This window comes from Megascapheus bottae, chromosome 32, assembly GCF_031878675.1.
Source record: "Megascapheus bottae isolate mThoBot1 chromosome 32, mThoBot2.hap1, whole genome shotgun sequence".
NCBI lineage: Eukaryota > Metazoa > Chordata > Mammalia > Rodentia > Geomyidae > Megascapheus > Megascapheus bottae.
The window spans coordinates 7,415,226-7,692,410 of NC_143540.1; the positions used below are offsets into that span (position 1 = coordinate 7,415,226).

General features: G+C 49.5%; 15 protein-coding genes across 26 annotated transcripts; 10 read left to right on the forward strand and 5 right to left on the reverse strand.

The window, feature by feature from the left end:
- Positions 1-3,107: 3,107 nt before the first annotated feature.
- On the forward strand, positions 3,108-16,607 carry Mst1r (macrophage stimulating 1 receptor). Of its 5 annotated transcripts, none has more exons than XM_090323746.1 (20): positions 3,108-4,571; positions 7,572-7,760; positions 7,842-7,970; positions 8,176-8,346; positions 8,832-8,992; positions 9,291-9,456; positions 9,564-9,700; positions 10,783-10,944; positions 11,049-11,142; positions 11,271-11,480; positions 11,558-11,704; positions 11,787-11,952; positions 12,139-12,240; positions 12,313-12,516; positions 13,382-13,462; positions 13,547-13,728; positions 13,839-13,948; positions 14,206-14,371; positions 14,762-14,898; positions 15,967-16,607. In XM_090323746.1, the coding sequence occupies exons 1-20, from the start codon at positions 3,342-3,344 to the stop codon at positions 16,220-16,222; spliced, it is 4,200 nt and encodes a 1,399-aa protein (XP_090179872.1). In that variant the 5' UTR covers positions 3,108-3,341; the 3' UTR covers positions 16,223-16,607. The 5 variants fall into 5 exon arrangements, with proteins under 5 accessions (XP_090179872.1, XP_090179873.1, XP_090179871.1 ...); XM_090323747.1 differs by having other exon boundaries at positions 12,337-12,516; XM_090323745.1 differs by having other exon boundaries at positions 7,572-7,970; positions 12,337-12,516.
- A 10,437-nt stretch (positions 16,608-27,044) lies between these two features.
- Positions 27,045-30,814, forward strand: LOC150043163 (uncharacterized). The gene has a single exon (XM_090323263.1). The coding sequence runs from the start codon at positions 27,067-27,069 to the stop codon at positions 30,781-30,783; it is 3,717 nt and encodes a 1,238-aa protein (XP_090179389.1). The 5' UTR covers positions 27,045-27,066; the 3' UTR covers positions 30,784-30,814.
- A 3,840-nt stretch (positions 30,815-34,654) lies between these two features.
- Positions 34,655-48,096, forward strand: Camkv (CaM kinase like vesicle associated). Its single transcript, XM_090323242.1, has 11 exons — positions 34,655-34,830; positions 42,957-43,065; positions 43,189-43,320; positions 43,475-43,549; positions 43,804-43,942; positions 44,054-44,174; positions 44,337-44,412; positions 44,503-44,639; positions 44,806-44,884; positions 45,184-45,271; positions 45,528-48,096. The coding sequence occupies exons 2-11, from the start codon at positions 42,971-42,973 to the stop codon at positions 46,110-46,112; spliced, it is 1,527 nt and encodes a 508-aa protein (XP_090179368.1). The 5' UTR covers positions 34,655-34,830; positions 42,957-42,970; the 3' UTR covers positions 46,113-48,096.
- A 709-nt stretch (positions 48,097-48,805) lies between these two features.
- Traip (TRAF interacting protein) lies at positions 48,806-66,084 on the forward strand. The gene is made up of 15 exons (XM_090323711.1): positions 48,806-48,980; positions 53,510-53,567; positions 54,177-54,260; positions 56,956-56,995; positions 57,539-57,666; positions 58,896-58,990; positions 59,475-59,588; positions 60,623-60,710; positions 61,287-61,376; positions 61,793-61,881; positions 63,458-63,607; positions 64,375-64,423; positions 64,764-64,913; positions 65,009-65,059; positions 65,250-66,084. The coding sequence occupies exons 1-15, from the start codon at positions 48,883-48,885 to the stop codon at positions 65,364-65,366; spliced, it is 1,401 nt and encodes a 466-aa protein (XP_090179837.1). The 5' UTR covers positions 48,806-48,882; the 3' UTR covers positions 65,367-66,084.
- A 5,992-nt stretch (positions 66,085-72,076) lies between these two features.
- On the forward strand, positions 72,077-82,476 carry Uba7 (ubiquitin like modifier activating enzyme 7). Of its 2 annotated transcripts, XM_090323580.1 has the most exons (24): positions 72,077-72,234; positions 72,321-72,489; positions 72,614-72,748; positions 72,998-73,104; positions 73,350-73,440; positions 73,535-73,667; positions 73,856-73,953; positions 74,044-74,181; positions 75,337-75,507; positions 75,657-75,761; positions 75,898-75,978; positions 76,256-76,411; positions 76,500-76,662; positions 76,744-76,949; positions 77,027-77,091; positions 77,174-77,357; positions 77,433-77,507; positions 78,103-78,286; positions 78,966-79,048; positions 79,286-79,378; positions 79,484-79,675; positions 81,550-81,642; positions 81,716-81,804; positions 82,255-82,476. In XM_090323580.1, exons 1-24 carry the CDS (start codon positions 72,179-72,181, stop codon positions 82,376-82,378), a joined length of 2,991 nt encoding a protein of 996 aa, XP_090179706.1. In that variant the 5' UTR covers positions 72,077-72,178; the 3' UTR covers positions 82,379-82,476. The 2 variants fall into 2 exon arrangements, with proteins under 2 accessions (XP_090179706.1, XP_090179707.1); XM_090323581.1 differs by lacking the exons at positions 81,550-81,642; positions 82,255-82,476 and having other exon boundaries at positions 81,674-81,799.
- Positions 82,477-82,634: 158 nt separating this feature from the next.
- Inka1 (inka box actin regulator 1) lies at positions 82,635-84,562 on the reverse strand. Its single transcript, XM_090323160.1, has 2 exons — positions 84,385-84,562; positions 82,635-83,483 (listed from the first exon to the last, which is right to left on the reverse strand). The coding sequence occupies exons 1-2, from the start codon at positions 84,433-84,435 to the stop codon at positions 82,677-82,679; spliced, it is 858 nt and encodes a 285-aa protein (XP_090179286.1). The 5' UTR covers positions 84,436-84,562; the 3' UTR covers positions 82,635-82,676.
- Positions 84,563-87,010: 2,448 nt separating this feature from the next.
- Cdhr4 (cadherin related family member 4) lies at positions 87,011-95,563 on the forward strand. The gene is given in 18 exon segments (XM_090323361.1): positions 87,011-87,093; positions 87,919-88,103; positions 88,214-88,376; positions 88,455-88,546; positions 88,936-89,046; positions 89,829-89,932; positions 90,141-90,277; positions 90,587-90,770; positions 90,875-91,025; positions 91,255-91,348; positions 91,927-92,133; positions 92,214-92,353; positions 92,583-92,733; positions 92,814-93,034; positions 93,501-93,643; positions 94,330-94,386; positions 94,482-94,569; positions 94,710-95,563. Coding segments are annotated over 18 exon segments (2,421 nt in total). The 5' UTR covers positions 87,011-87,044; the 3' UTR covers positions 94,854-95,563.
- A 2,813-nt stretch (positions 95,564-98,376) lies between these two features.
- Positions 98,377-121,894, forward strand: Ip6k1 (inositol hexakisphosphate kinase 1). 2 transcript variants are annotated; one of them, XM_090323538.1, is made up of 6 exons: positions 98,377-98,652; positions 111,537-111,883; positions 112,056-112,266; positions 116,268-116,449; positions 117,825-118,000; positions 118,678-121,894. In XM_090323538.1, the coding sequence occupies exons 2-6, from the start codon at positions 111,661-111,663 to the stop codon at positions 119,185-119,187; spliced, it is 1,302 nt and encodes a 433-aa protein (XP_090179664.1). In that variant the 5' UTR covers positions 98,377-98,652; positions 111,537-111,660; the 3' UTR covers positions 119,188-121,894. The 2 variants fall into 2 exon arrangements, with proteins under 2 accessions (XP_090179664.1, XP_090179666.1); XM_090323540.1 differs by lacking the exon at positions 98,377-98,652 and adding an exon at positions 98,790-98,869.
- A 339-nt stretch (positions 121,895-122,233) lies between these two features.
- Positions 122,234-124,878, forward strand: Gmppb (GDP-mannose pyrophosphorylase B). Its single transcript, XM_090323639.1, has 9 exons — positions 122,234-122,545; positions 122,670-122,750; positions 122,843-122,891; positions 123,007-123,149; positions 123,338-123,496; positions 123,575-123,653; positions 123,729-123,856; positions 124,471-124,653; positions 124,739-124,878. Exons 1-9 carry the CDS (start codon positions 122,417-122,419, stop codon positions 124,868-124,870), a joined length of 1,083 nt encoding a protein of 360 aa, XP_090179765.1. The 5' UTR covers positions 122,234-122,416; the 3' UTR covers positions 124,871-124,878.
- Positions 124,879-125,094: 216 nt separating this feature from the next.
- Positions 125,095-152,272, reverse strand: Rnf123 (ring finger protein 123). Of its 4 annotated transcripts, none has more exons than XM_090323543.1 (39): positions 152,221-152,272; positions 150,289-150,458; positions 149,923-150,007; positions 146,026-146,099; positions 145,794-145,888; positions 145,185-145,239; positions 144,999-145,084; positions 144,651-144,737; positions 144,409-144,476; positions 144,129-144,254; positions 143,458-143,572; positions 143,215-143,319; positions 142,664-142,789; positions 142,455-142,547; positions 142,286-142,359; positions 141,318-141,435; positions 141,069-141,168; positions 140,825-140,886; positions 140,590-140,661; positions 140,308-140,428; positions 139,435-139,536; positions 137,955-138,061; positions 136,973-137,228; positions 136,723-136,868; positions 136,510-136,593; positions 135,232-135,339; positions 132,841-133,018; positions 132,147-132,221; positions 131,927-132,014; positions 131,754-131,841; positions 131,583-131,667; positions 129,887-130,026; positions 129,599-129,787; positions 129,437-129,512; positions 129,177-129,261; positions 125,861-126,003; positions 125,650-125,744; positions 125,460-125,545; positions 125,095-125,389 (listed from the first exon to the last, which is right to left on the reverse strand). In XM_090323543.1, exons 2-39 carry the CDS (start codon positions 150,368-150,370, stop codon positions 125,272-125,274), a joined length of 3,993 nt encoding a protein of 1,330 aa, XP_090179669.1. In that variant the 5' UTR covers positions 150,371-150,458; positions 152,221-152,272; the 3' UTR covers positions 125,095-125,271. The 4 variants fall into 4 exon arrangements, with proteins under 4 accessions (XP_090179669.1, XP_090179668.1, XP_090179667.1 ...); XM_090323542.1 differs by lacking the exon at positions 152,221-152,272 and adding an exon at positions 152,069-152,151; XM_090323541.1 differs by lacking the exon at positions 152,221-152,272 and adding an exon at positions 152,069-152,150 and having other exon boundaries at positions 150,289-150,521.
- Amigo3 (adhesion molecule with Ig like domain 3) lies at positions 125,988-128,895 on the forward strand. The gene has a single exon (XM_090323545.1). It carries the CDS (start codon positions 126,610-126,612, stop codon positions 128,131-128,133), a length of 1,524 nt encoding a protein of 507 aa, XP_090179671.1. The 5' UTR covers positions 125,988-126,609; the 3' UTR covers positions 128,134-128,895.
- Positions 152,273-153,130: 858 nt separating the features above from the next.
- Mst1 (macrophage stimulating 1) lies at positions 153,131-158,089 on the forward strand. Its single transcript, XM_090323143.1, has 18 exons — positions 153,131-153,220; positions 154,027-154,174; positions 154,255-154,367; positions 154,452-154,566; positions 154,651-154,787; positions 154,896-155,016; positions 155,118-155,236; positions 155,391-155,562; positions 155,682-155,812; positions 155,920-156,022; positions 156,309-156,439; positions 156,517-156,552; positions 156,653-156,773; positions 156,946-157,023; positions 157,169-157,315; positions 157,401-157,507; positions 157,592-157,734; positions 157,859-158,089. Exons 1-18 carry the CDS (start codon positions 153,169-153,171, stop codon positions 158,018-158,020), a joined length of 2,136 nt encoding a protein of 711 aa, XP_090179269.1. The 5' UTR covers positions 153,131-153,168; the 3' UTR covers positions 158,021-158,089.
- Positions 158,090-158,736: 647 nt separating this feature from the next.
- Positions 158,737-168,118, reverse strand: Apeh (acylaminoacyl-peptide hydrolase). Its single transcript, XM_090323095.1, has 22 exons — positions 168,058-168,118; positions 167,850-167,982; positions 167,086-167,212; positions 166,612-166,705; positions 166,413-166,488; positions 166,163-166,326; positions 165,892-166,029; positions 165,713-165,804; positions 165,598-165,638; positions 165,388-165,509; positions 164,812-164,872; positions 163,114-163,211; positions 162,363-162,414; positions 161,691-161,779; positions 160,970-161,108; positions 160,469-160,552; positions 160,295-160,375; positions 159,845-159,933; positions 159,557-159,747; positions 159,335-159,437; positions 159,133-159,239; positions 158,737-159,030 (listed from the first exon to the last, which is right to left on the reverse strand). The coding sequence occupies exons 1-22, from the start codon at positions 168,067-168,069 to the stop codon at positions 158,925-158,927; spliced, it is 2,199 nt and encodes a 732-aa protein (XP_090179221.1). The 5' UTR covers positions 168,070-168,118; the 3' UTR covers positions 158,737-158,924.
- Positions 168,119-172,077: 3,959 nt separating this feature from the next.
- Positions 172,078-227,114, reverse strand: Bsn (bassoon presynaptic cytomatrix protein). The gene is made up of 12 exons (XM_090323188.1): positions 226,741-227,114; positions 201,922-202,330; positions 194,384-195,253; positions 189,712-190,221; positions 182,087-188,695; positions 178,317-180,375; positions 177,188-178,020; positions 176,962-177,061; positions 176,033-176,164; positions 175,722-175,776; positions 174,935-175,024; positions 172,078-173,957 (listed from the first exon to the last, which is right to left on the reverse strand). The coding sequence occupies exons 1-10, from the start codon at positions 227,112-227,114 to the stop codon at positions 175,736-175,738; spliced, it is 11,937 nt and encodes a 3,978-aa protein (XP_090179314.1). The 3' UTR covers positions 172,078-173,957; positions 174,935-175,024; positions 175,722-175,735.
- An 8,620-nt stretch (positions 227,115-235,734) lies between these two features.
- Positions 235,735-272,382, reverse strand: Dag1 (dystroglycan 1). Of its 3 annotated transcripts, XM_090323668.1 has the most exons (4): positions 272,104-272,233; positions 258,287-258,370; positions 246,471-246,867; positions 235,735-240,703 (listed from the first exon to the last, which is right to left on the reverse strand). In XM_090323668.1, the coding sequence occupies exons 3-4, from the start codon at positions 246,753-246,755 to the stop codon at positions 238,304-238,306; spliced, it is 2,685 nt and encodes an 894-aa protein (XP_090179794.1). In that variant the 5' UTR covers positions 246,756-246,867; positions 258,287-258,370; positions 272,104-272,233; the 3' UTR covers positions 235,735-238,303. The 3 variants fall into 3 exon arrangements, with proteins under 3 accessions (XP_090179794.1, XP_090179795.1, XP_090179793.1); XM_090323669.1 differs by lacking the exons at positions 258,287-258,370; positions 272,104-272,233 and adding an exon at positions 272,285-272,382; XM_090323667.1 differs by lacking the exon at positions 258,287-258,370.
- Positions 272,383-277,185: the final 4,803 nt, after the last annotated feature.

Below are 277,185 nucleotides of genomic sequence, written 5' to 3' on the forward strand. Positions count from 1 at the left end.
CCCTAGATCTCAGTCTCTTGAGTAGCTAGGGTTACAGACATAGTCCATTGCCTGCCTCCTGCATGACTATCATTAGGTAGATTGACCATTAAACACTGGATCCATGCCATGGTTTTCACTGCATGTTTATTCATTTCCGGGCCAATTCCGGTTAGGGGAGTGGACATGTTTTATGTTGCCTAAGGCATGATATCTTCTAGGTACTGGGTGTGGACATCCCTAGTTGTATTTCCTCTCAGTCACCAGGTGCTCAGACAGCACCAGTCTGGAAGGAGGGAAAATCCTGCCTTGGGAAATGGAGGAAATACTGAGTTGGGGAGGGGAGTAGCTAAGGTTCTGTAACCTGAAGAAGAGCGTGGCGTGGTCTGGGTCTTAAAGTCCCCCTATAGGAGATGCCATTTCAGTTGTGAGAGGAGGAAGGAGGAAAGGGGGCCTGGGAAGAAAAACTGTTTTCAAAGGTCTGGCTAGGGAGGGGATGCTGAGGTGTATAGGATTGGGACTAGATTAGATTCCTTCTTCCCACAATCCTCTTCCCTACTACAGCCCGGGTATCCATTGATAATAGTGCAGAATCCACCTCCAATCTCCAGTGATGCTTCTCACTTTAAGCCCGGGCCTCTTGGATTTCCCCAGGATCTCTCTCTAGTGTTGAGAGAACACTTTTCTTGTTGTTGTTGTTGACTTTATTTGTTTATTTTTTCATATATTTTTTATTGTAATTAATAGAAGGGTTACATGATATTTGCCAGATAGATGGTGCATTCATTCCCATACATTGATACCCTTTCACATGTCTTGGTCCCCATTTCCCTCCCCCCACCCCCGCCCCTCATCTTGTTTTTCCCCGTTCCCTATCCAATTTCAGATAACCAAATACAAATATATCCAAAATATCAGGTAACAAAGTGAGATAGTGTAACAATATGAGATAACCAAGGGACAGCAAAAGTGATGAGAGATAACATAGTACCTTAAGAACAACAATCATTCATTATATGGCTTATGTTTACATCATATTTTAAATGACAAGTTTAACAAACAAGTGTTCAATGAGAGAATCTCTAATTTCAATCTCTGGGACTTAGTATTTAGAACTTAATCAAAATTAAGCTAAGGGTTTGTATGTCATAGAAGCATGTCTATATAGTTATGTTTGTATTTCCATTGCCAGTCTTAGGCCTTGAACTCAAGGCCTGAGCACTGGTTCTTGGGCTTTCTCAAGGCTAGAGCTCTGCTACTTGAGCCACAGCACCATTTCTGGCTTTTTCTATGTATATATGGAATCAAATCCCGGTCTTCGTGCATGCTAGGCAAGCACTGTATCACTAGGCCAAACTCCTGGCCCCAAGAAAACACTTTTTACAGCTGTGTAGCTCCAGGTAAGGCAGATGGTAAAATAGAACTGGACCTATCTATTTTTTATTTTACTTATTTTTTTGGCCGTGGGGCTTGAACTCTGGGCCTGGGCGCTGTCCCTGAGCTCTTCAGCTCAAGGCTACTGCTCTAACACTGAACCACAGAGCCACTTCTGCTTTTCTGGTGGTTTATTGGAGCTAAGTGTCTCACAGACTTGCGTCCCTGGGCTGGCTTTGAACTGCAATCTTCAGATCTCAGCCTCCTGAGCATTACAGGCATAAGGCACATAAGCCACTGGCACTTGGCTGACCCATCTATTCTTTCTGGAGAGAGAACTTTGGGCAACCATCTAACCAAAACTACATTTTTTTCCAAGTACCAATAAATGATTCATACCTGTAATCCTAACTACTCAGGAGGCTAAGTTCTAAAGATCAGGGTTCAGAGCCAGCCTGGGCAGGAAATCCTGTGAGATTCATCTTAAATTAACTACCAAGAAACCAGACATGGGAATGTGATGTAAGTGATTGAATGCCAGCCTTGAGCACAAAAGCTCAGGGATAGCACCCAGACTCCTGAGTTTAAGTCTCAGTATACACACACATACACACCCACACCCTACTTTCTTATTTCAGAATTTGAGAAACTGAGTCCCAACAAAGATTGCAGAGAAGATTAAAGTGGCTGCTGGGAATTAGAGCCTAGCTTCTCTCCAATTCCAGGGGATGGGAGTTCACTGAAGCAGAGAGGCAGGAAGTTTCTTCTTTTTCTTTTTTTAACAAAGGGAGAAAAAAACCTTTCATTTCCATTTCTTGGTTTCATTTTAATAAATACTATTTTATATAATCAGATGCACGTAGGAGAAATTCCTTCTGAGGCCAGTTTCATAGATTTTTGCATGTGTGTGTGTGTGTGTGTGTATGTGTGCGCATACACACACACACACATACACACACACACCATTCTACAGCTTCCCTCCAGTGGAGGGACCAGAGCTACAATTAAGCTTTCACATAGGTTGCCTCTGACTCTTGTCCAGCCAGCAGAGCCCCATACTTTAACCTTTATGACACTGCTCAAAAAAAAAAAATGCACAGAGGCTGGAAATGTGGCTTAGTGGCAGAGTGCTTGCCTGGCATGCATGAAGCTCTGGATTCGATTCCTCAGTACCACATACACAGAAAAAGCTGGCCCCAGAACTAGGAAAAAGAGAGAGAGAGAGAGAGAGAGAGAGAGAGAGAGAGAGAGAGAGAGAGAGAGAGAGAGAGAGAGAGAGAGAGAGAGAGAGAGAGAGAGAGACATCTTCCCTTTGACCTATGCATTTCCCACAAAGCTGGGACCTTGTAGACCACCTCTGGAAACAGGTTTCTGAGGGTATTCCTGTTAACACCACAAGAAGAGGCAGATTGTCTTGAACTCTTATCTCGACTAAGAATGGGATGAGCGAGATAGGATGAGATATCTCAGGCCTGCTCACTTCTCTCCAGGCATATCTCTCTCTCTCTCTCTCTCTCTCTCTCTCTCTCTCTCTCTCTCTCTCTCTCTCTCTCTCTCTCTCTCTCACATGTACACACACACACATACACACACACAGTCTTCTGAGAAAGCCCCAAAAAATGGCAAATTTCCCAGGGTTGGAAAGAGTCAAGACAGGCTGAAAGGCAAACCTAGCTCCGCCCATGGCCCCGCCCAAGCCCGGGCCGCACCCGCGGGCTTGGCTCTGGCTTCCTTCGACTTTGCTCTGGAGCAGGCAAGCGGCAGCTAGGACGGCAGATGAAGCAGCTGTTCAACTCCTTGCCAGAGTGTCCTGTGTCCGGCCTTATCAGGTGCTCAGACTCAAGGGCAGGGGGACGGGTTGGTCATCACAGGAACCCAGGAAGGGGCTTAGCTGCTTGGAGCTTTTCCTGACCATTGCCTAAGGCTGATCCCAGCCAAGGGGCCTGGACCCAGAGGGGTCCCTGAGGGGGCCTGAGTTTCGGCCCCCTATGGGGCTGTGCCTGCTGCCCACCCCACACTGTCTGCTGCTGTTGCTGGGGCTGCCCGTGGTGTTCACGGTGAGCTTGGACTGGCAGTGCCCACGCATGCCCTATTCGGCCTCTCGTGACTTTGAAATGAAATATGTGGTTCCCAGTTTTTCGTTGGGCAGCCCAGTACAGGCCATGGTGACCTATGAAGATGGTGAGGTTGGGAGTGCCGTATTTATAGCCACACGCAATCGACTACATGTGCTTGGACCTGATCTACAGTTCATCCAGAGCCTGGCCACTGGCCCTGTTGGGGACCCTGACTGTCTGACCTGTACATCCTGCGGTCCAGATACCCCTGGCCCATGGAATGACACAGACACACTGGTGCTGGTGGTGGATCCTGGACTTCCAGCGCTGATCAGTTGTGGCTCCAGCCTACAAGGCCGCTGCTTCCTGCATGAACTGGAGCCCCAAGGACCAGCCCTGCACCTGGCAACCCCAGCCTGCCTTTTTTCAGCTGAACACAACCGGCCCGAGAACTGCCCCGATTGTGTGGCTAGCCCACTGGGAACCCGGGTGACCGTGGTTGAACATGGCCAGGCCTCTTACTTATATGTGGCATCTTCATTGGACCCTGTGGTGGCTGCCAGCTTTAGTCCATGCTCTGTGTCCATCCGACGGCTCAAGGCAGATGCCTCAGGATTTCAACCGGGTTTTCCTGCCCTGTCTGTGCTCCCCAAGCACCTGGCCTCTTACCCAATCAAGTACGTGCACAGCTTCCACGCTGGAGACTTTGTCTACTTCCTCACTGTGCAGCCTATCAGCGTGACAAGCGCTCCTGGTACCCTGCAAACACGCCTGGCACGACTTAGCGCCGTGGAGCCGGAGCTGAGTGATTACAGAGAGCTGGTTCTCGACTGCTATTTTGCCCCTAAAAGGCGTCGTAGGGCCTCCCAGGGCACACAATCCTACCTGGTGCTTCAGGCTGCCCACTCTGCTCCAGTGGGCTCCCAACTTGCTGCTGAACTGAGCATTCCAGAAGGCCGTGAAGTACTTTTCGGGGTCTTTGTGGCTCGCAGGGATGGTGGCCCTACAACAGGCCCCAAATCTGTTGTCTGTGCCTTTCCTATTTTCTTGCTAGACAACCTGATCAATGAGGGGGCTGAGAAGTGTTGTGGGTCCTCAGTTCATTCTAGACTCCCACGAGGCCTTGACTTCTTCCAGACACCCAGTATTTGCCCCAACCTGGTGAGCTGAATGAAGGTCCCCCCCCCCCCACCTCGCCCTTTGGACAGTCTTGTTTGTGTCTGAATGTAGGCTGCTTTCCTTCCCTCACTGTCGGGACCGAGGTGGGGGAGGGTGGGCAGAAAGGAGAATGTTCTGCCTAATTCCTAGATTCTGGGGGGCGGGGGTGAGGGATGGGGGTGGGTGTGGGATAGTATGAGAAATCAACCAAGGAAAAGTCAAACCAGAGGCTCAGCTTCCAGCCAAGCTGGTCCCCTGTTTTTGCTCTTTTACCCTTTCAGTCATTATGGCTTCTGATTTTGTTGTTTTCTTGATTATGTGAGGATAGGATTGGGACATAATTGTCTCTCTGCCAGTATAGCTCCCAAATTCTGGGTTAGATAATGGGCATCCCCTCCAATCGGCCTACACCCCTATCTCCAGAGACACACTCAGGAAAGTGTACACATATGCACAAACATTCAGGCAGATGCTCACAAGCACATAAACTCACAGCTGCTTGCCAATATAAATTTTGCTTTCCTTATGGGGAGCATTTGTTTTGTTCTGCTTTCCAAAGGGGGAGATGGAGGTGGGGTAAGAAAGGAGTTGTCAGAGAACATCTACCCCACCAGGGGGTTTCCAAGGAGGCTCCTGGACCTTGTCAATCTGGCAACTTACTTGGGGAGCCTGTGTGACCTAGGCTTTTACTAACCCATTTCCAGTAGGAGTGATTACAAAAGGATCTGGGACATGTTAGGAAGGCAGCTTGGCCCCAAAGGATTCTGGGAGCCTCACCCCAGTCTTGAGCAAGCAGTTGTAAACATCTAGGGATGAGTAAAGACCTAGGAAGGGCTGATTGGAATTGGTCCATCTACTACTATAGCCAAGACCCTGCCTACATCAGTTAAGGAGGTCTTACAACCCATATTCCTTCCATAGACCCTACTTGGCTGTTCAGTCTTAGTGTCAGGAAGGGAAAATAGAAGCAAACAGGACTTCTTTCTTTTCTTTTCTTTTTTTTTTTTTGCCAGTCCTGGGCTTGAGCTCAGGGCCTGAGCACCGTCCTTGGACTTTCTCAAGGCTAGAGCTCTACCATTTGAGCCTCTACCACTTCCAGGTACCGAGGAATCGAACTCAGGTCTTCATGCATGCTAGGCAAGCACTTTAACCACTAGGCCAAACTCCCAGCCCAGGACTTCTTTCTTATGATGCTGTCCAAAGGGCCTAGGGTTGGTTGTAACAGCAGAAAAGTAACATGTGGCCTGAATCATCAAGCTGACCCACAGCTACTGCTTTCAGAGTCTCTGGCCACCCTAAGTCCCAGAGCCCTTCTGTGATACTCCCTCACTGACTCTTTTCAGCTCCTATCAAGGCCCCATAGCTAAAGAATTTATACCCAGGGGGAGGTAGGAATGTTTAACTTCTCATCCTCAGTGCCATATCTGAGTTGAAAGGCCATAAGGGTGTAGACGCCTTGTTTGGGTCTGGAAAGCCCTGCTTGGTTTCATCTTCTTCTCTTTGGGGAGTCAGAGCCTCTCCCAACTTGGTTAATGGTTGGAAGCTATCCAATAAAACTTGTCAGTGCCAGGCACCAGGAAGACTAATCTTGAGTCCTGCCCACAGGCTAGCCTGGCCCATGAGAGATGTGTGAGCCAGTGTTTGCTCAATGATTGTAGGCATTCGGCACCCACAGAGTGCTCGTTGTGATTGGCTTTGGGGCTGGGACCCATCTTCCCTAGGTTCAGGTGGGGTATGGGTCTTGTATAGGATCCTGGACACTCAAGGGTCTTCAGGAACTGGCTCCCCCCAGTCAAGATAAGTGCTTGGGGCATAGAGGCAAGCATCTACGGGTGTGCCCTGGTTGAGTTAGCACCTCTTTTTCTAGTTTCACAGCCCCACCTGTCCCTGAGTCATGATAAAAGAACCTGACTGGCTTCCAGCTAGGGCTAGGCCCCTGTTCTTCTCAAGTGAGGACAAAGTCCTAGTCTCCACTCACACAGGAGTGTATTCGGTTTCTATACCCAGCGTTGCACTTCCTCCTGTCCCTCTACCATCCCCACTTCTGCTCAGCATTGAGGTTAGGAGTGGGTTATATTTTCTGTGGCATGATGAAGGTTTTGAGGAGCCTTGAAGAGTTCCTTCAGGGATAACCAGGAGAGTCCCGAACACCTAAGGAGGCTATTGAGTATTTTCTGTACCTCTCACCCAATCCCAGTACCTTAAATTCATACCCTGGCTTCCTACTTTCCCAGAAGCTTCCATGGTCCAGCCCTGGAAATGCACCTCTTGCTAAGAACAGGAGGAAAGTTTTAATGTCTCTCAGCCTCTTGGAAGCCATCCAGATGTTAGGGATTTGGCAGATCTCTTGGCCATTAGGGAGAAATAGGTAGCAGATGGAAATTCAGGAGGAACTTTGTAGCCTTAGGATGAACCATGTTAAAAATCTTACATTGGCCAAATACCCTATCACATGCAGAAGCAGAGTATGACCAGGAGAGGGCAGGAGAGGACTCTGATTAAGAAGATTGATGAATCACACAGACCTCCCAACTCCGCTCTTCTTCAAGAGATGTGAAGCCTGACAAGTGAATTGTCTCTAGATGAATGAAAATGGAATCAAGTTGGGTCTGTGAAACTCAGTAACACACAAGGAAACTGAGGCAGAAAGATCATGAGTTCAAGACTTAGATAGACCATATATATACATATATATATGTATATATATATGTATATATATGTATTTTCCCCAGTAATTATCAGAATAGACATAGATGAAGAGGGCAAGGAAGTAATGGAGCTGGCCTTCCAGCCCACATCTTCTTTCTTTTCTGTCTTTGCTTCCTCTAAGAGCTCTAGGGACAGTGGGTGGCAGGCAGAAAGTATGCAGACTTAGGGCCTTCTTCAGTCAGGCCATGTGAGGGGGTTGGAACTTGGGCTGTTATGATGATTACAGTCAAAAGTCCCCCAAAGGGTCCGTGCACAGGGAGGAACCCTGATTGTCTTTTTCCTTACCTTCTCTAGCCTGTCTCAGAGGCCCCCAGCTCTACCACCAGCTGCTACCATTTTCCTCTGTTGGTCAGCGACAGCTTCATACGTGTGGACTTATTCAATGGACTGTTAGGATCAGTGCAGGTCACTGCGCTGCATGTGACTCGTCTTGGCAATGTCACGGTGGCTCACATGGGCACAATGGATGGGCGTATCCTGCAGGTAGGTTCCCCACTCCATAACCCCTCTAGCCTTGCATTCCTTTCTCCACCCCCATTTTGCTCACAGCTTAATTTGTCCCAGGTGGAGCTAGCCAGGTCACTCAACTACTTGCTGTATGTGTCCAACTTCTCACTGGGTACTAGTGGCCATCCTATTCAAAGAGATGTCAGTCGCCTCGGGGACCACCTATTCTTTACCTCTGGGGACCAGGTGAGATGGGCAGGGTCACAACCTGGGGACAGTGTTGTCTGATCACCAACTTCCCAGTTCAGTCTAAGGGGTATTAATGTACAGGCGTGAGACCACTTGATAGACAAGTGGAGGCCCACTTGCTATTCTAAAATGAGACTGGGAGGCCTAAGGGACCCGGTTCCTTCCTGTGTTCATTCCTGAGCCATCTGTTTGTCATCCCAAGGTCTTCAAGGTACCTATCCAAGGTCCTGGATGCCACCATTTTCTCACCTGCTGGCGTTGCCTGAGGGCACAACGTTTTATGGGCTGTGGCTGGTGTGGGGACATGTGTGGCCGGAAGAAGGAATGTCCTGACTCTTGGCAACAGGACCACTGTCCACCTGAGATTACTGAGGTACAGCTTCCCTGCCAGGGCATGGATAAATATGGGATAAGCAGGTCTGGAGGTGAGGGGTTAACAGATCTTGACCATGATCTTCCTCAGCCCTGGAACGCTGTAGCTATAAGAAGAGCATTCTTGGGGCTGAGAACATGGCTTAGTGGTAGAGTGTTTGCCTAGCATACATGAAGCCCTGGGTTCGATTCCTCAGTACCTCATACACAGAAAAGGCCAGAGGTGGTACTGTGCCCAAGCAGTAGAGTGCTAGTCTTGAGCAAAAAAAGCTCAGAGACAGTGCCCAGGCCCTAAGTTCAAGCCCCGGGACTGGAAAAAAAAAAAAGAGGCAGGAACATGCTTGAATGAGGATTATTAAGTGAATCAGAATGACTTGAAGAGGAGTCAGGCAAGGGGGTATGACAAGGAGCTCCAGGGGAAGCAGACGGGGCTGAAAAAACTCAGCACACACAAGAACTCAGGTTATCTGTTCATCCCCACTTCAGTTCCACCCCCACAGTGGACCTTTAAGGGGGACCACGAGACTGACCTTGTGTGGCTCCAACTTCTACCTGCACCCTGCTAGTGTGGTAACTGAGGGAACTCACCAGGTTACTGTGGGCCAAAGCCCTTGCCGACTTCTGCCTAGGGACACCTCAAACCTCAGGTACAATCTAGACTCAAGCTACTTCCCTGTGAGAAAAAACGCTGTCCTCTGCTTGCTGGGGTGGGGCCAGGGAAGGAGGAGATTTGGGGTAAGCTGGCAGTGTGGCTCTGGCTGCTCTTGTCCCTCTTGAACTCTGCATGGGTTATTGCCAGTCTGTGTAGTCATAGTCTGGGTAAGTTAAGTCCCTACCCTGGTCCATCCATCCTGCCATGGAAGAAGGCATGGGTGGAGCTCTGTGGGCATGCAGCCAGGCCTGTGCGATTCCTAGCTGACCTCATGGATTCCTTTGGTGCTGTAGCCTAGTACCCCGCAAAGACTTTGTCGATGAACTTGAATGTGAGCTAGAACCCTCGGGCACCCAGGCAACGGGGACTACCAACGTGAGCCTCATCGTGACTAACATGCCACCGGGAAGGCACTTCCGAGTAGATGGCACCTCTGTAATGGGAGGCTTCTCTTTTATGGTAAGGCCATTTTACCCGCTCTGTATCCTTGGCTGGTGGGCAATAGAAGAAGAGAAGAGCTTGAAATGGAGGGCTTATTCCAACTAAGCCTTTCTATACCATTTTAGGAGCCAGTACTGACAGCAGTGCATCCCCTCTTTGGCCCACGGGCAGGAGGCACTCGTCTCACCCTTGAAGGCCAGAACTTGTCAGTAGGTACCAGCTGGGATGTGCTGATCAATGGAACTCAGTGCCTGCTAGAGATGTAAGTGCCAGGAGGACACAGGATAGGCCACAGAGTTCTACCCCTTCTACCTGAACCCTGCTAGTCTAGTACATGAAGGAGCCTACTAAGGTCACTCTGGGCCAAAGCTCCTACTGTCTTCTGCTAGGAGACTTCAAACCCATTGGTATAACTTGGTTCTTTACCCTCCCTATCCTTGATAGGGACATCCAGTCATCCTCTTCCTTGTGACCCCCTGTCCTCTGCTCTCTCTTAGGGGCCTAATGGGGATTCTTGGATTCTTTCAGGGTCAAAGGAAGAGGGCTTAGTCATATGGTCACTGAGGGAGCAGTTCCCAGAAGATGCTTCCTCTGGCTGGAGGCAAGGAAGCCCATTTTAACATTCACTGGCTCCAGCCAAGACTGTGGGGAAAGCTGGGTGCAGTGGCTCCCACTTATAATCCTAGCTACTCAGGAGGCTGAGATCTGACGATCACCATTCAAAGCTAGCCTAGGCACAAAAGTCCATGAGACTTTTTTTTTTTTTGTCATGGGGCTTGAACTCTGGGCCTGGGTGCTGTCCCTGAGCTCTTCAGCTCAAGACTACCACCCTACCCCTTGAGCCACAGCTCTACTTTCACTTTTCTAGTTGTTAATTGGAGATAAGAGTCTCATGGACTTTAGTGCCCGGAATGGCTTTGAACCACAATCCTCAGATCTCAGTCTCCTGAGTAGCTAGGATAACAGGCGTGAGCCTTTGCACCCAGCTTCCATGAGACTCTTATCTCCAAGGACCCATTAGAAAACCAGAAGTGGCACTTTGGCTCAAAGTGATGGAAAGTTAGCCTTGAGCTGAAGAGCTCAGGGACAGTACCCAGACCTAGAGTTCAAAAACAAAAAAGACTGTGGGGAATTTGTTCCTCCCCCTTTGCCCTTCTATTTATCATCTGTTGATTTATTTGGGGGTATTTCAACTTATTACTTTAGCCATGCCCCCCCCCTCCCCTGGCTAGGGTAAGAAGCCAATAAAGTAGACAAGATTAGCAAGCCCTAGGAGAAAGTAAGCATGGCCATCACTGGGGAGGGGGAGAAGGTGCTCCTGAGTCCAACCCCTCATTCCTGCAGGGTCAGCGAGGGGCAGATTTTATGTGCCACGCCCCCTGGGGCTGCCACGGCCAGAGTCCCCCTTCACCTGCAGGTAGGGGGTGCAGAGGTGTCTGGCTCCTGGACTTTCCATTATCGGGAAGACCCTATCGTTCTGGCAATCAGTCCCAGCTGTGGCTACGCGTAAGTCCTTCCTCTTTATCCACAACTCGCCTCTGAGGAATAAAGGAAGCAGGGAGCTTCGGAAAGCATCTTTAACCCATCACCGTGCTCTCTGTCCTCCACAGTGGCTCCCACGTCACCATCCGTGGCCAGCACCTAACTTCAGCATGGCACCTGGTGCTGTCATTCCATGATGGGCAAAGAGTAGTAGAAAACCGGGTGAGTGGGCACTGGTCAGAAGGGAGGAAGGGTTGAACAAGTCTCCTGATCTCCAGGGTAGGCTGTGGAGACTGGGGGCAGCCCCAGACAGGGCATTTACTTAACTACTCTCTTGTGGGTCCCAGCAGTGTGTAGGATGGCATCGGGAGCAGAATCAGTGCCGCCTGCCTGACTATGTGGTCCGAAGCTCTCAGGGCTGGGTGACAGGAAATCTGAGCGTCTGGGGAGATGGAGCTGCTGGCTTTACCTTACCCAGCTTTCGATTTCTATCCCCCCCAACTCCACCCAGTACTGAACTAGCCCCACTGAAGCCTGAGGAGTATGCTGTTAAGTTTGAGGTAGGAGAAGGGCCCCGGGGACAGATGGGGTTATGGAAGACCTGGTCACTGGTTAATCTTCGTGATTGTCCCTGCAGTATATTGGGCTGGGCGCTGTGGCAGACTGTGTAAGTGTGAACGTGACCGTGGGTGGTGAGGCCTGCCAGCATGAGCTCCGAGGGGATATGGTGGTCTGTCTACTACCGCCTTCCCTGAAACTTGGCAAGGAGGGGGTTCCATTACAGGTAGGTAGTCCAACCGGCCCTCCATGGGAAACATGGCCTAAAGGACCTATGGAGCTGGACCTAAGCTGTCATCTGCCCCCAGGTCTGTGTGGATGGCGGGTGTCACATTTTGGGCAGAGTAGTTCGGCCAGGCCCAGGAGGATTCCCACTGAAGACACTTCTTATTGTCCTGCTGCTCTTGGTCTTGCTCCTGACTGTACTGGCTGGTGCACTGATTTTCAACTACCGGTGGCGGAAGAAGCAGTTAGGTGAGCTCTTACTCTTACCAACTCAGCCTCTACCCCACCCCTTCTTGGATCTCCAAGTCTCCACTGTCTTCTCTCTCTCTGCTTAAGACTCATGGGGCTCTCCCACACTTTCCCAGTTTGGGGGGGGAGGGAAGATGGCCCCCAAGAGCTTGAACGAGGCTGATCACCAGCGCTATGTTTTCACAGTTCTTTCTTCCCACCTCGATGATTTATCATCTCTGGACCAGACAGCTGGAGCTATGCTCCTGCCTATCCTCCACTCGAGTTCAGATGACCCAAGTGGCCTTGGTGAGATAGTGGAGGCACTAAAATTTAGGGTCACCTGTTTCCTACAAGCCTCTCACTCCCTTTGCCTAACAGTATTCTCTGCCATTGGTGGTCAAGTCTCCAGCAATCCGGCCCATGAAGAATCCTCAGATAACAGGGATGGATCCTGTGTGCCGCTGTTTCGGACAGAATCCATCCAGCTCAAGGATCTAGACACAGCTCTCCTAGCCAAGGTCAAGGATGTACTGATTCCCTATGAGCGGGTACTCACTCATAGTGACCGAGTCATTGGCAAAGGTATGGAGGAGTCACGTGGGGAGGTAGAGCTGGGGTAGTTGCAGCCCCGAGATGACGTGGACTTGAAGGACAGTTGGGCCAGACTCTCCTCTGGCTTTCTGACCAACCTATGTGACCTTCCGTGTGCTCATTTGTGAAATGGGATTAGGATAAATTTTCAGTGGGTTCTGCTATGAATTAGATAGGTATGGGAGGTTTGCAAATTTCTCTGTCATTGTGTGGCTGCACCTCTCCTCCTCCCTCTCCTCCTCCTCCTCCTCCTCCTCCTCCTCCTCCTCCTCCACTTGCGCTACACCTCTACTTCTGGCTTTTTGCTAATTGGAAACAAGAGTCTCATGAACTTTTTTTCTTTTTCCTTTTTGCCAGTCTTGGGGTCTGAACTCAGGCCTTGGGCACTGTCCCTGAGTTACTTTTGCTTAAGGCTAGCACTGTCACTTGAGCCACAGTGCCACTTCTGTCTCTTTCTATTTATGTGGTACTGAGGAATCAAACCCAGGTCTTCATGCATGCTAGGCAAGCCACATCCCCAGCCTCATGGACTTTTTCTTTTTGGCCTGGACTGGCTTTGAATTGAGATCCTCAGATCTCAGACTCCTGAGAAGTTAGGATTACAGACTTCAGCTCCGTGTATCCAGCATCTTCCCTTCCCTTCCTTTTGTGATCTCTATATAACTTGGGCCACCATCCTCGTGGCTCTGTCTTCCGTGGACTGGAATTACAGGAGTGTGTGTTACCATACTCTGCTGCTACTACTTGTTTTTAATGTCAGATTGGCCAATATGGGGCTCTGAAGTCCTGAGGCCAGCAAAGGGGTTTGTCATAGTCCTGGACAGTGAGTCCCCTCTTCTCATCTCATTCCTACCAGGCCACTTCGGTGTTGTCTACCATGGAGAATACACTGACGAGGCTCAGAATCAAATCCACTGTGCCATCAAGTCGCTGAATCGTAAGTAGGTGATTGTAAGTAGGGTGAGCAGGGAGAAGAGCCCCAGGCTGGGAGGGTCACAGTTTTTGTTACTCGGCCCTGCAGGCATCACAGAGGTACAGGAGGTGGAAGCCTTCCTTCAGGAGGGGCTGCTCATGCACGGCCTGCACCACCCAAACGTGCTGGCTCTCATTGGCATTGTGCTGCCACCCGAGGGCCTGCCCCGTGTGCTGCTACCCTATATGCGCCATGGAGATCTGCTCCGGTTCATTCGTTCACCTCAGCGGGTCAGTGGTCCGCTGGCTCTGGGCAGGGGTGAGGAGGGAAGGACGGGAGCGGGGTGGGTTAGGCAGAAAGCTGCTCTTCCTTGGCTCACCAATTTTCCCTGTGCCCACAGAACCCCACTGTGAAGGACCTCATCAGCTTTGGCTTACAGGTAGCCCGTGGCATGGAGTACTTGGCAGAACAGAAATTTGTACACAGGGACCTAGCTGCTAGGAATTGCATGTGAGTAGTTTGGCTGGGAGATGTTGGAAGTAAATTGGCAGGTCCTAAAGGGAGACAGTGGCCCAAGTATATCTCAGGAAAAGACTCGCTCCAGACTTGACACTCCTTGGCATGGCCTCTAGTTTCTTGGGTCTCAGTTTACTGTCTCTCCAAGCCTAGACTGGGACATGGTAGCCGTGAAACTCTGGAAGGGCCAGGAACAGGCAAATTCAGAGCCTGATGGAAGTTTAATTCTAAGGCTGATTCTTTCCCCCCAGGCTGGATGAGTCATTTGTAGTCAAGGTAGCTGACTTCGGGCTGGCCCGTGACATCCTAGACAAGGAATACTACAGTGTTCGACAACAGCGCCACGTTCGTCTGCCTGTCAAGTGGATGGCCCTAGAGAGCCTTCAGACCTACAGATTCACCACCAAATCTGATGTGGTGAGGCTCTATCTGCTCTCTGTTCACCTAGCTGTCACTTTCTAGAATGTTTGGCCTTATCTCTGCATGGTCTGGGCCCAGGGACTCTTCAGGTTAGGCAATCCCTGCTGTTCATTTGTTCAAAGATGAGATTGACTGTCACACCTGCTGGGGAAAGAGGATATCCAACTCATTGGCTTCTCAGAGAGAATCCAAGGCTTGCCCTGCCCAAACCCTGGTCAGGCTGAGGTGGTAGGAGACAGGGCAGAAGCTTGCATGCTGGAAGTGAGGTCTGAGCAGCGGTGGTGGGCCTGTATTTGTAGCTGAAGGATTCTGGAAGGGACAGGATCTCAGGGGTTCCACATGCCCTCAGTTTAGGGTGCTTGATGAATCTCTTTACTTCTCTCCCAGTGGTCCTTTGGTGTGTTGCTGTGGGAACTGCTGACACGGGGTGCTCCACCGTATCCCCATATTGATCCTTTTGACCTCACCCACTTCCTGGTCAAGGGTCGCCGTCTGCCCCAGCCTGAATATTGTCCTAATTCTCTGTGAGTATGTTGAGTTGGAAATGGGGAAGGAGCAAGGGGCCCCCAGCGATAAAGGAAACAGAAAACAGTTCCTGCGTGGCTTTTTTTTTTGTCAGTCATAGGGCACTGTCCCTAAGCTCTTCAGCTCACAGCTTCGTGCTCTACCACTTTGAGCCACAGCTCCACTTCTGGTTTTCTGGTGGTTCACTTGGAGATAAGAGTATCATGGGCTTTTTGTGACCGGGCTGGCTTGGAATTGTGATCCTCAGATCTCAGCTTCCTGAGTAGCTAGGATTATAGACATGAGCCACTGGTACTCAGCCCTGCATGGCTTTTGTTTTTGTTTTTGTTTTTGCCAGGCCTGGGCTTAGGCTCAGGGCCTGAGCACTGGCCTTGGGCTTTCTCAAGGCTAGAGCTCTACCACTTGAGCCACAGCACCGCTTCTGGCTTTTTTCTATGTATGTGGTACCAAGGAATCAAACCCCGGTCTTTATGCATACTAGGCAAGCATTCTACCATTAGGCCAAACTCCCGGCCCCCTGATGGCTTTTTGATTGACCCTCTAGTTAGCTTCTCTGGGCCTCAGTTTCCCCACTGTCATGCACAGTAGGATACTGAGAGGACCTCTCAGTTTCCATGGTAACAGCATTCTAACAGTCTGGGTTGAGGACAGTGCTTTGATTTCCAACACACTCCTGCTAAAGGGGAAGGGGGAATTGTTTTCCATCTTTTCCGTTTATTTAACTGCAAAGAAAGGTTCCATTAACTCTCATACCAGCCCCTCTGTATTTTCATATCAGACGCCCTTCCCTCCCCCACCCCCCGCAAGATCTAATTTCAGATACTTCATTCTTAGTGTGTGTGTGTGTGTGTGTGTGTGTGTGTGTCCTGGGACTTAAACTCAGGTCTCAGCTTGGAAGACCAGGACCAAAACAGCAATTATAAGAGTTGTTCCTCATTGGACTGAGCCTTGTCATGTGTCCTTATCCCTGTTTAGCCCAACAAGGGCTTAACAAAGGTTTAAAGTAGATGGCTCAGAATCTCTGGCTTAGTGGTACACCCTGGACCTGACCTGCCCTCCTCTTATAGGTACCAAGTGATGCAGCAGTGCTGGGACACAGACCCAGCAGCACGACCTACCTTCAGAGCACTCGTGGTGGAAATAGAGCAGGTAGTGGCCTCCCTGCTTGGAGACCACTACGTACAGCTGTCTGCAGCCTACGTGAACCTAGGCCCCAGCCCCTTGGATGAAATGAGTATGGTTTCCAAACAGCCTCAGTCCTCACCAACACACAGGAGCACATTAAGGCTTCGGCCTCTCTCAGAGCCACCTTTGCCCACTTGACCTTGAGCCTCGGCAGACCCCTGGGGGCTAGAACTGCTTAGTGGCCTTGAGCGAACTCCAAGCTACCTCTGGATCATTCAGGACTGACAGCATCAGACCTCCATCTTGTCTCTGCCCTTTCATCTTCAGAGGTCCTAGGAGGAGAACAGGGAAAATTAACTCTCCTCCTCCACAGAATGAGCCAGTGAGGGTGATCCCTTCTGTAGCATATATTTATGAAATTCCTGCCTGCTAGACATAGAGAACGGAGCAGTGACCAGAGATATACTACGCCTCAAATCATTTTTTAAAGAATACTCAAGTGTAAATTATGGTATATGTTATAAGAGATAACAGGCCCCTTTGAGGTTATGGAGGACTCGTTTCCATTAAAGAAGTGACTACCAAAGTGAGATAAGCCTCCAAAGAAGTGACTCTGTGTGTGTGTGTGTGTGTGTGTGTGTGTGTGTGTGTGTGTGTGTGTGTATCAGTGCCAGTACTGCCTGGGCTGGCTTTAAGTCATGATCTTCAGATCTCAGTCTTCTGAGCAGCTAAGATGACAGGCATAACTCATCAGTACTGGGTCTAGGGAGTGATATTTGCGCTGAAGCCCTATCAGGTGGGGAAACTCTGCCATAAACGGAATTTGAGGAAAGAGTGTTTTGGACAGAGGGAGCTACACGTACAAAGGCCCTGTAGCTGGGAAGGACGTGGGTCAGAATGAAGGCTCCAAGACACAGCATGGGCAGGCAAGGTCAGATTATAGGGTTCTGAGGGGACTGTTGGATGGATCAAGTTTGACGATTCACAGGTTCAGCAACCTGAATGGATTGTTCCTTAACTCAGGCTGCCTCTCTCACTCTCCCAGACAAATCTGGTCATTTTCCAGAAACCCCTTCTCCATCTGTGGTATACACTGTACCACATGCACACACATCCTGGGGCACAGAGACCTGCCTGCTTTCTAACCCTGCCAGCATTGTGCCTGCAACCTTGAGAGGAGCTAGCAGCAAGTCCTCAGCTCCACACTTTCAAGGAGCCAATATCGAAGTGCCAACTGCCCAAGCTATTTATACTCTCAAGGCCACTGTGAAGTAGTTGCCAGTGGGGCACATTCTTCTGGATAAGGAAAGATTTCCCACTTACCTGTATCTTCTCCATGCCCTGACTGCTATAAAAAGCAACTGGGTCCTAGCTGGTGCTAGGAGCTGGAGTGCTTGAGTGCCTGGGCTCAGTGTACAGATTATATTGCTAATTTGCCCATACTCGGCATGCCCGAAGCCTCCATTCTTCCAATTGGAAGATGCCTAGTTCTCTCCTAAGGAGGAATAGGCCTCCTTCTCTGTAAGCCTCCAGATCTGTGCCCATTATACAGAACATTGGACCTGGAGCAAAAGCTCTCTGCTAAGCACAGTGGGGAGCTGTTTCCGCCCCCACACTGCTGCCCACACTGTCACCTCAGGCCAGACATAGGCTCAGTTCCCAGTGGACAGGTGGGAGATGCATGAAAGAAGACACTTCTGAGTACAGGGGCCCAAAGTTGAAGAGCCTGTGAGCTGAAGATGAGTGAGACAGATTTCCTGTTTATAACTCTACTTCTGGTGCCTCTCAAGTGGTAGCTGGGGTCTGGGCACACCTGGCTACTACCCCCTCATCCACCTGTGTGCATAGGGGATGGGTGGCTGACAGTTAGGTTGCCTGAGGCTGGAAAGATGTCCAGACTTATACTGGTTCCCCTTTAACCTCATCTGAAAACTCGAAGGTCTGAGTGAGGTGATAAGCAGGCGAAAATCTGTTCACCAGTAAAGGGATTAGAAAAGGACAGGAGGAGGGGAGTTTAGCATGAAAAGGGGTCCCAGGGAAGGGAACATTTCCAGGCTCAGAGTGTATCAGATTTCCTCTGCAGCTAGAACATGGAGATTTGGGCCTGTTTCTGGACTGGTTTTTGATTTGTTTTTTTGAGGGGAGAGTGGTTCTGGAATTTTACTCAGTGACAGCTGTAGCTGAGTAGCAAAGCTGCTGCATTTCCCTCCAAACTGGATAATCATCTCTTTTTTTTTTTTTTTTTTTTGGTCAAGTGGGACTTAAACTCTGGGCTTGGGTATTGTCCCTGAGCTCTTCAGCTCAAGGCTACTGCCCTATCCCTTGAGCCACCCACCACTTCTGGTTTTCTGGTGATTAATTAGAGATAAGAGTTTCATGGGCTTTGTAGTGCCCTGGCTGGCTTTGAGCCTCAATCCTCAGATCTCAGCCTCCTGAGTAGCTAGGATTACCGGGTGTGAGCCACCAGGCCAGCTAATCCTCTCTTCTAAAGAGAAAAACAAACCTTTGGGAAGTTCCAGTGAACCCTGCTAATGTGGGCCTCCAAGATCTAGGATCCTACAGGGAAAGGTTCCAATTAGGCAGATTCTTAGAGGTCCCAGATTGTGGCTCTGCTAGATTGCATCCATTTCTGAAGCCCTCTCTCCCAAGCTCCAATTCCGAGTCTGTCTGCAGTGTCAGGAGCTAGGAATGCATTAGGATTTCACATTAGTGACTGAGCGAGAGAGGATGGGTAGGAAGAATATGTAGGGAGAAGCAGTTCAAGGCCCCCAGGTGGGCTGGAGGGACCCAGAGGTTTCTGAGCGGCCTTTAGGATTGGGGAAAGTGGGACTGACTGCCTTGCTCCTGATATGGTAGATGGCCAGTGCAAGGGAAAGTTAGCAATGTTTTCGTTCAGCCCTAGGCCTGCCAACCAGATTGGAATGGAGCAAGTAGAGGTTTCACTTAGGTCTCTGAGAGTTCAGTCTTCTAAGAGCTGTGGAGAACAAGCACCAACCCATTTGCCATCTATCATGGCCCAGTGGGACTTGGAGTTAGCAGATGCCAGTGAAGATGAAGAGGCCAGCATGGGAACTGGGGCTGAGGAAATGGCAGATGACTCACAGCCACCTGACTGCCCACTGGTGTCACTGTTGTCTGGCACCTGGAGGGCTTGCATGGGGTAGACTGACCTGCTTTGATAAGGAACCATGAGTCTGGCCTGAGATTTCCATTATGCCTTAGCCTCAACCTTTCCAGAGAATTTCCCCAGGGATCCCACGTGTCTCTGAGGTGATACTTGAGGGTTCCAGATTTTGCCCCATTCCAAGCCCAATCTTTTGGTGGTTGCATGGGAGGTCAAGGGTCAGGCGCATGGTGATTCTTAGCTTGTGCTCGATTGGTAGAAGCTGATAGAGGTTGATAATTCCTTAGTGGGGCTCAGCCTGGGCAGAAGCAGAGGGACCAGTGAATGAACACACAGTGCCAGGCCTATTCTGCTTCCTTTCCAGTTAGTTTAGCCATTTGCACCCATTTTAATATACATATACATAGAGAATCTTCAAGTAATTGGTCCAAAGAAGTCGACATTCAATGAAACAGCTTATGAAAACAATGCATCTTCATCTATAACATCCGTCTCATCATTTTCCCCCCACCCAACCCCACCTCTTCCCTCAATTGTCTTAATTATTTAGGATATGCATTGAATTTTATGACTGTACTGTCCCCACCCCACCCCCATCTCTTCATTTCTCTATTCCTTTCCCCTTGAGTCCTTTGAGTACCCATTTTCTGGTGTTTAATTTATTGAACTGTGAATTAGCTTAAGCGTTGTAAGAAATCTCAGTTGTGAGATTGTTATATAATTTTTTGGCAGTCCTGGGGCTTGAACTCAGAGCCTGAGCACTGTCCTTGGCTTTCCTCAAGCCTAACACTCTACCATTTGAGACACAGCACCACTTCCAGCTTTTTTTTCTATGTATGTGGTACCAAGGAATTGAACCCAGGTCTTTGTGCATGCTAGGCAAGCACTCTACCACTAGGCCAAACTCCCGGCCCCGAGAAGACATCTTTTAAGAGGTTAAATTGGGAGTCATTATTAGAAAGTCAGTGGCTGCAGGTGGACTCCTTCTCAAAGGCCAGCAGCTCCAAACAGAGCTCAGACAAAGCTTTTAAATACAAAACCCACATGCTTGAGTGGGACAACAAAAGCAGAGCTTATTAGAAAGTAGCTCAGGTAAGAGTCAGCTTAAACCTACCATATAAGAAATATTCCTCAGATTTTCCATCTAGGGAGAGGAATGAAAACATTTAGGAAGAATCAAGGCAGAATCAGAGCGTTCTTTATGCTCTTGCACTCCTAAGGCTAAACAGTATAACATACGCATTTCTCTGAAGCAAAGCTCTTCTAGCTTCCCTTGAGCTAGGGATTTGCAGTTCAAGAAAGGGACTCTCTCACCTCTAGGCTATTCCACACTGGGTGGAAAATTCCCTCCATCCAGCAAGGCATCAGGATATCTGTGAGAACAAGCTAACATTACTTAGACTCAGTCTCTTTACTTCAAAGGAATTACACTGTTTAAATTTTCCCGCTGAATCTAACATATTTTGGTTAATTCATTTGTGTATACTTACTTAACAACCTGAGGTGTTTACTTATATATTTATGAATTAACTTTAATTTCCATCGATGAGATAAAAATATGTATTTATTTCTGTCTCTTTGGCCTGACTTACTTCATTCACTTAACATAATTTTTTTTTTTTTTGCCAGTCCTAGGGCTTGAACTCGGGGCCTGTGCATTATCCCTGATCTTCTTTTGCTCAAAGCTAGTGCTCTAGCACTTGAGCCACAGCACCACTTCTGGCTTTTTCTGTGTATGTGATACTGAAGAATCGAACCCAGGGCTTCATGCATGCTAGGCAAACACTCTACTAAGCCACATTCCCAGCCCTTAACATGATTTTTTTTTCCCCAGGTCTTTCCATGTCTTTCATTTAGATGTGTGTGTGTGTGTGTGTGTGTGTGTGTGTGTGTGTGTGTGTGTGTGTGGTGTGTGTGTGTGTTGGTACTATGGCTTGAACTCAGGGCCTTTTACTCTCAAGCAAAATGTTTGCTCATGGCTGATGCTCTACCGTTTGAGTCACATTTTCACTTCTAGCTTTTTGCTGGTTAATAGGGAGCTCTCTTTGATTGGTCTGACCAGGCTGACTCTGAACCTGGTTGAGGCTCAGTGCTCCAATTGACTAAGCCTCTTGTGTTGCTAGGATGAGGCCAAACTCCCGGCCCTACCACAAAGCTTTTAAAGACAAAAAAAAAAAAAAACAACCCACATGCTTGGGGTGGAAACTGAACCTTAACAAAAGCAGATCTTATATGGAGATGGAATGGAGTTTTCCCACAGTCTGAAGGAATACTCAGGTGCAAGCAGAGCTTTCAGAGCTATCTAAGGAAGTAGCTCAGGTACCAGGAGACTTTTTCCATCTAGGGAAGATATACCTCAACCTTTCCATATAGGGAGCTAGAACCACATAGGGGAAACCCAAGGCCAGTGGTCTCAGTGCAGCAAGAGCTCTCTTAAGGCTAAACAGCGTGAGATCTGCCATTTAATGAATGGCCTCACTCACCTCTAGGCTTTTCAGCACTGAGGGAAAACCCCCTCCACTCAGCAAGGCAACCAGGATGGCTGTGAGAAGTTACTTAAGACAGCCTCCTCACTTCAATAGCCGTGAACATTTTGGTCAAGAATTACTCTTGCTGGGCCAGGAGTGTGGCCTACTAGATGAATGCTTGCCTAGCATGCACAAAGCTCTGGGTTCCATTCCTGGGTACCACATACTTAGAAAAAGCTGAAAGTGGTGCTGTGACTCAAGTGGTAGAGTGCTAGCCTTGAGAAAGCCCAAGGACCATGCTCAGGCCTTGAGTTCAAGCCCCAGGACAGGCAAAAAAAAAAAAAAAAGTCTTGCTGATGGATCTGGTCAAACTTGGAAGCCCCTCTTCAAAAGGTAAAATTAACCCTTTGGGCAGTTACCCTGACCACATGACAAAACCCTTGTCTCTTTGACTCAGTGTATGTGTGTGTGTCCATTCTGGGGCGTGAACTCAAGGCCTAGGTGTTGTCTCTGAGCTTTTATGCTCAAGGCTAATGCTCTACCATTGGAGCCACAGCTCTACTTTCCAGCTTTTGGTGGTTAATTCGAGATAAGAGTCTCACAGACTTGCCTGCCTTAGCTGCTTTGAACTACAATTCTCAGATCTCAGCCTCCCGAGTAGGTAGGATTACAGATAGGAGCCACTGGCATCTGGCTCCAGCCATCTATTTTTAAGTCATTGAGCCTGGGTCCCTGTAGAGTCCCCAAGTGGGGAATAATTCTTCTTACATTCCCTCTGCAGTTAGAAATCTCTTCCTGGCAGTCCTGAAGCCATATATGCTTCTGGTAGCACCTCACATTCCTGTCACCCCTACCCCCCACCCCCCCATGCTAGATCCTGGATGGAGGGCCGTTCCCAGTGAGGGTGAGAAGCCCATCCAACCCCTAAAGACAGCTGTGAACAGCAGTCAGGGCTGCTAGGCTGTTGCCCTCCCTTTGGCTTGGTTCGGCTGGCTATCTTTCACGCAGCGTTACGTAAGCTTGAGTCAATTGGGGCTCAGAGCAGTTCATTGTGGGCTATTTTTAAGCTGCAACACATCACAGCAGAGGGGTCACTGCACTGCCGGCTTGCAAGGAAGGTTGTTTAAACATCTGTTATTTAAATTTCCCAATGCCTTGGAGCTCAGAAGCTGTATCCTCCTGGTACAAGTGGTTTCTTCTATATCCCAGATTAGGCGTGGATCATCTCCCCTCACCCTATCATAGCTTCTTTTGGGGTTGGGGTTCTTTGCCTCTGGCTGTCTTCCTGTTGGGAGCAGGAGGTGCCAGCTCATAACAAAGCATTGCCTCTGTGGAATGGGTATATTATTCTACCTAGCAGAAGTTTCAGGAAAGCGGGTCTAGGTTTCCCAGATTCTTTGGGTAGCTCCAGTGAGGAGAGTCTGAGAAAGATGGCACGCAGCCCTGTACACAGAAGTGGGAGACCTGGAGGGTAACCCTTCCTCCTTGGAGCCTCCATTTCCTCATTTCCTATTCACACTGAGAAAGGGTGAGATCGCAGCATCCTTTTGGGTCTTTTCAGGAGCCTGCCTTTGTTTGGGATAGAGTACGCTTCCTCCACAGACTCTGCTACCCACAGCTGCAACCTCAGGGACAGGGTACAATAGCTAGTGTAGAAGCCCCCTCTTTAGGAAACGCATCTCCCCAGTTGTCAATCCATTGTCAAGCCTTAAAGCCTCCTTCTCATCTTGGGTTTTTGGAGATGTACAGAAGCTTTCCCAGAGCACTGAAGGTAGAAAGTGGACTGGAAAAGTGTCAAACCAGGGACCTGACAGAGCTATCTGCCTCCTAAGCATACGAGGGAGTCTCAAGCAGGCCTGTGTTGGATGAGCCATCTAGCAGAATAGGCCAAAGAGCTTTGCAAACCTCTCCCTTTGACACCCTTTCTGCCATCCTTCCACCATCACAAAGCATCCTCTATGACAGTATATCAGCTTAATCCATAGGGGAGAAGGGTTTCCTGGGGGGACCTGACCCTAACCTAGGGATTAGGGTCTTTCCCTATGTCTGTCTGGAGGGTGAGGGGAAGTGTGAGGGGGAAGGCCATGGTGACTCCCTCCTCCCACCTCTAGGGGAGACTCCCTCTGGCTTTGCCCTGACTGAGCTCCTTCCAGCATCTTCTGGCCATCCCCTTTCCATTCCATAGCCTTCAGCCTGGGGAATGGGCTCAGCCTGGGGGGGGGGGAGGGGCTTTCTAGGTTGCCATAGCAACACCTTGGTCCTCCTCACTTTCCAGAATCAGAAATAGAATTGGACGCCCTTCTTCCTGGTGAGAGACTATTTAAAAAACAAGTGGGGGATGGGAGGAGGAAGGGTACTGGGGCGTTATCTCCAGGGGATGGGGCAAAAGGGGCCCAGACTAGAAACTTCTAGAAGGACCCTTTCCTCAGCTTGGTGAGATAGAAACAGGCATTAGCCAGTCATGAATTTCGAGTACAAAGGATTCAGCCTGTCCTTACAGGGTATGCAGTTGGTCCATACTTATTATCACCAGGCACTTAAGAGGCTTAGTGTCCATTAACAAAGAAAGCACTCCCTCCAGGGAGTCCTTCCTGGGAGAAGGATTAGGTCAATGAAAGACATAGCTTACGTCAGGGGTAGGGACTGCAACATCTGGAAACATGTTGATTCCCTTCTAGAAGGACTCAAGTCTTGGCATGAGCCCAATACTGTAGCTTCAGATTCTGACTCCATATTCGCTGTGACAGCCCTCTCTCTCCCGTTACTGGACTTGGATTGTTTTTTTTGTCTCATCATAATAAAGTACAGCTACTGCACAGCTCATTGAATTGCTGTCAGACTGAGTTCTGTGTGCTATATACACTGCACCAGCACAGAGGAAGAACCTGGGTTAGTTGGTTAGTTGGTACCAGTCCTAGGGTTTGAACTCAGGTCCTGGGTGCTGTCCCTGGGTTTCTTGATCACTTAAGCCACAGCTCTACTTCTGGCATTTTAAAAGTAGTTAACTGGAGATAAAAGTCTCATGGACTGGGCCAGGAGTTTGGCTTAGTGGTTAAAGGCTCGCCTAGCATGCATGAAGCCCTGGGTTCGATTCCTGGTACCACATACATAGAAAAAGCCAGAAGTGGTGGTGTGGCTCAAGTGGCAGAGCACTAGCCATGAGCAAAATAAAGTCCAAGGACAGTGCCTAGGCCCTGAGTTCAGGCCCCAGGACTGGCAAAAAAAAAAAAAAAAAGTCTCATGGACTTTCCTGCCCAGGCTACTTCAAACCACAATCCTCAAATCTCAGCCTTCTAAGTAGCTAGGATTACAGACATGAGCTACCAGGGCCTAGCCTCTCTCTTGATTTTGAGGGGGGGGGGTTTCTTGCTTGATTAAGACCCTTCAACAGGTTTACTCTCTTCATCTGGGATACCTCACATCCATTGCTCACAAAGAATTCTATCTCAGAAAAGGAAGGTTATACCCTTTGTCTGTGTGCAGTCAAGGTAGGCTCAGTGGTTAGACAGGTGGGAGTGGGGGACGGGGGGTTCCCAAAGCATCCCTCTAGTCCTCCCCAACCCTCCCAGGTACAGCCTAGCTCTGATGCTACACAGCTGCTGGTAACTCTGATATGAAGAAAACAGCTAGCTCACTTGAGCCAGAGATTAATGAAGTTAACACAAATACATGTATGTACAAGTACACACACACACGCACACATACACGTGTACAGCCTGCACAAGGCCATTGCACGAGGCTAAGCAGCTAGGCTCTTTGGTATCTGAGCTATCTGTTCCTATGCTTTACTGAAAGCTGCATTTTGGGACCCAGGGGGCTTGAGATGTGGATGAGTCAGACTTTGCCCAGTGCTGAATCAGAAAGATGCAAATGTAGCAGAGACGCTACCCTTGGTCCCTGGTCACACAGCCTTGTGTACCCCAGAGCCAACTCTAAACACTATTTTTGCCAGTCCTGGGCAAAACTCAGGGCCTGAGCCTTGTCCTTGGACTTTCTCAAGGCTAGAGCACTACCACTTGAGCCTCAGCACTATTTCTGGCTTTTTCATGTATGTGATACTGAGGAATCGAACCCGGGTCTTTGGGCATGCTAGGCAAGCACTCTACTACTAGGCCAAACTCCCAGCCCCTAAACATTATTTTTTAACCTCTGTGAAAACACCACTGCAATGGATGCCAAGCCTTTTGCTGCTCTGTGCACAGCACTTGGTTCCTGGGTGGAAAGATTGAGGCCTGAAGGGAAGGATACATCTCTGGAGGAGACAGAAGGGAGACATAGAGCTCAGAGATTGGGGTGGGGGGGCAATGAGAGAAGGAAGAAAGGTCTCATTTTGCTCCAGGCAGAGCATCCAGAACTAGGTGGCTGGCAGTGGATGGCTCTCTGAATTGCTGCAAAGGCCTGTCTTTCTGGTGCAGGGTAGCTCTGAACCCCTAGGGCAGATTCTGTTGCTTCCCATTCTCCTATTTCTCCTCCTAAGAAATGGAGGATAAAGCTACTCACTTGGTCCAGGCCTTCCTCTAACCTTTGTTTGCTTATATATATAGTTCTGTGCACACTGAGTATTGCTGTACCTGCCATGTCTCCCTCCTATGCCCAATGGTATCCCTAGCATTTCTTTGAATTGTTTCTTCACTGACCCCAGTGCCCAGTGCTCTGCTCCTGTTACGATTAAGATGACACTGACACAATGTGACAACAAGCTAGAACATTTTTTTTTTCTTTTTGTCAGTTGTGGGGCTTGAAGTTGTGGGGCTCTTCAGCTCAAGGCTCCGGCCCTACCCCTGGAGCCACAGCGCCACTTCTAAGCTAGAACATTTTGACGGAAGGATTCTGTGCGGAAGCCTCACCCCCCCCCCCACTTCTGCCACCCCCATCCCCACTCTTGCAGGAGGCTGGTCCTTAGGCTTCAGGGACATGTGGCTCTGGGGAGGGGGCTTTATGAGGCACAGGCAGAGGAAAACCATCTGGAGCAACAGAGACTGCCAAGGAGCTGTTGTCCCCGGAGAGGGAGTTATGGAACATAGGGGAGGAAAGCTTGGGCCCGAGCCTGGGTCCCCTCACCCTCTTCCATCTCCTAGGACTAAGTGATAAAGGGTCTTTAATCCTTTCCCCCAAGATGGGCCCCAAAGGGCCCAGTGCCAGGGGATTCCTCTGCGTCCCTTTTACCCCCTTGATCTTACTCTGTGGCCCTGCCTTCACTTTGGGTCTGATCTAGATGGAGTAATCAACCGTCTGGGTAAATCGGGGGGGGGGGGGGGGGGCGGGGGCGGTTCTCTCTGAGACTTCTAGGTTTTTCTGTCTCCCAAGGTTCCCAGAGCAGGCCCCTTTACTCCTCATGGAGCCCCTGTTTTTCCTACACTCTGTTACTCCAGGTGACTGGGGGGCTGTGATGTGGAGTGTTGCCATGGCAATGGAATGGGCACAGGGCACCAAGAGCATGGAACAGGACTATGGAAGCCACCAAGAAGGTGGGGGGCCCTGATCCATCGGGCCCCCAAGGCCACCCCTCACAGAGCAGTCAGCAGTTGGGGGGTGGCCTCAGAGAGTCCCAGGGACAATGGGTAAACTCAGGATCCCCATACTTGAAGCAGGGGTTGTCATTGCCCATCGAGCCCATCACTAATGAGGCCTGTGGCCCAGCCTCTCAGGCCAACATCTCTGAAGCCATTCACCAACTACCCGAAGACCCTGCTCAGGTTAGCCCCCCATGTAACCAGGAGCAGGCCTCCCAGGATGCCCTGAGACTCTCATCTACTAACCCATTCCCAAGCCCCACAGTAGAAGCCCAACGGCAACTTGTCATGGATGACGGGACCCTGACCTTACCAGTGTACACGGGCATCAACGGCACCAGCGACGCCACCCAGTACGGATCCAGCCTCTCTCGGCTTCAGGTGCAAATTGGAAAGGATGGTAAGGCTCCAGCTAAAGTCCTTATAGGTTGGGGCAAAGGCTCTTGCAGTATTGAACAGGTGGGCCCCTTGGGTCCCAGGAAGAGTCGGTGGCTACCTTACTCTCTCTCAGGAGAGAATGCCATCTATAAAGGCCATGGTCTTATTCTGGATCCATCTCAGACTCCAGATCTGGCTCTAGCCCAAGATGGAGGTCAGAACAAATACTCAAGTTCAGCTCAAACTCCTGCTGTCAACACAGCTCCGTCTTCACCATCACTTGCTCATTCAAATCCAGTTCAGGCTCCCAATGGGACCCCAATACCTGCTGCAGTTGAACCTTACACCTGTACCTTTGACCCCCTGACTGACAACACTGCAGTCAACAAAGACCCATCTCGAGACCTCTGTGGAAAGTGTAACAATCGATGGGCCACCAACTTGGAGCATTTTAAAGTGCTCACATCTTGCCAGAACAAAGTGAGTTTCCATCTTAATGAGGGGCCTCCCCCACCACCTCCTCCGGCATTCCTACATTGCACCCAGGAATACAATGCTGCCAGAAAGCAAGGGCCACCCCAGCAATCTGAGGACCTACAAGAGAAGTCCATGGACTATACGTTCAGCCCAGGCACCCCAAAAGCAGATCGAGAGTCGAGGAGCTTCAAGACCCAGAAGAGTTACCAGAATATCTCCAACTCTCAGCCAGACAAGCAGATTCCTAACGTTTTCAGTAATTACCATTCTGGTGCACCACAATCTTACCACACAACCTACCAGACCCAATTCCCACCCCAGACGCCCGGGGCAGCTAGACAGTTCCCTACTTCCAATGCACCGACCTGCCAGCTCCAGAATGCTGTGGAAGACCATGTGTTGGTGTTTGATATGGCCACGGGCAATACCAGGATGGGGCTAATGTGCCATGACCCTATGGGATCACGAGCGGTACTGGTGGGCCTCATGCCCAACAACCCACCCCTCCATGTCCCTGAAAATGGATTGTCTACGGCCAATCCAGCTCTCTCCTCTGACAATAACAACTCTAGACTCTGGTCCACCACAGCCATGCTGTCCAGTCCTGTGCCCTCCAGCCTCTCCTCAGGTAGCTATCCAGAGGTGACCTTGCTTCCCAAAGAAGCCAGTCATGACCTACTGTCACAAAACTACCTGGCTACGGAGACACCTGTCAGGGTTGGCGTGCTCACTCGGCCTGTGTCACTGGTAATCCCCAACCAGTTCGGTGAAAGCATAATGACCAACATTCCTGAGCCCAACCGGTCCAAACCTGATACGGAAAAGCATGAACCTAGTCCCACCGTCTGGATGCTGAACCCCTCCAAGATACCAGACACCTCCATGGGCCCGAGCAAGAAATTTCAGTGGATGAAGTCAGAACCATCAACCAATAACCAGATCTCGTGTGGGTCTGCGCTCCCGGAGAACGTAAATCGTTACAACCAGAAAGAGGTCATTACCACTTATCCTGATAACCCGCAGCCTAAAGATGCTTGGTGGATCCCCCTCACTGGGCAGACATTCCTCACTGGGCAGAACTTCCTTACTAGACAGCTACCCACAGCTGAGAAAGGCTCCCCGATTGGTCCGCCCCCTTCCACCAAGGCATCCTCTTTCACCAGTCTGCCTCTTCTCACTGGACAGACCCTCCTTGCCAGACAGTTTCCTGGCACTGGGCAGGTACCTCTCACAGGAAAGCCACCTGTAATGAAAGGATCCACTCACCCAAGAGAGCACTTCACCTCTGGAGAACCTACTCAAAACGTCATCAAGGAAGATAAGCCTGCCTTTGGCCTGCCTACCCCTGTGGGCTTACTTCAGGTACCCCTCACCCCTGAGGAGACCTGTCTCTACATGAATGCAGAGAAAGTCGACATCAACACGGTGCAAAGCTTTGCCATGCATCAGCTCCCATCCTGGCAACCAGGAAATTCCCCCAGGGCCTCCCAGGAACAGCCTCCACCCATCACATTTACCACCCCACCTGGCACCGGAGGCAAGGTTGTGCCAACGGCCGCCACAGGCCCTGAGCCACCGACTGTGAGTCAGCTCAAGCTGACAGCTGAAGACATTACGAGCTCATCAGTAGTGGCGCATCTGGGTCTTCTCCGTGGGTCCTGCTATGAGCTGGTATCCACGATGGATGCTCTGCCAGTCCGGTCACCCGTGCTCTACCGCCATAGTTCAGGCTCTTACCAGAACATGGCAGCTATCGTGATTGACACAGGCACAGGATTCACTAAATGCGGACTGGCTGGTGAAGACCATGTTCTCAGTGTGGTCCCCTCACAAGTCCATATGTTACAGCACCCAGGCCAGGGCCAGCCCCAGTATGTAGTGCCTGAAAACCAAGAGGGCTCCTATCCAGTGCTGAACCGAGGCGTGGTTTCGGACTGGGATGCATTAGAAGTGCTATGGCAGCACCTGTTTTACTGCAGGCTGGGGGTGAAGCCTGAGCAGCTGGCGGTGCTGGTGGCTGACTCCCCTATTTCACCACGTACCAACCGAGAAAAGGTAGCCGAGATACTCTTTGAGCGTTTCCATGTGCCAGCTATGCAGACCGTGCATCAGGCTCTGCTGACGCTCTATGCGTATGGGCGAACCACTGGGCTGGTGTTGGGCAGTGGCCATGGAACTTCGTACGTGGCGCCCATCCTCACGGGGGATCTGGCCCCACTGGACACCTATCGGCTAGATGTAGCTGGTGCTGATCTCACGGACTACTTGGCGCAGTTGCTGCTGGCGGGTGGCCATTCTGTTCCACCTAAGGCAGGACTGGTCAACCAGATTAAAGAGGCCTGCTGCTATGTGGCATTGGATATGGAGGCTGAGATGGCTCGTACCCAGTCCCAGGCTCGGGTGGATTTTGTGCTCCCAGATAAGCAGATTATCACCTTGGGCACTGAGCGTTTCTGCTGCCCCGAGGCTCTCTTCCAGCCCAATTTGTTAGGCCTAAACCAACCAGGCCTCCCACAGATGGCCCTGTTAAGCATCAGCCAGTTGGAAGCCAAGCAGCAGAAGCAGCTGCTGGCTAATGTGGTACTGGAAGGTGGCACCACCCTGGTGAATGGTTTTTCGGAGCGTCTGAGACAGGAACTGGGCCCCAATGCCACTGTACTGGGATCTCCCCATCGTGCAGTAGCTGCCTGGCTGGGGGGGTCTATTATGGCATGCCGGAATTCCTTCCAGAGCCTGTGGCTCAGCCGTCGAGAGTACGAAGAGGAGGGCCCGTGGGCTATCTACAAGTACCAGCTATGAGCACATAAAGTTCTGGTTCTGCTTGCTTAAAGGACTGTTGCGTATTTCAGGCAGAGGGTGGTATGGGGAAAGCAGGAGTCCAGGCATGGGGTCAGGCTCTCCCCAAGCTGGACCCAATAGAAAGTCTTGTCCCTTCCTTCCAAAGTTGCCCCCTACCTCTATACTCTGGAACTCCATGGCCCCCCTCCCCCAACAACCTACCTTTTCTTGGAGGGTCCTGAAGCCCCTTGACTGGAATTAACTCTGATCTGGCCTGACCTTTACTGTACCCCAAGGGCAACCACGAATGGCTGCTGTGGGTTTTGCCCCGTTGCCCTGACGACAAGTGCAATTACCCTTGATTGCCAGCTAGTTGCCATAGTAATTTCAAACATAATGTAATAACCCACACAGCCTAAAGTGAGTCATAAGGTAGGGGGTGGGGTGGGGGACAGCCCCTTCCCCTACCTCCAAAAGGAAGACTGCTCCCCCCCACCACCACAACTTTCCATCTTGGATCTTCTTCTAGCAACACAAGACAGTAGCAGAGCAGTTCAAGGATGGCTGCCGATAGGCTGTTTTGACCGGAAGGGGGGCTGATATGCTAAGGGGAGCTGATATGGTAACACAAGTATCTCCTAGAGTCTTCACCTTGGCTGGATTTCTAGCTAGGTTAGCAGAGGCTTTTATCAGCTGGCCAAAATTTGACACATTAGGCAACTAGCCTTTGGTTCCTAGAGTAGTGAGTGTTGAGGGTAAATAAATCCTAGATCCTGGATCAGAAATGGTAGGTGAGGCTCAAGCCTTCTCTGTAGGCTCTAAGGATAGTGAAGCTCACATCTAATTCTGCCCCTATGATTTGCTAGCAATTTGGGGTTCCCTTCTCCTTCCTAGTTTATCCATGCAGACATCTCCTGCCTTTAGGGTGATCAAGGCACAATTCTCTTCAGGAAGGTTTGCATAAAGGCCATGGATCAGTACTCTTGTTTTTGTTTAGTTTTGTTTTATTGTGGGTCATGGACTTGAACTTGGCCTGGGCGCTGTCGCTGAGCTCTTCAGCTCAAGGCTACCTCCCTACCCATGAGCCACAGCCCTACCTCCCGTTTTCTAGAAGTTAATTGGAGATAAGAGACTCAGGTTCTTCTGTGCCTGGGCTGGCTTTGAACCTTGATCCTCAGATCTCAGCCTCCTGAGTAGCTAGGATTACAGGCGTGAGCTACCACACCCGGCCAGTAAGCTTGTTTTAAATTCTACCCCATGCTGAAGCGCCATCCCTGAGGCCAGTGGATAGCTAGTCGCTATGTCCTCTGATTCTGCCTAGCTCTGAATAGGAAAAGTAGGAACAAAGCTTAGAATTATCCAGTATATGACCCAGAAGAGGTACAGGACGATATTCAGCTGGTGTTACTAGCCCCTACTCAGAGTACATATGAAATCTAAAACATTGAAACTGCTTGTATCTCCCAGAATGGACATGGAGAAACAAGCCATGCCTTCAGATTGCCCTCCACAAATGACCAAGATGTTTCTATCCTCATACACACACCTGAGAGCAAGGGACTGTCCTGGGGGAAACTCGGAAATAGCCAATGATGTAAAATCATTGACCCTATCTGGGCCCCCCCCCCACCCTGCTTCCCTGAGCATGGTTCCCTGTCTTGCTGCCACGGCTGATCCAGCCTCCACAATCCTGAGGCTTGTGTCAGACAGGAAGGGGGCCGTGCAGTTCTAGGAACTAGCTACAGCATCCCTACACACGTGCCAGCAAGCATGCCTGGCTGCACCGAACACAGAAACACGTGCCCCTAGGCACCACTGCATACACTGTGCTGTTGCCATTCCCTTGGCATAAGAATATTCACACATACACGTGTGCATACACATCCTGCCTCGTGCTATCACCCACGTTCACACAGGACCAAAAGGTGGAATATTGCCAACAGCAGGCAAGGCTCTTGGGAGCTACCTTTTCCCCTGCCTGCAAATCCCCGTTCCAGCTTCTCCTTGGCCCCCATGCTGCTTGGATGGTCATGACCCCCCCCCCCCCGCCCAGGAATGACAGAAAATGTGTACCTGTTCCTGTGGGTTGAGCAAACCATGGCTTGGCACCCTAATCAACTCAGAGGCCTATTGTTTTTAAGGATAGTGGGCAGATGGCAGGAAGAATGGAGTGCCAGGCTATTCATTCATTCTGTAGACATTAGCCGAGCATATTGAGATGAAAAAAAAATACACTCTGTCTTCCATATGCGTTTGTCAGGAGATTTCTATCCAGTGGTGGTGGTTGGGGTGGAGGGGGGGCTGTCATGACCAAGACTACCCAAAATTCACAAGTCCAGAGGTGGCATTAGCTAGACTTAGAGGAGATGACTTAAAAAGCCGGGGTTAGCTTTGTGCCAGTGCCTCGTGGTTATAATCTTAGCTACTCAGGAAGCTGAGATCTGAGGATTGCAGTTCAAAGCCAGCCTGGCCCATGAGACTCTCCTATCCAATTAACCACCAAAAAGGTTGGAAGTGGAACTGTAGCTCAAGTGGCAAAGTGCTAGCCTTGAGCAAAAAAGCTGAGGGGACAGTACCCACGGCCCTCAGTTCAAGCTCTAGAACCAAGATTCACACACACACACACACACACACACACACACACACACACACGCATGCACGCACGCACGCACACACACACAGAGAAGAATGTCAAGAGCCCCTCAGCCCCTCCTCTGCAGGAAGGTTGCTCTAAGTGGCCTGGTTCAAGACATTTCTCAGGCTCATCTTTTAGTCCCAATTCCAAACCCAGTTAGACAGTCTGTCCTGTCATCAGCCATGGGTATCCATGCAAGAGAGCCTAACAGCCTGGCAGAGGATTTGAAGATGACCACATTCCTGGGTGGATAGGCCCAAAAGCTCCCTGGAAGGGGTGAGGTGGGAGGGCCAAAAGGTTCTCTGGAAAGGAACCCCAGTTTCAGGATGGTGGTCAGGAATTGCAGAGTGATCCATGTACCTCCTGAACAAAGGAAAAACCTCAATTCCAAAACTTCTTTCTTGCAGTTCTGAGCTGCTTTCTTCCAGTCTGGGGCCAAGACCTGTGTGTGTGGGGATACCTTGATGTCGCAATTATCCTGTGTCCCTATATCTCAAACCCAGGCCACTTGGGTAATGCTGCTTGAAAAGTGTTTGTGGGCGATTAAATTGGGAATAAAAGCAGAGACCACACCACATCTTATGGTGACTTTTGATATCATTTGGGAAACTCAGGACCATACAAAAGAGGGCAGAGTGAACTAGGTGACCCTGGCTGGAATTCAATGTTGGGGAAGACTTTGGCCTTGAAGGAATTAAGGGTAAGGGCAGCCCTGGCAGTCTCATCTGCCTGCCTTCACACACACACACACACACACACACACACACACACACACACACACACACACACACACACACACACACACACACACACCCCTGTGTGTTTTACAGCTCCTGGCGTAGGTGATATCTTAGCCACGGCTTTGGAATCGTGGTTCTGAGTTCTTCCCTCAACCTTGCTATGGATCAGATTTAGGGGATCTGCCTCCCCCCGACCCCCCACCCTCCAAACTACTGCCTGTCCAGAGGTTCCAGGCAGGATTCAGGCTTTTTTTCCAACTTCCTCCTTCCTATTCCTTACAATGGGGATAGGAAAGGGCGCTCGAAGCCCCAGGGGAGGGGTCAGGAATCTGAGGGACCCCTGGGCGGGGTGGGGTGCGGTGTCTCCCCAGTTTGACGAACCTCAATGAACCACACCGCCCCCCCCTTCCCTCCCCAGTAGGATTCCAGTCCTCCCACTGCATTCCCAGCCAGGGTGGGGGCGGGCCCGGTTCCCAGGCCCCGCCCCCAGCCCGCCCCCGGCCCGGGGTGCGAATCCGCTGCCAGGGAGCGGACTGGCGATGCTGGAGGTTCGCGAGCTGAAGCGGCTGCAGCTGGCGCGCCGCTTCTGCCCCGCGTGCCCGGAGCCGATCCCGCCCGCCGCCGCCCCCGGAACCCTCGGTCCCCTGCGGAGTCCGCGATCGCAGCCTCCCGGTTCCAGACCAGCGCTTGCAGGTGCAGGGTGGGGTGGGACGGGCTGGGGTGCAGGGGCGCGCGTGTGTGCGCGCGTGCTCTTCCTGGATGCACATTTCGGAGCGGGGTGGGGGGGGGTCTTCGGGGGGAATTGTGTCCCCTCGGCTGTGGGCTTGGGGTGCAGAGGGTGCGGGAGCGCCGCGGGGCTCTGCAGATGGACAGGGGGGGGGATGGCATGCGGAGGGGTGGGGGTGTCAGGCTAAAGTTCTCCATTTCCTCGGTCGACTCCGGGGAGGTGGGGAGGGGGGGCTCTCGGAGGAAGCCTCTGCGGTGCGTGGTGCTTCTTGAGGGTAGCATCACCCCCCCCCCAGGCTGAACCGTCCCTCTTGGCTTCTCCTAGCCGCCTCCAGCCCCTCCCAGCTGGCCCCGAACCCCCTCCCTCTGGTTTAGCAGTCACTAATTTCCATGACAACGGAGAGTTCTTTATGGACGACAACCCGGAGGGGGGCTGGGCGGGGCTGCTGCAAGGTTGGGTGTGGGGTGGGGTGGGGGAGTGGGAGGGGAGAGGTTCCTAGCGGCCCCCCTCCCCAGCCAAGTTCTATCTTCAAAGTCTTCTCTTGAGGGCCCGTTTGTTTTTTTTTTGGAGGGGGGTCAAGTGTCTAGACCCACGTGCGCGGCTGGGGGGTGCGGGGCACCCCCGTTCCTGCCGGGGAGATAGATGCGGGGCTCGGTGGCTCACACGTGTGCCTTCCGCATGTGTGTTGCTCTCCCAGCGGGGGCGAGCCAGCAGCCCTGGGGAAGGGGGTCAGGGTGGGATCCGGAGGGGAAGGATCAGAGCCCCAGGTGAGGATGAGCTCTAACTCACTGCCCCCCACCTCCCACCCTACCCCCCTAGCTGGTGCTGTCTGGCCAAGATCCTAGGCTTTTGAGCTCTGGTCCCCCCAAAGCTCTGCCAACTGCTTTTGTCTGCACCCCCACCACCTCCAGGCAGATCTCACCACACTGAGTTCCTTCCTAGAGGACAGGGCCCTCTTTCCCTCACCCCAAGCTCAGTTTGTACTAGTCTAGCTGGCTCTGCGTGGACACCCACCCAGCCGCTCACCCCTCCCACACCAGGCTGAGCCCCCAGGACCACCTTTGGAGACCTGGTGTTCTCTTCCCCTCTCCCTCAGACTTAATTTCCTGCCAGATATCCAGTGACTTCAGGGCCTCACAGTTTCTTTAACTGGTAAATTAATATGTCCACTCCCCTCAAGGTCAGTTTGGTCCCCAGAATGAATCATTAGGTGTCAATCCTCAGGTGCCCTAGACTGGCTTTATACCTATCTACTGATGACATTTCTATCTAGCTTTATGCCTCGGGCATCGTTCCCAGGCAGGTGAGCAATCCTCTGCTGTGGGAGAAGGCTACAGATAGTATGATCTCAGTTTAGGAAACTGAGGCATGGGAAGCAGAGTTATGCAGTTGCTATGCTATTTCTGGGTTGATTGGAGTGCTGGGTTTGGCCCTTGATGAGATCTGCAGAGGAAATGAGGATTTGGTGATAGAATGAAGCTGAACTGCAAGAGGGGTGCTTGGAGACCCAAGGCCTTAGAGAGTTTAGCAGATGGTATGGGGTTCTCTGGGGCCCTGGATACATCTGGGCCAGCTGAACAAAGGATTTATATATACGTGTGCCTTCAACATGTTGGATCTTCCTTACTGAAGTTGCCATAATGACAGACTGGGGAACTACCCTGACTAGGGGGCCTGCAACAGCTGGCTTCTTCTCCACCAAGAGGCCCTAAGAAGCTGACCTCTTTTTGCTATGCTTCTCACGCCAAATTCAGTTTATGTCTGGGGGATAAAAACAAGGTTTAGTCTAAAGGTCCAGATACCTGAGTTCGTGGTCTAGGCTTTCCCAGCCCATAGCCATTGTGATCTAGAATTGTTTCTAGGCACCCTAAGGCCCCTTCCGAATCGCTTGCCTATCCTTTGCTCCTTGGGTCCGTGTGTGTTTTTTTTTTTTTTTTTTTAACTCTATCACTTCCTTTGCTCCTCTTCTATCACAGATTATCTTTGTCTTTCTGTGTTTCTGGTCCTGTCTTTATTAAAGTCTATCTCCTGACCTCCTCTTTGATAGGAACCAGGGAGTTTTGGAAGAAGAGAAACCTGGCTAAGACCTCTTCCATCCCCCTCCTCTTGTTTTAAAACTTCCATCACCATAGCAACCTTTACTCCAGTGCCATCCTCTGCCTTTTCCCATCTCCAAACAAAAGGAAGTAGGGCCTCCAATGGATTCTCCTTCAGGGGTTCAAAGATAGGGACCCCAGATTCTGGGCTCAGGGGCAGTTGGCTCTGACATATTGAGACCTGAACTTTCTAGAGGTAGCACTAGATGTCATGCCCACTCTCAGGATTGGTAGAGACCCCCTCCTCAATTCTCCTTGGTTAGGTGGGAAGAGTCAGCTCCAGGAACTGTTGACACATGTCCAGATGGTACCCAGGGCAGGCATTGTTTCTGTCTCCAGAAGCCATTCAACAGTGGGTGTAGAAGCTTGGTTTTGTCTCCTGTTAGCAGATCGTATGAGGTTTTTCCACCTCCCTTGGACTTGTGGCTGAGACTAGACTAGACCTGGGCATGTTCATTGCAGCAGGAAACTTAGCCCTAGTTCCCTGAGAGTGGAAAGCAGGGAGGGGAGGGAAAAGGGGTGCCTGCGGGCTGGTGTTCACAGCTGCCACTAAATCGGGAGGTGTTGCCTACAGTTGAGAGGCCTCCTGGGCCCTTGCTGGCCTCCCAAGATTTTCTGCAAGCTGAGAGCTCCACATGGCAGAGGACCAAGACAGCCAGAAACTCCTCTTTATGGCTCTGACAAGTGAGGCCTGAACCAGCTAACCCAGTAGAGGGAAGGAAAGAACCTTGATACGGAGTTGACCTCTGTTTCGCTGTGGCATCCTTAGGGTTAGATTTGACTAGAGATGAAGTAGAGCTCGTCCAGGACCCTGTATTACGTGGGCATCAAGGGACTTACTTTGGCACCATCTGCATTCCTGAGGCTCTAGGAGAAGGCAGCGATGGAGAAGAGTTGGGCCTTCAGACTCAGAGCCTGCTAGAGTGTAAGGCTTTGCACTGCCCTCATGCTACCTTTGAGCAGCCTCAGGTCCTCACTGTTTATACCCTCTGCAGGAAGAGGAGAGAGCCATGACTCCAGGGAAGTGAGGACTGGAAGATCCTGTACCTTCTTTGAGCCAACATGAAACTCACTTGAGAAAAGAGTCCAGGTCCTGTGTCCCTGGAAGGAGATCTCGCTGTTTTTCAGGGTTAGGTCTGGGTTATGAGATTAAGAAGGCTTACCCTGCCAGGTGTGGTGGCTCACACCTGTAATCTTAGCTATTCAGAAGGCTGAGATCTGAGGATCAAGGTTCAAAGGTAGCCTGGGCACAAAAGAACCTGAGTCTCTTATCTCCAGTTAACATCAAGAAAATGGAAAGTGGCACTTGGCTCAAGGGTAGGGAGGTAGCCTTGAGCTGAAGAGCTCAGGGACAATGCCCAGGCCAAGTTCAAGCCTCATGACTCCCACTACACACCCCCAAAACAATGCTGGGCACTATGGATTGCCTATAGCCCTAACTACTCAGGAGGCTAAGATCTGAGGATTGCGGTTCGAAGCCAGCCTGAGTAGAAAAGTCCATGAGACTTATATCCAATAAAGTACCAAAAGGAAAAAGGAAAGAAAAGCCAGAAGTAGAGCTGTGGCTCAAGTGTTTTGTTTTTTTCATATATTTTTTATTGTAATTGATAGAGGGGTTACAGTTATATTCTCCAGAGAGAAGGAGCATTACGTCACACACATATTGATAACCCTTCTCATGTTTTTGTTCCTAGTTCCCTCCCCCTACGCCTCAAGTGTTTAAGTGCTAACCTTGAGCACTTGGGCAGTGCCCAAGCCCTGAGTTCCAGCCCTAGGACTGACTCTAAGAAAGAATTGCAAAGGTCTTTCCCTGCCTTCCCACCATTCTCAGAGCTATCACTTGGTTGTTCCTTCAGCTTTACCGACACAGTCTCTGTTGTTGCCCACAGGTGCCAGGGGCCTCGGTGCACAGTAACCCACAACAGCTTTCCAGAGAGCAGCAGATGGTGGAGTGGGTGAGGGTGGAAGGGATAAGGGAACTGGAGCATGCACCCCCCTTCTTCCTCTCTTCACCTTAAGTCTAAGGATACACCTTAGTAAGGGATGAGGGAAACAACATTATTCCTGTCCCAGTACTGGAAGACAAGGTTCTAAGCTAATGAGCTTGCCATGAGAAAAACAATCCCTAAGACCCGCCATGACCCTATGCGTAGCGGGACCAGAACTGACATGCACAAACCCTCCAAGAACTGCTGGAACAGGGAGGGATTAAAGGTTGGAGAAGATAACTCTCGGAAGGGCCATTTTACATCTAGTTTGTAACATCAGGATTGCTTGTGAACAATTTGTGGCATAGACAAGGCTTATCATTTCAGACATCGCAGTGAAAGAAGAGATTCAGCTTTTGGCTCAACACCTTGAAAGGATAGTGTCCTTGCTATTGTCCATACTTCCTGTGATTGAGTGAACACAGTCAAGCTGGCCAGTCACCTGTTGTTGGACATTTAGTTACTTGCTGATTTAAAAAAAAATGTTATAAATAACTCTACTGTGACAAACAGGATTTTGACGGAAAGCTTTGGGGGGGGGGTAGGGCTTTGTGTTAGAGGAATGGTGTAAGCAAAGCAGATGAGACGGGGCACAGTAGGTTTTTCCCAGCCCTTGTAGGAAAGGACAGGTTAAAGTACCCCCCTCCTGCCAGTATGTGGTCCTCAGAGTCCAGCCTGGAAGGGCAATTGTTACCTTTAGGAGTGGATGAGAATTGATACAGGCCCCCTCCCCTAGAAGTTATGGCATAGAGATGAATGGCCAGTGGCGTGGGTGGCTGTGATTTTCCCAGCAGATGCAGGAGTAGGGCTGTGAACATGGTGGCAAAGAAGACATGCAGCCAGCGACATCTTCAAAGCTCTTGTTTTCCTCTGCGGTGTTTCGCTGGATAGCTTAAACCTTGACTTGAGTCACGTGGATGAAATGCGTTTGTATTCCCTAAGCCCAGGCAGATGATGAAGGAATTACAGAATTTGTTCTATAATGCTGAGAGTACATGTGAGGGAGGGTAGCCTCTGTCTAGGAGGAAGCAATTAACAACCAGTCCTGCCCAGGAAACTTGTCTAGGTTCTGGCCTTTTAGCCTATTTGGGCAGGGTTCTTTTGATCAAGCGTCTCCCTGTGGGGAAAGTATTTTCCCTTCTCCATTATCCTGAGGAGGCTGTGAGAGCCTTCAGGTAAGGAAACATCTAGGTACCTCAGGTCCCAGCCCAAGCTCTACAGACAACAGGGCTGGTAAGTGTGGAGGGAGTCCATAACACGGGCATCAGAGACAGATGAGTGACACTGACCTGGCATTATGGAAGCCAGCTCTGGGCCCAGGACTTTAAAGGTCTAGATAAAGTCACTAGATCCCCAGTGTCACCTCTGAATAGAGGCAGTTAAGTACTTTTTCCTTTGGAGCCAGATGCCCGGCATCATAATTGAGAATTGAGCTGTAAGTGACAGAGTTGTGGACCTAGGGGACACTGTACCTCAGGTGCAGAAACTCAAGGAGCTTATTAAGTCAGCTATCTCTAGTCCAGAGACTCCTCATATCTGGGCCTAAAGCCCCATGTCCTTAGTGGACTCCAGCAGTGAAACACAAGCGGGTTTGTATTGTTCTTTCCGAATCCTTCTTTACAGACTTTTCCTCTCCGAGGCTCAGCCTTAATCCTGTCTCTTCACTCAAATGGAACTTCTCCCACTGAGGAATTTCCAAAGCACCACATCTGAACACAATCTTTACTAACTCAAACTAATCATGGGAAAAATTCTACCAGAAAATGAACAAACAAAACATAAAATAGCCGGGAGTGATGACACACTCCTGCAATCCCAGCATTCCTGGAGGCCATTCTCAAACAAGCAAACAACAACAGAAAAGTATAGATCTACTCCTTTGACATCCAATTCTTTGTCCCAAAGAGAACACTTTTCCTCCTTCCCTCCCATCCCCTGACTCAGTCCTGGGGCTTGAACTCTAGGGCTGGGCTCTGTCCCTGAGTTTCTTTTGCTCAAGGCTAGTGCTCTACCACTTGAGCAACAGTGCCACTCCTGGCTTTTTGTTTCTTTTTAGTTTATTAGGGATGAGTCTCATGCACTCTCCTGCCCAAGCCAGCTTCAGATCTCAGCATCCTGAGTAGCTAAGATTACAAGCATGAACCACCAGCACCGGGCTGAGAACTCTTCCTTTGCTATCATTCTAAAAAAGTTTGTGAGTGTAGGGCTGGCATGTGGCTTAATGGTAGAGTGCTTGCCTAGCATGCACGAAGACCCAGGTTTGATTCCTCAGTACCACATATATAGAAAAAAGCTGGAAGTGGTGCTGAGGCTTAAGTGGTAGAGCTCTAGCCTTGAGAAAGTCCAAGGACAGTGCTCAGGCCCTGAGCTCAAGCCCAGGACTGGCAAAAAAATTAATTTTTCTTTTTCTTCTTTTTTTGGGGGGACTGGGGGTTGGCCGTGGGGCCTGAACTCTTGGGCCTGGGCTTGTCCCTAAGCGCTTCAGCTCAAGACTTCCACCCTGCCACTTGAGCCACAGTGCCACTTCCAGGTGGTTAATTGGAGGTAAGAGTCTCTTGGACTTTAGTGCCTGGGTTGGCTTTGAACCTCGATCCTCAGATCTCAGCCTCCTGAGTAGTTACTTTACTAGCTGGGCTGCACAGCTTTATTCTTTTTAATAGCTATCTAACATTCCGTATGGATGAATCTAAATTTTACTAATATTTGTTGTTATGAAATACAATAAAAATGTGCAAATGTGCCAATTTGCATGTTCCTTTTTTCAAATTATGATAATATACACCTGTGTAACTACCACTCAAGTTCAAAAACAAGCCCTCCAGAAACCCCTCCCACATGTGTCATGACTCAGTCATCACCCTGTTTTCTTGGAAGGAACCATTCTCTGATTTCTGGCACGTATTCTGTACAGCGCTACTTCTGTGTTTCTATCACAGTGTAAGTGAATTCTGCTGTCTGGGATCTCTGTATCAACAAAAACATACGATATGCTTACTTTTTAGTCTGTTTCTCTCAATTCTCTGTAAGATGTACTGTTTGTCCTTCATTTCCTTTGCAGTATAACATTCTGTTCGGTGACTGTAATCAGTGCCCTTTGCTGGTGGTGGATATTTGGGCTATTTTCAGCATTTGGCAGTTATGGATATGGCTACTAATAAGCATTCTTATGAGTGTGTGTGTGATTGTGTGCGTGCACACACGCACACCTGCACAGGCATGCCAGTTTGGGGGCTTAAACTCAGGGCCTGGACACTGTCCCTGAGCATTCTTGTGCTCGAAAGCACAGATATATGCTATGATAGAGGGCAAATATTTATGGATCAATGAGATACGTTTGATTAAGCATGGTTGGTTTTGCTTTGTGCTGATACTAAGGTTTAAACTCAAGGCTTCGTCGGGGCTCTTGACCCTTTTTGCTCAAAGCTAGCTGCTGTTAAGTGGTTAAGTTAGCTTTTTGGTGGTTAATTGGAGATATAAATCTCCTTGGGCTGGCTTTGAACCAGGATCCTCAGATCTCAGCCTCCTGAGTGACTAGAATTACAGGTGTGAGCTACCACTACCTGTTTTTCAAAGGAGCTATCTTCTACCAGCAGTGTTGGTTTTTTTCCACATGTTCAACCACACTTGCTATCTCCAGATCCTCAGAGATAAATATTTGGTGGGTGGATGGCTACAGCTCCTTCATCTGTGAAATAGCTGAAACTTACAGAAATTGTTTCATAAGTCTTTTAGTATATATGAGGCAAAGCTATTCCCTGATATGTCAGCTTAGTCCACTTTTTTCTCCTCTGTGGGGGCTGTTGTAATACAGGAAGCCATGCTGAATGGCTAACTGTACGACCAAAAAAAGACCAAGATAGGTGTCTATTTGCCTATCTTCAAATCCCCCAGCTGGCACCATCTCTGTGCCTAGCCTGGTCTGAGCCAGGCTGGAATCTTCCAGAAACAGGTAACATGTTGTGGAAAATGGAGAATGGTACACTGGGCTAGACTCTGTCCTTCCTACAGCTTAGAGCCTGGCAATGCCGTTTGGGTGTGTGACTCTGGGTGACAAGAAGAACTATAATCAGCCATCGGAGGTGACTGACAGATATGATTTGGGACAGGTCATCAAGACGTGAGTGCTGGGTATTGTGGGGCAACGATGTATGGGTGGGCTAGGGCTGGGGTAGAGGGAGCAGAACACCCCCTCCCTCGCCATGTGAAGACCAAGGTTGAGGGGAGTATCTGCTGGCTATAGCGAGGAGTTCTGTGAAATCTTCCGGGCCAAGGACAAGACCACGGGCAAGCTGCACACTTGCAAGAAGTTCCAGAAACGAGATGGCCGCAAGGTGCGCAAGGCAGCCAAGAATGAGATTGGCATCCTTAAGATGTGAGTGTGGGATGGGGTGGTGAGGGAAGGGCTTGGAGGGCCGGAGGAGTCAACCAATCCCAGCCTATAGCTAATTTGTGTGATGAGGCCACTTTAGGGACCTCTCCAAGGGGTTCACTCAGCCCTACTTTTTGACTCTTCTCCCTGCCACCAGGGTGAAACACCCCAACATCCTACAACTGGTAGATGTGTTTGTGACTCGGAAGGAATACTTCATCTTCCTGGAGCTGTGAGTGTGTGGCTTTGGGATCCCAGAATTCCCTGCCTCCTAGGGCCTTGCCTTGTCCTTCCCTCTGCAGTTAAGGAACGACTCCTCCCTGCCCCCACCCCAGGTCTCCCACACACCCGACTTTCTAGACTCTTGGGGTCCTAAGTCTCTGTGCCTTGCCCAGCCAGCTGCCTGGTGCAGGCAGACCTCCCAGATGCTCCTGCCCTGCCCTCCCAGTCCTGTCCATGCCAGGCTCAGGGACTGATGTCCCTCAGGGCCACGGGGAGGGAGGTGTTTGACTGGATCCTGGACCAGGGCTACTACTCGGAGCGAGACACAAGCAACGTGGTGCGGCAGGTCCTGGAGGCTGTGGCCTACTTGCACTCACTGAAGATTGTGCATAGGAATCTCAAGGTGAGCCCCTCACCGGATCTCTTACAGCACCTCTGGGGGGGGTGTTGCTTTAGCCTCTGAGACCCTCCTGTCTTTTTTTGCTTTCCCTTCTGCCATTCTTGGCTGGAGTAGCTGGAAAACCTAGTTTACTACAATCGGTTGAAGAACTCAAAGATTGTCATCAGCGACTTTCACCTGGCTAAGCTAGAGAATGGCCTCATCAAGGAGCCCTGTGGGACGCCGGAGTATCTGGGCAAGTAGGGATGGGACAGGAGTGGAGGGTTGGGGAGGTGGAGGGCAGCCTTCAGGAAACCCCTAGGGGTAGGAGAACTCCCCTCCCAGGAAATGGGTATGGATGTAGTATAATCCCTGGCCAGGCTTGACTCTGACCAGTCTATGGACACTACCTTTGTAGCTCCGGAGGTGGTAGGCCGGCAGCGGTATGGACGCCCCGTAGACTGCTGGGCCATCGGCGTCATCATGTACATCTTGTGAGTGGATGGCAGACAGGTGGGCTTGCAGCTGGGTGGGGTGGGGGGCCTGTGTCTGTGGCTCTCCTGGATAACTGTGTCCCCATATAGGCTTTCAGGCAACCCACCCTTCTATGAGGAGGTAGAGGAAGATGACTACGAGAACCATGATAAGAATCTCTTCCGCAAGATCCTGGCCGGTGATTATGAGTTTGACTCTCCATACTGGGATGATATTTCTCAGGCAGGTGAGAAAGGTGCCCAACTATATGGGTAGTGTTGTAGGGCAGTGGGGAGGGAGGCCCTGCTCTCAGCTTCTCCTGGATTCTGCTCCTGCTCCTCCCAGCCCATTCATCACATCTAGACAGTAAGATGGGGCGCCCATGCCTAGCCTCTCCCTGGCTTTGTCCCCAGCCAAAGATCTGGTTACCAGGCTGATGGAGGTAGAGCAAGATCAGCGGATCACTGCAGAAGAAGCTATCTCCCATGAATGGTGAGCAGGGTTCATGGAAGGATGGGAAGAATCCAGGGTTCTCTCTTGATTACCATATACCTAACACTTAGCAGCTCCTATCCTTGGCCAGGCACCTTGGCTTTCTCCTGTAATTCTAGCTACTCAGGAGGCTGAGATCTGAGGCTCACCGTTTGAAAAAGTGGGGAGCGGGGTGGGGGGTGAGGGACACCCAGAGTTCAGGCCAACCCAGAGATTCTGCCTGGTAGTCCCGAATTCCACAGGGAAGTCTTCAGGAAAGCACATATCACTCATATCAGATATACTTATAACCTTTCTAGGATTTCTGGCAATGCTGCTTCTGATAAGAACATCAAAGATGGTGTTTGTGCTCAGATTGAAAAGAACTTTGCCAGGGCCAAGTGGAAGGTAAGGTTTGATTGCTCGTATCCTTTTCAAAGAGATTTTTCTGGTTGTCACAGTCTCTTGCCTGCACCACATTTCTGCAGCTGAATACAAATTTTTCTCAGGCCATGCTGCTGTAGCCACTACATTCCTCTCAGTAGGAGTACTGAGAAGTTGAGATTCCTGGCCTTGAGTAGTTAGAGCAGGGATAGCCTAGAAAAAGCTGAGTTTGGTCATTGCAAGCCTCACCCTGAGTCTTTCTTTGTTGTCCACTTTTCAGAAAGCTGTTCGAGTGACCACCCTCATGAAACGGCTCCGGGCACCAGAGCAGTCTGGCACTGCTGCAGCCCAGTCCGCCTCAGCCACAGACACTGCCACACCTGGGGCTGCAGGTGGGGTAAACGCTGCGGCTACAAGTGGAGCTGCCCCAACCACTGGGGGTAGTGTTACTGCAGCCTCAGAGGGTGATGCTGCATGTGCTGCCAAGAGTGATAATGTAGCCAGTACAGATCGTAGTGCCACCCCAGCCACAGATGGCAGTGCCACCCCAGCCACGGATGGCAGTGCCACCCCAGCCACAGATGGGAGCATCACCCCAGCCACGGATGGGAGCGTCACCCCAGCCACTGACAGGAGTGCTACTCCAGCCACTGATGGGAGAGCCACACCGGCCACAGAAGAGAGCACTGTGCCCACCACCCAAAGCAGTGCCACATCAGCTGCTGTGGCAGCTGTCACCCCTGAGCCGGCTATGACCCAGCCGGACAGCACAGCCCTAGGGGGCGCTACAGGCCAGGCTCTACCCTCTAGTAAAGGGGAAGAGGCTGCTGGTTGTGCCCAGGAGTCTCAAAGGGAGGCCAGCTGAGTGGGTAGCCTGAGTGGGTTTTGAGGGATGGGCAGGAGGGAGGGAGAATGGATGAGGGGCTTCTCACTGTACATAAGTCACTGGCATGATGCCCTTGCTCCTCCAAGGCCCCCCCATCATAGTGGGGCATGCCTGGGGGCCACGGGAGAGCAGTCTTGTCTCCTGTGTGTATGTGTGTGAGTGGTGGGCAGGCCTAAGGCAGGGCCGGCCCCAGCCCTTGCATGGATTCCTTTGTGGCTTTTCTGTCTTTTGCTAGCTTCATCAGTTTCTGTTCCTTGTGGGATGCTGCTCTAGGGATACTCAGGGGGTCCTTGCTCTCCTTCTCCTTTCCTCCCTGCCTCATCATTTTCCCCAGGCAGGCCCTACAAGTCCCATCCTTTTCCTGGGCCCTAAATTGGATGGCCTTGCCCGGAGAGCTGGTCCTCCAGCGAGGCCCTGTCAACAGTCTTAGGCTCCTGCACATAAGGTGTTTACCTATGGTGTGTAGGCTGTTCTAGGAATGGACATTGGCTGGTACAGAGGATGCAGAAATCTAGGGCAGTGTGCTTTTAAGTCAAGATGGGTCATATAGCATTCAAGAGTAGGATGGGGGTCCTCAGAAGTGGGAGAGAGTGAGTAGGAGGGGAGAAGCTTCTGTCTTTGCCCTCCCCCCCCCACCTAAAAGGCCCTCCTAAGAACCTTGTGTTATTTCTGTTGCCCTTCTGAGTTCTGTAGTGGTTTGCCTTGCCCTACACCCTGATCCTCATGAGCCTTTAAGCAAAAAGGAAGAACAATTCGGATGTGTCAGTGAAACCAGGGAAAGAAGAGTACAGTCCCAGGGCCAAACTGGGAGGGATCATGTCCATATACTCTTCCTAGAAGCCCAACCTACACCGGCTCAGTCCATAAAGTCTTCTCCATCCCAGGGGCCCTGCTGCATGGCTGTTTCTCACAGTCTGCTTTGGGGTTTGCCCTTCATAGAGGCAGATGTTCTGCTCTCAGTTCAACAACATGGAGAGGATCATCCTCTATTTCTACAGCTGCTATCAGAGACCCAGGTGCCTCTGACCCTTGTTGACTTTGCTGGGATGAGGAAGTAGAATAAGACTCCTCAATTCCCTGAGGGAGGCTCCTGACAGATGTCCTTTGTCAGACCCTACCACAGCCTGGACAGGTAGCCACACTGGTCCTCGCCCTTGCTCGGCACTCCGTGGTGGTCCTGCCCTTCTCCTTGCATGCCTGTGGGTCTGCTCTGGTATGTGAAGGTTGGTGGGCTGTATGCCTGCTGAACCTGGCAAATAAACGTCACCCTGTAAAGCCTCTGGCCACCTCTCGGCTTTGCTTCCTCTGTCCTACCGGGGAGGAGAACCCCTGGAAGGCAGAGGGGAGGGGAGAGTCTGGGAGCAGGTTCACAGGCAGTGACGGATGCTTCAGTGGGTTGCCTGGATTGGGCATGAAGATCACACCGGAGTGTTTGCTAACAAGGTAGTGGTGATCCCCCTGGATTTTAGAAATCTATGTGGGTGGTATATCTGGGCTAAGTTTGCTCCAAAGATGATGCCCTGAGCTGAGAATACAAGGGCTGCAGAGTTCTGACTCTTATTGAGGCTCAGAGAGCCGTGGTCTTAATTAGGCATAGGGCTGGAACCACACACCGCCAAAGTGGGCTTCCCTGGTTGGGGGGAAAGGGTGAGCATTGCACAAAGGTTCTGTGCTGCTGAGTGTTGATTCCTATTACTGTGAACACCTGTGCTTTCCACCTATGTCCAAGAGATTTTGCTCTACCTTCTTTAGCTGGAACAGATCAGCTTTCTAACATGGGGCTCCGAGTAAGGTTTCTTCTAAGGAGAGGGAGAATACTGCTAAAAATAGCCCCTCAGGGAGATTTGCTTCAGGCCAGACAGGCCTCAGTGAACTCACCAGGGTTTCTACTTTCTCAAAGTGGTCCTCAAAGACAACTTCTCTGATGTGGGAATAAAAATAAAAGAGAGAGAGAGAGAGAGAGAGAGAGAGGAAGAGAAAGGGTTTGTTAGTCCTGGTTCTTTGAAGTATCCATGGCTCCGAAATTGTAATCCTACTACAGTCTCGGGTATGATTAATCCTGGAAGCTAAGGGCTCCGTGGGGATACGGATCTCAGTTATCTCCAAACTCAGGGATCTTTTAAGTCTTGCTTGGATAAAGCTAAACAAGGTTTTGTGTGTGTGTGTGCGTGTGTGTGTGTGCGCGCGCGTGTGTCTGTCTTGATGGGCTAGGAACCTAAGCCTCCTTATTCCCAGGATCATCCATAGAGGAGAGCTGAGAGGGTGGGGGCATTTTTCTTTTGCGGGGGACGCCCCAGAAACCCCACGGGGGCCGCCGTCCTCATTCTCTTCAGACCTCAGTCTCGACTGTCCCGATCTACAGAAGGAAGTCAGGGGTCCAGGCCTGATCCGGCGCTGAGTTTGGCTGGGGGGGGGGGGCGGGCGGAGAGCCTCGCTCGCAGCGTCAAAGCCGTCGTGGCGCCCCGAACCGCCACCGGCTTCCCGGGGAGCTCCTCACGGCGCTGCATCCCACAATCCTCCTCGGCCTCTGGCCCGCTAAGTCCCGCCCCTGGCTCACGCCCTTTCCGGAAAGGTAATCCAATCAGAGGAAAGGATTCGGATTCCTCTTTTCGGTTCGCGGCCGCCTCTTCCGGTCTCTCCCGGAAGTCGCTCAGTGGAGCCAAATTCGAAGGCAGTCGGAGGCGCCGTTCAGAAGCTGTTAGGAGTCGTGGTTGCCTTCGCTTCGCCGGTCCGCTCGAGTCTTGCCACCATGCCTATCCGTGCCCTGTGCACGATTTGCTCCGACTTCTTCGACCATTCCCGCGATGTGGCCGCCATCCACTGCGGCCACACTTTTCACCTGCAGTGGTGAGTGACAGCGCTGGAATCGTGAGGCGTCGGGGCTCCCGGCCGTCGGGCTCGGGGCCCCGGTAGATGAGGAGGACCTCATTAGGCGAGCGTTCCCAGCCGAGGCTAAGGCGAGCCCGGGGCGGGTGGCTAGCGGAGCCAGGAGTATGAGGAGCTCCTTTAGGAACCTGTGCAAAGAAAGGGGACCTCAACACTCGTAGGTCTGTCACCACATTCAGGAGCCCTTTTATTTCTCTCTTTTATAAAGAAACCTATCCGTCTCCTGGTAATTGTGTGTGTGCCTGTGCCAGTCCCAGAGCTTGAACTCAGGGCCTGGGCACTGCCCCTGAGCTGTGTTTTTTGCTCAAGGATAGGGCTCTCTCGTTTAGCCACAGCTCCACCTCCAGCTTTTAGGAGGTTCATTGGAAGTAGAAGTCTTACCGACTTCCTTGCAGACCAGAATTCTCAGATCTCAGCTTCCTGTGTAGCTAAAATGATAAGCATGAACCACCAACATCTGGCTTGGCTTCTGGTAGCTCTTAAGAGTGTGTTGTGTTTTGCTTGGTAATTTGAATTGACTGTACCCTCAAATCATTTCCTTGGCTAGATACCATGCCAGCAAACGTGGCTCAACATAGAAGGCAGAGAGATGCTTTATCAAAGGGTCCTGCTAATTGTGTAGAATCATTTTGTGTAGAGTTGTAGTGGGGAAAGATTGCTCTAGCAGTTGTGGACAGGTTTGGATCGTCCAGCAAAAGAGATAAAAGCAAAATAACACACTCTCCATGGTGTGTAGTAATTGTCAAAGTGGGGCTAGTGGTACCAAAGGCTTCAGAAAGCAGGGAGGCTGGTACCACCCTCATAGTTGCTGAGTGCCCCCCCCCCCCTTGCAAAAGGTTTCGTTTTGGGGCTGGGAGTTTGGCCTAGTGGTAGAGTGCTTGCCTAGGTTCTTTCCTCAATACCACGTATGTAGAAAAAAAGGTGGAAAAGGTGCTCTGGCTCAAGTGGTAGAGCTCCAGTCTTGAGAAAGCCCAAGGACAGCTCAGGTCCTGAGTTCAAGCACTAGGACTGGCAAAAAAGAAAAAAAAAAGTCTACTGATTACCTCTTCTGTTTTCTTCAAACTCCTTAAACTTTCCAGTGTATTTATGTTTTATGTATGTCTTGTTTGTTTTGTCGTGGTATTTTTGTTTTTTTCTGATCCTGGGGTTTGAACTCAAGGCCTGGGTGCTGTCCCTGAACTTTTTTGTTCAAGGCTAGCACTCTACCATATCTGGAGGTAGGAGTCTCTTCCTCGTGGGTTAGCTTTGAACTGTAATCCTCAGATCTAAGCTTCATGAGTAGCTAAGATTACAGGCATGAAGTCACCAACACCCCAATGGGCTTTTTTTTTTTTTAATGGTACCCATTTAACTCATCCTTGAGCTTGCTAAGCTCTATCACTTGAGCCACTCCACCTGCTTTATTTTAACCTAGTGTGATGCTCTTTAATCTATTTAAAATGCTATAATTATTGGTTACATGAAGATTAAAACTGTGGTATTTCTTGGGTATTTGGTTATTTATTTATTTATTGCCTGTCTTGTGGCTTGAACTCAGAGCCTGGGTGCTGTCATTAAGCTTCCTCAGGGCTAGCACTCTACCACTTGAGCCACAGCACCACTCCAACTTTTTTTGTGTATGTGGTAACCAAGGAATTGAATCCAGGGCTTCATGCATGCTAGGCAAGTAATCTCCTGATAGGCCACACTCCTGGCCCAGGTTATTTGGTTATTTTGAGGCTGGATCTCACTAAAGGCCAAGTTAGCCTTGAACTGTATTCTCTTGCCTCAACTTCCCAAGTGCCAGGATTATAGGTGTAAATCACCATCCCTGGTCCCCTCTTCTTCTCCTTCTCCTCCTTCTCCTTCTCCTCCTTCTCCTCCTTCTCCTCCTTCTTCTCCTTCTCCTTCTCCTCCTCTTTCTCTTTCTTCTTCTTCTTCTTCTTCTTCTTCTTCTTCTTCTTCTTCTTCTTCTTCTTCTTCTTCTTCTTCCTCTTTCCTCTTTCCTCTTCCCTCTTTCTCTTTCTCTTTCTCTTTTCCTCCCTCTTCTTACTAGCTTTCCTTGCTTCCTTCTTTATTCCCCTTCCCCTCCCTCTCCTTCCCTTACCTTCCTCCCTTTCTTCTTTGGAGATTGAATCCAGCCTCTCTCTCTAGCTTAGCAAGCACTCCATCACTTGAGCCACATGCCCAGCCTGTTTTGTTTTGTTTTGGGGAATGGGTCTTACTAGCTTTGCTCCTGCCTCTACCTCCTAAGTAGTTGGGATTATAGTGTGTGCTCTGTCAGTGTACCAGGCTCTATTGGCAGTGCTAAGATTTGAACTCAGGGCTTTATATTGGTAGGCAGGCATTCTACCAATTGAGATGTGATAGAATGGTAGCTGGCTGACTTTTTTTTTTTTTTTCCAGTCCTGGGGCCTGGACACTGTCCCTGAGCTTATTTCGCTCAAGGCTAGCACTCCACCACTTGCACCACAGCACCATTTCTGGCTTTTCCTTTATATGTGGTGCTGAGGAATCGAACCCAGGATTTCATTCATGCAAGGCGCGCGCTTTACCACTGAGCCACATTCTCAGCCCTCTGACTTTATACACACACACACACACACACACACACACACACACACACACCACACATATATATGCATATATATGTATATATACATTATCTGTAAGTAGTTGTACAATGGAGTTGCCATTCAACAAAGCTATTGGTGACTGTATAGTTCATTTTGATCAATGTCACTCCTTTAATCATTGCTTTTTTTTTTTTTGAGATGGGATTTCACTTTTTGCTTGGGTCAGCCTGGACTATAATCCTCCTAATTTACACTTTCTTAGTAGCTATGATGAGAGGCGCCGTTCACCACAACCAATTTTTTTTTTTTTTCCAGGAGAGGGCCCTGGGCTGGCATTGAACCTTGATCTTCCTGGTCTCTACCTCCCAAGTAGTAAGATTATGAATATGAGCTATTTACATCTGGCCTTCAGCTGTATTTTTTTTTGCCAGTCCTGGGCTTGAGCTCAGGGACTGAGTCCTGTCCTTGGACTTTCTCAAGGCTAGAGCTCTACCACATGAGCCTCAGCACTACTTCCAGCTTTTTTCTATGTATGTGGTACTGAGGAATCGAACCTGGGTCTTCGTGCATGCTACACAAGCACTCTACCACTAGGCCAAACTCCTGGCCCCCAGCTGTATTTTTTTAAATATTTAAGTAAATTAATTTTGTGTGTATGTGTGTGCTGGTACTGGGGCTTGAGTTCAGTACTTGATGCTGTCCCTTAGCTTTTCCATATTCTACTACTTGAGCCATAGCTCCACTGGTGGCAGTGGCTTCTTGGTTGTTAATTGACACTGAGTCTCTTGGACTTTCTATCATGGGCTGGCTTCAAGTTATCCTTAGATCTCAGCTTCCTGAATAGCTAGCTAGGTCAGCTGTATTTTTTTTTTTTTTTTGTGGGTTCATGGGGCTAGAACTCGGCCTGGGTGGTGTCCCTGAGTTCTTCAGCTCAAGGCTACCACTCTACCCTTGAGTCACAACCCCATTCCATTTTCTAGAGGAGTTTTCTAGAGGTTAATTGGTAAGCCAAGGGTGGTGGCTCACGTCTGTAATCCTACCTACTCAGGAGGCTGAGATCTAAGGATCAAGGTTCAAAGCCAGCCTAGGCGCAAAAGGACCTGAGGCTCTTATCTCCAGTTAACCTCTATAAAATGGAAGTGGGGCTTGGCTCGAGGGTAGGGTGGTAGCCCTAAGCTGAAGAGCTCAGGGACAATGCCCAGGCCCGAGTTCAAGACCCATGACCCACAAAAAAAATAAAAATAAAATAACATAAATAAAGGTTACTTGGAGATAAGAGTCTCAGGTCCTTTTATGCCTGAGCTGTCTTTGAACCTTGATCCTCACATCTCAGCCTCCTGAGTAGCTAGAATTACAGGCGTGAGCCACTGCACCAGCAAGTCAGCTGTATTTTTATTTATTTATTTATTTATTTATTTATTTATTTTTTTGCCAGTCCTGGTCTTGGGCTCAGGGCCTGAGCACTGTCCTTGGACTTTCTCAAGGCTAGCACTCTACCACTTGGGCCTCAGCACCACTTCCGGCTTTTTTCTATGTATGTGGTACCGAGGAATCGAACCTGGGTCTTCATGCATGCTAGGCAAGCACTCTACCACTAGACCAAACTCCCAGCCCTCAGCTGTATTTTTAAATAAACTCTTCATTTGGAATAATTCATTTGTAGACAAGTTGCAAAGATAGTAAAGAATTATATACCCTCATGCCGATTAATGGCTCATGCCTATAACTCAGGATGCCCAAACAACTTCTGGCCAAGCCTACAGGGACAGAAAAATGGTCAGTCGTTCTGAGTGCTGGCCTCATGGGCTGTACTGTAACTTCCTGTGGTGCATGCATACAGGCAGTGGGTTAGGAACAGCACGGTCGGGATGGCTTCTCAACGTGGGTCTCCAAGCCATACCAGGGCTCACCATTCTGTTTTGCTTTTCATTTCAGCCTCATACAGTGGTTCGAGACAGCACCAAGTCGAACCTGCCCACAATGTCGAATCCAGGTGAGGATGTTGGGATGGGCCTACCTCAGCTAAAGACCTCTTCTCCTCCGAAACTGAGCAGTATCTCTGATCTTCTTTGATTCACCTGATTAGAGGCCAGTTGATCCTCTCATGGGCTGAGTTGCCCAGAGGTCTGCTAAGTATTTGGAAGATGGACCAGTCTTCAGTTAGGTATATTGGCTCTACTTCTCCCTTCCTGTCTAGAAAATGCCCTAGAACCTTGAGTTGAACTGTTTTTGCCTGAAAAAGTTCAGGCCTGAGAACAGACGTAGCATGCATGGTAGGCCAGCAAACAGATCCATATACAGCCCTTCCTCTTTGCCCATGACTGAGCTACGGATTTCTTCCTTTTTTTATATATATCTTTGGTCAGTCATGGGGCTTCTACTTAGGGCCTGGGCACTGTCCCTGAGCTTTTTTGCTCAACGCTATCATTCTACCACTTTGGTTTTCTGGTGGTTCATTGGAGATAAGGGTCTCAAGGGACTTTCCTGCCTAGGCTGGCTTCAAACTGCAGTCCTCAGCTCTCACCTCCTTGAGTACCTAGGATTACAGGTGTGAGCCACCAACTCCAGCTAGATTAATTCTTTATCTTGTTCTCCCATCCAGGTTGGCAAAAGAACTATTATCAACAAGCTCTTCTTTGACTTGGCTCAGGAGGAAGAGAATGCTTTGGATGCAGAATTCTTAAAGGTATGCCGAATTTATCTCAGTGAACTGATTGCCAAGCCTCCTTTCTCACCCGCACATAGAGAAGGTACCTAAAGTGTGGAGGTGAGATTATTACAGATGGAAGACTGTAGAAATTTCAAGGCGATGACAAGAAAGTGAAGGACAGATAATGATGAAACACAGTTATCAGATAAGTACACTGTAATGGGGAAAGCAACTAATTGTGAGAACTCTCCTAGTAGAGTCACTAAAGGAAAGAGTGCCTCTCTCAAAGCCCCCTCACCTTTATTAAGGGCCTACAGCCTTCCTTCCCATCCCATTTTCCTGATGGACAGTAAGTATTAGATTAGAAAGCTCTTCTATTTCTTCAGCTTTCTTTGTGAATGAATGGACTAGATTGCGGGAAAGCTCTGGACACTGGATTGAAATTTACAAATGATTCCTGAACTCTGATGGTTAAATTTCCTAGGCATCTATGAGATGAGCATTTATTTGGCCCTAGCCCTAGGGTGTCCTTGGAACCTCAAGGCTTCAGGAGTAGAAGCTTTTGTGCTTTGAGCCAGCATGTTTATCGTCATGGTAACTGTTCTCATTTTTAAGAGGTATCCTCCCTGTGATGAAGGCTACAAAAGCAGCTTCATTTCTTTTTAGCTTCAAAGCCAGATCTGTGAGACAGAGAAGCAACATCTTGAATTGTTTGGAGGGAGGGTTTGGAAAGCCCCCTGCAGGAATATGGAAGAACCAAGGGGATTGTGGGTAGTGGTGCAGCAGCCTTGGGCAGGTGTTGATTTTCAAACAGACCCTGTGTGCCCTTCACTACTCACCATTCCCACAACCAGCTATTCAGCCTCGCCACCAAGAGATCCTGCCCTTAGCGTCCTGGATGGGGAGTGTGATAGCAGGGCACTGAGCTATGCATGGGTCATGGGCCTTGATTAAAATTCTTAATTAAAATTGTGTGGACCTTAGAAGGATAATCTGGAGGAAAGTTTCTAGGATGCCATCCAGCTCCTACTACAATGGAACCATAACCAAGTCTTGAAATTCTACAAAAACTTGGTTTTACAATTACAAAATAAGGCCTGGGAATGTGGCTTAGGGATAGAGTGCTTGCCTAGTCATGCATGAAGCCCCGGGTTCAATTCTTCAATACCACATACACAGAAAAATCCAAAGATGGCACAGTGGCTCAAGTGGTTGAGTACAAACCTTGAGCAAAAGAAGCTCAGGGACAGTGCCCAGGCCCTGAGTTCAAGCCCTAGGACTGGCCAGAAAAAAAAGAAAAGAAAAGAAAAGGAAAAAAAAGGGCTGTTTTTCCTAGCTGGGCACCAGTGGCTCATACCTGTAATCCCAGTTACTCAGGAGGCTGAGATCTTAGGGTCACAGTTCAAAACTAGCCCAGGCAGGAAAATCTATGAGACTCTTTACCTTCAATAAAAACCACTCAGAGGGCTGGGAGTGTGGCTTAGTGGTAGAGTGCTTGCCTAGCATGTATGAAGCTATGGGTTTGATTCCTTGGTACCACATACACAGAAAAAGCCAGAAGTGGCGCTGTGGCTCAAGTGATAAAGGCTTAGGGACAGTGCCAAGGCCTTGAGTTCAAGTCCCAGTACTGGCCAAAAAAAGAAAAGAAAAACAATTTTTCTTCATTATGGGGTAGGCACCTCTCTTGCGAACAGAAATGTTGTGTTCTCTCGACTCCCAAATGATTCATTTCTACCCCAGCCCAATACTGCAGCAGTGGCTCCATAACTTATGTAAAGGCTTTGAGGGACTCAGTGGACCCTCACAAAAGTCTAATTGGAGCCCAGTTTCATCCAGGAGTACAAAGCTCCCCTGGCTTATCAATCCTTACTGAAGTCTAGACTTGGAAAGTTTTTTTTGTGTTTTTTTTGTGTTTTTTTTTTTCGCCAGTTGTGGGCTTGAGCTGAGGGCTTGAGCACTGTCCTTGGACTTTCTCAAGGTTAGAGCTCTACCACTTGAGCCTCAGCACCACTTCTGGCTTTTTTCTATGTATGTGGTACCGAGGAATCGAACGCGGGTCTTTGTGCATGCTAGGTAAGCACTCTACCACTAGGCCAAACTCCCGGCCCTAGACTTGGAAAGTTTTATATAGAGCCAGCTTATAACTTAGAGGGAGGTAGATGATAGAACAGGCAGGACCTAGTATGGAGAGAACTGGTGGTGACCTAGAGACCTTGACCATCCCTGTTCTGGACACTGGTGAGCCACAGCTAGAACTTATACAAGTTGAGGCCAGTATAGAGTCAGAGAAGTAATGGCATCCTTGGCTACTGAGATTGTTACTTGGACCCAACCTTATCTTTAACCATTTTCTCTTTTCCTGTCCTGGAACTTCACTTCTAGGACTAGTCCCCTACACATTATTTATGGGTTTTTTTTTTAAGCCCAAGAAAGTTGGGCATAGTGGTGCATGCCTATAATCCCGGCACTTCAGAGGCTGAGACAGGAGGATCATGAATTTGAGATGGGTCTGATCCACATAAGTTAGTAAAATAAATGTTCATAAAGATAAAGCAATGTGTATTTCTCCATTGTTGGGTTAGTTTTTCCTTTTTTGGCCTGGAGGTACCCAGGCCCATGCTTCCTGCCCTGAACCTGCAGTTCTTATTGTCTTATCCTGGGACTTATGGGAGGCCATGGGGTGGCCACTTGTGATGTGTTCCTATTGCTCATTGTGGGAATTGCCTTGCAGAATGAACTGGACAATGTCAGAGCCCAGCTTTCTCAGAAAGGTGAGTTAGCAAAAGACAAGGAGTCCTGGGACATCCCTGACTTAGATTCTGGAGGGAAGGGCTCTAGAAGAAGGCCTTCAACCTTATGGCAGAGCCAAGGCCTCTTTCTGCTTTATATGTCCAAGGGTTTTGCCAGCTCTTATGACTGAGAGAGAAAGAGAGAGAGTAGGGAGGTGATTGAAGAGTCTACCAAGACCAAGTGAGCTTTTTCTCTGGAGTTTCTTGCTCTGGAGCCTTGCTGGGAGGAAACATCTGATGGTATAGAATGTCTCCAGGACAAAGTTTAGACTGCTTGAGTTCTGGACACAAGAGAAAGGAATAGTGACATCTTCCCAAGTAGTTTAGGCAGCAAAGAAAAAGATTGTTTCCTGGATGAAGCCTCTGACTTGGCTTCATTACTGTAGAAGCAGGCCACCCAACATTCTGGCCTGCACATTTTTCTTATCTGGCTCATGGATAAAGGGCTAGAGCCCAAGGATCCAGATTCTCATGCTAATAAGTAGATGAGTCTCTCCCTTTCTCCACCCTCCACCTCTGCTGTAGAGAAAGAGAAACGGGACAGTCAAGTTATCATTGACTCTCTGCGAGACACACTGGAAGAGCGCAACGCCACGGTAGAATCCCTGCAGAAGGCCTTAGACAAGTCTGAGATGCTGTGCTCCACTCTCAGAGTAAGTTCTGCGAGCACAGAATTGGTGGGAAGATAAAGCCTGTCCTGGACTCATCCTTATGGTTTACTTTAGAAGTAGTAACATAGAAGCAAATCACTTCTTCAAGCCCTCCCATGCTGTATCCAGTGCATTAGAAAAGGGCCATCCTGGCTGTGCTTATGGGTTTGGGCAAAGGTGAGGCCTTTTCTAGCTCTTCACAGAGGGGCTACTCAACTAAGGCCCAGGTGAGGCGAGGCCACGTTTCCAAAAGTGGCTCCTACTCCACTGATGAGGCTGATCTGAAGAACCTTCCATTAGCACTCTAGTCTTTGGCCAGGCTGCTCTCTGGAGCCAGATCAAACAGCATCCCAGGGAGGAACAAGGGCCTTTGAAGTCAGCTATGCTGAGCCAACAGGGCAGATCAAAGCCTGTAGAGCAAGCAGCCCTAGACCCAGATGAATTTTGTATCAGCCTGGGTTCGTGAGCCTCTTGCTCTCCAAGGGGCATGAGGCGATTGATCTGAACCCACGATTGATATTCCAGCCTTGTAGGCAGGAGCAGTCTTGCTGGATGCTATTTGAAAGGGAAAGGGAGCCATCCCGACAAACAGACAAGACCCCAGGATATTCTCTCTGTTCCTGCACGGGAAGCTGGGAAGGATCACATGGCCTGGCCAGTGGGAAGGAGCAAAACACGCATCTGGCAGCAGAGGGGGAGGCCAGTGGCATTCCTATGTTAGAGTTGGTGTGGTCTTGTGCTGAAGGCAGGCCTAGTTGTGTGCTTCTGGCTTCGCTCTTGTGTCCTGGCACCTCTCCATGAGTCTGACAGGGAGGTGTGGGTTAATGCTTTTTTTCATCAGCTACAAGTATAACGTGCACAATAAAACCTAGACCACAGAAACTTGACAGTCCATAGTGGACCTGTAAGTTCTGGCAGTGGGCCGTACCTATAGTAAGACATATCTCAGGAGGAGGCCAGCAGGGAAGTGAGGCAGCAACTGCCCTAGAGCCTGGCGTGGTGTAGAGTGCTTGCCTAGCACATGCAGGGCCTTGAGTTGGATCCCCATCTACTGCCAAAAAGCAACAACAAAATGCAAAGTATAGGCCTGGAGCATGATAACCTTGATTTAGGGACATATTATTACTAGTATCTTCAGAAGATACCGAGAGTTCTAGAATGCAGTTCTCTTAATAACTGTCCAGGCTTCTGGGAACCGCCATGTCAGATGCATGGATGGGTTTGTTCCTCAGAAGCAGATGAAATACTTGGAGCAGCAGCAAGATGAGACCAAACAAGCACGGGAGGAGGCCCGCCGACTCAAGAACAAGATGAGGACCATGGAGCAGTGAGTTTGAAGCTGGTGCCTCTACAATGCCTTTATACAGTTCTCAGGACTGTATAGCAAAAGGTGTTGGGGATTGTCTTTATGGCTCAAACCTCCGTAGAGCCTAGAGGGCCTCAGGCCAACCACACATGGGCACAGGCTTTCTTAGCTTCTGTGAACTCCTCTACTTTCCATGTGTGCCTTAGGTCACCTGATGATTCTTTATTGTCCTGTTGCCTGAGGCCAGCTGACCTACCAGGCCTTTCCCTCCAGGAACTGTTCTACAGGAAATTCCTGACTTTGAGGTCCTCTGATAGCACCTGTTTTTCCTCAGCAGCATCCCTGGAGTTCTGCTTAGCTCTGCTGTGAGCCTTTTCCTTGGGCACACCCACCTGCTTGAGCATCCTAGCAGCCCAGGCTGTTGCCATAGCAATAGCAGCAAAGAGAGGCAGACTAACTGTCAGCCTCCAGATTTCAAATGTCGTGGGCTGGGTATGTTTTTCAGGATTGAGCTCCTACTCCAAAGCCAGAGGCCTGAGGTGGAGGAGATGATTCGACATATGGGTGTGGGGCAGTCAGCGGTGGAGCAACTGTCCATGTACTGTGTGTCCCTTAAGAAGTATGTGCTCTGGCTGGGAGTGTGGCTTAGTGGTGGAGTACTTGCCTAGCATGCATGAAGCCCTGGGTTTGATTCCTCAGTAGCACATACACAGAAAAGGCCAGAAGTGGTGCTGTGCCTCAAGTGGTAGAGTGCTAGCCTTGAGCAAAGGTAGCTCACGAACAGTGCCCAGGCCCTGAGTTCAAGCCCTAAGACTACAGGGGAAAAAAAAATAAAAAAGTATGTGCTCTGACAGCTGAGATGTGACTTAAGTAATAGAGGACCTGCCTAGCAAGCACAGGCCTTATGTTCAAACCCCAGCACCCCCACCAGAAGGAGTAAAAAAAAAAAAGCCTATACTTTGGCCCCATCAACAAGCCTAGGAATTTGGCTGCAAGTCTCCAGTCATGCCTCTGATGCTCATAAGGCAGATGAGTTAAGGTCTAGAGCCATGCTGCCTAAAGTTGAACCCTGACTCCACCTCTCATTTGGATACAGTTTCAAGGCTTCTCTGACCTTTACCTTGCATGGAGATAGTTATAAGACTTGCTTCATATGGGTGTTGATAGAACTGAGTGGATTATAAATGTTTCTAAGGAGTAGATTTGCTCTTCGAGCTGTGAGTTCCCTCATGGTATCTATAGTCTGTTTCCTATTAATACTGTTATTGACCCTGCCTGGCTTCGATCACGAACTTTGCCTGTATTCTTAACTGAGAGAGTGTAAAGTCTGTGAGAAGGCCACTTGGGTAATGCACACATAGGATCCAAATACTTCTAGAGGAACCAGGAGGTGGAGGGTATCCCCTAGTAAGGCGGGAACTTTTCAGGTCACCAGTGCCTTTAGGTCAAACAGGGAACAGTGTCACCTGGCCTCCTTGCAGGAGGCCAGGAGCCTTCACAGAGATACCTGGCCTGTGTTGGGCTCAGACAACAGAGGATGAATGAGAATGGGAAAAGGAGTTTGGGAAAGGCCTATGTTAGATTGACGGCTGTGGTTTAGTCTAACCAATTGGGTGTCCTCTTCTGGTGTATTTCTTCCTGGCCACGTTGCAGAGAGTATGAGAATCTGAAAGAAGTCCGGAAAGTCTCAGGGGAGCTGGCTGACAAGCTGAAGAAGGACTTGGCCTCCTCCAGAAACAAGGTAACCACTTGAATTGAACTGCCCACTCCAGGGGGATTGAGAATAGTTTGCAGAAACTGGTTACTGGTCCTTACCTGAGTCTTGGCTGTACATGGCTTGTCGACTTAGAGTGGCACACACCGTGGAGATACCCTCCCTAACACACACACTCATGCTCTTTTGCTCTTCCTGGTTCTTGGGCACCTCTCAGCTGGATGAAGAACATGGGCTCCAAATGTGATAGCTCTAGAAACCTGTTTTTGTATCCGTCCCAGAGAGAGTTCCTAGGCCTTGATTCCTAGGCCAGCTGCTTCTGTTTCTGACATGCTGCATCTACAGTGTGTAGAGAGCCACCTGGACCAAACTTGCCAACCTGAGCTTATCCCCAAAACTTAGTTTCCTGGACTCTCTGCTACCCTGACCTAGGTAATAAAGCAGGTAGGGATGAGACACATGGCCACCACTTAGCTTGTCCTTCTACTACTCTATCTGTGTTGTTTGTCTGTGGTACTGGAGATCAAAACCAGGACCTTATACATGTTAAGCAAGCATCCCACCACTTTGACATTCCCCAGCCCTGCTCGTACATTCTTATAGTTACAGACTGTCTACTCTGAACTGGATCAGACAAAGTTAGAACTGAAGTCAACCCAGAAGGACTTACAGAATGCTGACAAGGAAATCGTGGTGAGAAGACTTTTCCTGGCCTGCTAGGAGAATGGAGGGTAGTTTATGTGCTTTTAAGAGCAAGCCTGGGATTTTTCTGCCCAGGAAACTATATTCCAGTTAGTGGTGGTACTTCTGGGCTTCCTGCCCCTTCCTGGGTTGGGTGGGTGGGTCAGGGAATACACTGTGGCTCTAGTCTGTCTGTTCTGTAATCTAGGCCTTTTCATCAGAGGGCAGGTAGCTCCATGAGTCTTCTCTTATCATCTATCTCTGAGGTCCGTAGTCATCACATGAAGGGCTTCTCTAGAAATGAGTTCTAAAGTCTAAATTGGGGTTCTAGACCTTACCTCATTCCCAGTGCCCTTCACACGTGCTTCTTGTTCTCTGGAATTGGTTTCTCAGCCTTTCTCTCATATTCTTCTCTTTCCTTCCCCAAGAGTTTAAAAAAGAAGCTAACGATGTTACAAGAAACCTTGAAACTGCCACCAGGAGCCAAGGAGACTGTCAACCGCCTGGTTTTAGAGAGGTTTGTGGACCCTCTGGGGTAGGTGCAGGAGTTATAAGCTGGAACAGCTGCCGAAGAAGTGTCTTCACTCCTGGCTTTGGAAGGTTGAGGATTTGAAGTTTGTGGACCACCTGTCCTGGGAACCAGCCAAGATTAAGCTAGAAAGTTTTGACACAAATCTGGATTCTGACAGGAAAAAGCCAAGAAAAACTAGATGAACCCCAGGGATGGCTTGAGACTAGGGTAGGAGCCCTGTCTTGGGGCATACTGGAGTGTCTTGCCACATGCCTCTGTCTGCCCCGATTTCTGAAGCAAACTTGAAACCCCTTCACTCTAAAGTAATTCTCTTCTGGTCCCAGTAATGTGTGCTTTAAAGCCACCAGCAGAGGGAGCCAAGAGTTGGAGGGATTTGTGTCTGCCGAGAGTAGGCATCCATTCTTCCTGAGGGTTCCACAAAGACAGACCAGCAAAAACAACGTCCCTAGGGCTAGTTTCTGTTTCCAAGAGGACCCTGGCTGCAAACCCAACAGAAAACTCTGTAGTCTGTGACCAAGTATTTATTTGAACTACTGTGTGTGTCTGTGTGTCTGTCTGTCTCAAGGTAAGGGGATGTAGACCAACCCTTCCCTATGATGTCAGCAATTGCTATTCTCTGTAGTCTCCTGATGGTGCTCCTTCTAGCTTCCATTTTGTGGGCCTCAGGGTACCCACACACTTGTCCTCTGTATTTGGCATCTATTGTGAGGTAAGCAAAGCACACAGATCACCTCTAGATACCCAGGGACTTCGCTTACTTTCTTCACCACTCCTTACTACCTGCTACATCCCACACCCTTGCTGTCCTCTTGAGTCTTGTATTCCATCCAATAGGATAGATGAGCTGGATATTGAATGGTTAATCCCAGTGCACAACATCTACATGCTACGTTGTACAATTTGGTCTGGAACTCTTAGATGGAGATAGGCTCACTCCATTCCAAGTGTGCTTCATGCTAGGGCTTAAAAGGGAAGATAATTCTGGTTTCCCTTGTTTTTCAAGTTAAAAGGACACTTCGTTTGCTAATCCTATATCTTTTTGAGCTTTGCTTCTCATTAAATTCTAAGTAACGAGGGCAGACAGTCAAAGGGTGGTAGCCTGTTTATTTGCATTTTGTCTGCGTGTTGCTTACTTCCTTTGGTCTTCCAGGGTTTCACTGATACTTTATACTGTGAGGACGAAGCCAAATTGTTTATTCCCTAGATTTTAGGTCTTATTCAAGAGTGACCCTGAGGCTGGGCACCTGTGGCTCACGCCTGTAATCCTAGCTACTCGGGAGGCTGAGATCTGAGGATTGTGGTTCAAAGCCAGCCTGGACAGAAAAGTCCCAGGGAAACTTATCTCCAAATTCAAGAATCAGATGTGGCAGAGCATTAGCCTTGAGCAAAAGAGCTCAGGGACAGTGCCCAGACACTGAATTCAAACCCTGTGCACGACCAATTAAAAAAAAAAAAAATCACCCCAAGTCCAGAGTCGCCTCTGGGATCCTTGATGGTCTGTGGCTGTGATTCTGCTCACTGCCACAGTGGTTCTGAGTAACAAGGTTACCTCTGCGTTCAGCCCAGCTCCACAGATACAGAAACTGAAGCTCCGACGGCCATCCTACAGTGATGATATTGACCTCAACGCTACCTTTGATGTGGATACCCCTCCAACCCAGCCCTCCAGCTCCCAGGATGTCCACCCCAAGCGGCTCTGCCCGAAGGCCCAGTGCGTGATAGTTCCTGGCAGTATCCAGGACCCAGAGTGGGGGGTAGCTAAGACTTGTCTCGTGGGGACAAAAGCAGAGGAATCCAGAGTTAGCAGGTCGTGCTTCATAGCTTGAGGAGTACCGTCCTCTCACCCACCTGAAGAAATTCCAGGAGAAAGGGTATCTAACTGCTAGAGACTCGGATGTCAATACAGCTCTGGGACTCGGGGTATAAAGCCAGGCCCCAGGGCCATCCTCTGTTCTTTTTTTTTTTTTTGCCAGTCCTGGGCTTGAGCTCAGGGCCTGAGCACTGTCCTTGGACTTTCTCAAGGCTAGAGCTCTACCACTTGAGCCTCAGCACCACTCCCGGCTTTTTTTCTATGTATGTGGTACCGAGGAATCGAACCCGGGTCTTCATGCATGTTAGGCAAGCACTTTAACCACTAGGCCAAACTCCCGGCCCCATTCTCTGTTCTTTTTAATGCCCTTGCACAGATTTGTTAGGGGCCCTGTGTTCTAAGAGTACTTTGCAGGCTATCTTACTGAGGATCTGGCTGAGAAGCTGACTTACTCTGTCCTTTATAGAACCTGAAATGTGGTGAGGTACCCAAGGATCTAGGGAACATTGAAATGAAGGAACAGATCGTAGTCCAATCTACACAGACTGCCCCTGCCATGACAGCAGCCAGACCATTAAGACTTCTCTTCAGGGGCATTAGCTGGACCTGGCCTTCATGTTTTACTTACCTGCTTCTTGCCTTCACATCTTATCTTATTCTTCTTATAGCTCTCCCATGAAGGATGTCTTCGAGAAGCTACCCAAAAGACCCAAGCAGGTGAGAGCCCCCTGAAAAAGTACAGGCCAAGCTGCATATCTTCCTGTAGCATTGTGAGCAGTGAGTGGACAGAGGCCAGACTGGGGCCTCCAACCAGTAGATGAAGATGTTTTGAGGACTAGCCCTTCTTCCAGGGCCAGCCATGAAAAGCTGGACTTCTGAGAAGGCAGGCCCTGTATCAAAGCCTCAGAACTGGGGCTCCGGAGCTGCCTTGGGGCTCTGCTTATCCTTCTTGCCTTCTGAGGGTGTATGAGAGATCCTGATCTTGTTTTACCAACACTCCCCTCTCTCCTCTATGACGATCTGGCTCCTCAGGACTAACTCCGGGGTCACTTTGCAGGAATCCCAACTCACCCTGGGTGGCCAGCGCTGTGCAGGAGAGCCAGATGAGGAGCTAGCTGGTGTGTTCCCCCGCTTCATCCAGAATGCTGTCCTGCGTAACAAACAGCCCAAGAGGACTGTGTCAGAGTCCTATCGCAGCACAGATGTGGTGAGTATGACTTCCCACAGTGGCAGCTGCCAGACGTCTTAGGTAGAGCTAGGTAGCCAGCCCCTAACCCCACTCTTCTCTTCTTTCTGTTCTAGGTACGAACAGGATTCGATGGACTTGGAGGCCGTACAAAATTCATACAACCTGTATCTTTTTTCTCTGGTTATGGGCTGTATTGAAGCCTATACACATCTGATTTGTACCCTTAGACCACTTGTGGTATGCAGAGCTTGGTCTTGCTTTGTAGAATAGGGCTGCCTACCCCCAGGTCTGAACTCTTCCTGCCCTACATTAGTCTCCTCACTCTGCATCTTCCTTGACATTTTTTTTTTCCAGACAGACACAGCCATACTACGCCCACTGCCAGTTAAACCCAAGGCCAAATGTAAGCAGAGAATAAAGATGAAGACGATGCATTCTCCCACCCAGGCCACGTTGGATACCTTTCTGTAGCAGTGAGAACAGTGAGTGAGCAGTGACCAGATTCATGCCGCCACCTACTAGACCAAGAAGCCGGGTGCTGGTGGCTCACATCTGTCATCCTAGCTACTCAGGAGGCTAAGATTTGAGCATCACTGTTCAAAGCCAGCCTGTGCAGGAAAGGCTGTGAGATTCATCTCCAGTTAACCACTAGGAAACTGGAAGTGGAGCTCTGGCTCAATGCAGTAGAGTGCTAGACTCAAGCAGAAGAGCTCAAGTACAGCACCCGGGCCCTGAGTTCAAGCCCCATGAATGACCCCCAAAAAAACAAAAAACCGCAACTGACCAGACAAGGGTGTTTTGGGGGGGAGGTTTCCCTTCTTCCAGAATCAGCCCAGAGAGCAAGGACAGGCAGCAGAAGAGGACAAGAGTGATGCCCAGAAGCTGCTTCCTGCTGTACTGGGCACCACACTGGGCTTCGTTTTAGGAGCTGACACACCAGCTTACTGTTCCGGTTAGCAGTGCCTTGGGCTCCTATTTTTAATCATGATTTCAGATGTGATTTGGCCTCTTCTGGTCCTGTAGACCAAGGTCATTTGTTGACTTATGGACACAAGTACTTGAAGTTTCTCCAAACAGCTGAGCCTAAGCTTATGCCTGTCTCTGGCCCAACCTGGGTCAAGCAGAAAGGGAATGGGGGATAAAGTTAGAGAAAGAGGATGGGGAAATTTTTCCATGTAAAATAAAAGAATCTTTCTGTGTGGCTCTGGGAGTATAAATTTGTACCAAGACTTTGGAAGACTGGCAGGAACATTACCTACACTCAGACCTAGGGAGTCAGATTGAGTGATTTCTTCCCTCAGCATATACACTCTCAAAAGACACGAATTGATTAGCGAGAATGACGTCACTGTAATCTGAAGGCTATAAGTAGGAGAAAGAATGAGCAAACCATGATCCATCCATTCAGGCAACTAACAGTAAGTACAAATAACCAGGAACAAAATTACTAGCTTTTAGGTATTGACTACAGGGCACATTTTTCCTAGAGTACTTCCCTTTTTGATTCCTAGTCTGAGGGAGGCTCTCTTAATTTCTCCTACTATTGGACAGGAGGTCACCTGTTTTCTTCATAGCATGAGCCTGGCCCAAGGATGAAAAATAGAAAGACTGAATGAATGCTTCGAGAGTGAATGAAGACTGAAGGTATCCAGCTACTTATCCGCAAATATCAAGGGCCTATATAGAAAAGAGATGGCATCTTGGTTATGGATGCGGAACCCTTCTAAGGTTGATGAGCCAACAAGATTTGATGAAGTGAAATGCAGTATCAAATCGAGGGAGTGGAAGCTGGCTGCTAGCACTCTATACCTACTGAAAGATCTTAGATAAATTATATGGGTTTTTTTTGCCAACTTGATCAGTAGATCCAATGAAACCCTCATAAAATCACAGCAAGATATATAGCAATGGTTTTTAAAAATGTATATATGCAAAACTGAAAAACGAAGAACAGACAACTATTGAATAATATATTGAATAGTCATATAATTGACATTGACTTGGTACCTGATTTTAAGACTTGCGGTCTGCCTGGCATGGTGGCTCACACCTGTAATCCTAGCTACTCATGAGGCTGAGATTTGAGTATCGAGGTTCAAAGCAGCTGGGCACAAAAGGACCTGAGAATCATGTCCAGTTAATCTCTAGAAAATGGGAAGTGGGAAGTGGGGCTTGGCTCAAGGGGAGGGCCGTAGCCTTGAGCTGAAGAGCTCAGGGACAGTGCCCAGGCCAAGTTCAAGATCCATGACTCAAAACAAAAAAAACAGTCTGAGATACATATCTCAAAGAAAGAAAGAAATACAAATATAGTCCCAAAATAGATCCACACAAATACAGTCAACTTGTCTTTAACAAAAGAGCAAAGGGAATTTAATTGGGAAAAGCTACCCTTTTCAAAACATGTCAAAACAATTAAGACATCCACATGCCAAAAAAAAAAAAAGAAAAACTGGCCGGGAGTTTGGCCTAGTGGTTAAAGTGCTCGCCTAGCATGCATGAAGACCCGGGTTCGATTCCTCGGTACCACATACATAGAAAAAAGCCAGAAGTGGTGCTGAGCTCAAGTGGTAGAGCTCTAGCCTTGAGAAAGTCCAAGGACAGTGCTCAGGCCCTGAGCTTAAGCCCAGGACTGGCAATAAATAAATAAATAAAACAAAACCATATATTTAAAAAAAGAAAAAGAAAAACTATACCTCTCAGATCTTTCATAACAATTCAAATGGATCATAGACCTGTCAAATACAAAGCTATAAAACTACTGGAAGAGAACATAGAAGACTATAGAAGACTATACATTACCTTGGATTTGACAATGACTAGATACTACATCAAATTATGACCCATGAGAAAAAAATGTTAAATTGGATTTTTATTAAAATTAAAACTTTCAGCCAGACACTGGAGGCTCATGCTTATAAGTCTTAACTACTCAGGAGACTGAGATCTAAAGATGACAATTTGAAGCCGGCCCAGGCAAAAAGGTCCTTGAGTGGAGTTGTGGCTCAAGTAGTGGAGTGCCAGCCTTGAACAAGAAAGCTAAGGGACAGCGTCCAGGCCTTGAACTGAAGCCCCAGTACCAGAAATAAATAAACCTTTCACCTTTAGTTCAGTTCCCATCCAAAAGGAAATTAAAAAAAAAATCTTGCTATGTGAAAGACATTAAGACATTGTTAAAAGAATGAAAAGCAAATAGTTTGGGAGAACACTTTGCAAAACAGATCTAATGAAGAGCTGGTTTCCAAAATATAGTCACAGTCTTATTCTGAATAACAACATTTTGGTCTTTTTTTTTAAACTCAGGGCCTGGACACTGTCCTCAAGTTTTCTCAAGGCTAGTGCTCTACCACTTGAGCCACAGCACCACATCTGGCTTTTTCTTCTTTTTGCCAGTCCTGGGGCTTGAACTCAGGGCCTGAGCACAGTCCTTGGACTTTCTCAAGGCCTAGTGCTCTACCACTTAAACGATGGCACCACTTCCAGCTTTTTTTTTTTTTAATGTACTAAGGAATTGAACCTAGGTTTTTATACATGCTAGGCAAACGTTCTGACTTTTTCTGTGTATGTCATATTAATGTATTAATGAATTGAATGTATGCTAAGCATGCATTCTACCACTAGGCCACATTCACGGCACTGTTTTGATCACATATGATCCTGGTCCTATAAGATTTGATCTAGAAATGTTATCCTGGCTTTTAGTTTTTCTGAGTGCATTTTGCTGTTCACACAACGATGAAATTGCCTAATATGTTTCTTTATAGCACATTCATGAACAAGAAAACAAATTAGCTAGGCTCACACACTGGTGGCTAACTGAGGTTTGGAAATTGTGGTTCAAAGCCAGTTTGGGCATCCATGAGACTCATCTCTAGTAACCAGCAAAACGCCAGAAGTGGAGCTGTGGCTTAAGTGGTAGACTACGAGCTTTGAGTGAAAAAGCTAAGGGATAGCACCCAGTCCTTGAGTTAAAGCCCCAGTACTGGCACCAAAATAGAAAAGAAAGTTGAACTATGTAGGCCAACAAATTATATAACCTAATTAAAATAGATAAGTTCTTTGAAACACAGACTAACAAAACTGACTCAAGAAATAAATCTGAATAGATCTCTAACAAATATATTTAATCCATTTGCTTTATTGGTTATTCTATAAAACTTGCTAAAAAGAATGAATACCACACCATTTTTCTCATTTTCTCATTCTTCTAAAAATCTAAATAGGATAGAATGCTTCTTAGCTAATTTTATGAGGTCCAATTCTATACAGTTGCAAAGCCAAAATTACAAGATAAGACTTCAAGCCAATATTGCCTAGAATTATAGACACAAAAAGATCCTTAACAAAATATTAGCAACTGAATTTGGCAGCATGTAAACAGGATTCTACATCATGACCCTCAGTGTTCTATGTTAGCAATACAAAGGTGTTCCAGCACAGGTAAAACAACTTATGCCATTAATGAAAGGAAGAACCACATCTTCATCTGATAAAGAAAAGGTACTTGATCAAATTTGCAACTCTTTCCTGATTAAAACATGGATGGGTCATTCTCACCCTAGAGATGGCCTGCTTCCAGTCGATTGAAAGTGCATATCTTGGTTCTGTAGCTCAAGTGGCAGAATGCTAGCCTTGAGCTGCAAAGCTCGGGGATAGTGCCAGGCCCAGAGTCCAAACCCCAGGACCAACCAAAAAAAAAAAAAAAATGCTCTGCTACCAATTTTACTAATTTTGTGTCTCGCCTGATTCTTCACACACCAGGCACAAGAACTGAAATAAGATAGCTGCACTAACTTCCTGGTCACATATTTTAATGCCATGACAGATCGAATATGTCTGGTTTAAGCCTAACACTGGCAACTCACACTTGTAATTCTATCTACTCAGTAGCCTAAGACCTGGAGGACAATGGTTTGAAGTCTAAAGCCAGCTGGGCCATCTCCAATTAACCAGCAAAATGCTAGCATAAGTCAAGTGGTAGGGAGCTGACCATGAGCAAAGAAAACTGAGCAAGAGTGTGAGTGCTGAGTCCAAGTCCCAGTTCTGGCACACACAGAGAAATACCTCTATTTCTAACTTAGATGAATTTGTTCCTGCAGGAAGGAAAAAAATTGTCCTCTCCATTTCTGTCCTAGCTGAGGGCAAGATTTTACTCCTCTTCGAGTTTTTGGTTTTGGGTTTTTTTTGCGGGTTATGAGGCTTGAACTCTGGGCCTAAGCAAAATTGCTTAGGGATAGCATTCTACTAACTTTGGGCCACAGCTCCCCTTCTGATTTCCTGGTATTCATTGGAGATAAGAATCTCACATCCTTTCCTGCCTGGGCTTTGAACTGCTTTGAACTTCAGATCTCAGCCTCCTGAGTAGCTAGGATTACAGGCGTGAGCCACCAGTGCTCAGCTTGCAAGTACTTTTCTATTGTTTGGACTCGGCTTTTTCTTCCTAGGCCTGTATTATCTTCTAACAGCTCCACTTATCTTCCTTTGAAGTTTCTTCCAGGTGCTATCCCTGCCTTCTTGAGGGCTTGGTGCTTCCTTTTCCTATCAAATATTCTCTCATCTCCAGCCTTCTTTTTCCCGATCAGATGCTACTTGTAGAGACTGATTCTGCTTCAATACTGTTCAGGATTGGGCATGGTTTGGGGTTTTTTTTGTTATAATTTGATTTTTTTCACAGTCCCAATAAAAGGCCTCCTTCAAGTGAGTTTTTTATGCCAACTTTAATATATATATATATATATATATTAGTAATCGAGTTAATTGAGCTGTAACCTAAATATCCCCAGGTGCTGGTGGCTCACATCTGTCCTCCTAGCTACTCAGGAAGCCTGAGATCTGAGGATAGCAGTTTCATGCCAGTCTGAGCAGAAAAGTTGATGAGACTTTATTGCCAATTAATCAACAAAAGGCCAGAAGTAGAGGGGGGTCAAATGATAAAGCACAGTCCTTGAATGGAAACCCCCTTCCTCCCCCCCCAAGTATGAGATCCTGAGCTCATGTCCCAGTACTAGCACTAGATAGATATAATAAAGTGTCTTTGGATTTGCAGTCATGAAAGATTTTGAAACTAGAGAAGGCTGGTGTCTTTACTAAATGATGCTGAATTATTTACTTTAACCTAGTTTTTTGTTGTTGTTGTTGTTTTTGACAGTGCTAGGGATTGAACCTAGGACCTCACACATGCTAGGCACATTACCACTGAACTGTATCCCTAGCCCTGAAATTGGTTATTTGTTATATGAATGTTACCTCATTTAAAACAAAACAAAACAAAAACCATATGGCAGCCCTTGGTTTAGGTATTGTTTAATGTTTAGCTATGATCCATCCCCCAACTTCCTAAGCAAATTGGCCACAAATTCCCAAGGCAAAAACCAACCACCCCTCCCCCTCAAAAAATCACAAAATGATTGGGAGGGGATGGGGAAGGGGAAACGGGGACAAAAACATGAGAAGGGGTATCAGTGTGTGAGAAGTAATGCGAATGTAACTGTAACCCCTCTATACTTTACCCCAACAAAAAAAAAAATCTATGAAGGGCACTCTTATTTGTTTTTAGTTTCCTATGGATCTAACAATTATTTCCAAACAACACTTTTTGGAATAAAGACATAGATCCTTATCTTTATTTATTATTATTATCATGGAGTTGTACAAAAGGGTTACAATTCATTAAGTCAGGTAATGAGTACCGTGCACTCTTTCATTTAGTTCCCCTCTTGCTCCCCCATCCCTGTCCACAAGTTCCATAGTTTATGTTTTTGTTGTTATTATAAAGATGATGTACAGAGGAATTACAGTTATATAAGTCAGGTCATGAGTGCATTTCTTTTAGACAATGTCACCACTTCCCTTGCTCTCTCCTGGTTTTTTTCTCCCATCCCCACCCACAAGTGCTGTAGTTCATTTTCAACATAATATCTAATGAGTTCCACTGCTGTATTTGTTCACCCTTTGTCCCTGCATTACCGTGCCTCCCCTCTCTCCCATCCCCTTCCATTTATCCCTATCTTGTGGCTGTTTCACATCCCCCACCCTCAGGGATGACCACTCTCTTGCAGATTTAGGATTCATCGGGGAAAAGCTGGCTGGTTTCATTCAGTCTTTGTCTGGAGGCTGCGCCCTCCAGAGCTGCATCCAAGTTAGCTTTCACTTTTGGTTTCCTGAAATGACAGAGGCGCCCGAGGGAAGGGCTGTTTGGTTTCCTTCTTTTGGATTGTGTACTTTGATAATCACACACAGTGTAGCTGTGAGCCTTGTGGTCTTAACCACCAGCACGGAGCCTGAGAATGGATGACCCAGGACCCCTTAAATTGCTGGATGAGGAGCATTACTCCAGGCAACTGTGAGCCTTGAGGTGAGGGGTGGGAAATGGGATAGCCTGCTGATGTCTTAGCTCCAACTATCTGCCTTCCTATTTCCCATCCACAGGTATGTGCTCGGTCTACCTGCCATGCAGAGGATTCGGGGAGCCAAGGTCCTGCTGTCTGGCTTACAGGGATTAGGGGCTGAGGTGGCCAAAAACTTGGTCCTGATGGGTGTGGGTAGCCTGACTCTGCATGATCCCTACCCTACCTGCTGGTCGGACCTGGCTTCTCAGGTAAGTAAGGATCCTTAGGGAAAGCACTGAGAGTAGAGTCAAAGCAGGGGCAGGCATGGCGGGGGAGGGGAGGGCAGGCGATGGATCTCTTCACTGAGGCCACGTTGGATCTCTCTCTTCTTAGTTTTTCCTCTCAGAGGAGGATTTGGAAAGGAACAGAGCCGAAGCCTCTTGTACACGGTTGACTCAGCTCAATGAAACTGTCCAAGTCTCCATCCACACAGGGCTCATTAGTGAGGACATCCTTCTAGACTTCCAGGTACCTCCCCCATCCCCTCCCCTCACCCCTTTAGCCCAGTCCCTAATCCCTCTTCCTCCCTCCCCCTCCAGCTTGAATTCTGGTGTTGTCCCTGAGCTCTTCAGCTCAAAGCTAGTGTTCTACTGGAGCCACAGCACCCCTTCCAGTTTTCTGGTGATTCACTGGAGATTATTAGTCCCTTATCTCTTGCTTTTGACAGCGGGCAGAGCTGAGTCCTGGCCCTGCTGATTGGGGTGGTGTTGTATTCAGGTGGTGGTGCTGACCAACTCAAAACTGGAAGAACAGCTGGAGGTGGGCGAGTTGTGCCACAGACATGGAATCTGCTTTTTGGTGGCTAATACCCGGGGGCTTGTGGGGTAAGACTGCCTGCCCAGCCAGCAATGTCTCCCAGTGTTTTACCACCTGTGCTAATAGTTCTAAGTACCCTCTACCCAGCTTCAGGCCTGTCCACGCACCCCCTCCAATTTTAGTTTACCTCGAGTTCCCAAGCTTCTCCTAAAATCCCATTCCCAATTTAACCCCTATGAACCTGTCCCGATGTCTTCTCCCATTAATTACAACCTATGAGATAACTCAATGCCCCCTACCACATCGTACCTAGGCAGTTATTCTGTGACTTCGGTGAGAACTTCATTGTGGAGGATCCGATAGAGGCTGAACCCCTGACAGCTGCCATTCAGGACATCTCCCAGGTGGGTACAGAGGTGTTGGGCATTTACCTGCTATCCAATGAAGGGTATCAGAACCGGTAGAGTGCATCCCTGAACCAAGCTATCTATCATCCAGGGATCCCCAGGCATTGTCACTCTGAGAAATAAGGACCATGGACATCTCTTCCATGATGTGGACAGGGTGATTTTCTCAGACATTAAAGGGATGGTTGAGCTCAACGGTTGTTGCCGGTCTATCCGTGTACAGAGTAAGCCAACCCCACTTCAACTCCAATTTCAATGGCCAAGTCTTCACTGGGGATAGATGAATGAAACCTGGGGGTAGGTGTTCCCTACACCTTCCCAGGGTAAACAAAATCTGGAAGACAGATGTTAAAACAGGAGGGGAACAACTTGCGTTTTCAAGTCATGACTTACTGGATTGGATTTCTCCCAGAGGATGGGTCCTTGGAGATTGGGGACACATCAACTTTCTCCCGTTACTTGAGTGGTGGGGTTCTCACTGAAGTCAAGAGATCCATGATGGTGAGACATGTGAGTGCAAGTGTATCTGGGCTGGGAGCGCTTGGGGGCTTTGATGGGCCTGTGTTCTGTACTTGACCCTGAACGAAGTGTCACCTGCAGGAGCCCTTGGACATAGCTCTGCTCCAGCCTCGATTGGTAACCCAGGAAGTCCACCATGCTCGCTGCCTGCATCAGGCTTTTCGTGCCCTGCACAAGTTCCAGCACGAGTATGGCCGGTTGCCCCGGCCCTGGGATCTAGTGAGTAGCCCTGTTGCATCTCCTGTCTTATTGGACTCTTACATCATGTCAACAGTCATTCACAGATCCAAGATGGAATCCCAGATGCAGTTTCTCAATGAAAGACAGAGAAGGGGTGGGGTGGGGGAGGGAACTGAGTGTCTACCATTGGCTCATGCCTATAATCCTTGCTACTCAGAAGGCTTAGATCTAAGGATTGCAGTACAAAGCCAGCCCAGGCAGGAAAGTTCATGAGATTCTTATCTCCAAATAATCACCAGAAAGTCAAGTGCTAGATTGCTAACCTCGAGCACAAAAGCCCAGGGACAGATCCCAGGACTGGCACAGAGAGAGGTAGTGGGGAAACCACTGTGTTAGGCTTAAGGCTCAGTTGGAAGCTTCATCCAAGTTGGCAAAGCCTTCAGGGCCTCTTATCTGTTGCTGTGCATCTCTGGTAGGGCTTTCCCCTGATGGCAACTGTACCAGGACAACCCACTTAGACTTCTGATCTTTCTTTCTCTTCTTTTCTTTCTTTCCTTTCCTTTTTTGTTTTGGTGGGTTGTGGGGCTTGAACTCTGGACCTGGGTGCTGTCCCTGAGCTCTTCAGCTCAAGGCTCTGCCCTACCCCGTGACCTACAGCCCCACTTCCTATTTATTTATTTTCAGTCATGGGACTTGAACTCTGGGCCTGGGTACTGTCCCTGAGCTCTTCAGCTCAAGGCTAATGCTCTACCACTTTGAGCCACAGCATCACTTCAGTTTTCTGGTGGTTCATTGGAGATAAGAGTCTCATGGAGGGGCCGGGAGTTTGGCCTAGTGGTAGAGTGCTTGCTTAGCATGCACAAAGGCCCAGGTTCGATTCCTCGGTACCATATACATACAAAAAAGCCGGAGTGGTGCTGAGGCTCAAGTGGTGGAGCTCTAGCCTTGAGAAAGTCCAAGGACAGTGCTCAGGCCCTGAGCTCAAGCCCAAGACTGGCAAAAAAAAAAAAGTCTCATGGATTTGAACCTCAGTATTCAGATCTCAGCCTCCTGAGTAGCAAGGATTACAGGAATGAGCCCTCAGCACCCAGCAATTCTGCTTTTTCTGTACAGAACAAAGTGAATGGCTATTCCTCTTTGAGTAGGGGCTAGAACTAGGGCTGGGGCTGCTATGTCCATGGTCTTACTCAACAGAGTGATGCAGAAGCTGTGGTGATATTGGCTCAGTCCCTGGAACCACTAAAAGGGATGAGTGAAGACCTATTGGATGAAACTCTGCTACGGATGATTGCCCTAACTAGTGCTGGCTGTCTGAGCCCCATGGCTGCCTTTCTGGGAGCAGTGACTGCCCAGGAAGCCCTGAAGGTGAGTATAGGCCGAGAAGAGGAAAAGAGCAGGGAGAGGTGTGTGTATCAGACAGCAGCCCAGAACTTGTAACTAACTTAGGTGCAGCCTTTAGCTAGAATCTGAGTTAGGAATTGGCAGAAGGTCTCATACTGAAGTGTTGTCCCTAGGCAATCTCCAGGAAATTCATGCCCCTGGACCAGTGGCTGTACTTTGATGCCCTTGATTGTCTTCCAGAAGATGGGGAGCTCCTCAATCCTGAGGAATGTGCCCCGGTGAGAGTCTAGAGTAAGGGTGCAAGCCTTGTCCAAAAATCAAGACAAAGGGGAAAACAAGTGGAATGATCCCAAAAGCCTGATTCAAACTCACTGAGGCGTAGCCACAACTGACCTCTGTCTGTGTGTTTGACAGAGAGGCTGCCGCTATGATGGACAGATTGCAGTGTTTGGATCTAGTTTTCAGGACAGACTGAGCTGCCAGCACTACCTCTTGGTAAGCTGTGGGATGAGCGTGGGAGACCACACAGGCTCCCTGCCTAAGGATACTTTGTGTTTTTGCCAGTCCTGGGTCTTGAACTCAGGGCCTGGGCCCTTCCCTGAGCTTCTTTTTCTCCAGGCTAGTGCTCTACCACTTGAGCCACAGTTCCACTTCCAGCTTTATCTGTGTATGTGGTACTGAGGAATCGAACTCAGGGCTTCATGCATGCTAGGCAAGCCCTCTACCTCTAAGCCACCTTCCCAACCTTGATTAAGGGTGCTTCTTCTGACAGGTGGGTGCTGGTGCCATCGGCTGTGAGATGCTCAAAGGCTTTGCCCTGGTAGGCCTGGGAGCAGGGGACAGTAGAGGTGTGACTGTTGCGGACATGGACTTCATCGAGCGCTCTAACCTCAGTCGTCAGTTCCTCTTCAAGCCACAGGACATTGGAGTGAGTGATTGCCATTCCTATACTCATGGATTGCATGCTTCCTCCTCACAGAGCTCCCATCTCCAGTGTTTTCACCTTTTCTTTCCAGAGGCCTAAGGCAGAAGTAGCTGCGGCAGCTGTCCACAATCTGAATCCGGACTTACAAGTGACTCCTCTCATCCATCCACTGGAGTCCACCACAGAGCACATTTATGACGACTACTTCTCTCGTGTGGATGGTGTGGTTGCTGCCGTGGATACTTTCGAGGCCCGTGAGTGTCTCACCTGAAGCTTCTCCTCTTGCCCAGGGCTGTCGGCCAGTCTCACTCCTGACCCTCTTCCTTCCTTGCCAGGATACTACGTGGCTAATCGATGTACCCACTATCTGAAGCCACTGCTGGAGGCAGGCACAGAGGGGACCAAAGGCACTGCTTCAGTGTATGTGCCACATGTAACCGAGGTCTACAGTGGCCCTGCCTCAGCACCAGCTTCTGAGGATGGCCCCTACCCCATCTGTACCATTCCTTACTTCCCCAGAAAATTCGAGCACACCCTGCAGGTGAGTACACCCCGCCCCACCCAAGCCAGCCCTCAGTTGTAGGTGGGTACTTCATACTAACATCCAGTTGTCCACAGTGGGCTCGGAATACATTTGATGGACTCTTCCGATTATCTGCAGAGACCATCAACCGCTATCAACAGTAAGGACACACAGTAGAGTGGATGGGAAATCCAGGACTCAAGCACAAAACACAACCTCAGACTCCTTCCCGTTCTCTGTAGGGCAGGCACTTCCATTGCAGACACGGATGGGCAACAGGTACTGATCTCACTGAAGCAGGTGCTGGGTGTCCAGAGAGTACGCCCACAGACCTGGGAAGACTGTGTGGTGTGGGCCCTTGGCCACTGGCAAGTGTGCTTCCATGATGAGATCATCCAACTGAGAAGGCACTTCCCACCTGATAAAGTGAGTGATTAAGGGGTAGGGTTACAGGAGGGCTCAAGAAGACCAGACACTGCCTGGCATTCTCTATTTCCCCAGGTACTTGAAGATGGAACTCACTTCTGGTCAGGATCTAAACCATGTCCACAGCCCCTGGAATTTGATATTAGCCAAGTGAGTGAGGCCCCGCTTCGGGAACTTTGAGATAGAGACGTGGCTCCTCCAAGCAGACGTTCATTTTGCAGAAATGCAATATAAGCTGGGCGCTGGTGGCTCACATCTGTCATCCTAGCTACTTAGGAGGCTGCGATCTGAGGATCTTGCTTCAAAGCCAGCCTGGGTGCGGGAAGATCCATGAGATTCATATCTCCAATGAGCCGCCAGAAAACTGGAAGTGGCTCTGTGGCACACAGTGGAAAAGCACTAGTCTTGAGCTGAAGAGCTCAGGGACAGTGCCAGGCCCAGAGTTCAAGCCCTACAACTAACTTAAAAGAAAAAGAAAGAGCCAGGAGTTTGGCCTAGTGGTAGAGTGCTTGCCTAGCATGCATGAAGACCCAAGTTCCATTCCTCAGTACCACATACATAGAAAAAGCCGGAAATGATGCTGTAGCTCAAAAGGTAGAGATCTAGCCTTGTGAAAGCCCAAGGACAGTGCTCAGGCTCTGAGTGGGAGCCTAGGAAAGCCCTAGGACTGGCAAAAAAAAAAAAGAGGCAACCATGTACACTTACTTACAGTCATACCTCTGCCCTGCTCTTGATCTGACTGCAGGACATGCATCTTCTCTATGTGCTGGCTGCTGCAAACTTGTATGCCCAGATGCATGGACTACCTGGATCGTCAGACCAGACTGCACTCAGGGGACTGCTGTCATTGATGTTACAGCCTGACCCTCAACAACTGAACCCTACCTTTTCTAGTAACCTAAATCTCGCCTGGGTTCCTGCTGAGCTTGGTGAGACTCCTGCCCCTTTCCCCGTATATTGCCACTAAATAACCCCATCCTAGCTTCAGCCTGTGCTGAAGAAAGATGAACTAGACTGTCTGCTACCCAACTTACTACATTTAAGGGCTTCTTATTGCTTTTCTCTAGCTTTAGCCACATTTTGGGGTCCTTAAGAAATCTTCTCCCTGTTGCTTATACCATATCCCCATTCTCTTGGAAAAGTCTCAGAGGGAATAAAAAAGTTCTGGGAACTGCCTGGCTATGGCCTCTAGTGAGGACAGTAGGTAGGTGTGTGCACATGCACACACGGGTGAGATCGGGAATGCTGGGAGGGGGCTAAGAGGCTCACCAGGTGCTGGTGGTCCATACCTGTCATCCCAGCAACTTAAGAGGCTGAGACTGAGGATTGCAGTTTGGAACTCAGCCCAGGCAGGAAAGTCCTTGAGACTCTTTATCTCCAATGAACCACCAGAAAACTGGAAGTGGAGCTATGGCTCAAGTGGTAGAGTGCTAACCTTGAGTGAAAAGAGCTCAGGGACAGCACCAAGGCCCTGAGTTCAAGCCCCAAGACAGGTACCAACCCCCCAAAAAAAGTGAAAAGGGGCTCATTGATTTGATAAAGGAGTAGTAAGTGACATGAAGAGTTCAGGAGATAGGTACTGAAGGCTAACACTCCCTCCCACCACAGGTCCTGAGCAGCTGAAAGAACTACAGAAGGCTATGGGAGCCTGGAGCAAGGGCCCTCCCCTGACGCCTTTGCTGTTTGAGAAGGTGGGATCCTAACGAGGAGCAAGGACTTGGGCTGGGAAGTGATGAGGGAGGGTAACCGCATTATGTAACTTGAGAGGAAGGAGCTCACACTCCTTGAACCTCTGGCTAACTGAGATAAAGGGGAGACGTTAAACCACCCTCCAGAGAAGTGTGCAAGGACTTGCACAATGGCACACAATTGGCTCTGGCAAGATGCACTGCTTCCATATTCATACTGCTGTAATTTGGGCCTTCTAGGATGATGACAGGAACTTCCATATGGACTTTCTGACAGCAGCAGCTAATCTGCGATCTCAGAACTATGGGATCCTACCTGCCAACCGGGCCCAGGTAATCTTACTTCTTGGGAGTCTGTCCCAGAAGTTGGGGGTAGTGGGGGGCATAAACCCTAGCTCTATACCTTGGATCTAAACCAAAACCCCTTATCCTTGGCAGAGCAAGCTAATTGTAGGCCAAATTATCCCAGCCATTGTCACCAGTACTGCAGCTGTGGCAGGCCTGCTGGGCCTGGAGCTGTATAAGGTAGTGAGCTGGTCACGGCCCCTCGGTGCCTTTCGTCATAGTAATCTGCACCTGGCTGAAAATGTCTTCAACCGATATGTTCCTTTTCCCCCAGCCATCCAGAAGGTGAGTTCTTAATACCTTACCCCTACTTCTACTAGGCTTGGGTTTTCCCTGCACCCACCCAGTCAATCAGGCCCCACTCTAGCGGTGGGCTTTCTTTTTTTTTTTTTTTGCCAGTCCTGGGTTTGAGCTCAGGGCCTGAGCACTGTCCTTGGACTTTCTTAAGGCTAGAGCTCTACCACTTGAGCCTCAACACCACTTCCAGCCTTTTTGTATGTATGTGGTACCAAGGAATCGAACCCGGGTCTTCGCGCATGCTAGGCAAGCACTTTAACCACTAGGCCAAACTCCCGGCCCCGTGGTGGGCTTTCTTCTACCACCAGACTGTGGGGGAGTCTTCAAGTCTCCTTCCCAGCCACCACCCCCTTTCTGTTAGGAAGCCAGGCTGGGGCCTGTCAGACACAGGAAGCAGCCGTCATCCATTCCCTAGACACACACACACACATACACACACACATCCCTGCAGTCCCAGGGTCTGGGGGAGCTGCAGCTTTAACTCATTAGTGGAGCCAGACATTCCCCCACAGACCCCTCCCTCCTAAGCAGTGTCCCTAGGAGGGAGGTGAAGGAGAGAGAGAGAGAGAGAGAGAGAGAGAGAGAGAGAGAGAGAGAGAGAGAGAGAGAGAGAGAGTGAGTGGTAGAAAGGAGAGTCCAAAGTCCCAACCCCCAGAGAGTCTAGCTTTGCTCTGCCTGCAGGATCTGATGGGACACTAGGCTTACTACCATGCATGTGGGTCTGTAGCCCTATAGGGGCCTGTGTTTATGTCACCAAAGTGAACGTGCCAAGGTTCAGTCATCCCTGGCATGGAGGTAGCAAGCTTGTACATCTGTGTGCCAGATGGGCATACAAGCATCTTCCTTAGTGTGGCTATACGTGGTTGTGTTACGCACACAAGGATGTCCCTGGGTTGGTGTGCATGTGTGTACTCCTGTGATTGCAAGTCTGGTAAGTCCTCCAGTTGTATGCACAATGGGCTCTGCAATGGTTGGCATTTCCTTGGGGCATAGAATGAGAGTAGAGAAAATGCCTTCATCAGGGAAGAGGACAGAGGTCACTAGCTAGTCCTGAACTTTTGCCGAGTAGCCCCTAGGGTCTCTCTGGACACAACACACAGAGTCCCTTTGTGAAATGACTCACCCCTAACCAGCACACAGACTGCCTTTGTTAATAAAGAGAGGAAGGGGATGAACCCCCATCTTGCCTCCAGCCTAGTCTCAGCTTGACCCCAGTATGTTTTTCTGAAGGACTAGTGGGGCCCCTTGTTCAGGACTGTGGCTGCTTACTACCCCCCTGTCCTTAGCTCTAGGCGCTAGAACATCAAGGCTTTTCAAATAGGTAAATAAATGAGACAGGAAAAAGAGGCCTCTATAAAGGCTGGGATCCCTGGGGCCGTTAGAGTTTGGTGGTCACTGTACCCTTTCCTCGTGTTCCCATCAGTAGTCTATGGCCCTGGACGTAAGGGTAGGGAAGTAGAATGTATCCCTTGCCCCTTACCCCCAAGGTCCCAGAATCTCATTTGAGGAATAAGCAGCTTTATCGGAGGTTGCCAGCAGCTCTGTTCTAGCTTCCTCAGGAAGCACCACCCCCTTTAGCGTCCCCCCCCCCCTTCACTGGCCTGTGTGATGAATGTCTGCCTCCCCGTACAGGGCCCCATAGTCCCATTTCCTGTGCTGACCCAAGCCTGGGTTGGAAGGGGGCTGAGACTCTGGGCTCAGATCCCACCTTCTACCAGAGGCTACCCCCTCTCCTGCTTCCTGTCTCCAGTCCAGCTCCTCCCCTAGGCAAGGCTGTGTGTGAATAACTGAAACTGGGCTTGTGTGATTAAAAAAAAAAAAATCTCCCATTTCTTCCCCCACCCCCACATGTGCCCGCTAAGTTTCAAGACATGATATGGACCCGTTGGGATCGCCTGAAAGCATCTGCTGGGCAGCCGGAGAGGACGTTGGAGTCACTGCTGACCTATCTCCAGGTGTGATTTGTTCCCCCTCTCTGCCCTCCAGGACAGCCGCGTCCCAGCAGGCATCTGACCTGTATCTCTCTAGGAACACTATGGGTTGAAGGTGAGGATGCTGCTACATGGTCCAGCAGTAGTGTATTCAGCAAGACAGACTCATGAAACACAGACCCTGAGGTGAGCCTGCGTCTAGCTAGCTGTAAGCCAGGGCCCACCTGTCTTTGGAGATTGAGGATAAAGAAGCAACAGCCATTCTTTTTCCCAATCCCACTCTAGGCCCCTCACACCTTCCCGAAGCATTCTTTCACCAAATGGAGCCAGCAAATGGGCTGGGGGTGGGGCGAGGGCTTCAAGAGCTCATTGCTTGGTTAGTCCCACTGGCTCCCCACACTCTACCCAGCCCCCCACCCCCACTTCACAGCCCACTCCCAAGAGACTCATGGCTTCCTGCCTCCTTCCCGCCCAGTCAGCTGCTCCTAAAATAGTTTCAGATGTTTCCTGTCTTGAGTTGCTCTTGCTCCTGGTTTGGGCTCCGGAGGGCTGGGAGGGCTGACCCAACCCCGTGTAGTCTATGCCAACTGGTCCTCTGTGTGCCTCTGCTCACCTACCCAATCTCCCCCATACCAGGGTTACAGAACTGGTTCAGCAGGTGACAGGCAGGGCGCCTGGTCCTGGGGTGCTGGTACTGGAGCTGAGTTGTGAAGGTGAAAACGATGACACTGCCTTCCCACCTCTGCACTATGAGCTGTGACAAGTCCCCCCCCCCTCTACCAACCCCACCAACCTAGCTCTATTGAACCCTGCATTGTGAGCCCATGGCAGGCACTCAATAAATGCCTGTTGAAGGAAGACCTCAATGGAAAGGATTCATAATAGGATGTGGGTCACATGGGCAAGACAAAGACCCTGCCAAAGAAGAGCATTCACTCTAAGATTTGCCTGTCTAGGCTGTGCTCTGTAAGGTTGGGGGTAAATATCCTGATGCCTCAGAGGGATGGAACCACCAGTGTAGAAAAAGACCTTTATTGTCCCAAGCTGGAAAGGCAGGATCAGAGGTAGCTGACTTCATGGCAGATGATGGGTTGGCGGCTCCGGCAGTTCATAAGGGCTGCAAAACGTGAGGCATCCACGGGCAGGTCCGGTTCTGAGCGAGGTGGGCAGGACAGCCTCTTTCCTGCCACAGCTGCCCGCCGAGCCCTGGCCAGTCGGCGCCGCAGCTGCTCAGAGAGGCCAAGCAGGAACTGGGGAGGCCGAGCCCGGAGACGGGGTACACCTCCATCGTTCCCTTCCCCCGCTGCCTCAGGCAATTCCATCCAATTGTGAACCAGATCAGCAAAACAGTTGTCTCCCAGCACCAGGGGCTGCCGACTTCGACCCCTGTTGAGCAGAGCCGCTGTCCAGTCCTCTGATTCCAGTCCCTGCCAATGTTCCAGGCAGGCGTCTGGGGTAGACTTGGGCCGTGGACGATGGACGGGTGGTACTCGGGCTACAGGGACCCGGTTGGACAAGGGGAGGTCACTGACTGAGAAGCGCTGGCTAGGAGGGGGCCGTGCTGGAGGTGCTGGGCGCTGGAGTCCAGGTAGTTCTTCCTCTCGCCATGTACTCCCTGATACCTCAGAGAAGCCAGAATCCCAGTCTAGGGCGTGTTCCCTGGGCCCTCCGAAGGCAGCGCCCCTGTCTTCTGTCACCACGGCCTCCTCCTCCTCCTCTTCTTCCTCTTCCATACAGCAGACAGAATCTTCCTCTAAAGTGTGTGAGGCCCTGAGCTGGCGGCTGGGCTGCACTCCTTGGTCCGTGTTGGGGGCTGGCTGGAGGGGGCCAGGCGTAGGGGGTGAGCCTGTGTCCCGGCCACACAACTGCAAGGAAGAGAAACACACAAGTTAGAAGGGGGTGTTGTCACTGCTGCGTAACTTGCCAGGCGGGCCCTGAGGACAGAGTTCAGGAGGGCTTGCTAGGCCTAGTGCGCTGCACAGCAAGCGGGCCAGCCACGGGGGCGCTGGCACGAGGAAGTTCGTGTGGCTCCTCTTCATCGACCTGGTGGCAGTCTGGCAGGCTGCAGCACGCAGGGTCGGGCAAGTCCTCACCCGTCACCAGGGGCGGGCGGGCAGGCAGGCTTGTGGGCCTGCATGGGGAAGTCAGTCTTGCTCAGAGTTGGGAAAGCATCCTGTACTTCTTGGGGGGGGATGGGGTGGAATACAGATCCTCCAAAGTCCAAAGTTGTCTTGTAAAGACAACAGAGCTTACTAAGAGGAGGGGCCACAGATAGACCTGAGGGGTGGGAGATGTCCACAGACGCACCAGTATTTCTTTAGGTTCTTGTGTGACCCCCCCACCCCTCCATCTCATCCCAAAAGAAGTCTGCCCAGTCCTCCTCCCCTGCCCCCCCCCAGCAGCAAGGCCAGCTGGATGACTGTTACCTGATGCCCAGAACAGTTCCCAACCGTCCAGAAACCCGACTCGGGCCATCTGTGCCATGGCCACCCAGCCCCCATCCCGCCTAGGGTGGACACCTAGGGGTGGGGGGGACCCTCACACACACACACACACACACTCCAGTTCACTGTTCCAGCCAAGAGGCACCCGGGCACCACACACACCACACACGCACACACTCGCACACCACACACACACACAGACACGCGCACACACACAGACACGCACACACACACCACACACGCGCGCATACACATGCACACACGCGCACACACACGCGCACACACGCGATCTCCCCAACCACACCCACTCCCCAGGCCTCACCAGTTCCCAGCGGAGCTGGCTCAGAAAGCTGTCAAACCGAGCGCTGTGCATGTCGCTGCCCGGGCCCCCTCCTCCGGGGCCTGCCAGCTCTTCCTCGCCCACCCCCAAAGGAAGGATCGGGGCGCAGGGGAGGGCTGGGCTGGCCGGCCAGCGGCGCCCTCACCCACCCTCTTCTTCCTCCTCCTCCTCCTCCTCCTTCTTCTCCTCCTCCTCCTCCTCTCCTTCCTTGCTCTCCGTAGCTCGCGCCTGCTGCCGCCCCAACATCTGGCAGCTGGGCCCCGCCCCTGGCGCCTAAGCCAATAGGGGGCGGGCGGGATGGACGGCCCTCCCTCCTCCCTTCCCACCCCACCCCCCATCCGGGCTCCGGTGGGGGTGACTTGGGCATTTCTTCTCCCACTTGACATCCGCTTTGTGGGACTGGAAATTAGACAAAAAGCTCCAGCTTCAGGCTCTCCCCGCCTCCCGCCCCCAACATACCCCCCGCCAAGTTCAGCTAATCCTGCTACATGACTTCCCCTTGGCCTCAGTTGACCCGTTTGTACCCTTTCCCACTGCAAGGGTCGGTTGTGGGCAGAAGGCCAGAGTGACCGGTTCCGAAGATGTTGTGAACCCCTGGGGATGGGCAAAGGATGGGGAAAGATCTGAACCCAGGTCCCAGGCTGGCCTCCACAGTCCCAGGGAAGGGGTAGGGCTGGGTTGATCCATGCTATGAGTTCTCAGGAGAGTTCTGAACTTCAACACCGCTTTGGGTCGCAAGGAAAGCTCTGCCTCAAGCCAAGTTAGGCTGGATTGCCCTCTAGTGGGGGAAAATCTCAAACCCAGCTGGGACAACCCCACCCCCTTTTGCCAGGCATCATGAAGAGACTGAGACTGGTTGCAGGGGTAAGGGAGAGAGAGTGAGGCTCTCCAACCAGAATGGATGGCCAGAGGCCGACGCAGGAGCACAGGCTAGATTCCAGGGTACAGTCTAAACGGAAGCCTGGCTCTGTCAACACGGGAAAGTATGGGGGAATGAGGCCAATGGGATAGGACTTTTAGAAGAGGTGTCTTCAGGATGTGGTCTGATTGAACCATCATGAAAGCATGCTAGAGAATGTAAAGACTGGAGGCCACAGTACAGACCATAAAGAAAAATGTACGCAAAGCAGAGAATGTGGCTTAGTGGTATAGAGTGCTTGCCTAGCATGCACGAAGCCCTGGATCCCATTCCTCAGAAAAAGCTGGAAGTGGTGCTATGGTTCAAGTGGTAGAGTGCTAGCCTTAAGCTGAGGAGCTCAGGGTTAGTGCCAGGCCCAGAGTTCAAGCCCCAAGACAGACAACATCTCTCTAGGAAACCACCTTGCAGCTCCATGTGATATTCCCACAGGTAAGCACTACTTCATTTCTACCACCAAGGATTCCTTTTGCTTGTTGAATGCAGACAATTTTGTGTGTGTGTGATGCACATGCACTAGAACTTGAACTCAGGGCCTGAGCACTGTCCATTAGTTGTTTTTTTTTCTTTGCCAGTCCTGGGGCTTGAACTCAGGGCCTGAGCACTGTCCGTGGACTTTTTCCTCAAGACTAGCACTCTGCCACTTGAGCCACAACACAACTTCTGGCTTTTTTTTTTCTATGTATGTGGTACCGAGGAATCAAACCCGGGTCTTTGGGCATGCTAGGCAAGCACTCTACCATTAGGCCAAACTCCCAGCCCCTGTCCATTAGCTTTTTTCACTCAAGGCCTGGCACTCTGTCACTTGAGCCACAGCTCCATTTCCTGGCTTTTTGCTGATTAATTGAAGAGTCCCAGGGACTCTCCTGCCTAGGGTGGCCTCAAACAGTGATCCTCAGATCTCAGCCTCCTGAGTAGCTAGGGTAACAAGTGTGAGCCACTGGCACCTAGTTATATGACAGTTTTAAGATATTTTCCTCCCTTTCCTCTCCTCTCCTCTTCCTTCTTCCCCTCCCTCCCTCCCTTCCTTCTTGCACTTGTTAGACACTACCACTTGAGCCACAAACCCAGCCCATTTTCCTTTAGTTATTTTTCTCTTGTGTTTTTGCTCAGGGGCTAGCCTCAGGCTATGATCCACCTACCTGTTGTACCTACTAGTCGCTGAAATGACAGGTGTGAACCACTATTGCCTGGCTTTTCGGCTGAGATAGGGTCTTAGGAACTTTTTGCCTGGCTGGCCTCCAATTCAAAACCTCCAGATGCCTTCCTTCCTAGTAGCTGGAATTATAGCCATGAACCACTATGTGTGGAATTTTAGAGGCTTTCTTGATGATTGGGAGTGGATTTTGTAATTGCTAGGGCAAGGATGGGGGAAGAGGGGAACAGCTGCAGTTCAGACTCTGTGTAGGCTAATGGGTCTTAGGTCTAATTTTCCTAAATGCTATGCTTGCCTTGACTCCAAGGACAGTGTGACCATCTGTAGTTTGATCCTCCTCCTATTACATCCCCTTAGGGTTGTAGGAATGAATGGAGTAATTCACTGGGAGTGGTGGAAAATGGGATTTTTCTAGGCCTGTGGATGCCTGCCAGAGGTCTAGAGCTCAGTCACCAGGAATGGGTTGGGCTGGAGTCTAGCAGTCTTGCCTCCCTATCTGTGTTTAAGCAACTAACCTGGCAACAGAGTAGGCCTAACAAACAATCTCCTCTGCCATCTGTCCAGGACACCATGACACTGCTCGAGCTCCTGGTGCTTCTTTTTGCTCTGGTTGTCTCTGGTGAGGAGCTAGTGGGTGGAGGAAATTCAGTTTTCTTTTGGAATCCTGAACCTTATATAAGTTACTCTAGAGGGCAGGGGTGGGACCTTAGTCAGAAAAGAATCCCTTAGTCAGACATCAATGGCTCCTACCTGTCATCTTAGGAGGCTGAGATTGGAGGATTGCTGTTTCAAGCCAGCTGGGAAAAAGAAAAGTCCATGAGACTCTTATCTCCAGTTAACTATCAAAAATAACAGCAATTGGAGGTATGGCTCAAATGGTAGTGTGCTAGCCTTGAGCACAAAAGCTCAGTAACGGTGCCCATGCCCTGAGTTCAGTCCATGTCAGCCTCAGAACTGGTACAGAGAGAAGAGAAAAGGAAAGGAAAGAAAAATCCAGGTGCTTGTGGTTCATGCCTGTAATCCTAGCTACACAGGAGGCTGAGCTCTAAGGACTGAGGCTTGAAGGCAATCCGGGTAGAAAAGTCTCCATGAAACTCTTATTGCCAATTAACCACTCAAAAAAAAAAAAAAGCAAAAACTGAAAGATGAGCTGTGACTCAAAGTCTTGAGACAAAGAGCTCAGGAACTGTGATCAGACCCTGAATTCAAACCCCAAAAGCAACAAAAGAGAAAGAAAGATGAAAGAGAAAGAAAAAGGAAGGAAGGAAGGAAAAGAACCCCTAGCTCTTGTTCCTTACCTTGGCTATTTCCTGAACAAGTGTTCCTTATCTGTGAAATGTCAGCTATGGGGGCCATGGAAGGACTTTGGCTTGCTTGGCTCAGAGATTACACAGGGATGGGAGGAAGGGGAGATGCTTTAGCCTGAAATCTCCGCTCCTTACAGATCTCCACAGCATTCCCTGGTATACGGATATTTCTGAGCGCCGAGGTCCTGGCACTATTGTTCAGAATTTCTACTTCAACTGCTCTTCCCACACACCCACCCTGGAGCTACTTAGTGTACAGCCAAACACCACCTTCTTCAACCCACCCAGCTTGGCAGGGCATCTGGGGAGATACGTAGGAAAGGTAAGAGGTGTGTCATGGGTTCAACTGGAGATTGTGAGGGATATAAAGGCAGCCCCGAAATTCCCTAAACCAGAGGTGGCCCAAGTCTCACGGGATGCCCTTACTTCAAGGTCATCTTGAGCAGTTCAGCTCGGCTGGATGCCCTGGCTGTAAACCACTATGAGCTGCAATTACGGTACAAATGTGGGAACTATGTGATGGATGGCCCCCTTTCTGTGACCGTGCAGCAAGACCGTGGCCATATCCAGTGTGTTGGCCGATTTGCTAGTCAAGGTGAGACTTAGGAGCAGCAGGAAGGGAGGTGGGAAGGAATGGCCTGAGTCTAGAACCTTCCGGACTTCCTCTGATCAGCTGGGGAAGTCATTTATGTGCCAGAGACGGTCGCACCAGGTGCCCGGCTATATACACTGCTGCTCCCAGGCCTGCAAGTCCAAGGAACCAAGGTGAGCCCAGCACATGGGACAGTGAGTGACGGAGGGGGTTGGGGTGGGGGAGTAGGGAATGGGAGATAGGAAAGGGAGATCAAGCTCAGCCTCTGTCTAGCCTGCAAGAGGGGCTCTGGGGCCAGAAAGTGTGGCCTAATGTTAGCGTGCTTGCCTAGCTTGCACGAAGCCCTGAGTTCGATTCCTTGGTACCACCTACACAGAAAAAGCTGCAAGTGGTGCTGTGACTCAAGTAGCAGAGCACTAGCCTTGAGAAAGTTCAAAGACAGTGCCCAAGCCCTGAGTTCAAGCCCCAGGAGTTGCCCACACACACACACACACACAAAAAGGATGTTGATAGGGATGCTTGGGATATGGAAATTGGGTTGCTAGCATCTCTGTTTTGCCAGATGAACATTACCAGTGCTCAGGACCCTCCATACTTTCCTGGACCGTTCTCCATCAATGAGAAAGGTTGGCTGCAGGTGCCAGCCCAGGGCCTCAGAGGCCAGGCGGAAAAGGTGAGCACGACTGGGGATCTCCATATATCTATATGTGGATTGAGCAGAGATACCATCTTCTGAAAAATGGTTTGATTTTTGGTCCCCTTATAATTCTGCCTCTTCCAGACCTGCACTTCCCACCCCTTGCTGACTGTCCTCTCATCTTTGCTTGGTTCTGTGCTGGGATCTGAAGTTCCAGAAAGAGGAAGGGTTCCTGGCTCTGCAAAGTCGTAGGTCCTTTAACAGAAAGGAGAGTGTTTAGGTCAATCACATGTTGACAGACAATTCTGGATAAAATGTCCAATAGGAAAACCAGAAAAGTTCTCTCAAAATTTCCACGAGAGCTGGGCAAATGCTGGCTCATACTTGTAATCCTAGGGGCTGAGATCTGAAGATCTGTCAGTCCAGGCAGAAAACTAAGATTCTGATCTCCAAAGAAACAATGAAAAGCAGAAAGCAGAGCTGTGGCTCAAGTGGTAGAGTGCTATCCTTGACTAGAAAAGCTCAAGGACAGCACCTAAGCCTTATACACATACACAAAAGCAATTTTAGTGTTAGTGATTGGCTCATAGCATTTGTAATGTAATAGTTCACATTGTAAATGATTCAGCTATCACTCATTCTGAGTGGTTTACATCCTAACAAAAGAACTCATACCCCAGAGGTGCAGGGCTCACAACAATACTTGTTGCAGAGTGAAAGGGGTGGGTGTGTGAATGGAGATTGTAAAGGTAGAACTGGGCTTCAATATAGACTTGATCACAACTCCTGCGACCTTCCCTGTCCTGTATGTACCACAGGTCTTCCAGCTGCAAATCTTAGTGTCTACTGGACAAGGCCAAAGCTGCCAGGGGAGACTGACAGTTCATGTTTTACGTGTGCCTTCTAGCCAGGTCTCCTTTCTGTAAGGCTCCCCTGCCTGGGAAAACGGTGGTGAGGGAGACAGAACCCAAGGGAATTTAGAACAGGGACAGAATAGGGGAGGGGGGGTTGGGGAGGAGGCTATGGAGCACTCTGGCTCTAATATGGGGGAGAGTCTCAAGGGAGGAGCCTGCGGCATCTTCTGGGGTGAGAAAGAGCAAGCAGGAGACAGTGCTCCACTTTGGGTCTAGGCAGCAAGTCCAGAATATCACCATCCTGGAGAATCGGGTGCCTGGGAGTGAAGTGGTTAAAGTCCAGGCTAATGGCTCAGACTTGCGCTATGAAATCATCTCCCCCATGCCCAGCCCACTCTACTCGATTGGACATGGTAAGGAGGCGAGTGTGTGTGTGTGTGTGTGTGTGTGTGTGTGTGTGTGTGTGTGTGTGAGTGTGCTCACGCATGCCACTGGTGCCTCAGTGCCTAATCCAAAGGTGACCCATTACTCCTACCTAACCTTCTTGAGAAAATTAGCCAGAGCTAGTAGGGCTGTGACTGGAGCAAGGTCCAGTCGGGAGGCGGGGCTAGAGTGTCCAGAACCAGTGACCTCCTCCTGATTGAGAGGGGGAGGAGCCAGGGTGCCTGAAGGGACTGAGCTAAGGGCGGGGCCAAGCTTTGCATCACTCTTCTGCCCTACAGCAGATGGGGTGGTCAGGATCACCTCGCCTCTGGATTTGACTCGCACCCCAAGTGCAGCCATCACCAAGCTGCAGGTGAAGGCCTTTGAGCATCGCCAGCCTTGGGTCAGTGCCGAGCTTGAACTCACGGTGAACGTGAAGTTGGTCAACCAACGACCCCCACGCTGCCTCCCAGCGCTTTTCGTGTGTGTACCCAGGAACTTTGCCTGGGGTTGGGCTCCTGGGGTTTGAAATCAGTGGGCTTACAGCCAGGCTGGACTATTGTCTTGTCCCTGCCCTCCTCTTCCAGGACTCAAATTCCTGAGACAGCACCTGTGGGCACAGTCCTGGGCACCCTCTCGTGCACAGATCCAGATTTGGTGGGCACCCTGGACTACCAGCTGCGGTTCCACAGCCCTCCTGACTCGGCTGGCCTCTGCCTGGATGACGGGGTCCTGGAGGTACTCAGCCTCTGGATTCACAAGCAGGGCGCATGGGGCTGGGAGGGATGAGTGGACCCAGGGTCTGTGGGTGGGGACATGGTTGTTGAGTGTGATCTGCTTTTGCAACCTGCAAACAGACCATCAGGCTAGACTACCTGTGAATGCTTTAGTCTAAGGCAGCCAGTGTGGCTCCAGACATTTCCCAGATCCTGGCTGGACTTTACTCTCTTGGCCGCTCTGACACAAGGTGAATACTACACTGGATTGTGATGCTCCTGGGACCTGCTTCCGGCATGTAGCTTCTATCTTGGTGATAGATGGCGGCCAATCCCAGATGACCAGTGAGTGACAATGCTGAGACCTGTCTAGGCCTTCAGAAAAGGGCTGTTCTGGCCACCTTTTCCATTTCCAAGACATGGATACTTTTCATTTCCTAAATAGAAGGGGGGGCTGGGCACCAGTGGCTCACACCTCTCATCCTAGCTACTCAGGAGGCTGAGATCTGAGGATTGAGGTTCGAAGCCAGCTCAGGCACTAAAGTCCGTGAGATTCTTATCTCCAATGAACCACTAGAAAACTGGAAGTGGTGCTGTGTCTCAAAGTGGTAGAGCACTAGCCTTGAGCTGAAGAGCTCGGGGACAGCGCCAAGGCCCAGAGTTCAAGCCCCACGATAGACGAAAGGAAGAAAGAAAGAAAGAAAGAAAGAAAGAAAGAAAGAAAGAAAGAAAGAAAGAAAGAAAGGAAGGAAGGAAGGAAGGAAGGAAGGAAGGAAGGAAGCAGGCAGCACTGTTACTATTTCAGACCCTAGGGTGTTCAGAATTCTAGGGCAGGGCCATGTTTCTTTCTTCAGATGTCCAGGGGAGGGCTCAGAATCCCAGGCCAGCTTCTTGACTGTCATTACCACCCTCACCCCCTCCAGCTGAGGTACCAGTTCTGGTGACGGTGACACCTGTCAATGAGTTCTCTCCAGCCTGTACCCCACGCACATTCCGGATTCCAGAGGATGCAACGCCCCACACTCTGCTGGGCTCCGTGGTGGGCATGGATATGGACTACCCACAGAACAGTGTGGAGTACTACATCTCGGGTGGACCCTCTTCCACTTTTTCTGTGGACCGTCTCAGTGGTACTGCTGACCCAGGGCTGGGATGGAGGGAGGGGGCTGGAGTTGGCTCTGCAGGTTAAGGTTGTGGTTAAATACTCCAGGGGAGGTTTACCTCTTGGCACCTTTGGATTATGAGCGGCAGAGGCTTCATAGGATCACTGTTCTACTGATAGACCGTGGTCAAGACCAAGACCCCACCTACCACCGCTCAGGTTCCTGTACCATTACCATTGAGGTTGAGGTAATTTCAACTCCCAAGGCCTTGGAAAGACAACTTGCTCTACAATCAGTTGCTTTCCCCTGACATGCTTGCTTCTTCCACTGGCTGCTTGGAAGAGGGAGGTACCTTCCCATAGATAGTATGAGAGCCCATGGATTGACATGTAGGCAATGAGTGTTGTGGAAACTGAGTGAGTTAGTGGGAATCAAAAGTTGAAGAATGGGTTGCACCTAACCTGGCCTTTCAACAGGATGTGAATGACCACATCCCAGAATGTGAACCCCCATTTCAAGAGCTCACCCTCCACACTCTCCCAGGACGGAGCATGGAGGTGACCAAGGTGTTATGTCAGATTCCCCAGGAACCACAGCGCCTGGCCTTTGCCTACAGCATTGTGGGAGGTATGAATTGGAACGAGGGCGGGGGGAGAGGGGTGGTCAGGGCTAGCAGTGGTCTCCATCACCTGTCACTCTGCTTTCAGGGAACATCCAGAATCGATTTAGGTTGCAAGGGGCCATCTTGGTGCATGATGACACACTGTTGGGCCCTCCTTGGCTGGAACAGCCCTCTACCTATAGGCTATTGGTCCGTGTGGCTGACGCAGGCAGCTCCATCCACCATCTCAGCACTACAGCCACCATTATTGTGCATCTTGTTCCCCAGAGGACCAGCACAGTGGCCACCAGTACCTACAGAAACACAGTAAGGGGGCAGTACCCTTAGGCCCTTGAGGGTAGAGCCAGAGGAGCTTGTAGAGTGAGAACACTTAGTTTGTTAAGGAGCATGGGGAAAGGCCAGATTTAAAGAACCTGGCAATATAGAAGAGCGCTGGGGCTCACACCTGTAATCCTATATACTCAGGAGGCTGAGATCTGAGGATCCCGGTTCAAAGCCAGCCCAGGCACAAGAATCTGTGAGACGCTTATCTCCAACGAACAACCAGAAAACTGGAAGTGGCACTGTGGCTCAAAGTGGTAGGGCAGTAGCCTTGAGCTGAGGAGCTCAGGGACAGTGCCCAGGCCTTGAATTTAAGCCCCATGACCACCCCCCCCAAAAAAAAACAAAGCAAATCTAGAATGTGAGGTGGGCCAACCCATGGAGAGATTTGAAATCTGAATGATCGTGTCATTTTGGCAGAACAGTGACATGGCTGTGGTCCCCATTCCAGGTATCTTCGATGATGACACCCATGCTTGTGACAGTCATAGACACTTACTGGCAGCCGGAGCCCTGGTTTGTGGCAGTGCTAACAGCAACTGGTGCCCTGTTACTCTTGGCTCTAGGCTGGCTCCTCATCAAGTTCCTCCAGAAGTAAGGCTCCTATCTCCGTGCTCCTTACCTTCCCCAGCTCATCTGTGGACCCTGGCTGTGATAGATGGTTTTGCCAAGATTTGATGGCAATGCCCAAGTGGACTGATGTTGAAGGCAGCTGCTGTGCCCGCCTAAGGTCTTCAGATTAGGGTCAGAGAGACTGGAAGTGGTCTCTGTGGTTGCTGGAGCCAAGTCTTGAGTGTGGATGACTTAAGGTTTGAGTCAGTTGGACCTGGGGCATTTATTCTTGTTCCTGATTCCTTCCCTTCCACTGAAACTTGCCTTTCTGCTATAAGCTGAATTCCTTGTGGGTTCAGGACTCAGCCCAGAGGAAGGACATCATGGGTTGGGAATGTGACTTAGTGATTGAATGCTTGCCTAGCATGCATGAAGCCCTGCGTTCAATTCCTCAGTACCACATACACAGAAAAAGCTGGCTCTGTGGCTCAAGTGGCAGAATGCTAGCATTAGAAGAGTACTTAAGGTAGAGTACTTGAGCATAAGAAGCTCAGGGACAGTGCCCAGGCCTTGAGTTCAAACTCCGCGACTGGTAAAAAAAAAAAAAGTGGGTATTAAATGTAAGTACCAGCTGTCCCCAATATAAAAGGACAGATGAAATGGCATGAATTCCTGGTGTCCATTGGACTGCTGCCTTTACTGTTTGGTTCTTCCTCCTGGCATTTTAGGTTAGCCCAAGTGCTGCAGGCACCAAGCAAACCAGCCCAGACTCTGTTGTTAAACAGGTCAGTCTCTATTACATACCTCTATGCCTAACAGTCCACTTTTTAGTCTGGAGCCTAAGGCTTTGTTCTGTTCTTCTGTTCCTATTTTACTCCAGCATCCAAGGAAATGACAGATCCAAGGAGGGATTCATGGACATACGAAGGATGTAGCTGTCTCAGGAAACCAGTAGCGTCACAAACTTGGTATGTCAACTTCCCATCCCAAGAGATGGGCACAGAACTGCTTTAGGGTATTTCCCTCCCCTGCCAAGCCCACCCCCTTGCCTGTGGAAGTATCCATATTAGCACTATCATGATGAAGCGTTTAACACTTTTTTTCTCAGCAACATTTTGATGGCAGAGCACAAGATGCCCATGAGTCTCCACTTCTCTCAAAACCATTTTCTATCTGGGTCCTCACTCCTTCCTTCTCCCTTGCCCCTGTTTCACTATTTCTTCCTACTATCAAGTGTCTACCTTCTCACTGAATGGGAGACATTTACTCTTCAGACAATCTTTTGTCTGAGGTCAAGAGACAGATAACTCAGGCCTGGTTTGGCTCCTGTTCACATGGGGAGTGGAATGGTGGTGGAGGGAGAGCTCTCCAGATATTCCTGCATCACCCATGAACTATGGCCAGTTTTTGTGCTGTTGTTGCAGTTGTGTGTCTATTGGGGCTTGAACTCAGAGCCTGGGCATTATGCATTATCCCTTAACCTTTTCCCCCGTCAAAGCTGACCCTCAGTCATTTGAGCCAAGCTTCCACTTCCAGCCTTTTGCTGGCTAATTGGATCCCAGAGTCTCACAGACTTGTTTGACCTGTCTGCTGGCTTCCCACTGTGATCTTTCAGATCTCAGCCCCCTGAGTAGCTGGGATTACAGGCGTGTGCCACCCAGCTAAACAGGTCCCTTATATTCTCCTATGACTCTCAGGACCCAAGTGCTTATATTGGCTAGAAGTAGCATTGGCCCCAATGTGAGGCTGGGTCCTGAACCCCAGGTCCATACCCACTGGTGTTTGACAGGGTGTTTAGTTTTGAAGAACCAAGGCAGCTTTCTGTGCATTTGAACCAGACTTGAGGATATTTACTGAGGAGAAAGGCAGGGGATGGGTCAAATCTCTGCCAAAGGGAGGACTGCACGGAGGGAAGAAGTTTTGCTGAAGCTAGCAACTGTTCTTGTGTGTTCTTTCCCTCCCTCCCTCCCCAGGCTTCTTCCCTCGCTCTCTCCTTCCCTTCTCTTCCTTCCTTCCTCACTCTTTCTCTCTTCCCTCTCCCCCTTCCTCTCCCTCCATTCCCCCTCCCTGACCTTTTGGGCTCAGGTTCCTGCAGAAATGACTTGGTCAACACATATACACAGGAGTTGGGGTGCTGGATCATGAGTCCAGCAGCGATTTCACTCACTAATGTGTAAGATTTCTTTTTCACATGACCGTGCTCTATGTTTCCCAATTGATTTAATAATAAACAAAATTACAAACAGAAGAATCCCAGCCTTGTAATCTAATCTATGTGTAGGAGAAGCTCCTGGATCTGTGCTTCCCTTATTCTTCCTGGCAGAAAGTGCTATCTTGTTGGCACACCCTAGGGAACAGTGAGAGTTATTTTTTTCTTTACAGAAGCATTGTATTATACTGGGACTGGCAATGACTGACACTCTGCAGAGACAAGAGGCTGTTTTCTCCCTCAGTGGCTCAGAGGACCTCCAGCTGTCTTGTTCCCTCAGAGGCTACCTGCTTCTTTGTCACACCACCATGCACCAGTGGCTCACACCTATAATTCTAACTAGGAAAGAGACTAAGGTCTGAGGATCTGGTTTGAAGCCAGCACAGGAAGACAAATCTGAGACACTCTGATCGCCAATTAATCAGTAAAACAAAAGCCAGAACTAGAGGTATGGCTCAAGTGGTAACAAGAGTCTGAGGTCCTGAGTTTAAGCCACAGTGCACAGAAGACACTATGAACTTTTGAAGGGTCTCACCAACCTTCATGACAGTTTGACAACCAGGGGTACACGTTTTATTGGGAATGATTTAGAGTTCTTGTACTGGTTTGAGAATGATCCTGGAAAGGACTGATGGAAGTTTCTTTCTGAGAAGGAAGATCATTTCTTCCTGATCTGTTTTTTTTTTCTTTTCTTTTTTCCGGTCCTGGGGCTTGAACTCAGGACCTGGGCACTATCCTTGGGTTTTCTCAAGGCTAGCACTCTATCACTTGAGCCACAGCACCACTTCTGGCTTTTTCTGTGTATGTGGTACTGAGGAATTGAACCCAGGGCTTCATGCCTTCTAGGCAGGCACTCTACCACTGGGCCATGCTCCTGGTCCCCCTTATCTGTTTCTTTAGAATTCCTTAGCTCTCAGAGCTTGTCCTTGTTGATCCAGCTGTTACATATAGTCAGGTGGCTTACAGTCACCAGGCAGAGGGCTGGTCTGACTATGTGCAATGCTGACCCCCTTCCTATGGCTAGCATCAAGTTCAGGTTGTCAGCCTTCAGGAGGACCTGCTTTCTGGGTAAAGGTTGCGCTTAGCATGCTATCTGTGTTATCTCAAATCTCAAGTCTTTACCCCTTGGTCAGTTCTACAGGCCTGAGTCCTGTCAGAGCAATGGACAATTTCACTTTCTAGTTATGGTCTTCTAGGCTCAGGAAGAAATGGAATGCCTTCTGTGGCAAAGACGTTTATTTTTCTTCCTTTGCAAGGGTCTTATTATGTAGTCCAAATTGGCTTTGAACTTCGTGTTCTCCTGCCTCAGCCTTCCTAGTGTTGGAATTATAAGCCATTGCACCAGGCTAGTCTGGCATGGGGAGGAAGGGTAGAACCTCTTAATGGGGCCATCACTAAAGCTAATATTAGAGTAGGCCTCAAGTTGAACAACCTTGAAAGTGCCTATGGGTAGATTTCAGCCTGTTCTAAGGGCTCATTTAGCCTGTTCTGAGAAGCTCTGCTTTTTTTTTTTTTTTTTTTTTTTGTCAGTTGTGGGACTTGACCTCTGGGCTTGGGTCTTGTCCCTGAGCTCTTCAGCTCAAGACTTCCGCCCTACCCCTTGAGCCACAGTGCCACTTCTGGTTTTCTAGTGGTTCATTGGAGGTAATCTCACTGACTTTAGTGCCTGGGCTGGCTTTGAACCTTGATCTTCAGATCTCAGCCTCCTGAGTAGCGAGTTATTACAGGTGTGAGCCACCGCGCCCGGCTAAGCTCAGCTTTTATTCTTGTTTAGTAGGTGAGGAAGCCCAAGTTGAGAGAGGTTAAGCCTGTAAGTTGTCAGAGGTGACCAGCAGAGAGGCCTTTGGATGTGAGTTCAGGCCATGGCTACTGGTGTATACCCAGACAAGGATCCTCGTCTTCTTGATGTTCGGTTCACCTTGGGGGCAGATCATGATAGTTCAGGGCAAAACATGCCATTAATTAAAAACTCCAGGCGAGATGCTTTGGGGCAGAGGAAAGGGAGCGTCAGCTGTGTGCCAGGGTTTGCGCTGACTTAATCCCCACAGAGCCCTTAGCATGGGCACCACAGCAGGCTGAGTCTCGGGACTAAGGAGGGGTAGAAGCCACCAGGAAGACGCTCTTTACACTCTGGAGCCAGGAAGGACGAGGTTCGAGACCCAGTACCTCCACTTGCAGGGGCTGAGCGACCTTGGCCTGGCCTCCCTTCCCCGCAGCCCAATTTCCTCACCAATGAATGAGGGTCAGCCCTAAGGGTGAGCGGCTGACAGAGTAAATACCACGCTGCTGGCTAGGTGTGCGCGCGCGAGTCGTGACAAGACGTTGCGGGGCCGAGCGCCCGGGGGCCGAGCAGACCCGTGGAGCCAAGGGCGCGCGGGCCTGCGTGTAACCAAGCAGAAGCTGCGCCGCCGCCGCCCGCAAGCTCCAAGAACGCGGCGCATGCGCCAACTCGTGCCGTCACAGTCACGTGCCCCGGGCATTCTGCACGGGGCGTGAGAGGCAAGCTCTGACTGACGGATCAACCGACCCGTCAGGGAGAAGCAGTCCTCCAGGATTCGAGGGAAGAAGCTGTTGATTGGGGCTAACCTCACTTAGGGGCGGGTTCTTTGCCGTCCTGGTTACCATGACGCCCGGCCCCCGCCCCCTCGGCTGGCCGCCATCTTGTTGTTGATCTGTACCCAGTGGGCAGCGCCGGGAGCTGGACCGAGCGGCCGCTGCGGGGCCGCTGTTGCGGGGGGCTCAGCCACCTGCGCTGCCTGCCAGGGGGCGGGCCGAAACCTGGAGGCCCGGGGGGCCCAGCTCCCGTGGGGAGCCTTGGGCACCCGCTGCCCGGGCCCGGTCGGTGAGTGACAGGAGCCGGGGCCGAAAGACCCGCCCGACGCCCGCGGGGAGGGTGGCGGCGGGCGCGGGGTTGAAGCCGGCGCGCGTGGGGGCCGGCGCTTAGGTCGGGCATCGCTGGAACATCCCTTGAGCGAGCGATGCTGGCACCCAGGCCGGGAGGGCCCGCCCGGGGGGAGGTCGGAGAGTCCCGCCGCCCTGAGGACCGGCCGGCTGGAGAGGTAGCGGGGACACCGCGGGCCTCGAACCGACGCCGGGGCTCGGGGGACGTTCTCCGGCTCAGCCTGGTGGTCTGCTCCGGGGTGTTGATGCCGGGGGGGAGATGACGTGTATCGCTGCCCTAGATAGCATCCCAGAGCCGTGTTGAGGCCCCCGAGAGACTTAAGATTCGATCCGACCGGGCCCAAGCCTCCAGACCCAGAGGCCGGTGTCACGGGCCTGTGACTTTTGCAGCTTTCAAGACCCCTCTTGGCTCCATCTTCCCCGCGACCCCGTTCTCTGGAGCTGTTTGCTTCCTCTTAAGAGCCTAGTTAAACGTCCATAATACCAGAATTTTATTTTATATTATTTTTTCCCTTTTTTTTTTTTTGGTGCTGGTCCTGGAGCTTGAAGTCTAGGCCTGGGCTTCTACCCCTGAGCTTTTGTATTCAACCACTTGAGCCACACATTTCCACTTTGGGCTTTTTTTTTTTTTGGATGGTTACTTAGAGATGAGAATCTCCCTAGCCTAGTCTTCTAGGCTCCTATGGCCGGAGCTGACTTTGAACCTCGATCCTCAGATCCCAACCTCCTGAGTGGCTAGGATTACAGGCGTGAGCCACCGGCCCCGGAACATCATACTGGAAATTTATTTGAGGGTTACAGTGTATGTAGGTGCTCGACCACCTCTTTTTACAGTCTATTCTGTGGGTGTGTGCGCTGATCCTGCGGCTTGAACTAGGCCTGCGTTCTGTCCTGAGCTCTTTTGCTCAAGATTACCACTCTTCTGCTTGAGCCATGGCTCTACTTCCAACTTTTTGGTGGTTAATTGAGGATAAGTGTTGGGGACTTTCCTGCCTGGCATTGAAACACTTTCCTTTTCCTTAGATCTCAACCTCCTAAGTAGCTAGCAATACAAGCACAAACTTGCACAATGTATTCTTTTGAGAGTAACTGTGATACCTGGACTAATTTGATCTCTTCTAATACACTGTAGGAGTGTATTAGAATGAGGGGGAAATACTTTTTTTTTGGTGTGGATGGTCTCGAACTGACAAATTTTTATGGGGGGGGGGGTACCCACTCCTAAGGCTAGAACTCAGGGCCTAGGGGCTGTCTCTGAGGTTTTTCTCCCCTTAATGCTAGTGTTCTACCACATGAGCCACAGCTCCATTTCTTGCTTTTTGGTGGTTGATTGGAGATAAGAATTTCACAAACTGCCCTGCGTGGGCTGGCTTTGAGCTTCAGTACTCAGATCTCAGCCTTGTTGAGTATATTATAGGCATGAGCCACTAGCACCTGGCTGACAAATTAACTTTTAACAATACTGAGGGTATTAATAGGCTCTGTAAAAATGAGAGATTAGGTCTCTTAAAGAGGTGTAAGGTGGAGATGACAGGCACAGTATGCAGTTCTCACAGCTCCAAAACTCATTTACCCGTCCTTCCTTGACATCCTGTGTGTCATTATACAAAACCTGCACGAAATGACTACGAGGTCAGGCAACAAATACTTTGTTCATTTTAGTTTGGGTCATGCCACCTGTGAATGTTTAATTCAGAAAGCAGATGCTGAAATTAGAAGAGGCAGATAGCTTGTTACTGTTTGCCTGATAGTGTGTTTGAGAAGAAAGAGAAATTGAGTGATCTTTATTTACTTCATTTATTTACTTCAAGGACACGTTTCCCTCTGAATCATATATTTTTTTTTCAATTTTTTTTTGATAGTACTAACTTTTTTGCGCATGGGTGCCGTGGAGACAGTCCTGGGGCTTGAACTCAGGGCCTGGATATTGTCACTGATCTTTTTCACTCAAGGCTAACACTCTACCACTTGAGCCACAGCTGGACATCAGGCTCTTTGGTAGTTAATTGTGGATGAGAGTAGCTTTTTGGTGGTTAATTGTAGGTAAGGATTTCACGGACTTTCCTGCCACAGCTGGCTCTGAACTGCAATCCTTAGAACTTAGCATCAGTACCTCTCTTAGTACTGATTTAAAAAAATATCTTCAATGAAGTTTGACCTAGGTAAGATCCACTGCCTTTTTTTTTTTGTTTGTTCTTTTAAGAAGTTAAGGTAGCTGTTTTTGTTAAAGTAGTAACTCTTAAGTTGGAACCCTATTTTGGATGTTGGATTCCTTTAAAATACAAAAAGAAGAAAAAAAATAGTCTGCCCTTAGTCAAGTTCTCAGTAATTGCTCTGGCATCTGGTTTGCTCTGACATATAGTTTTAGGAAATTTAAGGGCCCTTTAACATCCATAATTAGTTTAACCCTATATTAGAACTACTGTCTCAAGGAAATCAAAATACATACCCAGGAACTTTGTCTTTTGTTCAATGCTTTCACTACCTCATGAATGTTTATGAGCAGTTGATTATGCTTAAACAGTTACCCAACGACATTTAATAACAATACTTATGTACTGAGCATTTTTAAGTGCAAATGAATGAAAGTGGTTATTGGGTTAAACCACTTTATCTTTGCAGAATTTACTTGTATACTGCAGCACTTTTGATTTTTTTTTTTCCATTTTATTTATTCTTGCCAGTCCTGGGCTTGATCTCAGGGCCTGAGCACTGGCTGTGGACTTTCTTAAGGCTAGGGCTCTACCACTTGAGCCACAGCACCACTTCTGGCTTATTCTATGTATGTGGTACCAAGGAATTGAACCTGGGTCTTCATGCATGCTAGGCAAGCACTCTACCACTAGGACAAACTCCTGGCCTCTTGTAAGAATAATTTTTTGGCCAGATGTAGTGGTGGACCTCTATGTCCCAGCTGCTTAGGAAGTGGAGATTGGTATGATCTCAGTTTGAGACCCTCTTTCAACAAAAAGCCAGTCATGGTGGGGTGCCTCTGTAATCTCAGCCATGTGGGAGACCTAGATAGGAAGTGTTAGTAGAGTTAGTATGTCAGTATGACCCTCCCTGAAAACTAAGTAAAAAATGGAGTAGGGGTATAGCTCAAGTAGTAGAGTGCCTGCCTTGTGAGCTTGAAGCTCTTTAGTTGAAACTTCAGTACTGCTTAAAAAAATAATAATTTTGGGGAGCCAGGAGTTTGGCCTAGTGGTAGAGTGCTTGCCTAGCATGTACGAAAATCCAGGTTCAATTCCTCAGTACCAATACATAGAAAAGCCGAAAGTGGTGCTGTGGCTCAAGTGGTAGAGCATTAGCCTTGAGAAAGCCCAACGACAGTGCTCAGGCCCTAAGTTCAAGGCCCAGGACTGACAAAAACAAAAAAAAAGCCTTTTTGTTCTGTTTTCTGATAGGACCTAATCTCCTTCTGTATCTTCTCCCCCCAAGCGCCCCCCCCAGTCCTGAGGCTTGAACTCAGGGACCAGGAAATGTCCCTGAGCCTCTTTGTGCTCAAGACTAGCACTCTACCAATTGAACCACAATGCCACTTCTGGCTTTTCTGAGTAATCTGTTGGAGATAAAAGTCTTACAGACTTTTCTGCCCATGATAGCTTTGAACCTCGATCCTCAGATCTCAGCCTTCCGAAGAGCTGAGATTACAAGGCATAAGCCACTAGTGCCTAGCTCTCTGTATCTTACATCTTGTCCCCTGCCAGATATGTGTCTGAGTTGGGAACATCTGTAATCAAACAGGGAAATGGACGGAGTGGACAAGTAGACGTGGAAATTTGCTGATATCTACCTCTTACGCTGGAAGTGCTGGCATAGATTGACTAGTGCCTTATGGAGGGAGGCCCATCCTCAGGAGGGCGGAGCGGAATACAAATAAAATAAAATTGGGGTTGTGTGGCCCACTTTCCTTCCTTGCTAAAATGCCAGTTTTGACTATGATAGCAAATTAAATAAGCTTGACATTGGTTAGTAATACTCGAAGAACCTCTTGATTGAATTTTGACCTTGTGTAAATGCCATTATTTACTGCTTTCCCTTTTATTTTCTGCTGCCCTGACACTGTTAGGGAGCATTGACAGGTAGAGCTGGGGACCGACTACATAGTAATCTGTCTGGTTTGGGGCAAGAAAATGAACAGGTATTTTGTGTGTTAATGGCACTGAGTGAGTCTGCTTTTGCACTGATTATTTGCCTTTTTGTACTTTTTAGATGGTACTGAATTTGAACTCAGAGCAGATGCTTTATGACTTGAGCCACTCCTTAGTTCTCCCAGTCTTGTTTGCTTTATTTTCCAAATAGGGTTTCACTTTTTTTGGGGGGGGGGTCTGAGACTAGGACTTGAATTCAGTACCTGATGCTTCCGCTCATTGGCTAGTTCATTACCAACTGTGCCATGCCTCCAACCTCTAGGGTCTCATAGTTTTTTGCTTACTGGTAATGAACATAATCCTCTTGTTTATGCTTTGTATGTAGCTTCCTTTCTTTTAATGGTCCACCCAAGGCCTGGGTGCTGTCCCTGACTTTTGGTACTCAAGATTTGTACTCTACCATTGGAGCTACAGCTCTTCTTTTGGCTCTTGGAGATAAGTCAGGAACTGTCCTGCCTCGGCTCGTTTTGAGCTGCCATCTCCAGACTCCTGAGTAGCTAGGAAAACAAGCATGAACCACAGTGCCCGGCTGGTTTTGGTTCTTGTATAAAAGATGAAAATACTTTTTTTTGTTGTTATGATTTGAAGTTACTTTTGTGTAAGAGGCAGTATAAATGAATTTTGTTTGTAAATATATATTCACAACGTTGCTGGATCCACAGTGGAGACTATATTTTGTTGAGCACTTAGAAAATCTTCTCTGATCTCTTCTCAACATTTTCGTTTGGATTTAGCTTATTTTGGTTTCTTCATTATACGAAAGAAAGGGTAGACTAGGGGAGCAGATCTGGGACTGGACTCTTCAAGTCTGGAGTTTTTGGTGTGTCATTATTGAGACTTGAATTCAAGGCCTCACCTTCTTGCTCTGCTTTTCCAATTGTCACTCTACCATTTGAAGCATGCATGGTATTCAGACTTTTTGCTCTTTCGTTGGAGATGAGTCTTGCAGACTTTTTTTGCCCCAGCTCTGGCTTTATGCCTTGATCATTACAACTCAGCCTCCACAAATCTCAAATCTATAGAGTTTGATGTCACAAAGAGTACCTTTCAGTCCATAAAAATCTTGGTATATTATGGTTGAAGGAGCAGTTACTAAACCTAGTCTGTTATCAAAAATGTAAAATTATAGTTTCTTTGACAGTGTTTAAATGTCAGTTACTGTAGAACCCAGCAATAAGTCTTAAATATCTACCCAGGAAAAATGAAAACATCTCTGCATATAAAGCCTTGTACATGATTTATAATAGTGAAAGAGGAAAATATCAACTGATGAATAAATAAAATATGGTTTGGAAAGATAATGGAGTATTCTGCAATAAAAGTTCTGACATGTTACAATATGGATGAACTTCAGAAACATAAAATGTCATCTGTTCTTTAATAATTAGCTTAATTTCTTTACAGAGATGGGAAACTTGGGCCAAGAGTATGGCCTAGTGGTAGAATGCTTGCCTAGCATGCATGAAACCCTGGGCTTCAATTCTTTGGTACCACATATACAGAAAAAGCCAGAAGTAGTGCTGTGGTAGATCTAGCGTTGACCTTAAGGAAAGCCCAAGGACAATGCTCAGGCCCTGAGACCAAGCCCCAAGAGTGGTACCCCCCCCCCAAAAAAAAAAAAGAAAAAAAAGGTGGGAAACTTTTGTGGGTGGTGAGGGTCAGTACTGGCTCTTGAATTCAGCATACTTTCACTTGGCATGCTTGTTCATGACTGATGCTCAACTGCGTGCGTCACACCTGCAGTCCCATGTTTTGTTGATTACTCTGGAGGTGGGATATTGCAGACTTTTCTGCCTTGTCTTCAAACCACTTTCCCTTAGGTCTCATCCTCCTCAGTAGCTATCATTACAGGTATAAACCCTCACTGCTTGACTATGTGAATTCTGATGACCAAGGTATTGGTCTACAAGGAAAGTAGTTGCTGAATACTAACCCTTGTTAGAATTTTCTTTTAAAATTAAAAGTAAAAAATTGGGGCCAGGAGTTCAGCCTAGTGGTTAAAGTGCTTGCCTAGCATGCATGAAGACCCGGGTTCGATTCCTCGGTACCACATACATAGAAAAAAGCTGGAAGTGGTGCTCAGGCCCTGAGCTCAAGCCCAGGACTGGCAAAAAAAAAATAAATAAAAGTAAAAAATTTCAGATAATTTTTGAGGACATAAAATGGACAAAATTTGGTAACTTTTTCTTTCTTTTTTTTTTTTTGACAGTACAATACAGGGATTTACACTTGCTAAACAGGTACTCCACTTAAGCCACTCGGCCAGTTGATAATTTTTGAAATAAGGTCTTGCTTTATAGGGGGACTAATAGTCATACACCTCCATACTTAGCTACTTTTTATTTTTGTCACTCCAGGGTTAGAACTTGGTACTGTGTGCTTGCATTCAGCTTTCTTGCTCACTGCTGAGCAATCTGTCATATGAGGCCTCCAGGTAAATGGAAGTGGGAGATAGGCTCACACACTCAGACTTTTATTTCCTTCTCAGCTGGTTTCAAATGGCCATCTTCTAGACCTCAGCCACTTCCAGTGGCTAGGATTACTGGTAGGAGCCACTGGTGCCTGGCCAGCCAGGTATTTTTTATTGGTTAATTTAGAGATGGAATTTCCTTACGGACTTTTTGGTCTATGCTAGCTTTCCACCACAATTCTCTTAACTTTGAGCCTCCTCAGTAGTTAGGATTGCAGCCAGTAGGTACCTGGCTTAGGGGGTTTAATTTTAGCTTCCCCCCAACAGTATCAGTCAGTAGTTTTAATTTTGATTTACCTGAATGCTAATGAGATTAGCCTTTTTTTCCCCCTGTGCTTACTGTCTTTGTTGTTTTCTTTTGTTGAGACATGGTCTCACTGTGTACCCAAGGCTAACCTTAAACTTAAGATCTTCCTGTCCCTCCCTCCCAAGTTCTGGAATTGCAAGCCTGGACTATAACACCTGGCATCTATCTTTCTTTGTAATGTACTTATTTTAATCTTTTGCCCATTTTGAAAAGTTGGGTTTTTTCTAGTGGCATACACATGCTAGGTAAAGACTTAGTCCCACCTGCCTAGTCCTACCTTTTTTAAAAATTTTTTTAAAGAGGTCAATATTCCTTTATGCTTTCTGTGTACTGTCTGAAAAATCCTCTAAATCTTCAGGATTTCTAGCAAGTCTTGAAGTCAGGTAATGCATGTCATATAGCTTTCTGCTTTCACTTAGATGCTTTATTTAGATGTTACATTTAAATTTCTGGTTCGGGGGGCCAGGAGTTTGGCCTACCAGTAGAGTGCTTGCCTAGCATGCACGAAGACCCAGGTTCGATTCCTCAGTACCCCACATACATAGCAAAAAGCCGGAAGTGGTGCTGAGGCTCAAGTGGTAGAGTGCTAGCCTTGAGAAAGTCCAAGGACAGTGCTCAAGCCCTGAGCTCAAGCCCAGGACTGGCAAAAAAAAAAAAATTCTGGTTCATCTTGAATTAATCTTCGCTGATATGTGAAATTGGGATCGAGATTCATCTTCTCCACTTGGATTATCTGCTTGTTCCAGTACCAGCAACGTTTGTTGAAAAGGCTTGTGTATTACCTGTTTTTCTATAGTATTGGCCATTTTAAACAGCAAACCTTTGTTTCTGAAGGTTGGGAATTCAAGAATGGCTAACAGTCCAGGAATTTGCCGTCAGGATGTCTTCTCAGGCTGTAGTCATCTGAAGGTTTGCCTGGGCCACAGAAACTGTTTTCAAGATGTACTTGGCTGTTGGTTGGAGGTCTTGGTTCTATATCTGCACTGGAATTTCTTTGAGTGTCCTATAGCATGAATTTTTCACCTCTGGGGCAAAGATCTGAAATAGAATAAAGAAGAAACCATGTTGCCTTATTAACCAAATTACACAGTCATATCTCCCCATCCCTCCCTCCTTTCTTCTTCTTTACTGCCTCTCCTTTCTTTCCCTCTCTTCCCCAGAGCCTTGGGCTTAGCAGACGAACACTCTACACCTGGGGCTCGAGTGATGCTCTTACTGGGAATGCGGTGCCATGCCTGCTGGCATATTTTTCACTGTAGTCTATCCTGTGTTCAAGGGAAGAGGGCAGTACTTAGGAAGTGAAAAATGTCAAGCATTTGAAACCAAATTCAAAGTACTAGGATGTGTGCTAGCAGTTCATACCTGTAATCCTAGCCACGTAGGAGACTGAGATCTTAGGATCACAGTTTGAAGCCAGCCTGGGCAGAAAAATCTCCACTTAGCAAAAAGCCAGAAATGGAGGGGGCTCAAAGGGTAGAACACTGAGTTCAAGACCCAATGCCAGTGCATACACATAAAAGGTACTATTTTTTTCTCCTTATTTTCTTTGGTATCATTGTAAAAAACTGTATAAGTGTAGGCTTATTTCTGGAATATCTCTTCTTTTCCACCACCGATCTATTTAATTTCCAGTAACCCACTGCTGTAGCTTTATAGAAAATCAAGAGTCATATAGTGTATATCATCCAGTTGTGGTTATTGTTTTCCCCCAGACCTGGGTGGTATTCCTGAGCTTCTTTTGTTCCAGGCAGCTGTTCTACCACTTGAACTTCAGGAGAAAAATGTTACCTTTTTAGTAGTAGGACAGATATATGAAAATCACTAGCAGACTTTTAAACAATTTTACTAGTATATATTACTTGTATAAAGGATTCATTATAACATTTCTATATGTGCATGTTATATCCCCATCAAGCTCACCTCCTTTAGCTGTTGCCTTTGCGCCCCTTTCCCCTGGCAGAAGAATTTCATGTTTGGCCCGGGAAGGTGTCTTAGTGGTAGAGTGCAAATGTGTGTGTGTGTGTGTGCGTGTGTGCGTGTATTTGCTGTTTACATATTTGCAAGCAAATTACCTGGACTCATTCACTCTGTTTGGAAGTAAAATGGCTCAGTGGAGGCTTACTGTGCCCCATCACCCATTAATTCCCTTTCCACAGAGCCTGTTTTACTTACCTGTCTTTTTTTTTTTTTTTTTTGGTATGTATAATTGTAGCAAGGGATTTTCACTACGGTGTTTTACATGCATACATTCTATCTATGTTTTACTCAGAGGACGTACATGAAACGCACTAGTGTGTAAGGTAGCAATGCAGTTATAAACCTAGTGTATGGATAATTGAAGTTAGTGTGAGTGGCAAGAATTACTATTCTGTTCTGCTTTACTCAAAAGCTATGTGATGAAGAAACATTCCTGGTAAGGAGATACGCAGATCAGTCATTTTAGAGTGTTCTCTTTAATCTTGTCAGCTTGCTGTTACCAAACTCAACTACATATTAGTCTAGCTACAATATGATCAAGGCTGGGAAAGTAGTGCTGGTACTGTCCCTGTGTGTCTTCCAGTTATATATAAGCTTTTCTTTTTAGCTTTTGTCCTCAGGATTGATGGGCAATTTAGACATTCTCATTTTAAGTGTTCTATGTGTTTATTTCACAAACATTTCTTGCATTCATCTAATACATTGCTTGCTGATTCCATGATGCCTTACCTCACAAATTAGGAGTCACAGACCAAGTATTCCTGGGGGATTGCTTAGCATAATTGTGAGCACAATGACATATTTAACTTGTTGTTGCTGTTGTTGGTTGTGGGACTTGAACTCTAGGCCTGGGTGCTGTTCTTGAGCTCTTTAGCTCAAGACTAGCACTCTACCACCTAAGCCACAGCACCCCTTCCAGTCTTCTGGTGGTGAACCATGATCCTCAGATCTCAGCCTCTGCTGAGTAGCTAGGATGACAGGAGTGAGCTACCAGCACCCAGGTTATTTATTTATTTATTTATGCTTTTATAACACAAAGGAATGGCTTCTGGGCCTTAGTACCTTAAGCAGAGATGTTGGAAGGCTGTCGGTAGCATTCAGCTGGCTGGACCCCTCTGCTCTACCTGGATAGGAATCATGGCTACAGGAGGAGAAGCTCCTGGAGCTATTTGGAGGCCTCAGCATGTTGTTGTAATCCTTAGCAAGTAGCACTGGAGGATGACAGGAGACAGCAGTAGGTGGTGACCTTTAGCTTTGGTGAAGGTCCTGGGTGTTATCCTTCTGTAAAAGTGTTACAGCTTCTGCGCCTCAGGGGTTAGGTCCAAGGGCACACGACTTTGAAAGCACTGGCATATGTTAAAGCTCTCTTCCTTGTGCCCCAGATCTGTATTTCCTTCTGGCTCTCTAGCCCTTTCTTCTGACTTTCTATAGGCTCTGCTTTCCTTTTCTGTCTACTTGGTGCCTCCCATTGCGCCTGCTCTGGCCATTGTCACTGCTCCTGTTGGAGTGGTGGCTCTGGGAGAGAGGTCTGTAGTCACTATTGCTGCCAGTGCTTTGCTGGTGCCATCCCCATCAGCTCCCCAGTCAGCTGCCCAGATAGCTCCAGCTGTCTCTGCACCGTTGCTGTCTCCTCCACAGCTTGTACTTGTTCTTTGCGTTTTAGCAGCTCATCTGCTCTGCTAATGAAGGAAATTAAAATAGACAAAGACTATGGGAGAGAAGTCTTTACAGGACCAAATGTTACAGCACGGGTGGTGGGGGAGTGTAACAGCAAAGGCGGGTCTCTTCTGGCTGACTCACAAAGTGAGGTAAACCAGCATGCTTTTAGCCAGAAAAGGGGGTGTGGCAAGGCTGTCTCTACCAATTATGACCATCCCTTTATGCAAATGAAGACCTACTGGCACCAGTCATGCCACTAATTAGGGGCACTGGCCTGTCATCAGTCATGGCAGTCTGTTATACAAGTGAAGGGATTGTTTGCATCAGTCACCAACCTTCCTTCTGTGCTACCGTTGGAAGCCCTGCTGCTTTGGTCTGGGTGGAAATAGCTGTAGAGTCATTAGAGTTTACTATCTTGTGAAAGTAGAAACTATGGTGCCTTTGGGGAACTGGAGTTGTGCTTCCGCATGTAGCTTCCTCCAGGGGTTAGTGACATGTTCATGGAAGCTGATGCTGGCTGCTTGGCTAACAGTACTTTGCTTTAGGCAGCTGGGACACCAGGAAAAAGGGTCTAACAGCTGTCAGGGAATCAAATCTACTCAGTACTCAAAAACTTAGCTTAGTTAAAGAAAAATTAAATGAAAGCTGGGTACTGGTGATTCACCCTTGTAATCTTAGCTACTCATGAGGCTGAGATCTGAGGATCACGGTCCGAAGCCAGCCTGGGCATGAGACTCTTACCTCCAATTAACCACTTCAAAAATACAAGTAGAGTTTTGATTCAAGGTAGTAGAGTGCTATCCTTGAGCAAAAAAACACAAAAAAATCCCCCAAAACTCAGGAATAGTGCCCAGACCCTGAGTTTAAACCCCCTACAACTGAGTTTAAAAACAAACAGCTGAGGGCGGTGGCTCACGCTTGCAATCCTAGCTACTCAGGAGGCTGAGATCTGAGACTTGCTCTTCAAAGCCAGCCTGGGCACTAAAGAACATGAGACTTATCTTCAGTTAATCACTACAAAATGGGAAGTGGGGCTGAGGCTCTCAGGGTAGGGCGGTAGCATTGCGCTGAAGAGCTCATAGACAACACCCAGGCCCAGGGGTTGGGTAGCCTTGAACTGAAGAGCTCAGAGACAGCACAGTGCCCAGGCCCAGAGTTCCAAGCCCCATGACCCACAAAAAAACAAAACAAATCATACACACACACACTCACACTCAAATAATAAATAAATAAATAAATAAAAAGATGCTTATATATTAAAGGCTTAACATTAACACTATTTAACAACTGAACTCCTCCCCACCAGTCCTTCAGGTAGAGATGATCCCTACCATCTGATTTGTCAGATCTGATTTGTCAGGCAATAACCCTTCCCTTGAATCAAGAAGAGATTTGAAAAACAAAAACTGTATTTGAATTTGAAGTAAACTGAGATAATTGGCCCTTTTACTTTTTTTTTTTTGCCAGGCTTGGGCTTGGGCTCAGGGCCCGAGCACTGTCCTTGGACTTTCTCAAGGTTAGAGCTCTACCACTTGAGCCTCAGCATCACTTCCGGCTTTTTTCTATGTATATGGTACCAAGGAATCGAACCCGGGTATTTGTGCATGCTAGGCAAGCACCCAGCCTCTAGGCCAAACTCCCGGCCCCATGGCCCTTTTACTTTTTTGGCAGTACTAGAGATTATACTCAAGTCCTCTTGGCACTTAATAGACAGCTGCTTTACCATTGATTCATACCTCTAAGTTTTGAGACAGACTCAAGCCTGGACTGTGATCTATATATCGTAGACTTGCCCGTTTGTAGCTGGCATGAAAGCACACACCACCATGCCCAGCTCTCTGGTGAGAAGAAATGTGTGAATTTTTATGGCCAGGCTACGATCTTAACTTCTCAACTTCGCAAATGTCTAGGAGTATCGATATGTACCATCAGTACCTTCCAGATAATTGACTTTTTAAAAGCTGTAACATATTGTAGCTCTAAAATCATATTCTGGGAGAACTTAGAAGGGATCTAAGAACTAGGAAATCAAGGTTCGTTTTTGTGCACAAAAACATGGCTGGAGGAGAACAAAGTTCAACCTATCATTCAGCAGAAATTTACTGATGTCTCGTGTCCCAGCGGTTGTATGTGCTGGGGATACACTCAGAACATCGGCTCTGCTCATCCCAGGACCCCGTGCTTCTTAGGAAGGCACCTTATCACTTGAACCATCTCACCAGACATTTCAGTTCCTTTTTTTCCTCTCTCGTGTTCCCTAGGACCAAATAATAAGCTGAGCAAGCTCTGACCATTGGCCTATCACTCGCCGGGATCGTACCTAGCTCTCTTTGTGGCCCATGTGCTGCATCCTCAGCCGACAGTGTGCAACCGGCCCCCAACGCAATGTGTGTTTGTCAAACCATGGAAGTGGGGCAGTATGGCAAGAACGCAAGTCGGGCCGGAACCCGGGGAGTCCTCCTGGAGCCCTTCATCCACCAGGTGGGCGGCCACAGCAGCATGATGCGCTACGACGACCACACTGTGTGCAAGCCCCTCATCTCCCGGGAGCAGCGCTTCTACGAGTCCCTCCCTCCCGAAATGAAGGAGTTCACCCCTGAATACAAAGGTGAGGCACGCAGCACTTTCCCGAGAGAGAGTAGCACCTTGGTTTGGGCGTATGGGTTCTTGGCTGTGTGCTCCTGGTTTTGTCATGTGATTGTAGGTCTGTGGGCTGTACAAAAGGAGTGCTGACAGGCTGTGTGGAGATTTATGGACTGGCTGTTTCATTTCTTCCACAGGGGTGGTATCAGTCTGCTTTGAGGGGGACAGTGATGGTTACATCAACTTGGTGGCCTACCCTTACGTGGAGAGTGAGACTGTGGAGCAGGATGACACGCCTGACCGCGAGCAACCTCGGCGCAAACATTCCCGCCGGAGCCTGCACCGCTCAGGCAGTGGCAGTGACCACAAGGAGGAGAAAGCCAGCCTGTCCCTTGAGACCTCTGAGAGGTGAGAATGGGGGAGCCAAGGTGCAAGTGCATGCCTCATTCTGAGGGCACAAGCACTCAGAGGCAGGCGGATCACCAAAATACCAAAACAAAATAAATGTAATGCCCTATAGAATTGAATATTCATACAAGGTGCACAGATGTTCTCAGCATTAACCTAAGATGTAAGATGTAGGTGGCAACAACCCAGGTCCCTCAACTGGTGAATGGATCATCCAAGAAAAAGAGTGGAGCACTGATACCATGACGCTACAACATGAATAGATCTTAAAAGCATTCAGTAAAGGAAGATAGACTACATTCTACGGTATAATAGTTTATGTAAAGTAATTAGGAAGCTAGGTGGTGGTGGCGGCCCACACCTGTAATCCTAGCGACTCAGGAGGCTGAGATCTGAGGATCATGTCTTTAAGCCATCCTGGATAAGGAAGTCAATGAGACTTTTTTTGATGAGTCATGGAGCTTGAACCCTGGGCCTGGTGTTTCCCTGAACTCTTCAGCTCAAGGCTACCGCCCTACCCTTTGAGCCACAACACCACTTCCGGTTTTCTCCTGGTTAATTGAAGATAAGAGTCTCATGGACTTTAGTGCCCAGACTGGCTTTGAACTGTGATTCTCACATCTCAGCTTCCTGAGTAGCTAGGATGGCAGGTGTGAGCCACTGTGCCCAGCGTCAATGAGACTCATCTCCAGTGAACCACTAGAAAATTGAAAGGGCTCTGGCTTCAAAGTGATAGAGCAAAGGCCTTGAGCAAAAAAGCACAGGGACAGTGCATAGGCCATGAGTTCAAGCCCCACAACTGAAAATAAAATAATTGGGACAGGCAAACCCATATAGAGCGAGCAGGTTAGTGTTTGCTTTCTGTTAATAGAGGGTGATTAGGATTAGTGTAAAGGAGAGTGGCAACTAATTAAAACAGGGCTTGCTTTTGGAGTGAAAAAACTTATGAAAATTACAAACTTGAGAGTATATGTACTGAAGGAAAACAGTTCCACTAAATGGTAAAAAATAATGTGAACTAACAGTATTAAGAGCTTCCAAAACCATGAAATACTCTTAAGTCTCAGTGAGGTGCTCTACAAATTGGTTTGGAAGTTGAATTTAGGGTACACACTGAGATGCAGATGAGAGTGCTTGTCTGGCCTAGGTGAAGCCCTAGATTCCAGACCTAGCACTGAAAACAAAAGTGATAAAGTTGAAATTGGGCGTTTTCTTACATGTTAGACGTGGTTGTGGGATCAGTTCATTGATCCATACTGCCCATCTTAGGTCGCAGAGCTTTTTCAGGGCCCAGCGTGTCCTGATCTTCTCAGTCACACCAAGAAAGAGGTATCAAGAAGATAGGAGGGCTGGGAGTTTGGCCTAGTGGTACAGTACTTTCCTAGCATGCACAAAGACCCGGGTTCCATTCCTTGGTACCATATACATAGAAAAAAGCTGGAAGTGGTGCTGTGGCTCAAGTGGCAGAGCACTAGCCTTGAGCAAAAGTGTCCAAGGACAGTGCCCAGGCCCTAGGACTGGCAAAACAACAAAAAAAAAAGATAGAAAACCTGGATGGGCACAGTGCCTCATACCTGTCATCCTCACTAAGGAGGCTGAGATCTGAGGATTGTGGTTCAAAGCCAGCCCGGGCACTAAAGAACATGAGATTCATATCTCCAGTTAATCACTGGAAAACCAGAAGTGGCACTGTGGCTCAAGGGGTAAGGTGGTAGCCTTGAGCTGAAGAGCTCAGGGGCAGGGTCCAGGCCCAGAGTTCAAGCTCCATGACTGACCAAAAAAAAAAAAAAAAAAAAAGAAGATAGAAAACCCTACTTAGGGGCCAGGAGTGTGGCCTAGTGGTAGAGTGCTCGCCTCTCATGGATGAAGCCCTGGGATCAATTCTTTGATACCACATACACACAAAAAGCTCAAGGACAGTGCCCAGGCCCTGAGTTCAAGCCCAAGGACTGGCAAAAAAAAAAAAAAAAAAAAAAGAAAACCCTACTTACTGTATGGTTATGCTGGAGTCAGGCAGAGTCCATGGGACTCATTCCACAGTTCTGAAGGGCCGAGTGGCATTTGATACTGTTGTCGTGCTGCCCCTCTGCTTGGAGCCACAGTCTTGCTCCATAATTTTAGGGCCTGTGGGTTCACCAGCACTGTGTTGTTACAGGCTTCCCAGTGGGAAAACAGCAATGCCAGTTACTTCACAAGTTTTTGCTGGAGCATAACAAAATTGTGGTAGTTTCACTATTTTTACTTGGAGTCAATTTTCTGTCAGAACCTCTTGGTTTAATTTATTTTCAAAATAAAACTCTCTTCTCACATGGTTGCATGCTTTCCAGCAAAGCTTACTTAGGTAAACTAACATAGGCTCTGTCCTGCTCGTGGTAGTCCATCTTGATTTTCTTGTTTTAGTAAGGATTTATTAGAATTTAAGTAGGGAAAAACAGCTTCCCACCATGGAGAAATAGGATTACTATCTTTTTCTTTTGCCGTCTCCCTCCTTCTACAAAGGATTATTTATAAACATGGTGATGTTAGCATATACTTTAAAAAAAACAACACTGCATTAAAGGAAGACCAAGACAGGAAAGCTGTTCCCGTCCTTTAAAAGAACCCTGTGTATTTGTGAATCTGTACCTTGAGTGTATAATGCTTTTCTTTTTCTTTTCCAGTTGTGGGGCTTGAGTTCAGGGCCTGGGCACTGTCCTTGAGCTTTCTCAGGGCTAGCACTCTACCACTTGTGCCACAGCACCACTTCTGGCTTTTTCTGTACGTGTGGGTAATGAGGAATTGAACCCAGGGCTTCATGCGTGCTAGGCAAGCATTCTACTGCCAGGTCACACTGACTCTTAGACAATACTAATATGCAGTGACCACCTTTTTTTCTGCTCCTCTTCCTCCTCCTCGCACTGGTACAGGAGCTTGAACTCCAGGCCTTGTGCTCTTGCTTGGCTTTTCTCTGCTTGAAGGCTGGTTCTCTACTACTTGAGCCATTTCCAGCTTTTTACTGGTTGCTTGGAGGTGAAGAGTCCCTTAGATTTGTCTACCCAGGCCTCCTATCTCAGCCTCTGAGAAGCTGTCATTATAGGTGTGAGCCTTCGTCATGCATCATACGTTGTCTTGAAGTGTAGCTGGTTTTCAATACTTTCAGTGCTGTGCAGCTACTGTTCTGTTCCTCTTTACCTTAGTTCTTGGGTACTGCTAGTCTACTTTGATCTGTCTGTGAACTTGAAGTGGCCCAGGAACAGAATCCTACAATATTTCTTTTTGTATCTGGCTTATATCACTTAGTAGAATGTTTTGTAAGTTTATCACAATGTCATTCATTTGTATAGCTAAATAATCTTTGATTGTGTGTTTATATACATTGCTTATCCCTACAGCTGCTACTGAATGTGTTCTTTCTGCCTTTTGTTGCAATGCTGTGTGAACATTGGCATGATTATCTGCATGAATCCTTGTCTTTAGTTCTTTTGTATATTATACATTAAGATGGAATTCTTGAGGCATCTAATCTAATCCTGTGTTTAACCTTATTTTGGAGATGAATCTTCCTGTTTTCAAACCTCTGGGCTCAAGCAGTCTTGCCTCCTCAATCTCCTGAGTAGTTAGGCTACAGAAATACACCATTGCACCTTGACTGTATTTAATATTTTGAAGAATTACAAAACATTTTTTTTCACAGTGGCTGCGCCATTTTTCCTTGTACACGAGCACTGTACAAGGGCTCTAGTTTCTTCACATCCTCTCAGCCCTCGTTCTGGTTTTTACTTTTGGATGGTGAAGTGCAATCTTCATCATATAATTTTATACCAACAACTGTTTTTTCAGGCAGTTTTCAGAGATGCAAGAGCACTACTCCAGATTAGTGTCTCAAGTATCTGGACCCCTGGGCCACCTGTTGGCAGATCCTGAAGGTGGTGGGTTAGGGTTGGTCAGATCCTCCTCTTCCTGTATCCCTGAGGATAACAGGGCCTAAGTCCCTTAGTGATGTGTGTGTGCTTCCTTTCTAGCTCCCAGGAGGCAAAGAGTCCGAAGGTGGAGCTACACAGCCACTCAGATGTCCCTTTCCAGATGCTAGATGGCAACAGTGGTCTGAGTTCTGAGAAGATCAGCCATAACCCCTGGAGCCTGCGCTGTCACAAACAGCAGCTAAGCCGCATGCGCTCTGAGTCCAAGGACCGAAAGCTCTATAGTATCCTTATTACCTCTCCTTCAGTAGTGATTCTAGATCTGTGGGTTCTGATTCATGGCTATCTCTGGACCCTGACTGAAGTTCTTCTCTTTGTGTAATAGTTTTTCATCTTTAGCATGCGCACACGTGTGTGTGTGTGTGTGTGTGTGTCACAGTCACAGTCAGGGACTTGTGACTGGCTTTTTTGCTCTAGGCTAGCACTATTTTTTTTTTCCTTCAAATTCAGTTTTGTTAGGCTAGCACTTTTTAATTTTTTATTTTATTTTATTTTTTTTGCCCAGTGCTGGGGTTTGAACTCAGGGCCTGGGCACTTTTTTGTTTAAGTCTAGCACTCTGCCTCTTGAGCCACGGCTCTACTTCCAGCTTTTTCTGAGTATGTGGTTCTGGGAAATTGAACCCAGGGCTTAATGCATGCAAGGTGAGCATGCTACCCTACCCTAGGCTACCCTCCCATTCTCACTTTTTAATCTCTTGAGCCATATCTTCACTTCCAGCTTTTTGCTGGTTCATTGCTAGTCTCATGGGGGCCAAGAGCATAGCCTAGTGGTAGAGCGCTCACCTAGCATGCATGAAGTCTGTCCTGGGGTTTGTTTCCTTGGTACCACATACTCAGAAAAAGCCAAAAATGGTGCTGTGGTTCAAGTGACAGAGCACTAGCCTTGAGCAAAAAAGTATACAAGGGGACGTGGTGCTGTGGCTCAAGGGATAGGGTGGAGCCTTGAGCTGAAGAGCTCAGGGACAGCACCCAAGCCCAGAGTTCAAGTCCCACAACCCACAAAAAAAAAAAAAAAAAAAGTACAAGGACAGTGCCAAGGCCCCGAATTCAAGCCCCAGGCAAAAGGAAAAAAGAGAGTCTCGTGGACTTATCTGTACGGGCTGCCATCAAAATGTAATTCTCAGCTCTCAGCCTCCTGAGTAGCTAAGATTACAAGATACCAGCACCTAGCCTTTTTCTTGCTTTGATTATCGTGGTTTTTATTTTTAAAAAAAATGGGTGACTGGGAGGGTGACCCAGTGGTAGAGTGCTTGCTTAGCATGCATGAAGCTCTAGATTTGATTCCTTGGAATCCACGTACACAGAAAAAGCCAGAAATGGTGATGTGGCCCAAGTGGTAGGGCTAGTCTTGAGAAAGCTCAAGAACAGTACCCAGGCCCTGAGTTCAAGTGTCAGACCAGCAAAAAAAAAATCAGTAGGGCTGGTCATTGGTGGTTCTCTTCAGTCATTCTATGCATTGTGTGTGTGTGTGTGCGGGAATTAAAGCTAGAGGTGTGAAATCCTCCTCTGAGAGTCCATGAGAGTTTGCATTGAACTTGGTCGTGTTTTTCTGGGTGGGGTGTACATTGAATTTTGTTGTCATTCTTGACTGTGGCCCAGAATTCCTGCTGCTTGAGAATGTGGTCCACCACTTCAAGTACCCCTGTGTACTGGACTTGAAGATGGGCACTCGGCAGCACGGAGATGATGCATCTGCTGAGAAAGCAGCCCGGCAGATGAGGAAGTGCGAGCAGAGCACGTCTGCCACACTGGGGGTCAGGGTCTGTGGCATGCAGGTAAGTCACCACCACTTGAAAGCCTAGTGCTACCACTTGCATGTTTTAGGTTGGGCCCACACCTGCCTGCCACCCATGCCAAGTGTCCTGGCCCCACTCTTCCAGAGGCTCCTCGAGCGGGTGAGTTCCCCACAGGCTGCTGAGTATGTCCTTGTAGACGTGACCCCTGAGCCCTGCCTTTGTTGTTGACAGATGCAGATTTGCCAGGTGCAGATTTGTTGGGAGAGCTTGACATGGGGACAAGTGAAGGCCTACCTATCAGCAAAATGTTCCTAGTTAAGACTCTAGCTGAAGCCAGCACCTGTGCTCAGACCTAGCATCCTAACCACTCAGAAGGCTGAGAGCCAAGGATTGGGCTTGAAGCCAGCCTGCACAGGAAAGTCTGTGAGACTCTCTATCTCCAGTGAACCACCGAAAAGCTGCAAGTGGAGTGTTCTCAAGTGGTAGAAGGCTAGCCTTGAGTAAAAAAGCCAAGAGCACCCAGGCCTTGAATGCAAGCCCTAGTATTGGCATGGAACAAACAAAAACAAGTCTAGTACATGAGCCCCAGGACAGCTTCAAGTAGGAGTAGGCCGCAGCTGGTTTTTGTAACTGATAGGAAAACCAAGGGTAAATGTAGCCTACTTCTAGTTGGAGGAGCTGCTTTGCTCACCCTGTTTTGTCTCCTGGAATTTCAGGTGTACCAGCTGGATACAGGTCATTACCTCTGCAGGAACAAGTACTATGGCCGTGGGCTCTCCATTGAAGGCTTCCGCAATGCCCTCTATCAGTATCTACATAATGGCCTGGACCTGAGACGTGACCTCTTTGAGCCTATCCTGAGCAAACTGCGGGGCCTCAAAGCTGTGCTGGAGCGGCAGGCCTCCTACCGCTTCTACTCCAGCTCTCTGCTTGTCATCTACGATGGCAAGGAAAGCCGATCTGAGCTGCGTCTCAAGCACCCGGACATGGGGCTCTCTGAGGTGGCACCGCTCTGTGGCCCCAGTACCAGCCCCAGCAGCACCAACCCTGAGGCTGGCCTCTCCTCTCCACCCAAGGTGGATGTCCGCATGATTGACTTTGCACACAGCACGTTCAAGGGCTTCCGGGATGATCCCACTGTGCATGACGGGCCAGACAGAGGCTACGTGTTTGGCCTGGAGAATCTCATCAGCATCATGGAACAGATGCGGGACGAGAACCAGTAGGCCCAGTCTTGGGCTCCCAGGACCCCTTCCTCTCCACCCGCAGGCAGGGACCATTGCTCTGAACTTGCCGTGAGGACACACAGACTTGCTTTTAAAGGGTTATATTTCTCTTTGGTGTAAACTAAAAGAAATGTTTTTAGCTGTAGCCTGGAATCCATATATATAAAGTGAAGGAGGGCAGAACATCCGTCCTCTCAGCCAGGCTTCTTAGCTCCATTGCTCTGATTGCTGTGTCCAGGCTGACTTAGGAAGGAAGAGGTGCCCCTGGTGGGCTTGGCAGTGGAGACAGGATACCCTTGGGCTTTGGTTCCTCTTACCTAGGCTTTGGGGTCTGTGGTTACAGAGCCCTGGTCTGTCACAGGGTCCTTCCATTTCTATTTATCCCTTTTTTCCCAGTAGAGGGGGCTGGGGGGCCTATCTCTTTAGGCTTTCTAGTCTCGTGTTGTTGGTGTCAGCTAGCTCTTGAACAGAGGCCCTTGGGATATCCTAGGGCTAACTACACAGCTGGACCCATCCTTGGGTCTGACTTTGGTATGGGGTTAGATTTAGGAAACTGAGCTGAGGCCAACTGATGGCAGAGGTCAAGCTTGTGGGTTCCCCAGCCACCGACGGACACATGAACCTCTTCCTCCTCTGCCACAGCCCTGGCCCACCCCTCTCACCAAGATCTCTTGCCTAAGGGAGGCTACTCCCTCTTGCCTCACTGATGGGGACACAGCTCTGTTTTTTTTCTGAGGAGAGTTGCTGTCCCAGTAGGTCTCAGACCCTCTAGGGGCTCTGCGTTCTTTTCCTGTGGACGGGAGTCCCCCTCCCTCCTCTGGTTTGGGCAGCTGTGCTGCCTATGGATGGGCTGCTTCTCCTCCGGCTCAAGGGCTGTGGTCCGCTCAGGGTCGTACACTTCCCCAGGCCGAGCTCAAAGCAGGAGCCCATTGAGGGGAGCATTCCAGGCCCTGAGCTTGGAAAGGGAGAACTTTAACCTTGTCTGCTTTTAGGACATTGGGCCCTGGTGCAGGAGCCCCGATTCTGCTAGTGGGAGCTTTGTCTGATTAATCCCAGTCAGTTTGTTCATTGTCCACCTGCCAGCCTCCTCCTCATGGGGAGCCTCCCCTTAGGGTGTAGCCTTGCTTGTTAGTATATATTGATTTCCGTCATGCTTTCCTCAGCAAAATACTCCTGTTTCCGGTGTGAGTGAGCTTTCTGCCCCTATGCCCTTCCTCAAAAGATGCCACCTTTTTATAAAGTCCTGGTAACAATGAATTGCAGTGAGGTTTCCCTGCTGACTTAGTACCCTTCCTGTGGGTCTGGAGTGTGGCTCTCAGTATTGACAGTGGGGCAGTGAAAGTTCAATGAGTGACCTTGTCTCATGATGGTTCTAGTCATTTTTTGCTGCCAACCTTTTTGTGACAAAGACCTGTTGTCTGTAACACAGGCAGCAGCCAGTTACACTACACTCAGCCACTGTCAAGGTTAGCATCCTTTCCTCCAAGCCTAGGCCACTGTTGTCACTTTGACATGTGCCTGATTGAGCATCCAAGGTAAGCCTGCCAGCCTGTGTCTGTGAGAGGCATTGGTAACTGCTGGACAAATTCTCCAGTCCTTACAGGTCCATCCTTGATGGATTCAGTCTCTTGGACTGGACTCCCGTGTCAGTGGTGGGCAGGTTCCCATTGCTTGGGCCTGGGAGGTGGTGCAGCTTTGTCGTTTTGTCTACACTAAGGAAGCGCTACTGCCTTCCCATCCTCCATGGCTGAAACCACAGAATGATATGGGAGAGAAGACAGCTTTTACTGACGCCAGTCTTCCCTGGCAGGATAGAAGATACGTTTCTTATCCACTGCAGATAGCCTGGGGATGTGCTGTGCCTCCCTACAATTGGGGAGCAGAGGCTGCCCCTTCTGTGCTGCTCATAGTAGAAGAAGCTATACCCACTTACCCTGCCGCTGGGATTCACAGATTTTCCCCAGGACAGGTTCCCCTCTTTGAGCACTTTGATACCTGGTGATGCGGCCTTGTTGATCTGCTGGGAGGTGGCAAATGTGTGTGCACACATTTTTCTGCCACTGCGCACTTGCTCACCGATCCAGGCTGCAGCCTTGTCCCTGCCAGGGCCTGCTTTCCCAGCCTCAAATCGGGACCAAAGCGCCACTCGGGATCATGGGCTGGGGAGCCCGGGTCACTCCCGCAAGTTTTTTCTGCTGGGCCGGTTCAGACACCAGCCCAGCATGGGGGGATGGGACAGGGTGGGTGGTGCTTAAAGGGGAATATGGGACCAGTGTAGCAACCTGCCAGGGACCCCCACATCTGCCTGTTCTCGGCCAGTGGAATGGACGTGGGGATGTTAGCCGCTGCTCACACTCTTGGCCGCGTGCACGTTTCCTGGATGCAGATGGCATTGAACTTCACGGCTGTACAATTCGGTTATGTTTGTGTGGGGGGAAAAAAAGAGCCCTGAGGAAGGACTTGGTCCTTCCGCCTCTCGGGGAAATGTAAGACCTCCCTCCCTGCTCTTGTTTTTCCTGGAAGCCGAGCTGCCCCGCCGTCCGCCCGCGCCCGTGGCCTCACCCGGATACTCCTCGCGGCTTCGGCTGCCTTTCTCCAGATCTTGGAAGGGGTTCGGGCGGAGCCTACCCCTTTCTGTACACCTAGTGCTGCCCGCCCGCTTGTGTCTGAGGTCGTATGCGTCCAAATAAAACCGCTAGAAACTGAAGTTTGTTCGGGTGTTTGTGAAAACCCCACAGCTGCCCGGTGGGCCGGCCCAGCATCCCCGCCTTCCGGGCGGGGACTGGGCGAGGCCCCGCGGCGGGCGAGGGCGGAAGCCGCCGCCGGCTGGGGAGCCAGGCTTCACCTCGGCGCCAGGTCCGCCTTTGGGTCCGCCAATGAGCGGCTGACCCGCAGGCTCAGCCCGGTCCCCACGGCAACCGGGGCGTCCGCCCGCCCATTGGCTACGTCCGCAGCCACGCCGCGCTCGGAGATCGGGCGCCGGCGGCTGTGCCACGTAGGTGGCGCCCGATTGGCTGGTCTGGATTACGTCACTGCCCGCGCCGCGTCCGGCTGAAGTTCCGGGCCAGCGCGGCGCGCTCTGGGTGCTGGTGGCCGTGCCTCGGCGTCCCGACTGGCCCGGAGGACGAGCCGGGGCCGGAGCACGGCAGGGAAAGTGCGCGGCCTCGGCCGAGCCGACCGGCGGCGGGCACGGCCCAGCCCGGGACGCCCTCCCTCTGCCCGCAGCGCAATGAAGGCGCTCATCTTGGTGGGCGGCTACGGGACGCGGCTACGGCCGCTGACGTTGAGCACCCCGAAACCGCTGGTGGACTTCTGCAATAAGCCCATTTTGCTGCACCAAGTAGAGGCGCTTGCAGCGGTAAGGCTCGGGGTCTGACCTGGCGGGAAGAGGGACGAAGGCGGCGGCTGGACTTGAGGCGTCTGCCCCGTACCCTCCGCCGGCAGCCTCAGTCTCTCTCTCTCTCTCTCTCTCTGCTCTACAGGCAGGCGTGGACCACGTGATCCTGGCCGTGAGCTACATGTCACAGGTGCTGGAGAAGGAAATGAAGGCTCAGGAGCAGAGGGTGAGTCACCCACACCCAGCCCTTCCCCTCGCTCTCTGCTCAGCTTCTTGTCCTTGAAGGGCGAACCTGATGGGGTGACTTTTTCCTTCCAGCTGGGAATCCGAATCTCCATGTCCCATGAAGTGGAGCCTTTGGGGACAGGTGAGTGGAGACAGGAAGACCACTTGGATAATGGTTAGGGCCAGACTGGGGTCTGCTAAGTCTGGGATTTCTGTTCTCAGCCCCCAGCAAGCTGGTGACCTGCTTTTTCTTTCAGCTGGACCCCTAGCACTAGCCCGAGACCTGCTCTCTGAGACTTCGGACCCTTTCTTCGTCCTCAACAGTGACGTCATTTGTGATTTTCCTTTTCAAGCCATGGTGCAGTTTCATCAGCACCACGGCCAGGAGGGCACCATTTTGGTAAGGGATTAATGAATCCTTCCTTCTTTGATATTCTCACTTTCAGTGCCCAGCGTCCCTTGCCTGCTATCCTTGAACTCTTTCCTTGTGTTGTGTGTGTGCGTTATTTTAAGTGCTTAGGGCAGACTTCTCCAGGGGATGTCTGTGTCCAAGGCTCACTACTCGGCCTGTGATCCCCCTGTGTTCAGGTGACCAAGGTGGAGGAGCCTTCCAAGTATGGCGTGGTGGTCTGTGAGGCTGACACGGGCCGCATCCACCGGTTTGTGGAGAAGCCCCAGGTATTTGTGTCAAATAAGATCAACGCAGGCATGTACATTCTGAGCCCTGCTGTGTTGAGGCGCATCCAGGTACACAGGAGGCAGCTGCGGGTGGTTCAGGGCGGGGCAGGCCTCTTGGCCCAGCTCACAAGCCGCCCACTCCCATAGCTGCAGCCAACTTCTATTGAGAAGGAGGTCTTCCCTGTTATGGCCAAGGAAGGGCAGCTGTATGCAATGGAGCTACAGGGTGAGTTGAGGAGGTCCTTGGGGTGGGGGGGTGTTCTATGGTTGGGCCTTAGCCCCCTGACGTGTCCTCTTACAGGCTTTTGGATGGACATTGGACAACCCAAGGATTTCCTCACTGGCATGTGCCTCTTCTTGCAATCAGTGAGACAGAAGCAACCAGAGAAACTGTGCTCAGGCCCTGGCATCGTGGGCAACGTGCTTGTGGTAAGGCCTTGCCCAGATCATGAATCCCCTTAGATATTGGAAGCAAACGGCCCATTTTTATTTAGTGCCAATCCTGGAGCTTGAACTTCAGGGCTTGGGTGCTGTCCTTGGGCGAAGCCTTGATCATGAATCCCTTTAGGAAACAAATGGCTCATTTTTATTTAGTGCCAGTCCTGGGCCTTGAACTCAGGACCTGGGCACTGTTCCTGGATATTTTTTTTTTTCCCCAGTACTGGGCCTTGAACTCAGGGCCTGGGCTTTCTCAAGATTAGAGCACTACCACTTGAACCACAACACCATTTCTGGCTTTTTTTTCCCTATGTATGTGGTACCGAGGAATTGAACTCTGGTCCTCGTGTATGCTAGGCAGGCACTCTACCACTAGGCCACACTCCCGGCCCTGTCCCAGGATGTCTTGTGCTCAAGGATAGCACTCTCCCATTTGACCCACAGCCCTGCTCCAGGCTTTTCTTGGTGGTTTATTGGAGATGAGTCACATGGTCTTTCCTGCCAGGGCTGGCTTCAAACCACATTCCTCAGGTGTCAGCCTCCTGAGGTGCAAGGATTACAGCACTCAGCTAAGTGGCCCACTTTAATCTCCCCATGAATCTCAGGACCCAAGTGCCCGTATTGGCCAGAACTGCAGCATTGGCCCCAATGTGAGCCTGGGTCCTGGCGTGGTGGTAGAGGATGGTGTGTGCATACGGCGGTGCACGGTGCTTCGGGATGCTCATATCCGCTCCCACTCGTGGCTCGAGTCCTGCATTGTGGGCTGGCGATGTCGCGTTGGCCAGTGGGTAAGTCTCAGGCTAGCCCGGGCTGGGGAGGTGGGTGGGGACTGGGCCTGCCTGCCTGACAGGCCTCCTTCCCTCCCTCCTCGAGGTGCGCATGGAGAACGTCACGGTGCTGGGTGAGGACGTCATAGTTAACGATGAGCTCTACCTCAATGGAGCCAGTGTGCTGCCCCACAAGTCTATTGGCGAGTCAGTGCCAGAGCCTCGTATCATCATGTGAGGGGATGTGAGGGGCTGGCTGAAAAGCCCCCCTCTCCTTGTCAGCAGGGGGAGCACTGTCATGACAGCAGAAGGCCCTGGACTTGTGTCCTGTGGGGAGGCCTGGACGAGGCTGCCCCCCGCCCCCCGCGGGACCCCCGCCTTCTCATGGGGACGGAAACTGACAGGGCACCTGCTGGGCACACAACGCCAACCCCTCTCCCTCACAAAGGGCTGGGGCCAGGGTTGTATGGAATAATAATTTAATGTTCACTGTGCCCCTGACTGAAAGTCAAGCTCAGGCATAATTAGGGCCATGGCTGGGATTCCACTGAGGCTCCACGCAGGCAAGATGGGGGGCGGGGGTGAGGGCGATGGGGACAGGGTGGAAGCTGGTGGATAAGCCGTGTGCACGAGGCCAGCCTAGGCAGCGGAGGTGGTACTCGTGCTGGCCGCCTTGTCCCAGTCCTCTACGGACACGATGGTGGCTTTGCAGAAGAAGCAGTCCTTGTTGTTCATCAGGTGCTGGTTGATGCAGGCTCTGCAACAGGAGGGGTGAGGACTGCCCAGGGTCCCTAGTGCCCCTGCCCACACCCAAGGGGCCCACTTACTTGCAAGACTTGTGGCCGCAGGGCTGGAACACGGCGGAGATGGGGTGGGCGTAGCAGATTGGGCAGAGGTCCTCCTCACTGGTGGGCTACAGGGGAGGGGTCAGGGGTGGGGTGGGCTGGCTCGCTCTGCCTGCCTGCGGTAGCATGTTTACACGTGTTCAAGCGGTGTGGAGCTGGGCGCTCCGCTTACCAGGGATGCAGCTGCTGCCTGGGCCGAGGCGGCGGTCAGGTGTGCCAGCATCTGCTCCACTTGGGCCAGCTCCTCGGCGCTGATGTAATCCGTATCTGGGTGAGTGGTAGGCGGTGTCAGGCTCCGTGCGGCCTCTCCAATACTCCCAGCCCGGGGGTCCTGAATCCAGCCAGCCCCCAGTGTCTTCCCCCATCCACTCCTGCCCACTCACAGCTCTGCAGGGAGAAGCGCTTCCGGTCAGGGGCAGGCAAGGTGGTGCCAGGTGCTGGGGGCTCTGGCTGCCCCAGGAGATAGCATATGGAGCGGAGCTGGAAGCAGGGATCGGCCAGGAGCACTGACGTGGCTCTCTCCGTCCTGTGTTGGGGAGGGTGCACGGGTAGTCAGAAAGCTTGGGGTCTGCCTGAAAGTAGTAACTAGCCCTGAATCCCAGTGACCCCCCCACACAGCCCAGATCAGAAGTAGTAACTAGCCCTGAATCCCAGTGACCCCACACACAGCCCAGAACAAAAAGTAGTAACTAGTCCTGAATCCCAGTGACCCCCACACACAGCCCAGAGCAAAAGCCCACTCAACCCCAGCATCCCACCTCATGAGGACGCCCTCCCCAGAGCCCTCGGCCGCCGCCGCCACCGCGGGGCAGGGACTCACACCACGCCCCTCTGCTGACCACGTGGGGCTCCTAGGCCTGGGGAGAGCCGGCTGCCCCGCCCCTCGCAGCAGTAGCCAATAGGAGCCCAGGCCCCGCCCCGGAGCCGGCTCGGGGTGAGCGCGGTGAGAGTGAGAGCCCGGAGCTGAGGAGCGGAGCCGTGGAGCGCAGCTCCGCCTCGCGTCCCGGAGGCGCCCGCACTCCCACACTCTCCTTCCCTGCTATGGGCCACCCGGAGGCGAGCGCGTCGGGCCAGCGCCGAAGGGGGTAAGTCCCGGGCTGCGGGCAGCTCCTCCCCGGTGGCCGCCGCCGCCATGGCCCGGCTGGCGCCGCTGGGCGCCCTGCTGTGCGTGCTGCGCGCGGGGTCCGGGTCCGGCACCGTGGACCCCGAGATCCTCCCGCCCCGGGTGCCCCGCCATTGCCCGCCTCGGTGCATCTGCGCCGCCGACGTGCTGAGCTGCACCGGCCTCGGGCTGGGCGACCCGCCTTCCGCCTTACCTTCCACCACCGACCTCGACCTCAGCCACAACGCGCTCCGGCGCCTGCGCCCCGGCTGGCTGTCCCCCCTCCCGCGGCTGCGCGCCCTGCGCCTGGGCCACAACCGGCTGGACGCCCTGGGGCGCCACGTCTTCTCCAACGCCAGCGGCCTGACGCTGCTGGACCTGTCCTCGAACGCGCTGCGTGCGCTCAGGCGCCACGACCTGGACGGGCTCGGGGCGCTGGAGAGGCTGCTGCTGTTCAACAACTGCCTGGTGCACCTGGACGCGCGCAGCTTCCACGGCCTGCCTGTGCTCCGCCACCTCTACCTGGGCGCCAACCAGCTCGCCTCCTTTTCTTTTGATCACCTGCACGGCCTGGGCGCCAAGCATCTGCGCACCCTGGACCTGTCCTCCAACCAGCTGGGGCCCGTCTCCGTGCCCGGGCTGGCAGCCCTGCCAACCTTCCTCAAGAACGGCCTCTACCTGCACGACAACCCGCTGCCCTGCGACTGCCGCCTCTACCACCTGCTGCGGCGCTGGCACCAGCGCGGCCTGGGTGCGGTGCGCGACTTCGCCCGCCAGTACACCTGCCTGGCCTTCCCCGTGCCCGCTTCCCAGGTGCGCTTCTTTGAGCACAGCCGCGTCTTTGAGAACTGCTCCATGGCCTCCGTCCCCCACCCGGAACAGCCGGAGGAGCAGCTGGACACGCAGGTGGGTCGGTCCCTGAGGCTCTACTGCAACACCAGCGCCCCGGCCGTGCACGTTGACTGGGTGTCACCCCAGAACGAGCTGCTTGTGGCTCCCGGATCTCGAGACGGCACCATCGTGCTGCTGGCTGACGGCAGCTTAGCCATAGACAAAGTGCAGGAGCGACACGCAGGGGTCTTTGTGTGCCTGGCCACCGGGCCCCGGCTGCACCACAACCAGACACTCGAGTACAACGTAAGCGTGCACTTTCCCCGCCCCAAGCCCGAGGCTTTCAACACGGGCTTCACCACGCTGCTCGGCTGTGCCGTGGGGCTGGTGCTCGTGCTACTCTACTTGTTTGCACCGCCCTGCAGGGGCTGCCGCTGCCGCCGCCGCCGCCGCTGGCCCCGCACGCCCAGCCCACTCCAGGAGCTGAGTGCACAGTCCTCCATCCTCAGCACCACACCACCGGATGTGCCCAGCCGCAAGGCCAGTGTCCACAAACATGTGGTCTTCCTGGAGCCCGGCCGGAGAGGCCTCAACGGGCGTGTGCAGCTGGCGGTGGCTGAGGACTTCGATCTGTGTAACACTGTGGCCCTGCCATTCAAGGCTGGCTCCGAGACGGCCAGCTCCACGGGTTCAGAGGGTCTCATGATGACTCAGTCTGCCTGATGCCCCACCTGGGCCACAACCCTCCTGCTATGTCCTCCCCCCTGCGCCTGGTTTCACATAGGCCTTAACCTGAATCAACCCCACTACTAAGGGGGCTAGGATCCCCAACTTGCCTCCTGTGCTGCTTAGTTCAAGACCTGGGCCCACCAATTAGTGCAGGGCCCACTAGTGCCTGCTTTGCCTTAGGATCTCCTAGTGCTTAGGTGTTGGTGAGGGTTGGGGATTAAGCACTTCTCCAAAGAGCCCTGGGACCACATCTTCAGACCAAGGCGGATGTTAGGAAAGGAATCATATTACCTTTTCCTCCAGCCGTGTCCCAGAGGGCAGAGGAAATCAAAATCCACAGCCTCCCTAGATAGGAGGAAACAAGCCCCCCCCACCTTCTAGCGAAACAGAGCCCCAGTCTCCAAGCTTTCAACCTGAAAGTACAATGCTTCACACTCTTCAAGAGACCCCTGGGGGTCCAGCCTTGACCCCAACCAGAGTGGCTCCACTCTCTCCAGCTGGGCACCAGCAGGCCCTCTGAGGGCAGTAAGAAGCCTGGCAAGTGGAGAACACTAAGCGTCTTAGCTGAAACTCAAATGTCCCCAGAGGGCAGCAGCCTCTTAAGGACTGTCATTAGTCTCAGCCTGATAGCTAAGGTTGTGCCCTGGCTCCTACGCATCAACATCCCCCACTGCAGGGATCCCACAGTCACCCTAAACCACGCTGTTACGGTGTTTCACAATAAAGACGGTCCATGTGCATCGCTGCAGACGCGGAGCGTTGTGTGCTCAGCTTTTGATACAGCCGCACACGCATGCGCACACATACACCCAGCCTTGGTCCCTTACCAGAGGCACCACCAACACGCTGACACACACACACACACACTCATTCTCCTAGTCAAAGCAGTGAGCACCGATTTATGCAGTTCACACGGCCCTAGTGGCCCTCAGCCTCACGCCCTGGTACTGAGGTCCTCTTGAAACTCAGGCCCTGCCCAAGCCCTCCTCAAAAGGCAGCTCCAGCTCCCCTGCGAGCCAGCACTTCCCAACACTCACTCTGAGGCTGGACCATGCACCAGAAGTCGCACCAGAATGCCTGTCACGGCCACCAGGATAGGGTAATGGTCCACGCTCTCCAGGCCTGAGGGGAGGGAAGGAAGCTGAACCATTCACGTGCTCCCATGACGGGTTTCCAGGCCTGGCTGATGCCCTCCACCCTTCCCACTGTCCTTCCTTCAGGAGGCTGGTGGTGTGGAGCCGTGGCACAGGACCAAGGCCCGTGAAGTGCCCAGAGCATGGGGTGTCTAGATCCTTACCGGGTAGCCGCAGGGTGACCACCCGGTCAAAGAGGTTCCTCTCGGCCGTCACCCGGTTCAGCACCTGGTTCAGCAGCTGTGAGGGCGGGAGCCTGGCGGTGGGTGGCAGCTCACCACTGGACCATCCCGCCCGGGGTTCCCACCTGGCGCGGACGGACACACCTGTGCAAGACGTCGCAGCAGCATCTCGGAGGTAGGCTGGGCCCAGTCCAGGAATATCTCAGGCACCAATGTGATGGTCATTTCCAAGACTCGCAGCAGGCTGACCGACAGGTCGAAGCAGGTGGCGCAGACCTTGAGCTGCCGGCTGTCCACGAAGTTCCGCTCCAGGCGCTCGGCAGCCTGCTGGATCTGAGCAGCCCGCGGGTAGACGGGTGGGGCTGTCAGAGGCCTGGCTACCCGACAGGGCCCTTCTTTGGTCCCAGCCCCACCGGGCCCGCCGGGGCCTACCTCTTGGATCATGCCGATGAACTCAGAGAAAGCCCAGTTAAGCTGGTTGAGGACGCTGTTGAGGAAGCTGGGCGCCACATCAGGACCCTGCCTCAGCAGGTCGGCCATGTGCTGCTGCAGCAGGAGGGAGGGGCAGGGCTCTGTGGGGACACAGGGACACCTAAGCCTGTCCACCTGGCCTCATCCATCAGGTACAAAGACAGAAAGGTGGCCGGGCTCATGCCTATCATCCTGACTGCTCGGGAGCATCACAGTGAAGAGCCAGACGTGGTGCTATGGCTCGAGTGGTAGAGCACGAGCCTTGAGCAAAAGAAACGCAGAGACAGCACTTGGGTCTAGAGTTCAAACCCCAGGACCAGCACCAAAGAATTAAAAAAATAAAAAAGAGGGCTGTCTGGAGGCACTAGATCAGGAGGGGAGGACAGTGTAATGCTGCCTGAGGATTAGAGCGAACTCTGTTTCCTCCCTCAACCAGGCAACCATGGGGTTACACGTGTTCCCAAACCCCCGTCATGCAGGCCAAGAGCAGACACACAGCCTGACCTCTAGCAAATGCGGGCCACACGCCCAAAAGATGGGGTCTAAGCCAGGACTTAGACCCTCCCCAGCTAGCTTTACAAGCAGGAGTCAGGCACTCTTCAAGAGACCCCATCGAGGCCAGCTTCTTCAAGACCAATCCAAGCCCGCTGTCCTCTAAGTGTCTTCTGTTGCCCTTGGCATTTGGCCCAGATGGTGGGCGCCAAGTCTAGGCTGGCAGGCAGTGGTAACCAGAGCTCTCTGCCTCCGCTGGCCTGACGTTCCTCTCTGATGTGAATCAATAGTTCTGCAGCCACAGAATGGTATCTGGCCCCGCTGCCCTACCCACTCGCGCCTCAGTTCCGTCCTCCAGGCCGAGGACAGATGCATTTGGCAAGGACTTGTGAGTGCCCAAGGCACTCCGTCTCTCCCGGGACATCCTGAAGATCCAAACACTGCCTGCAAGGGCAAAATGCTACGTGTGCACAGTGAGTGACGGGTGGCAGGGGTGTGCAAAATGTACAGCCCCGGGCCTTGGGCTGGGGACAGGGGAAAGATCTGACTCAAGGCTACAGGAAGAGAGCATTCCCCTCGGCTCCCAACCCAGTGCTCTTTACTCCAGGAAGCCCTAAGAGGACCCTCTGGGGCTGTGTGCAATTTCTAGCCAGTACCCCTCTTGACTCTAAGATCCAAGGTCTAAAAGCCAAACCCTGAGTCTGGCACCAATTTAAAAAAAAATCACTGTTTCAGGTGCACAGTAGACATTTGTCTACCCCAAATGAACGGCCAGCGGGTTAGGGAGGTCTGGCTTTGCACGGATACCTTTAGAATATATGAAAAAGCTTGGACTCTGGGCACCGCTGGCTCATGCCTAATCCTAGCTACTCAGGAGGCTGAGATCTGAGGGTTGTAGTTCAAAGCCAGCCTGGGCAGAAAAGTCTATGAGACTCTAATCAACGGCGAGAAATCTGGAAGTGGAGATGTGGCTTCCAGTGGTAGAGCGTGAGCCTCAGGCAAAAGAACTCAGAGACAGCACCCAGGTCCTGAGTTCAAGTCCCACGACCAACAGGGGGAAAAAAAAGTTTGGAGCTTGACCCAAGCCCAGGCGGAGGAGCTAGGTGAAGCAGGAGAGTCTGAAAGAACCCAAAAGTGGCAGGTAAGGGCCAACCTCGGTACTCACTCTGGAGGCTGGGCAAGTTGGCATCCTCTGGTTTGGTTTTCAGCAGATGTGGCAGCCGGGTGTAGCGGTACCCAAACCCACAGCCCTGGGGAGTGGAGACAGCAGGAGTCGGCGGGGGGTGGGAGGGCGCCCCTTCTCCAGCGGGCCCAGCCCTGCCCTGGTCAGACTTACCCTCCAGAGCCGCACCAGGATCCAGTTGGTCTGGGCCCAAGGCCGCTGCTCATAGGGGGCCAAGAGGTTCTTCACCATGGCGATGCGCCTGAAGGGAGGAAGGGGCAGACGGGGTGAGTCTGGGGGGGGGTCTGCAAGACGGGGGGCCTCCCATCCCAAGCCCCCCTACTCACTGCTCCTCGGGGATCCGCTCCACAGCCCGCAGCGAGTGCGGGTAGCACACGTAGCTGGCCAGGGCCTGCATCAGTGAGTCCCGGATGTCTGCAGGGTAAGCTCTGCCTCAGTGGGAAACGCGCGCGGACCTCGCCCCACGCCTCAAACCCCACGCCTGTTACTCGCATAGAAGTCAACCTTCTAGACAGGCCGGCCCGTCCTCATCCCCTCAGCCCTCACCGGTGCCCACGATGCGAGCGTCGGCAAAGTGCTTGGCCAGGATGGCAGCCAGTCGGGTGAGGGTCTCTTCATAGCCTGCGAAGGTGGCCATGAGAACAGCTGCAGGTCAGGCGCTCCAGGAGCAAGGGCATCCCTTGGCAGTGTGTGTGTGGGGGGGTGCCCTTGGGTATGTGGACCCATGTTGGTATCCAGCGATGGAACCAGTGGCTCACGCCTGTCATCCTAGCTACTCAGGAGGCTGAGATCGGAGGATCTCCCGTCACAGCCCGGCCAGCCAAGAAACACTACGAGACTATCTCCCTGTCACCACCAGAAAGCCACAAGTGGAGCTGTGGCTCAAGCGCTAGAGCATTTAGCCTGGAGCACGAATGCTCAGGGACACTTCCTCAAGACCCTAAATTCAAGGCCTAGGACTGGAGGAAAGACAGAGCCAGAGGAAGGCCTAATTCGGGGCAAGCCAAGGGGTCATAGTACGCAGCAAACATCGGCCGTGGGGCTCCCCTAGACCCCTACTGCCGTGAAGGACAGGCTCCAGCACGGCCCCTGCCCGTAGCTCCTGAGCAGGATGGACCGAAGGGAGGGTCAGGGCCCAACCCACCTGCCCCCCAGGACCAGGAGAAAACTGCTGTCTGTGGCTACAGGCACCAGGCCGGGAGTGAGGACTTGCTTGGTGCAGCCTCCGTGGACGCCTTACCTGGAAGCTCCTCCATGCTGTGCACGGGGCCAAAGTAATTCTTGAGGGCGCTGTAGCTGTTAATGGCCACGTTCAGGTAGAACTCGGGCATGAAAGCGAAGAGCGACCCCGTGCGATCGCCGTGCTCGATGGTCCGCAGGCAGACGCGCAGCAGCCAGTAGATGTCCAGCATTTTCTCCTGCAGGAGGGGCACACGTGCTGCTGGGCTGTTCACTGGAAGGGCCACGGGGACACGTTCCGGTCTGGGGATCAGGAAGACCTCCCCAGGACAGTGACGTCAGAACGGACACCCCGATGCTAGCAAGTGGGACGCGGTGGTGGAAGCAGGGACAATCAGACTCTTTTTACAGGCAGGCGGGAGGGAGGGTTTGATGAGCCTGGAAAGAGCAGCGCCAGGACCCAACCCAGAGTTCACTCTTGCATGAGAACAGTGCGATCAGAAGTCTGGGCGGGGACTGTCCAGGGCAGAAGGGGCTGCAGGAAGCAGCAGATGAGGAAAGGACAGTGAAGAGGTCACAGCTATGTCCCTGAGGTCAGACAAAAAGGACTGGATGGTCAGGACTGAGCGATGCCCTGTGGGCAAGGAAAAGGTCATGTGTCAGGAGATGACCTCCAGGAAGGTCAAAGGTGCCCTAATCCTAGCTAGGCAGGCGGCTGGAATCTGCAGATCTGTTTGAAGTCAAAGAAGGACAAGAAAAGTCTGTGAGACTCTTATGTCCAACCACCACAAGGCTGGAAGTGGAGGTGTGGCTCAAAGGGTAGAGGATTAGCCAGCCTTGAGCACAAAGACTCAGGCCCTGAGTTCAAGTCGCAGAACTGCCCCCTCCCCCCCGAAAAAGCCAGCACAACTGCTTGCAGGAGAAAGGCAACAGAAAAGAAGTGAAACCCGCCTAGGGTCCTGTGTCTAAGGTCTGTTAGGATCAGGTACGCCACCTAAATGAGGTGCCAGAGACCAAATGGGTAAACTGAACCCACACATAGGCAATTGGTCTCTTGCCACCAGAGAAGGCCAGGGAAGACTGAGTCTGAGGCAGGGGTGGTGGCAGTGGTGCAGTTTAACCCAGGGGCCAATCCATGGAGATGAAAATGTGCCAGAAAGTCTGGCTGGGATGTGGAGAGCAGAGGATGACAGAGACCTAGGAACAGCTGGGCCCCGAGTTCAAATTCCAATAATTCAAAAAAAAAAGGCAGTTAACATAATAAAAGCTATGGACAAAATGCCTGTATCATGTAACATCATGGTGGCAAAAGCTTAGAATTAAGGATAAGGTAAGGAGGCCTGAGTTTTGCCTCATTTAAATTCAACATAGCACTGGGAATCCTTACCCAGAACAAATAGGCAAGAAAAAGAAAAAGCATTTGACTTGGAGAGGAAGCGGCACATTTGATCTCAAAACTTGCAAACAGGATCTTATGAATAGAAAACCTTAAAGATTAAGAACACAAACTGGACTGGAAAGGTGGCTTAGTGGTAGACTGTTTACCTAGCATGTAGGTTCAATTCTTGAGTACCACATACACAGAAAAAGCCAGAAGTGGTACTGTGGCTCAAGTAGTAGAGGGCTAGCCTTGAGCAAAAGTAGCTCAGGGTCTCTGCCCAGTCCCTGAGTTCAAGCCCCAGGACTAGCAGAAAAAAAAAACACACAAACTGTTACAACAAATAAGAGCCTTGATTGAAGGGGCAAGCCCAAGAAGAGGACAGGTGCCCTAACACGGGCACCACAGAGAGGGCAGGTAAGGCAGAGAAAGGAAACTAGTTGGGGAGAGCAGGGGTTGGGTCCCTCTAGCTCCCTGCTGGTTGTCCCCAGTGTCTGGGGCTGCATCTGGCACGCTTCAACCCTTAGATACATGGCATTAAATGAATCAGCTGCTTTCAGGGTGGCAGAGGAGAAGACGAGGCTCAGAGAAGTCTACAGAGCCCTGGTTGTGCTAGAAGAGATGGAGGAGCCTAGAACTGAGATGGAGAGCAGGACAAAGAAGAGGCAGGTAGACACTGTGCCAGGAGTTGGAGGCAAACTGAGGTTACAGAGAAGATTCCTACTTAGCCAGGCCCCAGGGGCTCACGACTGTCATCCTGGCTACTCACGAGGCTGACATCTGAGGATCATAGTTCAAAACCCACCCAGGCAGGATAGTCTGGTAGACTGTAATCTCCAGTGAACCATCCGAAAATGGGAAGCAGCTCTGTGGCTTTAAGTGGTACAGTACTAACCTTGAGTGCCCAGGCCCTGAGTTCAAGCCCCATGACTAACAAAAAAAAAAAAGAAAAGAAAGTGCCACTGTGTGGGGGGCCCGTGAAGGCGTGCAGGGCACCCGGTTCCTGGGCCAGCCCTCCCACAGCCAGGCAGTGTTACCCCCGGGTTGGAGCACTGGCTCGGGGCACCCACTCACCTGGGAATAGACGGTGGCATGCACCCAAGCAAGACGGCGGCTCAGGTGGTCCAGCTTTTCCGAGAAAACTTTCTGGCTCTTGGTCAGCTCTGCAAGAATATCCTTCCTCTGCCGCCCAGGGAGGAGGGAGGCACTCAGGACCCAGCAGAGACCGGGCCACCACCCCAGGCCCTCTAGTGTCATTTCCCTGTGTGTGTGTGTGTGTGTGTGTGTCTGCTGGGTCTGGGGCTTGAACTCAGGGCCTGGACACTGTCCTGGAGCTTCCTCTGCTTAAGGCTTAGCGCTCTACCACTCTGAGCCACAGTCCCACCTCTGGCTTTTTTGGTGGTTCATGGAGATAAGTGTCTCATGGATGTTCCTGCTCAGGCTTGAACCACGATCCTCCAATCTCAGCCTCCTGAGTAGCTAGGATGACAGGCGCGAGTCACCAGTGTCTGGGTTCCATTTGGAAAACTTTTCTACTGGTAGTGATCTTGAACAAGGCCAGAACAGGGCCGTGGGTGTGGAGTGAAACCCAGCCGGGGAGAGGGCGAGCTGGACCTGAACTCTATCTAGCTTCAGCTGTTGCTCAGCTAGCATGGAGGTGGAGCAGCCTTCCAGGGAAGCCACGGCAGAGGCAGAGGCAGAGGCAGAGGCAGAGGCAGAGGCAGAGGCAGAGGCAGAGGCAGAGGCAGAGGGCGGGGAGGGGGGAGCCAAGTCCTATTTCCTGCTGACTCTGCCAGTGGCCAAGGAAGCACTCAGGGCCCATCCATAATTGATGAGGGCTGAGGGCCTGTGCTGCACTTAGTGGGGGGGGGGAGAGGCACCCTGGCAGAGGCCACAGCTGGGGATGGAGCCCAGGGCGTGTCGGGCCTCACAGCAGGGATGGAGGACTATAGGTGTGGAGGAAGGCAGGAGCCGGGGCAGGCAGGCAGGTAGGCAGGCAGGCGCTCATGCCCGTCACCCTCCTCAGGAGGAGATCCCCCTCCCCTGGGCAGAGGCGCTTATGTCCAAACACAAGCCGGAAGTGGAGCTGTGGCTCAAGTGGTAGAGCACTAGCCTTGAACACAAAATCTTAGGGACAGAGCCCAGGCCCTGAGTTCAAGTCCCAGGACAGACACAGACACAGACACAGACACACAGACACACAGACACACACACACACACACACACACACACACACACACACACACACACACCAACCACTGCCAAGGCAGCCTCATGACAAGGTTTCCTTGGAGGAGTCCCCTGGGCGCTGCACCCCCTGTCCCCACACCCCTCTGCCCACCCAGGTCTTACCCTCTTGGGGCAGCGGCGGATCTTGTCCTCTGTGTCTCTCAGAGCCATTGCGTACTCGTTGACGTCATCAGACACCCCCACCATCTGGAGCCACGAGCGCCACACATCCAGGGTGACCCTCGGGCAAGCTCCCCACCTGGAGCCCCAAGGACAGCCTCCTCCCCCAAATAACCAGATGGGGAGCCCTCCCAGCTCCTCCCCAGCGGGGCCGACCTTGCCCAGCTGCTGGTGGACGCTCAGGTTGTACATCATGACGGCGCCGTCCAGGATCTCGAGCAGTGAGTTCTCGGTGAGCGGCTGCTCGGGCTCTTCGGGGGGCCGGCCCAGCAGCAGGCCCTCGTTCCAGTGGCTGCCCTCAACTGGGGAGGGGACGGGGAGATGAGTGCTAGGCCATCTTGGTGCTCGCCCAGCCACGGAGACCCGGTCTCCCCTTGCCGGGGTGGCCAGCCCTGCCTAGACCTACTGTCCTCCCGGGTCCTCTGCTCCACGTTCAGCGTGCGGACCTTCACCTTGTCCGACGAGCTCAGGGGTCGCCGGGGGGTCATGAGGCTCACGGCCGCAGTGCTCAGGAAGCGGTTGGCCCGGCCCAGCGTGGGAGAACTGAGCCAGCCTGGCCGGGGCAGTGGCAGCGGCAGCGCCCCTCCAATGGCCAGGGCCTGCAGGGGGCGCTGCGGTGAGAGGAGGAGGCGGAGGTTACTCAGCCCGAGACCGGATCCTGCCTGTGTGAAAGGGCCATGCCCATGGGTGGTTCCCCGGCCCACAAAACAAAGGAAAGCCCAAGCCCAGTGCTGGCGCAATCCTCTAATTCATGAGGAGGCTCAGATCTGAGGATCAGATTCCAACCTGCCTGGGCAGGAAAGTCCCAAGTGGAACTGTGGCTCAAGTGGCAGAATGCTGGCCTAGCGTGCATGAAGACCTGGGTTCGATTCCTTGGTACCACATACATAGAAAAGCCGGAAGTGGTGCTGTGCCTCAAGTGGCAGAGCTCTAGCCTTGAGGAAGGAGCCTAAGGGCAGTGCTCAGGCCCTGAGTTCAAGCCCCAGGACTGACAAAAAAACAAACAAAAAACAAAAAAAAAGCAACCCAGAACTCAGGGACAGCACTCAGAACTTGGGTTCAAGCTCCAGGCCCAGCAACAACAAAAGATAAAGGAAGCCAGGCACTGGTGGCTCACGCCTGTGATTCTAGCTACTCAGGCTGAGATCTGAGGGTCGTGGTTCAAAGCCAGCCCAGGCAGAAAAGTCCCCATTGAGACTTATCCCCAATTAGCCACTCAAAACCCAGAAATTGTGCTATGGCTCAGGCGGTAGAGCGCTAGCCTTGACCACAGGACAGCATCCATGTCCTGAGTTCAAGCCCCACAACCGACAAAAAAAAAAAAGATGAAGGAAAAGCCCAGCCCCCCCTCCCCCCTCCCCCTCCCCCTCCCGTGTCCACAGCCCCACCTGGGCTGCTGACGGGACTGGCTCCTCGTCCTCGTCCAGGTCGTCCATTGTGGCTGCCTGGAGCTCCCCTGGGTCAATCACGATGTTGGCTTTGGAGGCAAGGTCATCTGGGAACAAGGGCAGGATAAGAGGGCTCAGGCCAGGGTCCTGGGTGGAACTGCCCGGATGGGGAGAGAGCACTGCTAGACTGGGTGGGAGGCCCCATGTACCCCTTCCCTGCCCCTCCTCTAGCAGCAGGCGGCACTCCCCATCACACCCCTCCTGATTCCTAACACCTCCACACAGCCTCCTCTACTCTCTGACCACTTTATAGGCAAAAAGAGATCCCTGACCCAGGCTCCGGTGGCCTGGCCCCTCAGGAGGCTGAGATCGGAGGCCGCTTGTAGTTCAGAGCCAGGCTGAACAGAAAAGTCCATGAGGCTCAAAACGCTGGAGCGGGAGCTGTGGCTCAAGTGGCAGAGTGCCAGCTGTGAGAAAAATAAAAATCTCGAGAGACTGAGGGAGTCGGAGTCTGAGATCAGGATGGGCATGGCGGGGGGAGACCCTGAGTGCAGGGGGAGCCACCTGAGCCACCTGGCCCATGGCGTGAGTGAGTGCTCTCTTCTCCTAGCCCTGCTCCCTGGAGCCCTGAGGGTGGGTGTCCCGGCCTGGGTGAAGCCCCTGGCAAATCCTGCTCTCCTCTGACCCTGCCTCATTTCCCACTGCTCCCCTCACGTGCCACCCCTCCCCCCCCACACACAATAACTGCTCTCTGGACTGCTTCTGGCTTCTTACTCTTGGGTACACAGTGCCCTCTGCTCTGTGTGCTGGAACAATCTGTGCAGAGCCCTGAAGGTAGCTCAGGCAACAGTTACGCCTCGTTCACCTCACCATGGCCCCGTATTTCATCACTGCCCAAGAAAACAATAGCTGGCTGGACCCAAGGCCAGGGGCAGCACGGCCGGGTGGGCAGCTCCCGGCCTGAATGAGCAGGCCTGAGCGCCCTCTGGTGGACCAGGGGCAGCACGGCCGGGTGGGCAGCTCCGGGCCTGAATGAGCAGGCCTGAGCGCCCTCTGGTGGACCAGGGGCAGCACGGCCGGGTGGGCAGCTCCCGGCCTGAATGAGCAGGCCTGAGCGCCCTCTGGTGGACCAGGGGCAGCACGGCCGGGTGGGCAGCTCCCGGCCTGAATGAGCAGGCCTGAGCGCCCTCTGGTGGACCAGGGGCAGCACTGCGGGTCAGCAGCTCCCGGCCTGAATGAGCAGGCCTGAGCGCCCTCTGGTAGACCAGGGGCAGCATGGCCGGGTGGGCAGCTCCCGGCCTGAATGAGCAGGCCTGAGCGCCCTCTGGTGGACCAGGGGCAGCACTGCGGGTGGGCAGCTCCCGGCCTGAATGAGCAGGCCTGAGCGCCCTCTGGTGGACACAGACTGGGATCAGCAACCACAGCCACTTACACAGGCTGAGTGGCCAGGACTGCTCATCACCCACCGGCCTCCACGTACCTTTAAGGGTCTTACGTAGGTGTGAGAGGAGACCCCCAAGGCGCTGCAGGTCAAAGTAGTCCACTTTGCCATTGTAGAAGATCTGAGGAGGGATGTAAGCCTCTGTGGCAGGGAGGCCAAGACAGAAGTTAGGGCTTGGCAGGAAGACCTTCTCCAGAGACCTGTCCTAGGCACAGCAAAGACTCTGCCTTGTCCACCTCTTCTTACTATCCGAGGTTAACAGTAACCACTGCACAGCTTGCGACGAAAGGGGTGCTCTTGGCATCTGGCCACTTGAGAGGGCCTAGACTAATAGGTCACTCCCCAATCCAGGGTAAATAAGCCTTCCTCTGAACCCTGGGCAGCCTCTCCCCCCGCCCCTCCCCCAAGACTGACCAACCTAGAGGAGGTGGATGAATCTGGACGGAGGAAAAGTGCCCATAATGAGCTAGGGTGTTGATGGCTCACTCCTGTGATTCTAAGCACTTAAGAGGCTGAGATCTCAGTATCAAAGTTCAAAGCCAGCCCAGGGAGTTGTCTGTGAGACAATTAACCATCAACCCCACCCCCCCCCAAAAAAAAAACAGACCTGGAGGTGTAGCTTAAATGGCAGAACACCAGCCTTGAGTGAAAAAGCTAAGGGACAGGCCCTGGGTTCAAGACCTAGGACCAGGAGGAAAGAAAAGAAGAGCAGGCTATGTGGACAGTCAAGAGCAAATGTGGCTGCAGTGGTTCTGAGTGCATGGCTCCAGCTGCCCCACGTGGAGGGAAGGACTCAAGGAGGCCACAGGCTGGAGACAACCCCCAACCTCAGCTCTGCTCTCCACATGAACACCACGGGCCGTCCTGGGTCTGATTCTGCCCCGCGTGCTGGCCGGGTCTGGCACCACTCACCCTCACTGTAAGCCGCACGGGGATTGCCAGCCTTGTATTCATCCCAATAGAAGCGCAGCGCAGAGATCAGCCGGTGCAAGAAGCACACCATGTACTCAGGGGGGCAGAGCATGGGCATATTCTGTGGGCATAGGGCACAGAATAGGCCATCAGTGCCAGCCCACAGCCCGGCTCACTCATCCAAGGCTCTGTCCCAGGATCCTGGGCTGGGCAGAGAATGGAGCAGAGCATGGTGAGTTCTACAGCAGGCTGAGGGGTTCAAGGGTTCCAGCGGGCACCTACCCCCCGGCCACTGGCATTCTCCTGCAGGAACTTTCGAAACTTGGTCAGGAAGATGTATCTAGAAGCTTCACCCTTCGTGGAAGGAGAAACAAAGCTGTGATAAGCTGAGAACGTTGCCCAACGTGGATAAGCTCAGAACCACCGTACACCGGAGCTCTACCAGGAGAAGGCTGTGCCAGCCCTGACAAAAGGGCATCCTGCCCAATGAGGCCCCAACACGACCTGAGTCACTCACCCCATTATCATCTTTATTGTTCAACAGCAGCTTCAGGATCTGTACCTGTAGTTCTTCCACCACTGGTGGGGGTGGGGAGATGGGAGAAGGGGTTCAGGTCTGACCTCTTCTTCCTCCTCCTTCTCCTCCTCCTCCTCCTGCTCCTCCTCTTCCATCCCCTGGGATTTCCTGAACCCAACCTAGGTGTGATCACTACCAAGTACTCCAAGGACCAGAGTTCGAACCCCTGAGGCAGGGGGCCCACCTTCAATGCGCTTCTTGAGCCTCTGGCAGCCCCGCTCATAGGCCCTGCGCCGCTGCCTCTCCTCTGTGGTCTCCTCCTTCACCTCCTTACTTTCTTTGCCCTGGGCAGGGTCAGAGGAGAGAAGTCAGCGGGGTTTGCCAGGGGCTCCCCCCTGGCCAGGACACCCACCCTCAGGGCTCCAGGGAGCAGGGCTGGGAGAAGAGAGCACCCATGCCCCGCCCCCCCCACCTCCACTCAGGATCTGCCCACCTCCCTGCTGGAGCGGTGGGGCCACCAAGTGGTAGGAATGAGCTCCTGCAGGCCGGCCTCCTCCACGCGCAGGGGGCTCTTGATGTAAAAGAAGACGACAGACCGGAGCATGTCGAAGCTGCTAACTGTCAAGGCCCGGCTCGGCTCATCAAAGTCCCCCCCCACCGCCCCAGGAATGTCATCGTCAGTGTGGATCCACCCCCCCAGAGCCTCAGGAAAGATCTAGGGCTATTGTTGGGCTGGGAAGACGGCTTAGTGGCAGAGTGCTTGCCTAGCATGCATGATGCCCTGGGTTTGAGTCCTCAGTACCACATACATGCACAGAGAAATCCAGAAGTGGTGCCGTGGCTCAAGTGGTAGAATGCTAGCCTTGAGGAAAAGCAGCTCAGGGACAGTGCCCAGGCCCCAGGACTAGAAAAATTATACGACTATTAAGCCCAGCACACTCAGTACTTAGGAAGTGCATGATAAAGCTTTTTTTTTCTTTCAATGACTATGGGAGACAGACGCAGTCCTCCTAGCTACTCAGGAGGCTGAGATCTGAGGATGGCGGTTCAAAGCCAGCCCGGGCAGGAGAGTCTGTGAGACTCATCTCCAGTGAACTACCAGAAAACTGGAAGTGGAGCTGTGGCTCAAAGGACAGACAGCTAGGCTTGTGTGAAAAAGCTCAGGGCCAGCCCCCAGGCCCTGAGTTCAAACCCCACACTCTAGCTGAACTGGGCAGGCCTTGGGGCCTTCGCACACCTCCATGGAGCCACAGACTGTGGCCATATGGACACCTCAGGCTTCTCTGATCTGCAGAGAAGAGCTGGAAAGGCCAGGCCGGGGCCAGGAACTGGGCGCTGGTTCTCCTGAGCCTTCTTGGGGAGCCATAGCCAGATGATATCTGCCTCGCCGTGACCTCTGTGAGCACCCTTCCCAGAGGGCCCCCCTGACAGCTGCCTGCCTGGCCACACACGGGAGGATACAGGACATTGCTGAGCAGAAACTTGCGGGACTTCTCATGTCTCAGGATGGAGATGGTGAGCCTCAGGTAGTGGATCTGTGGAGAGCCACACTCAGAATGGAGGCAAGGCCCTTTTGGGGGTGGGGCGGGGGTGGGGAGGATCCTCTCCGAGAGAGACGAGCATGGCTCACCTGCAGGCCCAGGTCTGGGACGATGGGTGAAAACCGATACAGTCGCAGTAGAGACATCATCAGCTGCTTAAGGCAATCCTGAATCTCATAGTCCTAGAGAGGAGACGCCAGGGCCGCCATGGGGGAAGGCGGCTTTTCCAAGCCCTCCCTCCTCCCCCCTCCTCTGAGGAAGTGTGAGAGCCGGGCAGGAGCCTGCAAGCGAGCCTTACCTCCATGAAGAGCCACAAGAGGTCAAGGACCTGGTGGACCACGGCTTGCGTCTGCTCCGGTGCCCCCTTCTCCACGATGCCCAACAGAAAGTTCATGAGAACGGCCTCCACCAGGTACACCTTGCGCTGGGCCACAGGGCAGGTGGGCACAGGTGAGCTGCAAGCCCCTCTCCTCTGGTCCCCCCATCCCTCCCAAAGCAACCCCAACACGCAAGGGAAGCTGGTCCAGGCCCGAGCCACGGCTCCACGGTTGACTTTGTGGGTGCTCTGGAGGTAAGTCTTGGGGATTTTCCTAGCCCTGGGCTGGCTTGGAACCTTGATCCCCAGCTGAGGATCCTCAGATCTCAGCCTCCCGAGTGCTAGGATGGCAGGTGTGAGTCACCAGTGCCTGCCTCCATCTTCTTTCTAGGAGAGCCATGATTGAGCTGCAAGTGTTACCCTGAGGCCCTGCCAGGTGATGCTACTGGATCTCCAAGCCCCTAGCACAGGCAGATCTACTGTGGGCACTGCTGGCACAGCCAGCCCGTCCCCCAGGCCGGTTGTCCCCTTACCAGGAGTGGAGCAAAGCGATGGAAGATGTGTGCCAGCGTAAGCAGGACAGTGGGCTGGCCCTGCGGCTGCCACTCGGAGCTCTCCTTCTGCACCAGCCGGCCTTCCTGTGGGCAGGAAGAAGGCTGTGAGGAGAGAGGGCCGGGCCAGGGCCTTGCCCACTCCCCACCCCACCCCTCAGCCCGATCACAACGAGGTCTAGCTCTACACCCCGCTCCCCACCCCCACCCCTCAGCCCGACTCACCACGAGGTCTAGCTCTACACTGAGCACTGCCCGGAAGCAGCCCAGCAATCTCTGTGCCCGTACCAGGTCGGCACGTGGCGGGTCCTGCAGGGGCCGGAAGCCCGCAACTGGGTAGGTACCACAGAGTTAAGCCAGCAACGCCTGATCTGAGCCTTCCCCGAGTGCCCAAGGAGGGGGTGCCCAGTTTGAATCACAACTCTATCTCTGTGAGGGAAAACTACCGTTGACACTTAATGTATATGGTAGTTGTTTTTTTCTTCTTTGTCCTGGGGCTTGAACTCAGGACATCGTCCCTGAGCTTCTTTTTATTCAAGGCTAACTTTCTACCACTTGAGCCACAGCTCCATTTTGGCTTTTGGTGATTCATTGAAGATGAGAGTCTTAGGGATTTTTTTTCCTGCCCGGGCTGGCTTTGAACCTTGATCCTCAGATCTCAGCCTCCTGAATAGCTAGGATTACAGATGTGAGCCACTGTGGCCTGGCTTGATGTGTTTTATCTGCTCGATGGACACAATGATGGCATGTATCTAACAGGTAGACTGTTATCCACACCCATGGACCTAAACGATGCCCTGTGGACTTCTCCCAACAGCCAGGGCCTGCCCCCAAGCCCACAGCGCCTTCATCCTAGATGCTCAAGCCACCCAACAGCCATCTTCTCCAAACGATATCGCAAAGGACGGCTGCCAAAGTTGAAGGCCACAGACTCTTTGAAGGACAAGCTGATGGCTGGGAAATAGGCCATGCCCTGGCCCCTGGCCAGGTTCTCAAAGGCGGTGCCCAGTGACACACCATTCCTAGAAGAGGAAGATGGTTCTGTGACCTATGCCAGGAAGGATGGAGCTGCCCACCCTCGGGCTCCCCAACCCCACCTGGCCTCCCCCAGGAAACCCTGGGCAATCTGGGGAGGGCCCAGAGGCCAGGCATGTGTTGGGACGGGGGGATACTCACAGGCAGAAGGAAAGTGTTCCATCATCTAGATCAATCAGACAGCTCACAATATCTCCCGCTGCCCAGGCCTGCCAGAGACATGCATACACAGAGAAGTCGGCTTACCCCAGGACCTCCCACGGGGATCCAGCCTGGCCCTTCCCTGGGGTCTGCAGTCCTGGGTGGCTTCCCAGAGGCTCCCAGCAGGCTAGGAGAAAGTGGTGCGACTGGTGGTGGCCTGGGGGGGGGGTGGGGCCTTGTACCTTGCCATAGTTAGTTGTGGTCACATTCCACTTTCGCACTCGGTTCCCGTCATAGGCGTAGGAGTTGTGTGTGTCTCCCACCCCCTCCTGGAGAAAGGAATTGCTGGGAGGTCTGGGGAAGGCCAGAGCCCCCCCTCGCCCCCCATCACCAATCACATCTTGGATCCTCATGGCTCGAGAGGGAATCTACTATTCTTGCAGAGGGGTTCTAGGCAGCGTGCTCTGGGTGAGAGGGTAGGGGTATATTTCTTTCTTCAGGGAGCAGGGCAGGATCAGGGGGAGGAGTAGGGTAATGAGATCCTGAGGACCCCCCTCCCCCCCTCCGCCACACCCTGCACCTGCGCATACCTCCTGATTGAAGCGGCAGTTGATGGTACACCAGCCAATCTGCATAAGCCCCTGGGAGGAGATGAGTACCTCGTACACCCATTTCCCTGGAGAGAGCAGGGAGGCCCAGCAAGGTAGATGAAGGTCCACTTTCCCGGCCCCAGGGCCCTCACATGTCCTCCCAGCTCTCTGGGAGGGAGGGCTTACCCTTGTACACACAGGTGGTAGAACGGATGGTGCCAAAGTTGCTGTGACCAATCACCTGAGAGAGGAAGAAGGGAGAGGCGATGAGCTTCCAACTCCCCAGGTCTCCAGCCCTATTCTCAGTGGAGCTAGCTCTGGTGGCACCGGTCTTCTACTGTGCCCATGATTAGAGGTTCAAAGCCAGAGGCTTGGTAGAAGGTACTGTGGGTTTTGCTGGGAAGGGTTTGAGGCTGGGCTACAATGAGCTTCCAACACCATGTCAGGAGGTGTCAGGGGCTGAGACTATCATGGTCTAGGGCCACATTGGGATAAAAAAGAGAGATGAGAGGGCTGGGTGGCCAGTGGCTGATATGGTAACCCTAGCTACTCAAGAGGCTGAGATTTGAAGATCACAGTTCAAAGCCAGCCTGGGCAGGAAAGTCCACAAGACTTTTATCTCAAAGTGGTAGAATGCTAGCGTTGAATAAAAACGCTCAGGGATAACACCTAGGCTCTGAGTTCAAGCCCAAGGACACACACACACACACACACACACACACACACACACGGAGGGAGGGTGGGAATACTGAAAACAGATCTAGACCGGGGACCCCAAATCTCACTCTCACTTACCCCCAGGAGGTCATCATCTACCAGAAGAAGGCCCTCAAAGCCTCCTGTATGGTCCAGAACCACAGTGGATGGGCCAAGTCGCCCTTCAACCTCTTCTGAAGAGGAAAGAGGCATGGGATTAGACTGAGCAGATGGTTTGATGGATGCATGGGGTGCACTGAGCTCCCCAGAGAACATGCCAGAACTCAGCTCTGCAACCCACCCCACACTCCAGGATGCCCCATGCCCTGACCTTCCTCGTTCTCATTGTCCACATGTAGTAGCTGATCCAAGTGCTCTGGCAGGTTCTGGAAGTTCAGGAATTTCCTAGGAAGAGCAAGAGGCTGCCAGGGACCCACAGTCTTTGGGGTCAGCCAGCCGACACGAAACCCCTCTCCCACTCTTTCCCCTGAGCTTTCACAGCATGGCTGCCTGGACTCCGGCGGGCCCGGGGAGTGCTTTCAGCTTAGTTTTAAGCTCTGGTTAGATTACCCATTACACTGAATTTTTATTTTTTGGGTTTGCCATGGGATTTGAACTCAGGGCCTGGGTACTATATCTGAGCAAAAAGGTGAAGCCCCCATCTCAATCCATAGCTGGGTGTGGTGCCATTCATCTGTCATCCCAGCTACTCGGGAAGCATAAATAGGAGAATGGTCCAAGCTGGCCTATTCATATACATGAAGCCTATCCCCAAATAATGAAAACAGAAATATCTGGGTGGTAAAGTGCCTGTCTAGCAAGTAAGAGGACCTGTTCAACCCTTAATACTACCAAAAAGAAGCCAAACACAGTGGCTCACGCCTGTCATGCTAGCTACTCAGGAGGCTGAGATCTGAGGATCGCAGTTCAAAGCCAGCCCAGGCACTAAAGTCCAAGAGACTCTTATCTCCAATGAACCACCAGAAAACTGGAAGTGGCTCTGTGGCTCAAGGGTAGGGTGATAGCCTTGAGCTGAAGAGCTCAGGGACAGCATGCAAGGAAGGAAGGCAGGCAGGCAGGCAGGCTGTTCTCTGTAAGCCTAATTCCCTCATCTATAAAAAAAAGAATATCTGGATATCAGATGTTGTGAGGAGCCCAAGGAATCACATTTGTTGCCTACATATCCTATGACCTACCAATTTTTTTTTGGTTGGTCTGGGGCTTGAACTCAGGACTTGGCGCTGTCCCTGAGCTTCTTCACTCAAGGCTAGTGCTCTACCACTTTGAGCCACAGTGTCACCTCTGGTTTTCTCAAGATTATTTGGAGTGAGTCACATAGAAGGAAAGTGGCCTAGTGGTAGAGTGGTTGCCTAGCATGTATGAAGCCCTGGGTTTGATTCTTCAGTACCACATACACAGAAAAAGCCAGAAGTGGTGCCGTGGCTTAAGTAGCAGGGTGCTAGTCTTAAGCAAAAAGTATCTCAGGGACAGTGGCCAGGGCCTGAATTCAAGCCCCAGGACTGGCACGCATGCACACACGCACACGCGCGCGCGCACACACACACACACACACACACAAACATGGTTGAACACTGACCACTTCTGTCCCAAGCCCAGTTGCTAAGAATAGCAGGCAGGTGGCAACCAGCAGGGCTCAGTAGAGCTCATGCCCAGTGCCCATCTGGACCCAGCCCAGAGACTGCCAGCACCTGCTCTTCCCCCCGTTTAATCTCAGAGTCTACCTGACTCCTCTGCCTAACCAGCCGACTCTGAAAACACAACGCCGCAGGTATCTGTGACCCAGGCTCAGGTTGCCCACCCACATTCACTTGCTGACCCTGAGCTTCCAGAGGGAGGCAGACCCAATGACCCTTCCCCACCTCTCCCCACGGCCAGGCCAGAGCCAAGGGACAGCTATGCAAATGGGCTGTCGAGACAGGTGCATGGAAGGCTAAAGCGCCAGCCTCAGATCTGGACACTCCAGGGAGCCCAAGAGTAAAGAAGGCTTCATCAAAAGCTCTCCCCTGTGGTCCACATCTGTCATCCTAGCTACTCGGGAAGCTGAGCTCTGAGGATGGAAGTTCAAGGCCAGCCCAAGCACAAAAGCCCATGATACTCACGAGAGCGGGAGCTCTGGCTCAAAGTGGTAGAGCGCTAGCCTTGAGCTGATGAGCTCAGAAACAGCGCCCAGGCCCTGAGTTCAAGCCCCACAACTGGCCAGAAAAACCAAAGGAAGCTCTTGCAGGCCAATGTACAGAAGCACTACGCTCATGTTTCCCCCAGAGACATCTGTGGGCAGCTGGCGGGAGGCAGTCTCCACTGAGTGCCCAGGCACTGCTCATTTGGCCAACTCCAGCTTCTTCCTGCCCTTTCTGGAGTTCTCAGGTTCCAGCCCAAGGCCTTCCATCTCCACAACCACTGAGTGATGACCCCAACACCTGCTCTCCCTCTTGGCGGCCACAGCTCCAAGTAACAGCAGGACCCATCTCCGGTATCACATGAGGCAGGGATCAGATGGCCCTGGAAACAAGCCAGAACCTTCTGACTACCACAGCCACGTGAATAGAAATGGCAGTGCTGCTGGGGGGCGCCAATGGGTCACAGGATCTGAGGGCCAGGGTTCAAAGCCAGCCTAGGTAGGAAACTCCACGAGACTATTATCACCAATGAATCACCAGAAAATGCCAGAAATGGAGCTCAAAGTGGCTCAAAGTGGTGGAGTGTTAACCTTGAATAAAACCCAAGCCCTGACTTCAAGCTGCTGAAGGGGGCTATATCTTATTGCAGGGAAAGATAGCTGCATGACCATGTAAAGCAGTAACTGGGCTTGGGCCTGGAGCCTGGAATCTCAGCTACTTGGAAGGCAGAGATAGGAAGATCACAGCTTAAGGCCAGCCTAGACTCTTCTCAAAGTAAGCTTGGTATGGTAGTTCATGTTATAATCCAGGCTGGGCAAGAGGTAGGAATAGGAGGATTAAAGTCTGCGGTCAGCTTCCGAGAAAATGGGAAACCCTCTTTAAAAAATAAAGTAAAAAAGACTTGAGACAATGCTAACGTGCCAAACAAGCGCAAGGCCCTGAGTTCAAACCTCAGTACAGCTAACAAAAAAGCAAAAGAAAAAAATGTGGTTGGGAATGTGGCTTTGTTGTAGAGTGCTTGCGTGCATGAAGCCCTAGGTTTAAGTCCTCAGCACCACATACACAGAAAAAGCCAAAGTGGTGTTGTGGTTCAAGTGGTAGAGTGCTAATCCTGAACAAAGGAAGCTCAGGGACAGTGCCTATGCCATGAGTTCAAGCCCCAGTACTGGCAAAAAAAAAAGGTGGTAAGTTGTATATTTTAAATACATGCAGTGTACTATAGGTTGATTATAATAGTAAAAACTAAAAACAAAATAAACTTGTTTGAGGCTAGGTCTTGTTATGTAGTATAGGCTGGTCTAGGACTCAATTTCCTTCCTTCATCTCTCAGGTTTTGGGATTGAAGAGATGTGACACCACATCCAGAAAGAAAAATATCTAAGAAGAGTATGCTTGAAGTTTCCTTTTCTTTTTTTTTTTTCTTTTTGCCAGTCCTGGGGCTTGAACTCAGAGCCTGAGCACTGTCCTTGGGCTTTCTCAAGGCTAGTGCTCTACCTCTTGAGCAACTGTACCACTTCTGGCTTTTTTCTATGTATGTGGTACCCAGGAATTGAACCTGGGCCATCGTGCATGTTAGGCAAGCACTCTACCACCAGGCCAAACTCCCCGCCCTGCTTTAAGTTTTCTATGCAGCATAATTGGATCTACATACATTACAAATTAAAGCAGAAAGGACCACCTATAATTCCAGTGACTCAGGCTGAGCCTCAGAGAATCAGCCAGTCTAGGCAGAAAAGAAAAGTCTTGAGACTCTACAAAGTTTATCGGCAAAATGCCAGGCTCAAGGCATGGCTTAATGGTAGAGTGCCAGCTGCACAAGCTGAATAAGCATAAGACCCTGAATTCAAACCCAGTATGAGCAAAAAACCAAACCCCAGACCAAAGTCACATTCAAATGATCACACTGAATAATGCAATAAACAGGTGTTTTTGCTTCTCTGATTTGACGTTCTCGCTAAAAGTGTACTTCATTTACACAGACGAAATTTAAATGCAGTATAGTAAACTTGTGAGAAAAAGACCCAGTGACCTTCTAGTCTAGTCTCATCTGATTCTACAGAGTAAGGAGGGGTTCCCCAACCCAAACATACCTGCCAGTGGTCGTGGGGGGCTCATGGTCAGGAGAGGAAAAGATTTGGCGCAGGTAATCATTCAGCAGTTTCTCGTGGGCAATACCTGGGGCCACAGGTCAGAAGGGAGAAGAAGAGCAATGGTTAGCACAATCCCTGGTCCCTGCTGGCCTCAGAGATTGCTCATTTTTAGCCACCCACAAGAGTGAGACTCCTAGCCATGCAGGGTTCCCTGTTCCATGGGGTGCTGCTAAAGAGACGGCTCACAGGGTCAAAGGGGTGTTAAAAGGCCTGAGACCCACTGGATCACAGACTTGGGCTGTGTTTATACTTTTCATCTCCTTCCCCCTATACCAAGCCCGTCCTCCATGACCTGCAGGCTCTTACCTGTGGCCCTGGATTTCTCAGCATCAGAGCTCAGCCTGTAATTCTTGCGGGAGAAGGACACGCCGGCTCCTTTGGATGCCATCCTTCATGTCTCATGGGAAGTGCCAGGGGTCCCAGAGGCTGAGCCCAGCTTGGTCTGTCTTCCTTGCAGGCTCTTCCAGACCACGGGGCTGCAAAGGCGGGAAGGCTTGGGAGCAGGTGCGATCAGAATCATGCAGTCTCTCTCACACAACCTAAGGAAGAAGGTGTGGAGACTTCCAGCTTGCAACACAGGGAGGGTAAATGGGACATGAGCTCATTGTGCCAGGGACCACGTCAGCCAAGTCTGCTAACTCCTACCCAAAAGCCTCTGCTCGGGGGAAATCAGATTGACATGTCCACAGTGAGATGGTCATCTCAGCTGGTTTGCCACATGGAGTCCAGCTCATCACCAGAGAAAAAACAAACAGTAAGCCAACACTAATTGGGCTATCGGAGCCCTTAAGCGCGCTTATCTCTGGTTTTCTGGTGGTTAACTGAAGAGTCTTGTGGACTTTCACACCCAGGCTGGCTTTAAACCGTGATCCTCAGAGCTCAGCCTCCTGAGTAGCTAGGATTAAAGGTGTGACGCCCAGCAAGACTTTTTTGTTTTTGGTATTAGTTCTGTGGCTTGAATGCAGCCTAAGCACTGTCCTTAAGCTTTTTTTTTATTTTTTTGCACAAGGTTAACACTCTACCAATTGAACCACAGCTCTACTTGTGGCTTTTTTTGGTGATTAACTGGAGATAAGTCTTGTGGACTTTCCTGTCTCATCTGGCTTCTGGATCTCAGCTTCCTGAGTAGCTAGGATTACAGGTTGAGCCACTGGTGTGCCCAGCAAGGCTGAGACTTCACCCCAAGTTTCTCCTTTCTCTTGCCCACAGTCACACTCCATTCTTGTTTCCATTCACCCAGATGGCCTCCTTCCCCCATCCAAGACTACTCTCGAGGTCTTCCTACTGCTATCTATCCCTCACATAGCATGCTGCTGCTGCAGCCGCTCCAGAACTTAGAACCGACCTCACTACAGAGCACCATGCCATCCGATTCACCAATTCAGGAGCCAGCCAGTAGCTATAGGTGGTGTTAAAAAGAAAAGCCAGGTGTTGGTGGCTCACACCTGCGATCCTAGCTACTCGGGTGTCTTGACATCTGAAGATTCGGGTTTGAAATCAGCCTGGGGCAGGAAAAGTTCCTGAAACTCTTATCTCTAATGTGTCACACACACACACACACACACACACAGGTCAGACCTAAAGCTGTGGCTCAGATGATAAGAGCGCTAACCTTGAATACACACGCTAAAAGAACGGCACCCAGCCCTGAACGTTCTAGCCCCAAAGACTAGCACCCCAGAGTAATCATTTAAAACTTCAAGGGTCGGGAGTGTGGCTTTATGTACATGATCAGCCACATCTCCAGAGTGCCAGGCCCACGTGTGGCGGTGCGGGGATGCCCGGACGCCGGCCCCCTCTCACTCCCTCCACCCCCCGCCCGCCGGCCTGGGGAAGGAGAGGCTTCCCGGCCCCGTCTCGCGGTCCCCCCCACCGCCGATCGCGGCGGGGGGGATGAGCCCCGTGGGGGGCGGGGCGTTCCCCGCTGGAAACCCCGCCGTGTCCTTGAGCTCGGGCCCCACGCCGGCTCTGGGCATCAGGTGGATCCACGGAACCTCGTCCGAGACCCCCCACCCCACCCCACCCCCGGCCCCAGGCGAGCGTCCCAGCCCCCGCCCCGCCGGCCCCGCCCCGGGCTCCCCGGGACCTGTCAGGCCGCCTCCCGCCTGGGGTCCCCTGTCACAGGCCGCCACCCGCTCCGGACTCGGCCGCGGTCGCCTCGGACCGGCCCCGAGGAGCCAACGAGAAACGCCCAGCTTCAGAACCCAGCCCCCACCCCACCCCACCCCCGTCACTCACCCCTCACTCCCTCCCCCCCTGCCACCCCGCCGGCCGGCCGGCTGGCTGGCTGTCCGTCCGTCCGTGCGTCCGTCGCCACCGGCTCACAACATCCGCCCGGCCTCTCGCCGGCTACGGCGCCCGACGGGGGCCAAACCCCGCGCCCTCCCCGCCCGCTCGCGTGCGCGCCGCGCCTCCGGCTGCGCACGCGCACAGGCACGCGTTGACCGGCTGCTCAGCTAGGTCCCAGCTGGCTGCTGCCAAGGATGGGGCGGGAGGTGGGGATTCCCCCACTTAGTCCCAGACCCGCCCCCCACTTCCCCGGGCTCACATCATCTCCGATGCCCTAACCAGGATTTCTGGGTCACCCGTCTCCACAGTTTTCACTGCACTTGAAGACAAGACTGTTTCTGCCAAGATCCATGCTGTCACCCCTACCTCTATTACACTCAGACAGCCGCCTTGCTTGCTTGCTTACCTTCCACGGGGTGACACTGCTGGCAGGCTCTGCCGGCCAGGCAGGGGCGTGGGGTGACTTGCTCACAGCTGGCGCCCAATAGATAAAGGAGAAAGCAAGGGGAAGAAATGTTCCTCACTTTACAGAGGGGAAAAGTGGCTAACACCATGCATGAATTCCAACCCAGACAGACTACGCTTCAAGGAGGCTCTAGCCTCACCCCCACAGCACTTCCTATATGTCCACCTCCTCCTACATAGTGCAGGTTGCTCAGTGCGAGTGTGTGTGTGTGTGTGGGGGGGGCGATCTGCTATACCAGGGTGAAGGCCTTTGCCCTTGCTCCACACAATACTCAGGGCCTGGCACCATCTGACTGGTTACCGAGGTCTCAGGTCAGGCCCCAGCATGCCTGGACTTAGGGGTGTGGAGCCACCAGCATCCAATCCTGTAGTGACAGGTTTCACAACTTCCTGGATGGGGCTGTGGTGGGTGACAGTGCGGCCTTCAGGAGGATGGGATGGCTTCTATTCCTGCTGCTTCTAATGCAGTGCTTAGGGGCTCTTGGTGAGTGCCCCCCACCCCTGAGCCTCTTCCCCTGATACCCATCTGCCTTCAGGAGAAACTTGGCTTCCAGATTCATGCTACTATTCTTGCTAAGCGTTCACTTTCCCACTAGGGAGAAAGCAGTGACTTTGGCCTCTTATACAGAGCTGTGAAGCCTCAGGAATGCATATATACACTCTCACTGGAGCTGCTAAATGAGCATGTTTGCTGTTAGTGCTGTGACAGATACACGGACACAGCGGCCTCTAATTGAACATATGCTTCCATGCTGTTGAGAGCTGGGAGTCTGAATGCTAGGTTCCTCTCTGAGTACTATTTAATGATGCTGAGCCTAAACAGTCTCATTTGAGGGATGAGATGGGAGCTAGTCCTCAAAGAAAGCACCATCTCCCATAACTGTATTAGAGTGGATGTGTTTACCCATCCAGAACTTGGCTTACTAAATGTGAGTCCTCATAACCATGATATCTGGGCCTGTTTCTCCCATCCTATGCAGGAAGGTGGGGCTAGAGCTTGAAAGTATATTCCTGGGACTGGGAATGTGGCTTAGTGGTAGAGTGCTTGCCTAGCATGCATGAGGCCCTGGGTTCGATTCTTCAGAACCACATACACAGGAAAAGCTGGAAGTGGTGCTGGGGCCTAAGTGGTAATGAAGCTCAGGGACGGTGGCCAGGTCCTGAGTTCAAGCCCCAGAAACAACAAAAAATAAATAAATAAGAAAGTATACATAAGGGCCATCCTAAAGGCTTTGTATATGATTAGTCAATATGTATCTACTGACGTGCCTGTCCACGCCCCCCCCCCAGGGCAGCGCTCACCACTGAACGATTTCCATGTGCTCCGGGGTACAGAACTGCAGAATCTGCTGGATGCAGTGGTACCGGAGCCTTGGCAGGAGGAGGTAGCAAATGCTGAAGAATGTGCTAGGCTCTGTGGACCTTTCTTAGATTGCCGGTAAGTGACCAAGTGGCCTAGCTATGGCTGGTGGCGTGCTAACTTGAGCTACTGAGAAACCCTGCGCTTTTTCTCCCCAGGGCTTTCCACTACAATAGAAGTAACCACGGTTGTCAGTTGTTACCATGGACCCAGAATTCCCCCAACACCCGTCTACACCATTCCGGGCTCTGTGATCTCTTCCAGAAGAAAGGCAAGTAGCAGTGGGAAGAAGCAAGGCTGATGACAGGGGAACCTTAACCTCGTTCCCTACTGATCTTTTCTCTCTGACTTCCAGATTACATACGGACCTGTATTATGGACAAAGGGATCGGGTACCGGGGCAATGTAGCCACGACAGCAGATGGTCTGACCTGCCAAAGTTGGAACCACAAGTTTCCTAATGATCATAGGTGAGGCAGATATCTTTCCCACCATTATTTCTACCCTCCAGAATTCCTTCAGCACACAGGGCGATCGCTGCTCCTTGTCTGCAGGTACACGCCCACACTCCAGAATGGTCTAGAAGAGAACTTCTGTCGAAATCCTGATGGAGATCCAGGAGGTCCCTGGTGCTATACCACAAACCCCTCTGTGCGCTTCCAAAGCTGTGGTATCAAGTCCTGCCAGGAAGGTAAGCTGTACCAAGCAGATCGCAGATCGATCAAATCCTAGGGAGGAGACAGACAGGCCCATCTCTGAGCCAGGAAATGCATATATATTATATTGGCTATGTCTCCAGCTGCTTGTGTTTGGTGCAATGGCGAACATTACCGTGGCTTAGTAGACCACACAGAGTCAGGAAGAGAGTGCCAGCGTTGGGATCTGCAGCATCCTCACCAGCATCCCTTCCATCCTGCCAAGTATGTGTGCATTAAAGAGAGGGTCCACACTTGTGGGGAGGTGGCAGAGAGGTTGGGCCAGAGATCCAGAGTCTTATTTACAACCCAGCTACCACTCTTAGGTTCCTAGAGCGAGGTCTGGATGACAATTACTGCCGAAATCCTGATGGATCCGAAAGGCCTTGGTGCTACACCACAGACCCACAGCTTGAGCGAGAATTCTGTGCTATTCCCAGCTGTGGTAGACCTTTGGGGACAAGGCCTGGGAGGGCAGAGCGGGGTGGGAAGGATTGCCTAAGGGAGGATCTTAGAGGGGCTGGTGAAGGCCCTCATGGACCTAGCCCCACCCTCTCCTCCAGCTCCAATTCCAGCTTTCAATAGTGTTCAACCTGCAGGGCCCGAAACAGCACCACCAGATCAGGTGGCAACGACGATCAACTGCTTCCGAGGGAAAGGAGAGGGCTACCGGGGCACAGCCAATACCACCACTGCGGGTGTGCCCTGCCAGCGCTGGGACTCTCAGAGTCCCCATCAGCATCGCTTTTCCCCAGAGAAATATGCGTGCAAGTGAGATGATGGACAGGGAGGACTGGGCGGGGCCTAGGACTGGGCTCCACCCCAATCTGAAGCTCTAGGGAGGGGTAAGGTGAGACCCTGCCCAACCATTGATTGTCGATTCTGCTCAGGGACCTTCGGGAGAATTTTTGCCGGAATCCCGATGGCTCGGAGGCACCCTGGTGCTTCACAACTCGGCCTGGTATGCGTGTCGCCTTCTGCTACCAGATCCAGCGCTGCACTGATGAAGTACCACCCGAGGGTGAGGCTGGTGGAAGGGGGTTAGAACTGGGCCTGGAAGCTTTCAGCCTGAGTGGGGATCAGGTTGAAGACTAGCACTCACGGGCCACTGTGGCTTGCCCACCATAGATTGCTACCAGGGCTCAGGAAAGCAGTACCTCGGCTCAGTTAACAAGACCCGCAAGGGTATCCCATGTCAGGACTGGTCTGCAAAGACACCCCACGAACCGCAGTGAGTCTTTGGTTCCCCACTCCTGCCTGACCCAGCCTAGACAGGGTTTGGAACCGCTTTACTGTGATTTTTTCTTTGTTGGTGGTGGTCATGGAGTTTGAACTCAGGGCCTGATCCCTTGAGCCACAGCTCCACTTCTGGTTTTCTAGTGGTTAACTGAAGAGTTTTATGGTCTTCCCTGCCCGGGGTTGGTTTCAAAGCAAGATTCTCAGATCTCAGCTGTCTTTTAAGAGTGACTGGCAGCTGGCTTTGCTTTGCTGATTTTGATCCCCCTTGCTGTCTTTAGGTTCACACCTGCCTCTGTTCCTCAACTGGAGGGAAACTTCTGTCGGAACCCGGATGGAGACAGTCACGGGCCATGGTGCTATACGACAGACCCCGGGACTCTGTTTGACTATTGTGCTTTGAAACATTGCAGTGAGTGCTGGTGACAATTTTCCCCTAGCCTTCTCCCACCCCCGCCACGACTGCCTCCTTTAACTTGTGTCTTTCAGATAATGAACAGTTGCCATCCATCCTGAAACCCTCAGGTACAGCCCTGAGCCAGTTCTGGGGGGTGGGTGGGAGGGTAATCCCCTTTGAACCACACTTCTATTCAAGAGGGATTTTTCACCCCATCCCATTCCTTAGTCCCGGTGAAGTTTGACAAGTGTGGCAAGAGGGTGGATAGGATCGACCGACGGCGGACCATGATGCGAGTGGTGGGAGGCCACCCCGGAAACTCCCCCTGGACAGTCAGCTTGCGTGACCGGTGAGGCCAAAATGCCTGTCTCAGTCCCCCAGTGTACTACATGCTCATGCCAGCAAATGGCTGAGGTGGGGGGTGGGGGGAAGTGGCCTGCACTGAACCTCAGACAGAGGTTGGCCGATCCAGGATGTAGCCCTAGACTCAGTTTCCCTCCTCCTGTTCCTCACTCTTCCAGGAAAGGGCAACATTTCTGTGGGGGATCTCTAGTAAAGGAGAACTGGGTGCTGACTGCCCGGCAATGCTTCTCATCCTGGTGAGTCTCCCCCTAGGGTTTGGAGGTACCCCCCCAATTCCCCATGACATCTACCCCTCTCCCATCTCCACCCTTCCCCAGGCCAATAGGGGGGATGGGCAGGAGCCTAGGAGTCAAGGTTGACTTAGCTCAGCTTCTCTCCCAGCCATGACCCTCTTGAGGGATATGAAGTCTGGTTGGGTACCCTGTTCCAACACCCACACCCTGGAGAACCAGGCTTGCAGCGAGTTCCTATAGCCAAGATGGTGTGTGGACCTTCAAATTCCCTGCTTGTACTGCTCAAGCTGGCGAGGTAGGTGGAAACAAGTTGAGAGTGGGAAGTAGGCAGGGTCTTGAGATCTCAGGACCCTTTACTGCCCTCCATTTTCCTGCTCAAGATCAGTGACCCTGAACCAGCGGGTGGCCCTGATCTGCCTGCCCCCTGAGCGGTATGTGGTGCCTCCGAAGACCAAGTGTGAGATCGCAGGCTGGGGAGACAGCAAAGGTGAGTGTCGTCTTTCTGAGTGGCACAGGGGTCCAGACGTGGGCCCTGCTCAAGGGTCCTCTCCTCACCCTTCTCTCCTCACAGAAGGTACAAGGGATGAATCAGTTTTACACGTGGCTTCGATGAATGTCATCTCCAACCAGGAATGTAATGTAAAACACAGAGGACGTGTCCATGAGAATGAGATGTGCACGGCGGGGTTGCTGGCCCCCACAGGGGCCTGTGAGGTGAGTGGTAGAGGGCTCTGGAGCCAGCCCAGGGGCAGGGAAAGGGTCTGGAAATATTACTGTCTCATCAGTAAGGAAGCTAGTGCTCCCAGCAAAGCTCTCACCCAATTCTTTTACCTGCCAGGGTGACTATGGGGGTCCGCTCGCCTGCTTTACCCACGACTGCTGGGTTCTGCAAGGAATTATAATCCCCAACCGAGTGTGTGCCCGGCCCCGCTGGCCGGCCATCTTCACGCGTGTGTCTGTGTTTGTTGACTGGATTCAGAAGGTGATGAAGATGGAATAGTCCTGGCCTTGACCTCTTGTTGTGGGGAGTATGAAACTGTTGGACATAAAGCTACAATTTCTCTTTAAATCTGTGCACAGTGCTTCTTAGTTGCTACTGCTTCTAGGGACTGAATTGGTGATTTAAAAAAAGGGGAGGGGGGTGGGAGTTTGGCCTAGTGGTAGAGTGCTTGCCTAGCATGCACAAAGACCTGGGTTCAATTTCTTGGTACCACATACATAGAAAAAAGCCAGAAGTGGTGCTATGGCTCAAGTGGTGGAGCTCTAGCCTTGAGAAAACCCAAGGACAGTGCTCAGACCCTGAGCCCAAACTCAGAACTGGCAAAAAAAATATTTTTTAATTTCCTAAATGTTTTTTTTGGTTGGCTGTGGGGCTTGAACTCAGGGCCTGAGTGCTGTCCCTGAGTTCTTTTGTTCAAGGCTAGAATTCTACCATTTTGCACCACGGGGCCACTTCTGGAGATAAGAGTCTCACAGGAACTTTCTTGCCTGGGCTGGCTTCAAACCACAATCCTCAGATCTCAGCTGCCTGAGTAGCCAGGATTACAGGCATGAGCCACCAGTGCCAGGCTTGCAGAGCAGTTTCTAACTGAAAGGACTAGGGCAGAAAGGGCTAGCCTGGTGTAAAATCCCTGTTGGGTAGAGCAGACTGAGGCTGGGCTTCCCCTCTGACACTGGAAATAGGTTGTGGCTGTTACACCAAAGACCCAGGGTCTCTGGGGGCTTGAGGCTGGCTTGGAACCAAGCTGGGTGTCCTCATTTATTATGACTACGTAGTTTACATTCCTCTACCCACCCACGGAGTCCAGAGTCCAGAAGACCTCTTGGCTTCTCTGCCAGACCCTGGAGTTCCCCAAGGGCAGAATGTGACATGGGCTGACCAGCTCACGTGGAATGGCTGGGCTTCAGCTGCCCAAGTGTGTGTGCAGCCACAGCACGACATTCATAAAGCTGTCTGATTCCACCTCCACCTCTGACAGTGCGTGCGAGCTTTTAGGATAGAGCAGGAGCCTGTGGAGGGGGGATGGGTGGGCAGCAAGATCTGGGTTTGGAGAGTGTCTCCATTGCTTTACCTGCCCACCAGCTACCCTAGGGCTAGCCTGTGGCACTCACCGAACAGGCACATTCCGGGCCTTGAGGGCACGATAATATTCTATTCCCTGTCGGAAAGGTACACGCCGGTCCTCCTGGCCCAACATCAGTAACACTGGTGTCTTCACCTAGATGTGACGAGCACAGGACAGTCGTGATAAGCTCGGCTTTCAGTTCTGCATGGGTTGGTTGGCAGCATAGAGAAAGGAGGAGGGCCAAGTACCTGAGGAATGTACTTAATGGGTGACTTGGCCAGCATCTCTGCCCACACACTGAGATCTGGCAGGCACTCGTTGCTGTAAGAGAAGCCAGTCTCCACCACACACCTGCAAGGAAGAAAACAAGTGGTTGCAGTCTCAGGAAGCCTGGGGAGGCCTATAGGGGACGCTCTAAGGACATACGGGGTTAGAAAGGGAAGATAGGGAGGTGTGCGTGACAGACTCACCAGTCAGGGATATCAGTGGACCCCATCATGGTAGCAATATTGATCACGGGGTTCCGGGCCACACAGGCGCGGTAGGTCTCTGGATACTGACCAATCAGGTGGCAGGAGAGGAAGCCACCGTGGGAACCACCCATGAGGGCTACTCGGCCTGCATCAAAATGCTCCTCCTGGAGTATCTGCTCTACTGCAAACTACAGAGTAGGGCGGAGCGTGCTGTAACCAGCTGAAGCAAATGGTTCCCCTGGGGTCCACCCTCCAGTCTGTCCAGAAGCCACAAACCCCTGCTACCTGGACATCTTTTACATCCTGGTGGCCCACATTGCCTGGGAGAGAAAGGATGCTGTCCTGGCCAAAGCCCGTGGAGCCACGATAGTTCACTGAGGGTGAGGGACAGGGCAGTCAGGCAATATTCTGGACATCACATTCCACTTCTGTGAAGTGGACCTTGGGACCAGTTATGCCCCCCACAGACCCATCAAGAAGGTAGTGTTCAAAAGATCGGAGTGGGTTACTTAATAACCACAGCCTCATCCTTTCCAAGAAAGTCCCCAGAGAGTTCATATTATCACTGGACCATGGATCACTTGTTGGATCAGAGTAGTTCCTGGTCTACTGGTCACTAGAGAAAAATAACCAGACTACAGAAAGTCCACCCCCCCCCCACGCCACACATACCCCCTCTAGGCTTATGCAAATCAGGCACATCCCATCCTTTCCATCCAAACCCTCCTTGCTCACCTAGCAGCACTGCAAATCCCATCTTACAAAGCATGGCTGGGAACAGCATCCAGGCAGTGACAAAGGATGAATGAGGTCCCCCTTGCAGACAGGGAACAGAGAGGGTCAATGGATCAGCTCAGCTAGGAGGAGCGGGGGGAGGGATGGGCACAGGATTTTAGGCAAGATGCCTACCGTGAGGCATGACCACCATAGGCACCTGAGTCTTATCTGGAGGGTTGCTGGGTTGTAGAAGGATTGCTTCAAAGTCAAGGCCAGCTGCAGGGAAAGTGCAACAGCCAGCAGGATCAATGTCACTTCTCATTCTCAGGGACTTCCCCGCCAAGGCCCCTGTCTGTAGCTACAGATATGGGGCTGACTTTTAGATCAGACACCTGCCAAGGTACCCCAGACCATGACAGAGGGACCCCCATGAAGGCTTGTGTTCCTTAGTCAAAGAGCCTCCCTGAGACAGGACAGCATTCTGGATAATGGGTGGCCACACAAGCCTTGTAGGAGGTCACTGCTTTGGGACTTAAGTTTTCTCATCACAGATGATCTGCCCTGATCACACCAACAACCAGGCATTTCGATCCCCGGATGGCACATTTCCCCTTGGCTACAGAATAGAGGGAATCTCAGGAAACTCAGCCATGTGAACCAGGACACAGATGAACCTGAGGTGGCCCAGCTCACCATACTGCACGTTCTCTTGCTCTGGGGGTGGCTGTAGCACCCGGATGCTCCAGTGGATATCGGAAATGGGTTCCGCCTCCTCCAGGGACACCCATAACACTGACTGCTCCTTCCCTGCAGGAGGCAGGAACCCAACTTTCTGCCAAGTGGAAGGAGAGTGTTACAGGTACTGCCTTCCCTGACCTTCTGTTTCTGCCCAGTATAGAAGACCACAGCTCTGACTGCCCATATTCTAGAGGATAAATATAGAATGGGCTTTTGTTGAGTGCTACATACCCAAGTACTGACATACGCATATGAACACCCCTCTCCCCCAACCCTGTCCTCTTTAGCCTCTATGCTCTGCTTTTTTTTTTTCTTTCTTTTTCCTTCTGCCACTCCTGGGATTTGAACTCAGGGCCTGGGCACTGTCCCTGAGCTCCTTTTGCTCAAGGCTAGTACTCTACCACTTGAGCCACAGCACCACTTCTGGCTATTTCTATGTATGTGGTACTGGGGAATCGAACCCACGGCTTCATGCATGCTAAGGCAAGCACTCTATCACTAAGCCACATCTCCAGCCTAAGCTCTGCTTTCTACCTGTGCTTTGTAATGACAGAAGACTGAGCACATTCAGAGTGCTCAGGATTCAGCAGACCCTACCTAGCCCGTGAATTCCTCCCCCTATGAATTGCAAACCTTTTGGACTATAGGGCTGGGGCCACACAGCGCCAACACTTACCAGGTTTGGGGGCAGGTTGGGTGTAGAAAATTGTGCCACCATAAGATCTCGGTCAATCATAAGCAGTTTCCAGCTTCCACCTGACCCTCCTGGAGAAAACACAGGCCCACTAAGTGCCACTCAGGACAGCCACCTTTTTCCCTCTGCTCTCTGTAGAGTTCCAGATACTCTTCAGTGAACGTGTCCCATTTGCCTGGGTGAGTGCTCAATCCCTGGTTTATTTGGTAGACTCTGGCTAAGTCCAGGCACTGCCAGATCTAGTGACATACTGGGTTACCACTGCATTCCACCCACCCGTCAGTAACTACAGTGTGAAGGGATAAGCCATTTGGGGGAGTTGGGTGTGTTGCGAGGGCCTGGGTAGTAGGTGTAGGACAAACTGTGGGAGGGGGAGAGGGAGGATGACTGGCAGATCCTGGCCAAGAGAGAGGTTATAGGGTTTAGGGGAGAGGTGAGGCCATGTGTGAAGCACACATAGCATTGGATGCTGGAAGCCTTGAAGATGTGGTGTATTGGCTGGCATAGGGGAGGCATGGGCAGGGTCGTCCGAGGACTGAAATCAAGGCTGTAGAGCAGTCAGTGGAGAGTGTGTTACCGCTGGTTCATACTCTACACGATGGCTGGCTGGCTCAGCAGCTCTGCCCTTGCCTCTAGTGCACAAGCCCTGCTCACCAGCTGTTAGGGAGACCACACTGCCTGTCTGCGTGTCCACAGCAAACAGGTCCTAAAGCAGAAGGGAAAAGTACATGAAGCAGTACATCCTTACCTCCTCTCTACTCTCCTAGGGACTCTAGGGCCAGGCTAGGACCATAATGTAAGGAGTAGCCTGAGGGCTTTGGTCTAAAAATAAGCCCAAGCTGGGCGCTGGTGGCTCAGGCCTATAATTCCAGCTACTCAGGAGGCTGAGATCTGAGGATCAGGGTTCAAAGCCAGCCTGAGTACGAAAGTCCATGAGACTCTTCTCTCCAATGAACCACTTGAAAACCAAAAGTGGTGCTATGGCTCAAAGTAGTAGAGTGCTAGCCTTGAAATAAAGAGCTCAGGGACAACACTCAGGCCCAGAGTTCAAGCCCCGCCAGTGACCAAAAAAAAAAAAAAATCTCAGCCCACCACAACTTAATGGAGTATTCCTGGGCAAGACAAAGAAGGCCATGGAGTTAGTGTGAAACCAAACAATGTTCCCGAAGGGAGTGTGGCATAGCTGTGAATGCCATCAACTCATCCCTTGGGAAAGGGTTCAGTAGCCCTTACAGTATAGTCAGGAACTCACTTTAGAGGCAGCTCTCTTGTCTCCTGGCTGATGGGGAAAGGGGGGAGGCCTAAGTTTGTGCTGTAGAGTACCAGGGCAGCGAGTCCTTCAAGGGGCCAGTGAGACCTAGAGTTGGGTATTATCTCGGGGGTGTGCCTATGTTCTACCCCTTACCTGCCGGCTGCGCTGGGCAGAGTCGAAGACCACTCTCTGGCTGTCAGCTGACCAGCAGCCTAGAGGCAGCAGGCTGCAGTAGATCCCAGAGAAATTCTCTGCAAAGATGGGAAGACTAGGTCTGTGTTCGATCGTGCAAGTTGAAGAGATCAACACTGTGGGTGGGGCAGGCTGGGCTACAGGGGAATTAACACCTACAACTTATGGTAGGATGGCAGTCCCACAAATCAGGGCACTGGTGGTGAGGAGGAGCTGACTGAGCAGGAGGTAGAAGGACAGAGAATCGAGAACTAAGAGATAATGTCCTGAGTTACTTCTACTGGGATTTTGGCAACATCAGGTGCCATAACCAAAATATCTTGTCCATTATAGTACTGAGCACAGCAGCTGGCCTTATTTAATCCGTATTATAATCTTTTTTTTTTTTTTTTGCCAGTCCTGGGCTTGAGCTCAGGGCCTGAGCACTGGCCTTGGACTTTCTCAAGACTAGATCTCTACTACTTGAGCCTCAGCACCACTTCCGGCTTTTTTCTATGTATGTGGTACCGAGGAATCGAACCCGGGTCTTCATGCATGCTAGGCAAGCACTTTAACCACTAGGCCAAACTCCCGGCCCCCGTATTATAATCTTACAAGGAAGGTCAAGACAACTATTTTCTTCATGGATGAAGAAAATGGGAGTTCAAAGGCAACAAGTAATTTGGGGCAGAGCAGAATCACACCTAGATCCTTACCACTTCATCTCTGAATCCCAAAGAGAAAATTAGAGGCCATCTCTATCTGTCTGTCTGTCTCTCTCTTCCTCTCACTTTTTTTTTGGGGGGGGGGCGGGGAGTTCATTGTGGGGCTTGAACTCAGGACCTGGGCACTATCCTTGAGGCCTTCAGCTCAAAACTAGTGCTCTACCACTTTGAGCCACAGCTCCACTTTCAGTTTTTCGATGATTCATGGGCAATAAAGAGTTTCATGAACTTTCCTGTTATGGCTAAGTTTGAACTATAAATCTTCACTCCTATTTCAGACGCCTGAGTAGCTAGCAAAAGATTATCTGTATGAGCCACCAGCGACTGGTGGTGGGGATTAAACCTAGGACCTTGTACAGGCTAAGCACATAGCAATAACCTCACTGAAAGCCTGGAACTTGGTCTACTGGACTTAGCCTTTGGATTTCCTGGAACTTTCTGGGTGGCTTCAGAAAGCAAAAGACTTTCACTGCTCATGACCTTGCGATGGACCAGATCCCAAACAGAGCTTGTAAACACCAGTATTTATAAACACCTCTTAGCCAAGTGCCACTTTCCCAGGAGACTAGTTGGACAAGGTTAGGGAAACAGTGTAGAGGACAGGGTAACGGCACCCCTTAGGCCCAGAGCCCCTCTCTGACATCCTAACTTAGTGCATTCCTTGAGACCCATTCAAAAGCAACGATTTTCACCAGACACTGGAAAAGACAAGAAGCCTAATTGTGAATTCCAATACAAGAATGAGATGGTTTAAATCGCCTCTAATCCCAGTACTAGATGACTCTGCTCCTTGTGGAGGCTGGGCACAGGGCTGGCCCACCAGGAAAACAAAAGAAGCCAGGAAGAGCTAGGCACAGATGGAGCATACAACAGAACTCACAGACAGCAGGTCTCACAGAGCTGTAGGCTCCATTGAAACCCCCATTCTCCCAGGCCAGAGACCCTCCCCCCTCACCTCCCAGTTGCCGAGGCACAATGTCCACCACCACTGAGGTGACCTTCGTATACCAGTCATACTGCAAAAGAACACAATGGTCAGGCGCGCTAGGTAATGAGTGATGCCCTCAGAACACAGAGATCTGGGTAGCTTCAGAGGAGCAAGGCTGAGTCTGCTATATTTTCCTTTCTGGTGACCAAATGTCCAGAGGTATGTCCCTCTGACTTTTCCTAGGGGCTCAAGAGCCTAGCTCTTCACAGACAAGAACCAAGGACAGGAGCTTGCTTTCTTTTGGCCAGTCCTGGGGCTTGAACTCAGGGCCTGGGTCCTATCCCTGAGCTTCTTTTACTCAAGACTAGCACTCTACCCCTTGAGCCACAGCACCCCTTCCAGCTTTTTCTGTGTCTGTGGTACTGAGGAATCGAACCCAGGGCTTCATGCATGCTAGACAAGCACTCTACCACTAAGCCACATTCCCAGCCCCAAACAGAAATCTTGTAAACTTCACAATAGGACCTAAATCCCTAGGCCAACCTGGTTTACTATGCTCATATCCCCCTCTCTCCACCCCCCTCCCCACCACTTTCAGCTTACCAGGCACAGTTGGCTACACTGATGATGAGGGACCAGAGATGGGTACTGCAGGTAGACAATACGACAGTGGTCTGGGCTCAGGCGAGGAGAAGAAACAGCCAGGGAGTCACTGGAGAGGAGTTCTGAGCCACACGGAGAAATGTCAGCATTCCATACATACAAGGCAATGTGTGCCAGCAAAGCAACATGTGGGCAGCAGCTGCCACTTACCACATTTTCCCCCAAGGAGGTCCACGTAGTACAGTGCAGATCTGTAAGGATCAGAGAGACACTCAGTTTCCTGACTTGAGCTGTGCCAGCCCAAACCTCATCGCCACTTCCTTACCGGCGATTGGTGCAGAAGCGGATGCCTAACCGGAAGGGCTCGTGCCACCAGCCCACAAACACCACACCTGTGTCCCCAGGAGCCCAGAAAGCCTGTCATCAAGACCAAAGAGCGGTATGAGAGAGGGGCAGTGGTTCAACAAGGCTTCCAGAAGCGATATAAGGCAAGCTGCTGCTAACCTGGCCGGGGGATACATTCTCAGGGACTCCTTCAAGCACTGAGATATTACCGCTGTCCACATCCAATACGCAGAGCACAGGAATGCTTTTAGAAACCATGCTTTCTCCCCAGTCTTCATAAAACACAAACTGGTCCCCCTGAGAACATAGGAAACTCAGTGCCCAGCCTGTCCACGAGGCACTGCTCTGCCTCCTAAAAGCCAGTCATTTCCCCCATTCTGAGAGGCAGGGATGTTAAAGCCTACTGGTTTAGCTACCACACCACAAGCACCTTAATGGGCTGGTCTGGCTTCTTCGGCCTGGCCATCTCCTCATCACTGGCACTGATGTCTAGGGCTTTGGTCTGAAAGAACGACTCAGCCTTGGGGCGCTTTTTCTCTGCCACATACAACAAGTGTGTCTCCGAGTGGGACCAGGATAGGCAGCCAAAGCAGTCTGGATATGGGGAAGGGGGATCAGGGAAGAGTCCACAGTGACGCCCCTCCTAGCCACCCTGCTTGATCACCAACCAAGAGCCTCACCATCCTCATAAACAGGCCCATGTTTCTCCAGTGCAGATAAGTTGAAGCTTTTGAGTTTCCTATTCTTCTCCCAAACCTGAGGAAATCGGAGTGTCAGGATCTCCCCCGCTTTCCCCGACCCCCACCCCACAACCACAGAGCTTTATCTGTGAGGCTGAGTTCTTCTACCACCCACTACCGTGTCCTACGGCAGACCCACCTCCAGGAACTGCTTCTCCTCCCCAGAGCCTGTGCTTCCAGCCTTACGCAATACAGCTTTCATGGTGCCTGATGGAGATTCTCTGCTCAGCATTCTGAGGAAGAGAGTGATGTAGCAGGTCAGGATTGCCTCCCACTCCCAAATAGTGCTGTACTTTTCCCTTATTGGCCATAACGTCTTAAGATTCTTAAGGTTCGGATCCCATACCAACCCTTGCCTTAGAATCACTTTGAATCTCTCCTTTAGAGAATTCTATTCTACTCTCCTCTAATTCTCAGGTCTCTATAGGCTCCAGGCTGGGCCTGAGTTTGAAAGAAGACTCCAATACTTATCAGATCATATTAATGGAGACCAAACGAGCAGGTCAAGCACCTGGTACCAGGCCTCCCTCTGGGCCCTACCTGTATGTGGAGGTATTCATAAAAGGCTGGCATGGTAGATAGTTTGCTCATAAACTTCCTCCCACCAACTTACTCCCCCCTAGTCTCCACACTGTTGCCTGCAGGCCCTGCAAACACCACTGAGTCTCCATCATGAAACACCAGGTACTGGCGGCAGAATCGAATGTTCTCCATACGTTCCAGGTCCCTCTGGGTCCACTCTGCAAGGAAACGTACGAAACTGCTCAACTTGTCTTAGCTAGGAAGAGCCACTACCCTTTTCTCACCCAAGAACACCCAGATCCATCTCTCTCAAGTCTCCAGACAACCTGGGTGAAAGCCAGATAATACATAGCCCTAATCCAAATCTAGGCCTTCAGAGTCTCCACTGACAGTTGCTTGCATAGAACTCACTGCTATTCCCAGCATCCACCATGTTTTTTTTTAATTTTCTTCCAGGGGAGGGGGGTGGGACTTGAGCTCAAGTGCCTGGACACTGTCCCTGAGCCTTTCTGTGTTTAAGGCTAGAGTTCTACCACTTGAGCCACAGCACCATTTCCAGCCTTTTCTGTGTATGCGATACTGAGGAATCGAATCCAGGGCTTTCTGCATGCTAGGCAAGCACTCTATACCGCTAGGCCACACTCCCAGCCCTTCTCTGATATTCTTAACTCATGCACTCTGGGACACTAACCTACAATGCTAGTACAGCTTTCCATATACCAGTGTGCAGAGCGCCTGGAGGGGGATGCCCTCCAAGCCTCAGTTTCCTCCACGCATTCGTGTGCACGGTCAAGCGGTGAGCCCCCCCAGTTCCCCTCCCCATCTCCACCACCCGTACCCCTCTGGTCCACACACCAGTGTGCACTGTCCGATAGCGGCCCCCATACTGCGTGGTGACCTCCGGGCCCAGGCAGGCGGCGCTCAGCGTGGGCTGGCGGCTAAGGCCCCGGTACAGCGCCACCGCCTCCTCGGGCTCGTTCAGCAGCACCTGCGCAGGAGACACACCAGGATCAGACTCGGCCCGGATTGCAGAGACCACAGAGGCCGCGGGCCGAGCCCTCACCTGACGCTCCATCGTCTCCGATCGGGAGCCCTGAGTTCCTAAGGCCCGGAAGTGAGGCTTAGGTAGGGGAGGGGCGGAGCCTGGGAGGACCAGGCCTGGTTTCCGCTACAGCCCGGAGGCGCCCTGAGAGGGGCGGGGCCTGGGCGTCTGGAGGAAAGTCCTGGAGGGTGGGGAGGGGACAGGGAGGGGGCAGGAACCAGGAGAAAAGGAAGCCCTTGCCTTATTGTTTTCTGTATTTATTTATGTGCCAGTCCTGGGGCTTGAACTCAGGGCTTGGGCACTGTCCCTGAGCTTCTTTTGCTCAAGGTTAGCCACAGCTGCCACTTCTGATTTTTTTTTTTTTCTGTGTATGTGGTACTGAGGAATCGAACCCAGGGCTTCATGCATGCTAGGTACTAAGGTATATTCCCAGCCCCTATTTATTTATTCAGATTTTTTGTGGGTGGTGAGACTTGAACTCAGGACCTGGGCGCTGCTGTTTCCTGAGCTTTTTTAGCACTCTACTATGTTGAGCCACAGATTCACTTCAGGTTTTCGGATGGTTCCTTGGAGATATGAGTCTCAGGGACTTTCCTGCTCCATCTGGCTTTGAACCAGCATCATCAGATTGCAATTTCCTGAGTAGCTAGGATGACAGGCATGAGCCACCCCTGCTGAGCTCAGTAAAAGCTTTAAGGACACAGGACCTTGCAGAAGCCAGAGCCTGTCCGTGTGTGGGTCTCTCCCCAAGCTCTGGGGATGATAGGGATGTCCCCACCCATTTTGTGATAAGACATTCACCAGATGATGCCATGCCTTGTTTTGGCCTGGGAGGGAAGGGCACAGGTCCCAGAGAAACAAGCAGAGCAGAGGCCTGCTGCTGCCTTGTGGATCAAATATGAGCTCTCAGGGTGCTGGCTGCCTCTGCTTATCAATCCTGCTCCAAGAACTATCTGTCCCTGCAGCCTTTACCCACCCTTTTTAGTGGCACCCAGCTAGGGCACCCAGCTAGGGAATCCACTCGTGCCTGGATTAGGACCCTCAGCTATATTCCCCCGGAACAAAGGGCCTGGTAGAATCTCCATCTGGGGTCAGAGAGCTTCCTGTGGTAAAATAAGCTAGGTTTTCAATGCATGTGGCACAGGTGTCAATGAAAAACAAGAGAGCCAAAGCAATAATAGCCCAGTCCCCTTTGTGTACCTGAGCCTGGCTGGACTTCCACACTTCAGAGCCCAAGTTTCCTGTACCTTACCTTGAAGCAAATACTTTCCCATCTAAGGAACCATTGATGTTTTTATTTTATTTATGTTTTCGAATTTTCTGGGTTACTTTGATCTTCTAGAGGAAGAAAAAAAAAATCTGGCAGTCATGGAAAGTTCTGGGGTTGGAGTAGGCAGAGCTAGACAGGCGGATAGAAAGCTGAATGGCAGCAACAGGGGGCAGCATCTCCTCAAGTGTCTCCTGAGAACCTGGCCTGAGAAAACTCTGTGGACAGTTTACAAAGTTATTAGATCTTAATAATCTATGCAGTAAACTACTTATTTCAGGTCAACACTCCGACGCTTTTGTGGAGGGTCCATTTTGTGTGTGTGTGTGTATGTGTGTGTGTGTGTGTGTGTGTGTGTGTGCCTTGATATAAACACAGCCCCAGTCAAACCAGTACTTGTGAAACTTTGTCTTGTCATAATTTTATCCTTTTCACTGTGGGTACCATTGTCATAAATTTGGGGGATTTATTCCTTTGGCTAAGCCATTCTCTTTAGAAACCAACCCAGAGACAGTCTATAGATTGTTTATATCAAGTCCTTTTTATTCGGATACCACAGAAATACCTTGTCACAATACAAGGGGGGCGGGAAGGGACACGGAAGTACCACGAGTTCTCACAGAGCACAGAAGGACGGCACATAGTTCACAAGGTCTTGGTGGAGGACTCGGGTCATTGCACTTACAACTGTAAACTTGTTTGTTTGACTTTGTACAGCACTCTTCCCTCCCTCAAATAAAGGAGAGAAGGAAAGAAGAAAGGGAAGGGAGAGAGGAGGGAAGGGGGGAAAATGCAAAAACAAGACATGGAAGCTAGAGGAAAAGATATCAAGTGGCCACTATTCTCCAGGGTACTGTACTTGGAGAGAAGGAGCTGTTTTGACCCCAGAGGCTGAATGAGGCAAACACACACACACACACACACACACACACACACACACACACACGATCACGTGCATACTCTCAATATCTCACCAATTCCATGGCTCACCTGTGCCATTCCCAACGCACATAGCAGCAGGGTGCTGGCACCCAGGGAGACAGAGATGGCATCTCCAAGGAGTTCATTTGAATTAGGCCTATCCCTCTGACCCGGTTGGAGTCCATGATGACAAATATTTACAGCATGGGTAAATGGATAAAGGAGCAAGGGAAAGGACCAATTGGGAAGATTGCACTGTCATGGCAGAAAGCCTTGCCTGGAAATTCCCTGCAGGCTCCACAAACCAGCCAGAATTGCTACCTCAGCTGTTCTTTCACTGTGGGCCCTGAGACTGTCACCTCTTCTTCTAAATGGTGGTAAGAGGCCGGGAGGGTTGTCACCTTGCTTTATGATGCCAGGAAAGGGAATAATGGAGGAGGGCCTGAACTATACCCCCAGAGCTTTCTTGCCCATTGGGAGAATTTGCCTATTACTCTCCGCTGGTCCCTTGGCCTGTAGAGTCATAGCTATAGCCACACAAGGACTAGGATGACCCATGACCCAGAGGCCTACTGCAGCCATCTTTAGCATGTCAATGATACATCCTGTGGGTATGGTGAGAGATAAGGAGTGGCACATGTCACAAATTTCAAACTCAAGAATGTTTGGTCATCAAGGGGATTTGCTGAAAAGCCAATACTTTAGAACCCCAGTATACAGCCTGCCATCTTCCTGGTCATTAGTAAACTGGTCTTGGGCTTTGAAGTAGCCAGCCACAGGAAGCTGGTTTTGGGGAATCAGAGTTACTAGATAAGGGACTCCCTCAGCCATTCTCAGCTGGTCTCACAGCTCAGGCCTGACCTCTGGGATGAAGCAACTGTTCAATGGCATGGGAAATGTGGCCAGGGTTAGGTACAACACACAAGTAGGCAGTTTCCTGTTCTACCCACAGCTGCAGGAAATGGGCCAAGATCCTCCCTGCCCCTTCTCTAAGGAGGTGTGTGTAAGCCTTATAGAGAAGCATGAGAAATGTAGACCCCTGAGAAATGTATGGTGCAAACCAGAGCACTCCAGAGAGAAGCCAAGCCACGATTGGGGTCAGACACCTACTGCCTGCCCCATTCCTGACTCAGTGATACGAGACTGTTGACAATGGAATATTTGGGTTTCTGAGAAGAGGGTAGGTAGACAGGAAAGACAGGTCCCAAGGGCAGTTGTAGAGAAAGATACATAGAATCCTCTCCAAGTTTTCCTCTCCAGAGGCATCGTAAGAAATTGCTTGAAGCCATTATGTATGCTCTAAATGATATTTGCAGCTGAAGATCAGAGCCTGTGGCTCTGATTAGATCTCCTGACCAACAGTCCTTTGAACTTTCCAGTCACAAAGGAGAAGTATTAGAAACAGGTTCAGTCAGGACCTAGGGACCCCGGACCACAACCAGACTCTCTGATCTTGACTTCAGCCTCTGGGGATGGTCTCGGCCTACCTCTGCCCCTGGGCAGTGCCTCATTGGGAAAAGGCAGCCAGATTTTTCTTGCTTAAGACTGGGTAGGAAGGCCAGGAATGTGGTCTAGTGGTGGAGTGCTAGCCCAGCATGCATGAAGCCCTGGGTTTCATTCCTTGGTATCATATACAGAGAAAAGGCCAGAAGTGGTGCTGTGGCTCAAGTGGTAGAGTGCTAGCCTTGAGAAAGCTCAAGGACAGTGCCCAGGCCCTGAGTTCAAGCCCCACAACCAACAACAACAAAACAACAAAAAGACTGAGTAGGAAGGGAAGACACCATACAGATAGAAATCTTATATTAAACTTTCATACCGTTCATACACTTACATCCCGTGCAGGCTCCTATAATTATATCTACTCTGGGGTTTTCTTTCTTTCTTCTTCTTTTTTTTTAACCTGTTATCCTAGTAGAGAAAATGGCAGGACATGGGGGACCTCAAACTGCCTGTCCTCCAGGCTGGCACACTCAAACAACTCTGGCATGTCCTCACTAGCGTATGCAGAAGTCAGCCACAAATGCTCCTAAAAGAGAAGAGGTTCGGAGGCAAAAAGAACTCCAAGCAAGAGGGTCAAGCATTGAAAATGGATGAAATCGTGCAAAGAGGCTGCGAGCTGCGCATGCTCCACTGCAGGGCAGGCGGTGACTCACCTGACAGCAGCGAGTCCTGCCACAGGTCAAACATGCCACAGACTGAGAAGTGCACACGCGCACACACACGCACGCACGCTCACCTACACACACACACACACACACACACACACACACACACACACACACACACAAATACATAGTGGGAGCAGGGGCCGGGAATGGGGAATGGGGAGGGTAGTATGATATGAGCATATCTATTCAGTTTCTCAATTGCACGTTTGCAATTAATTCCTTATACATAACATGGAATCGGTTAACTATTAACAGTTGTCTTTGAGGGTTTTATATTTTCATTGCATAGAACATTAGAGATGAGACTTGTGGCTGTGCCAGAGCCAAGGGAAGGATTTTGGAGGGAGAACTACTGCCCTCTCCACAAGTGGATGGACGGTAGCACGCTCCTAGAACACAGGGCTTTGGGCCTTTCCCTCGGCTGGCAGGAGCTCTGGCCCCTCTGCTCTGAGCACACCCACTGGTGATGGCTTAAGAAGGACTAGAATTGCACAGTAAACAGAGGCGGGCTGAGGGGCCTCCCTGGACCTTGCCCTGGGGTTGTGCTCTTGGTGGCATGCTGCGCCCCCTATTGCTTCTAAGTCAACATTCTCCCCGGTGCTAATCTGGGGCAGAGCAGAGAGGAAACCAAACCATCAGTCACAAGGGGAGAGGCAAGGGATGAACAGAAAGAGAGAGAGAGAGAGAGAGAGAGAGAGGAAAAAAAGAAATATGCTTATGAGGTATACACGTAAATCAAACTGGAATGATTAAGGCTGTTCTTAAAATCAAAAGAAATCCGCAAGGTTGTACGGATGAGGGGCCGGCTGGTTAAAATAATGATGGCTGGGGTGGGGTGAGGTTTTTTTGGGGGGAGGGGGAGGATGGCTTTAAGGTAATGGCTGGCGTGCCCAACACGCTGCCATCCACGGGCTGGGAGAAGTCTCAGCCGGCGCCCACGCTGCTTTTCGGTGCTATGGCCTCTTATTTTCAGCGATGAGACAGTGTTAGGTCCTAATGTTTGTAAAGTTCTCCCAACCCCATGCTGGCCACATGGATGTGTCCTCTGATGTCGCCCAGAGGGCAATGGCGAAGGGGAGGGGGAGGGGAGGGGGGGTGGCAGGGCCCTGTGGCTACAGAAGAATCTGGGCCAGCTGGAATGTGAAGGAAATTGGAGCCCCAGGGCTAGGAGGTGGGTGGACCCCCCCAACCCTCAGTCAAAAGCTCCTCTCCAAGGCTGTGGAAAAACTTCTGGCATCTCAGAGGGAGGGCTGATGGTGTGCCCAAACTCTGTGTATAACGCATGAGAAGCCTGGTTGGCCAGACTGCAGAGAGGCAGCTGTGGGGACAGCAGCAGATTGAAGAAGAGGACATCTCCTTCCCCAGAGTCAGCTGGCCTGAAGAAGGCAGGATCTCTGGAGAGACAATTCCTCCCCCACTCAGGAGGGGGCAGTGGCCAGTGGCCAGCAGATACTTCACCCAGGCAGCTGCTGCTTAGAAAGCATCCTGTCCTCAACTTGAGATCTCTTCTGCTGCAGCCCACCAGGGGTGAGTCTTTGGACCAAGGATTTGCTAGATTGTAGATGCTTGGGAAAGATGTTTAAAGTAGGGAGAGGGAGGAGAGAGGAAGAAGGGAGAAGAAAAAAAGGTTTTTGTCGAGAATTTTAGGTACCTACTTCTCCCTCCACCCACTCCCCCCATTTTTTTTTTGTCAGTTGTGGGGCTTGAACTCTGGCCCTATGTGCTGTCCCTGAGCTCTTCAGCTTAAGGCTAGCATTCTACCATTTGAGTCACAGCGCCACTTCCTTGACCATTCTTCTTGTCCAAAGGGAGTCACAGGCAAGGAAAGACAGGTGCTTAGACAGGCTGGAGGCCACAGTGAAAAGGACAGGTAGAAAAGAACCAAATCTGCCAGAAAGCGATATAACTCTTTTTGGGTCAGTTGGGGGGCTTGAACTCAGGGCCTGGGAGCTGTCCCTGAGCTCTTTCACTCAAGGCTAGCACTCTACCACTTTGAACCAGAGTGCCACTTCTGGTTTTTTTAGTGGTTAATTGGATATGAGTCTCACTAGGACTTTTCTCCCTGGGCTCACTCAGAACAGTGACTCTCAGTTCTCAGGCTCCTGAGTAGGTATGTCCTCTTTCTGTTTACCTCATTCCACATTTCCATCTTGTGAGCTACAAGTTCACCCCCGTGAAGCCAACATCTTGACCTTAAGACCAAAGTTTCTAAGTTCTGCAGAGTTTGGGGACTCTGGTAAAGAGGCATCAGTACCAGGGATCTGAGAACTGACATGTCTTCCATAGGAGCCCTTGACCAACCTTTTCTCCAAGATAATTTTGGGCTCAGGGCCTAGCATACATATTCCGGTCAAATGGCACAGTTGGCCCTTTCCTCAGGGATATCACCTGACTCATTGGCCACCATCTAACACAGCATATCAGCCTGTTTCCCAAAGGGCTATTGGCCCATCCCAGCTGAATTTGTAGATGCTGGCTCATTCACCTAGGCCTTGACCCTCTGTACCCTTCTCTTTCCCATACCACTTTGGTCAATACTCACTGTTATACGCAGAGTCCAGAGCTGCGCCCAGGCCTTTGACTCCAGAGATTTTTCCACAGCAATGATATTTCTCTTTATGTCTTTAAGAACCTATGGAGAATTTACAAAAGAGCATATGTACAGCCCACAGTCATGAGAGCACTTCAAGGAGATAAGAAATTGAGAGGAAGACAAAGAGCTAGGTGCCAATGGCTTATGCCTGTAATGCTAGCTACTAATGAGCCTGAGATCTGAGGATCATGCTTCAAAGCCAGCCTAAGCAGGAAAGTTTATGAGACCTATTCCTGGAGCTACAGCCCCACTTCCCATTTTCTAGTGATTAATTGGAGATAAGAGTTCCTGGGCTGGCTTTGAACCATGATCCTCAGATTTCAGCCTCTTGAGTAGCTAGGATTACAGGTGTCAGCCACCGTGCCCAGTAAGTATTTTTATTATTATATTTTACAACAAGCACTTGAATCAAAATTCAATCCCTGGGGAAAAATATATCCTTTATAATTCCATCTACTCATATGAAAATACACATTGAACTAATGAATAAAAAATAAGTAAAGGGCCGGGAGTTTGGCCTAGTGGTAGAGTGCTTGCCTAGCATGCACGAAGACCCAGGTTCGATTCCTTGGTACCACATACTTAGAAAAAGCCAGAAGTGGTGCTGAGGCTCAAGTGGTAGAGTTCTAGCCTTGAGAAAAATCCAAGGACAGTCCTTAGGCCCTGAGCTTAAGCCCAGGACTGGCAAAAAAAAAAAAAAGTAAAATAACTGCATGATCAGTGAAATCATACTTACCCTGCTGGGCATGGTCACCAAAATGAGGAAAATTTTTTGCCAAAGGCAGAGACAGCTGTGACATAAAAGGGAGAGAAAGAAAGAGAGATATCAGGAAATGGAACCCCTCATTGTCAGGACTCCTGAGCTACAGTGAAGCCAAGCTCAGCCAGATCGGGCAGGAACTGCCCAGAAATCTATTGGGTGGTAATAGGAAGGTTTTCTGGCAGACCTGTGCCAGAACTCATCTCACAGACCCAGCCTCCCCCCATAGAGTACAGCACTAGGATCAACCATTCAGGAGGATGGCTCTGGCCTGTGGCAGGAATTACCTTCTGTTAGCTTGCCAGCTTGCTCTGCTGCCCCACCAGGAAGGATCTTGGACAGCACGCTTTCTCCATCAGCACCTGGCTGGCCAGCAGGAGTTCCTGGGGTCCCTCCAGGCCTGCCTCCAGCTTTCACACCTATAGGGAGAAGTGGAGGGGCAGGCGGTGGGAAATACCATTGTTATGAGCTATGCCTGGCCTAGCTTTTTTAGGGTATGAGAAAAGGGTAGCCATGAGGAAACCTGATCACAGGTACTCAATGAGGTGGAAGCATGGGGGAAGTGACAGGAATTAACAGAAGAATAGAAAGAAAAGGAGCCAGGGGTTGAGGCCTAGTGGTAGAGTGCTTACCTAGCATGCCTAAAGCTCTGGGTTTGATTCCTTGGTACCACATACACAGAAAAAGCAGGAAGTGATGCTGTGGCCCAAAGGTAGAGTGCTAGCCTTGAGAAAGCTCAAGGACAATGCTTAAACCCTGAGTTCAAACCCCAGGACTGGCAAAAAGGAAAAAAAAAGAGAGAGGAGGTGAGAGAAAATAAAAGGAAATGGAAGAAAGTCAAATGGATAAAAAGGCAGAGGAGGATAAGAAGGCAGAGAAGAGGGAAAGAGAAGGAAGGAGAGAGTACAGAACTATGGTTGGCCCTCTACCTACCAGTGTCTTCCAGGTTCTCTGCCCAGAACTCCTTGGTGACTCCATTAGCTCATTCTAAATTCACTTTCTTCTGGGAAATCTGCAGCCTACTGGGTACCTGTCCCCCTCTAAATTGTATTGTTCATTCATATATATGAATAAGACAGAGAGGTTTCATTGTGATACCATTGGGTACCTTGTTGGGGATGAGTGGTGGCATGCAAGAGGGCATCCCACTGTCTGTGGGTACAGGGAGAGAGCGGTCTGTGTGGCATGAACAAAACTGAGAATACTCAAGGCTTACCTGCAGCTCCAGGTCCTGGTGTTGGCTGGGCCTGAGAAGCCCTCCCCTGTTGGGGTGCCTTGACTGTCCCTTTAAGGCCATTCGCCTGTTCTGCCCGTGGCTGTAAACACAGAACCTGTAGCTGAGATCCTGTCCATTCCATCTGCCAACAACACCCTGCCTGGCAACCAAGCCTGGTGTTAAAGCTTTAGTTGCATCTTCCCCATACACGGGGTGCTTTACTTACCGGTCCTGCTGGCTGGGGACTGGGAGTGGCTGTAGGACCTGGCTGTGGCTTCCCTGTTGGCTGACTGGCAGCAGGAGCTGCGGCTCTGGTGGCTGGCTGGCTCTGCTGCTGGAGTCGAGCCTGTGATGGGATCTGCTGGGAAGGTTGCTGTCCGAGAGCTTGCTGCTGCTGTGGCTGCTGCTGCGGCTGCGGTGGCGGCTGCTGCTGCTGCTGCTGCATCTGTGGCTGTCGTAATCCTGCCCCTGAGGTCATCTGCCTAGATGGTGGCAGCTGGGACTGTTGTGGCCCTGGAGCTGCCTGCCGTCCTTGCAGCTGCGGCTGTGTTTGGGGTTCTGGCTTTGGCTGCGGTGCAGCAGGCCCCGAGTGGGTCTGCCGGGAGCCCTTCTTGCTTTCAGAGGCATGGTGGTAGGCTGATGGAGCACGGGAGGCCTGGGAATACTCAGCAGAGCTGGGGTACACAGGCTGACCCTTCTTCGGCATGGCTGGGGCAGAGCTGGGCTGAGGGTGGGGTCGAACTTCGTGACGACCCACATCTCGAGCATGTGGTTTGGTAGCACGCCTTCCAGGTTCCTCACTGGCATGGCGGCCTGAGTGTCTCCCGTGGTCACTGTGATGCCGATGTTCCTTGGCTGAGGTATGGCGACCTGGACCACCCTCATCTTGAGGCCACAGGCCTTCCTCAGGGGGTTCATCGTAGTCATGGTAGCTGTGCCTGGCAGGGCCTCGCTTCTGGGAGGAGGAGACTGTATGGCCCCCATGGTGCCTGAATCGGTCAGAGCGGCCATCCCGGGGCTTATCAAACCAGTCCGTCTCCTCCTGGCCCAGGTGATACGCTTCAGAGACCAAAAACAGAACACCCATCAACCCCTGAGCTGCCTGCGATGGGGGGGGAGGCCTAGCTGAAGCCATGCAAGGAAACCAGACAGTAGGTACTAAGCCACAAAGGAGATCACTAGGTCTCCAAGCCCCCCCTCCCACAACCAGAAAACCCAGGAGCAGGTAGAACAGACTAAAAAAAAAAAACCTCAGGGCCCATGGATAAGGATGGGCCAAGCCCAGATCCTGTTGGGACATCTGGGGACTCAAGGCCCTCTATGCACAGGCCGTAATCACCCTTAGCCGCCATTACCTTCGCTGTCAGAAACCACGCAGTGGGAATCATCAAGGATGTAGCCCTCTTCACGCTTATATGCATGGGTCCGTGGTCCATCCTTGACGTGTTCCTGGACGTCAGGCATGGAGTGGCTGGAACAGAACTGTGGACAGGTATCCCCAGGAGGGAGGGTTCCCCCAGCAGGACGAGGTCGCCCCAAGGGGCTGACAGGACTCTCCTCTTCCGAGGCCTGGCTTCTCATCGGGGGTCGTGCCCGTCCGTGGGCCATGCTCAGGGAAGAAGGCTTGGGACCTGCTTTTTGAAGCCGTTCTACGGCATCTCGTTCCCTTTCGTACCCTTTGCTTCGGCCACTGAAATCATGGCTGGAGAGTTTCTCCCCACTGTAGGCAGAGGTCATACGGGTCATGCGACCGCTTCCACCATACATGCGATCATCTTCCTCAACTGCATCCCGGCTGGATACCCCATAATACCTCTGCTGTTCATACACATTCTTCTTGAGCCCATAGGTGATTTCATCTTGGAACTTCCTGCCCCGGGGCGCCAGGCTGCTGCTGACAGCAGGTGATGGGTAAGAAGCCAGGTCTGATTCTACATCCTTGGCCTCTTCGATGGGTGAGAACTTGGAGATCTTTTGCTCCAAGCCCTGCTTCCGGTGCTTGCTACGCTTTGAAGAGACAGCAGCTGGGGCCAGGCTCTTGGAGGGATGTTTAGGCCCCACAGGCGCTGGACCATACTTCTCTGCTCGAGTTCCATGTCTATAGTCACTGTCACCGTAGTAGTGGCTGCTGGTAGATCTGCCATTGCTCTCTGTGCTCCGGTGATGGCCAGTCTTCCCACGGGGGTCATATGAGTCCTCCTCAGATTCCTCCTCCCCTCTTCCATAGCAGCAAGGCAGTGTGGGTCCCTCAAGGACACCTGCTTCTCCAGGTTCCTTCCCAGGACGCCCACTGCTGCCTGGCCCCAAAGGCTCTAGGCGCTGGCTCTCAGGCCCAGCGGGGGTACTGTCCTTGGTAAGCTCGCTAATATCATCAATCATCACATAATTTCGAGGAACGTTCTGTTCCAGATTGGTGTAATGGGAGTCAGAGGGGTAGGTGGGGGCTGGGCTCTGGTTCACACTGGCCCGGGGCAGCTCAGCAGCCTTGCTTTGCTCATAGCCGCTGCTCACTGCTGGACCACCGTAGCCTATTTCAGAGGAGGCTGAAGCCATGGTCACCATAGTCACCTCATAGTTGGTGGGTACTTTCTGCTCCAAATCCGCCAGTGAAGTCTGCCGGGGCTTTTGATGAGGGGCCCGGCTGTCAGCTGAGACTGGGAAACCGGGACTCTGGGTGGTTGGCATGGGTGTTTGGGGTGTGTAGTGGCCTGTGGGACGGAAGGCCTGCTGGGTTGGTAGACCAGGCTCAGCTGAGTAACTGGTGCCAGGAGGGAAAGTAGGTGCTGGGTATGTACTGGGACCAGAGTAGGTGGGTGTCTGGTGGGCTGGAAAGCCATTCTGGGTTGGCCCACCAGTGCCTGCAGCATACTGTGGGGTCGGAGGTGGGAAGCGGCTTTGCTGGAAGGCAGAGGGGCCGGATGGGGTGACAGGTGCAGCGACAGTGGCAGCAAAATCCACATACTGACCAGTGGGAGTAGGGCAAGCCTGGAGACGCAGCTGGTTGAGCTCGCTGTCAGATAAGTACTCACGGTGTTCACTAAGGCCACGTAAAGGTGGGTAGTCATGGCCACCCCGATCTTTGGCCAAAGATTCTTTGCGCTGGGTGATGCCCAGCTCTAGGTACTTGAGCTTGGCATCGATCTCCTTCTCTTCCTCGTCCAGCTCCGCCTGCTTCTTGCGCAGCTTAGTGGACTCATGTTCCACCAGGCGCAGGTCCCGATCCAGCTCCCGGAGAAGGCTGGCCTTGGTAGCAGGGACGGTGGTAGGTCCTGCCAGGCCTCGCTGTAGCAGGCTGGCTGCATACAGCTGTGGGGGGGCCTGGCCAGCCAGGGGAAGGTGAGCCTCCTCTGGAGGGGGGCTGGGCAGTGTCCGTTTCACCTTGCGGGCTAGGCCGTTGGGTGGCAGCGCCGACACCTGAGACAGAGGGAAGGGTGGGCAGCACTGAGACCTAAGGTGTGGGTTGGCTTGGTGGGGTGTGGGGTAGAAGAACTCAGGCCTGGGTTGGAGCCGGAGCTGGGCTCTGCACAGTTAGGGGCATTGGTTTACCAGGCAGTCTTAAAGCCTACCTACCCTTTCCCACCCCCTGGCCTTGGTTTCTTAGTCACAAGGGAATTTCCTATGATCACTTTCTAGTGTTTCTCCTTGCCAGAGTTCCAGGCACCAGAGGCAGATTTACCTTCTGTGCTTTGGAGTTGAGTGTGGAACCTAGCCATTGATAGGCAGTGGAAAGTATGAACAGAAAAAGTGTACTGGGAGATTATGAGTCCATCAGGCTCTTGAAGGACAGAATCATGAGTGGAGACGCACTGTGTGTCACGTGGTATTGGCTCACTGGCTCAGAGGCTTTTCTTCTACTTCCTGCCTCGCTCATCTCTAAGGTGGCATGTGACTCAGCCCTGCCTGCCCATCCTCCTTCTCTAGTGTCCTGCCAGCATTGCTGACATGCGCACTTGGCTTAGCCCCTGCTCCCTCAATTTTCCTCAGTCACGCTCATTATCTAGGATTCGCATCTTTTTGCCTCGCTAAAGTAACTACATAATGTCTTCCTACGTGTTTTTGCCATATGTTATACAATAAATAAATGTTCTGCCAAATAGAATTTTTTTTTTTTTTAGCTCTGAACTCCTTACTTTGTTTTTTTCTTTTGTTTTGTTTTTCAACTTTGGCCACATACCATGAATACCCAGCACAGCCTGGCCTCACATGGTCAAACCATGAGACCTGTATGTATGAAACCAGGGCCACGTGCCAGATTTCTGGCCCTATCCCCAACCTGCATTCAACTGGGCTCTGTACAAACCGGGGCTCTGTCCGAACTACCCACCTCAACAACAGCTGTCTCTACTTCTTGCCTCTGCATCACATCCGAAACAATGGACAAATATACTTTTAGGGTCTCTGATTCTGACTTCCACTCCCCTATAACTCTTTCTTCACCTGTCATCTCACATTATGCCCTGGAAACCCTAAAATACCAATTCTGTCTCACCTGCCTAGAACTTCCACAGCCTTCTAGAACTTTCCTAAATGCTTACCCTCTTCTGCTTGGTATGCAAAAGCCCTAGGTATTAGGCCCTCAAAAGCCCTTTCACTCCCCACCATGGCAGACTCACAATCCCAGTAGACTAACGACAACTAGACTTCAAGTATCTGTACCAAAAGCCACAAAGAGCCTCTAGGGAATCAGACAGCTGTGGAAGAGGTATGGGAAGTGGGGAACAGCCTCACCAGAATTGTATTACTCCTTAAGGAACATCCATGTATGTGAATCAAGGTAGAGCCTGGTACCTAGACTAAGACATGAGGGCTGAGGAGGTCTGAAGGGAGAGGGCAAGATTGGACTAGGTACAGGTAGTAAACGCACAGGGCTAGGGAGAGACTGAGATTTCCAGTGGGAAGTTTATATGGATGGCTGTTGTGTGTGTATATATTTGTCCAATGTGTCCTTGACAGGCTCTATCAGATGTACACCAAGGAGATCTACTCTTCAACTCCTCCTGGGATTCTGGAACAAAAGATGACTCCAACCCCACCCCACCCCGCCCCAAAAGAAACCCTCCCTCTGGAGCCCCTCAGGCCAGGTAGAGACCCCTGTACCACCCTAAACCAGCCCCTGTGCCCATACCTGGCTACCCAGCCCCCCCTGGTGCTGGTAGAGGGAGAATCTCTCTTTGGCAGATTCCTCGGCGGTGGGGCTGAGGGGTTTAGGGTCAGACAAGGACCGCTGCAGGGTCTTCATGGGACGAGGCAGCGTCTGCTGGCGGAGAGCGCTGTCAGTCGTGAAGTGCTTCTGAGGACTCACGTGAGCTTTGTTCAGCCTCTCGCTGGAAGCAAAGGAGGCATCCAGGAGCCGATGTGGGGATAGGGGTGACACTGGTGAGTAGAGAACCTGGGGGGATTTAGGAGGCTGACGACTCACGAGCTGTGAGAGGGACTCTGTGGGTAGATGGGCTTGATACCCAATCTCCAAAGGATCTGGCTTCTTTTTTTCAAATCTGCCCAGGGCTCCTGGCGTGACAATCTGGATACCAGGCAGGTAAGGACTGATAGCAGTTGGCCCTACAAGTTGTGCCCCAGCCATACCCTGCGCCTGCGCATCTGGTTCTGTCTGGCAGGCCAAGCTCTCCCCATGCCCTGTCTTCTCAGGTGCTGATATGTACCTGACAATCTCCACCTTGGGGTCGGTGGCGGCTGTAATATGAATGGCTGGAGAGACCCTGGGCGACTGGTCAGGCTCCGTCTGCACGGAGCAGTCACTGATGGTCTGGATGCCCACGCTGCTCGTGGCCCTGGCAGCAATGGCGGCAGTGGAGGATGAGGCAGTGGCATCGTGCTTGCTGTCAGAACTGGAGTCTGAGTGGCGGGAAAGGCGGGATCTACGGCGGCGTACTGGCTGCTCCCATTCGGCATTATCCTCATCATCCGTCTGCACGCTGCAGTCAGCGCTCCTGCGTGTCCTGCGCCTCCGAGTCAGAAGATAACGGCCTTCCCCATCCTCATCATCAGTCTGCACACTGCTGTCTGCGATTCTCTTGACCAAAGGCTCCGGCCCTGACTCGGAATCACAAGCGTCCCTCAGGCGTGGCATGGAATGTCGCTTCTTGATGCCACTTCGGCCTGCCTCCCACGGCTCCTCGGTCTGCAACGACATGTCTGAAGCAGAGCTAGGGAGTCCACGGTGGATTATGGGTTCACGAGGTTGCCCAGGCCCTTCCGTCCCTGCTACAGCAATGAAGGCTGCGTGGGTCAGGGGGGGCCAGTACTGGCCATTCTGAGCCAACTCGGTAGCAGCTGGTGGAGGTCCTCGGCTGGGTGCCTCGCAGGCGGCAGGGAAGGGCGCCTTCTGCCGCTGCTTCTGTTCCTCTAGCTGCTGCTGCAGCTGTTGCTGCAGCTGCTGAATCTGTTCCAGCTGCAGGCGCTGTTGTGCCAGCTGCTCTCGTTGCAGTGCGAATTGCGCCTGGCGCTCTTCTTGTTGCTGCTGTAGCACGTGGTGCTTGATGGTTTGCAGCTCCTGCAACTCCCGCTGCACCAGCAGCTGCTCCTCCTCTCGATGCCTTTGCAGCTCCACTCTCTCCCGCTCCAGCTCCTCCTGCAGCCTCAGCTGTCGCAGCTTCTCCAACTCTACCCGTTCGCGCTCCAGCTGCAGCAGCTGCTCCTGTTGCTTCCGCTGCCGTTCTTCCTGAGTTACTTCCTCCTTCTCTAGTCCAGGCCGGCTGCTGGCTCCAGCAGTAGCATCGGCAGGTGGTGGCTTTGGACCAGCTGGTGGGGCAGGGGTTGGGACTACTGTGGCCTCCTTGGTGGAAGTAGCAGTTGTAGAAAGAGGTTCTTCCCGTGCGCCCCCTGCTGGCAGCTCTGGTCTTGATCCACTCCCTGCTACTGGGGCCTTGGAAACTGCAGGTTTTCCTAAATACACGGGTCCCTCAGGGGGTGGGACGCCAGAAGCCATGGGGAATCGACTTGGTGCAGGGTATCGGTAGAGCCCTGCGGGCCCAAGAGGTACCCGAGGGGCAATCATGGGCACACGTGTGAGGCTGGTGAGTGGCACAGCTGTAACTCCACCTGATGCATAAGGCCTGTACATGCCGCTGCGTACCATGGGCCTCAGGACGGAGGCAGGCTGGGTGGTGATAGGCAGGGTTGCAGCGATCGGGGTGTTGATGGTAGAGTAGATCATGCCATCGGCTGCACGCACAGTGGCTGTGGATGGCAGAAGCTGTCTGACTGCTGTTCCCTGGCCTGCTGCTGGTACAAACTGGGCCAGGCTTCCAGGGCTCGGATGGCCTTCTGGGAAAGTGGGGTTGCTAAGGAGGCCAGGTCTAAGGGGAGCCAGACCCTGAGGGGCACTGGGCCCTGGCCCGTGCTGAGGCTGGTACTGCACAAGCTCAGGGCCACCGGTGCTATGCCGTCCGCCATACTGGTCCATGGAGTTGAGGGCAGCGCACATGCGGCTGATCTCTCGGGCTGTCGTGGCACTGTACTGGGCCAGGCTGGCTTCCTGAAAGCCAACTGCATCGCCCCGTGGGCCGTACCTGGGATCCGAGTAGATGTTTGACACTGAGCTGTAGCGCCTCATGGGGAGGGGATGAGCCAAAAGATCTGTGGAATGGCGCAGGTCTGTAAACGAGCCATACTGCAAGCCTTGCCCCAGGTAGTGTCCATCTGCAAAGCCCAGACTGTAGGAGTGTTTCAGTGAGCTGAGATCCACAGCCGAGTCACGGCCGTGGCCCTGGATGAGCTGCCCGATCCTTTGCGCATGGTAGTTGAGGCCAGCTTCAGCCAAATTGGTGTCAGACATGGAGGAATATAATCTGCCAGGGAGGCCCTGTGGGTAGGACCTCTGCTTTTCATGTGCCCGGTAGGTGGTATGCTCAGAGGGATTAGGATCACGGGGACTGTAGAAGGGGCCACTGCTTTGGCCAGGTGCAGCAGCCTCTGCCACACTCTTCTCAGGCGCACTGGGGGCAGGGTGGAAGGTGCCAGTGCAGCTACTGCCAAAGGGGAACTTGTAGACCATGTCACAGCATGCCAGCTGGCTCTCAGGCCTCATTCCAGTGAGATCCAGGGCACTCACTGGCTCCTCGGGAAGCAGAGTGGTTACAGTGCCTGCTGCTCCCTCTCCCATCTGTACCACCACTGTGTGTGGCTTCCTGGCACCTGGCAGAGCATGTGATCGCAGCTCTGCAGGAGTGGCCCGGTGTGGTTCGACACCAGGCTCTGGCACTGATCCTGGTTTGAGGCCAACACTCTGGGTAGTGCCCATCTGAGTAATCAAAACATCTCTTCTGGCCAGGGGTGCTACCTGATTGGGAAGATTATATCTGGCAAACTTAGCTTCCCTGGGTCTTGCCCGGGGTCCACTTCGGTATGGAGCTGTTTGAACTGCCTGTTCTACTTGTTTGACCTGTGCCAGGCACACGGGGCTACCTGAACCTTGACCAAAGTCAAGCCGGCTCTGGAAGGGGTCTCCGTAGATGACAGGTTGCTTTTGTTGAGCCATGAGTACAGAGGAGGCCATGGTGAGGCTCACGGTGGTGGCAGTGCCCAGGAAAGTATGGGTCTGTTCTTGGGCATTAAGATTGATAACCAAAGGCTGGACTGTGGTTGATTGCCGTCCTGGAAGTGGATCTAAGGCAAGGCCATATTTCCTAGCTTCCACAGCAAGAGAGGTCAGATCCATGCCTTGATCAGTAAGGATGATAGGTGTGGGTTTGACGGCTGTACGGAGGTCTACCACGGTACTTCCAGGGAGCCTGGGGCCTGGTTCAACTCTAGATGTTCCAGGGACAGAGGAGATCCGGCACAGGGAGATGTTTTCAGCAGGGAGGGCTCCCCAACCATACAGTGCCAGAGGCCCATCTGCACCGGCGCTCGGTGCTCGTGGGAAGCCTGGTGGCCCAGGTGGCTCTGGGGGTAGCTGAGACACACTTGGAGGTGTTGTCTGGCTGTAGCTGTGGCTGGTGGGTTGGGTGTCTGTAGGCGAACACAGTGGGGAGGTGGAGGCACTGGCATGCACCATCTTGGTCTGGCTGGAAGCATCTGATGCAAGCGTGATAACCATTATGGGAGCCTCTTGAGAGGACTGCTGCCACACTAGGCGAGGTGTGCTGGGTCGGTGTGGTGTTTGTGTGCCTTGAGCTACCATAGGAGAAGGAGTGGATGCACTTGGGCTCCGGGACGTGTCCGAGGCAGGGATTGGGCTTGGCGTTTGTGTAGAGAACTCTGCTGTGGCCCTTGGGCCCAGCTTACCTGGAGAGAATGTGGGACTTTCTGAGGGGGAAGATGGAGAGAGAGGTGGACTCGAACCTGCAAAATAGGAATGTCCCCGGGGAGGCTGGGGAGTAGCAGTGTCACCATCAATTCCACTCAAGGGCTTCTCTCTGGTGGCCCATATGACTCCAACAGGGCCGCTGGGAGTCTGGGGTAAATCTTCCGTTTGGGACCCATAGTTTGCAGTGGTTGGGGTCTGTCCATAGCTGTGGACTGTGGTAGATGGTGAGTGACTGCGCTCAGAGCCAGCCGGAGAGGATGGGGTTATATACCCTCGTGGTAGAACCGTGGGACAAGGAGCCACAGCTGTGGTGGCCGGGATCCCAGGGCCCTGGGGGGACGTCCCCACCTCTTTCGAGGCTAAACTGGGAGAGGCAGGAGAGCTGTACACTTTGAGGGGATCTTGAGGCTCTTTTGCAAAATGCTGAGTGACCCTGACATCAGGAATAACTCGACCTCCCGTACTGTCTGACGAAGTGGAGGTGGAGAAAGACACAGGCGCCGCGAGCTGGGTGGGACTGGTGCCAGGAGTCAGTGGGCCACCATTTTGCTTCATTGGATCCACGTATGCACTCTCGGCATTCAGAAACTGTTTCTCCTTCTTCTTGTCCTCAGTGAAAGCCAGATCCCGGGAGGAGGCCTGGCGCATGCGGGCTATGCTCTGTGATGTCTGAAGAATCTCTTCATACACAGTGGCTCCCAGGCTGGCAGGTGTGCTCTCTGAGGCAGTCAGAGTGGCCCTGCCATAATCTGACGTGTCTTGATATTCAAAGGAGCTTTGGCCCCGGGGGCCTGTAGGCTGAGAGGGGCCACCTTGGGGACCCCGGGTTCCTGCCAATTGGCCTTGTTGTCGCTGAAGCAGCTCAGCTTTTCTCATCATCTCCTCATAGGCCTCCTCAGCACTTTTGAGGGGCCGTCCGGAACTGGGGGTCGTAGAGCTACCCGAGGGCGTCTCCGTCGGAGAATAGAGGGACATAAAGGTAGGCAGGTTGTACTCACTCCCCGATTTATACAGCCGGGAGGGGCCGCCATCTAGGGTCTCAGCCTCCGAATCGAGGGAGGGCGAGGGGGAGTACTCAGAACAAGAAGAGCGATGTAACTCCTCCATCTCGGCAGCCTGCCTCAGTTCCTCCGTGGGGGATGCATCTTCGATGGGTGACAGGTTACTGGGTGGGGTCTTAGAGCGTTCTCGTCGACGCTGGGCCCTCAGCTCTTCCTTGTCCCTTCGGGTCTTGCGGGCCGTGCTTCGAATACGCTGTTGTTCCACCTCCCGCATCTTCTCCTGTTCCCTCAACAGCTCTTCTTCTTCCCGCAGCTCCTCCTCTTCAGAGGAGTCCTCGATGGTGGGCAGCAGAGGCCCATGGGAACGATGGCGGGCTTTGCGCTGCTGCTTGGCTTCTTCTAGCCGTTGCCGGCGGCTGGGACTGCTGTCACTGTCCTCCTCCAGGGACGAAAGGGAGGTAGGTGAGGTGCCTGATGTATAGCTGGGGGTGGAGGCGGGCAATGTGGAGGAGTGCTCCCCACGGGAGCGGTCCTCAGGGGAGCCCGTCAGGCTCTCCATCTCCAACTCGGGTTCCCTATCCAGACTGGGGTCAGGACCTTGGCCCAGATCTAACTCATGGCCATAGCCCCCTGTGCTATTTAGCTCAATGGTCTTGAAGCGACGGAGCCCGCCCTGCAGAGTCCCGCTGCTGTCAGTGGCCTCTGTTGTGTCTCCCTCAGAGAGCAGTTCCTCATAGCCCGTGGTGGCATTGTGGGGCAGACGCCTCTTGGGAAGTGCTGCTGGCTCTTGGCTAGGTTCAGGCCTAGGCCTAGAACCACCCTTCTGGGTGCCATGTTTAGCCAAGCCATGCCTGGAGATGGCAGTGTCATCCTCTTCCAAGTTGTCCTCTTCTGCACTCATCTCTAGGATCTGCCGTCTCATAAATTCTTCATCGGTTAGCTCTGTGGTCCGGGCTGGAGGCTGGGGTGGGAGAGGAGACAGGCCACCTTCACTGCTGTCTTCTACGTAGTCATGTCTCAGCTGGCTCCCAAAGTCATCGGAAGACTCAGCTGTGTCCTGCTGGTCCCTCTGATGGCCCCACTCCAAGGAATCTTCCTCTTCCTCCAGTATATCCCCCAGCTCCTCATCGGAGTCGAAGGCCTCAGGCATGATGGATAAGGAGTGGGGCCTGTGTTTCTGCTCTTCCACAGTGCTGCGGCTGGGTGGTTTGCTCTGCTTCCCACTGGGGGCCACCGCCTTGGCTTCCAGCAAAGGCCGCATGCTGCTCTCTACCTTGTGGAGCTCTGAGGGGCTGGGTGGGCGAGGCCCAGCTACCCCAGCACTGTCAAGTTGCTCTACCTCCTGCTGCACAACACCTGTGATCTCGCTCTGAGAGCTAGACACACCATCAGAGGAATAGCCCGTGTCGCTGAGGCTCTGTGGGCTCCGAGACAGGTCCTGAGAGTAAGGCTTGCTCACTGGTTCCTGCAAGGAGGTGAGAAGCAGACACTGACTCCCAGCCCTTTCTGTTAATCCCAGGGCCTCTTAGGGAAGGGTCCCTTTACCACCCAAGGTTGTAGGGGTGAAGAACCTATTTTCTGTTTATTTGGCATTTGGATATTTATAACATGGCGGGGGGGGGGGCAGACAAATTTATCAATACAGGGAATCAGCCAAAGGCAGCCACGAGAAAGCATATAGAAAGTAGACATGTTTGTCTCACCGTATGCCAAATGATTTTGAGGGCCTTAGATGGGCTGCAGGCCAAATATTGTCCTCGGTTTAGAGCCTACTAATTACTCTAGCTCTCTGACATTGAATAATTTATAGGCTTCATGGCAAGCCCCAAGCAGTCCTAGATCTTCCAAGAAAACTTCACTAAATGAAAGACTGTCTGTCACTGGGCTCTGGTAGCTCACTCCGGTCATCCTAGTTACTCAGGAGGCTAAGATTTGAGGGTTGGAGTTCAAAGCCAGTCCATGAGACTCTCATCTCCAGTGAACCACCCAAAAGCTGGAAGTGGAGGTGTGGCTCAAGTGGTAGAGCATTAGCCTTGAGAATAAAAGCTCAGGGACAGTACCTAGGTCCTGAAGCTCTAAGACACACAACAACAACAAAAAGGGTATCAAACCCAGCAAAGTATCTGACAAGGTGTCAGAGGCAGGAGCAATCTCAAACTTGGAATCAGGGGTTAGGAATGTGCCCTAGTGGTAGAGTGCTTGCTTAGCATGCACAAAGACCCAGGTTTGATTCCTCTGTACCACATATATAGAAAAAAGCCGGAAGTGGTTCTGTGGCTCAAGTGGTACAGCTCTAGCCTTGAGAAAGCCCAAGGATAGCCTGAGTTCAAGGCCCAGGACTGGCGCAAAAACAAAAAACCTTGGAATCACAGGGCCTACCCAAACCTCATCTAGGCTTTCTTCTTCTATAGCATCCACAGATTTATACCTCAGCCCTCCAGGAAGATCAGCCCTATTCCATTAGAAAGCTAGGGAACTGACCTCTGGCTCCCCACCCTTGGGGGCTTCGGGACCAGCCTTGATGACAGTGGTAGCAGGTTCTGTTCTTCTCACCCCACTCTTCACTTTAGGAGTTCCAGGGGTTGTGGTAGTCTCTGGAGATGGCTTCAGCACAGGCTCAGCTTTTGCAGGGACTCCTGCCTTCTTTTCCTGGGCACTGCTTGAGGTCTTACTGGGTTCAGAAGCCCTGGGAGGCTTGGCCTGGAGGCTGCCCTTGGTAGGCGTGGGGCTGGCCTTGGTAGCCATTGGAGTGGCCTTGGTAGGCGTGGGGCTGGCCTTGGTGGGTAGGGGGCTAGCCTTGGCAGTCAAGGGGCCTGATGGCTGGGCCAACCCTTGTGGCCCTTTCTGCTTCAGGGGAGTTGTTCCAGCTGCACGGTGAGGGACTCCTGCAGGGGGCTGCTGTGATTTGGGCAGTGGCAGTGGAGTCGGCTCTCCCAGACCGCCCTCCATTAGCCGCTTAGTTTGGCAGTTCAGACAGAGCCACTCTGTTTTCTGCAAAGAAGCAAAAGAAAGGTTGAGGAAAATCACAAAGACCAGTACAAGACACTGGTGGCTCATGTCTATAATTCAAGCTACTCAGGTGGCTGAGATTTGAGGACTGTGATTCGAAGTCAGCCCCAGATAGGGAAGTCCAGGAGATTTAATCTCCAGTTAAATAGCAAGAGGCTGAAAGTGGAGCTGTGGCTCAAATGGTAGTGTGCCAGTCTTCAGTGAAAAGGCTAAGGGATGGTTCCCAGGCCCTGAGTTCAAACCTCAGTACTTGCACAAAGGAGGGTGGGGAGAGGGAGGAGCACATAAGGCACCAGTGGCTAATATTGTAATCTCACTCTAGCTTCTCACTGAGATCTGAGGATCATGGTTCAAAGGCAGCTCAGGCAGAAAATTCTGTGAGACTCTTTTTTTTTTTTTTTTTGCCAGTCCTGGGCTTGAGCTCAGGGCCTGAGCACTGTCCTTGGACTTTCTCAAGGCTAGAGCTCTACCACTTGAGCTTCAGCACCACTTCTGGCTTTTTGCTATGTATGTGGGGTACCGAGGAATCGAACCCGGGTCTTCATGCATGCTAGGCAAGCACTTTAACCACTAGGCCAAACTCCTGGCCCCTCTGTGAGACTCTTATCTCCAAGTAAACATCAAATAAGCAAGAAGGAGAGCTATGGTTCATGTGGTGGAGTGCTAACCTTGAGAACAAAAGCTTAGGGACAATGCCTACGCCCTAAATTCAAGCTCCAGGCTGGGCACACAAACAACAAAAGGTCTCTTGAAGTTGATTCATCTGCCCTAGCCCACACTGGGGACTGGGTAAGCCTTAGCTCCCATCTCTGGGCTGCAGACCCTACAAGGGTATCTAGTGATGTGGATTAAGGAGATAAATCTAATTCTACGAACTCAGGGCCAGCCCCTATAGAGGCCTGATTACCTGAGCTGATGGTAAAAACCCTCAGCAGAGTATGTCACCTACGATCACATGCTTTTGGGGGGACTTTACTTCTTCACAGATTATATTTATAGAGGTAGCCAGGTTGCAGAAAAGGCTGACTGGGTGGTTATGTTGTTCCTGGTTCTGCTATTAGCAAGCAGCCAGAAAGGGAGGGCAGGAGGCGGTGTGTGAAGTAAAAGCTAAAAATAAGCACTTGACCTGGCTGCTGGAGGCCCTTCCCCAGCTCTCTGGGAGCTGGAAGAAAAAAAAAGTACAAGGAACTGGGGCTGGGAGGGGCAGAGCCATGGTCTTCTGGGAATAGATAGAAGGCAAGCCATATCAAATGCCTGTGACTAGGGGCTGGAATATCCCTAGTTGCTGAGGTCCTGATTTCTTCATTTAGTTTCCTCTCATTTACTCTCAAACCACCATACCCCTACCTCCAGCCTTGATCATCCATTCCCTTGGTCTTCCATTCACTTAGCCATCCATTCCCTCACTTCATTCATTTACTTGTACAGTCTTTCAGATTCTTCTTCACTTTGGGCCCTAGTCTTAATGGAAACTGCTGCCTGCTTGCCCCTTTGCTTGGCCCCTCAGTGAAGAGACAGAAGATGGACAATGGGAAGGCTCTAAAGACAACTTGTTCCCTGTTTCCATTTCTTTCTGGGGCATGGGCAGGAAGGTATATAAATCTCTCCATGGACAACCATCACCTTCAGGTAGATGTTACAGATGTGCATACGTGAGGTGGAGCTGCTTGGTTCAGGGGATTATTTTTTATTGTATTTATTGTTTGTCCATTATGGGGCTTGTACTCTTGTCCTGGGAGCTGGCCCTGAGCTCTTCAGCTCATGGCTAGTGCTCTACCACTTTGAGCCACAGCTCCACTTCTGGTTTTCTGGTGGTTCATTGTAGATAAAAATCTCACAGACTTCCGTGCCTCGGCTGGCTTTGAACTGTAATCCTCAGATCTCCATCTTCCAAGTAGCTAAGATTACAGGTGTGAGCCACTGGCAGGGTATTATTTTAGGGTGAGAAAGGTGAAGGGAAATGAGTGAGAGAGGAACACCTCACAGGCACAAGGCCTGCCAGCTAGTGAAAGATGAGATGGACTTTACAAATGTTGGATTATCCTCCTGTACTCTTTGTTATTATCTGAATAAACTTGAAATCCATATATTTTCTTAATCTGTGGAGCTGGCTTGTGTGTCATCCTGAAGCCAGATTCCTGGACAACCTACCTACTCTCAGCTCTATTGCCAGACTAGAAGCTAGAGGTAAGAGAATGAGAACCTCCAGGAAAAAAAAAAAGATACCTGATGGGCCTGGGAATGTGGCTTAGTTGTAGAATGCTTGCCTAGCATGCATGAAGCCCTGGGTTCAAATCCTCAGTACCACATAAGCAGAAAAAGCCAGAAATGGTGCTGTAACTCAAGTGGTAGTGTGCTAACCTTGAGCAAAAGAAGCTCAGGGACAGTGCCCAGGCCCTGGGCACTTATTTATAAGTGTTTATTCCCTGTGTGGTGTTCTTCATGAGACCAACAGCTTGAGCAGACTACAATACCCACACTCACTGTGAGGGATTTGTGAGAATGCTTCCTTCCTCTCATTGCAACTATTCTTGTGTAAGCATCTGCAGTACCACACCTGTTTCTCATGGAAACCTAAGAGCAGTATTATTGCCTTTATTCTACATGGGAAGAGACAGGGCTCTCTAAAATCACTACCCCAAGGGGAAGATCAGAAGCAAGGCAACTGTGCCAGCTTCACCTGATGGCCCTACCGTAAGCTCAGACCCAACCCCACATACCATAGATGCCAGGCCTTTTGCCTAAGGAGGCTCAGCTTCTCAAGGGTACAGCTGGAATTTTGGCAATCATACTGAGACTGGTAATGTAGCTATAGCAATTCTAATTCTACTAATTCACTCCATACTATTTTGAACAGAAAGTTAATTAAAAAATTAAGTCAGAGGGTACTATTATCCTTAAAAGAGATAAATAGGTAAAAAAAAAGTTGGAATCAACAACTCTTAATTATGAAATGACTCACTAACAGCACTATGGTAATTTTTTTCCAAAGGAAATTTCAAAAGAAAAAAGGGGGGGTCAATTTTATTGCTTCTTCTTTCATGTGCTTTGGACTCCCTATTGGAAATAAGGGGGAATATATATATATATATATATATATATATATATATATATATATATTGCTGGTCTTGGGTCTTGAACTCAGCTTGGATGCTGTCCTGAGCTTTTGTGGCTAGTGCTGTACCACTTGAGCCACAGCTCTACGTCTGGCATTTTTTGGTGGTTAATTGGAGCTAAGTCTCATAGACTTTTCTGCTCAGGCTGGATTTGAACTGTGATCCTCTGATCTCAGCCTCTTCAGTAGCTAGGATGACAGATGTGAGCCACCGGAACCCTGGTGAGAAAAGTTTTTTGTTTGTTTTATTTTTGTTACTTTGTTGTTTACAGCTAGAGAAGCTGAGGAAAAGAGCCATTGTGATAAGCCCCAACAGGCTGATGAATGGGTTCCCTGGTCTATTCCTTTCTTACCTAGCTCTGCACAGTAACCAGTACCCTTCCCTAGAGCTAGTATTGTGAAGATACTTGGCCCAACCCCAGCTCTCCTTCCAACTTCCCTGTGGATAAGAGGAGTATAGTATCTCTAAGCAACCTCAGAAGCAGCCCTTAATCGAGCCCATTTGACTTTGATAGGTAAATATTATTAATATCCATGACCCTCAGAGAAGAGGCTTGAGAGTAGCTGTCAGTTGGACTGTGAGAAAACTCAGGTCCCACGGTAGGCCTGGGGCATAGCCGTTTGCCTCAGAGACTTCGAATCCCTATCCTAGAGAGGATCATAGATCAAGAACATAATGAGACTTCAGGCGATGCCTACCTATGCAGAAGAAGTTGGCATCTTTCATCAAGGACACACTCATGGTAGCTGGAAATGGGATGGACAGCTCAGAACTCCAATCAGCCTGAAGCCACTAATCAGCTAGACTAGGTTATAAGGCGCCATTACTCCCACCCACTGTACCGATTCGTTTTCTCATCAGAAGGACTGACCCCTAAGGCAGGCCAGAAAAGGGAATACAATCTCTCTATAGTATTAGTTTCTGTAAACCCAGCCTGCTCAGATCTTTCTTGTTCCAATGATACTATTGTCCCGGGCCCTGACCCCTTGCCAAGGTTTAAGCAAGCATGCTTGGCCCAGATCTCTTACCTCCACCAGGTGGGGTGTGGGGTTGAAGCCACACAGGTTGCACACTTGGAGTTTGCAGGTGGTGCAGGTGTTATAGTTGGCTGGGCCCTTGCCGCCCACATTGAGCTCGGCTTGGCACAGTGGACAGGTGACCCTTTCCTTCGGCGTGGTCTTTGGCTTGGCAGCAGCCTTAGATGCTACCTGATGTTCTGCTTTGCCATGCTTTGGACTGGCTCCCCCAGTTTTTGCCATGGCTCCCGGACCTGTTTTAGCCCCAGGTTCAGTCTTGGCTCCAGGTGCTTGCCCAGGCAGAGGCCCTGACCCTGGGGGTCTCGGGCCAGTCTCCTTGCTGGCATCACTAAAGACAATCTTGGGTGGCCCTTTACTGGGGGAAGGCTGACTCTGGGGTTCTGCTTCGGGCTGCACAGACATGAGGGTACTCGCCTGGGTGAGGAGAGATGCGCCAAAGCCAAAGAGCTTCCCAGTTAGGCCCTCCTGGGTCTGCTCGCCAGCCCCAAGCCCAGAGGGCACTGTGGTGGCACTTTTGCCCAGGGCCTCTCCTGATGGTGCCCTGGGCTCAGCTGTGGAAGGCTTGCTAAGGGGAGGGGGCTGAGGAGACATCCTTCCCACTTCTGGAGGGCCAGCTGCTTGAGTCGGCCCTGGCACCGAGGTGGCCTTGGCTGTCTCAGCCTGATGGGGACTGGGCTGTGCTCCACTTGAGCCCCGAGATCTCTCGGGTTCTGGCTTCCCCAGAGGCTGTTTGGCTGGGGAGTGGGCAGGAGACAGAGCTGGGGAGTAGAGCTGCTGCTGGCTCTTGGAGCGAGGTGCAGTGGTCATGTCCATTCCCAGAGCCCTCTGCATCTGACAGTTCAGACAGAGCCACTCTTTCACCTAAGGAGAGAAGCAACTGTCAGAGTGGCCAAGATTGTGGTACTTATGGCACAGGGGAGGATAGTTGGTTTTTTTTGTTTTTTGTTTTTTTAACCAGTCCTGGGACTTGAACTCAGGGCCTGAGCACTGTCTCTGAGCTTCTTTTGCTTAAGGCTAGCAGTCTACCACTTGAGTCACAGCACCACTTCCAGCTTCTTCTGTGTATGTGGTACTGAGGACTCAAACCCAGGGCTTCTTGCATGCTAGGCAAGCACTCTACCACTAAGCCACATTCCTAGCCCCGGGAGTACAGTCTTACGGAAACCAAGAATGTGTAATCTCTAGTTCTTTCAAGGCTGGCTTTGAACCATGATTCTCAGGTCTCAGCTTCCTGAGTAGCTAGGATTACAGACATAAGCCACCAGAAGCCAGCTCGGGCCTGAACTCTTGTTTCTGCTAATGTTGTTGTGGGTTGACTTCATCAGGTGGAGAGCCTTTGGAGGTGAGTGACTCACCTTGGTTCTGGACAAAGGTAAACAAAGACACAAGCTAAAACTCGCGCTTTCACCACCAGCAACCTTCCTCTTCCCCAGCCCCCATTCACCCAAGCTGTGCCACAGGCATCTCACCTAAAATAGAACCTCTTCAAGAAAACTGCTTCAACGCCCCTCAGTGACTCATCTTCCAGATGGGCAGAGCTATTTCTATCTAGCCTCTTCCATCCTGAGCCTGGACCGCACCCTATCCCCAGTTTCTCCTGGGCCCAGGCTCAGGTAGGTAGACTGGGCATTCGAGAACCTTCCAACAAAGACACTGGTAGAGTGAACTCTTGAAACTCAACAAAATATTCCCTCTTTTGATCTTCATTACCACTGCTCAGAAGTTTGTCCATATTACAGAGATTAGAGAGAGATAATGTATTTAATTCATGCTCCAGTTCAGTCAGAGCAGTGCTAAGACAGACTCTCCCTGGACTTAGAACCAGTAGCAGTTAAGAGTCTTCTTTAGGGGCTGGGAGCGTGGTCTAGTGGGAGAGTGCTTGCTTACCATGCTTCAAGCCCTGGGTTCCATTCCCCAGTACCACATTCACAGAAAAAGTCAGAAGTGGTGCTATGGCTCAAGTGGTAGTGTAGAAACCTTGAGCAAAACAAGCTCAGGGACAATGCCCAGGCCCTGAGTTCAAGCCCCAGAACGGGCAAAGGAAGAAGGAGAAGGAGGAGGAGGAGGAGGAGGAGGAGGAGGAGGAGGAGGAGGAGGAGGAGGAGGAGGAGCAGCAGCAGCAGCAGCAGCATGTATGTCATTTAGTCTTCTTTCCCGTGGGAAGCTGCTGCTTGACTCTGAGCCCCACCCCTCCCTAGGGGAGCAGGCATTCAGTGTCACTCCAGCACTGACATCTTGCTGCAGGCTTTCCATTTTGGTACAAGCTGAAACATCATAGAATCAGCTCATAAAGGAGCCCTCCCTGCTAATGCTGAATTCAAAGATTCCTGGATGGGTCCTACCAGCAGGCAGGACTCCATCCCTTTCTGGGCTGTGAGTCACTGGTCAGGTTCTCAATAAGAGACACAAACCCCTCTGTGGCTGCTGGATATCAAGATGAGACCAGAAGGAGGGAGTGTTGGGCTGGATTGGCCCTGTTATCTTTCACTGCAATGGATTCTCCTCAAATCCTTCTACATTGCTCTGGAAAGTCTTCTGTCCCTCTCAGATCCATCCATTATGTTCTAGAATATATCAAAGACCGACTGGCTTCCCTATACTTCCCCCTACCCTACACAGTCTTCCTCCAGTCTAGAAAAGGCTGACTTCCCTTGCTTTATCCTCTTTAAAATCCCTGCAAGCCAGGCACTGGTAATCCTAGCTATTCAGGAGGCTGAGATCTGAGGATTGTGGTTCAAAGCTAGCCCGGGCACTAAGGTCCATGAAACTCTTATCTCCGATTAAACACCAGAAAACCAGAAGTGGCACTGTGGCTCAAGTGGTACAGCACTAGCCTTGAGCAGAAGAGCTCAGGGGAAGTGCCCAGGCTTGGAGTTCAAACCCTGTGACTGACTGACGAGAGAGAGAGAAAGAGAGAGAGAGAGAACTTTACTGCTAAATCCAATGTTGTGAAGATTGTGTTCTACAGTTTCTTACAAGAATTTTATAGTTTTAGCTCTTATGTTTAGGTGTTTGACTCACTTTGGGTGAATTTTATATAAGGCTGCTATAAGGTAAGGGTTCTATTTTATTATTCTGTAGATGAAATATTATTATCCAATATTATTCTGTAGCACCATTTGTGATTTCTCCAACTCTTTTGCTCCAGAATGAGCCAGAATAAATCAAGACTTCAGAAGATTCCTGTCTAGTAATAGGGGGAGCTCATGATCTGAGTTCCTCCCCCAATTTCTATATAGTATTAATATGCAAGTTGTATGGCTAGCCTCTTCCATTCTGCAGACCTGACCCACTGAGGAAGAGGACACCTCCCCTCTCCTCAGCATACTGTTGTCCTTCTAACACCTGCTCCTCATTCTTAGCCCGCCCAAGTGGCAATGTGGTCTGGAGGGGGGCAGAGGAAAAGGGACAAGGCTGCTGGCTACAGAAGAGGAATCTGTGCTACACTCACAGCACCACCCCCGAGCCATCTGGTGCCCTGGCCCTTGCCGGAAAAAAGTGGGATGCAGGCAGTAGAAGGGAGAGGCTCTGAGCCATTGCTTCAGCTTCTTCTCCACACCACCCACTTTGCATGACTGCCTAGGCTTAAAGCTTGCCATTGGGTAAAGGGGTTGAAGTGTGGTGAGTTAAACACTCCTGGCTTGGTTTTAGCAGAGTCTTGGCCTAGAACAGGCACAGTTGAGACCTTGTCTACTCCTCAGTAGTTTTCTTTAAAGGGAATTAGAGCTGGATATTGAGGGCTCATGCTTGTAATCCCGGTGGCTCAGGAGGCGGAGATCTGAGGGTTGAGGTTTGATGCCAGGTCATGCAGGAAACTCTGTAAGATTCTTATCTCCAATTAACCACACACATATACCCCACTCCCCCCCCAAAAAAGCTGGAAGTGGCTCAAGTGGTAGAGTGGTACTCTTGAGCACAAAAACTTAGGAATGGCACTCGGGCCCTGAATTTAAGCTCCAGAACCAGAAAAGAAGAAGAAATGAAGGAGGAGGAGGTGGTGGAGGAGTTGAAGATAAAGATGATGGAGAAGATGGAGAAGGAGAAAGAGGAGGAAGATGAAAAGGGGGAGGATGAAAAGGAGGAGGAGGAAGAGGAGGGAGAAGAAAGAGGAGGATGAGGGAAAAATGAGGGAAGGATGGAAGGAAGGAAGGAAAGAAGGAAGAAAGGGAAGCAAGGGAGGGAATTGTTTAAACCCCCATCTTCTTTTGCCGCCGCCCTATAAATGGGGACTGAACCTGGGAATGTGACCTAGTGGTAGAGTGCTTGCCTAGCATGCATGAAGCTCTGGGTTCCATTCCTCAGGACCACACACACAGAAAATGCCGTAAGTGGTGCTACAGTTCAGGTGGCAGGGTGCTAGCCTTGAGCAAAAGAAGCTCAGGGACAGTGCCCAGGCCCTGAGTTCAAGACCCAGAACTGGCAAAAAAAAAAAAAAAAAAAACCAACAACAATAACAAAAACTCATAAATGGGGACTGAAGGATAACACCTCTAGTCTCGAGTGTCAGTACATTGTTAAGAGGGTAGGTCTCTTGTAGGAAGTGAAAGACATACAGACTCCAAAAAGAAACAACTCCCCTCCCCTAAGTCCTCTACTGGGTTTCAAACAGATAAAATTATTTACCAGCCCTGAACTGGAATAATCCACAAAGAAAGAGCCTCCCCCAAGAAAAGTGACAGCTATAGCCCAGTTCGTCTCATTCACGGTCTGCGGTGTTAGTCATCAACCAGGCAGTCTTTACTCAAGACCCATACTGGGAACATTCCATTTTCCATGGCCACACACCAAAGACAGAGATGTTTCACCAGTGGTCTCAGAGCCTTTGTGTCACTTGGGTGGTCCTTGTCTCCAGATCCCTCCCTCTCTGTCTAGTGGGAAGCAATACCTTTTGTTGACATGCCCTGGACACAGCACTCAGGCTGCTCGGCCTCCTCAACCAGAGTTCAGTATTACCCCACTAGACCCCAGACAGGATCTCTAGGCTACTGTAGATAGTGCAACTGGGCTGGGAGTGGTAGCACCCCCTAATCTCTTCTATTCTAATTGACTACTTCTGGGAACTAATTGAAAAAGGAAGGGAGTGGTATACCCAAGTTTCCTGGAAAAGATTACTATCCCTGTCCCCCAGACACCCAGACATCTGACTTTATACATGCATAAAAATTTAAGCCAGCTAGGCACAGGTGGGTCACCTCCTGTCATCCTAGCTACTCAGGTGGCTGAGATCTAAGGATTGTGGTTCAAAGCCAGTCCTGGCATGAAAGCCCATGAGACTCTTCTCTCCAATTAGCCACCAGAAAACCGGAAGTGGCATTGTGGCTCAAAGGAGTAGATCCCTAGCTTTGAGTAGAAAAGCTCATGAACAGTGCCCAGGCTCTGAGTTCAAGCCCCAAGACCAACCCCCCCCCCAAAGAAAAGGAGAAGAGTATTCATAATTGTGAACCTGCAGAATAGGCAAGGCCATCAATTCCCAAACTGGGTGCTATGGAGCAGGAGCCCTGGACATAGTTTTTGAAAGCAAGTTTAGGAAAGGTAGTCAACTACAGTCTTGTCTTAGAGCTCTGAATACCTCTGAGGTAATCCTAGCTACTCAGGAGGCTGAGATCTGAAGATCACAGTTCACAGCCAGCCTGGGCACTAAAGTCTGTGAGACTCTCTAATTAACTACCAGAAACAGGAAGTGGGGCTGTGACTAAAGGGGTAGGGTGGTAGCTTTGAGCTCAAGAGCTCAGGAACAACACCCAGGCCCAGAGTTCAAGTCCCACAAATGACAAAAAAAAAAAACCTCTAAGATATCTCACAGCAAAGAACCACTGCATTTGTCCAGCCCAGCAATTCTTTGAGCCTGAGAGTTCTGCTCATTCCCCAAATACTGTGAATCTGCCATGAGTCTGAGGCCCCTTTTTCTTCCTGGCCCTGAGCCTTCGGCTTCCTCCCAGCACAAAGAGGCAGATGGACTAAATGTCTCCAAGGCCCTCCTACTCTACTGTTTTTCCAAGCACAAGTTAAAGACTGGCTCCTTTCCCATCTCACTGATGTTTCTGGGCTTTGGGGGTAGCCTGGAAGCAGAAGCTATGGCATGTGAAGATTGGGTTGCCCAGCAGTAGCCTGGTATCTCCATGAATGGCACCCCATCCACCATTCCACCAGCTATAGCACCATTGAGCATTTCAGGGAATCTGAAACCAACAAAGGATGAGACCAGCACAAGGAAGGGATGCTCTTCCCAGAGACACGGAGCACAGGTCAAGACTCCCTTGTTCATGGAAGATCCAGTGTTTCTCACAGAAACACATGGAGTGAGCTTCTCGGGTCTTCTACACACTGTCCTCAATACTGAGCAGCAAACACTTACCTAACTGATCAGGGCAGGGATGTGCCTATTTCTAATCACAGATGCAATGATCACGAGCATGCACGCCTCCTCTGGAAGCCTCCACAGTCCAGGAGTGACTCCAAACGCATTGAGTCATCCCTCCCCACACACCGACAGCTCCTTCCTCAGACTCTCACACTTACCTCTCACTCACCACACATCCCACACCCACAGCACCTCCCAGCATATATAGAGCCTGACCTGTGAACAATTATTCTCACTTAGCACCTCCCCTTCCCCCCTCATCCTCAACATGGGTCTTTATAGCTCCAGCTGCTAATAATCCCAGAGGTGTCCAGATCCACATTTGCAGTCAGCCAAATCTCTGTCCTGTCCCAAATAGAGCCATTCAAGAAGAGAAACAGAGGCTTCCCTAGGAGTTGCTCCCCCACCCCCACCCCATCCCTGCCATGGCATCTGGAGGAAGCCAACGAATCTAAGCAAGTCATTTCACATGAAATGACCCGAGCTCAGCCTCTAGAGCATAAAGATAGCTCCCAACGTGTTGGTTAAGCATCCTAGGACAATGCAAAGCATCTTGAACAAAGCCACAAGGCCAAGATGGGAGCTGTGGATCTGGGAGACCTCTGGGAAAATCAAAAACTAAACTCATGTAGGAGCTGGAAGTATGGCCTAGTGGTAGAATGCTTGCCTAACATGCATGTCGCCCTGGGTTCTATTCCTCAGTACCACACACACACACAGAAAACACTGGAAATGATGCTGTGGCTCAAGTGGTAGAGTGCTAGCCTTGAGCAAAAAAAAACCCAAAAGTGCCCAGGCCCTGAATCCATGCCCCAAGACTAGCAAAAAACAAACAAAAGATCTTTAACTCTCAGCCTCCTGTGTAGCCTAGACTACAGACATGAGACACTGGTGCCTGGTACCAACACCTTTATACCAGGCCAAACTTGGACCAAGAGAGAGAGGTGGGGGGGGGGGTAGGGCAGAGGGAGAGGAAGGGAGGGAGGGAGGGAGGGAGGAAGAAGGAAGGGAAGGGAAGGGAAGGGCAGGGCAGGGCAGGGAAGGGAAGGGAAGGGAAGGGAAGGGAAGGGAAGGGAAGGGAAGGGAAACTGATAGAAAAAGAGAAAGAAACCAGGAGAGGCATGGTTATAAGATGTGAGTAAATTCAGAGTCCACGTAGAGTGCTTACCTGGGTGAGATGAGGGTTAGGATTGAACCCACACTGGTTGCACACCTTGCTGTGACACTGGGTGCAGGTATTGAAATTTGGCTGGCTGGGAGTGGATGTGAGATCCGAGGTCTTGCATATAGGACACAAGGTACTGCTGGGAAGGGGGGCGATCTGGGGAACGGAGTAGGGTGATGTGGGGGTGCTGCCTCTGTCTGGTGACACTGAAGGAGATCGTCCGGATCTCTGTGTCCTACTGTCTACCTGAAGTGTCCTTCGAGGACCATCAGCCTCCTGGCCAGCTGGACCCTGTGTCCTTGTCTCCCGGGGACTCTCTCGGCCAGGAGCTGTAGCAGAAGCTTGTTTGAGGGTGGAGGAAGCTGCTCTCTGGCTACTCAGGGGCTCTTTGGGGTCCACTCTCCGTGATACACTGAAATGACATTGAAAACACTGTGTTAGCAATATATCTTAAGAGTAGCAGCCTGTGGAGGTCCCCACTGTGCCTGGCAAAATGTATTTTTTATACACAGTTGTGTATGATCTGAGATCCAGCCCTTAAGTTACCTCAGAAGCAAGGCCCAATATGCCTGACCCCTCACCATCCATCCTAATCTGGCTTAGCTATAGAGGACCCAGTAAGATTGGCTAGTTCCTTAAGGCAGGCTTAAAATCCAGTCCCTTGACCCAACTTAAATTTCATTTATGCCAGTTTTCCTCCTTTCCATTTAAGAGGCAAAGCACGGTGCCAGTGGCTTGCATCTGTAATCCTAGATATTCAGGAGGTGAGATCTGAGGATCATAGTTCAAAGCCAGCCTAGGCAGAAAAGTCCCCGTGAGGGCACTAGCTTTGAGTACAAAGAGGCTCAGAGACAGCACCCAGGCTGAGTTCAGGCCCTGAGTTCAAGCCCAAGGACAGGCTAAATAAATAAATACTGATGGCTGTTCTTCCTGAGGTAAAAAGACAATTTAGGAAATGGGACATATCAGTCTCAGTGGCAGGCCAAAGCATGCTTAGTCTGGGGTAGCTGTGCAGTGCCAGAGTGGCAGATGTAAGTCTTCTTTTCCCAGCACCTTAGAACAGCTTTCAACAATAGTATGTATTGAACTATCTGAATTATTTGGAAATTTGAGGAGCCAGGGCATTAGAGCCTCTCTGATTTTCAAACAGGAATGTTTGGGCTTTATGATAAGGAGAAAAAGATAATGGAGATAGGAATCTATTGAGGATAAAAGCAACAGTCCAGGGCCAGAAGTTTGACCTAGTGGTAAAGTGCTTGCCAAGCATGCATGAAAACCCGGGTTCGATTCCTCGGTACCACATACATAGAAAAAATGCCACAAGTGCTGCTGTGGCTCAAGTAGTAGAGCTCTAGCCTTGAGAAAACCCAAAAACAAAGCTCAGTCCCTGAGTCCAAGCCCAGGACTGGTAAAAAACAAAAACAAAAAACAACAGTCCAGAAAAATGTCCAGGAAATAAGAAAAGAAAGGGAAAAGAAAGCACAGTCAGGACATTCTTGACTTCTTAACTGAAATGGGGGAATCCAGGCAGAAAAGCTAATCTATGGATGGGAAGTATGATAGCAAAATTACAAGTATGAGCTTAATTGGGTTGAAATGGGTAGATAGGGCTAGCTAGGACATCATGAAAAGGGGTACAGCTTGAGTTCAATTTACTTGTCTAGCAAGTGCAAGGTCCTGGGTTTGATCTCCAGTAGCAAAAAAAGAAAAGACAAAAGTAAATATTTATTTCTTTATTTTCCAGTCCTGGGGCTTGAACTCAGGGTCTAGGTACTGTCTCTTCTTTTGCTTTACTATTTGTGCTACTTCTGGTTTTTTCTGCTTATGTGGTACTGGAGAATCAAACCCTGGTCTTCATGTATGCAAGGCAAACACTCTACCACTAAGCCACATTCCAAGCAACTGAGTTCAATTTAGGTAATTTATAAATGTATAGATTTGTTTTAATCTGGGAGTCGAAGATTCAGTATACAGGAAATTCTTGGGAAGAAAATTTCCCCCAGAGTGGTAGTCCAGAAAAGCCTATAGGGAGCATTCACAGTCATTGGCATGGAAGAAGATGGCAGAAACAGAGCAACCAGAGAAAGTAGGCCAAAAAGAATAGAACTGGCCAGACTGAATAGACTGGTGGCTTACACCTGTAATCCTAGCTATTCAGGAGGCTGAAATCTGAGGATTGTGGTTCAAAGCCAGCTCTGGCAGGAAAGTCTATGAGACTCTTAATTCCAATGAAACACTAGAAAACCAGAAGTGGCACTGTGGCTCAAAGTGGTAGAGCACTAGCATTGAGCTGAAGAGTTCAGGGACAATGCCCAGGCCCAGAGTTCAAAGAAAAAGAAAGGAGTTGACAGGGTCAGAGAAGTTCTCAGAATGGGAAACACCCAACAGCCCTATGAGCAGTGATAAGTCTACGTATCTGAAGCCAAGAACTTGCAGGAGAAAAAAAGCTACACCCAGGAGGGGTAAATGCTCCTGGCATCCAGTTCATCTCCTTCTACTGAACACAGGCCCCACTACACTTAGGGTTTATGAAAGGAAGGAGCAAAGACGATGAGAGGAAGATGTCCACCAACACCAGAATCCAGGCCTATCCCAGGAAAATGGTAGTGTTGTCTAGCAAAGACATGCAACTTTACCACTGAAGCCCCTTGAGGCCAATGCTTCTCTCAGGCAGCCTCAGTTTCCTGACAAGGGCTCAGATGAGGATATTGTGCAAGATATAGAAAAGGGACACTCTTATAAAGCAGGAAAGATGGGGTTGGGAACATGGCCTAGTGGTCGAGTGCTCACCTAGCATACACGAAGCACTGGGTTCCATTCCTCAGTACCACATACACAGAAAAAGCTATGGTTCAAGTGGTAGAGTGTTAGCCTTGAGCTAAGGAAGCTCAGGGACAGTGTCCAGGCTGTGAGTTCAAGCCCAGGACTGGGGGAGGGGGGGGAAGAAGCGAGAAAGAGGCAGATGGAAGGCCAGGAATGCACAAGCCTCACAAGATGTCCCATGTCCCAGGTCCCAGGAGAGTCACCAGAAAGGGACTTGGATAACAGATCCATAGTGGGCAAGCAGGATGGAGGCTACTGTACTGGCATCCCCTCCCTCAGGGATGGTCTGCTAGGGTTAAAGAAGACTGGAAGGAAAAGCAGAGAGGCATGGTGCCAGAACAGGTTCCAGAGAGAAACCATGCTGGGTTCCACATGGCACTATTCTAGAATATGAACATTTGAAAGAGAAAATGGTTCCCATTAACAAGCTCTCTTTGTTCACAGGGAGGAGAGTGAACTTCGGGAGATGTTCTCTCTAAGTCAGAGCAGCCGGAAGAGGCCCACGAGTTCAAAGGAGGTTTTGATACATTCATAGATGACCTTTCAGTAATAAGCAATTATACCTTGGGCACATGCTGTGGGAAGATTTTCAAGCAGAGAAACAGAAAAGGGCAATGGTCAAGATCTGGCTCCTGGGTCCTAGCGGTCTTAAGAATGAGTATCAACGGGGCCGGGAGTTTGGCCTAGTGGTTAAAGTGCTTCCCTAGCATGCATGAAGACCTGGGTTCGATTCCTCGGTACCACATACATAGAAAAAAGCCAGAAGTGGTGCTGAGGCTCAAGTGGTAGAGCTCTAGCCTTGAGAAAGTCCAAGGACAGTGCTCAGGCCCTGAGCTCAAGCCCAGGACTGGCAAAAAAAAAAAAAAGAATGAGTATCAAAATTTAGAAAGGTGGCTTAGTGGTAGAGTGTTTGCCTAGCATGCAATTCCTCAGTACCACATACATAGAAAAGGCTAGAAGTGGTGCTGTGGCTCAAAGTGATAAAGCACTAGTCTTGAGCACAAAAACTCGGGGACAGTGTCCACACCCTGAGTTCAAGCTCCAGGCATGGTATCAAAGGTGGAGGGGGGAAGAATTTTAAGACACATGGAAGTAGATACCAAGAAAGCTTATTCATAAAACAAAGCAAAGATAGTCCAAAGGCTAGACAGACATGAGTGTGGTCATATCTGAAAACATGGTGCAGAAAGTATTTTCTCATATCAACGGTATTTATGGTGAAAAAGTAGGTGGAGATTGCTCATATTTATCTTAGGCTAACTGCTTCGCTAATGATGAACAATCTGGCATGTTCCATTATTCTTACAGTTATACTGCTTTATCAACTAGGCCCAGAGATGTCAAGGTTGATTTGCTCAATAAATTCAAACACTGCCTTGTAAGAGCTTTCCTGTAAAAGATTCCTCCATCTCCCTCATTCCACTCTCCTACTACTTATTATTGCATTAGGGATGGGTTCTCATATCCCTCCTCATACACATGCACACACACACACAACACTCACCCTGATACTGGGTGAGCCTAGTCTGTCTCTGTCTCTCTCTGTCTCTCTCTCTCTGTCTCTCTCTCTTTCGCTCTGCCAGTCCTGGGGTTTGAACTCAAGACCTGGGCACTGTCCCTGAACTCCTTTTGCTCAAAGCTAGCACTCTACTACTTGAGCCACAGCATCACTTCTGGCTTTTTCTGTGTATATGGTACTGAGGAATTAAACCCAGGGCTTCGTGCATGCTAGGCAAGCACTCTACCACTAGGCCACATTTGCAGCCCTCCTATTCTTGATTTAAGGTCAAAAACCTCTTATTCAAGAAACCATACACCCTTTTCAGGTGGCTTAACACCAGCCTTGACCAACAGAAGCCCTCCCCACAAGTTGACCACCAGGATCTTTCTTCTTCTCTCTGTGCTATTCTCCTCTTCCCAGTCTGGGGAGCAGTTCAGGGATACCCCTATTTCAATGTTCACATGCTGAGAGCATTAAACTCGGTTACTTAGGCTTTAATTCCATCAGACAGATTTTTCTCACAAGTAAGACATTCTCAGTCTGTGCATGTGGGGAGCAGTGATTAAGACATGGCAGGGGAATCGCACTGAGATGCTGTGCATGCACGTATGTGTGCACGTGTATGTTAACATGTGCTTGCAAATGTGAGTTGGAAATGTGCTGCCTTCATGCACAAATGGGCGTGCAAGTGTATGTGAGATCTCCCTCTCTATGGCTAAATACTTGAGAAAGACCTAAGCCTGGTAAAGAGGCTGGTTCCCCAAGGGAAGGACAAGAGGCACCAACCCTAGAGTGCCAAAGCTAGACTGAGCCAACAGAGGGGCCAAGGCTACCCCAGCATGAGGAAGAGAGGTGCCAGGTGCACAGTAGGCATTGAGGAAAACATTAGCTCTTGCTTTCCTCTCTTCCTTCCTTGGCTTAACAGCAAGTAGAGTGGGCAGAAAGCCTGAGATTCTGATGCCAATGTTTCAGGGAAGTAGGAAGTAATAAGAAGTCCAGCCAACAATGCTGATAGAACTGGATGGTGTATGTTTGACCAGAGAGAAGAGATCAGAGGCTCTGAGAGCCAGGCTTATTCAACAAGCTCAAAGACCCTGTGGCTGGTACGAAGGGGTCCACACAGCACTGCTAAAGGAATGAGAAGAATATTGTGTTCTTAGGCCGTGTCATGTTTTCAAGGTAGAGAGATTATCTGGGATAGTACTGGGGACCCAGGGAAGATTGGGGCTCCAGAGAATAGAGCAGGGGTGCCTAAAACAGAGGATAGGATGAGTTTACATCAAGATACAAGAGAGGAAGAGATAAGGTGATAGAGTTTAATATGGCACTTAAGAGTAGTACAGGTGTAGCTTCACTGAACATCTGATCTACAGGGCATCGAAGCCACAGGGCATGGCATATATTATAGATACCACCATTGTGACACCAGTGCTCGTACTCCGTATATTGTTAAAACTGCTGAAACTATTAACGAATTAGTTAACTTTGTGTTATGTGCTTTTTTTTTCCAGCTGAATAAAAGGGAGAGGGAGAGACTGAATCCCTGTATAAAACTGGAGTCGGAGTATTCCTCTCATGGGCTTTTGAGCTTTTGTGCTCAAAGCTAGTGCTCTACCAGTTGAGCCACAGCTCCACTCTTTATTTTGTCCCTGCCCTGAGGCAGGCTACCCTTAATCCATGAACAAACCTACTGACATTCATTTCTCTTCCTAACTCAGCAAGATCCATTCAACACTCCTCACACCCAGGACCCTTTTAGACAAAGCTCGAGTTCCTTGCTAACTCAGTAATCATGTTACCATCTATCAGGCCTGAAGAGTCTAGAATAGCAACCCCAGCAGACTGTTTCTGCAATGCCCTCCACTTCATCAGGTAACTACTGGCACAGCTCTGGGCATCTGCTCACAGGGCCATACATACCCAGTTCAAATGTTCAAATGACACCCCCACCTTGCCGGAAGAAGTGTTCATACTAATCAGGAAGCACACCAGCAGCAAGCAGAGACGAGTGAATCACAAGGGCAAGGGCACTGGCTTTAGTCTCCTGGACTAATGCAGAACAGGAAAGAAGCACAGCATGACCCTAAAAAGTCCCGGATGTTTGTCCTAGCAGTGGAGGAATCCAAATCTACTGAAGTTATGTAAGTAACGCCAGGCCCCAGATACCCCATGAGAGGAAGGCATTGCCTTACTGGTGGCTCACACCTGTAATCCTAGCTACTCAGGAAGCTGAGATCTGAGGATCAGAGTGTGAAGTCAGGCTTGGCAGAAACATCCATGAGAGACTTTTTTCTCCAATTAAAGCCAGAATTGGAGAAGCCGGGATAGCCAAACAAGTCAGGTCCATCTACTGATGAGGCATGAGGCTCCAAGCATGGCTGTGCAGGAGGCTGTGTAGGATGTCAACATGTATGTTTCCCCCACTCACATCACACTCTTCTCCCTCCACACAGGAAGACAATCTGTCACTGGTGAGAAGGCAGAATGCACAGAAGAGTAGGCCATGGGACAGTAAGAAATCAAATCATTCTTATGCAAGGTACTGTTTGCTCATGCCTAAAATCCTAACTACTCAGGAGGCTGAGATCTGAGGATCACAATTTGAAGCTAGTTCAGACAGACAAACACGAGAGACTCTTAGCTCCAATTAACCACAAAAAAAAGGAGAGCACTAGCTTTGAACACAAAAACTCAGAGACTTCGAATCTCGCAATCAACCAACAAATAAACAAAAAAGCTCAACGACAGTACTCAGACCCTGAGTTCAAGCCTCAGGACTGACACAAAAAAGAAAATATCTAATCTTTTAAATTTTTTTTTTCCTAGCACATGCCAGACCTTTCGTTTTTGTTGTTGTTGTTTTGTTTTGTGGGTTGTGGAGTTTAACCTCAGGAACTCAGGGCCTGGGCACTATCCCTGAGCTCTTTCAATCAAGGCTAGAGCTCTCCCACAGCACCACCTCCAGTTTTCTGGTGGATCCTTGGAGGTAAGAATCTCATGGACTTGCCTGCCCAGGCTGGATTCAAACCACGATCCTCAGATCTCAGCCTCCTGAGTAGTTAGGATGACAGGCTTGAGCCATTGGTACCCACTATGCCAGATCTTTTCTATCTATGGCTGTAATTAATCCTCACATCACTCAGCAATGTAGATCCGGATGGGAAAAGTAAGGAAGTGACGTGGATCAGCAGTGGTTCTTTTTCCCTAAATCTGTACCATTTCCCCCCAGAGAGCTTTCATGCTCCTATAATCTTTCCTAAACTAGGGCACTGCCACCTGCCCTCAGAAAGCCAGAATGAATTGTCTCGCTCCCCAAGAAACCCAGAGATGAACAGGAAGGCACAGCAGGCCGAGAAGACATGAAGAAACCAGTCCCACATGGAAGCTCCTCTTCATAATGATTCAAGGGGCAAATTCAAGGGCACTCCAAGGAAAAGGGCTGACCTAGAGCTCAGTGGACACAAGCAGGGATTACAAGCTGAGAGACTCACAGGAAATGAGGTCCCCTCCTCATATCCATACTCAGGCAAGCCTTGTATCTGACAGGCAAGCCCAGTAATGATGAGCTCAGGGAACATCAAGTTCTGCTGCTTCTCTTATAGCTCAGAGAACAGAACTAGAGACCACGCAAAGGCACCAGATGGAGTCCTCTCTATTTTAGCCAAAAGCTGTGACTCATCTGAATGAATCCTACAGTTTTCAGAAGTCTAATACCTACCTTATCTTGAAAAAAATATAATAATAATAATAATAATAATAATAATAATACATTCTTGCTGAGCGCCAGTGGCTCATGCCTGTCATCCTAGCTACTCAAGAAGCTAAGATGTGAGGATGGCAGTTCAAAGCCAATCCAGCCACAAAAGACCATGACATGAGACTCTTATCTCCAATGAACCACCAGAAAACCGGAAGTGGTGCTGTGGCTCAGTGGTAGAGCACTAGCCTTGAGCTGAATCACTCAGGAAGAGTGCTCAGGCCCAGAGTTCAAGCCCCATGACCCATTTAAAAAAAAAGAAAGAAAGAAAAAAAGAATATATTCTTCAAAAGCAAACTATGCTAGTGATATATTTAAAAAAATCCGGAAAACTGTTCCCTGCTATTATTCTGAGATTGAATAGAAACCAGGTAAGACACAGAATTGGCCTTCACTTTGAAAAGAAAATTTCAGTAAGAAAGTGGCCTCAAAGGACTTGGCTTCACCCTCAACCTCAAGACAAAGAGCTACCAGGTGGCACTGGAAGAGATGCTATACTCAGAAAATCAAGTTCAAACAAACCACCCTTTGTGTGTGTGGGGGGGGTACTGGGGTTTGAACTTGGCCTCACACTTGCTAGCCAGGCATTCTACTGCAGAACCACTCCTCTAGCCCTGTTTTTCACTGGTTATTTTTAGGATAAGGTCTTGCTTCTCAGCCAGGTGTATGCCATCTTTAGATTTCCTATTGACACTAGACTCACAGGTACACTGATATGTCCAGCTTCATTTTGTGGAGACAGAATCTCATGGGCTTCTGCTCAGAGTGGCCTAGCACCACAATCCTTGTAGTTCTGGCTCACATATAATTTGGGACGAGGGGCATAGTCTACTGTTCAAGCTATCGGTTGGAAAGGGGTTGCACAAGCTTTTATGCCCAGGTTGTCTTTGGAACTGCAATTCTCCAGTTCTCAATCTCTCAATTAGCTGGGCATAAGCCAAATAGCACCTAGATAAAGCCACACTTTTATTGTAGTTATTCTAGAAAACACAGTAGAGCCAGGACACAGGGTGACACTGCCAGGCTCTGTGTTCTATCCCCAACACCACCAAAAATTGAAATGAAAAAAAAAAAGTCAATCTCAAAAGGTTGTTAAGTGCCTTTGCTTAACATTTTTGAAATGACAAAATTCTAAAACTAGAAGACCTTTTTGTACTTGCCAGAGATTGGGGACAGGGTGAAAGGGCAGGAGGGAGGCGGGTGTAATTGTGAAAGACCAGACACAGTTGAAACTAGGTTCAGTATCTTGACTGTGCTAACAAATAAACAACTCTTCATAAATCATTTATATATATATATATATATATAAGCACACATATAAATGAGTACAAGTAAGCTGGGCTCTGGGAAAGCTGGTGGATTGAGCCTAATCTGGGTTATATGACAAGACCCTGCCTCAAAAATCCAAAAGGAGACTCAAGAGGCTGAGATCTGAGGATCCTGGTTCAAAGCCAGCCTGGGAAAGGAAAGGCTATGAAATAATTATCTCCAATGAACTACTAGAAAACCAAAAGTGGCGCTATGGCTCAAAGTGGTAGAATACTAGCCTTGAGCTAAAGAGTTCAGGGGCAGTGCTCTGGCCCTGAGCACCACGACTGATCTCTCCCCCTGCAAAATAAAAATCCAAAAGGATGATCATGTCTGTAATATCAGTTAGTTAGCAGACAGAGACTAGGAGGATCAGAATTTAAGGCCAGTCTGGGCAAAAATTAACCAAAATCCCATATCTCAATTTAGGCAGAAGGACCAAGTGATTCTAGAAAGTACAAATCTCCAAGTTCAAATCCCAAGTACCAACAATAACAACTAAAAATATTCCCTGAAACTCTAACATCATTTCAGACTATGTCAAGTAACCAAAACAGTCTCGAACAAAAAAGTAAACTCCCACTTTCAACCTTATTACAAAGCTATAGTAATAAAAGTAAATAGAGGGCCAGGAGTTTGGCCTAGTGGTGGAGTGCTTGCCTAGCATGCACGAAGACCTGGGTTCGATTCCTCGATACCACATACATAGAAAAAAAGCTGGAAGTGGTGCTGAGGCTGAAGTGGTAGGGTGCTAAGCCTTGAGAAAGTCCAAGGACAGTGCTCAGTCACCGAGCCCAAGCCCAGGACTGGCCAAAAAAAAAAGTAAATAGAGACAGAATTAGCCCAATGAAATAGAACAGAAGCTAGACTGGAAAAAGAATCTTACTAGGTACCAGTGGCTCACGCCTATAATACTTACTACTCAGGAGACAGAGATCTGAGGATCAAGATTTGAAGCCAGACTAGGCAGAAAAGTCCCTGGGAAGCTCTTATCCACAATTAACCACAAGAAAAAAATGGAAGTGGAGCTGGGCTCAAAGTCATAGAGCACTAACCTTGAGCAAAAGAGCTTAGGGACAGAGAGCCAAGCCCTGAGTTCAAGCCCCATAATGAATAAAAAAGAAAAAGGGAGGCTGGGAGCATGGCCTAGTGGTAGAATGCTCACCTAGCACGCACAAAGCCCTGGGTTCAAATTCTTTGTACTATATGCACAGAAAAAAAAGCTGGAAGTGGTACTGTGGCCTTGAGAAAGCCCAAAGATAGTGCCCAGGCTCTGAGTTCAAGCCCCATGACTTGCAAAAAAAAAGGGGGGGAGGCTACATATTCCTTTATTTCATTTCATATGAAATATTTGAAATAAGCAAAATCTATAGACAGCAGATTAATGGTAGGTAGGAGGAAGGTGGAAGAATGGGAGGTAACTGCTTATAAACCTGAGATTTCATTTTAGATGATGAAAATATTCTTATCTTGGATTTTAGGTGTTTTTTTCTTGGGGGGGGGCGTGTTGATTGTGGGTCTTGAATTAAAGTCCCTGAGCCTCTTTGTGCTCAAGGCTAGTGTTCTACCACTTGAAGCACAGCTCTACTTCTGGCTTCTGGGGGGTTCATTGGCCCATAAGAGCCTCACCGACTTTCCTGCCTGGGCTGGCTTTGAACCATGATCCTCAGATCTCAGCCTCTTGAGCAGTCAGGATTAGCAGCATGAGCCATTGGTACCTGGGCATAAGTAGTCTTCTGCTCAGATGATTATGAATATGCACAAGGCAACCTGCAGAATGTATAGATAAAGAAAATGGAATTTACATCACATACCAGGGAAAAAAGAGGTATTTCTAAGGGACTCTTCCAACTAGGAGACAGCCCTGGTCAGAAAGGAAGATGAGAGCCTGGAAGCTCTCTGGAGGCTAGAAAAATCTTTGAAACAAGGACACTGACTTTCCTCTGCTTGGTGCTGCTGTAACTCACAGTACCCTAAAGGACTGAGCAAGTAGGCTGGGAATGTAGCTTAGTAGTAGAGTGCTGCCTAGCAAGCATGAAGCCCAGAGTTCGATTCCTTAGTACCACAGATACAGAAAAAGCTGGAAGTGGAGCTGTGACTCAAGTGGCAGAGTGCTAACCTTGAGCACGAAGAAGCTCTGGGACAGTGCTCGGGACATGAGTTCAAGCCCCAGGACTTGCAGGAAAAATTTTTTTTAAATATTGAGCAAATGGGTATCTAGCTAGGACATGGAAGCAGAGTAGTTTGCTTGAAGATATATCTAGGGCACAGTAAAGGCTCAGAGCGTCTCAAAAATGCCATGGTCTGTTCTAATTCTGGAAGAGATTTTTTTAAAGTAGCTTAGCCAAAAATTGCTGATTCTTTGGAAAGTGGGAAGGTATGGAGATGTACTCCTATATTCAGTAAAAAAAATTAAGCTACAAAATAATATATTCAGTATGATGCCATTTCCTCAAAATGATGTGTGTGGGTACACATAAAATGCATGAATATAAATTCATGAAGAAAGATCTTAGAAATAGGCACAGAAAAGGAGTAATGCAGGAGAGCTGGATGTGTGTTAAAATGGTAGGGCACTTGCCTAGCAAGAACAAGTCTCTAAGGGCTGGGAAGATGGCTTAGTGGTAGTGTTTGCCTATCATGCATGAAGCTCTGGGTTCGATTCCTCAGTCCCACATACACAGAAAAAACCAGAAGTGGTGCTGTGGCTCAAGTGATAGAGTGCTAGCCTTGAGCAAAAGAAGCTCAGAGACAGTGTCCAGGTCCTCAGTTCAAGCCCTGGAACTGACAAAAAAAAAATGAAGTCTCTGAGTTTAAACCCCAATACCATCCAAAAAGAAAATAGAAAAAAAAGAAAGCAAAAGGAAACAAGAAATGAAAATTTTTATTTGGTATAGTAGTAGCACAGGTTTGTAATCCCAGCAGTTGGGATGATGAGGCAGGAAGATCACAAATTGGATGCCAGCCTGAGCTAAATAGTAACACTCAGTCTTAAAGCAAAACAAAGCCGAGTGCTAGCAGCTCATGCCTGTAAATATTGAGGAGGTAGAGATCTGAGGATCACAGTTCAAAGACACCCCAGGCAGAAAATTCCATGAGACTCTTATCTCCAACGAACTACTAGAAAACTGGAAGTGGCAAAGTGGCTCAAAATGGTAGAGCACTCACGAGCTTTGAACTGAAGAGCTCAGAGACAGAGCCCAGGTCCAGAGTTTGCCCCAGAACCCACCAAGAAGAATACCCCGAAGCTGGCTATACTCTTTTATTATCTGGGAGCCTGCAAGAAAGATGTTCACACCTTGAGCCCACAAACATCATTCCTTCACTGGCCAGAGCTATTTATTGCTCTACCAGAAGTAGAGGCTCCCTGCCCTAGACTTGGTATGGGTGCTTGGAAATGCCCATTTTGTCTCTCTGAAATCAGGCTTTCTACTCCATCAGTTATCCTGACATACACAGAGGAACCAAGAGAGAATATAAACAAAATCCCTCAGTTCCTACCCAAGGACCACTTATGATCTTTTCAAAAGCAGTGCATGAAAATGCTTTATGTACATGTGTGAAAATGGAACAAGAAAACCGGATGAGACTGGTTTGGCAAGGGGGGAGGGAGAGGAGGGAGAATGATGGAAGAGGTGATTATGATTAAGATGCATTGTACATAAATGGATGTGCTGAAATAAAACCTCTTTATACAACTAATTGATGCAGAAGAAAAGGAAGGAAGGAAGGAAGGAACGAAGGAAGGAATGAAGGAACGAAGGAACGAAGGAAGGAAGAAAGGGAGGGAGGGAGGGAGGGAAATAGAAAGGGGAAAAGAAGGAGGGAAAGCAGGGGGAGGGAAGGAAGGGGAAGAGAGGGAGGCCTACTGGCTTGGCCAGTATCATAAAGAACCTCCATAGAAAATCCCCCCTCTATCTCTGCACTGTGGGTGGTTTATCTCAGACTGCCAGACAATCAGGCCTAAGCACCATTACTTGCAAAAAATGCTTTCAGCACAGTAGGAGAGCTGTGATGGATGCTTGGCCAGCGGGAAAGTCCTATTCCAGTCCACTGGCTTTTGAGTCATCCCAATGTGCCACCATCTGCCTCTTAGCCCCTAAGAACTGCACATCCTACAGTCAAGTGGTGGTGTCTCTCTCCCTCTCTCTAGGCTAGTTGACAATCTGCAGGTCATAACCAGAGAAAAACAGCCTTCTTCCCAATCCCCAAATCTGCAAGGGAAGGGACCTCATCCCATCCCACTCTTTCTTTTCTTTTTGCCAGTCCTGGGCTTGAACTCAGGGCCTGGGCTCTGTCCTTGGGCTTTCTCAGGGCTAGCACTCTACCACTTGAGCAACAGCACCACTTCTAGCTTTTTTCTGTGTATATGGTACTGAGGAATCAAACTCAGGGCTTCATGCATGCTAGGCAAGCACTCTACCACTAGGCCATAATCCTGGCCCAAAGAGATAATACCCTTCATCAAGTTTAATTCAAATATGCTCTGTGGTAGGATATAGCGATGCTAATCTAACCCTGCTCAGGGAACCTGGCATCAATTAATAGTCATTTAATATTAGGTCTCATGCAGAATGCTTTCAGTTCCAACATTTCATTTGATAAGGCAAATATTTGTTTAATTGACTATATTTGATTCATTCTCTTGGAACTCCAGGATTACCTCAATTTCCTCCTCTTCCTTATCTCTCTTTTTGTCTTCAGAAACCAGGTGGCACTAATAGTAAAGCACTTGAAAGTGAAGTACTACTTTATTTTTCTAACCCAGACTTGATTACCTAGATGCCTACCTGATTTTTCTTTTTGATGCCTCTAAACTACAACTAGGGCTGGGAACATAGCTCAGTGATAGCCCTTCCCTATATAAAAAGAATAAAACCTAACCAGGCCCTGTTGGCTCACTCCTGCCATCCTAGCTACTCAGGAGACTGAGATCTGAGGATCTCAATTCAAAGCCAGCTTGGGCAAGAAAGTCCGTGAAATTCGTATCTCTAACGAACTAACAGAAAACCGGAAGTAACACTGTAGTTCAAAGTGGTAGAGCACTAACCTTGAGTGAAATGCTCAAGGACACTGTCCAGGCTCTGAGTTCAAGCCACACAACCATGAAAAAAAATATCAACTTGGGGCTGGGAGTTTGGCCTAGTGGTAGAGTGCTTGCCTAGCATGCATGAAGACCCGGGTTCGATTCCTCGGTACCATACACATAGAAAAAAGCCGGAAGTGGTACTGAGGCTCAAGTGGTAGAGCCTCTAGCCTTGAGAAAGTCCAAGGCCAGTGCTCAGGCCCTGAGCTCAAGCCCAGGACTGGCAAAAAAAAAAAAAAAATACCAACTTAAGAACAAACTATTAACTTTAGGCCACATTGCTTGTGTACCCCTCCCCCAGCTACACTTAAAGGGTGTGTGTGTGTGTGTGTGTGTGTGTGTGTGTGTGTGTGTGTTTGCTGAACTAGGGTTTGAACTGAAGGCCCGAGGAGTGCTATCCTTGAACTTTTTTGCTCAAGGCTAGCACTCTGTCACCTGAACCACAGCTGTACTTCTGGCTTTTTGGTGTTTAAGACAAGACTCTCATAGATTTTCCTGCCCATCGACTAACCTGCTGGCTTCAAATGACAATCCTTAAATCTCAGCCTCTTGAGTGGCTAGGATTACAGGTATAACCCATTGGCTCAATTACCTACCAATCAACAGCTTCTAGTGAGATTCCTTATGCCATCTCCATGTATAAGTTGCACTGCATTTTAAAATTATTCATCCTCCATCATTTTTTCTCTCCTCTTTCTCTCTCTCTTTCTTTCTTTTCTTTTATTTATTTATTGCCAGTCTTGGGGCTTGAACTCAGGACCTGGGCACTGTCTTTGAGCTTCTTTTACTTAAGGCTAGCATTCTACTACTTGAGCCATAACATCACTTCCAGGGTTGTTGGTTTTTTTTGTTTTGTTTTGTTTTGTTTTCTGTTTATGTGGTGCTGAGGAATCAAACCCAGGGATTCATGAATCCTAGACAAACACTCTACCACTAAGCCACATTCCCAGACACTATCTTTCTCTCTTTATGAGTATTTGATATTTCCATCTGTGAATACCTATATCAAAATGCTAGGACATTTCTTAAGAAAGACCAGGGTGAAAGGAAAAGGACAGGTTCTCATAAGGCTGCTGGGGCCAGGGTATACGGGACAGTTACCTCTCCAATTCATCCTGGCTCTCCCTTCTCCTTAGTCATCACTCTGAACCTTGGCTTGCAAGGCCCTTGGCTTTGAGATTCCGATGCTGGCCACTCACAGAATGTAGGGGTTGGAAAAGTGGGCTCACAGGGATATAGAAAGGAGAAAAGTGCTTACAGTATTATTCCTAAGCACATTGCCTGTTATTTCCTCAGCCTCATCACCACCACCCCAGTTCATGAAAGAGTCAAGTTCTAAAGAAATCTTACTAGGTTAGAAAGGATCCCCAAGTATATCCAGAGAAAACATGACAAGAACCCATGCAGATAGCTGGGCACCGGTGGCTCACGCCTGTAATCCTAGCTACTCAGAAGGCTGAGATCTGAGGATCGTAGTTCAAAGCCAGCGTGGACGGGAAAATCTGTGAGACTCATCTCTAATCAAAACCTCCCCCTGAAAAAAACAGCCAGAAGATGAGATATGGCTCAAGTGGTAAAGTGCTATCCTTGAGCAGAATAGCTCACAGACAGCATCCTGAGTTCAAGCACCAGGGACTGGCAACAACAACAACCACAAATCAAACACCTCATCTTCCAGAGCCAAAGGATACCCTGGAAGAAAACAATTACATACACCTTGACAATGGAGGAGAACAGGCTAGACCTCACAGAATCCTCAGAGCGGCAGAAACTGCACAGAGCTACCACAGCTGTCTCTTTTGTCTACAAAGGAAGGAATCTGCCGGCTTCCTGACTAAAAGGGACAGAACTAGGTCTTCTTTAGGCTAACCCTTTCATGTCCTTCCCTCTCTCCATCACAAAGCTTTAGGCAACTGTAATGCTTCTGGAAGTCAGGGGCACACAGAGACAGCCAGAACATCTGCAGGATGTAGCTAGAATAACCATCTCAGGAATGGCAAGGCTGCATCAGGCTCTGCAGCATAAAGATTTTCCAAGAATCCTGGCCTATGGGCTGGGAAGGTAGCCTAGTGGTAGAGTGCTTACCTCGCATGCATGAAGGCCCTGAGTTCAATTCCTCAGTACCATATACACAGAAAAAGCCAGAAGTGGCTCTGTGGCTCATTTGGTAGAGTGCTAGCTTTGAGTAAAAGATAACTCACCTTGCTTCAGACTTGACTCTGTGGTCATATTGTCCCTTCTGAGAAATCTCTGGAACATAATAAACCGTCCTCTTCATTCAAAGCTGCTTCTAACACCCTTAAAGGATGTATGATGTTGAACTTTTGATTTATGAACTTATTTTCTGAAAAACAGTGGGAAGTAGCACCCTTCCTGTTTACTCACCTAACCAAAATCAGATATGAAAGGTGGAACGGAATTTGGAGGTCATATTTATTATGCAGGTCCTAGGGCTTGAACTCAAGGCCTGAGTGTTTAATTCTTAAAATAGTTTTGCTCAAGGCAAGCACTTTACCACTTAAGTCACAGGCTCTACTTCTGGCTTTTTTGGTGGTTAGTTGGAAATAAGAGTCTCACAGACTTTCTTGTCAGGGCTAACTTTGAACTGTGGTCCTCATATCTCAGCCTCCTGAGTAGCTTAGGAATGCAGGCATAAGACACCAGCACCCAGCTAAATCTCTCATTTTAGTGATAAAATTAAGTGAAAATGTGTGGTTCCATAGTGGAGCATTATCCTACCAAAAATAATGCCCTGGGTTTGATCTCCAAGAGCTCAAAAACAAAAACAAAACTAAACTAAAAATGAAAAACATAGGCAGCCCTACAGTCAGTTTGGGGCAATGTCACGATTGATTAAAACCAGATTTTTTTTTTAAATCCCCATTCAGGATGTGTCTGCTACACTACTTTATCCAAGTGTCCTACTTCCTGGTTCTTTTCTCCTTCTAGCCTTCCCCATGATCTTGCTCGATTTTCTTTCTTGGAGCAGGAAGCCGGAAAGCAGTGACAGGACTCTCCAGCTGTGCTCCGTGCATGGCATTTCAGTTTGCTCAAGTCTGCTAGCTGGCTGTTCTGTTAAATTGCTCATCTTAGGCCTCTGAAGCTCTCAACAGAATAAGCTAATGTTGTGAATGTGTTTTGTAAGCTGTAAAATATGACACAAATATATGTTCTCCTATTTTAGGGTATGGAATAATACAACACTTGTAAATCATGCTCTCACTTATCTTACCTCTGTGAGACAAAGATAAGGCAGGAGCAAATCTTAATTGGAATGGAAGGGTGGAGAATAGATAGCTGGATAATTTCTTTTTCTCCCCATGGATCATAAACCTCATGAGGATTGAGCCCACTTTTCATTTCTTCCATTGTTCTTTACATGTCATCCCAGGACAGATTCAATAAAAGGTTCTCTGAACACACAGATACATTTTTTACTTTAAAAAAAAAAAACCCTTTTATGCTAGGAGTGATGGCGTCTCCTATAATCCCAGCTATCTTTGCCCTTAGATGGCTGTATCTCCCGAACTGCCTGTTCAAGCTGGCCAGGGTTACACAGTGAGACCCTGTCTTACAAAACAAAAAAAGGACTGCAGGTATGGCTCAAGTGGTTGACCTCTGTACAGAAAAGTAACCCCCAAAAAAGCGGGGGTTGGTAGGACATGTGCCAGTTGTAATCCCAGCTGTTCAGGAGGTTGAGATCTGAGGATCTTGATTTAAGCCAGCCTGGACAAGAAAGCCTATGAAATACTTATCTCTATTTAACCACCAGAAAAGTGGAAGTGGGGCTGGGGCTCAAAGAGGTAAAGCAGTAGCTTTGAGGGAAAAAGCTCAGGGACAGTTCTCGGGTCCTGAGTTCAAGCCCCCTCACTGGCCAAAAAGAAGAAAAGAAAAAAAGGGCTGGAGATGTCAATCAAGTAGTAGAAGACTACTAGAGTTCAAACCCCAATACCACAAAAATGAATAAATAATAAATAAACAAACAAAATTTAAAAAGAAAGAAAGATAGATAGGAAGGAAGGAGAAAAGAGGTAAATTTCAGCTTGACATGGAAGCATAACCTGATGACAAACTGATTGCCAGTCAGGACTGTGCAATGAACCCTGTACCACAAAGCAGAATTTTGTGCTGTATATCATGGTGTATGCCTATAATCTCAACATTTATGAGGCTGACACAGAGGATCTCAAGTTTGAAGCCAGCCTCAATCATACAGCAAGTTTCATTCCAGCTAAGACTATATAGCAAGGCCCTGTTCCAAACACACACACACACACACACACACACACACACACACACACACACAGAAAAATCAAACAAAAGAGACACAGAGATAGAATCAGCATAGTCTAGGATATGAGAAACCACAGAACAGTTTTCTAATACATAAATCATTAGAGGAATAAGAGGAGGTTAATTTATAAATTTAAAGAAACTGGGGAGACTTATCAGACAAACGCATCAAAACTGAATTCTACTAACTATAGAATACATTCAAGCTAGGCGCCAGTGGCTCATGCCTATAATCTTAGCTACTCAGGAAGCTGAAATCTGAGGATCATGGTTCAAAGCCGGCCCAGGCAGCGAAGTACATCAGACTCTTATCTCCAATACACTATTCAAAAAAAGCCGGAAGTGGCGCTATGGCTCAAGTGGTAGAGTGCTAGCCTTGAGCACAAAGAGTATCAGGAACAGAACCCAGGCCCTGCGTTCAAGTCCCAGCACTGGCAAAAATAATAAATAAATAAATAGAAATGGAACCATAATTAGTATGTGCCCAGATTATGAAAGAATTGTTGGGTTAGGTATGTAGCTCAGCAATAAGGCACTTGCCCAGCATTCATGAAGACCTGGGTTTGAATCCTATCAACTCCTCCCCACCCTACCAAAAAGAGAAGGATTTGTTATTATCTCCTAAATGTGTTGATCATTTTTTAATCATGTTAATACAAAGCCCTTATTTCTTTGCCGTATTAATGAAATGCATTGTCTGGAATTGTTTCAGTGTGAAATGGAAGGTAAAGGAGATAGATAACTCTTGATTGGCCATGAGTTAATAATGTCTGTGGCTTAGCCATTGGAACACAAAAGCCTGCTAGACTCTTCTTTCTACTTTTATGTATGCTTAAATATTTCTATAATAGGGTCTGATTTTTTGGTAGAGTACCCTGTAGTGTAATAGGGTAGGCTTTGTGGTAAAGTGCTTGTCTAGCATGTACAAAGTCCTGCGTTCAGTTCCCTGCACTAGAGAAAAAAAAAAAAGACAAATTTTTCTATAGTAACTTTTTTTTTTTTTTTTTTGCCAGTCCTGGGCTTGAGCTCAGGGCCTGAGCACTGTCCTTGGACTTTCTCAAGGCTAGAGCTCTACCACTTAAGCCTCAGCACCACTTCCGGCTTTTTTCTATATATGTGGTACTGAGGAATCGAACCCGGGTCTTCATGCATGCTAGGCAAGCACTTTAACCACTAGGCCAAACTCCCGGCCCCTATAGTAACTTTTTAAGACAGCCTCTCTCCTCCTAATCTCTCCACTAGAATTTATTATTAATCAACAGCATTTTACTAATCCTACTAATGTTGGAAATCAAAACTATCATAGGATATCAAAACTATCCTTTTTATTCCCTGAAAATAAGTGAAAAAATGGTTGCCTCCTTCTTGGGTTGAAATTTGTTTTTCTCTGTCCCTGAGCTCTCTTGCTCACGGTTAGCGTTCTACCATGTTGAGCCACAGTGGCACTTTTGGTCTTCTGGTGGGTCACTGGAGATAAAAGTCTCATAGACTTTCATGCCCAGGCTGGCTTTGAACCACCATCCTCAGATTTCAGCCTCCTGAGTAGCTAGGATTACAGGCGTGAGCCATCAGTACCCAGCTGAGACTTTTTTTAGTTCAAGGCCAGCCTGGGCCACACAGAGAGAACAAGAGATAGATAGATAGATAGATAGATAGATAGATAGATAGATAGATAGATAGATAGATAGACAGACAGACATCTAACCAACCAGACAGAATTCTGAAGGATTAAGCTATACTTCATACCCTTGCTCACTCTCCATGAAGCCAAACCCAGTGTTCACTTTTGACAGCTAGTAACCACATTTTAGATAATTGAGTAAATACTACTTTGCATATGACAAAACATATGCTCCAAGCCCACGAACTGGTATAAACCAGATCTGCTTCTGCCTAGATAGCTGTTTTGTGCAGTGGAGGACAGAAGGCAGAACTGGGACTTGAACTCAGTGCCTCACATTCGACCCTACTCCAGCTCTTTTTTGCTTTTAGCTATTTTTCAGGTAGAGTCTCCCATGTTTTTGCTTTGGGGCCAGCTTCACATAGTGGTCTTCTTAATTTCTGCTTTTTGAATAGGTAAAATTACAGGAATGAGCCACCTTGCACAATTAATGCACTTTTTTTTGCCAGTTGTGGGGCTTGAATTCAGGGTCTGGGCCTATGTTCAAGGCTAGTGCTCTACCACTTGAGCCACATCACCACTTACAGCTTTGTCTGGTTATTTTTTTGGTTTTGGTTTTGGTTTTTTTTGCCAGTTGTGGGGCTTGAAACTCAGGGCCTGAGCACTGTCCTTGGACTTTTCTCAAGGCTACAGCTCTACCACTTGAGCCACAGCACCACTTCCAGCTTTTTTCTATGTATATACCGAGGAATCGAACCCAGGCCTTTGTGCATGCTAGGCAAGCACTCTACCAGTAGGCCAAACTTCTGGCCCCCCAGCTTTGTCTGTATATGTGATACTAAGGAATTGGACCTAGAGCTTCATGCATGCTAAGCAATCTCTCTACCACTAAGCCATATTCCCAGCCCCCACAGTTTTTTTTTCTTTACTAAGGTTTGAACTCAGGACCTTGTATTTGCCAGCCAGACACTCCACCGCTTAGTCATGAGCTTAACCAATGTGCAATTTTTGAAAAAGTACTTTCTAGGGTACTGGTAAGATTAAAATACCATCAACCTGTATAACGCACTGTACATTAGGCACATTTAAATAGATAGATAAATAAATAAATAAATCTCTTTAGAAGAATGCAGCCCATACCAGGCGACACAGCTTGGATAATGACATCTGAAACAAATTTCAGGTATCTTCCAATCTGACACTCCTTGTGGAAAGTTTAGCCAATATAACTATAGGTAGCATCCCTGAGGGGAGAAACAGGAAATCCCTCCTTGAGGTATCCTCTGGGGCTCAAAGATCCTCATTATGCCAGTTGGTTAAGAGACAATCTTATAGATGTGTCAGAATGTTATTTATGGGATTCAAGTCAGCCTTTCCATCCAGGAGCTGCCCCACACAGAGCCCAAATCAGCTAAGGATGAAGATGAAAGGACTGATTCATCTTGGGGTGGCAAGAGGTAGTATGACCATAGGAAAAAATAGTGATTCAACTTCCGGATGGTTTTGTTTGCCTCCAGGGTTAGAAAAATAATCCAGGAGCCAGGATTTGGGCCTAGCGGTAGGGTGCTTGCCTAACATGCACAAAGACCTGGGTTCGATTCCTCAGTACCACATCTATAGAGAAAGCCAGAAGTGGTGTTGTGGCTCAAGTTGTAGAGTACTAACCTTGAGAAAACCTAAGGACAGTGCTCAGGCCCTGAGTTCAAGCAATAGGACTGGCAAAAAAAAAAAAAGAAGGAGGAGGAGGAGGAGGAAGGGGAGAAAGAAGAGGAGGAGAAGGAGAGGAAGAGGAAGAGGAGGGAGAAGAAGAGAAAAAAAAAAAGAAAAGAATCATCTTGCCAGGTGTTGGTGGGTCACATCTGTAATCATAGTTATTCAGGAAGCTGAGATCTGAGGATTGAGTTCAAAGCCAGCCAGGGCAGAAAAGTCCATGGGACTCTTATCTCCAAAAAAGGCTGGAAGTGGTGCTGTGGTTCAAGTGGTAGAGTGCCAGCCTTGAGCACAAGGAAGTCCAGACCCTAAGTTCATGCTCTAGAATGGGCAAAAAAAAATTGTTTTTGTTTTTTAATTCCAGTGCAGTGCTTTTTCCTGAATGCCCAGAGGCACATGCCCGAAGGGTTTTTTGTTTTTTTCTCCATCAATGGGCCCAATCAGTTTAGCAGCATCTTGGAACAGAACAAGCTAAATTTGGCATCAGGTACCTGAGATTCATTGGTGAGGGGAAACAGCAGCCATACCGATGCTGAAGGAGAGACAGACCATGTTTCTGTCTTCCTATGCTGTCTGCCCATGCAGCTGAGGTATAATGATAAGCCAAATATAGGCTGGAAGAGTAAATTCCACCTCCCAGTCTTGAGCTTTGATAACAAAGAGCCCGCTCACCTTCAGAGCCTGACAGCGCCTTGCCCAGAGCTAGGAGAGAGATTGTGTGTCTTCTAAATCAAACAAGAACCCCATGATTCCCCTCACTCAGCATCTGCCTTGCAGCAGGATGCATGTGTGGAAGAGAAATGAAGCATTGAAAAGGAATATGAGCTATATATACCAGCTTCCTTCCTATCTCCCTCTGATGTCCAAATCTTTGTAAAATTCTACAAGCTTGTTGGCTCTGTAACAACTGATAGACTACTAGCAGAACAGACTGATTACCCAGAAGAGAAAGGGCTAATTCTCCATATAGAGAGTTCCTAATAACAAGGTGTTTTTCCATTCAGTTATAGAAGCTTTTCCTTGGAGGTGGAGCACTTAAGTCTGAGTATGCCTCTCTCAAGCTAAAATCCAAACAGCAACTCAAGATGCAGTAAGGTAGTTGGCATTTGCAATGCTAAAAGCTGTGTGATCCAATTGCATCACTGTTAATAGACAATGTAAAATGGACAGATTCTACTCTAAAAAGAGATGTGCACAGGCTAGCTTGTTTGTGACAGGTTTCAGGCTGCTAATAGCCCTTCATCACCGTTAGTTGTCTCAGAAATGACTCCTTGCCAGGTGCTGATGGCGCATGCCTATAATCCTAGCTTCTTAGGAGGCTAAGATCTGAGGAGCAGGATTCGAAACCAACCCTGGCAAGAAAGTCCATGAGACTCTAAACACACACACACACACACACAGCCAAAAATGGAGGTGTGGCTCTAGTGGCAGAGCATTAGCCTTGATCAAAAATGCTCAGGGACAGTCCACAAGCCATGAGTTCAAGCACAAGCACTGGCCAAAAGAAAAAGAAAAAATAGAAAGACTTCTGAGGAAATAAATACAAGAGACATAGTTAGGCAGCGGAAGAAGAGATAGATAGCAGACAGATGATAGAAAGTCAGACAGTCGGATGGATGGATATAGATAAGGATACATATATACTTCTTCCACACAGAAAAGGCAAAGCTATTTATTTGCCTTTTCCTCAGATGAAGCCAGAAGCACACAACCTTGGGCAGGCTACTCCCCAGGGTTAGATGGCGTAAAAAATATTACCTTCCATTTTATCTTGTCATCCCTTGGTAGATTTCCTGAGTTTTTCATCTACTGAATGTTGGCATTCCTCTCTCTTCTACATTCACTGCAATTTACTTTATTTTATTTTGATGTTTTTACAGAATCTGGGTTGGCAAACGTTTCCAATGAGTTGTTCTCTCAGTATTTGGTCTTACAGGTTCTGCTTAAAGCATTCTACATGTGTTTCAGCTTTGCCACTGGTTTGATTGATGCAGTGTTCTAAATCAGTGGGTAATAAGACCCTTATCTGGTGCTAGATAATTCAGTAGCACTTTTTTTTTCTTCACCTGAATGTGTATTCCCCTAAATCTTGGTGAAAACTCATGACTCTCATAGAATGGCTGGACCTACTGCTATCTAGTGGGCAATTTTCCTTGCCCCAGACATGGTTCATGGCCTCTAAATGCCTGAGGAATGCAGAAGATCAAGTTCACGGTTCAACTCTTTCCTTATCTCTCCACTCTTCATGGTGACACTTATCTTTCCTGACAGCCCTCTCCCATTGTGTGCTTTCCTTGGCCCAACACAATGGACACATGTAGACACTGGGCAGACAAGGGAGGACGTTTTCCATCCCTGTGCGGAGGGACCAAGCTAAGATTACATAAGCCCCTCCTGAGTGGTTGGGCCCCAGGGTTTGAGGAGAAGAATTTGGGGTTCGTGATGGAGTCACGCTCTACAGGACCTTGACTGACTCTGGATTTGTCATCCTGCCTTGCAGTGTTTGGTGGGCGGGAGGGGGGGGGGTTGATGATGGTGGAAGAAGCAGGGGCTGAAACCCAGGGATTGTTTTTCCCACGACCACCTGACTCACCCCCACCTCACGACGTCGAACCTCCATGTCCAGGAGGAGATCCTGGTGCCTCAGGCCAATGGGCTCAATCAAACCTTGGGCTGTAGCTCCCCGTCTCTTCCTATGCCCTCCTCCCTTCCTCTCTGGGTACCCAGACGTGAGCTTACCTGCCGGGGCCTGCGCCGGGGCCGGGACCCGAGCCGGGCGGTCCGGCCGTGGCCCGCGCAGCGCCCGCCGCGGGGAGCTGTCCGCCGCCGGCTGGTGCTGAAGGAGGCTTCCCTGCGCCGGGGCCGGGGCCGGGGCCGGGGCCCAGGCCAGAGCCTCCGGGAGGCAGGGGCCCATCACCAGCGCCACCCTCCAAGCTGGCCTCGTTGCCCATAGTGGGCAAAGCGGGAGGGCGGGAACGGGGTCACCCTGTTGCCCGGGGCCGGCGGCTCCCGGGGTGATGTTCACACTCTCGGCGCCGCCGCCGCCGCCGCCGCCATCTCCCAAGCTGGGCTCGCGCCGCCGGCTGCTGCTGCGCATGCGCGTCACGGCCCAGCACACGCCTCCTCTCCCCCCACGCGCCCCTCCCTCCTCTCCTCTCTCCTCACACGCCCGTCCACGCGCGCGCGCAGGCGCGCTCCCGCCAGCCCCTCCCTCTCACCTCTCCTCCTTCCGCCTCCCACCCCGGGAATATTCGTGAGCTCTCCTCAGCCTCGGGGGTCGCCGGGAAAAAAAAAAAACGCCGCCAAGAACCCGCGCATGCGCCGTGCGGGGGTCAACGCGGCTCTCGTGGGGCGTAGCGCTCGTCCGCGGCTGCATGGCTACTTAAAAAAAATAAATAAATGACAAGTCAACGGGAACGCGATCGCGGAGACTCTGGTCATCTGAGAGACCAGCCGTGGTTGTGGAGGCTGGGTCTTTAGCGAACACAGGCCTCAAACCTCAGACCGGGGGAGGGGGAGGGGGAGGGGGAGGGGGAGGAAGGGTGGGGGGCACCCAAGCGGGCCCCGGGGGATATACAGGAGTATACAGGAGGATGGAGAGAGAATGCTGGGGCGTGTCATTCACAATGGGGGGTCCCGAGCAAGCACCCTCGGGAATGGTGGAGAACCACCTCGACAAGCCCTGTGACCTTGAGGATCGGGGGAAAAAGTTGATTTAAAAAAAATAAATCAACTGTCTCCGAGCTCTTGTGCTCAAGGCTACTCATCTACCTCTTTGAGCCACAGCTCCACTTCTGATTTTCTGGTGGTTAATCGCAGATAAGAGGCGGCGTATGACGTTTTCTGCCTAGACTGGCTTTGAACTATGATTCTCCTATCTCAGCCTCCTGAGATTAGGATTACAGGTATGAGCCACCAGCATCTGGCAAATTGATCTTGAAATTGGTCCTGAACTAGAGGGTTGGGGGCTGTTTAGAGAAGGGGCTACAGGTTTCCTCTGTCTTTAAGAGCTTGCTCATTTATTTGTCTACCTCACATTTCCAGATCAATGGCTTTATACTACTCAAAATCATCTGCCTGATGGTTCTGCTTACAGCCTTTAGGAATACTTTCCTGAGGGGAAATGTTTCCTAGAAAACCCAGGCTATAATTTGCAAACAATTCTGCTTTTATAGATCCAGGCTGTATAAAAGGGCTTAAGTAAGTTGGACTCATAATTCCTAATCATGAAGAATTTAACACTTGGGATATTAGCAGTTCTACTCTAACCTAGAATGATCTAGATATTTCAGTGAGCACAGGTGGACAGAGCAGTGGTGTTAGATCAAAGAAGAGGAGGCCCTGGGATTGAGCGTATAAGAAAATGAGGAAATACACACACACACGTGTGTGTTTACTCCTGGCCTTATATCTGCTGCCTTTAAGAATAATCTGGGAGGCTAGGCAAGGTGGCTCACACCTGTAATCCTAGTTACTCACGAGGCTGAAATCAGAGGATCAAGGTTCAAAGCCAGCCTGGGCACAAAAGAACCTAAGACTTTTATCTCCAATTAACCTCTAGAAAAGGAGACGTGGGGCTTGGATCAAGGGTATAGTGGTAGCCTTGAGCTGAAGAGCTCAGGGGACAGGGTCCAGGTCAAGATCAAGCCCCATGACCCACCAAAAGAAAAAAAAAAAGAATAACCTGGGACCGCTGAGCTAAGAAAAGCCTCTAGGCAGAAGCTGGTGCCTCATGCCTGTAATCCTAACTACTCAAGAGGCCAAAATCTAAAGATCGTAATTTAAAGCCAGCTCTGGCAGGAAATTCTGTGACTTTTTTTTTTTTTTTTGCCAGTCCTGGGGCTTGAACTCGGGGTCTGGGCACTGTCCTTGGGCTTTCACCACTGCCCAAATGAGGCCTTAGATTCAGTAAGTTCTCCCTTTCTTAATGTGCAAAGTTAGGATATTAAACAGACCCTCTAGGAAAGAGGGATTGTCACAGCAGAGTGGCAGGGAAAACACAAGGACAGAAGCCTGGCACATACATGACAACTCTACTATTATTTGTTTCTCTAGTGGTTTGGGGGGTTTGAAGGCTTTGTGCCACTATCTTCTTGGAGAAAAACATACACAAGCACTACAGCCAGGCCAGTAGTTTGACTGTGTTCCAAACCAAGCTGCTGTAGCTTTATAACCACAAGTCAGTGTGAGCTGGGCTGCTTGGAAGGGAGAAAGGATGTTTATTGGTTTGTTTGTTTGTTTGGGTTGGTTGTGGGGCTTGAACTCAGGGCCTGGGCACTGACCCTGCACCTCTTTGTGCTCGAGGCTAGGGTTCTGCCACTTAAGCCACAGAACCACGTCCAGTTTTGAAGTGGCTAATTGCAGGTAAGAGTCTCACAGGGACTTTTCTGCCCAAGCTGGCTTGTAACCCAAATCCTCAGATCTCAGCCTCCTTAGTAGCTAGGATTACAGGTATGGGCCACTGGGATCTGGTGTTATTTGTTTTTATGTGCTGGTACTGGGGTTTGAACTCAAGAACTCATTCTCCCTTGGATTTTTTTCTGCTCCAGGCTGGTACTCTACCACTTGAGCCAAACCTCCATTTCTGGCTTTTTACTGGTTCATTGGAGATGAGACTCCCAGACTTTTCTACCTGGACTGGTTTTGAACCACAATCCACAGATCTCAAGACTCCTGAGTAGCTAGGATTACAGGTGTAAATTGCCAGCACCCCACCAGGTTGTTTAGATACTGCTTTTGTGAAAGTTAAGGAAATTGTGTCTTTTTACAGATTCAAATCAACATTCTACTGGTTCCAGTGAGGGTAATTAGCTTGCAGGCCTGGGGTGTTGCCCTCTTCAGAGTGATTGCTAACTATAAGCATATCTCTGGAGTCTGCTTCCTTGGTAACAAAAGGCACAGGGCAGTGGACCCAGGAGGACCTGGGAGTGTAGGATCCTGGAGCCCTTCCTCTCTGACTCACACAGTTCTATTTCTTCTCAGGAGCATGCCTGCGCCATTCATCTCCACTCCAGGCTTGGTTGCCTGTTTTTTGGGGTTTTTTTGACCAGTCCTGAGGCTTGAACTTTGGACCTGGGCTCTGTCCCTGAATTCTTCAGCTCAAGGCTAGCACTCTACCACTTTGAGCCACAGTGCCCCTTCTGGTTTTCTGGTGGTTCGTTGAAGATAAAAGTCTCCCAGGGCCGGGAGTGTGGCTTAGTGGTAGCATGTTCGCTTAGCATGCACAAAGCTCTGGGTTCCCCGGAACCACATACACAGAAAAAGCCGGAAGTAGCACTGTGGTTCAAGTGACAGAGTGCTGTCCTTAAGTAAAATGTGTCTAAGGACAGTGCTCAGGCCTGACCAAAAAAAAAAAAAGTCTCCCAGACTTTGGTGCCCAGGCTGGCTTTGAACCTTGATCCTCAAATCTCGGCCTCCTGAGTAGCTGTGATTACAGATGTATGTGAGCCACCGGTGCCCAGCTTATTTCTTTCCTTTAGTCTGAGACTAGATTCCTTATTAGAAGAAACTTCTCCACCTGTTATACCATGTGGGCTGGCCTTCAACAAGCTGAGATGGGCGTGGCTCTCTCCAGCACCGCTAGCACGTCCCTCATTTGCATTTCCCAGGGGGTCCACCAATCACCAGGCTTAAAAGCACTCCAGAAAGCCCTTTAGCTATATTACCATTGAAACTATTGACCTAATAAGTAGCAGGCAGCATGCTGAGATTGCTTACCTTTTCTCCTCCTGAAAGGGTTGTTGAGCTCTCTTCATGCAGAAGAACTCACAAAACTTGATTGTATGTGATGACAGCAAATACCCAAATTTCTCAGTTTATGCCAAACAGTTGTGTGGTGTGTCTGGTGCCTTTCTTTCTTGGGTCCAGGTTCTGTCCCCTCCCACAAGGGACAAAATTAACTTGGAGACCCTGTAAGAATTTCCCAGACCCCTAAACTTCTGCATGACATGTGACACACATGTGGCAGCCATTTTGAAGAAAGAAGAGATGTGAGACGATTCAGTCCATATAGCAAAATGGAAACGACAGATGGATATATGTCTACTTCTTTTTCTAGCCTGTGCTAGTAGACAGTTATGAGAAGAATACAGGCATCAATAGCCTAGTACAGAGGTATACAACTATAATCCAGCATTTGAAAGGCTGAGGAAAGTTGAGTATCAGTGGCTCACGCCTATCATCCTAGCTACTCAGGAGACTGAGATGTGAGGATGGAGGTTCAAAGCCAGACCAGGCAGGGAAGTTTGTGAAACTCTTATCTCCAGTGAACCACCAGCAAACCAGAAATGATACTGTGGTTCAAAGTGATAGAGAGCTAAAGAGCTCAAGGACAGTGCCCAGGCCCACTATTCAAGCCCCACAACTGGAAGAAGAAAAAAAAAAAAGACAGAAAAGAGAGAGAGAAAAAAAAAGGCCTAGTTACTGGAAAGATGAGTCACTAGAAGGCAAATTTTGGAAGAACAAGGAGATGGTAGAATGCCAGGAACTCTAAGGCCAACTGGGCCAAAAGCAAGGTAATATTTGAAGAAAAGGGAAGAGAAACAGGGTTCAGTTTCTGGGTCTTGTTTTTTCATATAATCTAGTTTACCCAGGATTGATTTTTTTTTTCATCATGGCAGGTGCTAGAGGAAAGTCCCAAGACTGACAAAAAAAAAAAAAAAAAGTCTCATGGATCCTCAGATCTCAGCCTCCTGAGTAGCTAAGAAGACAGACATGAGCCACCAGCACTTGGCAAAAGTATACAGTTCACTTGATACCTTCTCTGTTGTAGTATTTATTTTTTCAGTATGTGCAAAAGAGGTAGTAAAAAAACTCTTCACAAATGCTTACCACCAGTCTAACCTACCACCCCTGCACTGCTTTCAAGAAAGCTAATTAAGTCCCATTGCTATTAAGAGTTATATACTTCTGAAGGCTTGTTATGACAAGAAGAAAAAAAAATAATGAAGCATGGTTCTCCAAGTTGCAAACATCTAAGTCAAAACAGGCTGAGTTCCCTGTCATTCTGTATTTGCTTAGGCGGGCCTCTGAGCTGGCTCCACCTACCTCATTCATGAATGCAAATATTCATTCTCCTTCAGCCAGTACCTAATTCCTAGCCAATACTAGACCCAGCGGGGACTATGGTTGGAGAACATCTCCTTACTAATCAACTATAGAACATGCCACCTGTTGGGCAGGGAGTGTGGCTTAGTGGTAGAGTGCTTGCCTAGCATGCAGGAAGCCCTCGTTTTGATTCCTCATTACCACATACACAGAGAAAGCCAGAAGTGGTTCTGTGGCTCAAGTGGTAGAGTGCTAACCTTGAGTAAAAGAAGCTCAGGCACAGTGCAGTAACTGATGTTTTAGATTTAATTAAATTTGGCTAATCTTTTTAAAAATTTTACTCATTTATTTAGTACCAGTCCTGAAGCTTGAACTCAGGGCCTGGGCACTGACTCTGAGCTTTTGTGCTCAAAGCTAATACTCTACTACTTGAGCCACAGTTTCGTTTTCACGTTTTTGTTGTTTTTTTTTCCCATGTGTGTGTGTGTGTGTGTGTGTACAAACACATGTTTAATTTCCTGCCTAGGCTGGCCTGACACTACAATCGTCAGATCTCAGCCTCCAGAGTGGCTAGGATTACAGTGCTCAGCTAATTTTTTTTTTTTTGGTCAGTCCTGGGCCAGCCTTGAACACAGGGCCTGAAACTCTGTCCCTGAGCCTCTCTCTGTTGAAGGCTAGAGCTCTACCATTTCAGCCTCAGCACCACTTCCAGCTTTTTCTATGTATGTGGAACAGAGGAGTTGAACCCAGGTCTTCATGCATGCTAGGCAAGCACTCTACCGCTAAACTACATTCCCAGGCTCAGCTAATTCTTTTGAGTTCTAGGATGAGGCTAGTCTTATGCCCGATCCCAGAAATATAGCAGCAATTATGATTTGTAGAACCAACTCTGTCTTTTACTGTTTGTGATCTCCATATCTAGACTTGGCCTCACTGCTCGTCAACCCCAGGCCCTGGGGGGCAGTCCAGGGTTAGACAACTGATAGGCCACAGCATCAGCAAGCCAGGCCATGGGCCAGCACAACATACTCAAGGGACCAGAGAAACCTCTCTGGCTCCCCAAGGCTCTAAGCTGGGTAAGAGCACGTATCAGATGGGCAGTAACATCTGGGTTACCACTGCTATTTATGTATTAATAACCCCTCCAGCTGGGAAGCCTGGAGTGGGCATCAGCTTTCCTGGAAGACAATCTTTCTGACAAAGAGCTGACAGGGCAGACTGAGAATTCCTAGTAAGGCTAGGCAAAGGTATATCCCATCTGCTACATGACAGCACAGCGCCGCCTCCCATCCCCCATCCCATCTTTACTAATGCTAACTACAACCAAGGCTCACTTCTCAACACTATTGTTTGCTAGTTGGTTGGTTGGTCATGGGGCTTGAACTGGGGGCCTGGATGCTGTCACTCCAAGCTGTGCTCTACCACTTTTGAGCCACAGCTCTACTTCTAGTTTTCGGGTTATTTATTGGGGATACTAGTCTCACAGACTTTCTTATGTGGGCTGGGTTCGAATCACGATCTTCAGATCTCAGCCTCCTGGGTAGCTAGGATGACAGGTGTGACCAACAGTGCCCAGCTCACCCCCTTTTCTTTATTCTGCTCCAGGGACCGTGAGCTCACAGAATAGGTGAATCCCTGTCGTAGTCAGTCTAACCACCAGTCTAACCTAGCACCCCTGTTCCTGAGGAGGTTAAAGTTCCACGAATGAGCTGATGTGCTGCCTAAGACCCAAGAAAACAGGGTTAAAGGGGTGCTATGTTGCTGGGGGATCATAGGAGATAACCATTCAGCCTCTCATTCATACTCCAATCACTACACTGGACACATGAAAGACAATGACCCTTATCTCTGTCAAAATAAACGACAATGACCCTTGTCTCTGGGGCTATTGGATAGATGGATGGATGGATAGACAGCGTGTGCATAGGACTCTAAAAAGTTAGAACCCAACAAGCACAAGACCCAAGCTGATAGTGACATCTTTAGCTTGGGGCACAGGGCACAAAACCTACAGGCAAACAAAAACCTAACATAAAGGAATGTGCAAAAGCACTAGTTCTTATTGGTTCCCAAGTACAATACCTTGAGATTTACTTTCAGAAGCCAAAGGCGTCGGAAAGTCCCCCAGTAAACGCTCACATTTCCTCTCCCTGCTGGCTTTCCTTTCTGAAGAAACTGTGAAAGAGAGAGGTGTCTCAGGTGCGGTCTCCTTGTTTCCTGCCCACCATCCCAACAAAGGCCTTTGCTAACATTCACCCTCCCCGCGCCCCCATTAAGACCCACCCACTAGCGGCCTGGTCAGCTCTGCCCACTGTTGACTGGTTTATCCTCTGGCGCCACCTCCTGGAAGCACAGAGGTACTGTACCATTCTTGGACCCAGATCTGTCGCTACACCTGTCTGCAGGTGGCTGGAAGTGTGAGAATTGAGTTACCAAGGCTGAGAGCTGCCCCCACCCCTATCCCGAGCCTGTCCACATGGATATGAACAGACTAATTGGTAACAGTGGGGCTTAGTACCCCCAGAGAGCAAGTCTCAGGTTGTTCCTACCCCAAGCTGCCCTCAGATGAGCCACTCCTACAGAAAGACTTAAACCTCAGGAAACAGGCACCCTGACTTTGAATCTCATACCGTTTCTCCTCCTCTGTATCTTCTAGAATCCTCATAAGGAAATGTTACCCAGCATCCCACAGTAAGGACTCCACATAATTAATTCCTTGCTGTTCTATAAAACAAACAAATTATTATTACTATTATTACTGCCAATCCTGGGGCTTGAACTCAGGGCCTGGGCTCTGTTCCTGAGCCGCTCTGCACTCAGGACTACCACTTGAGCCACAGAGCCACTTCCGACTTTTTCTGTGAATGTGGTACTAAGGAATCGAACCTAGGGCTTCATGCATGCTAGGCAAGCACTCCACCACTAGGCCACACTCCTGGACTTTGGTTTCTTGAGACAGATTCTTAGTATAGCCCAAGCTGACCTCCTCCTAGCAGAGTGCTGTCTACTCTGGCCCCAACTCCCAGTAAGTTGTTGGGAGTTTCAACTTCCCCACTCTGGAACTAAGCTCTATTTGTGGTTATAGGACTAATCTCCTTTCTAGGTCTTGAATATTGACCGTGGGGTAGTGATATGGCCAGAGGAGGTACCATATCCCAAGCAAACCCTCCCTTTCTAGGTTCTCAGTCAGGCTTAGCTATCCAGTATATTTCAGATCGGACAGCCATGATCTACAGAGCAGCCTAGGCAGAAAACTGCCCTTTGTTTCTATCCAAGACCAACACCAAGGAGACTGGCTAGTTCCAAGCCCACAGACAAAGAAAACAGGAGCTTAGGATGGAGCTGTATCTATCCCTCCTGCCTAGGAGCCCATTCTGAAGGATTCCTGCCCTTCTGTGGGACAACAAGCTTACCGATTCTGTGTGACTCTCCCTCTCTTCACAAATAAGGATATTGAGATTGGTCTTGGCTAACACCAAGGCAAAACACCAAACAAAAGGAGTTAATATGTCAGCAGTTTCTAGGGCACACACCCAGCCCCCTCAGAGCTTCTGTGAAGGCTATGAGTTCCCCCTAGCCCCCCAAGCCAATGAGCCTGGCCAGATCCCCTCTTCATTTTGTTAACATGACCACTTGTGTTCAGGGAAATAAGATGCTCGAAGGCCATGGCATTGTAATAAAGACACTGCTTTTATTTAGTTCGATATGTTTCTATACAGAATGCAGAAAAACACATCTGAAAATCATATAGAAGGAAATAAAAACACATCAGTGGTTGGTGAACACTTGAATGTGAGATTGGCTCTCTGTCTCAGAGTCCAGTGGCCACTGCCAGCCCAGTGCTCAGGGAGGAGGGTGCCTGCAAAGGCATTGTTACTGTTGTTATTCTGTTCACTGCCCCATTGCCTCCAGTTGCTATGGCAACAAGCCATTCTGGGCCAGCCTCTTCTCTGCGTGGCAATGCCCAATGGTGGGGTTGCTAAGGGCAACGGAGCTATGTGACATGCCTTTCAAAGCCCTCACCTGGAAACAACATTGGGGATTGTTTGATTTCTTGACCAAGGTCATTAGAAATTCCACCAGGTCAGATTGCACTTGTGTTCCTGACTCTGATGAGGCATCAGGCAAACTCCAGCTTGGACCTGGGCTTGGAAGCACAAGGCCTGACTATCAGCCATCCATGAAGCCCTCATCTACAGAACTGTCCCCACAAGGGCCCTGCTCACTCCAGAGTACCCTGCTACTAGCTGGGGCAGGAAGAGGGGTTCTGTGGGCTGAGAAGGCCCAAAGGGAACCACTCTTTGGAGAATAGCAAAAACAAGAGATTTCCTGCTGGCCCTCCCCTCCCAAGGCAGTCCATCCTCTGCAAAATTAAAATTAAACAAAACAAAAGTCGATATGGCTTAGAAGTAGCTGCTCCGTTTGCAGCGGGAGCCTGGGTCCACCCATCCACCCTACAGCAGGGAAGGGATACATTATTGCGAAAAGGCATTCCTCCCAAAAACTAAAAGGTACCCAAAATAACTCAAAGACATCAAGTCATGCTCAAAAATGGTTTTCTTCCAAAGGAGGAAGGATCGAAGCAGAGTGGGTGCCCCTGAGTCATGGGACAGAGATGCAGATGGATGGACGGATGTTCTGCTAAAAAAGGCAAAAAAAAGTCTTTTTTAAAAACAAAACACACAGGAGAGGGGGGAAAAAAAAGTCCCAGTGTAATTCTAGAATTTAACCCTTTAGGAAAAGTGGGGGGAGAGGATCAAAATGAGCAAAGCCATCAGTTCCATGGAATCAACACTAAGAGTTTGTACAAACTGCTGTAAGCATCACCATTTTTTTTAAATCTTTTTTAAGAAAACAATTTGAGGCTGTATAAAAACTTTAGTAAAAAATTAGCTTTGAGAGCCCACAGGTTTTTTTGTTTTTTTTTTTACTATGAACTATTGCTGGCACTCTGCCCCGGCCCCACCAGACCCTTTCCAGCTGTTCAAGGCCCAAGCCTGGGATTGGAGCGCCAGAGAGAAAGGATGGGAGTGGGGTCGGGGGGGGGGGGGGGTCAGGATGTGGACTGTTGGGACAAAGGGGTCAAGGTCAAGTGAGAAAAGAGCATCACATGACATAAAAAATATTGCATCTTCACCAAAATGTCCCTCCACTGAGTGTCTCAAAAAACCACGGCGTTCCTTTTGGAGAGGGGTGGTGAGGAAACCACAGAGAGAAGGGAAAAAAGAAAATAGGTGGATGTGGTCGAGTCCCTCGACCTCCTCAAGTGCCCCCCCACAAGCAGCTGGCCCACCCTGGAGCACCTAGATTGGGGGCCTCAGCCACCATTGCCTCTTGGAGTCCCTTCTCTGTGGAAATGAAGACCCCCTGGGTGGTAGGCCACTAGCGTGCATGGGGTAGAGGTGGAGATGTCCTCGGCCCAAGAGGCGCCTCTGGTTTCCAGCCCCTGGCAACAGCGGGAGAACAAACCCAGCACCAGGGCCCTGGCCCAAGCCAGGGCCAGGAGGCCCCCAGTCAAGGCTCTGGTCGATCAGAGCAACCAAGTTGACAAAGTGTGAAAAAATAGGATTCCTTTGATAAAAAAATTACTGTCCCTTGGTCTTCTCTTAAGTTTGAAACAACCCTGGGAGCTGATTTTTAGCAAAGCAATTCCCCATCCCCACCCCAAAATTATACAGACAAGTTTAGGTAAACAGCAGATTAAATGTAAAAACTTAAACCTTAACTTCTCAAAGTCCTTTTGACTTTTAAATCTTTAGCTAACTGTTTTCCATGTTACAACCTGCAGCTAGACACACGTGAATAGAAAAAACAGTACAGTTAGTGTTAAAGGCAAATTGCAGAGAGCTGGGGGGCTTGCCCAGCTCTGTCTGCAAGTTCATTCACGGTTCCTCGCTCCCCTCCATCTACTTCTACTCAAACAGTGCTTTCAGAGCCAGCCATCAAAAACGCAGCGAAGAATTTTCTATGAACAAACAAAAAGCTGTTAGGCAAAAAAATAAAAAATTAAAATTCAAAATTCAAAAAAAAAAAGTCCCCAAAGTTTTCTTCAGCTGCTTTGGGGGTTTGGGAGGACCAGAGAGGGCGGGCTTTGTCCAGGCCCTGTGTGTCAGTGTGTGTGCTAGGTTGGGTGTTGGCTACCGGTGGGCAATGGTCTATTGGGCCACCGGTCTCCACAGACAACACGGAGTTGTCTCCAGGCCCCTGCCCTACCCCTGCCTCCACCCAGGCGCTTGTGAGTTAAGGGGGAACATATGGAGGGGGTGATCGGTATGGGGTCATGTTCTTGGGTCGGGAGCCCTTGCCCTCCATGGGGGCTGTGAAGGGGGGTGGCGGCTGGTAGGGAGGTGCGTTAGGATCCTCATCCCGCAGGGGTGTGTACTCTCCCACGGTGTCCTGGTTCAGAGGAGTGGTCTCGGGCACGCTCTGGTTGGGGTACTCGGGTGGGGGAAGGGGGGCCTTCTCCTCCTGCAGGATAAGTGGCATGCTCGAAGAAGGTGGGGGCTTGGAGTCATCCAGCTCGTCTGCAAAGATGATTGGCACTCCTTTCTTGATAAAGGTGGCCTGGTCCTCGAGGGTCAGCTTGCCCTTCCGCTTCTTGCGATAGCAGATCATGGCGATGATGCCAGCGATGAGCAGGATGGCAGCCACCACCACGGCGGGAATGACCGTGTGGAGGTAAACGTCGTCCTCGCTGCTCTTCTCGGGGTCCCTGTCGGGCACCTCGGTGGGTGGCACAGTGGAGGGAAACTTCTTGAGCCCCACAGGGATAAACTGCAAGTGCTGACAACTGCCGGAGCCCGTCACAGCAACACTCACGGCCTTAAAGTCAGGCTCCAGGGCATTGGAGAAGGCAGGCCGGGGTCTCCCGCTGTCCTCGGCAATGCGCCGGCTCAGTGCCGTAATCTGGTCCTTGGGGCATGGCTCCATGGGTAGCGTGTTGTTGGTCCATTCCACAATGATGGAGCCCCGTGTGATATTCTGTAGGGTGATGGTGCTGCAGTTTCGGTCCCCGAAGGCAAAGGCCAGCTTCTTGACCAAGGCAATTTTCTTGTGGATGTCGTTTGTTAAGGTTACGGGGTCCCCGGTGAACTTGGCCTTGAATCTTGCGGGAGCCTTGTCCCCTTGGGGGCGCTTGTGCACGTGGATCTCAAAGGCATCCACGGCTGACAGGCCCCCCTTGTCTGTGGCATGCATGAAATACTCGTGTTTGCCTACATGGCTGCTGTCTGGCAGGCCATACATGAGCTGGCTGTTGCTGTTGAATTGCACCCAGGACTTCTCCCCCACCAGCTGCTGTTCTCGAAGCTTCAGGGTGAGCTTCAGCTTGTCGGTGGTGGTGTCCTCCAGGTCATAGAAGGTGTCTGATGGGATCTTCACCTCAAAGTAGGTGCCCACCCAGGCATCCACCCTGTCAATGTGGTTCTTGAGCTCGGGGCGCTGGTTGGGCTCTGTCCCGCGAGGCCCGCCGCTGGTGGTGGTTCGGATACGAGTGGGAGGGGAGGCGGTCTCCAATCTGATGATGGGAGCTTTGGTGGTGACTCGGGGCACTGGGCGCGGTGTCCGTGGTTTCTTGGTGGGCCTGCGAGTCGTGGTGGTTGAGGAATCCGTGGAAGGCGTTGCGGGCTTCGGGGTGGACACTCGGGGCTTCTTGGTGGTAGTTGTAGGAGGAGTCACGACGGCTGTGGGCTCCACATAGCCAGGAATGGTCATGGTAGGGCGAATCTGGCCAGGACCCATGGTGCCAGCTTCTGATACCCGAGTGGGCTGGATGGGGCCCAGGGTGGGGGTCTGGATAATGGCACCTCGAGTCCGAATGGTCACCGTGGGCTTGCCGGGCACAGGATCCCTGACAGGGGGAGCCATGGTCTCTGTTGGAGGGGCAATGGCTGGTGATGTAGGGGTGGGCACTATCCTGGACGGTGGCTCCTGGATGGCCGTGGTTGGGGGTCCGATTGCAGTGACAGGGGTGGGCGTGGCATGAATCTGCCTCCGGATTCGTTTGGGAAGAGGGGGCTTTTTGTTGGCAATATGCCAGCCTACCACTGGATAGCCAAGCTGGGCAGACATTGCACCCTCCTTAGCAGGGGCCTCAACACCGCGAATGTCAGGCACACTGTTCTGGTTCAAGGAGCACCCCAGCTTCCAGGAGAGTAGAGCCCCATTCTCTACCACCTTCTTTGCATTGCCTGGGCCAGCCATGAAAGCTGACATATCGAACAGTCGATTATTCACCACTGGTACCAACTTCATATTGTGAAGCTCCACCTCTGAGAAGCTCCGCATCCTGTGCAGGAGCTCGATCCTTTGCTTTGGGGTCATCTTGGTGAGATCAGCATCCAGAATCACCGTTAGGACAGTCACTGGCTCATCTGCAGCACAGGCAGAAGACACTATGTCGCTAGGGTCTGGGGAAGCTGTCCTCACGGACTGTGGCTCGCTGTGGTCTTCGGGGTAGACTTCAATGGAGAACACACTGGAGGCCTGGGGCACGTGACTTCCATTGGCCCCCAGGCGGGCGGCACTCACTGAGATGTAATGCATGCCCTTATCAGTGTCGAGGGGGAGGCCTTCCAGCGTGTGGCTCCGTGGGTCCCAGTGAAGCCAAGATGGCAGTGCTTCCTTCCCCGAGGCTGACACCTAGATGAGACACAGGCATGAGTTACAGCTGCATACCACAGACACCATCACCAGGATTAACCACTGGCCCCTCCTGAGTTCTGCAATAGGCTTATGGAACAATTCTATTTCTTGTTGTGGAAGCCAACTCCTCTCCCCCAGAGAGCTGTAGCCATTCACCTGACATGAAAGACCTGTGCTGCCACATGGGCTGGTTTGGAAGGTAAATAATTCACCTAAGATCTCACCATGGAAGGGCAGTCAATGCTGGCATTTGAACATGTATGTCTCTTTCTGGAGAGGTGATGCCCTAGAGCTCAGAATAATGTGGAGTTTTATACCCGATCTTGGCCAAGATTACCCAGCACAAAGGACACCCTCCCACACATACTTTTTTTAACTAAGAAAACAGAGAAAGGGCCTGCTTCCTAGAAACATCTGTCTTCCTATTTTACCAACTCACAATCAAAATTAGGCTCTCAGACATTTCTTACAGAAAAAACTCAGGCCACTCCAAGGCCAAAGCTACTAGCCTTGGGAATTATAAATTTATCTTACCTCTGACAAGTAACACTGTTAACACGTTAGTATCACAAAACAAACACACGCACAAAAAATGAAAACTCCAGGTTTCGTGAAAGCAAGTTAAAACATTCAATTTTAAATAGAGAGGTAAGAGATGAAAAATGGTGCCTCTAAGTACAGCAGGATGGCTTGTGTTTGTAGTCTCACCTACTTGGGAAATAATAAGCCAGGAATTTGGGACCAGCCTGGGCAACATAGGGAAACACTATCCAAGGAAGGAAAAAAAAAAGGAATTTGGTAGCTTTATTTTGATTGAGAACAACAATCTGATTTCTACAGGATCCTAGCCAAGTCACAGGCAAGCTGGCATTCTCTGGATTTTCGAGGCCATTGGGGAAGTCTAAGTATGCCTGAAGGGTTGTGCCAGCATCCATAATCCCTGGCGATTCCTTTCCCTCAATGGGCTCCTCCCCCTCCTCAAAGACACTCACTTCAGCCCCAGCCACTACAGAGGTGCTTGAGGATGAAAATAAAACCTCCTCACGTATAGGACTCTAAGATTCCCTCTCCAGTTTTCAAAACTTAAAAGAGACCTTGGAATACTCCTCCTCCTCCTCCCAGCGCTTAGTGGTGAAGGACGTGGAAGTTCCTTCTGAGAGCCAGTAGGTTCCAGACAATACAGAACTCCATCCCCATAATCATAGCCTAACAGACAAAAACCCCATTTTTCTTTATGACTCCAAGCTCCAGGCAGGTTGAGGCTTGACTCAAACTTAGCTCTGTCTTCATTTATACATGGGGGAAATGATCCTATCCCCATATGACTACAGGACAAGTCACATACTGACTGCCAGTTCTGACTCCTTCCTGCTCCTGTGGACTGTCAGGAAACTAAATAAATGAATGTCATATCACTATACCAACTGGCTCACAGCATGTCCAGGCTCCACTCCCCAGTCTTCCTTCCCAGACAACTTTGGACTCAATGTACAGTGGGGCCTTATCTCTCAGTTTATATAACCCAAAGCATACAGGGAAATTGGGTCTGAAGGTAAGGGGAGAAGCTGAGATCCTATGAGAAACCAGGCAGAGGCTGGGAACAATCAGGGAGTTGCTTACCTGCCAAAACCTGTCTGCTAGGAGTGGGTGAAGCTAAAGAACACGGGCAGAGAAGAGGACTTGCTGCAAATGAGAGCCCAAAACACAACGTTCATGAAGCTGTCTGATTCTATCTCTACCTCTGAATAGTGCACGGATGCTTCTGAGACAGAGCAGGAGCCAGTGGGAGTTGAGTAGCAACCTTTGAAGCAATGCACCCTGTTTCAGCAAGGTCCCTACCTTCCTTCAGATCTGATGACTCTTGATCCTTCAGCTCCCTCGACCAAATTGCAGAGCTGGGCCAACCTTGCAGCTATCTATTGGCAGTGGACTATCAATACTTTGGAAACACTTAAATATGAGGTGGTCATCAGAGCAGACTGTTTTCTTTAAACAGTGAAGGGAGCAGGAGCTAGTCTCTTTAAAGAAGCCTGAGACTTGGTACTTGTTCCTGTGCCATGACCTGTAACAGTGAGCCAAATCTGCACACAGCCTTCTGCAGATGAGGAACAAGGTAACCATATGACTGAGCCACAAGGAGATGGCACAGTTTTTGCTTGAGCCACAGACCTAGGTCTTTCTTCCCATATGAAGTACAGAACCATGGTGGAAGAGGACTCAGTTACGGCAGAGCTGTATCCATGCTTTAGCTGGCAGACATATAACCTGCACTTAGCTCCAACACTAAGGCCACAGGATCATATTCTAAACAACCTTGTCCAACCGGGCCAGTTCCCTTCTAATCAAAGGTATAAACCATTTCACTAGATGGAAACTGGTCTTAACTAAAAACAAAATTAATCTCTTTCTTCCCAAAGTGAGGCACCAGTGACTCATGCCTATAATTCGAACTTCTCAGTAGGCTGAGATCTGAGGATGCGGGTTCAAAATCAGCCTAGACAAGAAAGTCTATGAGACTTATCTCCAATTAACCACCAAACAGTCAGAAGTGGAGGTGCAGCTCAGGCCTTGAGCCTTGATCATTGTTAGCCTTGAGCAAACAAGGTCCAAGACATATACCAGGACAAACACATCTACACACAAATCAGTTTTCCCTTCTAATCCCTAACACCAACCTATTTTTCACTTTGTCCTGTTCTTTCCATTTTCTTGTCAGTAATGCCAGTACGAAGGCTTAAAGTCAGGACCTTGTGCTCTCACTTGGCTTTAACACTCTTACCAACTGAGCCATACCTCTACTTCCTGCTTTTTGCTGGTTGATTACTCATCTAGTTTGTAACTTAAAAAAAAAACAAAAAAAAAAAAAACAAACAAACAAGGGGGCCGGGAGTTTGGCCTAGCGGTTAAAGTGCTTGCCTAGCATGCATGAAGACCCGGGTTCGATTCCTCGGTACCACATACATAGAAAAAAGCCGGAAGTGGTGCTGAGGCTCAAGTGGTAGAGCTCTAGCCTTGAGAAAGTCCAAGGACAGTGCTCAGGCCTTGAGCTCAAGCCCAGGACTGGCAAAAACAAAAACAAAAACAAAAAAAACCACACAGAGGCTATATTATCATTAAGTATTTGAGTTGATGAATCTGGACAAATTCTATTCTGACAGCCCACTATCAAGGATGCCTTCCTTTGCCAACCCACATTTCCTGATGTGGTGTGCCGTGCTCACAAGGGTTTCATTCAGAACCAGGGAACACCCACTCGAGGCAGGAAGAAACTGCAGTTCATCTCACGCAGGCAGGATTGCCACAAAGCTCTCAAGCATCCAAAGAAATACTCCTTTCATGAACTCCTCTTCCTGGCTAAAAAGAGTATCCATTGTTACCAGGAGAACAACGACAGCGCCCATGCCAGCAGCTGAGAGCACAGGCCCAGAAGGGCTGCTCCCAGCCTGCGGACATCTTGGGTTGAGGAAAAGTCCACATTGTTTGCAAGCAAGGAAGCTGAGAGGAACCAGAAACGGAAAAACTCCACAAGCTTTATTGGAATTAAACATTGGAAGGGAACTGCAGACAGGTAGCCTCGTCAATTCAGGAGATGCAAAGACAATCTCTACCTACCATCTAAGAGGAAGACCTAAACCTGAGCCCAGGCACTGTCCCTGAACTTCTTTATGCTCAAGGCTAGATATCTATCACTTGAGCCACAGTGCCAGTTTTCTGGTAGTTCATTAGAGATAAAAGTTTCATGGACTTTCCTGCCCAGCCTGGCTTCAAACCATGATCCTCAGATCTCAAGTCTCCTGAGCAACTAGGATTATAGGCATTGCCCCTGGCACTTGGGTAGTGTTTTTTTTGTTTTTTTAAATTAATTTATCTTTTCAGAGTTGTAGACTGAACCCAGAGCCTTATGTAATACTAAGCAAGCATTTTTTTTTTGGGGGGGAGGGTTGGGTGGTTGCTGTGGGGCTTGAACTCAAGAGCCTGGGCACTATCCCTAAGCTCTTTTGTTCAATGCTAATGCTCTACCATTTTGTGCCATACAGCTTGGCTTCCACTTTTTAAGTGGTTAATTGGAGAGTCTCACAAGGACTTTTCTGTTGGGCTGTCTTTGAACTGTGATCCTCGGATCTTAGCTTCTTGAGTAGCTAGGATTACAGACGTGAGGCCACCAGTGCCCCGCTCTTGAATTATTTCTTTTGATGCCTGTCATGGGGCTTGAACACTGTCCCTGACACTTGGCAATGTCCCTGAGCTTGTTGTGCTCAAGGCTAGCTAGGACTCTATCAGTGAACCCCAGTTCTACTCTTAGCCCACTGGTGTTTAATTGTAGATGAGTATGACCAACTTTCATGTACAGACTGGCTTCAAACCTTGATCATCAAATCTCGGCCTTCTGAACAGCTAGGATTATAGGCATGAGCCACCAGCACCTGGCTTATATCTTCTTTTTATTTATTTTTTATTTTTTTGCCAGTCTTGGGCTTGGGCTCAGGTCCTGAGCACTGTCCTTGGATTTTCTCAAGGCTAGAGCTCTACCACTTGAGCCTCAGCACCACTTCCAGCTTTTTTCTATGTATGCGGTACCGAGAAATCAAACCTGGGTCTTCGTGCATGCTAGGCAAGCACTCTACCACTAGGCCAAACTCCCGGCCCCTATATCTTCTTTTTAAAAATAAACTCAGGGACAGCACCTAGGTCCTGAGGCTCAAGCCCCAGTATTAGCACACGAAAATTTTTTTAAAAATTGGAAAAAGGCCAAGACATGTGAAAGGGTATCAATGTATGTGAATTAATGCACCTTCTATCTAGCAAATATCATGTAACCCTTTTACTAATTACAATAAAAAAAATATGGAAAAAAAAATTGGAAAAAGGGGGCCGGGTAATCTTGGCCAAAATCGGTACCATATACATAGAAAAAAGCCAGAAATGGTGGCAGAGCTCTAACCTTGAGAAAAAGACCAAGGACAGTGCACAGGCCCTGAGTCCAAGCCCAGGACTAGCAATAAAAAAAAAAAAAAAAATTAGAAAAAGGGGGCTGGGAATGTGGCTTAGCGGTAGAGTGCTAGCCTAGTATGCCTGAAGCTTTGGGTTCAATTGCTCAGTACCAGATACACAGAAAAGGTCAGAAGTGGCGCTGTGGCTGAAGTGGTAGAGTGCTAGCCTTGAGCAAAAGAAACTCAGGGACAGTGCCCAGGCCCTGCGTTCAAGCTCCAGGACTGATAAGGAAAAAAAAAAAGAAGAAGAAGAAAAAAAAAAGTTCAGTCAGGACAGGTATAGATGAATCACATTTATAATTCAAGCTATTCAAGAAGCTGAGTTCTGAAGACTTTGGTTTTGGTTCAAAGCCAGGCAAATCTAAGACGTATGACAGAACTAAACAAATGGTAGAGGGCCAACTGTGAACAAAAACAACAATCAAGACCACAAGGCCCTGAGTTCAAGCATCAGTAGCAGCACAAGTGCAGGTAAGGGCAAGCGCACACATGCACAAACACAAAGTCCAAAGTACTTACAAATTCTGTATTTTAGAATTTACCTCTATGGTTTAGGAAAGGCGACTTCTTTTCTTATACACATGCCAGGCTTCTTATCAAATCCCTAAATCAACAACCAAGAGACTTTCCAAAGTACACAGTAGTGGATTTTTCAAGGTGGGACCCTCAAAAGAGGAGCAACCCAGAATTACTACAGCCTACAACTAAGAAGGAAAAGGCACCAAAATTAAAATGGAACATGAGAACTTCTCATTCACACAATCCAATCTCACCTTGATTATTTCTCCACTGGAGGCTATTAAATCTGTTGGAATGGTCACCCGAAATGAGCGACCGACGACAGCGGTGCCATCAGGAATGCCAACCACGGTGGGAACGGCGTCATGAAGATCGGAAAGCACAGAGTGCATCGATGCCTCCAGTTGGTTCTCCCAGTCCCTGACAGCCTCTGAAGGTTCACTTGGCCAGCGGGACTGAGCCATGGCCATGAAGAGGAGAAGGAGAAAGGTCCTCCCCCAGAGGGGGAGTAGTGAGAGGCCCACGAACATCTTTATCATGAGCTTGATTTGCTCAAGCTGATAATCTCGCTAAGGAAGGAGACAAGTAATATGGTCCCAGAGTTGGGTCCTCACCCTCTGCACACTTGCTCCATTCCAGAACACCCGGAGCCTGTAAAAGAAGAAAAGTAGAAGTTACACTTCAGCAATGGTTTCAAAGTCATGTACTGTCCCCTCAATGCTTCTGCGGAGAATGTCTACCCTGACATTCTACTTAACACACTGCACCACTAAGCTACAACTCTAGTCCCTAATTATATTTTCATATATTCAGTGAACATGTGAACACCAAAACCTAAAATATGACATCATTTCAATCATTCAGAAAAAGGAAAATACTTAGGCAGAAATCTAGTAAAATATGTATAGGATTTATATATTGAAAACTATAAAACACTGTTGAAAGAAACCAAAGATTGAAACCTATAGTAAAAACATCAATTCTTCCTAAATCAAAATGCAGGTTTTGAATAAATAAAAAACAGCCAGTAGAAGATCTCAAGGCCCTAATCCTTGAAACCTGTAAAGATGTTATAAAGAGTCTTTGGAAAGGTGATTAAAGTAAGGATCTTGACATGGTGAGATTATCTGGGTAGGCTCTAAATTCAATTACGATTGTCAGAGGAAATCACAGGCAGGCAGGCAGGCAGGCAGGCAGGCACGCATGCACAGAGAAAGTGATGTGAAAGGCAGAGCCTAGAGTGATGAATCCACAAACCAAGGGATGGCAAAAAAATGTTGGCAGCCTGAAAAAGCTAGAAGCAAGGAACAGATTCCCCCCCAGAGCCTCCAGAGGGAGCTCAGTCCTTGCCAACACCTTCATCTTGGACTTCTGTTCTCCAGAACTATGAGGGAATAAATATATGTGCTATTTGAAGGCACTAATGTTGTGAAAAACTTTTTATAGTACCTTTGAGACATTAATGCAAGGTTTAACACAACTCATATGAAAACCTATTAAGAAGCTGGGCACCTATAATCTTAGTTTTTCGGGAGACTAAGATCAGAGGATCAAGGTCTGAAGCCTCTTATCTACAATAAACTAGTCAAATAAACTACTGGGAAGTGGCACTGTGGCTCAAATGACAGTGTGCTCGCCTTGAGCAAAAGGAACAGAGACAGTACCCAAGCCCAGAGTTTAAGCCCCAGGATCAGCAAAAATAAATAAATAAAACCCCATTAAGGTTTCTTTCTCAATGTACATGAGAGTATTCTAAAACCTATAATACATAAATAATAACTGCTGTTTTCAAAACACCAAAATGGATACATTTCCAAAATAATGTTGAAAAAGCACCCATTGCAACTGGGTGCTGGTGGCTCATACCTATAACCCTAACTACTCAGGAGTCTGAGCTCTGAGTATTATGGCTCAAAGCCAGACCAAGCAAGGAAGTCCATGAGACTCCTTTCTCCAATTAACCACCAGGAAACTGGAAGTGGTGCTTTGGCTCAAAGCACATTAGCCTTGAGCAAAAAGAGCTCTCAAGGACAGCGCCCAGGTCCTAAATACAAGCCCCACAACCACCCCCCCACAAAAAAATAAAACAAACATAAACCTTTGTAGAGAGATACACCATTGGACCAGGATTGTAGCCTGATGGTAGAATGCTCATCTAGTATGCACAAAGCCCTGGGTTTGATTCCTTGGTGCCACATACACAGAAAAAGCTGGAAATGGCACTGTTGCCCAAGTGGCAGAGCACTAGCCTTGAGCAAAAAGTGTCCAAGGACAGTGCCCAGGCCAGGAGTTCAAGCTCCAGGACTGGGAGGAAAAAATATATATCTTCCATATAAAACATGACTCTATAGACATAATGTTTTATTACATAGATTAATATGTATCTATGACATACAAATCCTCAGCCTAATTTTAATTATGTTCTAAAATCTAAGTGCCAGTGATTGTATATAGAGATTCCCTTCTAGAATACTTATGTTAAATATGTCATTTGAAATATGATGTAAAAATCAATGTTAATAAATTCTTTAATAAAAAAATTAGTTTATGAATTCACATATAGAAAATAATAAAACTATGCACTTGAGTGTAAAAATTGCCAAATTTCGGATTTTAATCACGTGAGAAGAAAAAGGGGAAAAGATGAATCTCTGATAAGGGTCTCTAACTTTATAACTTCCTAAAATAGAGAGCTTTTTTGTTATTGTTTTTGTTTTGTCTAATACCTGGGTTTGAACAAGGCTTCCCACTTGTTTTGCTTGCTTACTCAGCTGGTAATCTACCACTTGACCTACACTTCCAATGTTGCTTTATGCTGGTTATTCTGAGACAATCTCACAGGCTCTTCGGCTTGTCTGGTTCTGAACTGCAATCCTTTTGATCATCTCAACCTCCAGAGTAGCTAGAATTAAAGTGTGAACCACTAGCACTAAGCTTCACTCCATGTCTTGATGCCTATGTTGCTGAAGTTCAAATATACTGCTGTGCCTCCAGACAGGATCTTCGGGTACCCCTACTGCCGGGGTGCTTCGCAGGCTTTTGGCTAAGATCAAGTATAATACATAGTTAGTTCCTACATCAGTGTTTGCACTTCTGAGGCCTCAGAAAAACATACCAAACACAAAAGGAGAAAGAAACGTAACTTCATGCTTCAGATGTTTTCTGATTTGGTATGGTCCCACTCTTACCAAGAGGAGTTAAGTAACAGGTAAAACACTGTTCTTTCCTCTTTTTACTATCTTGTTCTACATCCAAAGGCCCCACGTAACCTGCCAGCTCTCCCAGGACTTCAGATCTATTCCTCATTATGACTGCTATTATCAGTACAGCCAGGACATTTTTACCTAACATAAACTCACCAGAATTATTAAGTGCCACATTCACCACCTAAGATAAATGCCTACAGAAACCCTTTGGGAATAGATTTCAAGAAGCACTAAATTGCCAAAGACATTTGTTGCAGGGTCCTCAACCAGGAAAGGTAAGGAAGGAAGCACGTTCCTTTCTCAGTATCCAATGTTTCCCATATTCTGGGGTAAGAGTCCTCTCCTCTGGTACCTATACAGTGACCCAAGTTTAAAGAGGCTCCTTTCCCAACGCTGATGACCCACACCTATAATCCTATCTATTCAGGAGACTGAGATCAGAAGACTACAGTTTGAAGCCAGGAAAAAAAAAATGGTGCTGTGACTCAAGCGATAGGATGTTAACCTTGAGAAAAAGAATCTCAAGAACAGCACCCAAGCCCTGAGTTCAAGCCTCAGGACCAGTGCATGCGAACGTGTTGGAAACACACGTGCACACGTGCACACACACACATCTATTTTCTTTTTTATTACTCTTAATATTTTGTCCCTTTTGCATTTTTTTTTTTGGTTGGTCATGGGACTTTAACTCTGGGCCTAGGCGTTGTTCCTGAGCTATTCAAGTACCACCCTACCCCTGGAGCCATAATGCCACTTCCGGTTTTCTGGTGGTTAATTCTGGACTTTTTTAGTGCCTGGGCTGGCTCTGAACTGTGATCCTCAGATCTCAGCCTCCTGAGGAACTAAGATTACAGGCATGAGCCACCACACCTGGCTTTTTGTGCCATTTTTATAACTTATTATATCACCTTTTTATTGTCTATGTCTTTTTTTTTTTTGGTGGGCCATTGGACTTAAACTCTGGGCCTGAACCCTGTCCCTGAGCTCTTCAGAGCTCAGGGCTATGGCTCTACTCCTTGAGCCACAGCCCCACTTGCCCTTCTCTAGTGGTTAATGGGAGATATAAATCTCATGGACTTTGGTGCTCAGGCTGGCTCTGAACCACGATCCTCAGATATCAGCCTCCTGAGTAGCTGGGATTACAGGCATGAGCCACCACGCCCAGCTGTCTATATCTTTCCTTTTAAATCATCTTTTGTAATTTTAGTTTTTTGTATGTGCGTATCTTGTTTTATTTTTTACTGTGCATTATTTTTTATTTTTTGTGCCAATCCTGGGCTTGAGCTCAGAGCCTGAGCCCTGTCCTTGGATTTTCTCAAGGCTAGAGCTCTACCACTTGAGCCTCAGCACCACTTCTGGCTTTTTTCTATGTGGTATGTGGTACTGAGGAACTGAACCTGGGTCTTTGTGCATGTAGGCAAACACTCTACCACTAGGACAAACTCCCAGCCCTTGTGCTTTATTTTTTTGAGTGTGCTTTATTTTTCTGGAGACACGGTTTCCTTTCATAATCCAGGTTAGCCTCAAATTCATGACCCTCTTTGCCTTATCCTCCTGAGTGTTGCAATTACAGGCATATAACACCACACCCAGCTTATATAGTGCCTCTTTTAGTGGCCTTTTCCTTTCTTGTGCATTGTAACTCTATTTAGTAAACACTCAGCTCACCCAACATCCCAAGCAAGATTAATTTGAGGGAGGGCAAGGATACATCTGTTGTAATCTCTCAAGTATGCCCAGCACTCCCTAGTACCCAGACACGAGGAAAACACAGGCCTTTAAAAAAAAAAAAAAAAAAAAAAGGTTATTTTTCTATGTATTTAATTTAGTTTACTTTTCCCACTTTTACTTTTTCTAATCTGACTCTTACTCTAAAAATCTTATGTAGAAAAAAAGCATGCATCATGAGCCACACCCTGCCCTACAAGAGTCTAAGCTCAGTCTGCTATCTGAGGACACAGGATGACATAGGGTATCTATTTCATGGTCATGACTAAGTGCTCTGCATTTAGCAGGCAGGCAGGCAGGCAGGCAATGTCCAGGGCACAAATCCAACTACTATGTGTTGGTTTTCCATGCTCAGAGGAGAAAAGATCTTTTTTTGTAATTTGGCAAAAAAAAGAAAGAAAGAAAGAAAGAAAGCTGTGTCTGTCTTTCAGATGCTGGCTTTCTACACACAGGGGTCAAATCTGCTTGTACTAGGAACTTCATGGACTGTCTACACACCTGTGTTACAATGTACCTCTGGAAGGATTTTTTTTTTTTTTGGTCAATTGTAGGTCTTGAACTCAGGGCCTGGGCATTGTCCCTGAGCACTTTCACTCAAGGCTATTATTGCTCTATGATTTTGAGCTATTGCAGCACTCCCAGTTTTTGAGTTGGTTAACTGGAGATAAGAGTCTCATGTGGACTTTTCTACTGGGCTAACTATGAACTATAATCCTAAGATCTCAGCCTCCTAAGTAGCTAGGTCTACAGGTATAAGCCATGGGTGCCTAGCTAGGATTTTTTAAAAAATACAAGTCTGATGTACACACTTGGTCACTGCTGAGATTCTTCTACAGATGTTTACAGGGACAAAGTCCCAAAGGAAGGCAAACATTCAACCATAATCAAGAGTTTAGTTAGCCAGACACTGTTGGCTCACACCTACAATCCTAGCCACTCAGAAGCCTGAGATCTGAGAACTGAAGTTTGAAGCCAGCTCAGGCAGGAAAGTCCATGAGACTTTTATCTCCCCCAATTAACTACCAAAAAGCCAGAAACGGAGCCATAGCTCAAGTGATAAAGCGCTAGCCTTGAGGACAAAAGCTTAGGAACAGTACCTAGGTGCTGAGTTCAAGCTCAGATTGGCACCAAAGGAAAAAAAAAGTTGTCTTCCTGACAAAGCCTGCCTGCTTGCTTGCTTGCTTGCTTTCCTTCCTTCCTTCCTTCCTTTCTTTTCTTTCTTTTTTTTTTTCTGGGCCTGGGAGCTTTCCCAGAACTCTTCAGCTCAAGGCTAGCACTCTACTACTTTGAGCTACAGTGCCACTTCTGGTTTTCTGGTGATTAATAGGAAGTAAGAGTCTCACAGACTTTCCTGCTGGGCTGGCTTTGAACGAAGGTCCTCAGATCTCAGCTTCCTGAGTAGTTAGGATGACAGGCGTGAACCACCTATTCCAACACTATTGCACACCAGGATCTATCCAGAGCCATTCAAGAATGTACCTCAGCTGGACTCATTGTCTGGCTGACAGGAACTGCCAAAACTTTCTTTTTACTGAAAGATGGGTGGTGGAAGAGACCCACTGCCTGTGCCAGCAGCCATGCCCACAACTAAATCTGAGCTCTTAGTGCTGCCCTTGATGCCAGTGAAATCTAATTCCATAAAGAAGGCCCTCCCAGATCTTTAGGCGCTCTGAACACACATCCAGCAGCCATGTACACAGGGTGACACACAGGTCTGGAGACAGGAGATTCATTCCTCAGCTTCAGAATCCCATCCCAGGGACAGAGGAACTTTAAAACTGTCTAAAGCCAGGACCCAGAGCAGAAGCATAGCCTAGTGATGGAGTGCTTGCTCACCTAGCATGCATGAAGCCCTGGATTCCATTCTTCAGTGTCACATATAAAGAAAAAGCTGTGGCGCTGTGGCTCAAGTGGTAGAGTACTAGTCTTGAGAAAGCCCAAGGGCAGTACCGAGGCCATGAGTTCAAGCCTCAAGAATGACCAAAAACAAACACAATGAAAAACAACAACAAAAACAAAAAACCTAAAAAACTATTACAGTGGCTGGCAAAAATCCATTATCTAAGGCATAGCTCAGCAAGAAAGAATCCTAGTCCTGCCTCTTACCTATACTAATAATCTCTATCTAGATGTAACTGAAGCATGTCATTTAGTTAAGATACCTGTGAAGCACTGGACCCTTCTACCTCACCCTGTCCAGATAGCTTCGTATGCCTAAGAAGCAGGAAATTTTCACTCCACTGGAATGCCAGCCCAGGAGACAAGTAGTTCTATTCTGCTCAGGCTGCCTTGGTAGAGCTAATGAGTGCCCTAGGCACACAGGAGCCCAGTTACTATATGTGTTCTACTCAATATATGCAAGCAACGAAAGCATATATGGCACAAACTCAATTGGCAAATCTTAATGCTTTCTCATGTGCTGAGAAACCCGAAGAGTTAAAACTTTCACATATTCCAAACTAAAAGATTGAAAGAGTAGCTATTAGTTCTTACTTTCCAAGAATGAAAGAAAAATTATGAGATTTAACTCTTTATTAATCACAGGAAATGAAGCAAAGGGCACTGATTCTCAATAGTCCTAATAGGCATATTAACTAAAAATAGTACCTGACCTGTCAAAATTGCTACTATTAGCTGGGCACAGTGGCTCATGCCTGTAATCCTAGCTACTCAGGAGGCTGAGATCTGAGGATCAAGGTTCAAAGCCAGCCTGGGCACAAAAGAACCTGAAACTCTTATCTCCAATTAACCTCTAGAAAAAATGGGAAGGGGGGCTTGGCTCAAAAAGAGCCAAGAAGAGCTGAAGAGCTCAGGGACAGTGTGAAGGCCCAGTTCAAGCCCAGTGACCCACCCCCCCCAAAAAAAATTGCTACTATTCATCTGTCTGTAATGATTGCTACTCAGAACACTAAGATCTCTTTAGATGACAGTTCAAAGCCAGCCTAGGTAGGCTTATATCCAATTAACTACCAGAGAAGCAAAAGTGGTGCTGTGGCTCAAAGTGGTAGAATTCTAGTCTTGTACTGAAGAGCTCAAAGACAGCACCCAGGCCCTGAGTTCAAGTCCCATGATTGACAAAAAGAAGGAAGGAAGGAAGGGAGGGAGGGAGGGAGGGAGGGAGGGAGGGAGGAAGGAAGGAAGGAAGAAAGGAAGGAAGGAAGGAAGGGAAGAAGGAAAGAAATTTCATTTAAAACAGGATTAATAAAATCTCATGTTCCTGTCTTTAAATAGTTTTAGGAAAAGTAAAAAAGCAGATATCAAACTAAAACAACCTCTTTAGGTTATGACAACAAAAAGGCTTTTTTCCAAGCCACCCAGAAGTTAAAGTGAAAAATTAACTGTCTATCTAATATTAATATAGAAATTCTGAAAGGTTAACTAGTTTAAAGAGGTTCAATCTTATGACCAACAGAACATACTTGACACACTGGAAAAATAATAGCTGTAAAGTCACTGTTTATTTGGCAAATTTCCCTGCTTACAAACACTTCTCACTGGCTATCATGATGGTGGCTCATGCCTGTAATCCTACCTACTCAAGAGGCTGAGATCTGATGATCTCAATTCAAAGCCACCCAGACAGGAAAGGCCAAGAGGCAACTGGTGCTGTGACTCAAGTGTAGAATACTAGCCTTGAGCTGAAGAGCTTAGGCACAGCATCCAGGCCTAGGGTTCAAGCCCTACAACCAACAACAACAACAACAACAACAACAACAAAAACTTCTTGACATCTGATAAAAAGTTTTAAACCAAGTCACTGGTGGAAATTCAAGGCATCACTCGTGACTGCTCTTGTCACGGACAAATTCCTGGCCTGGCCTGTTTGGTGATATGGAACTATCTCTAAGTTTTTAGAAAGTCAGCAATCAAGGAATTAGAGGAGCCAATCAATCAAAGGGATCCAGAGTGACACAAATGAGAGATTTAAAGGTAAAAATATGCGGGAGAGGGGCTGGGAGTTTGGCTTAGTGGTAGAGTGCTTGCCTAACATGCACAAATACCCGGGTTCGATTCCTCAGTACCACATACATAGAAAAAAGCTGGAAGTGGTGCTGAGGCTCAAGTGGTAGAGCTCTAGCCTTGAGAAAGTCCAAGGACAGTGTTCAGGCCCTGAGCCTGAGCCCAAGCCCAAGCCCAAGCCCAAGCCCAAGCCCAAGCCCAAGCCTAGCAAAAAAAAAAAAAAAAAAAAAAAAAAAAAAAAAATGCGGGAGAAAAAGCGGGAGTAGCAAGCATCATGAAAAAGTCAAATAGAAATCTACCTGGAACATTTCTCTTACTTGGAAAATTCTTATAAATTTTTACCTGCAGGAAGACACCAAATACAAAATCCACAAAAGGCAGCGATTTCTCCTAATGGTAGTTTGGGTTTTGTCCAACAAATGTTAGAAGAAGCAAACATTTAATACCAGGGTATAAATTCACTGGGGTATAAACATGTCCAAGACAAAAGGAAGACACGGTTCAAAACTGAGGGCTAAACATTCTTTACTGGACCACAACTTTAATCTAAGTAGATTTTTAACCTTTTATGTGATGGGGCTCACTGGAAAGAAAAACAGTTCATCTGCACTCCACTGAACTCCATAGGCTATGGTTAAATATTACTTACTACACAACTGTACACTTTCAGATAGTAAGGTTTTATGGTGTGTGTGTGTGTGTGTGTTTAGAATTCCAATTTATTTTAGGCTGAGGATACAGCTCAGTGCTACAGGGCATACTTAAGCATGTATAAGACCCTAGGTTCAATTGTCAGCAAGTAAATGTAAACACACACACACACACACACACACACACACACATTTTTTTTTAAGTAGTCAAGACAAGTCGGGCACCAGTGGCTCACATCCAAGCTACTCAGGAGGCTAAGATCTGAAGATGAAGGTTCAAAGGCAGCCTGGGCAGGCAAAGTCCCTGAGACACATCTGCAATTAACCACTAAGAAAGCCAGAGCTATGGCTCAAGTAGTAGAGTGAGAGTCTTTAGCACAAAAGCTCAGGGGCACATTTGGAACCTGAATTCAGAACACGGCAGGACTGACACTAAAAAAAAAAAAAGTCAAGGCTAGGCACACCATGTGGTATCCAAGTGTGGCAATGAATTACCACATCTTCAAACTCACATGGCATCTACGCACCATTAAAGCAAACAACAATTATCTCAAGACAGTACAACAATTAACACTTAGGGACACTTTGACTAACCACCTACTCTGAACTAGGTGTGAGACTTCATTTGTTACATGTGGTCTTTCCAAATGTCATATAATATTCAACTAAGATTTATATACATCGGGGCCAAGAGTTTGGCCTAGTGGTTAACATGCCTAGCATGCATGAAGATAGGGGTTTGATTCCTCGGTGCCACATACATAGAATAAAGCCAGAAGTGGTGCTGGGGCTCAAGTGGTAGAGCTCTAGCCTTGAGAAAATCCAAGGACAGTGCTCAGGCCCTGAGCTCAAGCCCAGGACTGGCAAAAAAAAAAAAAAAAGATTTATATACATCACTAAGTACAGTCATGAACCATATAACAAGTGTAAATCCCATCTAAGATACTGGCGCTCTAAGATTATAATGGAAAAATCCCTAATACCTAGACATAGCACAATGTATTACTCATGTGTTTGTGGTGACAACAGTGTAAAACTTAATAGGCTGCTAGTCCTACAAAAGTCTAAACTTCCAATTATATACAGAACATAACATTTGCTAATAACAATGAACAATTGTTACTAGCTTACATACCTACTATACTATTTTTTTTCCTTGTTTGCTAATATCAGGTTTGAATTCTGTCCCTCCCCACCCCCCCAAAAAAAATTACTGCCAGGTGGGGTGGCTCACGCCTAGCTACCCAGGAGGCTGAGATCTGAGGATCACGAGTTCAAAGCCAGCCTGGGCATGAAAGTTCATGAGACTTTTATCTCCAACTAACCACTAGAAAACTGAAAGTGGCACTGCAGCTCAACTGGTAGAACACTAGCCTTGAGCTGAAGAGCTCAGGGGCAGCGCCTGGGCTCAGAGTTCAAGCCCCACCATCAACAAAAAAAAAGTCTCACAGACTTTCCTTCCAAGGCTGACTTCAAACTCCAAGCTTCAAATGTCAGCCTCCTGAACAACTCAGATTATAGGCATGAGTCACCAGTGTCTGGAAAAATAAATAAATAAAAAGCTTTAAAAGTAGCAAAAACTATTAAAGATATAAAAAAAAACTTAAATAATGAGGACATCCAGCTGGATGGAGACAGGCAGACGACAGACAGACAGACACACACACACACACACACACACACAGCGAGATCTGTACCAAGATTTAGACCAGGAATGAGGTACAGATCTCCAGATTAACTTCCCAAGCCCAAGGATCAAGTCCAATCACTCGCTGTGTCTAGGTCCCTATAGGACTTACCCTTAAGCGAAAAGGCTACGTGTTCAACTATATGTGCACTGAGAGCTCCCAGAACAACTGGAGGCTTCAAGTGACCCCTACATCCTCTTCTTCATGCAGCCCCTGTCCCTCCTCTAGTCCAAAAACTAAAGCCAGCTCTACCTTGGAGCTAACTACACTCTGACATTCCCAACTCGATGCTCCCCATACATTCAGATATATAGGCCTTCTTTAAAAACAAAAGAAAAAAGAAAAAAAAAAGAGCATCTATTAAATGGAACTTTTTTTAACTCCTCCTCCTATGCCAGGGCTCAACCTCCCTTAAATGCTGCTTTCTCAAGAAACCTTTCCAGCAGGGCACTTTCCATCTTCATTAAATTCTTAGAATAGTAACAACAATGGGCCAGATCTGATTTGCTCAGATAATCAGATGGCTGTACACAGGAAACACAGATCAGATGCTTGTCTTCCAGATGCTTGGCACCTACTGCCTAACTTCAAGGGACACTATACTGCAAAGCCCAGATAATAGATAGCGATGCCTCAGCAGCTGACCAATGCCCAGGATAAGAGCCCCTCACTTTGACACTCAGATACACATCCTTCCTCTTTAGAAACTCAGTGATTCTTATCATTGCTTATCAACTAGGAAAGGATAAGTTCTTTCTGAGGCAAGCAAAACCTGCTTAGAAGAGGCAAGAGGTGTAGCTCTGTGAAGTCTGACAAGCACGTTATTCCACGAACTCACCTCACACTCCAGCAACTGTCCACTATGGCTATGAACTGCAGGCACCAAACCTCAGACAACACCATGCAAGTGTCCCTCAGAGCCCTGCAAATTTATGAGGGGAAGTGAGAATATTTTACAAGCATCTTCTCCAGAAACACTATAAATACAAAATACACCAGAAAGGGTTGTGTTTACTTGTTTCAAAAGAGACTTGGGTTACAATGGAAGAAAATGTCACACTGGGACCTGAAATTACTGCATCGGGCTATGTTTGCTTTAGATTAAAAATAGTTTCATCTTTCCTTCCCAGGAGCCTTCCTTCATGGAAGAAAAAGAAAAAGAGAAGAAAAAAAAAAAAAAGTCTGGACTAGACCATCACCACAAGGTGAGAGACTGGGAAAACTAGACAGAAGCAAGAGGTTCAAAGCCAGCCAGGCAAGAAAGTCTGTGAGGCTCGTATCTTAACAAGTCTACCAAAAAAGTGGATCTCTTACTACTGTTCTCTATAAGCCTCATAGTAATATCACAGCAGTCTGGTCTTTCCAGACTTTTTTTTTTTTTTTTTTTTTAACCAATCCTGGGGCTTGAACTCAAGGCCTAGGCACTGTCCTTGGACACATTTTGCTCAAGGCTAGCACTCTGCCACTTGAGCCACAGCGCCACTTCCAGCTTTTTCTGTGTATGTGATACCAAGGAATAGAACCCAGGGCTTCGTGCATGCTCGGTAAGCACTCTACCACTAGGCCAAACTCCCGGCCCCTCTTTCCTGACTTCTGACCTAAGAATAAACAAATGGCACTCATGTTACTCAGTAAACATCACGTGGACAATGAACTAGGCAACCTGTGGGCAAGAATGGAAAGGGGAAACTGAGGGAAAGTGAAAGGAGTGACACTGTCCAAAAAGAGATGTACTCATAGGTGGGCGCCAGTGGCTCATGCCTGTAATCCTAGCTACTCAGGAGGCTGAGATCTGAGGATCATTGTTCAAAAGCCAGCCCGGGCACAAAAGTCCATGAGACTCTATCTCCAAAGAACCACCAGAAAATTGGAAATGGCACTGTGGCTCAAAGTGGTAGAGCGCTAGCTACCCTTGAGCTGAAGAGCTCAGAAACAGTGCCCAGGCCCAGTTCATGCCCCACAACTGACTGAAAAGAAAATAATAGTAATTAATTAAATTCTGGTTTAACCCCTGATGTACCAATTCATCGATGTCATTTTGATCTCACCAAACTTTCGAAGATCTTAATAGAAATCTCACCTACATAATATTCAGCTCTCCCTTCACTGCCCGCCTGCTGCAGGCAGCCCGACACCCACTCCTACAAGCACTGCTCAGCAGCCTCTCCACACAGTCCTTCCTCCAACACAGCCCACACCTCTCCGAGCCTGGAATTCCCTGACCCTGGAATTCTTTACATTCTCCTCCCTAAAGTACGACCTTCAAAACCTAAGGGTGCTTGCCTGGCATAAGCATGGGGCCATGTCAAGAAGGGAGTGGAGTAGAGAAGGAAAATCTAGTGTTCAAGAGATAATGCTGAGGGGCCGGGAGTTTGGCCTAGTGGTTAAAGTGCTTGCCTAGCATGCACGAAGACCTGGGTTCGATTCCTCGGTACCACATACATAGAAAAAAGCCGGAAGTGGTGCTGAGGCTCAAGTGGTAGAGCTCTAGCCTTGAGAAAGTCCAAGGACAGTGCTCAGGCCCTGAGCTCAAGCCCAGGACTGGCAAAAAAAAAAAAAAAAAAAAAAAGATAATGCTGAATTTGATCCCCAACATTACCACTGAAATAAACAAACAACAACAACAAAAACATTCTACTACCTTGCCTAAGCAATCATAGTGAGTACAGAAATCTGAATTTTAAGTTTCAAAATTACATAGGCATAAAATAAATTAAAATTTAAATATATGAAATAACTGCAAAATAGAGACCACACATACATTCTCCAACCAATAAGTCTCAGTCCATGTGTAGAACCCACAAAGCCTTCCCCTATTACCCAGCCTACCTGCCTTGACGTAGCTGGCAGACGTGAGCACAGACCGAATGTTGGCTGTTCACTTACCTTGTAACTACACAGAAAAATCAGAAAAAAATAAAAAACAGCTTTTACACACAGGAAAAGGGTTGTAAAATGAAAAAGATGCAAGTTTGAGACAGCCATTTACAACATCAGGAGTAATCCTCACATAACAGATGAGAAAATCTAGGCTTTTACAGTCCGTCTCACGGTGACAATCTCTCACATGATGAGCAGTTGAGGAGTATGAGAACTCTACTCCTAATCCTCAAGCAACCTGGTCCAATGAGATAGAATACCACATAACGAAAGGGAGGAAGAAAAAAAGAAAGCTGAAAAAAGAAGAGGATAAGATAGGGGCCGGGAGTTTGGCCTAGTGGTTAAAGTGCTTGCCTACCATGCATGAAGACCGGGGTTCAATTCCTCGGTACCATATATAGAAAAAAGCCGGAAGTGGTGCTGAGGCTCAAGTGGTAGAGCTCTAGCCTTGAGAAAGTCCAAGGACAGAGCTCAGGCCCTGAGCTCAAGCCCAGGACTGGCAAAAAAAAAAAAAAAAAAAGAAGAAGAGGATAAGATAAAGTGCAAATAAAAAGCATAGAAGTTGAAATCTGGGGGACACGAGCAATGTAAGAGTAAGAGAGGGCTTAAGAGGACAGTGCCATAAACCCAACATTAAACATTAGGCCAGGCACCAGTAACTCATGCCTGTAATCCTTAGCTACTCAGGAGGCTGAGACCTGAGGATTACACTTCAAAGTAAGCCTGAGCAAGAAAGTCTGTGAAACTCATCTCCAATAAACTACCCAGAAAAAGGCTGGAAATGGTGCTGTTGCTCTAGCAGTAGAGTGCCAGTCTTGAGTAAAAGGTACAAAGTGGTGCTGAGGCTCAAGGGGTAGGGCCATAGCTTTAAGATGAAGAGCTCAGGGACAGCGCCAGAGCCAGAGTTCAAGTCCCACCACCAACAAACATAAATAAACACACACACACACACGAGATTAAGAAAAGGAAGCTCAGAGACAGTGCCCAGGCCCTGGGTTCAAGCCCCAGGACCAGCAAAAAAATAGTTAATTAATTAAAATAAAATTAGATGACAGGACCTAGAATTTTCCTCTTGTAATACTTGTCATATGCATGTTCAGGAGACTGGTCTGACAAGGTCTGCTGGACTAGCCTTTGCTCAGGCTCCAGAAGTAGTGCTCTGAGAACCTGCTCTGAGGTCCTATCATATAGTGAAGGACAATTCAAGAAAGCTTAGCACCACAGGAGAAAACACCTAAACCTTCTCCAATTTTGCCAAAGGGACCAAACCTGAGTAGATCTACATGACCATTCACAGAACTACAGAAAGAACAATTGTAAGGGACAATCTTCTCAACTCTGGGCCGTGGCACACTCTCCAGACACAAGTTCTTCAGCACATAATTGTAACAAAAAGGAATAGAGGGAGAAACTATAAATTTATCAGTTCAACCTGGTGGGATAGTTCATTCTCACAATCTGTTACTCTATGTAGAGATCAGAAGGTTCAAGGTTGAGGTCCAGCTCAGGAAAAGTTAGGAAGATCCCACCTGAACCAGTAAGCTGGGCACTGTGATATGTGCCTATGGCACCAGTTATTGAGAAATATAGGTGGGAAGAGGCAAGCAGACAAAAAGACAAAGACTACCTGAAAGTAACTAAAGCAAAAGGCTGGAGATAGAGCTCAAGTGATAGAGTACCTACCTAGTAAGTGAAAAAACTTTAGTTCAAGTACCATTAGCACAAAAAAAGTCAAAATTTACATACTAGTGACATGGTTTAAATGGTAGAATGCCAGCTGTAAGCAAAAAAGCTGAGCAAGAGTAGGAGATCCAGGGCCGGGAGTTTGGCCTAGTGGTAGAGTGCTTGCCTTGCATGCACGAAGACCCGGGTTCAATTCCTCGGTACCACATACATAGAAAAAAGCTGGAAGTGGTGCCGAGGCTCAAGTGGTAGAGCTCTAGCCTTGAGAAAATCCAAGGACAGTGCTCAGGCACTAAGCTCAAGCCCAGGACTGGCAAAAAAAAAAAAAGAAAAAAAAAAGAGTAGGAGATCCAGTACCAACATACACAAAGTAAGTATTTTTTAATTTAAAGAGTTGGGGTAGGGGAGTCAGAGGCTCACACCTATAATCCTAGCTGCTCAGGAGGCTGAGATCTGAGGATCTCGGTTCCAAGCCAGACTAAGTGGGAAAGTCTATCAGTCTCTTATCTTCAATTGAGGAAAATTGCAAGTGGCACTGTGGCTCAAAGTAGTAGAGCACTAGACGAGCTGAAGAGCTCAGGGACAGTGCCCAGGCCCAGAGTTCAAGGCCCACAACTGACGCCCCCCCCCCTCACAATAGGGAGGGGGGACTGGGAATATGGCTTAATGGTAGAGTGCTTGCCTAGCATGCATGAAGCCCTGGGTTGGATTCCTCAGTACCACATAAACAGAAAAGGCCAGAAATAATGCTGTGGTTCAAGTGGTAGAGGGCTAGCCTTGAGTAAAAGAAGCTCAGGGACAGTGCCCTGGCCCTGAGTTCAAGCCCCAGAACTGCCCCCCCCCCCCAAAAAAAAGGCATTTCAAACACAGAAGGCAATCCTCCAGAGACCTCTTAAACAGCAGAGACCAGCAGAAAGGAGCAGTAACTTGCTGGGCTCCCAGGTCCTCAACACCCAGTAACCACAGAAGACCAGCTACAGAAGCCATGGCAGGCTTGACAATGGGCCCCATTCTTCCTAGAAGCCATGGCAGGATAGAAGAGGGGAGATCAGGACATTCTTCCACCCCCCCTCACACAGAGTAAAAGGGCACATGCAGCCTGGAGCACGGGAATTCTACACAGGAAGAAAGATATTTTCTTCTCCAACTGTTAAAATCAATTAGAACCTCCCCCCCCCAAAAAAAAAACAGATGGGTGGTAGAGCACCAGTGACATATACCTGTAATCCCAGCTACTCAGAAAGACTAGGATTCAGAAGACTGAGGCTCAAAGCTAGCTCATGCCGTAGTCTTTAAGACTCATCATCTCTAATTAACCAACAAAACACCAGACTAGAGGTTCAGCCCAAGTTGTAGAGCACCAACAATGAGCAAGAAAGTTGAGTGAGATCAGACTTGGGGCCTGCTTGGGTTACAGAGAAAATTGAGGCTAACCTGGACAGTTTAGCTAGACACTAACTCAAAATAAAGGGTGAGGGATGTAGCCCACAGTGCTGCACAATCAACCAAACCAATAAAAAAACATCCTAAGGGCTGGGTATGGAATTTAGTGGTAGAGTGCTTGCCTAGCATGTATGAAGCCCGGGGTTCGAATCCTCAGAATCACATACCCAGCAAAAGCTGAAAGTGGCACTCTAGCTCAAGTGGATAAGTGCTAGCTTTGAGCTTTGTCTCTTTAGAGGCTGAGGGACAAAACCCAGGCCCAGAGTTCAAGTCACAGGACCAAACAAGAAAACAAAAAAAAAAGATGCAATGTACTTATAAACTCATTCATTGAATGACAACCCCATTGTACTACTTAAAGATAATATATATAATTTGTAAAATATGATATAAATCATAAAATATGTAAATAATAAAAAGGAAAAATACATAAATTAAATCAATGTAATGCTAGAATTTCGTTCAAATTTCCTTTACTTCCAGAGACACAGGGGCTGAGAATGTGGCTTAGTGGTAGAGTGCTTGCCTAGCATTCAGGAAGCCCTGGGTTTGATTCCTCAGTACCATATAAACAGAAAAAAGCAGTAAGTGATACTTTGGCTCAATTGGTAAAGTGCTAGTCTTAAGCAAAAGAAGCTCAGGGAGAGTGCCCAGGCCCTGAGTTCAAGTCCAGGACTGACAAAAGAAAAAGAAAAAAAAAAAGACACAGAATGGTTTTACCAGTTCTCAGTTTATGACCCTGTGTTATAGTACCCCATCTATCTGTCCACCTGAACCATAGAAAAGACAGAAAAATTGCTGAGCTATCACTCCAAAGAAAAAATAGAAAACCCTATTAAGACTAAATTAAGCCTTCTGGCTAGTGTAATTTTGTAAACTACTCTAAATTCCTATTTATAGAAGTTGGTATCTATCTCAGCAGTCTATTACTGACTAATGATCAGAGTGAAGAGACACAGTGAAGAGGCAAAGCAAATTATGTCACTCTAAAAAAGACTGCTTTAAGGCCAAAATGCATGCCTATGCTAAAGACCTACTATTCAATGACCAAACTAATCTTACTCCAGGCTTGTGAAGTCAAAAGGGAAAAGCAGGGCCGGGAGTTTGGTCTACTGGTAGAGTGCCTGCTTAGCATGCAGGAAGACCCAGGTTTAATTCCCTGGTACCACATACATAGAAAAATCTGGAAGTGGTGCTGTGGATCAAGTGGTAGAGCTCTAGCCTTGAGAAAATCCAAGGACAGTGCTCAGGCCCTGAGTTTAAGCCCCAGGACTGGGGGGAAAAAAAGAAAAGCAGAAGAGAGCTTATGAAGCAACCAAACAAAAACACTGGCAAAGGCAAAGAAATGTTCTTTAGATGGAAAGAGAAACTTTTCTCCAGAAAAGGGAGAAGCCCTCTAATCAACATATAAAACACCTTAAAGGGGCCAAGAGTATGACCTAGTGGTAGAGTATTTGCCTAGCATGCACCAAGACTCAGGTTCGATTTCTCAGTACCACATACATAGAAAAGCCAGAAGTGGTGCTGTAGCTCAAGTAGCAGAGTGCTAACCTTGAGGAAGAAGCCCAAGGACAGTGTTCAAGCCCTGAGTTCAAACCCCAGGAATGGCAAAAAATAAACAAACAAACGACTTTAAAGAACACATAACCAGTGGGGCACCAGTGGCTCATGCCTGTAATCCTAGCTACTCAGAGGCTGAGATCTGAGGATGAAGTTTAAAGCCAGTTTGGGCAGGAAAGGTCACGAAACTCTTGTATCCTATTAACCACCAGAAAACTGAAAGTGGCACAATGGCTCAAGTGGTAGAGCTCAGGGTCAACACATAGGCCCAGAGTTCAAGCCCCATGATTGACCAAAAAAAAAAAAAAAAGATGGAATAAATGTTTTGACTTTTTCATACACTGAAAGTCTAGGCCCCAAGCATTTATTCTCTGCAAGTGGTTTAAAAGGGAAACTGGGGCTGGGAGTTTGGCCTAGTGGTAGAGTGCTTGCCTCGCATGCACGAAGACCTGGGTTCGATTCCTCGGTACCACATACATAGAAAAAAGCCGGAAGTGGTGCTGAGGCTCAAGTGGTAGAGCTCTAGCCTTGAGAAAGTCCAAGGACAGTGCTCAGGCTCTAAGCTCAAGCCCAAGACTGGCCAAAAAAAGGGAAATTGGATGTTGAATCAAATTTCTCATCAGTGACTTCCTATCTGAGGTTGGGAAAAAGACACAAGATCTCAATCTTATCTCAATCTAATTTTTTTTTTAAATTTTTAAGGCAGTGTTTCAGGGGCCAGGAGTTTGGCTTAGTGGTAGAGTACTTGCTTAGCATGCACGAAGACCGGGGTTTGATTCCTCAGTACCACATACATAGAAAAAAAAAATATCTGGAAGTGATGCTGAGGCTCAAGTGGTAGAGCTCTAGCCTTGAGAAAGTCCAAGGACACTGCTCAGGCCCTGAGCTCAAGCCCAGGACTGGACAAAGGAAAAAAAAGACAGTGTTTCACCATGGACACAGACAGGGCTGGGCTTAAACTCAGCTTCCCCAGAGCTGGGATTACAGGTATGTACCACCACTCCTACCTGTTGTCTATTATTTTTTTTTCTTTTCTTTTTTTCCAGTCCTGGGGCTTGAACTCAGTCTGGGCACTGCCCATGGGCTTTCTCAAGGCTAACACTCTACCACTTGAGCCACACCACCACTTCCAGCTTTTTTTGTGTTGTGGTACTGAGGAATCAAACCCAGGGCTTCGTGCATGATAGCCAACCACTCTACCATTAATCCACTTTCCCAGCCCCTCATTATTTCTTTTTTTGTGTGCTGGTACTAAAACTTGAACTCAGAGCCAAGGTGCTATATTTCAGCTTTTTTCTTTTTTTTTTTTACTAAGGGCTGGCACTCTATCACTTAAGCCACAGCTCCACTTCTAGCTTTTTGGTATAATTGAAGATAACAGTCTCACAGACTTCCCTGCTTAGGCTAGCTTCAAACCATGACCCTCTGATCTCAGCAACTTTAATAACAAGGAATATAGGTATAAGTCACTGGCCCCCAGCTGCATTCTTATTTTGCTCACCCCTAAATGAACCAATTACCACCTATAGTCCTGACTACTCAAGAGGCTGAGATCTGATTTGGAGCCAACCTGAATTAGGACACATCTCCAAATAACGAACAAAAAGCTGGGAATGGAGGTATACCTAAAGTGGTAACACAGCAGCCATTATCAAAAAAACTGAGTGAAGCTTTCAGCCACAAAGCTCATGGACAGTCCAGGGACCGATTTCAAGCCCCAGACTAGTCAGGCAGTGGTGGTTCACATCTGTGATCCGAGGATGAAAGCTGAGGATTGCCGTTGGAAGCCAGCCTACACCGGGAAGCCCATGATACCCTTATCTCCAAATAACCACCAGAAAACCACAAGTGGCACAGTGGCTTAAAGTGATGACTGCTTACCTTGACCAAAAAAACCTCAAGAACAGCACTCAGGCTGAGTTCAAGCCCCACGACCCACAAACAAACAAATTTAAAGCTTATATTGTTTAAATTTACTATATATATAATAAAATTTTGTATGTAATAATTTTTTAAACCAGTCCTGAGGCTTGAATTCCAGGGCACCGTCCCTGAGGTCCTTTTGCTCAACACAAGCACTTGAGCCACAGTACCATTTCCAGCTTTTCTGTGTATGTGACACCAAGGAATGGAACCCAGGGCTTCATGCACACTAGGCATGCACTCTACCACTAAAGCCACATTCCCAGCCCCAAAGCATTTTTTTTGGGGGGGGACCAGTTCTGGGGCTTGAACTTAGGGCCTGGGCACTGTCCTCGAGCTTTCTCAGGTGGCTAGTGCCACCTGAGCCACAACATTACTCTCAGCTTTTTCTGTGCATGTAGTACCAAGGAATCGAATCCAGGGTTTCATGCATTCTAGGCAAGCACTCTACCACTAAGCCACATTCCTAGCCCCAAAGCCTTTTTAAAGCAAAGAGCCATACTTTGAGGTGTGGTTCAAATGTTAAGAGTACCAGTAATGAGCAGAAAAAGCCAAGTAAGAAAGACCATGAGGCTTTTCCTTACAGCCCAGGAACCCCTTTTTATTCAAGTTCTCACCACTACTTGGTTTATTGCCTCACATCCTCATCTTAATACCTCCTGCTCCTTCCACCCCACAACAGGTCCCGGCTTAACTTCTGCATACTTACTTCTTAGATCTTTCTCTCCATCTCAGTGCTGACTGCTGACCTTGTCTGGGTCTACTGTGTTCCCATTGAACCATGGCAATGACCAATTAGATTCTCATATAGTCAAGCCTTCCTTTCCACCTTTCCATTCACACGAGAGACTCAGTTCTTGTGTGTGTGTGTGTGTGTGTGTGTGTATGTGTGTGTGGTGTGCACATGTAGTAATACTGGGACAAAAAAAAAAAAGCAAGTATGGGGCCCTGGGTTCAAGCCACAGTTCCAGCACACATACAGACACACACAAAAAATTCCAGGGAGTAGAGGCATGGTTCAAATGACAAGCACAATGCAAGTGACAGCAGCAGACCCTGAATTCAATTCCCAATACTGGGGGGGGGGAGTTTAAAACAAGCAAACAACAACAAAAATGTTGATTCTGTCACATAAAACTGGGCAGTTTCCTCAGCCCATATAAAGATTTATCATAAACAACACAATGGGTACACATAGAAAGGAAGACCCTCAACTGTCAAAGTCCTGGGGAGCAGGAAAAGCTTTAACTATGAAAGACAGAAACCAGGTACAGATAGTTCAAACCTGTAATCCTACCTACTCAGGAAGCTGAGATCCAAACAAACAAGAGTTCAAAGTCAGCCTGGGGAAGAAAAGTCCTTGAGAGTCCAAATTGACTGGCAGAAATCAGGGCTGGAGGCATGGCTGAAGCAGTGGAGAGCCAGTTGAGTAAGACAACCAAGTACAAGTTTAAAACATCTTCTAAGCCAAGGAGACATAAAATATACTAAGTTCATGTAGGATATAAGAGTTTCCTAGCTACTCAGTACCTACTCAGGACAATGAGATCTGAAGATCACGGTTTAAGGCCTATGCAGGACAGTCTGTGGTACTCTTATCCTAAATTAACCACCAAAAATCCATGGCTGAAGTAACGAGTAACAGTGTTGAGCAAAAAACTAAGGGGAAGGCACCCAGGATCTTAGTTCAAACCCCATACCAGCATACACCCACAAAAAGGAGAGGTAAGTTTTGATTCGTTTGAGACGAGTTCTTACTTTGTGACCCAAGTTGACCTAGAACTCATGATCCTTTTGGCGAAGCCTCCAAAATACTGAAATTATAATAGGCATGGTGCCATCCCACATCCCCCATAAGGCTCGGAGATAAGTTGGCTTCTTTTGTTTTTTGCCAATCCTGGGGCTAGAACTCTAGGCCTGAGCACTATCCTTGGGTGTTCTCAAGGCTAGCGTTCCACCACTCGAGCTGTACCACCACTTCTGGTTTTTTCTGTGTATGTGGTTCCTGGGAATCAAACCCAGGGCTTCATGCATGCTAGGCAAGCACACTACCACTAGGCTGTACTCCTGGCCCCAAAGGTAATTTTTTAAACCAATGCCCAAAGCCTCTACTTTCATAAGTATCGACTCCAGTCAAACAGCTCCCCAAATTCCCTCCAAACTCATCTTCCTCAATGATCAACATACACCAACATACTTGTGGGTCACAATTTCCAGCAACCCAAAGAGATAATCTGAGGTTTTATTTTGGGGGGTAGAGGTCAAATCTAGGAATTCACCCAAGCTAAGTAAAAGCTCTACCACTGCTGGGCACTGGTGGCTCATATCTGTAATCCTAGCGAAAAAGGAGGCTAAAATCTAAAGAAAACAGTTCAAAGTCAGACTTGGGCAGGAAAGTCCTTGAGACTGTCAATTAACCAGTAAAAAGCCAAAAGTTTGGCCTAGTGGTAGAGTGCTTGCCTAGCATGCACAAAGCCCTAGGTTCGATTCCTCCGTACCACATACACAGAAAAAGCCGAAAGTGGTGCTATGGCTCAAGTGGTGGAACTCTGGCCTTGAGAAAGCCCAAGGACAGTGCTCAGGCCCTGAGTTCAAGCTTCAGGATTGGCAAAAAAAAAAAAAAGCCAGAATTGGAAGTGGAGCTGTGACTCAAGTGGTAGAGCACTAGCTTTGAGCAAAAAAAGCTTTTACCGACAGTGCCCAGGCCTTGAATTCAAGCCCTAGGACTGGGGGGGGAAAAAAAAAAAAAGAGGCTGGGAATGCGGCTTAGTGGTAGAGTGCTTGCCTAGCATGCACAAAGTCCTGGGTTCATTTCTTAAGTACCACATAAACAGAAAAGGCCAGAAATGGCTCAGGTAATAAAGCACTATCCTTGAGCAAAAAAAATCTTATGGACACAGTGCACAGGCCCTGAGTTCAAGCCCTAGGTGGCAAAAGAGAGCTGGGGGGAGGGAGAGAGGGAGAGGGAGAGGAAGAGGGAGGGAAAAAGGGAGGGAGTAGAGAGGGGGAGGACGGGAGGAAGGGAAAGGGAGAGGGGGAGGGGGGAGGGGGGGAAGAGAAGGAGGGAGAGGGGGAAGGGAAGGGGAGGGGGAGGAAGGGAGAGAGAAAGGGGGAGCGCTCTACTACTGAACTATATCCCAAACTCCAAGACATGGTTCAAATCCTTGGTCATGCTTATGGCTTCCTACCCACACATTCCTGAATTCCCTCCCTCCTGGAGGCTTAACATTCCCTTAGCAATACCTTTTCCATCTTCCTTCTCAAAAGACTCCTCCTTCCTCCCCATCTCTCAGATGGCTGACTTTTATTACTAGAGGTCCTGACCCCATTTCTCTCCCTGCCACTCTCCAGTCATCAGCAGTATCCTTCTAAACCCAGACCTGGATTATGCCACTGGCTGATTAAAAGCATTCCCAGGTTCCAGTATCCTAAGTTGGAACTCCTGAATATAATAAGGAAGGCCTAGATCTCCCACCTGTCAATCTGGAAGACTCCCAGGCACCATTTTAGACACTAATGTGTATATGGTTCCCTGTATCCAGGCCTTGAGGTCCCCAGATAGTTCCTGTAGGCCCTCAAGGCTACAACTCAGGAATTCCCTCTCTCAGGCTATGAGGTAAGCACATTCTCTGAGCAGTAGCTCCCACTGTCCCCCAAAATGAGTTCCTTCAAGGCCAAACCAGATCCTTTTACGTGAGTCTGTAGGATCAACCACAGAATTTGGCAAGTAGTAAAGCCAAATACTTGCTCAATGAATGAATGTATTTTGCCAAATCAGTTTTTTAGAACAGTAAGGACTTGTCTTCTGCCTCTTTCAGGAGAGGCACATTATCAACACAAGCTTTCATGGCCCAACCAGGTGTCTGTCTGCATAACAATCCTCATTCCTACCTTTACACAATAACCCACAGGCTTTGAACAGTCTCAGGCTATGCCCTTAACTCCCTACTGAATTCTTGAGTTCTGATTTCTCCAAGAAATAGCTCCTGGGCCTCTTTTCAGCATGCAAACCACGAGTTCTTCTCCCTTGGCTCCACGACAAAAAGTTCAGTTCTCCATCTAATTCAACTATAGGGTTCATCTAATTCAAACTATAGGATTTTATGCCTTTTAAAATATATTGAAGTGGAATTCTTTTTTTTAAGAACACTCCAAAATTATCATGTCTCTGAACGCTAAGCACAGCACAACTGATAAAATTACAACACCCCATCTTACACCAGACTTCCCAAAACACCTGAAAGCACATCCAACTCTTTATCCGGACTCAGGTCCTGTAAACACCACCCTCACTTCAGGAATCTGGCTTCCATGCCAAGGAACTACTTCTACTAGCTTATTTAGGGAAACAGCCAACAGGAACTACTCTTTGGCTATAAAGGTTCTATCCCACACCCCGTAGCCAGACCAGTCCAAATTTCATCCTCGCCATTCAAATTAACCCATGGAAGAGCTGCTCAAGTTGTAGAGTTCAATACCAGGCGAAAGTAACTTGAAATGACAAAATAACAGTAATAATAATAAATAAATAAAAAGGGACTGAGCGGAGAGATTGTCTCTGGAGACGAATACTCAAGAGTGAACCCGGCCTTCCAAATACAAAGTAAAAAGGGAACAAGTCAGCTTCCAAGGAAGCTCCGCTGGGGAGGAGAACCCCAAGATTACAGGCAGGTCACACCGACTGGCGGGGGCGGCACCCTTCTTCCCACTGGGGCGCAAAGGCCCCATAGGCTGGGATGTTGCCCAAGTGGGCCACGACCCCACCACCCCCACTGGAAACCCGGTAGCGGCCCACAAGGCCTCACACGCCCACGGCGGCCGTGCAGGCCCCGCGTTCCCGGGAGCGCGGGGCCCCGGGTGGAAGGCCTGGCCCAGCGGCCCAGCAGGAAGCCCCGGCCTCGCATCTGAAGAGCCGCTCCGAGCCTTCGCCGCCCCGGAGGAGCTGAGAGCAGAGGGGCGGCTCCACCCGGGCGGCACCGCCTCCTCCTCACCGACAAGGACGTCCGTGGCCGTGTCCCCGCCCCGGGAGCCCCCCGAAAGCGAGCAGCAGCAGGTGTTCAGCGGAAGGCTCGGCCGGCGGCCACGGGAATGGAGGTGGGGGGGGCCCCCCAAGCAGTCAGGCACCGCGACGGGGGTGAGGGGAGGGTGGGTGGGCGGCGCACTCACCCAGCGGCCTATCTCAGGCGGGCAGGCCGCGGCAGGTGTTCGCTCCTCCCGGCCCCAGGACGCAGCCGTCCACCGCTCCCTCCGCCCCGGGAACTCGGCGCGAAGCTACCGCCGCTGCCGCCCCCGAGCCCAAGGAGCGCGAGCGCCCGCGCCGCGCCGCAGCCTCCGCGCGAGCACGTACCGGGCGGTGAGAGGGCGCCGAGCGCGAGGGCGGGGCGCGCGGGCTGGAGCCTAGCAACCGCCTGACACGCGAGTCCCCCAGCCAATCCCGCCGCCGGCTCCGCGAGGCGCCGACTCGCCGTCCGCGCGCACCGCTCGCTTCTGCCTGCGTCGGCCGCCCCGCAGCGCGCCGCACCCGCGCGCAAGCTCCACCCCCTCCCGGGCCGCATCCCACGGCGGATTGGTCGGTCACGCCCCTTCGTTGAAAACCACGCCCCTCGGCGTGGAAAGCCCCGCCCTCGCGGCCTGCCAAGTCTGTCCCGGGACACGCCTTGACCAGTCCGGGTGGCCCTGAGCCATCAGTGGGAGTTGGGGGAAGGGCATCCCAAGCAACCTCTGGCCTTTGCGCCTTCCAGACTAACCGGGAATGATCAAGAGCCCCGAACCGGTCTGGCCAGAACTGATCGACGGTGGTTCAACCCTCCTAATTTCAAACGAAAAATCTAAAGACTTGAAGCGTCCTCAGAATTGTAAAGAATTGGATTCCTTTTACCTTGCCCTAATACAGATGAAGAAACTAGGGCCAGGGCTGGGAGTGGTGGGAAGCTCAGCCCATGTCCTAGGGCCTGGCACACAGCAAGGGCTAATCTTTGTCCCCTCCCCCTGCCTGGAAAGCTAGAATTCAATGCCTTCTCGCATGCCCGAAATAGCTCTGACCGGCCAGCTCTGGTCACTCAGTCCCTGTGACCTGCATTCTTTAGAATAGTGGGTGGTAAGAAGCAACCTCCCTTCAAAGAGTCCCAAAGTACCTCTTACTGTCCCCAGAGCATGCATACAGACTCCCAACCCCAAAGCCTCTGATAATGGAAGGGTCTGGAACTCTAGTGGACTGCTCCCTTTCCATCCCCACACCCTGAGAAGAATGGGTCCATTCTCTTCCAGGCCTTAAGCCCAAGCTGGAATTCCAGGCCCACACACTTGTCAGCAAGCACATTCTGAACCCAGAACTGCAGGCTGCCTGGCTTGGAGTTCCTTCCCGGTTCCCAGATAGTTCTGGAGTTTCCATTGCCTTCTCCACTTCTTCTGGAGTGCCTAGGAGAAGCAAATTTCACAAAGAGCAGAAAGGAATGTCCCACCATCTAAAATATACAGATTTGTTTGCAGTTCTCCATACTTAAGTGAATAAGTTTCTAAACCTCCCTTATGGAGACTACAAAAAGAAAAAGAACTAAAACACAGACCCAGTTTCCAATCATCCCTTAGAGGTTAAGTAGTTAAAGATCACCCAAATCCAATTTTAAAAATCTGCATTAAAAAGGCTAAGGGCGGAGTTGGGGAATGTGGCTTAATGGTAGAGTGCTTGCCCCCCCCCCCAGCCTGCATGAGGCCCTGGGTTCCATTCCTCCGTACTACATAAATAAAATAAATTTCTAAAAAAGAAAAAGTAGCTGGAGGAGGATTAGCCATGAACCTGAGAGGTTAAGTCAGAAAGGTGGGTCAAGAGTTTCAAGTGCTGGCCAAGTGCCCGCCCATGGCTCACACCTATAATGGAAAGTCAGTGAGACTCATCTCCAAAGAACCAACAGAAAACCAAAAGTGATACTGTGGCTCAACGTGGTAGAGTGCTGGCCTTGAGCTGGAAGGGCTCAGGGTCAGTGCCCAGGTCCTGAGTTCAAACGCCACACTAACCAAAAAAAAAAAACAAGGACCAAAGGCTGGTGCCCATGAGAGAGAGGCTTCTCCAAGCCTGATGAATCAGGGCAGAGAACAGTGCTAGCCACTAATGGAGACTCATGACGCAAATGTCAGGACCACAGGCCTGCCTGAGTCAGAAGGGCAGGCAATCAGATCCAGCCAAATCAGAGGTGGGTGGGGGGCAATGGAGATGGGAGGAGGTCCCCTTTTGTCTGGATTTAACAGGAGGCAGATTGTCCTAGAGCCTTGGTAGAAAGAAATGACTGATACATTTATCTGAGAAAAACTGCCAGTTAGGCATGTTTTTGTTTCTTTTTTCCTGTTACGACCAGATATCCCAGAGGCCAGTTCCTTCTCTGGTAGGGCCCTTCCTCGGGTCTTTTTATACATGGCTGGCATAAGTCTACCCTCCCATCAGGTAAGCCAAGCATCTCTACCAGGGCCTTTAGGAACATAAATGTCTTAATCAGACAGGAACCGCACAAAAAGGGTGTTGGTAGAATGAATTAAAAACATCTTTCTGCTCCATGGACAGACACGTCCACTGCTTCCTCTCTCAACTACATTCCAATAGCATAAAACAGTCCCCCAAGGTCAATTTTGAGTAGTTATTATCAAAATACCAGGCCTATAGCCTTGAGCACTGGAACAAACACCAGATTAGGTTTGTTCTGTCTGGACAGGCAGAGGAAGCAAGAAAGGCCACTGAATCTATTTGTTCCTTCTCTCCTTTTTTTTTTTTTTTTTGTCAGTCATGGGGCTTGAACTCAAGGCCTTCGCACAGTCCCTGAGCGTTTATCCTCAAGGTGAGTGTTCTCCCACTTGGACAACAGTACCACTTCCAGTTTTCTTGTAGATAGAGATAAAACTCTCACAGACTTCCCTGCCCAGTCTGACTTTGAACCATGATCCTCAGATCTCAGCCTCCTGAAGAGCTAGGATGACTGCCATGAGTCACCTAGGATTATAGGCATGAGTCAGTGACACCCAGAAACATTTGATTTGTTTGTTCAGTCCCTAAGTTGCTCAAGGTAGTCATAAATTCCTAGCCTCAAGTGATCCTCCTTTTGTTTGCTAAGTTCTAGGACTACAGGCAAACCAATATAGGGATAAAGAAGCAGGCAAAAGCCAGTAAATGGTAGCTCATGCCTTTACTCCTAGCTACTCAAGAGCATGAAATCTGAGGATCACAGTGGTTCAAAGCCAGCCCAGGCAGAAAAAAAATCCTTGTGAAACTCCTATCTACAATTAACCACTGAAAAACTAGAAGTGGCACTGTGGCTCAAGCACTAGCTTTGAGCACAAAGAGAGTCAGGGACAGAGCCCAGGCTCTGAGTTCAAGCCCCATAACCCACAAAAGCCAAACCAAACCAAAATAGTCTAGGCAGGAAAGACCTCTGAAGAGTCTTACCTGTAACCATAAAAAAAGCCAGAAGTGGAGCTGTAATTCAAGTTGTAGGACATCACCACCCTTAAGCAGAAAAACCTAAGTGACAGCCCTTAGTTTAATTCCCTAGAACACATACACATCCAAAAATAAATAAAATAAAACACTTTTAAAGGTGGAACCTTGGAGTAGGGAGGTGGCTTAGTGGTAGAATACTGGCCTAGCATGCATGAAGCCCTAGGTTTGATTCCTCAGTACCACATAGAGAGAAAAAGCCAGAAGTGGCAAAGTGGCTCAAGTGATAGAATGCTAACCTTAAGCAAAAGAAGTTCAGGGCCGGGAGTTTGGCCTAGTGGTAGAATGCTTGCCTAGCATGCATGAAGACCCGGGTTCGATTCCTTGGTACCACATACTTAGAAAAAGCCAGAAGTGGTGCTGAGGCTCAAGTGGTAGAGCTCTAGCCTTGAGAAAAATCCAAGGACAGTGCTCAGGCCCTGAGCTCAAGCCCAGGACTGGCAAAAAAAAAAAAAAAAAAAAAAAAAAAAAAAAAAAGAAGAAGAAGAAGTTCAGAGACAGTGTCCAGGCCCTGAGTTCAAGCCCCAGGACTGGCCACCAATAAATAAAAATAAAAGCAGAGCTTTCAAGAGGTCAGGAGGTGAACAAGAACACCCTAGAATTTTCTAGGGGGGAAAGCAAGGGAACAAGCGTCCAAAATGGCCTCAGTGAAAGCCCGGAGGGATTGATCTGAGATTCCCTCAGAGATCACCAAGGTCTGAGTAATTATAGAGGAAGAAAACAACCAAACCACCAACAGGAAAGGATCCCAGAGCAAGGGTCATTGAAGCTGAAAGCTAGGGGGGAAGAGGAGAAGGTGGGTGGGGGGAGAAGGGGTGGCAAAGGTACCCTCAGGCCTCCAGGAAGGAATGCAACTGGGTGAGTGGGGGTGGGGTAGCAATTATTGGGCTCCAATCTTCAAGCCCTTTCACCTCTTGGTAGGTGAGAGAACCCAGGAACAGTCTGGAGGAGGGCAAAGATTGAGAGGAGGGGAGGGGGCTCATGTGGAGGAGAAGGTGCCATGGAAATCAAGTCAGAACAAGTATTTAGAGAAAAGGTCTCACTTTTCCCTCCCTCCATCTTTGCTGGAATGTGGAGAGGCTACTCTCCCCCCCCCCCACCACTTCCAGCCCCAGGGGAGAAAGTTAAGTGGGGGGGAAGGGCTATCCTCACATTGCCAGGCAGGGTTCCTCAGAGGGGTTTGGTTAACTACTGGTATGCAGTCCCGGGAGTTGCGATACCATGGATCTGTCCAGAGAAGTGGGGGAGGAATAGACTGAACCATTGGCAGAGGTAGGACACAGTGGGAAATCATTTTAGCTACTCAGGGGTCATGATTCAGCCTGGGCAGGAAAGCCCCTAAGACTCTTATCTCCAATGAACCACCAGAAAACCAAACATGACCCTGTGGCTCAAGTAGTAAGAGCGCTAACCTTGAGTTGAAGAGCTCAGGGACAGTGCCCAGGCCCAAAATTCAAGACACACAACCAACTTTAAAATTAAAAAAAAGGGTGGGGGGAGTACTGTGCCTCAAGATGTGGGTGTTCTGGAAAGAATAATTTCTCATTTGACACCCTCAAGACTGTTGCCAGATAAACATGCATGAAGTGCTCATGGCAGGGTGCCAGAGTCACCTAGCAGGCATGAAGCCTTCACATCTCCCTTCTGTTCAGTGTTTAGGCCAGTGACATTCAAAGGTCCCTTCCAACAGCTGCCATTATCCATTCTGGACTGAAGTTCAGGCCCATGGGGGAGGGCTGGGAGAGAAACACTGAGAGAAATCAAGG

Excerpts from the sequence above, each read along its gene's own strand:
- Camkv (XM_090323242.1), top strand. The coding sequence starts at position 42,971 with ATGCCGTTTGGGTGTGTGACTCTGGGTGACAAGAAGAACTATAATCAG. Across the intron at positions 43,066-43,188 it reads TTGGGACAGGTCATCAAGAC|CGAGGAGTTCTGTGAAATCT; the intron begins GTGAGTGCTGGG and ends TGCTGGCTATAG. Across the intron at positions 44,175-44,336 it reads TGGGACGCCGGAGTATCTGG|CTCCGGAGGTGGTAGGCCGG; the intron begins GCAAGTAGGGAT and ends CTACCTTTGTAG.
- Mst1r (XM_090323744.1), top strand. The coding sequence starts at position 3,342 with ATGGGGCTGTGCCTGCTGCCCACCCCACACTGTCTGCTGCTGTTGCTG. Across the intron at positions 4,572-7,571 it reads CCAGTATTTGCCCCAACCTG|CCTGTCTCAGAGGCCCCCAG; the intron begins GTGAGCTGAATG and ends TACCTTCTCTAG. Across the intron at positions 7,761-7,841 it reads TGGATGGGCGTATCCTGCAG|GTGGAGCTAGCCAGGTCACT; the intron begins GTAGGTTCCCCA and ends AATTTGTCCCAG.
- Gmppb (XM_090323639.1), top strand. The coding sequence starts at position 122,417 with ATGAAGGCGCTCATCTTGGTGGGCGGCTACGGGACGCGGCTACGGCCG. Across the intron at positions 122,546-122,669 it reads AAGTAGAGGCGCTTGCAGCG|GCAGGCGTGGACCACGTGAT; the intron begins GTAAGGCTCGGG and ends TCTGCTCTACAG. Across the intron at positions 123,497-123,574 it reads CTGTGTTGAGGCGCATCCAG|CTGCAGCCAACTTCTATTGA; the intron begins GTACACAGGAGG and ends CCACTCCCATAG.
- Mst1 (XM_090323143.1), top strand. The coding sequence starts at position 153,169 with ATGGGATGGCTTCTATTCCTGCTGCTTCTAATGCAGTGCTTAGGGGCT. Across the intron at positions 155,237-155,390 it reads CTGTGCTATTCCCAGCTGTG|GGCCCGAAACAGCACCACCA; the intron begins GTAGACCTTTGG and ends TTCAACCTGCAG. Across the intron at positions 157,316-157,400 it reads GTACTGCTCAAGCTGGCGAG|ATCAGTGACCCTGAACCAGC; the intron begins GTAGGTGGAAAC and ends TTCCTGCTCAAG.
- Apeh (XM_090323095.1), bottom strand. Across the intron at positions 166,489-166,611 it reads AGGAGAAGCAGTTCCTGGAG|GTTTGGGAGAAGAATAGGAA; the intron begins GTGGGTCTGCCG and ends CGATTTCCTCAG. Across the intron at positions 165,639-165,712 it reads CGCTTCTGCACCAATCGCCG|ATCTGCACTGTACTACGTGG; the intron begins GTAAGGAAGTGG and ends TGATCCTTACAG.
- Rnf123 (XM_090323543.1), bottom strand. The coding sequence starts at position 150,370 with ATGGCATCCAAAGGAGCCGGCGTGTCCTTCTCCCGCAAGAATTACAGG. Across the intron at positions 145,085-145,184 it reads TACCACCTGTGTGTACAAGG|GGAAATGGGTGTACGAGGTA; the intron begins GTAAGCCCTCCC and ends TGCTCTCTCCAG. Across the intron at positions 129,262-129,436 it reads GGTCACCCTGCGGCTACCCG|GCCTGGAGAGCGTGGACCAT; the intron begins GTAAGGATCTAG and ends CCCTCCCCTCAG.
- Traip (XM_090323711.1), top strand. The coding sequence starts at position 48,883 with ATGCCTATCCGTGCCCTGTGCACGATTTGCTCCGACTTCTTCGACCAT. Across the intron at positions 48,981-53,509 it reads CACACTTTTCACCTGCAGTG|CCTCATACAGTGGTTCGAGA; the intron begins GTGAGTGACAGC and ends TTTTCATTTCAG. Across the intron at positions 65,060-65,249 it reads GTACAAAATTCATACAACCT|ACAGACACAGCCATACTACG; the intron begins GTATCTTTTTTC and ends TTTTTTTTCCAG.
- Ip6k1 (XM_090323538.1), top strand. The coding sequence starts at position 111,661 with ATGTGTGTTTGTCAAACCATGGAAGTGGGGCAGTATGGCAAGAACGCA. Across the intron at positions 111,884-112,055 it reads GTTCACCCCTGAATACAAAG|GGGTGGTATCAGTCTGCTTT; the intron begins GTGAGGCACGCA and ends TTTCTTCCACAG. Across the intron at positions 116,450-117,824 it reads CAAGGACCGAAAGCTCTATA|AATTCCTGCTGCTTGAGAAT; the intron begins GTATCCTTATTA and ends ACTGTGGCCCAG.
- LOC150043163 (XM_090323263.1), top strand. The coding sequence starts at position 27,067 with ATGGAAGCCACCAAGAAGGTGGGGGGCCCTGATCCATCGGGCCCCCAA.
- Uba7 (XM_090323580.1), top strand. The coding sequence starts at position 72,179 with ATGGATGACCCAGGACCCCTTAAATTGCTGGATGAGGAGCATTACTCC. Across the intron at positions 76,663-76,743 it reads CGTGGATACTTTCGAGGCCC|GATACTACGTGGCTAATCGA; the intron begins GTGAGTGTCTCA and ends CTTCCTTGCCAG. Across the intron at positions 76,950-77,026 it reads AATTCGAGCACACCCTGCAG|TGGGCTCGGAATACATTTGA; the intron begins GTGAGTACACCC and ends AGTTGTCCACAG.
- Inka1 (XM_090323160.1), bottom strand. The coding sequence starts at position 84,435 with ATGCACAGCGCTCGGTTTGACAGCTTTCTGAGCCAGCTCCGCTGGGAA. Across the intron at positions 83,484-84,384 it reads GCCAGCTCCGCTGGGAACTG|TTGTGTGGCCGGGACACAGG; the intron begins GTGAGGCCTGGG and ends TCTTCCTTGCAG.
- Dag1 (XM_090323669.1), bottom strand. The coding sequence starts at position 246,755 with ATGATAAAGATGTTCGTGGGCCTCTCACTACTCCCCCTCTGGGGGAGG. Across the intron at positions 240,704-246,470 it reads CCAGTGGAGAAATAATCAAG|GTGTCAGCCTCGGGGAAGGA; the intron begins GTGAGATTGGAT and ends TGTCTCATCTAG.
- Amigo3 (XM_090323545.1), top strand. The coding sequence starts at position 126,610 with ATGGCCCGGCTGGCGCCGCTGGGCGCCCTGCTGTGCGTGCTGCGCGCG.
- Bsn (XM_090323188.1), bottom strand. The coding sequence starts at position 227,114 with ATGCGCAGCAGCAGCCGGCGGCGCGAGCCCAGCTTGGGAGATGGCGGC. Across the intron at positions 176,165-176,961 it reads ACCAGGACCTGGAGCTGCAG|GTGTGAAAGCTGGAGGCAGG; the intron begins GTAAGCCTTGAG and ends TTCTCCCTATAG. Across the intron at positions 175,777-176,032 it reads AGCTGGCAAGCTAACAGAAG|CTGTCTCTGCCTTTGGCAAA; the intron begins GTAATTCCTGCC and ends TTTATGTCACAG.